At 43.7% G+C, this 288358-nt stretch overlaps 1 protein-coding gene across 3 annotated transcripts; it reads left to right on the plus strand.

Annotated features, from left to right (window-relative positions):
* The first annotated feature begins 36002 nt into the window (after positions 1 to 36002).
* On the plus strand, positions 36003 to 184218 carry LOC140199414 (aryl hydrocarbon receptor-like). Of its 3 annotated transcripts, none has more exons than XM_072261468.1 (11): positions 36003 to 36571; positions 36670 to 36857; positions 140322 to 140443; positions 150611 to 150700; positions 157065 to 157188; positions 166444 to 166583; positions 168895 to 169097; positions 169617 to 169726; positions 172692 to 172833; positions 174769 to 176764; positions 183283 to 184218. In XM_072261468.1, exons 1-11 carry the CDS (start codon positions 36513 to 36515, stop codon positions 183301 to 183303), a joined length of 3195 nt encoding a protein of 1064 aa, XP_072117569.1. In that variant the 5' UTR covers positions 36003 to 36512; the 3' UTR covers positions 183304 to 184218. The 3 variants fall into 3 exon arrangements, with proteins under 3 accessions (XP_072117569.1, XP_072117570.1, XP_072117571.1); XM_072261469.1 differs by having other exon boundaries at positions 183286 to 184218; XM_072261470.1 differs by lacking the exons at positions 36003 to 36571; positions 36670 to 36857 and adding an exon at positions 78509 to 78549.
* The last annotated feature ends 104140 nt before the right edge of the window (positions 184219 to 288358 follow it).

The following is a 288358-nucleotide window of genomic DNA, read 5'->3' on the forward strand; positions in this document are numbered from 1 at the left end:
TGGTGTTTGGAACGTGATTATGCTGGCTACTTTGCTGGAGATAGAGTCTACATGGAGGGGAGGCTGGTTTCCATGATGTATTGAGAAGCAACACACATAAAAGTTGCTGGTGAACGCAGCAGGCCAGGCAGCATCTCTAGGAAGAGGTACAGTCGACGTTTCGGGCCAAGACCCTTCGTCAGGACTAATTGAAAGAAAAGCTAGTAAGAGATTTGGAAGTGGGAGGGAGAGGGGGAGAGGGAAATCGGTACTGTCTTCTCCTATCATTTCAGATCTCCCCCTCCCCCTCCCACTTTCAAATCTCATTTTTATTCATTTTTAAATCTTTTTATTAATATAATCTACAGCTATAAAGTACAGAAATTCAGCAAATTAGTATATATATATATATAATTAATAAAGCGGAAAAAAACATATATATATACAAATGAAAAAAAAATTATAAAAGAAAAAGAAGGAAAAAAGACAACCCCAGCTAACTAAAAAAAAACGAGGAAAAAAAACCCATTAGGAACAACTCCCGGTGCAATACATCTTACGATCATTTATATGTATATATAAAAAAGAAAAAGAAAACAACAACCACCAAATCACATTTAAATACTATAGAATTGGAAGGAAACCATGTAAACTGATTAAAATTAAATGATAATATTTAGCAAAAGAGTCCCACCTTCTCTCAAAATCGAATCGGGGATCAAAAGTTCTACTTCTAATTTTTTCCAAACTAGGACATAATATTACTTGGGAAAACCATTGAATTAGTGTGGGAGCAGAGGTATCTTTCCACTTCAGTAAAATAGCCCTTCTTGCCAACAATGTAACAAATGCAATTACATGTTGGTTTGAAAATGAAATACCCTGAATATGATGCGGAACTATTCCAAATAGAACAGTCAATGTATTAGGTTGTAAATTAATTTTCAAAGCTTTAGAAATTGTAGAAAATAAAGATTTCCAAAAAGATTTCTACGAAAGACATGACCAGAACATATGTGACAAAGTAGCTACTTCATTTTTGCACCTATCACAGTAATTATATTAGGGAATATTTTGGATAGCCTCTCCTTTGTTAAATAATAGCAGTGAACAATTTTAAACTGAATTAAACAATGATTGGCACATATCGAAGAAGAATTAACCATTTTCAAAACTCGCCACCGGTCTTCATTAACAAAAGCCATATTAAGTTCTCTCTCCCAATCTTGTTTAATCTTTAGTGAGAGGTTATCTTTTTGTAGTAAAAATAAGTTATATATTCTACCAATGGAACCTCTCACTAAGGGATTCATATTCAAAATTGTGTCCAACAAATCAGATTCTTGCATATATGGAAACGTAGAAACATATTTTTGTAAAAAATGTCTGACCTGTAAATATTGCAAGAAATGTGTGTGTGAGAGAGAATATTTACTAATTAACTCTTCAAAAGACATCAATCGACCATCAGTAAATAAATCTGCAAAAGAACAAATCCCCTTATTTCTCCATAAAAGAAAAATGGGATCGGTAATTGAAGGTTTAAATAGCAAATTTCGAAATACAGGACTAGACAATTTAAATTGTTTGAAATTTAAAAAGTTGTGAAACAGAAACCAAATCCGTAAGGACAGGGTAGAAATTTAAGTTAGAGATTTTAGCAAGTTGTAAAGGTAATGGAGCTCCTAATAATGAAATTAAATAAAATTGATTAATAGCTTTAAATTCTAAATCAATCCAAGCTGGTTTTTGGTTTTTATCGAGCCAATATAACCAAAAACATAATTGTTGCATATTAACAGCCCAATAATACAATCTTAAATTAGGTAGCGTGAGTCCACCCTCTTTTTTAGATTTTTGTAGATGAAACTTATTAATTTTTGTTTTTTTTATTATTCCAAATAACGGACGAAATAGTAGAATCAATTTGATCAAATCTGTTACTAGCTTTTCTTTCAGTTAGTCCTGTCGAAGGGTCTCGGCCCGAAACGCTGACTGTACCTCTTCCTAGAGGTGCTGCCTGGCCTGCTTTTATGTGTGTTGCTTGAAATTCCAGCATCTGCAGATTTCCTCATGTATTGAGATGTTTCCACATGCAGAACAGTTACCATACCAAGCCATTATGCATCTGGATAGGATACTTGATGTATTGATAAAAATTGGTGAGGGTCAAAGGGAGTATGCCAAATTTCTTTAGCTTCCCGAGGAAGTAGAGGCAGTAGTGAGCTTGTTTGGCCGTGGTATCGACGTGGTTGGATCAGGAAAGGCTTTTGGTGATGTTCACTCCTGGGAACTTGAAGCACTTGTCCCTCTCAACTTTAGAACAACTAATGTAAACAGAAGTATGTGAACTACTCCCCTGCCTGAAATCAATGACCAGCTCTTTCGTTTTGCTGACATCGATGGAAAGGTTGTTATCACGACACTATGTTTCTCTTTGAAGAAGACGTCTCACAATGCTTTGAACACATCATCAATGATATAACCTGAGTTAATTGGGTATTTTGGGTCTTGCAACATCAGACACCCTCACCCAGGTGACCCAGCCATGGTTGATCAAGCCACAACTTGTGTTCAGGTAGCATGTGCTGCAGATCCCCATGGACTCTCTCTCTTCATCCAGAGCCATCTTGAAGCTTTTTCTGCTGCCTCGGTGAAGTAGCCAATGGCTCCCTGCCTCCTTGAGTCAGTGATATCCAATGCACTGAGGGCTCTGCGAAGAGACTCTCCAGCAAAGCCCTGGCAGCCCACTTCAATGGGAATGCACTTTGCCTTCCAGCCCTGCCTCTGACAGTCGCTGGCCAGTTCCTTATATCTGGTAAGCTTCCTCTCATGGACCTCCTCCAGACTCTCCTCCCACAGCATGTCAGCTCCATCAGGATGATGTAGTTTGTTGCCTGTGATATCAGGGCTCAAGATGGCCTTGACGATGTACTGTGAGAACTTTAGGTGTTACTCCAGGTCAGTCATAACTTGCCAGAATCCCTGTTGGTGGATTTACTCTTGCTTCTAGTTGCTAAGCTCTAGTTCATCTTCCTTTACTCTGACTCACATTTTTTGAGATACTGCCCACAACGGTTTGGTTTGGCAACAACATCTCCAAAATCACCATCAGTACAGGTGCACCACAAGGCTATGTGGTTATCCCCCTGCTCTGCTCGCTTTATATTTATGACTGTGAGACTAAGTGCAGCTCAAAAGTCACATTTAAGTTTGCTGACAACACTACTGCCATGGGCTGAATCAAAGGTGATGACAAATTAGCATATAGGAGGGAGATTGAAAATCTGGCTGAGTGGTGCCACAAGAACAATCTCCCATTCAATGTCAGCAAGACCAATGAGCTGATTATTGATGACAGGAGGAGGAAACCGGAGGTCCATGAGCCAGTCCTCACTGGGGGATTAGAGATGGAGAAGGTCAGCAACTTCAAGTTCCTCAGCGAAATCATCTCAGTGGACCTGTCCTGGGTCTAGCACACAAGTGCCATTACAAAGAAAGTACGGTAGTGCCTCTACATCAAAGTTGCTGGTGAACGCAGCAGGCCAGGCAGCATCTGTAGGAAGAGGTGCAGTCGACGTTTCAGGCCTGAAACGTCGACTGCACCTCTTCCTACAGATGCTGCCTGGCCTGCTGCGTTCACCAGCAACTTTGATGTGTGTTGCTTGAATTTCCAGCATCTGCAGAATTCCTGTTGTTTACGGTAGTGCCTCTACTTTCTTTGAAGTTTGTGAAGATTCAGCATGTCATCCAAAAACTTTGACAAACTTCCATAGATGTGCAGAGGAAAATATATTGACTGGCTGCATCATGACGTGGTATGGAAACACCAATGTCCTTGAGTGGAAAAACTTACAAAAAGTGGTGGATATAGCCCAGTCCGTTATAAGTAAGACTCTCCCCACCATTGAGCACATCTACAAGGAGCGGTGTTGTAGGAAAGCAACATCCATCATCAAGGAATCTCACTATCCAGGCTATGCTCTCTTCTCACTACTGCCATCAGTCAGAAGGTACAGGAGCGTCAGTATCTTCACCAAAAGGTTCAGGAACAGTTATTAGCTCTCAACCTTTTGTTCAGAATTAGTTAGCAGCGTCTTGAACCATAGGTGATGACTTTGCTCAATTTCACTTACCCCAACACTGAACTGTTGCCACAATCTATACACTTATTTTCAATTACTCTTCATGTTATAATCTCGATATTTATTGCTTATTTATTTTTATTGTTATTTGTGTTTATTTTTCTTTTTGTATTTGTACAGTTTGCTGTCTTTTGTACATTACTTGTTCTTCCAGCTTGTGTGTTTTTTCATTGATTCTTTTGTGTTTGTTTTTATTGTGAATGCCTGCAAGAAAATGAATCTTTGATTTGTATATGGTGACATACAGTATATATACTTTGATAATAAATTTACTTTGAACTTGAAACTTCGGACAGTGGTATGATCTGAAATCTTGTAGATGGGGTTAGAGCACAACCTGACCATGCAGTCACGATGACCCAAAGTTCTGGGCACCAGTCTTTCTAATAATCATGGCAGAGGCCTATTGTGACTGATCTCAGTCTGTTGGTCAGGAATTTAAGGATCCAGTTGCAAAGGAAATTATTAAATCCCAGGTAAGGTGGAAAGATAGTCAATAAACAATAGTCTGATTGTCATTATCTACGTATGGTCTAGGGATGAGTGTACGTCCAGGAAGACGGTCTGTGTCATTGATCTGTTTCAGTGGTAAGTGAATTGCAGTGGGTCAGGGTTGTCTAGCAGGCTGGAGTTAAGATGTACCATGACCAATCTCTGGAAGCACTCTATAACGGTGGATGTTGGAGTCACCTTCTTTTGTTACATCTGAGGAACTTACTTGAGTTACTCTTCCTATTTGCTGCTTATGTGCTAGTTAGAATGGAACACGTTGAGATATGCACCTACATACCCACAAAATTGTAAATTTCTTCTGATTTATAAGTGGTAGGAGGGCAATTAATTAAACAAGCATAATCATGGGTTTCATAACTGGGCACATGGATTATGAAAACATGGATCTTATATTGAACTAAACCAGAAAATGTTGGAAGATCATACAATTCAATTAGCATTGAAGAGAGTGGGAAAGAGTTGTAAAAGTGAGGAATAACGCCTGGATGCACTAAGCTCTTATGTCATTCTCTAGATTGTTTTGGATTTGCAACATCTGTCGTATTTTGATCCAATCACAATAAACAGGTGCATTTCTCATTATGTTCCCCCTCTAAGCGAGTTTATGTCATGCTCAATAGTGCAGAACAAGGAGAATGTAATACTTTCCTTGAGTAAATGCAAAAGATCACATAGCAATGTTTGGAGACTTCTGTGTCAAATATTCCATCAAAAAATTAAAACTTGTCACTCATTTGTCTGATCACCATTAGTAGACTACAAATCCTCTGTTGCTTCCCCACTATAACCTTGATTAAAACTCAATGGCTGTCAAACTTCGAAGCCGTGAAAGGAGCTGAATAAATATAAGTGAATTCCAAGTTTTCTATGGGAACAATCAACAGTTGTTGCCTGTTTCAGAAGAACCAGCTCATCCATCTGCTTTCATGTGTACTTGCATATTCCCAACACAATGGAGTGAATAACTTCCGTGTTAAATAAATACCAGGAGTGAAAATATAGATGTGAGTGAAAGATGTGAGCACCTTTAAGACTTCCCTCCAAAAGCCCAAAGACTAACGGGCTGTTAAAAGGAATGCAGCATGTCATCCACCAGTGATTAGTCCTCATCATTCCTAATAAAATTTATAATAATTTCATTTTCAAGTATCATTACCACCAAGGGCAGACTTTTATATCCTCTTGCCCCATCTAAGCAGTAATTTCGTTCCAAGGGCAGAAATGTCAAACTCCTAACTCTGTCCTCCATCAATTGTTCCCCCCAACACACTTGCCAAAAACTTCCCCTCTGCCCCATTCCCAGGTTTATATGCATTGAGCACTCATAAATGTTGATCACTACTTTCAACACAAGAAGAGTGAAAGATGTCAAGTCAAACTTTGATTGCAGTTACTTTCAAACAAGTTCTTCTGCTGCACTTTAATGTCAGGGGGAGTCCAGAGCCCTTTGCAGAAAAGTCAAGGAGTGCTGTACCAAAGCTTTCTTTTTAGAATTTGGTGGAAGAGGAGTGGACATGGTTAGAAATGGATCTCCAGTGAGAGGAGCTGAGGGAGAGCTGAGGTATGGTGAGACCAGTAATAGATGGGTCTACAAATAATGACAAAGGTTTTAAATTCAGTCCATCTGATGTATATGTCTAAAGGGCAATGAGAGCAAATTTAATTGTAGCTTTCAAGTACGCCACCAAACCTGAAGCTCCTTATTCCTTTTGTAATGCTACACAAAATATTAGCTATCACCATATGGAGTCAATTACTTAGGTACCATTTATAATGAACATTTTGGACAGTTAACTTTGCCTTGCAACTACAATTCAAGTAACAGCTGATTTTAGATAAGATCGTGTTTTCAGCAGGTTATAATCGGGCGGGGGTGGGGGGGTGGGGGAGGGTTGTCCATGCCTCGCTAAAGGGCAATAACTACAGAGATGAGATTCTAAATATATATAACTGGGTTACCCTACATCTGGGTACAATTACCAGGCGGGGGGTCGGGGGGGGGGGGCGAAATGAATGACTTAACACTGAAGGACATTTAGAACCTTAGGACATCTTAAAGTGCTTCTCAGCCAATGAAATACAGTACGTTTGGACTGAAGTCACTGATCCAATGTAGGAAGCATGACAGCTACTATGCACAAATCAGGGTCTCATAAACTACAACATAATTATGGCCAAGCCTCTATCTTAGCACAGTTGGCTCAAGGATAAAAGTAGCTTCTTCACCCAGGCTGAGACTTCTGAACTCCCTGTTGTGTGTTGTGCATCTTGATCCAGAGGAAGGTTGTTTCATTTGGCAGTATACATGTATACGGTTGAATGACAATAAACTTAAACTTGAACTTGAGGCATGACCATAGGGATAATTCCTTTGGTCCTAGTACCACAAACATTTTGCCCTTATTTAGACAACAGCCTCACTGAAGCTTATCTCCTCTGACAAAGTTGTTTTCTTGCATTACTGGAGTGGAATGAAAGTTTAGACATCCGTACTCATCCCTGATGTGGGACTTGAGCCTACAATCTACTGACTCAGAGATGCGAATGCTCTTCACTGAGCCATGAGTAATATTTATGAACTCCCGATTTTCCAAAATCCATCATCTATAATCTGCAAAACATTTCTGCTGACATCACATCCCTTAACAAGCCCAACATATCAATCATCACCCTTCTGTACTGACATAAATTGGTTTATCTTAGAACCATAGAACAGAGAAGGAAGACGTCCAGTTCATTGCATCTGTGCTGGCTCTTTGAAAGAACTATTCAATGAGTTTCATTTTCCTTTCTCTTCCCTGTAAAACTGTTTTTTTTAATTAGACACATCCTACTGACTATTGCTCATACTTCAAAGTCAAATGCTGACTTTATTGTCATATGCATAGGTACATGTGTACACAGTTGCATCACAGGCACCAAGCACCAGACACACAACATTCACAAAAATGAAAAACATCAACATAAATCATGCAATCATATGGAATTAAAGTAATACCCACTCAAAAGATTAGTTACTGAATAGCTAAACATACTGACATTTAAGTTAAACTAAAAAGGAAATACCCACCTCAAATATCTGAAGCAAAATTATTGCAAGTGCAGTCAGTGTTGCTGAGTTATCAAGATTTAAAATACTAGCTCTATTTGTCACATGTACAGTACATCAAAACATCCAGTGAAATGTGTTGGGCCAGGGGGCAGGGCCTTAGAATAAAAGGGCGTCCTTTTACAACAGAGATGAGGAGGAATTTCTTTAGTCAAAGGGTGGTGAATCTGTGGAATTCACTGCCACAGGTGGCTGTGGAGGCCAAGTCATTGGGTTTATTTAAAATGGAGGTTGATAGGTTCTTGATTTGTAAAGGTGTCAAAGGTTACACGAAGAAGGCAAGAGAATGGGGTTGTGAGGGATAGTAAATCAGCCATCATTGAGTGGCAGAGCATGTTCCTATGTCTTATGGTTAATTACCAACAGAATCTGAGATATGCTGGGAGCAGTCCACAAGTGTCACTTCCGGTGCCAACATAGCATGTCCACAACTTACAAACTCTAACCTGTATGTGTTTGGAATACGGGAGGAAACCAGAGCACCTGGAGGAAACATTTGGGACTTTGAGGAGAACATACAAACTCCTTGGAGACAGCAATTAAAACTGAACCCCAATCTCACAGCTGGTGCTGCATAGCATTACGATAACCATTATGCTAGCATGCCGTCCATTGAACTAAAGCACTTCTAAGAGCCACCACAGAAGGAACAGTGACATGAAGTGGGAATAGATGAATATTGTAATTATTTTATCTTACTTAATGCATCTGTAGGTATGTTGATGGCTCAATACAGAGTTCTTTATGTAAATTCAAAGATATGAAATTTGTCTCAGACCTATAGTAGACGACCCTTTGTTATAAGTACTGTAAGTAATCTCCATGGTGTTAGGACAAGGAGATTTTGAATATAAATCAGATTGTGCACTTTGACATTGTTCAAAAGTAAATTAACATCCTTAACACTTCTATAGCATTAAGACAGACCTGCCTTACATGAGAAACTTAGACTGAGGTGATTTGTACACAGTTCAAAAACCTACAAAGGAAAGTTGATAGATGATGAATGGTGAGAACTGTAGCAAACTGCATCAAATTAAAACCACAAGAAAGTTGGCCTTGATGACCAGACTGTGAAGGATGTTCATCACAATGTCTTGGTCTTGGTATGCAGTTGTATAGATTTGCACTACATAATATGGCTCTTTGTAGCCAATGAGGTGCCTTTTGAAGTGCAGTCACTCAGTAGGAACCTTGATGGCTAGTTTGCACACTCTGATCTTACATAAACAGTAAAGCTCTAATAATCCAACACCCTAGGGACTTTGTTACTGCTCGACTAGCAGATTGCCTGGACTGTTCGATGTTAATCATATTAATATCCCAACACAATTTTAGTTTGCTTATTTTAACATGTCACACCGTAGTATAATAAATTCTCCTGTGAACTCAGTTTAAAGAGAATAGGAAATATACAAGAAATCCAAACCCTTGGCTCTGGCTGAAAACCTCCCAACATTCTTGACCTCTGATGTTACAGACTGCAATCCTGGCTAATGAATGAGTCACATCTCAGCAGAATATGGTAGCACGTGAACAGATGAGAAAAACAAGGCTGCGTTGATCTTGTATGCAATTATCTCCTTTCAAGTGGTGTGCCCAACAAAAAAGCAACAAAGGAGGTAAGTTAGAGGCTTAGGATAAAGCAATGTTTGAATTGGATGAAGATACAACAGTGTTGAGAACCATTGTGCTAAACAGGCCATAGTTCATTTGACACTATGGGAATTGAGGAAAATTTTAGTCTTCCTCTGGATTGCTCCCTTTAAAAACAAAATACGTAATCTGCAAGATCGGCATTCAAAGGGAGGAGTTAAATACAGACAAGTCTGTTCTAAAGTTCCCAAAAAGAGTTCACAAAATTCTTTTGATAAAGAAGGGTTACAACTAAATCAGATTTATAATGCATATGAAACAGGTCTTCATTCCCAATGGTTATCAACAAAGACCTTGACATCTGCAAACAATCAGCTGAGTCAATTGCTTTGGTGCCATCTGTGACCTTTTATTAGAGATGAACAGGTTTTAAGCTGTTGAGAAAGAGTAGAGATTGGGGTGGTTGAGGAAAGAGCGAGAAAGAAACTTGGAAATAGAGTAAAATTAAATTTTTACAAATGTTGAGAGAAACCAAAAGCAAGTGATAATGCAACAACTAATGAAAAAAATGATAGATTAAGAGAACTAAAATGGCATAGCAAAATCAAGATTGGAGATATCAAATTTGGGAGGATAGTGGATAGTGAAGAAGGTGGTCCAAAGCTACAGCGGGATCTAGATCAACTGAAAAGTGGGCAAAGGAATGGCAGATGGAATGTAACTCAGACAAATGCAAGCTGATGCATTTTGGAAAGATAAACCAAGGCAAGACATGCACAATGAATGAACACGTCTGAGCAAGTGCTATAGAGCCGAGAGAGCTAGGGTACATGTACATAAAGGAGTTTCCTGAAAGTGCTGACAAAGGTGCTTGGCATTCTTGCCTTCATTGATCAGGCCACTGATTATGAAATCTAGGATGTCACATTACAGCTGGTTAGGCTGCAATTGAAATAATGTGTTCAGTTTTGGGAGGTGATGAATTAGCTAGAGAGTACAGAAACTATGTTGCTGGCCTCCGTTATAAGAAGACATTGAATAGGTTGGGACTGTTTTCTCTGGAGCAAATGAGGCTGAAGGGTATCACAGAGGTTTATCAAATCATGATGGGCCTAGAGTAGGCAAACAGTCACAATGTTTTTCCCGGGATGAGGAAATCTAAAACTGGAGGGCACAGGTTTAAGCCAAGAGGGCAAAGATCTAAAGGGAATCTGAGGGGCAAATTTTTCACTCAGAGGGTGATGGGTATATTGAAAAGGCTACCAGAAGAAACAGCAGAGGCAGGTACAAATACAACACATAAAAAGCATTTGGATAGAATGGATAGGGAAAGTTTGGAGGGATATGACACAAACATGAGGAAGTAACAAGCAGGTGGACAAAGGAGAGGCAGCGGATGTCATTTACTTGGATTTTCAGAGGGCATTTGATAAGGTGCCACACATGACGCTGCTTAACAAGGTAAAATCCTATGGTGTTACAGGAAAGATAGTGGCATAGACAGTGGAATGGCTGACAGGTAGGAGGCAGTGACTGGGAATAAAAGGGGCCTTTTCTGGTTGGCTGCTAATGACTGGTGGTGTTCCTCAAGGGTGAGTATTGGGATCACTGCTTTTCACATTGTTTGTCAGTGATTTGGATAATAGAATTGATGGCTTTGTTGGAAAGTTTGCAGATGATATAAAGATAGGGGGAGGGTAGGTAGTGCTGAGGAAGCAATGCCATTGCAGCAGGACTTAAACAAATTGGAAGAATGGGCAAAAAAGTGGCAGATGGAATACAGTGTTGGGAAGTGTATGATAATGCATTTTAGTAAAAGGAACAATAGTGCAGACTATTATCTAAATGGGGAGGAGGTTCAAACATCAGAGATGCAAACAGACTGAAGAGTCGTCGTGCAAGACTCCCAGAAGGTTTATTTACAGATTGAGTCTGGTAAAGAAGGCAAATGCAATGTTGGCATCTATTTCAAGGGGAATAGAATATAAAAGCAAGGAGATAATGCTGAGCCTTTATAAGACACTAGTCAGGCTGCACTTGGAGTATTGTCAACAGTTTTGGACCCCATATCTCACAAAGGATGTGCTGTCACTGGAGAGAGCTCAGGGGAGGTTCACAAGGATGATTCCAGGAATGAAGGGGTTGACATATGAGCAGCATTTTACAGCTTTGGACCTGTACTCACTGAAATTTAGAAGAATGTGGGAGGATCTCATTGAAACCTACCGAACGTTGAAAGGACTAGATAGGGTGAATGTGGAGGGGATGTTTATTATGGTGGGGGTACTAAGAACTAGAGAGCACGGCCTCAGAATTGAGGGGCACCTTTTAGAATGACGGTAAGGAGGAAGTTTTTAAGCCAGAGAGTAGTGAATCTGTGCAATGCTCTGCCACAGACTGTGGTGGAAGCCAAGTCCATGGGTATATTTAAGGTGGATGTTGATAGTTTCATAAGAACATAAGAAATAGGAGCAGGAATAGGCCATCTGGCCTGTCAAGCCTGCTCCCCCATTCCATAAGATCGTGGCTTATCTGATCATGGACTCATCTTCATCTACCTGCCTTTTCCCCATAACCCTTAATTCCCCTACTATGCAAAAACCTATCCAACCTTGCCTTAAATGTATTTACTGAGGTAGCCTCCACTGCTTCATTGGGCAAAGAATTCCACAGGTTCACCACCCTGGGAAAAGAATTCCCTCCTCATCTCCATCCTAAATTTACTCCCTCGAATCTTGAGGCTATGTCCCCTAGTTCTAGTCTCACCTACCAGTGGAAACAACTTCCTTGCCTCTATCTTATCTATCCCTTTTGTAATTTTATATGTTTCTATAAGATCTCCTCTCGTTCTTCTGAATTCCAGCGAGTACAGTCCCAGGTGGCTCAATCTCTCCTCATAGTCTAACCCCCTCATCTCTGGTGTACCTCCTCTGCACTGTCTCCAAAGCCGGTGTGTCCTTCCTCAAGTGAGGAGACCAGAACTGCATGCAGTATTCCAGATGCGGCCTCAGCAGCACCCTATACAGTTGCAGCATAACCCCGCCCCGCTCTTAAATTCAATTTAAATTCCATTCAATCCCTCTAGCAACGAAGGCCAACATTCCATTTGCCTTCTTGACACCAGCAAACCAACTTTTTGCAATTCATGCACAAGCACTCCCAAGTGCTTCTGCACAGTGGCGTGCTGCAATCTTTCACCATTTAAATAATAATCTGCTCTTCCATTTTGAAGATCAGATTGGTCGTGGCGTCAAAGGATATGGTGAGAAGGCAGGTGTATGGGGTTGAGTGGGGCCCCGGATCAGTCATGATGGAATGGCGGGACAGACTTGATGGACTGAATGGCTTAATTCTCCACCTATGTCTTATGGTCTTATGAGCAGATGGGACTGCTCACATAGGCAACTTGGTCAGCATTGAAGAGTTGGGCATGAGGACCTGTTTCCATGTTGTGTAACTTTATGACTGTGATTCTAAGATGAAATGTTTTAGGAGCTTTAAAATTAGAAATCAAATTGATAAAGGCAGATATTTGACGGAAACTTATCATTAAATGTTAAGATTAAAACATCGCCCAGACTTTATGTTAGAACAGATATTAGATTTATTTAAGAAGTAATGGTTATGTAAAGATAATTAACGTTTGATGTTGACAACACCAGTTCGGAGCACAGAATTGTATTTAGGGTTGACACAATGGTTCTCTGGACTTGGGTAAGGAAAAATGACAATGGGTGTTTTTACAGTGAGTGAAAACTGATGAAAGAGTGAACATTAAGGACTGGTTCACAGATCCTAAAACCTCCACTGTTGAGTCTCCTTTGATTATCAGGAACCACGTGCCAAGGAGGCCTTGAGTTTTTATGCATGGGACAAATAAATCAGGGTTTTGACATTAATTTGGATAACCTTCCCATTTCAAAGTTTAATGACTCTGCTTATAAAACAGGTGGGCTTGATTTCAAACTCAAGGTGCAGAGATAAAAGGGCTGTGTGGGAATCTACTACGTGATCTTGCATTAAGCTGCTGATGTGGTAACTAGTCTCCAAAGATAAGATAAGAGTGCTGATAATAGTGGACTATCCGTGGTGATGTCCGGAGACTAGACCAGAAAACCATAAGACTTAGGAGCAGAGTTAGGCCATTCGACCCATTGAGTCTGTTCTGCCATCCCATCACATCTGACTTCTCCCCGTAACCTTTGACACCCTGACTAATCAAAAAACATATCAACCTCCACTTTCAATATATCCAATGACTTGGCCCCCACAATCATCTGTAGCAATGAATTCCACAGATTCACTCATCTCTGCCTCCTATTCTCATACAGAACTTGGAATTTTCATCACCCTTGCTGTTAAATTCCATCTGACTCTCATTTTCACAGGACCTAACTTTGACTTTTCCCTTCCTACTCTTGACTTCTCCATCTCCATTTCAGGATAGAGATTAACAAACAACATCCATTGCAAACCTACAGTCTGCCACAGCTTGCTTTACCTACAGCTGTCCCAACTTGGAACCAAAAATTACTTCCAGGTGAAGCAACTATACACTATCTAGTGTGGTGTATTCACTGTTCAATGGTTGGTTAACCAAATTCAGATTGGGTGACCATTTTGCAGAACACCGCAAATGAATACCAAGCCCAGAGAAGCTGACAATGTTAAACGTTAATGTTGAAATAGCAATAACACTTCTTTACCTGCCCTCACCCTTGGAAGTGTGGTAAAGCTTTACACTTAAAGGAGGATGGAAATAAAATTATGTAATAAAACAAACTAAAAAAGTAACATCTAAAAGTAACGTCTTCTTATGAAACATAATACCCTCTGGCAGCACTTCGATTAATCTTCACAGGATTATCTAGAATTCTATTCAATTATCTTTGGAGTTGTCCACCAAATTATTTAGCAACGTTGTATCAAATCCTTAGGGCACTAATTAAAACAAAGACAAGGAGGCTTTTCATAGGGGGTAAGTAAAAATACCTGATATATGACTTGGGGGGATTGTCAAAATATATTGTAGATGAGTGTTGTGACTTCTGTATGCTAAGGAGTCTTTCTTTCTCTCTCTCCCACCCCCTCGCCACCCTCCCTCCCTCTCCCATTCCTTTTCTCTTTCTTTCTGCTTCAGGACCACACTAAACTGTTACAGTCCCTAGTTAGATGCCATTTGGATATTGTGATCATTCTTGCTCCTGTATTTTAAAAGGCACTTCCTGAGCCTCAAGAGGCTTACTGCATCGTTTCACAGAAGAAGGGTGTGAGTTTTGCGAGGAATCTTCAATTGCTTGCCTTAGAGCAGAGAAGGTTAAAGACAAGTCTAACATGAGAGTTCAAAACCTTGAAAGGGGTTTGACTGAAGTAGAGGGTCAGTAGCCAGAGGATACGTTTCCAAGTAGCAAACAGGAGATGATGCAAGCACAAGGTATAACTAATTAGTAGCTTTGGGCTGGAATGCATTGCTAATATCATAGCTGAAAGGTTTTTTGGTCCCATTGGGAGGGTTTAAGCCAACTTACATGGTAGCATAATGCTTTACAGTACCAGCTGTGAGATCGGGGTTCAATCCCAATGCTGCCTGTAATGAGTTTGTCTGTTTTCACCCCAGAGAATGCATGGGGTTCCTCCATGTGCTCCAGTTTCCTCTCACATTCCTAAACATGCAAGTTAGGATTAGTAGATTGTGGACGTGTTATATTGGCTCTGGAAGCAAGGTGGCACTTGCGGGCTGCCCCCAACACATTTCGGAGTGTGTTGGTTGTTGATGCAAAAAGAGCAGTTCACTGTTCAATGTTTCCATGTACGTGACAAATAAAGCTCATCTTCAGTCGTTTAATCTTTAACTTGACAAAGAAACAGACACTTCACAGCTGTTTTAGAAAAGAAATAAATGAAATTGCATTTGGAAGTTAGAGTTTAGTAAGCAGAGGAATGTGCCTGTAAAAATAATGAATGAGAAAGAAAGCAACAAGATTCCTCTTGCCAGTACTGATTTGTTAATACGTTATACAGTGAAGTCAAGCCGCAGGTAGATATGAAAGGGTATGACATGGTGACCATTGCAGAATCATGTGCAAGAGTTGTTACAGGAGATACTTTGGGATGGGTGGGGTGGTAAAGCAGAAGGAAGTGTAGCAATATTGCTTAGTGAAACAATTACAATAATGGGAAGGAATGGTTCACTGAAAATAACAACAAATAAGCCCCTGTGGGATGAATTGAGGAACAAAAGAATGACAATTACCTTGTTGGGAATGTATCATGGCTCCCATAGCCAATGCCTCCCTATGAGTCAGAAGAGGTGAGTGAGCTGAAGTGCAGGTAAAACTTTGAGAGGAGCAATTAGAAAGGCTGTGAATGCTCATGCAAAATAAAGATTCCCTAAGGGTAACCTTGCAGGTTGAGCTAGTGGTAAGGAAGACAAATGTAATGTTAGCTTTCATTTCCAGAGGATTTGAATATAAAATCATGCATGTAACACTGAGGATTTATAAGAGATTGGTCAGACCACGTTTAGAATATTGTTAACAGTCTTGGACCCCATATCTAAGAAAGGATGTGCTGGCATTGGAGAGGGTCCGGAGGAGATTAACAAGAATGATCCGTGGAATGAAAGGGTTAAGGTATGAGGAGTTTTTGATAGCTCTGGGCCTGTACTTGCTGGAGTTTGGAAAAATGAGGGAGGATCTCACTGAAACCTACTGAATATCTAAAGTCCTATTTGAAGTGGACATGGAGAGGATATTTCCGATAGTAGGAGGTTTTATAACTATAGGGCACAGCCTCAGAACAGAAGGACATCCCTTAAGAACAGTGATGAGTAGGAATTTATTCTACGGGACAAATAAATGATTTGGACAGATGAAACAGCCACAATGAAGAGGTTTGCCAATGATATGAAGATTGGTAGTGTAATTGAAAGAGAGAAAGAACAGAGAGGGTACAGAAGGCAAGGAATGCCCAATAAATAGTACGGTGCTAAAAAGTATTGTGGAATACAGGGTTCTGGAGGTTAATGTCTACAGCACTTTAAGGGTAGCAGGCAGCTATATAAGGAGGAAAGGGAAGCATACAGTTACAAGCTGAACTGCACAAAATATTATTGAGGCCATCACTAGATTACTGTATAGGTTTCTGGTCACCACATAACATGAAAAATGTGATAGTACTGGACAGGATGTAGGAGGGTCTGACCAGTTTTGTGGTAAGCACTGGGGAAACCATTTTAGATGTCCAGTACTTGCAGATTTTTGATTTTCATTTAATGGAGAATTTTTGTTGTGTGCAGAAACTGAGGTTGTGTGCTTTATATAAAGGGAGACTCTGAGGAAAATTTAATTGCAGTATATAAATCAAGAAGTACTTTGAGAGGGTGGTAATGACACACAGCAACTCTAGCTTCCTAGCATCCTCGACCCACTGTAATTCACCTACTGGCCTTACAATCATCTCTGGAACATCTGTTATCAAAGACACCCATAATCAGAATGCTGCATATTGAATATAGTTCTACCTTCAATATCATAATTCGAAACAAACTCATATCCAAACTCCCAAATCTAGGACTCAGCACCTCCCTCTAAAATTGGATCCTTGACTTTTGCAACCAGACCACAATCAATAAGGATAACAAAATCTCCACCACGACTATGTTCAACATGGTTTGAAACTAAAGGTTTGTTTAAAGGAAGTATTCAATTTGATTTATCTTATATATTTAGAGATAAAGCATGGAATAGGCCCTTTGAGTCACACAACCCAGCAACCTACCTATTTAACACTAGCCTAATCAAAGGACAATTTACAATGGTCAATTAGCCCCCTAACCGGTACGTCAATGGAATGTGGAAGGAGGCTGGAGAACTCTGAGGGAACTCACATGGTTGTGGGGAGAACACACAAACTCCTTATCAATGGCACCAGAATTGCACTCCAAACTCCAATGGCCCAAGCTGTAATAGCATTGCCTGGTCTTGTTAATGGGTACAAAATTTGGTATGCAGCTTAATTCTGTTGAATCAGTAAAGTTCAGTTTGGATGTCATGCCTCTACATCTTTACTTCAGCAACCCTCATCCCATTTGATGGTAGCTATGCCAGAATTACATAACATAAAAATGCAAAGAGTAAGTTACACACTCCAATGTGCTGCTCCAAAAACAACTCAGGACTGATTCCATAAATTCTCCTACGATATCCTGGCCAGTTTGGTTCCTCCATTCTATATGGAGATTAACACCTTGCTAAGATGTTCATTGCATTTCACTTCAAACATCTCCTCATTTATGCTCTGTCCTATTGAGAGGTCACAGTTTGAGAAGTCTGCTGGACTCCACATTACTATCCACTGCCTTTGTATACCAAGTTGACACTACTCTGGTACTATCCTCGTTGAACATCACCACCCCACCTCCTGTCTCTTTTGTCCTGTAGTTTGTTTTAATAATATATAACCTGGCATATAGAGCACCAAGATCTCATCACTTTACAATGACCTTTCCAAAAAACTATCGTCACACCTAAATATTGTTATCTGTGCTATTAATGCTATGTTCATTCAAAAGCAGGGGGACATCCAATTTTATAGAAATTTAAAATAAGTTATTTGTATTGTACTATATAATTCTAATGATGAAATTAAGGGATCTATCTGACTTTTTAAAAAATGCCTTTCTTAACCTGAGCCACTACTTTCAATGATTTCTGCTCAAATACCATCAGGTCTCACTGTTGCAGATTTTAGTCTGTAATTTTTCATGTTTATTCTAAAACTGATTATCATCGTTGAAAGGAATGTTTACACCATAAAGCCCTACTGCACATTCCAGGAATTGCTCTCTTTGCTATTCAAGTTCACCTTTAGATAACTGAATACCCCCCTCCCCTTCCCCCCGTCACTGTTCTGCACATCCTGCAGATTTGGAGCTCTATCTTCTACTTTACTGGTTGCTTTTTTGCTTCCACCTAGTGACACAATAGCTCCTTTGTTGTTCCTTAATTCTAACCAAATCAACCCCGCCTTGGGACATCTCAACTACATCATCCCTTTCTAGTTCTGCAATAGCTTCTTTAATTAATGTTACCACACCTTCCTTTTTAATTACCTTTCTTATACTTCCTGAACACCCAGTACTCGAGTTTGTTGTGAAGTGACTTTCCTCGAGCCAATTCTCTTCATTTATACAGTCCATATCACAGTTCCACGTGGCCTATGAAATTCATTCACCATTCTCTCTGGATTTATGTATGTGCATTCTCCTTACCTGCTTCATATTTGTACCTTGCTTTGTCCCCTCTATTTCTGAACAATTATTTGCTATTATGCTACTTACCTCAAGCAATCCTTATTTCACTCTTTGTTTTTGCCATTCTAATCTTTCTTATATTTTCTTATGACATGGAAGGAAGCTGCTCAGCCCATTAAATCCACACTGGGTTTTAGAGTATACCTATTAGTTCCATTATATCCTACTACTAGTAGGAGTAGTAGTGATGTGGCAGTAGTAGTAATAGTGGTAATAATAGTATTTGTAGTAGTAGTAATAGTAATAGTAGTTAGTAGTAATATTAGTATCACTTGAGTTGAGTATGATGTTCACCTAACAAGGTTGGTGGGTCCTTAGGTGGCTGTAGAGACTATCTGGGATTCATACATTCTGGGGCGGTGTGGGAAATCATAAGTGGTGGCTGTGGTTAGTGCTTGGGTCTTTTGGTTGTTCAGTCTCTCCTTTCACAGTTGCTGCTTGTTTTGTGTGGCACAGTGGAGGTCGTTCTCATGTAGCACAACTCACTCTTGAACAGACATTCTGTTAAGTGCAATGTTTTCCCAGTTTTTAGGTGCAATGTTGAATTTCTTCAGACTGATTTGGATGTTGCCCTTAAAGCGTTTCCTTTGCCCACCAGGGGCTCGCTGACCTTCCCTGTTTTCCCTGTAAAGGATCTGTTTGGGGAGACGTGAGTTAGACATGGATGATGTGACCTATTCATCAGAGTAGGTGTTGCTTTATCATGGTTAAGATGCTGTTCTTGTTGGCTTCTTTCAGTACGCTGGTGTTAGTGTGTTCGGCTGATCTTCAAAATGTTTTGGTCAGATCTTTGGTGGTTCTGTTCTAGGGCTTTCAGCTGTCTAATGTAGGTAGTTTATGATGCATTATAACCTTCTTTATAACCTATTCTCTTTCACATAGCCATTAACTCCACCCAATTCTCCTGTCACAAAAATTGCAATAGCCTAATAAGCTACCAGTATGTCTCTGGAATGCGGGAGAAACTGGAGCACCATGCAGTCATGGGGAGAATGTATACATTCCACAAAGACAGAACCAGAGGCCAGAAGTGACCCTACTGTAGGTCAGTGGAGCTGTGAATCAGAATCAGATTTAATATCACCGGTATATGTCATGAAATGTGTTAACTTTATGACAGCAGTACAATGAAATACATGATAAATAAATATAGAGATAACAAACTGAGTTACATTACATCAACCCTGTATGATAGACTTGAATGGAGCACCAACACAGAGGCTGTGTACAATAAGGGCCAGAGTCACCTCTATTTCCTGAAGAGACTGGGGTCCTTTGGATGAAGCAGGCCTCTCCTTCACATGTTCTACCAGCCTGTTGTCGCCAGTACAATTTTCTATGCAGTGGTGTGCTGGGACAATGGCATCAACACAGGTGATGCCAACAGGCTCGATAAGCTGATTGGAAGGGCTGGCTCTGTTAAAGGAGTCAAACTGGACACACTGGAGGCTGTGGTAGAACAAAGGAGACCACAGGAAATCCGGGCAATTCTGGATGATGTTTCTCAACCTCGGCATGCCGCCTTGACTGAACAGAGAAGTATTTTTAGTATTAGACTAAGACAACTGCACTGCTTCTAAGAGCCCTGCATGAAGTCATTCTTAACTTCGGCAATTCAGTTCTATAATGAGTCAACCTATAGCCGGGGAAGTGATGACCTCCTCCTGTTAGCCTGATTGTGGTAACTTATTTTTTATTCTTTCTACTTCTCTTCTAATATTTATATCTGTGCACTTGTAATGCTACTGTGACACTGCAATTTCCTTTGGGATCAATAAAGCGTTTATCACCATTATCAAGTAAATATATGTGTCTATTAAATAGTTAAGTTAAAACAAGTAGTGCAAAGTAACAGAATACAAAAGTAGCGAGGAAGTGTTCTTGTGTTCAATGTCCATTTAGGAATCAGATGGAAGCGGGGAAGAAGCTGTGAAGAAGCAGCACCACCCGCTGCCTTTCTCCTGAAACTCTTCTGCCTGTAAAAATTGATTTGGATCCACCTACAGGTGAAAGCAGTTTAATTCATTCAAACAATAATTTGATAGAAATATAAACAGAAAATATTTTTCAAAAAAGCTCAGCAAGTCAGGCAGCATCCTTGGAAAGAGAAACAGTTCATGTTTCAGCTGGAAGACCTTTGTTAGGACTGTTTGACATTTTGGCCTAAAACATATCTTGTTTCTCATTTCACTGATGTAGCTGACCTGCTACGTTTTCCCGAATTTCCCATTTTTGTTTCACATTTCCAGTATCTGCAGTTCTTAGATTTTCAATAATTTGAGCAATTTCATCCAGAAACTAACATTTTGGGAAATGAGAAGTGTGATATTCTAGGGATGATTCACACTCTCTCCCATATGCCTAACAACAATGTGTATTAGCTCCACATCTGCTGAAGTTCTGTCGGTCTTCTCTGACAGTAATCACTTAAATAATAAAGGCATAGATGACAGTAGACCATATGCAGGTATAGAATATGGAACTGGTATAGATAAGTGCAATGGTAGCCAAGACACGGTGGGCCATAAGTCCTGGTTTTGTGTTGCATGACTGTACAAGCATCATAGTCCAGTGAGGCTAAATTGGGAGTTTTGTTGATGTTACATCCAGAAATTTAGGGGAATTGAAATGAGATCAGCAGTTGTTCATTTTGTCAGATAAAACATTTCCCCAAAGATCAAAACACGAGGAATTCTGCAGATGCTGGAAATTCAAGCAACGCACATCAAAGTTGCTGGTGAACGCTGCGGGCCAGGCAGCATCTCTAGGAAGAGGTACAGTCGGATCTCCCGCTCCCCCTCCCACTTTCAAATCTCTTACTAGCTCTTCCTTCAGTTAGTCCTGACGAAGGGTCTTGGCCCGAAACGTCAGCTGTACCTCTTCCTAGAGATGCTGCCTGGCCTGCTGTATTCACCAGCAACTTTGATGTGCGTTCCCCAAAGATCAATTTGTTTGCAAGCCTGTCCTGTACCTCCCAGCAATCCGAGTGAACAATCAGTGATTTTAAGGTGCAGTCAGTGTGTCTATTTGTGAATGAACATATTTGTGCTACTGCAATGATGATGAAATGAGTTAGATTCATGATTATAAAGATTATCTTTGTCACATGTGCATCAAAACATATAGTGAAATATGTAGTTTGCATCAAAAACCAACATAGTCAGAGGATGAGCTGGGGGCAGCCCACAAGTGTTGCCACTCTTCCAGTGCCAACATAGCATGCCAAGAATTTACTAATCCTAACTTGTATGTCTTTTGAATGTGGGAGGAAACCCGAGCACCCGGAGGAAACTCACACAGTCATGGGGAGAACATACAAACTCCTTACAGAAAGTGGTGGGAATTAAACCCCAGTTGATGACAGCTGGCGCTGTAAAGTGATAGTGTTAATTGCTACGCCTCCATAATGACTGCACAAAAGTTAGAACCCTTCTTGATCCATACATTTATAAAATGGGAGATCTGGTACATGTCTGAAATACAGTACCCCAGGAATTAGGCTGATCTCTGCATTCAACACTTAGTCCTGATTGATCTTGTGTATTTAGTGATAGATTTGATAATAGGCAAATGTGGCAGCTTATTTTCTTAGAATAGACTCCCATTAATAATAAAGAAAATCTGCATCTGGTAATGATGTTACAGAGACAAATATCCACCTAGACCCCAAGGATAACTGCTCTGCTTTACATCTGTACAGTGGTATCTTTTATGTCTGAGAGAATGACATCCACTCAAAGAATCAGAATCAGAAAGTAAACAAGAATCAGGTGTATTATCACTGGCATATGTCATCAAGTTTTTGTTTTATGGCAGAAGTATCGTGTAATACATAAAAATTACAATAAGTTAGGATAATTAACTAGTGCAAAAAAATGAGCAAAATCGTGTGATTGTGTTCATGGTTTCTGAAATCTGATGGCGAAGAGAAAGAAGCTATTCCTAAAATGTTGAGTGTGTGTCTTCAATCTCTTGTAACTCCTCCTTGATGGTAGCAATGAGCAGAGGGCATGTGCTGGGTAGTGAGGGTCCTTAATGATGGATGCTGCCTTTTTTGAGGCATTGATTTTTGAAGATTTCATTGATGGTGGGGAGGCTTGTGTCCGTGATGAAGCTGGCTGAGTTTACATCCCTTTGCAGCTTAATACAATCCTATGCATTATGATGGTCTTGGGTTTAGATAGATAAATATACTTTATTGATCCTGAGGGAAATTGGGTTTCATTACAGCAGCACCAACCAAGAATAGAGCATAAATATAGCAATACAAAAACCCCCAACAATCAAACAACAAAACACCAACTATGCCAGATGGAAAAATAAGTCCAGGACCAGTCTATTGGCTCAGGGTGTCTGACCCTCCACGGGAGGGGCTGCAAGTTCAATGGCCAAAGGCAGGAACGACCTCCCGTGCCGCCCAGTGTTGTATCTTGGTGGAATGTGGCCGAAGTCCAACAGTAAAAAGGTCAATATCCGATCTACAAACACGTTCCTTGATCGTAATATGACCCGGATTGCACCATCTGTTGTTAACTAGAACAGTAAGCACCCAAAGCTTACTGCTGTCAGTGCACCTCCAGTCAGCCGGAACGGTCTGGAAGCCGTCCATGGAGAAGTTTTGATCGGGTATGTCCTTGTGCAGCCCTGTTCCAGTGAAGCACATAACACTGCACTCCCAAAATGTTCTCTGACGCCTGGCTAGCGCCGTGAACTCGTCCATTTTGTTACCCACCGAACTCCTCTTATCCATAAGTCTCTGTTGTCTGGACCCGGTCCACTTTCCTTGACTTTGTGATCCCCCTCTGTATCCTCTGTGTGTTTTCCTCCAGATTTCAGCAGGGGTGTCTGCCGCTCTGCTCACTAAACCGGCCGGCATTAGCGCAAGCAGAAAGTCCCTGGAATGAACAATGCGACCATGCTTCTGTCCCGCGTGTCGGGATGTAACTATTTCCAGAGCTAAAAACCCAAATAAAACTCTCTCTACCAGCATGTTAGAGAGGGTGCAGCTTCGACGTGTTACCGTTGAAAAAAAAATACAAAAAATAACGTAAGTTAAAAAGTGAGAGGAAAAAAGTAAGAACACTGATCAGAACAGTTGTACCAGGCTGCATGCACGACCAGCGCATGCGCACTAACTTCACGTTTGCTGTGCAAGAATTTCTGAAATCAAATGAAGATCTCAAGACCTGTCCTGTATAGATAGCTACTGTTACCCTCACTAAAGGGAGGTTATACTGTAGCCACCTACTCTTCAAAGGCTTGATCACTTCCCTACTTATCCTACATGGTGAGTTTAGATGCCAATACCCCCTAATAGTGTTGTTAGTCTCCCCTCCATACCAACGTGGAGATATTTCCAGCTAGCAAAGTAGTTTAAACACAGTTCATTTATTTTCAGTGATACACATTTAAATTTAGGTAAAATTCTTAAAATACATTTAAAACTCACAGAGAATTGCTATCTTACAAAAGCTTTACAAATTCTAAAACACAAAGGATTTCCAAAACATGGGTACAATTCCCGTAGACTAAATAGGCATACCAACAAATTGCAAATGAATGAATCATCCACCACAGAAACAGAGTCAGAAGAATGGTTTCTAGTCACCCTGTCTTTCTGTCATTCTTCTTGTTGGCCTTTGACCATTCGTAACAAGTCTGACTGTTCTATAACATTTTTACTGGGTTTTTTTTGCCACTTAGGTGACTTCAACAGATAGTCTAAAAGTTTCTGGCAACAGAGATCCCAAACACCCACAATTAATCCTGTGAGGGCTGACTCTCAGAGTGCACAAATCTTCCAACCATTGGTAGATCAGCGGTCTAATGTGTGAAGTGATAGTATCAATCTGGTCTGCAAACTTTCTTGAACTAAATAACTTAGCCAGTGTGTCTGGTTTGATGCGGGCCAATTAACATAACCCCATTGTCTTATACTACATCTCTTGAGCAGTCAGCCCCGTGCTGTGGGCCAGCAGTCTGTGCTCTGTATGCAGTGCTATTCATTTGCAAAGCTGTCCTTTTAACTTTAAACTGATCAATGGATCAATGCTTGGCATTTAGATTAAGAACTAAAGACTGCTTTCCATTTATGATAAGAAGCCGAACAAAGAATATTTTTTGGAAGTTTAACTTACTCAAAAACAAATCTTTGATTCTGGAAGTGTTAGTTGCTGTGTTAGAAGGCTGAGCTTAGTGAAAATGCCTCCGACCTGTGACTGTCCATCATAGCATTGGCATCACCATACCAGACAGTGATGCAACCAGTTAGACTGCTCTCCACGGTGCATTTGTAGAGATTTGCTGGAGTTTTTGGTAACATACCAAATCTCCTGAAACTCCTAATGAAATTTAGCCAGTAGCATGCCTTCCTTGTAATTGCATCAATATGTTGGGCCCAGGATAAATCTTAAGAGATATTGACACCCAGGAACTTGAAGCTGCTCACCCTTCCATTGCAAAGTAAGTTGGCATTTCTAGTGGATTGGCAGCCTGGACTTCCAGGATCGTCTTCAGAGAAGAGCCTTTTGATTCAGAGGTAAAGATGCTACCAACTGACCTACAGCTGACACTGAAAAAGAAAAAAAAAATTCTTAGGCCATTGAATTAGTGAGATTTTCAGTAAAGGATTGATATTACAGATGCATTTAAGTAAGTGCTTTCAGGGGTAGGTGGCATTGAATGGTGTGGCAAAATTTTGGGCAGTGTGGGAGTAATTAGATAATAAAAACAATAAAAGTGCAAGGGGAAAGAATCACAAGATGGTTCTAACATAGAAAGAGGCTATTTGGTCTATCAAGAACATACACTCGATATGTAAGAGCAATCCAGCTAGTCCCACTATTGCCCCAAAGCAAATTGCTTCCTTTCAGGTACCAAAAGGTTGACTGGCTAGTGTAGGTGGATAGCAGGAGACTTGAGGGAAATTGGAGTGTGGGGCAGAGTTGAGCAGGATGAAAGTTGATAAAAGGAAGTAATATAGATGAATACTTGATGTTTGAAACAGACATGTGGGCCTAAGGGCCTTTTTCATGTTGTATGAATTCATTTTAGAACCTAACCAGTTCCTTCCTGAACACTCCAGCTCAGTTGACCTTCATTACCACCTCTGACAGTGCATACCAAATACTAAATGCCACTGTGTAAAAAAATGTGAAATGGAGTAAGAGATCAAGATCAAGTTGATTTAATTATTATTCAACATACATGAATATAGCCAAATGAAACAGTGCTCCTCTGGGGCCAAGGTGTAAAACACATTACCAAAAGCACACAGCCCACTGCACATAGCACATATGGTTATGATAACTCCAGAGCTAACGTGAATGGAAGAAGGGTGGGAACCCACAAAAAATCTGGTAAAGTTAGTGAGCATCTGGTGAGGAGGTGAGGTGAATTTGGCAAAGCAAGGGATAGACCCCAGATAGACACCCATCATTGCTAAGGAATGCTGTATATTGAAAAGGAATTGCCTTCACGATAGTTTATGAGGTGCCCCAATCCCCCCGTCAGCAGAGATTGTCGTCCAGGTGGTGGTAGTTGAACCTGGAAAGCCAATGGAATGATAAAATGCTTGCACTCTATTTTATTAGATCAGTGTTGGAGATTTCTGAGAACAAAGATGCAAGGTGGGAGGTTGGGATAAAGAACTAAAATTGTGAGCAATTGGTATTGAATAGAGGTACTCCAGAAATCAATCATCCGCTTTGCATTCGGGCTCCCTATTGAATCAGAATCAGGTTTATTATCACCAGCATGTGTTGTAAAATTTGTTAACTTAGCAGCAACAGTTCCATGTAATACATAATATAGAAGAAATAATAATAAATAAGTTAATCAATTACAGTATACGTATATTGAATAGATTAAAAAGTCATGCAAAAAGCAGAAATATATATTGAAAAAGTGAGGTAGTGTTCATGGGTTCAATATCCATTTAGGAATCGGATGACAGAGGGGAAGAAGTTGTTCCTGAGTCGCTGGGTGTGTATCTCCTACCTGATGGTAACAGTGAGAAAAGGGCATGCCCTGGGTGCTGCAGGTCCTTAATAATGGATGTTGCCTTCTGAGACACCGCTCCTTGAAGATGTCCTGGGTACTTTGTAGACTAGTACCCAAGATGGAGCTGACTAAATTTACAACTCTCTGCAGCTTCTTTTGGTCCTGTGCAGTAGCCCCCCTCCCCCCCTATACCAGACAGTGATGTGGCCTGTCAGAACGCTCTCCACGGTACATCTATAGAAGTGTTTGATTGTATTTGTTGACATACCAAATCTCTTCAAACTCCTAATGTCTTGCCTTCTTTATAACTACATCTATATGTTGGGACCAGGTTAGGTCCTCAGAGATTTTGACACCCAGGAACTTAAAACTGCTCACTCCCTCCACTTCTGATCCCTCGATGAGGATTGATATGTGTTCCTGTCTTACCCTTTCGGAAGTTCACAATCAGCTCTTTTGTCTTACTGGCATTGAGTGCAAGGTTGTTGCTGTAACACCACTCCACTAGTTGGCATATTTTGCTCCTGCAGGCCCTCTCATCTCCATCTGAGATTCTACCAACAATGGTTGTATCATTAGCAAATGTATAGATGCCATTTGACCTCACTGTGAACTTTCATAGTTAAGTAGTCTTACAACACAGTCCATGCAAGCCATCTATATTAATCCCATTTACCAGCGTTTGGTTCTTCACCTCCTCCACCTTGGTGAAGCATACAGATGCTTCTCAAATGTTGTGAGAGCCTTTGCCTCCAGTACCCCCTCAGAAGATTTTAAGGAGGATCTTCAATCTGAAATGAAAGTGCTGCTACTTCCACCACTTAACTCTTTTTATCACGCCGCAGGCAGAATGTTGCAGATTGCAACTGCTCTCTGGGTGAAAATTTCTCTTTCATAGGCCCTCTAAGCCCTCTTGCCCTAACAATGACCTATGGTCTTAGAGACCTCTGCCATTGAGAGACGTTTGTTACTACCCTGAAAACTGAATCGCAGTTTTGGCTGGAGGGGTGTCACAGGGACAGGGTAGCTCCAGCATTTCCTACAGTTGCAGAAGGTGTTTTTGGCTGGGAAAGGGGACCGGGATGGGGGCGGCTCTGGCAGAAAAGTGGAGTAGACTGAAAAGGTGACCGGAATCCAGGCTTCAATAGTTTGATATACGGGGACTGATCTGTGGGATTTAAATCGAGTTCATTGTCATGTGGTGAGATACAGGCAGAGTGAAAAACTTGCGTGTAGCGCCACCAAAGGCACGTAGTTCCAGACAACAGACAGAACATAAAGTATACGTAATATACAACTTAAAACTAGTCTGTTGGAGCCAGAATATCCCATAGAAGCAAAATAAGTGCGAAAAAATGGAGAGTAAGGAAGAGCCCATCAGCTGAGACAAGCTGTCTGTTTGACTGTAGATGGCGTACGACATTCACAATACTATTCCCTTGGCAGAGACCAGTGCGAATCAATGAAGACTTGACGGCAGGGTAGAGCGGGTGGCATATTCAGTAACACCACCCTCACACCGGGGAATGGTTTCCGCCGCTTATTGTCTGCAGCTCAGGAACTCCGGCTAGACAATTGGCAAGTGGTCAAATACTTCTTTCAGGACACTCATTTTAGTAGGTGGAGCAGCCATTTCTCGGGAAAAGTCCCTTCCGAGTCAGCTTGCAATTCCACAGTGGGAAAGGTTAGCTTCCCTTTCTAATGATTAGCGCAGCGGTCCGCTTCATGAGTTGGTGCTTCTGCCGCCGTTAATAACTTCAGTGAAAATCACTCTGGAGTGCGCGAATTATTACCGAGAACAAGACAAACAGGCTTGTAACATCATACCACCTGTCAGGTGACTTTATAATCCCTACTCTTTGAACGTCCAGAGAAATGCAGCCATATTTCTGCAGGAGATGGTTAAAGCAGGCAGTGCACGCCAGCACGAACCACTCCCTGGACAAGTAGCACAGCCTCTGCAGTATGGCAAGTGAGAAACGACTGGGCTCAGGTTCATTCCCACCCGCATCCCAAACTCTCGTGACTGCCATCCAACACCTCTTCCACACCCACCGGCAACCTCTCCACGATCTTCTCTTCCCACTCCGTCTATTGCTTTGGCACTGAGATTAAAGTGCCAATCGATGGAAGTACAAAACAGAGCGTAGTTCGGCCTCCTAGCCTCACATTCCCATGGAAAGGATTTCCTGAGAAAACAGTGAAGGCAACCCTTTAGAACCTTTGATTGTCTGCCCGGACAGCCAAACCCAGTCCAGTTGAAAGGCTCTCCCTTTAGTTGCTCATTTAGTGATTTTGTAAAAAAAAAACACAGATTTACGCATAAATGGTAGTTAAAATAGGGGAGAAGGCGTTGAAATCATTTCCGGTATGAATAAAGGGATTTACATCCATATGCCTCAATTTAAAGAAGAGGCACACATCTACGGAGAGGAACAGCCGTCGAATTTTTGGTCCGAGACCCTTTCTCGGCCCGAAACGCTGTCTGTTCATTCCTCTCTATAGATGCTGCCCTGACCTGCCGAGTTCCTCCAGCATTTTGTGTGTGTTGCTCAGATTTCCAGCATCTGCAGATTTTCTCTTGTTCATATTAACATTTTACTATTTTCAGTATGTATTGTACACATATATTTATTTTATACTCTGGTCAGTACAGTGGCATTGTGGAAAGATGGAGGAGCAATTCCCTATCTGAAGATCTGTCTGTCTCTCCCTCTCTCTCTCTCTTTCACCCCCCCCCACACACAACCTTTTCAAATGTCAACTTCTCCTAATAAAGTTCAGTGTTCCACTCTCTAACTCTTCCATGCAACCTTGACTCTAAGTGTTCTCTCTCTCCCATGCAAATTGTTTTCTGAGATTCTGAGATTCCGACCTTCCCTGCTCTATCCTGATGCAGGGTTGTGACCGAAAGCCTCAACAGATGCTGCCTGACCTGCTGAGTTTGTTGTTTCAGATTCCAATGTCTTCAGTCTCTTGTGCCTTCAATGCTCTATTGCCTTCTTTCTTTTAAATGTTTGCTGCAGTATCATTTCCCACCAAGATATGTCTTGAGAAAGGGTTTTGGCCTGGAACATTGACTCTTCCTCTCTATAGTTGCTGCCTGACCTGCTGAGTTTCTCCAGCATTTCATGCATCTTACTTTGATATCCGGTATCTGCAGAATCCCTTGTGTTTGTGTCCACCAATATCTAACACTCCCATTTTAAAACCAAAAGTATCCCTTATTATGCTTGTCATTAACTTGCTCAGCAGATTATTCTAAATATTTTCCCAACTTTACAACAATGGTGTTGCACAATGTACATTTTATGATTTCTTTTTGCTGTCTGCTCAAGTTTGCTGTCAAGGGCACAAATGCCATGAAACTTGAGATGTTAGCAGCAGGAGCACTGTACATTACAAACATGACAACACAAGTTAACATAGAAATAAATTAACATCAATTATGCATATCATTCATGATAAACTAAAATAAACAACATGACACCAGTGTGAGTTGAGAAAAAAAACATCAAAATAAATATGATGACAATAGTGGGAGATTGAGAGAGTGAAAAAGAATTATAGCCTGATGTAGGATTGTGCTTTTTTCAGGCCAGTTCATGAACCTGATGGCATTGAAGAAGAAGCTGTTGTTGAACCTTAAGGTGTGGGTCTTCAGGCCGGAGCCCCGGAGACATCTTGTCCTGGGGGTGGAGGAATGTGTGTGTGTGTGTGTGTGTATGAATGAATGAATGGGTGGGTTGGTGGGCAGAAAGGGGTTTGTTTTGCTGTTGGTTTGTTGCTGTTGTTGCTCTGCTGAACATTGTGGGCATGCTATCTTAGTACTGCATGTGTGAGTGAGTGGGAGGGAGGGCTTGTTTTGCTGTTGTTTCATTGCTGGTGTTGTTCTGCTATGCTTACACTAGAATGTGTAGTGACACTTGCAGGCTGCTCCTCAGAACAATCTTAGATAGTGCTGGTTGTTAATACAAACAACACATTCCACTGTATTTTTGCTGTGCGTGATAAATAAATGAATCTCAATCTGAATCCTGCATATCTTGTTTGATGGCAACATCAAGAAAGCATGGCCTAGATAGTCCAGGGCCCAAATGACAGATATCACTTTCCTGAAACATCACCACATGTAGATGTCCTTGATGGTGGGGAGGACCATACCTGTGATAAAACTGGGAAGTTACATGAGAGAATTCTTAGGTATGGGATTTATGGGCATTTGGAAATGCATCGCCTAATTAAGGAGAGCCAGCATGGCTTTGTGCAGGGCGGGTCATGTCTTATTAACTTGATTGAGTTTATTGACAAGGTGACGAGGATGATTGATGTAGGTAGAGCTGGGGATGTTGTTAACCTGGATTGTTTGACAAGGCCCCTCATGGGACACTCATCCAGAAGACTAAGATGCATGGAATCCATGGTGAATTGACCATTTAGATTCAAAACTAGCTTGCCCATGGAAGACAGAGGGCAGTGGTCAGAGGGACTGGAGGTCTGTGACTAGTGATGTTCTACAGGGGATCTATACTGGGACTCTGCTGTTTGTAATGTTCTGTATATAAAATGACCCAATGAAAATAAAGGTGGATGGATTAGTAAGTTTGCAGATGATATGAAGATTATTGAAGTTGTGGGTAGCATAGAAGACTGGCAAAGAATACAATGGGAAATAGATCTGTTGCAGATATGCAGGAAGAAATGGCAGATGGAGTTTAACACGGCCAAATGTGAAATGTTGCACCTTAGTCAGTCAAATGCAAAGAGCCAATACGCTGTTAAGGTCAAGATCCTTAACAGTATTGATGAGCAGAGGGATGTTGGAGTCCAAGTTCATAGCTCCCTGGAAGTGATTTCAAGGTTGATGGGGGGGGGGGTTAAGAAGCCATATGGCATGCTTGCCTTTATTAGTTAAGGCATTAAGTTCAAAAGTCAGGAAATTATGTTTCAGCTTTATAAAACTCACTTGGTTTGTTTTCTCTGGAGTGGTGGAGGCTGAGAGGAGATCTGACAGCGGTTTATATGGTTATGAGAGGCAAGGATAGAGTAGACAAACAATATCTTTTTCCACAGGTTGAAATGTCTGATACCAAAAGGCATGATCTAAGGAGAGAGGGGTAATTTCAAAGGAGGTGTGAGAGGCAAGTTTTTTTTTAAAAAACACAGAGAATGGTAGGTACCTGGAATGTTCTGCCTGGTATAGTGTTAGAGGCAGAAATATTGGAGAATATAAAGAGTTGTTTAGATAGGCACATGAATAAATGGACAATGAAATCATATGGACATTGTGTAGACAAAAGAGGTTAGTTTAGTTTGGCATTTGATTACTAATTTGATTGGTGTGGCACAACATAGTGGGCTGGAAGGCCTGTTCTTATGTTGTACTGTTCTATAAGAAGGTAAAGGTGCTGGTATGCCTTCCTCTACATCAATCGGACTCCCGATATCAGATTCTGGAAAGAGACATTTTGTTCTGAATCACAAACAAGAGAAAATCTGCAGATGCTGGAAATCCAAAGCAACACACACAACATGCTGGAGGAACTCAGCAGGGCAGGCAGCATCTATGGAAAAGACTAACCAGTCAATGTTTCAGGCCGAGATCTTGCTGTCCAGATGAAGGGTCTCAGCCCAAAACGTCGACCGTTTACTCTTTCTCATAGATGCCGCCTAGACTGCTGAGTTCCTCTGGCATTTTGTATTCCTATGTTCTGGTTAGAGATTGTCAGGTAGAGAGAGGGAAAGGTTCAAGAATCTGTCAAAACCTTCTTGCGACATCCCTACTATCTTCTCCAAAACTCTGTCCCAGGCCAGCTCAAAATGAAGGAGGATCACTCAGGATGGAATTGAGAACTTTGAGTCCACGAAGACATGAGATGTAGAGAGATTGGGTGGGCTTTGACTTTATTCATTGGCATGTACTGTAGGTGACAGAGAGATATAAATCATGAGGGGTATAGAGAGGGTAAATACACTGTCTCTTTGCCAGGAAAAGGGAACCAAAAACTAGATGGCACAGGTTATAAGGTGTAAGGGGAAAGATTGAAAAGCACCTGTGGGGGCAACTTCTTCACACAAAGGGTGGTGAATATATAGAATGAGCCACCAGAGGAAGTAGTTGAGGCAGGTATGATAACAGAATTTAAAAGGTAGGTATATGGACAAGAAACGTTTAGAGAGATGTGGGCCAAATTCAGGCAAATGGAACTAGCTTAGGTGGGGTCCTTGGTTAGCATGTACAAGTTGGGCCAAAGGGCCGGTTTGCAAATGGCATTACTCCTTGACTTAATGAACTGGGAGCATGGAAGCCCTTTGGAATGGTGGAAAGACCAGGTCACCTCAAAAGTGACCCACACGCCACGTCACCATCAATGGGAAAATATGCAGCCCCAATATCAGCCACCTCAGAACTCACAAACCAAGGAGAGAGCAAGTCATAAAAATAAACAAAAACTGCAGGTCCTGAAAATCTGAAAAGAAACCAGTAATGCTAAACAAGCAGCAGGTCAGGCAGCATCACAGCCAAGTCATACTTGATCCAGAGGGATTGCCAAAAAAGTAAAGCTGTTTCAAAACAGTTGTTCCTAAGCTCAAATCCTCTTGTAGTGAAGCTGACATACCAACTGACTTCTTGCTGCACTTCATGTTTCCTTTCAGTAATACGAGGATGCATTTTGGAGTATTGTTGAGAAATCCCCCTCACATTGCTGTCCTTCAGCTCTGGGGCATGCATCTTTGAAGGTCTAAGTAATTTGATGATCAAAGTACATATATGTTACCATATACTGCAATGAGGTACAATGGGAATATAATAGCATTTATGGAAAACGGTACATAAACAAAGACTGACAAAGAATTAGTTACTTTTTCCACAGCTCTGATTGTGGCAAGATAGGGAATACGGTGGTAAAGAAGACATACAGCATGATTGCATTCATGAATTTGAGAATTGAGTTTAAGACCAATGACATCGGGTTGCAGCTGTATAAAGCTTTAGTCAGGACACCTATGGAGCATTCTGTCCAATTCTGGAGGCCCCACTACAGAAAGGATATGGAGAATTTGGAAAGAGTGTAGAAGAGTTTCGCTGGATTAGAAAGTATTAGCTATAAGGAGAGGTTGGGCAAATGGTTTGTTTTCTAAGTGGAGCTCTGATAGAAGTTTATAACATTTTGAGAACCATAGATAAGGTAAATAGTGATATTTTTACCCAGGGTAGAAATGTCAGGGCTTTAAGGTGAGAGAAAGAAAATTTAAGGGAGTTGTATGGGGCTATATTTTTCCACACAGAGAATGGCAGTTCCTTCGGCCCTTCTGTTAGGGGAGCTGGTAGAATGTAAAAAGATAGTGACATTTAAGAGCAACACACATAAAAATTGCTGGAGGAACTCAGCACATCAGGTGCATCTATGGAAATGAAAAAAAAAATCAGTATTTCGGCTGAGACTCTTCTTCAGGACTGGAAAAGAAGTGGGAAATGCCAGAAGAAAATGGTGTGGGGAGGAGGGGATGTGGAAAGAAGATTAGCTAGAAGGTAATAGGTGAACCCAAGGGGCCAGAGAAGAAGGAATCTGATAGGAGAGGTGAGTGAACAATGGGAGGAAGGGAAGAAAGAAGAGCACCAGGAGAGGTGATAGGCAGGTGACGAGAAGAGGTAAGAGGCCAAAGTGGGGAACAGAAGAAGATAGAAGGGTGAAGGGGAAAACAAAAAAAAAATACTGGAAGGAGAATGCAATGTTCATGCCATCAGGTTGGAGGCCACCCAGATGGATTATGAGGCGTTGCTCTTTCAGCCTGAGAGTGACCTCATTGTGGCAAAAGAAGAAACCATGATGGGACATGAAAGGGGATAAAAATTAAAATGGTTGGCCACTGGGAAATTCTGCTCTTGGTGGATGGAGCAGAGGTGCTCGACAAAGCCCTCCACTAGTTACATTAGGTCTCACCAATGTAGAGGAGGCTACATCGGGAGCACTGGATAAAATAGACAACCCCAGCCGATTTGCAGGTGAAGTGTTGCCTCAACTGGGAGGGCTGTTTGGGCCCCTGAAAGAAGGTAAGGGATGAGGTGAATGGGCAGGTGTAGTGTTTCTATCTCTTGTAGGATATATGTCAGGGGGTAGATTAGTGGGGAGAGATGAACAGAAAAGGGATCCTGTTGAAGAAGGCAGAAGCTCTAGAGAATGACTATTGGATGCGGAGGCTCATGGGGTTGTAGGTGTGGACAAATGGAACTCCCATCTTCCTGTCACCTTAACAAGTATAGTGAGGGTGGATGTCCAGGAAATGAAGAGATGCAGGTGAGGGCAGTATCAATGGCGGGAGAAGGGAAACCCCTTTCTGTGAAAAAGGAAATCATTTCTGATGTCCAAGAAAGTGGGAGGAGCCAAAGTATAAATTGTTGAGGGTGAAGACTTGTTCTGCTGACCCAGAAGGGTGGTGGTAACTGAGGGGAGGAAGCTGAGAAAGAAGCCGAGAGGTTTAAGGCCTGCTTGATGGGGGATAGAAGTGTATTGGGATTGGACATCCATGGTGAAAATGAGGCAGTCAGGGCCAGGGAGTTAAAAGTTAGCGAGGAGCTGAAGAGCGTGAGAAGTGTCCTGTCCTGGATGTAGATGGGAAGGGATTGAAGGGATGGGGGATAGATAGGGAGTCAAGGGATGCGGGCACGAGTTCAGTGGGGCAGGAGCAGGCAGAGACAATGGGCCTACCCGGACAGTAAAGTTTGTGGATCTTGGGTAGGACGTATAAACGAGCAGTGAAGGGAAAGGAAACTACGAATTTGGAGCCGTGGACTGGATTTTTCCAGAGTTGATGAGGCCAGTGATAGTGTCGGAGATAATTTTCTGATGGTCTGTATTGGGATCCTTTTGAAGGAGTAAGTAAGAAGAGGTGCCGCCTGGCCTCACCAATGTAGACAGATGTCAGTTCACCAAACTGCCCCAGTACCTCCTTTGTCTGTACGGGATTGATGGTAAGGTTGGGACTGGTGCGGAGAGAGTGGAGAGCAGTGCATTCAGACATTTAAGAGGCATTTAGTAAGATCAATGAACCAGCAGGGATCGAAGAGAAATGGATCGTGTACAGGCAGAAGGGATTTCTTTAGTTTGCTGTCGTGGTCGGCATGGATATGATGGGCCGAAGGGCTTGATCCTGTGCTATACTGTTCTAGGTATGTTTTGTATCTTTTCGCCTCTCAGAGCGTAAAAAAAAATCCAGCAGATAGCTTTCGTTGTTGTCATCGCACAGGGAATCCATCCCCAATTACAGCATATCAGTAAGACCCATAAAGTGAAAGGCAACATAACTCTTGAATTGAAGGGTTGGTGTTGTCGTAATCTAACTACTACTCCGGCGCGGCCTCTCCCCTCTCCGCCACAGCCTCTTTCGCCCGCTGTTCCAAGTACAGAACCTCCTTAAGCAGTCTCCTCCGTCGGCGCTGCTGCTTTTCCGGGAGTATTGCGGAGGGAGGAGCCAACGATGTTATACGGATTGAATTCAGCCCAGCCCAGGAACAGGGGAGAAAGGAGGGTGTCGGACTTACGCACTACTAGACGGGGCGAAGCAGGCAGGAGAAGTTCCCGGTAAAAGAGTGAGGGAGAGATCGGGGCACGTAGGGTTGATTGCCGGAGTGTCTGACGGATTGAGTTCCAGGAGTAAGACGACGTTTGGGATCTGGGATCTGCTGACTGCGCACGGACTCGCACTGTTTGGAGTCGGAGTGGCGCCGTGAGGCTGAGTTTCCGCTGGAAGCCACTGCCCATCCCGCTCCGGGAACCGGGCACCCAAGCCGCCTTCGGCTAGTGTGGATTTACTTCACTGTGTGTAGCACCCTGTGGGAGCAGTTCTCGACAACATGTTGAGCAGCGGTGGGATTTACGCCGTGAAAAAGAGGAAGAAACCCGTGCAAAAGAGGTAAGGTCGCGAGAGGCAGCGCCGGTCCGGGAGAAGGGGAGGGGTTTCGAGCATTCGGGGCAAAGTCTAACTCTCGTTTCTCCTCTTGAAATCGTTAGCCCCAAACCTTCTTCCCTCGAAGGCGTGAAGTCGAACCCGTCCAAAAGGCACCGGGACCGTTTGAATTGCGAGCTGGATAAACTAACCAGCCTGTTGCCTTTTCCCGAGGATGTCCGGTCTCGGCTTGACAAACTCTCCGTGCTGCGCCTCAGCGTTGGATACTTGAAAGCAAAGAGTTTCTTCAACGGTAAGAGACGGACTCTTTAAACAGGACGCAGCGAGTTACAGAGGAACACACTGACATGGGCGCCACCACACTCACTCAGGCAGACAGATACATAGAAGTGCCTGCAGTCCGTGGATGTACACAATCAGGCCGATATATACGCACACCCGGTACAGACATAACCGGACGCAGGTGGGCTCAAAGTCGGAGCCACAGTGTACCTCAGCATCGGTTGTGTGCCTCACGCGCCCGGTGTCTTCCTCTGTTGCCCTAATTCGGCCCAGAGTCGCTATCAACACACACATTTTTTGGCAGAGGTTCCAGATTATGCGTGCCGCACGTCGGAATGTACATTTTAAACTGAGTGTGCTGTGCGGGGAAGGGGGCGTTCAGAGTGAGCTGCGCGTGGCTAAGATTGTGTAAAACATTTTTATCGTTCTGAGGGAGGGTATAATCACCGTGTACACCCCGGGAACTGTGTATGAACTCGCACAAGCTGGAAAACAAGTACACCCTCCGAAGTTTGGGCTACTTTTCCTGTTTTCTTTTTTTGTTGGGGGAGGGGTTGAAGAGACGGGGCTGCGCTGTTTCAGTCTGACCTCCCTCGGGTCTGTAAAATATTGTTGTGGTAGGAATTTAGTTGAATATGTATACGGGCGGTTAGACGGGTTTGTGGTGTTGCGTTCAGATTCTACCGGGTCGCACAATCGGAGAAGTAGAGTGACCCGGACTGGCCAGACACGATGCTATTACTAAGCGTTGGATGGGCGTGACCTTTTTTTAACTCCTTTATTCAAACCTGTATTTTTTGCACCACCCTCTCCGTCTGAAATGTTCACTCTTCGTTATCTTGCCCTTTCTGAGGGTAATAGTTATTGCACACCCAGACTGGATCGTGAGCGCGCTCCCTCTCTGCGTATATCCTTGGATCTATTTGTGTATTTTAAACTGGCTTAGCATGGGGAGACTTAAGTTGCACGAGATAAAGATTAAACTTTTCCACAAAAAAAGTGATCAAGTAGAGATGGAGTGTCTCTGGCTAGAAGTTGGTATCTGTCCCTCCATTCATTCAAGGGGCTTTTGGGGATAGAGGGAAGGTCTGCCTCGCCTCACTTCGAGACTGGTGTGTAGTTGTCAAGGCAGTAAATCGGAAGGGGCGTGATCATGTCACAGGTTGGCATTGTCCGCTTTTAAAGGTCTTCCTAACAGTGGGTAACTGATTAAGAAGGTTACATGCTCACTGTTCCTCTTTCCCTCTCATTATCTTAAACACAAGGACGAAGGGCCTTGGCCTGAAACTTTACTGTTTATTCCCCTCCATTGATGCTGTCTGACCTCCTGATTTCCTCCTGCATTTTGTGTGTGCTTCTCTCATTTTCTGCTGGGAGAGTGGATAGTTGAACACATCCCACCTCAGACACCTGGATGTGGGGCAAATGAAGTCTTTCTGTCCCAAATTGTATTGAGATTTGAGGTTTTATAGCCCCCATACACAGCCCGTTGCTGGGGCTGGTTGATTTTTAGCCTGGTGTCTGCCTATCCTAAACGTACATGCTATTCTGTGGCTCTAATGAAATCTCCATGGTGTTTGAGTGTTAAAGTCAACATTACCTCCCAGGACCATTAGGGTATGCTGGGTGTACAACAACATGTGGAGAGCATAGAGAAGCCCAGTGTAGCGGGATCTCCAGAAGGCAAAGTTCATTCCTGCTCGACTGACTCCCCACTGCTTTCGCTCAGTGTCCCAGACTTTGTCAACGTCAAGTTCATTGTGACTAGTCCAATGAAAAACTTGTTTGCAACACCTTCAGAGGCACATGACATCAGATAAGCAGTACTTGCAAGAAAAACACAAATGATACACAATCAACAGTAAAAAGTGTTGTAGTGCAAAGTGGTGACAGTGTTGCAACACTGAGGCAGAGATTTTGTTTGTGTCAGAACTGCATGGTTGAAGAGAAGTCACTGGCAGTGTGGGACTTTAGGCTTCTGTTCCAATTGTCTGGTCTGTGTTCCTTCATTGACCGGTGATCAATTGTCGGGGATTGTTGGTGGGGACCGTCCAGCGCTGTCAATTGGGTCTTGGCATTTGACTAGGTAAGTGGGAGACATATAGATGATTTGCTCTGTGACCTACGTGCCAGCAAGAAATTTTGTTCGTGTATGTTACCATAAATTAATCTGAAAGAGGGCAAATACACATACACGTGCCATTCTTTGTTGGGATCTTGCTGGAAAGATTGCATTCTGTAAGCTAGCCCAGACATGGGAACTTGCTCCATTGTTACACGTGCACTGATGGGATGATAGTCAATGCTTTTTCATCATATCTCCCCATCAGGATGTGGCTTGGCAGCAACATCTCCCAAAGTTGAACAAACTTGCAAGAAACGTTGCAGCTTGTATGAGGGAAGAATAGTAAAGAAGGGAAGCTATCAAAAGTCTGTGAGTTAGAATAGTTCTCCAAGATGAATGTGAGGGGAGGATGAATAATAAGGGGTAACCTGATAGAAGTTTATGAAGTTATTGGAGGCATAGTTAAAGTAGATTGTTGGAAACTTTTATCCAAAGCAGTAATGTCAAATATTTGAGGATATGCATTTAAGTGAGAGAGGAAAGTTTAAAAGAGATGAGCCGGGATGTTTTGTTACATGAGTGTGGCAGGTTTCTGAAACAGACTGCCAGGGTTGCTGGTGGAAGTGTCTATCATAGTAGTGCCTAAGATGCTTTTTGCTGGACATGAGGATATACAGGGAATGGTCAAAGTAAATTTATTATTGAAATACATATATGTCACCATATACCACCTGAAGATTTATTTTCTTGCTAGCATTTACAGGAAAGTAAAGAAACGCAAAAGAATTTACAACGATGGCATATGTATATCGATCATGTTCAGGCAGAAGAGATTTAGGTTAATTTGGCATGATGTTCAGCACATACTTTGTGGGTTGTAAAGCCTCTTCATATGCTGTATCATTCGATGTTCTGTTAAGCAAGGCCTTTGATTCTTCATTATTAACTGAACAAATACAATCTTGCTTTAATTGCACAAGTATCCATGTTTATCTGGTCCCTTTTTTTGAGTCTCATTCTGTCATGGGAAAGGGAAAGGATTTTTCAGTGAATCAGGATAAACTTGAATCAACGAAGTGCTGGCACTTTCAGAAAAGTCATAGTATGATTTCTAAGGCTGCCGTCAACAGCTTGGTAGCGAATTTATCTCCAGGGATAAGTTGGCGTGGATGCAATGATGTTATCTAAGACAGGACCTAGATGGCTTCCACTGGCAGAGGTAGGTGTAGTCACTATACTGGGAAACCTCTGAATCTCATTATTTCACAATGCAATAAGCAGCTGTGCATCCCAATATAAACAGGAGAATTTCAGTGATGCAGAGCAGCACTCACTGTGAGCAATTCTCCCATACTTCTGCAGGCTGTTTACCAGCATGGTAGCTGTGGGCTCAAACAGTTATTGATGCCCAACAATCTTTTTATTGTCTCTATGCAAACACTTACAGGTGTGTCACCTTTGCAGATTCTAGTTGTGTTTAATAGCTGATGACCTAGTTTATTTGCATAAGCCCTGTATTAGTAACTGTTAAACACTAAGATAAACATAACAGCTAATTTTGAGTACGCTGCTTGAACCATCGAGGAGGTGACGTAGGTGCCTTGCATTAGAAAATGGGAAGCCAGCTGGGAGCTTTGGTAAGGGGAACAGAACCCGTTTGAGCAGTCAATAGCAGATCGTTGTGATTCCCTTTTAAGTTGCTAACCTGAAGCCTGCCCATCTGTTGTCTCAGGATGGTCTGAAAGAACCCACAGCACCCTTTTGAAGAAGAGCAACAGGTTACCTTTCGCTGTCCTGAACCAGCGCTTATCCGTCCTTCATCCTACAAACAGATTATATGGCAACGACCATGTATCAGTATTTCAGGCACTTGGACAGTGACTATCGGAGAAGCATTCATTAGCATTTGAAAGCAGTATATAAAGGAAGGTTTCTTGACCTAAGGGGGGAGGGGTTGCTGGATAGGGTACATGTTGAGATGTTTTTATTAGTAGGAGATTCTCCAACAAGGAGCCATAACCTACAAGATAAGGTTCTAGCCATTTAAAACTGAGGTATGTAAAAAAAAAAAAATTCTTCTAGCAGAGGGTGTGAATCTTTGGAATTCTCTGTCCTGATGGATGGTAGAAGCTGAATTATTAGAAATACTTAAGGTGCTTGTGAGTAAGTATTTGATAGATCAAGAATAGAGGGGGTGGAGGAATGGCGCCAGAGAGAGTTGAGGCCAGCCTGTGATCTTATTGAATGGTGGGGCAGGATTGAAGGCCTACTCCAGCTCCTGTTGTTCTTGCATATCCAGTGGTACCTCGGTGTGGCAATTATCTCTGTGCTCTACATGACTGTTTAAGCCAGTGAAGCTGTGTTTCCAAACTGCTTTGCTCTTTAATAAATGTCATTCACACTCAAAGTGGTTAGTGTAATCGCTTTCAACAGGAATTCTGCAGATGTTGGAAATTCAAGCAACACACATAAAAGTTGCTGGTGAACGCATCAGGCCAGGCAGCATCTCTAGGAAGAGGTGCAGTCGACGTTTCAGGCCGAGACCCTTCGTCAGGACTAACTGAAGGAAGAGTGAGTAATCCCTTTCTCACTCTTCCTTCAGTTAGTCCTGACGAAGGGTCTCGGCCTGAAACGTCGACTGCACCTCTTCCTAGAGATGCTGCCTGGCCTGCTGCATTCACCAGCAACTTTTATAAGTGTAATTGCTTTGCAGTGCGGGCAATCACCGATTGGGGTTTGACTCCCATTGCTGTCTGTAAGGAGTTTGTACGTTCTCCCTGTGACTACATAGATTTCCTCCAGGTGCTCTGCATTCCAAAGACACAAGATTTAGTGCAGGTTAGTAAGATATGGGTGTGCTATGTTGGTGCTGGAAGCCTGGCGACATCTGTAGGCTGACCCAGCACCTGTGGTTGTTGATGCAAAGTGATGCATTTCACTGTGTTTTGGTGTACCTGTGACAACTGAAGTTAAACTTTTTCAAAAAGTCTTCAATTTTTTAACAAGGTATGTGATTTTAGACATTATATTTTAACTCAATGGCATATAGGGAAAGGATGCTAGATCTTAATTTGGTTTTCTGCATTTTATTAAATATGTATGATGTGGTAGAGTGTAAAGGCTGCAGGATTCGTCCTGTAAAGAAGCTGCAGCAAAGTCCAGCTGAGAGCTTGTGTTATTTCCCTTATGCTGGCCAAATGTATACCATCTTATTTCTTCTCCACCCTAATCAGAGGAGGAGGAGGAGGAGGTTGGACATCTGCAGAGAGGTTCTGATATCCTGATGGGATGAGGGTAATGTTCTGAGGTCCCAAGTTCGGTTCCTTGGTTGTGGGACATTTTATTAATTTGACTCCCTCTACCATCAACAGGCTGTTTTACCTTCAAAATAAATATATTATCAAAATATGTATATGCCACTATGTATAGCTTGAGATTCATTTTCTTAAAGACATTTACAGGGAAATAAAGAGATCCAATAGATTTTATGAAAAACTATAAAGTCTGACAAACAACCACTGCAAAAGAAGACAAATCATGCAAATTATAAAAATATAAATAAAATTGAGAACATGAATTATAGAGTTCTTCAGAGTGAGTCTGTAGGTTGTGGAGTCAATTCAGCATTGAGATGAGTGAAGTTATCACACTGGTTTAGGAGCTTTGGGGAGCGTTTGTGCCTAGTCCCTGGTCCCATCCTTGGCTGGCTTTCAGGCCTGTTTCCCACAAGTAATGAATGGGGTCATCTTCCGGAACTTGCACCGAGCTACTGCTTAAGCCAAACAACCTGTTGGCTTTATGTGTGAACTCGAGGTACGTGCGGGGTTGATGCTGAAATCTCAGTGCTGCTGCATCCGGTCTCCATGAAGATCCTGATTACTGGGGTTTCTTTCAGTTACTTTGTAAAACTTATCAGGTTCCAAGTCTGGAAGAATTCCATAGTATTTCAGCTTTGGTCTCAGGGTTGTACTGCAGGGAGTTTTAAAATTTTAAAGGAGGAATTGGACTTGGTCCATACCTGGGGACTGATTGGCCAGAGAACAACTTATGAGCCCTCCGGAATGGTATTATTTACCGTGCCTTTGGTATTTGTGGACACTTCAATACCAGTACTTCCCAGCTTTCTCCCCCTCCCTGACAAAGTGTCAGTCCTTGCTGGCTTTCTGAGGGATGAAAACGCCTGTCATTCAGGTGTCTGTTCCCAAACAAGAAACTGCGACCGTCAGCAAGCTATATCAGTAGTCTGGTTACAAATGTGGGTGCCGACTATGTGCTGCTACCAGCTGCCCTATTCAAACCAGGAAGTACGGTGGCGATAATTTTCTTGGAATTGGACTGCCTGTGTGTAACATTCAGAGACCGCATTTGAACCAAAACCTGGCATGGGTTCCTAGTCCTTGCTTTGCTCCATTAAGACAGGGACAAGGGGTGGAGCAATAATCTGTCCCAGTACTTGCACTGATAGTGATATTAATTAGACAAGGTCAGAGAACAAAATGCAGCTGAGGTGCATTCTTTGTGTCTTTAACATTGTGGTGGCTTTGTTCTGAATTCAAGGGGAATGTCACTGACAGTGCTGTAAGTGCATACCTTGTTCCTTTATAAGTTTACCCAGTTGTTCTGTGATTCATAACTTAAAAACAAACTCCATCGTCTGTTGGATCTGCATTCAGCTGTCACACTTTTTTCCCCTTTGTCTTTTTCTGCGCACTCCTCTGTTTATTTTGAGTTTCCAGTTCATTGCCTTGTGCTCAATTGATATGTGGAAGAGGCTGGAATCATGCCATGGTCAGATGGTGGAGATTTCACTCATTTAACTGTGGTCATTTTATTGTGGAGTAGACATAATTTCAGCATATTAGTTATTTAGTGAAACTCCTCCCTTGGATTCCTTGTTTACAACTCCCCAGAAACATACCTGTCACAATATTTGTATTCCCGGTGAAACAAGCTCATTGATAATCCACCTATGTGGACTTGTCATATGCCAACAGAACTGTCAGTTTTGAAGACGTGGACTAAGAGCAAAGAGCATTATATAGAGGGGACACAAGCGACTGCAGTTGCTTGGCTCTGCAGCCATAAAACAAGAACTCTGGGTCAGGCAGCATCTGTGGAGTCCAAGAGAGAAAATGCTCAGAATTTCCTCAGTAAAGGCCTGCCCTGCTGTGTATTTATGATAGAGCAGTGTGCAAGTGATGGCAGTATTATCATTCCATTTCTCAGTTATTTTTTCCTAGCCCCCTACTTACTTACAAGTATCTGATGTTTTTCTGTCAAGTTTCAAAGTAAATTTATTCTCAAAGTACATGTACGTCACCATATACCACCTTGTGACTAATAGAATCAGGGAAAAACTGCACACAAAGACCGTCAAACAACCAATGTGCAAAAGAAGGCAAACTCTGCAAATTAAAGAAAAATACTGAGAACATGAGCTGTCGGGTCTTTGCAAATGAGTCTATAGGTTGTGGAATCGATAATGTATTGAGGGAATGAAGTTATCCACTCTGGTTCTGGAGACTGATGGTTGAAGAAGAATTATTGTCTCTGAACCTGGTAATCAGGCACTCGAGATAATGAATGCTGCTATCACCAAAAAAAAAAACAGCCTAGCCCGACGCATTTCAAATCATCATTGGGGACTTCAATCAGGCTTGTTTGAAGAAATCTCGACCTAATTACCATCAGCGTATAATTTGCAGTATCAGGGGTCCCAACACACTAGACCACTACCATACTATGGGTAAAGAATGCCTACCATTCCATGCCTAAACTGCATTTTGTGAAATCGGATCACTTGGCTAGTAATGTGAACATCACCAGAGAGACGCTGAAGTTCGTGGATATAGAAGTGTTTTATTCAACAAAAATGAGCAGCAGGCATCATGTAGACATCTTAGAGGAAGAGGCCTCCCCAGCTAATATTATATGGCATTTTTATATGCTAAAGATTGAAGGTAACAGCTGGACAATATAGTTACAATGTATCTACAATGATTCCTTTGAATCACGTATAATTTTCATACACCGTCTTCCTCTCACTCACACTCCAGAAACCCAAAATCAATGTTAACTAGCATTGTCTGGTTTGCAATCAACTCCAGTCCACAGTTCCCAGAAAACTACTGTTCAGGGCTGCACTTTAAATTCAATCTGCAATTCACTTTCACGTTGCTGGTGAAATCGATATTTCCTATATACCCCTAGCAAGCTAGCCTTCTCCTCCCTGTATACAGGCAGAGGTTAAGGAGCAAGGCTCTAGGGATAAAGTACAGTAAAGGGGTGGTCACGGGAGGCAGAGGAACGGCTACAGGATTGTTTTGAGTCAGTGGACTGGGCCATATTCAAGGACACCAGTGGATCTGAATGAATACATCTTGATTGTCACAAACTTTATTTAAAAAAAACAATTGTAGATGAGTGTGAGCCCACAAAATCATTCAGTCCTCCCCAACCAGAAGCCATTGATGAGCTATGAGACCTGCTATCTGCTGAGGGCAAGATCAGTGGCATTCGGGTCTGGCAAGAGGTCCTCTGGAAAGCCGTGACATGGGTGAAGTGCCAAATCCAGACTAAACTTGAATTAACGAAGGATGCTTGGCAGCTGTGGCAGGGCTTGAATGCTAGCACCTCCTACAAAGTGAAATCAAGCAACATAGGTAACAACAAGGCTTCACTTCCAGATATGCTTGATGCCTTTTATGCTTGCTTTGACCATTGAGGTAACTTCATGAACTCTCACAGCCCCCAGTAATTTCAGTCTTTGAGGCCAACATGAGAGCATCCTTCAGGTGGGTGACACAAGGAAAGTATTTGGCCCAGATGGGTTACCTGGCTGAGTTCTAAAGACCTGTGCTGATTAACTGGTGGGAGTGTTCAATAGTTCCATTTAATATCAGAGAATGTATACAATATACAACCTGATATTCTTACTGTCTGCAGACATCCTCGAAACAGAAGAAAAATACCCAAAGAATGAATAACAGAAAAAAACATAAGAAACCCCAAGATCCCTGCCCCCTCCCATGGTCAGACAGCATCAACCCTCCCCCTCCCCCTTTAATCTAGCATAAAGCATTAGCATTCCCACTACCCACTATGCCAGCAACAGCAAAGCCTCCAAAGAGAGATCATAGCTTACAGTCCATCAAGAAACTAATTGTTCATTTCAACATCCCACTGTGTGTGTGTGTGTGTGTGTCTCCCCCCCTCTCCCCCCCCCCCCCGGAGAGACGTGTATTGCTTCCACAGCGACAGGGGAGACAACGGTTGCTATTTCGATGTTACCGTCAGTCTGAAGTATTGCTTTTTTTGTTTTGTGTTCCCCGACTTGAGAATCAGCAAATCAATTACTGAGGGCAGAGCCCTCCAATAGCCACTCATGCTGTCTTCGATGTTCCAGCTCCCGCTACGCTTCAGTCTGCCGACTGTCACAACAGGTCCACAGCAGATACCATTTCATTTGCTCAACCCTGGAACATCTGGACAGCAAAGATGCGTGCACCAGGATGCTCTTTATCAACTACAGCTCGGCATTCAATACTATCTTCCCCTTAAAACTAATCAATATGCTTCAGGACCTTGGCCTCAATACCTCTTATTGCAATTGGATCCTTGATTTCCTCACTTCAGATTGGCAAAAAACATCTCCTCCACAATCTCTATTAACACAGATGCATCACAGGTCTGTGTGCTTAGCCCCCTGCTCTACTCACTTTACACTTACGACTGGGTGGCTAAGCGCAGCTCCAATGCTGTATTCAAGTTTGTTGACAACACCACTATCGTAGGCTGAATCAAAGGTAGTGACGAATCAGCATGTAGGAGAGAAACTGAAAATCTGGCTGATTGATGCCACAACAACAACCTCCCGCTCAATGCCAGCAATACTAAGGAGCTGATTATTGACTTCAGGAGGAGGAAACTGTAAGTCCATGATTTAGGGCTCATTGCGGGATCAGCAACTTTAAATTTCTCAATTCTAGGTGGTCAAGCACATAAGTACAATTATAAAGAAATTATGTCAGTGCCTCTACTTCCTTAGAAGCTTGTGAGGATTTGGCATGTCATCTAAAACTTTGACAAATTTCTATAGCTGTGTGGTGGAGAGTATATTGACTGATTGCATCACAGCCTGGTATGGAGACACTAATGCCCTTCAATGGAAAGTCCTACAAAAAGTAGTGGATATGGCCCAGTCCATCGAGGGTAAAGCCATCCCCACCATTGAGCACATAGACATGAAACGCTGTTGCAGGGACACAGCATCCATCATCGAGGCCTCATACCGCCAAGGACAAGCTCTTGTTTTGCTGCTGCCATCAGGAAGAAGGTTCAGGAGCCTCAGGACTCACACCACCAGGTTCGGGAACACTTATTACACCTCATATCATCTGGCTCTTGAACCAGTCGGATAACTTCACTCGCCCTATCACTGAACTGTTCCCACAACCTATGGATTGACTTTCAAAAACTTTTCCTCTCATGTCTCTATAGTTATTGCTTGATTTTTAAATTTTTTTTTCCTCTTTGGCCTGTACTATTGGCTGTGGTCTTTCATTGATTCTCTTATGCTTCTTAGATTTTCTGCACATGCCTGCAAGAAAATGAATCTCAGAATTGCACATGTGACCTGTATGTACTACTATAATAAATTTCCTTTGAACTTTGTGGGAACTAAGGCTCCTTTACCAGCTCCCTGATGGCAGCAGTGAAAAGAGAGCATGGCCTGGATGGTGGGGGATCTTGATGATAGATTCTGCTTTTTTGAGTAAGATCAGCATTTATGGTGTCAGGGAAAGGCTGAGCGTTTGAGGGAAAGCTCTCAGCAGATGTTGTGGGTGACTCAGATAAGCAAGCAATGGGGGAGAGCCCTTCCAGGAAAGTCCAGCAATAATTCAGCTGCAAAGTATTTGGGAGGAAAGATGATAAAGATCTCCACTATAGAACAGCTGTCTAGTCTTTTTTTTTTCTCCCCAGTACCTTCCTCCTTGTCGGCCTTGCTGAATCCTGTATACAAGGTGCCTGCAGGGACATCTGGAAGTGTGTTGCTCTTGTGGGCTCTTTCCCCTCCTCCTTTGTGGAGCATCTCCTTCAAATCAGATGAACCTGTATTTGTCCATAGGTGATCTGTTAGTTTATCCACGGTTCTATTTACATTGCTATCAGGGAAAACTTCCCAAGCTTCAAAGTTTCAGTAATCTACTATTTTTGAGGAAAAAATTTTTCTCCTGAGTAATCCAGCAGTTAACTTGAGATGTCTGTTAATTTCCTTGCTGAAGTTGGCAACTTCTTCATCCTTACCCCAATGCAGTATTTGTCAGTGATAAGGGAAGGAGATGGATTTGGGTTCAATGTTTTGTGTTCAACAGAAGAATGATCAACCGGTGTTTCCATTCCTGGTTCTGTCCCATTACTTGGACTGAGTAGGGTGTTTATGTGGGGATTGGACTGGTTGTGATGCCACCTATGGTCAATTAGTTGGGTACCAGTTTTCTGGTAGGAAGCATTTAAGGGATCTGCAGATTCTTGGAGAAGGAACTAGTGCACAGCTGATCAATATGAACCTGTAGCTAGCAATGAAGAAAAGGGAAGAACAATATCACACAGTGATAACAGGGTAGGGAAAATATTTTAGTTTGTGGAGGGTCTCATCTTGACCTGGGTTCAAACTCCATATTAGTGAACACAAAGTCCATTTTGAGCTTGCTGTAGAGTTCCACACCTACTCACGAGGGCGATGTGAAATAACATTGGGAACCTTGTGAAAGGAATCTTCTCAGGTTCAGAGTAGCAATACTCTTTCCACTGCAGCAGCCGCCCACCTCTTGAGAAGTGATTGATTTGGCCGCTCTGCAGAGGGAGATTTTATTCAGACACATTAATGATGGCTGTGGGCAAGAGGATGCTATCAATACCCTATTTGCTGGATGTCATTTATCTCGCATTAAACTCAACTGCCATTGCTGCCAAGTCAGGTCGGTGACTTTCTGAGTTTTTGGGAACTTGGCGTGAACAGCATTTATTTTGCATCTTCATTTACACTTGAACTGAGTGGTGTTTTATGAGCAGCGAATAGACTAACCACTTTCAGAGCAGGCAGGACGGCAGATTTCCTTCTCTGAAGGGCTCTGACACACTGCATGTTTATTATGACTACCCTTTAGCTTTGTAAGACTGTTACTGATGCCAGGTTTTTTTTTATTCTAGAAAGTCTCTGGGCAATTTCCGCATTATAAGATTAAAGTCTGAACAGAAATATTGAAATCCGGGCTATCTAGGGCACTTCGGGCCCTGTAGGCTTCTTTGTTTTTTTTTATATTTCCCTCCTTCCCCCTCTTTTGAACTACTTCACATTTTGATGTTGTATTTCTGTTACTTTGTTTCTTTAAACCTGATGTACTGCTGCACTGTATTGTTGAATGAAAGTGTCTTTGATTTATGTTTAATCAGAGTAATGGCACATTAAAGTTGCAGCTGCTATTATTGCACTAATGTGACTCAAAGCTGGAGCTTGCTGTTGGATGTGTGGTTTAAAAACAGAGTGCTTAGCTTCCTGTATTTCTGTCACAGATGCAGGAAACTAAAGCTTCTCTCCTTGTGAAATTTCAGCAAGGATTGGACCATAATAAGGCAGAGGAATCTATGATGAGATTGTTTTTTTTCTTCTTCCTCTCAATCACTGGAGTAATGAAGATATGATTTAATCTGCAGGCTGCAAGCTTAGTTCTCATGGAGGAGCAGTCACATCAAAATTAAAAAGGTTGTTTAGTCCTTGCTGAGGAACTGCATTGTTCTCAGATGACTTTTTGTGTGCCTCCGACATTAGTACAACTATTATAGCTGAACTTGATTGAAACTGAGTTTGGGAGCTTCTGATGCACATTACTGACGGACTAACTATATGGTATGGTTCCTCTGGACAGTTCTGCAAAGTAACTATCTGACTGAGCAAGATGTGACTGTTGTTGTACAGTGAGGATTGATGGTGATTGACACTCTTCCTTACTGAATATTGCATTTAACTTGTAAACAAGAATTTGCTGAATCAGCAACCAGACTGTGATTGATTTGTGGTTTTGGGTGTTATCTACCAACCTCGAGCTTTGCTAATGATCTTAATGAGATTTTAGTTTTAATTTTGGTCTGTGTGAGAAAATGTGCTATGGAGAATGGATGACAAATCAGTGTACAGTGCTTTCTACCACTGCACCAAGTGTTGTGCATTTAATTGTGAAAGGGAAGGTTGGGTTCTGGAACAGAGTTTGTATTGATTGAAGGACCACCTTTTGTGCTCTAGTAACTAGGGCGAATTTTTGTTTTAAAGTCTAGTTTTAACCTTTAAAACTGGAAATTCAATTACATTGAACAGAACCAGTATTACTGCAACAGTACGTCTGACTCAAGTCAGCAGGTACATGAAGCATTCATACCTTCAGATCTTCTCCAACCCTGCTCCCTATGTCTCCTGAGTTAGACATGCACCCAGCAACAATCGAAGGAAAGGTCATCTAAATCTGGAGACTTGCTCCCTAATCACAAGGACTTCAGCAGTTCAAGAAGGCAACTCATCACCACCAGCTCAAGAGCAATGAGGCTTGGACAGTAAATGCTGATCACTTTGATGCTCAGATTCTAAAATGGATAAATACAAATACAGTAGATCCTATCTCTTCAAAAGGTGTTTAGCTAGAAAATGATGTGGAGCTCTGTTGCAGTATAGACCCTGCTATTGCTGCACTGGTTCTAAGAGAGGGCAAGGTGGTCCATATTCTTTCCAGTCTGCCCTCTTGGCAGCTACACCAATGACTACATTTGCTTTACGTGACAAGGGATTTTATTTATTTGGTCCCTTTCAGTTTCAAGTTTATTGTCATTCAGCCATACATGTTTCACGGCTAAACAACTGCAGCTATTGGAAACAGACTCGTGGACCCTGATAGAACTAATATATGACAGAACTTGGCAATGTCATGTCGGATCACCCTGCAGCATACGTGCACACCTTGCAATAAAATGAACTCTGGTTCTACAGCCATTAATCATTGCAATTGGTTCATGTGCTTGACACACAACTGATGTTACCAGAAGGAAAGGCATTCTCTCGCACTCCAGTGTGCCTTGCACATGTCAGTACTGGTTTGGCATTTACCAAAACCAGGCTAATTAGCTGCTGACTTGTATTAAGTAACATTGTTGAAGGGCGCTTTCCTAGTTTGGCCCCTGGAGCTGCAGTTTGCATTTGAGGTTCTGAGGCAATGCCGTGTGTAAGCTGGTTCAAGCCTGTATTCCTTTGCAACGCACCTTGAAAGAGTCATTAGGACTGCTCCTTTGACATGAATCAAACATTGATGGAATGAGAAGTCACTTATGTCAAGTGTTTTCCTACAGAAGCAGCAGATCGGAGAAATGTGGAATTGTCAGTGACTGATATTCAGACCTCAGCAGCTTCCAGAGGCCTGAATTCTGAAGGCTTTTCAGTACCATTGCTTCTGTTGCAAAGACCTGGCCTACAGCAGGCTTCACCTTTCAGACTGACTGTATGCAATTCAATTTTGGATTGAGGCTTGCATTGCAGTGCTGGCAGTGTTTGTTCAAGCTGGGAGCTATTGCAAGATACTGGGGATAGCTTGTGTATATGGAGTCAGGACCTCTCTGTGGTGGAGCAGAGGTGGCTTTATAAACATTGGGTTCTGCTGTGATGTAGCTCATGTTTGGGTAAGATGCACAAAATGCTGGAGGATCTCAGCAGGCCAGGCAAATCTATGGAAAGGAATAAACAGCTGAATGTATTGGGCCAAGACCCTTTATCAGGACTGGAAAGGAAGGGGGAAGAAGCCAGAATAGGATGGTGAGGATGGGGGGAGGAAGGGGAAAGAGTATAAGGTAATAGGAGAAGCCAGATGAATGGGGAGGGGTTGATGAAGTGAGAAACTGAGGTGATGGGTGGAAAAGATGATAGGTACCACCTCTCATAAGAAGTGCTGTAGATCCTCTGCGGAGCCTTTTTGCTGATGAAGGAGATGCAGTTCTCCCACATGGGGTCCTGTGAAATAATGGTGCCCAGGAACCTGAATATTGAAATGGTGCTAATTGTAGAGTTGTCAATGATGAGCAGGCAGAGAGGGGAGACATTTCTCCTGAAGTCAATATGCAACTCCATGGGTTTGAGAATATTCAGCTCCATGTTGTTGTGAGATCATGGATGTTTTGATTGTAATCTCAATTTTGCAATCCTGCCTCTCCCAATAGTATTTCAGCATGTTGCCTATCAAGCACAAATCTCCCTTTGCCTTAAAAATATCCGCTTCCCTTTTGGAAAGGGAGTTCCAAAGACCCGTATCCTAGAGACGGAATTTTGCTGGATTATTATCTTGCGTGGGTGGCCCTTTTTTTTAAACAGTCATCCCCTCAGGATCTTGGAAGTTTCAATCATTTCGCCTCTTGCTGTTCTAAACTCTAAATAATACTGGCCTGGTCTGTCCAGCATTTACTCATAAGAGAACCCACCAACCCTGTTATTCTCTTCGGTAAACTTAAGTACCTATCATAAAATTAGGCATTGAAGCCTAGTCCTGGAGTAGAGACTAATGGTGGCTCCTGAGCTGAGATTTGATGCTAGAGAAGAGAGGATGTTGGGGATGGTGGATTAAAATTGCAGATATTAATCTTCCTTCAAAAGTTATGCAGTGTGATGGAAATTTCAAGGCTGTTGCACCACCCAGTTTGACTCCCTCATTAAGATGGTATCTCCTGCACATTCTGAGATATTTCAAAATTCTTTTTCTGAATTCAGTTCTGTTTTCTGGATTCCTTCATCAAAGATAAGGGAGGAGATGTGATTTCCTTCATCGGAATGAGGTGAGCTATACCTTCTTCCCAAGCTTCACATGGAATGATGATGGTGGTGAACCAGGGGCACAGAGCACAGCACAGGAGCAGATATTTTGGCCCACTTTGTCTGTACTGACGACGATGTCAATCTAACTAATACCATTTGCCTGCATAGTATCTGTATCCCTTTGTTTCCTATCAAGTCATTTGCCTTTCTAGATGTTTCTTAAGCATTGCTATGCTATCTGATTCTGCCGACTACCTGGCAGTGCGTTCTGGGTACTATCACTTTGTGTGTAAGATGAATAAATACAATAACTTGCCTCACAAATCTTGTTTAAACTCTCCCTCTCTCAATTAAACCCCTTGCCCTCTTATATTCACTATTTCTACCCTGGAAGAAAAGTGTATCTATTTGTCCATCTATTGAGCACCTTTGCTCCATCCATGACCGGCTGGATTTCCTGGTGGCCGTTTCTACTTCCCATTCCCACTTCAACATGGCCTCCACCATCACCACTATGAGACCACTCTCAGGTTAGAGCATTAGACAAGGTAGGATGAGCAACTCTTACTGTGTCTGGATAGCTTCCAACCTGACGACATGAATGTCAATTTTTCTAACTTACTGTGATTTCTACCCCCCCCCCCCCGTTTTCCCCCTCTCCTTCCTCTGGTGCCCCTCCCCTTCTCTGTCCTCCATGGTCCACACTCCTCTCCTATCAGACTCCTCCTTCAACCCTTTACCTTTTCTACCTATCATCTCTCAGCTTCTCACTTCATCCCTTCTCCTCCACCCAGCTTGTACTCCTGCACCCTCTCCCCACCACCACCTTATTCTGACTTCTTCCCCCTTCCTTTCAGGTTCTGATGAAGGGTCTTGGCCTGAAATGTCGACTGTTTATTCCTCTCCATAGATGCTGCCTGTCTTGAGTTCCTCTGTCATTTTGTGTGTGATACATTGATGATGGTTTATTGTCTCTAAATTGCTTAATTGATGGTAGTGGTGTCTGTGATTCTATTCTGATAGAATAAAATGATGCTGCAGAAATGTTGCCGTCCAGCAGATGCGATGTTTGTATTAGGCTCAGCACGCCAGTGGTCTTTGGTACTTTATTAAATGAAACAGAGAGTTTCAGTATTCTGTTATTAAGAGTTCAGTTCTTGCAACCTGTCAACATCAGCTCCAAAAGCAAAGCTTCTCCCAAGGCAGCAAAGAGTTTCTGAGAACAAGGTTATCAGGGGAAAGCATGGCCAGGCAGTAATTTGAAACAGCACAGCTGATTTTAGAACAGATTAAAATACTCTGCTCTGGATTTCGCACGCACTTGCCACCTTTACATGCCCCTCCTCCTCCCTCTTTTTATTGGCTGAGAGAACCCTGTATCATGCATGGGCTTGGCTGTTCACTTCAAAAGGGTGGTTAATTGTAGGTTGGGAAGGGGAAGAAGGACTAGCCTAAAGCAATCAGCCTGAAATCATTATTCTCCAATTCTAATGGTGAGGATGTTGATAACTAGCTTCCATATTTTTCAAGTGCTAAGGGGCTAAAACACATAGTTTCCACTTGACTCACTCTTTACTTCAGAGGCTTGTGTATTAATACGGTTCATTGCCGTGATCATAATTGTACTTCCCAGGTCTTGCACTATTTCTGTGTGTTGATCATTTCCTCTCCTCTGGGAGCTCTTGTTTTGGGTTGGGGGTGGGGAAGATGGGATCCTCGTGTTTTTCCTCTGCCTGAGAGAAACATAATAACCTGAAGTATCCTACTTTGTACTTATTTATATACTGAGATACAGTGTGGGGTCGCCCCTTCTTGCTCTTCGAGCTGCGCTGCCCAGCAATCCCCAAAATTTAATCCTATCCTAATCACGGGACAATTATAGTGATCAATTGACCTATTACTTGGTACATCTTTGGACTGTGGGTGAAAATCGGAGCACTCGGAAAACACCCACGTGGTCATGGGGAGAACATACAAACTCCTTACAGGCAGCGGCGGGATTTGAATCCAGGGCGCCTGCATTGTAAAGCGTTGTGCTGACCGCCACACTACCTTGCTGTTGCTTTTTCCTTTTGTGTGTAGGATCCTGTCCTTGTGCTGATTTTTGGGGGCTTCCAGCAATTGGTAGGGAACTTATAAGACATACTGGGTATCTGTAAGATCCGTGGAATGGATTGGATCTGAAGATAGGGTCCTTTTCTTTGGAGCAAAGGAGGGTGCGAGGTGTTCAGGATGATAAGAGGTATAAATAGGTTAGATAGCTATGGACTTTTTCCCAGGGCAGATATGGCTAATACAAGGGGGCATAATTTTAAGGGTATTGGGCGAAAGTATAAGGGGAATGCCAGAGGTAAGTTCTTTACACAGGAAATGGTGGGTGCATGAAACGCCCTGCCAGGGCTGGTAGTAGGGGCAGATACGTTAAGAGCATTTAAGCAACTTAGAAAGGCACATGAATTTTCAAAAAATGGAGGGCTATGTAAGAGGGAAGGGTTAGATTGATCTTGGAGTAGATTAAAAGGCTGCAATGCATTATGGGCTGAAGGGCCTGTACTGTGTTATTGTGTTCTATGATACCAGTTGAGTTTTCACATCCTGAATGGATGGATGACAGCTCATTTGGGAGGGAATATGGTACAAGTCAGGGGCAGGTTGAACACCCATGCTCTTGAGACGTGCCTGTGTAGACTGAGTGTTTGTACAGTGCTGGTATTGAACCTCATTGTGGATTTCTGCCACAATGTCAATGATGACGTGTGTTTGTGTAGCACCTTTAGTGCACAAAAGCATTCTAAAGGCTCTTTGCTGGAACGTCATCATTGATAGGAATTGTTGTCAAGTGATCAGAAGTTTGCCAAGATTTGGTTTCAGAACAACAGGAAAGTGATAAGGTTTAGGTAGGGACTAGACAGCTATAGCATAATGCTAGTCGTGGTGGAAATGTACAAGGTAATACACAGGTGGCTGTGGTTAATATGTCTCGAAAGGTGGATTGGAGTGTGTGAAAGTGGTCAGTTTCAAAGTAAGCTTGAATTTTAAACTTGAGTGATTGCTGGGTAATAAATGTGAGTGGGAATAGATTAAGGACCTATCTGCGCTCTCCCTCTGTTTCTGTCTGCTTCTCGCTCTGGCTGGTATGGAGTTCAGAATTGGAGGGGTTTGAAAGGTGGCTGTACAACACAGATTTTAAAATGTGGTGTTCCCAAAACAGACAAGCTGGTGATTCCTAGTTGGAATGTTTCATGGTCTCAAAGATGTACAACCAAGGAGATGTTCTGGTGCTGATAAATAATCGTCGTGGCTGCAGTGAAAATAATCCACATCTTTACCTCAGCATGGCCAAATTTGACATGGATAATTGCCGAACTTAATGTTCACCAAGACAGTTGCAGTCATGATGAGTTGCAAGTAATAACTTTCATTGGAGTGGCTGGAAATACACTCATACCGTGGAGCTTGTGTTGCATTCTGTGATGTACTTTAAAGACCAGTCTGGTTTCTCTTCACTTGATTCTGTAACTATGCAACAGCATGGTTATGCTACCGCCATATTTTATTGGATACTTTCATGAACTGGGCTTGATTTATTATTATCACAAGTAGCAAGATACAGAGTGTAGTGCAGGCGGATTCAGATTCACGTTCATTTATCTATCACACGTACATGGAAACAAACAGTGAACTGTATCATTGGTATTTACAACAAACACACCCAAGGCTGTGCTACGGCAGCCTGCAAGTGTAGCTACACATTCTGGCACTGACATAGCATACCCACTGTGCTCAGAAGAACAATACAGAACAGAACAATACAGAACACAAGCAGCAGCAAGATAACCCCTGTTCCTCCCTCACTCCCACCAGCCCAGCCGTGCACATACACAATGCTCCACTGCAGAAGAGGCTGTCTTCATCCTCCAGTTTTGCAGGCACTGGCCTTGGACTTCTCCAGCAGACTCTGAGAATAGCAAACTGAGGGCTCCGTCCATCGGGCCTCGACTTCCGGACTTCCGATTGATGTTCGGGGTTTCTCTTTCTCTGCATCTCTCTCTCATTACTGGTTAGGCAAATTGTGCAGCTTGGACCTCGGGTGAGCCTCAGCAGGTATGGTGTGTTTCTCATTCATAACCAATGTTGGCAGCCTTTCAATTTGAAGTGAAGTTCAAGCAGCCATGCGTTCACCTGTCAAATCATCCTATTCTTACCCTCACTGGCACGTGGCACTGGCAGCAATCCAGAGATTACTACACTGGAGGTCCAGCTTTTCAGCTTTCTGCCTAACTCCCCAAATTGACTCTTCAGGACGTACTCCCTTTCAGAGTGCAGTGGATTCGATCGAGATATCTCTAATCTTGGCACATGGGAGGCAACATACCACCTAGGTGTCACTTTTATGTCCACAGAATCTGCCTTCTGCCTCTCTAATGATGGAACACTCTATCACTACTGCACTCTTCTTTTTCCCCCTTTCTTTGAGCCACAGAGCCAGACTCAGTGGCAGAGAACCAGACACTGTGGCTTCCCCCTGGCAGGTCATCTCCCTCTTTCCTCTCCCCGCCACTCCAACCCCCCAAAGGTGTCCAGAGTGGTGAACTTATTATTCAGGGGAATAGCCACAGGGACACTCTGCACTGGCTGCCTATCTGTCACTTCTCAGCCTCCTGTATGTGCCGAAGGTCATCCAGCTACAGCTCCATTTCCTTAACACAGTCACGAAGAAGCTGAGGCTCCTGGTGCACTTTGTGCAGATGTAGTAATCAGAGTTAATTATTTGTTTGTCTGTCTCCCACTCTCCCACTCTCCCACTCTCCCACTCTCCCTCTCTCCCTCTCTCCCACTCTCCCTCTCTCCCTCTCTCCCTCTCTCCCTCTCTCCCTCTCTCCCTCTCTCCCACTCTCCCTCTCTCCCACTCTCCCTCTCTCCCTCTCTCCCACTCTCCCTCTCTCCCTCTCTCCCTCTCTCCCTCTCTCCCTCTCTCCCTCTCTCCCTCTCTCCCTCTCTCCCTCTCTCCCTCTCTCCCCCTCTCCCCCTCTCCCCCTCTCCCTCTCTCCCCCTCTCCCCCTCTCCCCCTCTCCCCCTCTCCCCCTCTCCCCCTCTCCCCCTCTCCCCCTCTCCCCCTCTCCCCCTCTCCCCCTCTCCCCCTCTCCCCCTCTCCCCCTCTCCCCCTCTCCCCCTCTCCCCCTCTCCCCCTCTCCCCCTCTCCCCCTCTCCCCCTCTCCCCCTCTCCCCCTCTCCCCCTCTCCCCCTCTCCCCCTCTCCCCCTCTCCCCCTCTCCCCCTCTCCCCCTCTCCCCCTCTCCCCCTCTCCCCCTCTCCCCCTCTCCCCCTCTCCCCCTCTCCCCCTCTCCCCCCTCTCCCCCTCTCCCCCTCTCCCCCTCTCCCCCTCTCCCCCTCTCCCCCTCTCCCCCTCTCCCCCTCTCCCCCTCTCCCCCTCTCCCCCTCTCCCCCTCTCCCCCTCTCCCCCCTCTCCCCCTCTCTCCCCCCCATCCTCCTCTCCCCGCCCTCCCATTCTCTCTGTCTCTGTCTGTCTCCCCCATTACTGGTGAGGCAATTGTGCAGCTTGGACCTCGAGCAAGCCTCAGCAGGTAGGTTGTGTTTCTCATCCATAACCAATGTTGGCAGCCTCTCAAGTTAAAGTGAGGTTTAAGCAGAGCAACTTCTGCTCACTGTTTTTAGTCAATAAAAGGACAGAAGTGTTCAATAGTGAAGTGTAAAGCATGGCTGATTTGTAAACCATATGACTAAACTGCTTTCAAAATAAGATGACTTGATTTCCACCAGTTTTCTCAGAGCTGTCCCCAGTGTTATTTCTTCAACATTCTAGCTGTCAGCACATTACAGTACCTGTCTGTGGCTGTGCTCCTCCAGGTACAGTATCTGCAAGTGCCCTGTCCATGTGTGGTCCAAGGATTTCAGAACCTGACATCTGAAGATTTCCATTAGACATAGCAGCACAATTAGGCCATTCAGCCCATTGAGTCTGCTCTGCCACGACTGATTTATTATCCCTCTCAACCCCATTCTCTTTTCTTCTCCCCATAACCTTCGATGCCTGACTAATCAAGAACCTGTCAACCTCTGTTCTCAGTGACTTGGCCTCCACAGTTATCTGTGGCAATGAATTCCACAGATTTCCCACCCTCTGACTAAAGAAATTTCCCATCTCTGTTCTAAGTGGCCATCCCTCTTCTGAGGCTGTGCCCTCTGGTTCTCTCCACATCCACTCTATCGAGGCCTTTCAATATTCGATAGGTTTCAATGAGAACACCTCCCTACCTCCCATTCTTCTAAACTGCAGCAACTACAGGCCCAGAGCCATCAAATGCTCCTCATACATTAACCCTTTCAGTCTCAGAATCATTCTCATGAACAACCTCTGGACCATCTCCAATATCAGCACATCTGTTAGATAATGGGCCCAAAACTGCTCACAATACTCTTAGTGCAGTCTGACCAATGCCTCATAAAGCCTCAGCATTATATCCTTGCTCTTGTATTCTAGTCTTCTCAATATGAATGTTATTGCATTTGTCTTCTTTACCACCGACTCGACCTGCAAATTAACCTTTAGAGAATCCTGCATGAGGACTCCCAAGTCCCTTAGCATTTCTGATTTTTTTTTCAATTTTCTCCAAGTTTATAAAATAGTCTACACCTTTAATCCTTCTACCAAAGCGCATGACCATACACTTCCCTACACTATATTTATAGTAGTTGATATAAATGTTTAGCTTTGTACAGTCATTGCTTTAGTGTTAATTGATTGCAGGTCTGTTGCTGCTGATGAAGGCTTTGGCAGTCGAGGAGTGATGAATTAGGTGTTCACTGAGGTGTTTTGGCTAAACATGAAAGTGTACTGTTGGGTGTAGTCTTCACTGTAGCAGTATTGGACCATAGTATGCTCAGTGAATCTGGTAATAGTATTTCTTCATTCATGTTCAGGTGGGATCCTCAGTGGAGGACAGGAGTCCAGAATAGTTTCAGAGATGTTTTTTGTATTTAATATCAAAAGAGGTGGTGCAGTTACAGCCAAAAGATGACTGGAATGCATAAGATAAACAGAGGTGACAGCAGTCCTTTGATATGTGTCATTGCAATGCTCCTACTGGAGCCATAATGATAAATGAGATAGCTCTTTGTTAAAGTATTCTGTTGAGTGACAAAAAATTAAGAGTGAACCTGTTTTTTTAAAAAAAAATGTAGTGTTTTTTTTCTGTGTATGTGACATTTTGCCAAACTGTGGAAAGGAAAAAAAATCTAGATGTTGAAACAGAAAATGTTGAAGGCAGTTAGCAGATAGGCAGTTGTCTGATCTGCTGAGTTTCTTCAGTATTTTCTGTGTTTTTTATTTTGCCATACTATGTTCCTCATGGTGTTCCTGATCTTCACAAGCAAAGAGTGCATCCAGAATATGGTGTTAATTTATCATTGAATGTAATAATGTTTTACCTCAACATCACTTCCCTATACTAATCTACACTATTTTCCTCTTGTTTATCTATGTTGTTAATGTACCATTTATTCAATACCAGATCATGTGACTAGCACCTCTCCCCTCACCCTATCCCCCTGCTTCCAAAGTAGCTGTACTGTTTTGCTTTCTTCCATATGTTTCTTCTGCCTCAAGAGCAGGGAACATTACACCTCTTCACCTCTAACCTCGTGCATCCATGCCCATTTCCTCTCCCTACTCTGAAGTGCTGATGCCATTCCTATCCCGGCTGTCCTTGATTCCAACCACTCTTCCCTTATCCAGTTTCTACTTTAATGATTTTTCCCAGACCCCACACAGTTGGGAAATGTGCTCCATCCGGCGCCAAGATCTGTCAGGCTTCAAGCCAATTAACATAAAAAGAACCATCTGAGAGCCAGCCAAAGCAGTTAAGAAGACCCCAATTGTCCAACTTGAGCTAACAGGGTTGCTGCTGACTTCACTGAGAAAATGGCACTTGAAAGGTTTGAAGGATTCCTCTGACAGCTTCCTGATTGGAAATGGTGCAGTGCAGGTGGAAAATAAGGTGGAAGATCATAAAAAGGTAGATTGTGAGGTCAAAGGTCCATCTTAACATACCAGGGAACCATTCACTAGTGTTATAACAATAGGGTTGAGACTGTCCTGAGATTCACACATCCCTAAAATTCTGTATATGAAAACACTCTGACAGAAGGCCCTCATTTATAATCATTTTTCGCTACCTCAAGTTCTTCGAATCACATGAGTAGTTGCTGAAGCACATTGTTGTAATGTGGGAAACACAGCAGCCAATTTGTACACAAACTTTCCTGATAACAATTTACTTTGACCAACTCACAATAATGATAAGGACATTGATTTGTGCATTATGAAGTTCTGCTAAAAACTGTAATGTTTTCATGATCTGTGCTGCTGTTCTTTATCTATATAAGTGCTCTTTATATAAGTGATGCCTTTTGAAATCATCACTGCACAGCTATGGTAATTGCAAAAAACCTCTAGTTGCGAATGTTGGGACTACTTATCAGGATGATCTGGCTGAATACCTGAGCTGCAAAGTGACTGGAGGAGCAGTACAAATATTGAGGGGGTTCTGTTTGATAATTGATAGCATTCCTTCAGTGTTCTGGTGTAAAAGCACATTAACAACTTGAAGTACAGAGATGCACCAAAAGCACTGCTGCCAAAATAGTTCCTCCTTCTCCCTTATATTACAGTCTACCTTTCTCCCTTGATGATTTATGCACACTAACTACTGCTAGAGTGAATAGGTCATTTTAATGAAAATGTAGCCGGCTGGTGGCGTAGTGGCATCAGCGCCGGACTTCGGAGTGAAGGCTCCCGAGTTCGAATCCAGCCGGCTCCCTTGCACGCTTTCCATCCGTGCTGGGTTGGGTGCTGAGCTAGCCACTTGGCCTCGTAAAAATAAGAAAGCCTGCTAAGAAAACGCCGTCATTACGGCGTCCCGATGACTGCACTCAGAGTTAAGGGCTTTCTTCTTCTTCAATGAAAATATAGAAAATCCTTCAATGAAAATGTAGAAAATCTAAAATAAAGACAGAAAATGCTGAAAAGCAAGTCAGGTCATACCTGCGACAAGAGAAACAAATGGTGGCCCTCTCCTCTCTTGGCCAGGCCAGCTGAGTTAATGAATAATAATCAAATATTAATCAGAACTTTCAGGCTGATTTAGATATAAATTGTGGTCAGCATTCCCTACTTTTATGTTTCCAGTTTATTTTTTGCTCTTTCCCATTTGAATTATCCTTTGGGTTCTGAAAGCAACATTTGGGCCCAAGTCCGAGGCAACCAAGGTAAATCCACTCTCCATTTGACCCTGCAGCGTGTGCATGTATGGCGTCATTTCTGCAAACCAGGTGGAGTCAAAATAGCTTTGTTTTGCATTTGGGAATTGAACTTAAATGGCTGTCGGTTTATGAGACGGCCCTTTCTCCTGGAGTATGAACTGTGGTTTGAAGTTGAGCATGGTGCTTCAGGCATCCTTGGTGTATTTATATCTCAAGCTCGTTGTGTTCTCCTCTAATCCTTGCTGAAGGCTAATGAGGTGGATTTAATTTTACTCTGTTTATCATCTCTTGAAATTTAATGTGTTGGGGGAAAAATAAATAAGGAAGAAGAAATGAGATTTTGAGCAAGGAAGGAGATTTGTTCTGCAGCTGAACAGAAATCAAAGTAACTGCCAAGGGTATTTGCAAGGGTGAGGAAGGAGATGGATGTCCCCGGTCCAAATGTTCTGAAATGCGATCTTTTTATTTTTTTCTTTGGATCTTTGTGCTTGATGTGAACACCCTAAAGCACCGTTCCACTGATGTTGTGAGAGGAGAGCACTGGCCTGATCCCACTGAGCTTAGTTGCCGCAGTTCACTATGACGGGTCCTGGGGAGGAATTGCTCATTCCCAGGAAGCCTTGCACTAGAAGCTCAGAAGTGATGAGAGCTGCAGAGTGGTTGCTAACAGGGACTGAAGATTGAATTTGTAGGAAATAAGTAGAGCTGTTTGGTGGACCGGAATTGGGAACGTTACAGAAAGCAGGGGAAACCTAAGCATTTGTTGTACCCTTGCAGCTTGTGCTGCAAACTCTCAGCAGGTCAGGCAGCATCTGTGGAGAGAGACAATGTTTTGGAACTCTCACTACAGATGCGGCCCAGCCTGCAGAATAGTCCTAGCATCTGTTGTCTTCTAGCGTCTTTGTTTTATTTCATCCTTTTAAAGATGTTCACATTTGAATATAGCATTTCTCTGTTGTATCCTGTTCAGACTGCTTTCCAGAAATACACAATCCTTTGGGGTTGGGGTGGAGGCAGCTATGTGGAATAATATTTGCTAAGAGACCTCATGCAGTCTCTGCTGGTTGGTACAGTTGTCTTGCCCAGCAGAGACTTGTCCTGCATTTCAGCCAGTCATCTGGATAGGGTTTAGGTGTGGAAATGAGGGTGGGTCTGGTACTTCAGCACTGTCCGGATGTGAAGCAGCTGCCGGTATTTGCAGTCAAAGCTGGAGTAAAGGCGATTAGGTGAGGAAAGCGGTTCCTTTGTCTCATCCTGGCTTAGATCAACGTGAGCGCTATACTGCTGGCATTGGGTCTATTGAAGAATGATGAGGTGGAAGTCCAGAGAGCCGTGTGGCATCTAGCCCAGCTTATTGAGAGAGGTAAAGAAGGAAATGGAGATTGTTTTTGACAGGATGGAAAAGATGGTTGAGTGGGACGGTGGATTTTGTCCATATGGACTTCATTGATGCTTTTGACAAAGTTCTTAATGGTGGGCTGATCTGGAAAATTAAGATGCATGGGATCTCTGGGTACTTGGTAGATTGAATTTAAAATTAGTTGGGCCATGAAAGACAGGGTGGTGGTAGAAGGGTGTTATTTTGGCTGGTGACCTGTAAACAGTGGCGTTCCTCAGTAATTGGTGCTGAGACCTCTCTTGTGAATGGTGAACATAAATGACTTGATCAATTGGTAAGTTTGCAGTTGATACAAAAATTGGTGGAGTTTTGGACAGTGGAGAAGGTTGTTAAAAATAAGTGGAATATAGAACAGCTGCAGATATGGGTGGGGAAATAGCAGATGGAGTTTGATCCTGACAAGTGTGAGGTGTTGCATTTCAGGAAGTATACAACAAATGGCAGGTCTTTTCAGAGTGTTGATGTACAGACAGATCTCAGGGTGTAAGTCCACGACTCCCTTAAAGTGGTAATGCAAGTAGCTGTGGTGCTAAAGAAAACAGATAGCGTGCTTGCCTTCATAAATTGGGGCATAGAGTACCAGAGTCAGAAATTGATGTTGCAGTTGTGTAAAACTTCTTGATTTGGATGCATTTTGGGGATTCTGTGTCGTTTCGGTCACATTACTGGAAGGAGGTGAATTAAATGTTCACCAGAACGTTGCTGGATTAGAGAGTATTAGTGATAACTGGACTTTTTTCTCTGGATCATCCGAGATTTTTCCAAGCATTTTGCCAAATATCAGTGGACATAGCCTTTAACGTGAGAGGAAGAGAGTTTAAAGGAGACATATGGGGTAATTTTTTAGGTGTCTGGAACCAGCTGTCAGGGGTGGTGATGGAAGCAGACTTTCCATTCTGTGGGTGTGGGTATGGAATTTCACTTGCTGAAGCTCCACAATTCCTGAGTGACAGATCCTGCCTGGGCGCTTGGAGTCTAATCCCAGTGCATTGATTTCCTCAGGACGTCCTGATGAGCTTTGCAGCCCGTTAATTAGTTTTACAGTGTATTCTGTGCTCCCGTGTGAGCGGACAGTTTGTGCAAAGCCTTGTGCTGCAGCAGCAAATGGAAGAATGTGGAATTACCTTCTGTTGCTGATAATCATATAGCACAGAAACAGGCCCTTCAGCTACTGAATCCACAGCAATCATTAACCATCCATTTGCACTAATCCTAGATTAATCCGTCTACATAGCCTTCAACCTGACAGCATGAACATTGATTTCTTCAACTTCTGGTAATTTCTACCTCTCTCCACCTTCTCTCTTTTTCCATTCCCCATTTTGGTTCCCTTGCTATTCCTTTTTTTCTCTTCACTTGCTTGTCATCTCCCCCTTGTGCCCCTCTTCCTTTTCTTCATTGTCCATTCTCCTCTCCCATCGTTCCTCCTTCAGCCCTGGTCTTTTTTGACCTATCACATTCCAGCTTTTCACTTCATTCCCCTTTCTCCTTCTCCTGGTCTCACCCATCACCTGCCAGCTTGAACTCCTTTCTGTCCCCTCGCTTCCTTATTCTGGCTTCTTCCCCCTTCCTTTCCAGTTCTCGCTGAAGCATCTCGGCTTGAAACATCCACTCTCGATTCCTCCGAGAATCAGAATTTGGCTTGATATCACTGGCATATGTTGTGAATTTCCTTTGTGGCAGCCATTTGTTGTAATACCTAATAATACATGATAATAAAAACTATAAATTACAATAAGTACAGCATGTATAAAAAGAGATCAAAGATGCTGAGGTAGTGTTCATGAGTTTATTGTCCCTTCAGAAATCTGACAGTGGAGGGGAAGAAGCTGCTCCTGAAATGTTGAGTTCCAGTATCCTCTCCTTGATGGCAGCAAGAAAAGGCATGTCTAGGGAGGTGAGGGTCCTTATCGCCTTTTGAGGATGTTCTTAATGGAGGCTAGTGCCCATGATGAAGCTGGCTGAATTTACACCTTTCTGCAGCTTTTTCCAATCCTGTTCAATAATAGCCCCTCCGTACCAAACAGTGATGCAACCAGTTAGAATGCTCTCCACAGTACACCTGTAGAAGTTTGTGAGCGTCTTTGGTGACATACCAAGTCTCCTTGATTTCCTACTGAAATATAAATGCTGTTGTGCCTTCTTTGTAATTTCGTAATATGTTGGGCCCAAGGATAGATCTTCAGAGATCTTGATACCCAGGGAATTGAAACTGCTCTCTGTTAATCCCTCTGTGTGGATTGGTGTGTTTCCTCAACCTCCTCTTCCTGATGTCCACAATCGATTCTTTGGTCTTACTGACGTTGAGTGGGAGATTGTTGTTGTGACACCACTCAACCACTCTACTTCACTCCGGTGTGTGCCACTGTCACCATCTTGCTGTAGATGCTGCCTGGCCTGGTGACTTCTTCCATTTTGTGTGTAACTCTGGATTTCCAGTTATCTGCAGACCCTCTTGTGTTTTCACCCAGATTCCCACATATCAACCTCCAACCCCTGCTCCAATTTCTATCATTCACTTGCACATTATGGGCTTATTACAGTGGCAAAATGAACCCAACAACTGGCACAACTTTGGGATGTGGGAGGAACCCAAAGCACCCAGAGGAAACTCACGCAGTCACGCAGAATGTGCAAATTCCCCTCAGACAACATCAGAAGTTAGGAGTGAATCCAGGTCTCTGGAACTGTGAGGCGGCAGTTTTGACCTGCAGCGTCACTGTCCGTTCTGATGGTGGATGTAGGGAGATGTCTGTCCAACCATCCTGCTCCTTTTCATGTGAATGCTGGGGCTTCTCCTCTACTGCTCCAACATGTAAACCTGACTTTAGTTTGTTCTCTCACCTAAAAGATACAACTCTAGCTGCAGTCAAGCATTGACCTGTAGTATATTGATCTATTGCTGGCTCTTTCAAACAATCCCCAGCTGGTCTCACTGACACCATGCAATATTCTGCTTTCAGTTTTGCATCCAGTTCCCTTTTTAAAGCCACAAATTAAATCATACTGTACCAGCCTTTTGGGCAGCACTTTACACATCCCAGCTCTTCATGACAGAGAAGGCATTGCCTGTTGCCTCCAGTTCTTCTGCCAGTCGCTTTCCTGCTGAACTTTTGGGGCACAAAAAAAAAGAACTGCAGATGCTGAAAATCTGAAACAAAAACTGAAGATGCCAGGGGCACTTTGGTTTCACGTTTCCAGCATCTGCAGTTTATTTTACTCCGATTTGCTGCTATTTTCCTTCCAGGAACATCTAGAGTCTAGACAAATCTGACAGAAATTATCTCTCACTTTCATTGTGTTCACTTACTCCTCTTTCCACCTCGCCCTCTACCACTTACAACGTACTTGTTTCTCACTTCTCCAGTTGTGATGAAGTCAATGATTCGAAACTTTGACCTTCTCCCTGCATCACCCAACCTACTGGTGGCAACCCACACTTTCTGTTTTACAGGGTCCATTCTTCAGTTCCTGCTTTACTCGAGCTTGAATCTTACTTTCAGTACCTTTGTTACATCTCCTTTATAGCCTTGCTCCTTTGAGTCTTGAGCCCAGCGCATTGTGTACAAGCCAGATGAGCACATGGAAGTATGACCATTAATTGGGAACAGGATGTAAGATTGCCTATATGCAATGGTGCAGCTGTTAGAGCTGCTGCCTTGCAGCACCAATAACACCGATTCAGTCTTGACCTTGAGCCCGCCTGCCTGGAGATTGCACATTCTTCCTGCAACTCCATGGTTTTCTTCCGGCTCCTCCGGATTCCTTTCGCAAATCAAACTTGTAGCAGCTGGTAGGTTAATTGTCTTCTGGAGCTTGCACCTAGTATGTAGGCAAGTGCAAGAATGCAGAGGGAGTTAAAAGGAATGTGTGGAGACTAAAATGATTAATGTAATTGACATACAGTGGTTGATGGTCAGTGAATACCTGGTGGGCCAAAAAGGCTGTGTCTGTGCACTATGTCTCTCATGATTCTGTAAATAGAACAAACAGGAGAGGGTTAATCAATTTAATTTAAAAAGGTATTTTGCTCCTGTCTCTTCCATAAATATTCCACGCTGCATCACTCCCTTTGTGGCTTTGCCACTATTCTCCTTGTTTCTTGGAATTCCCTGTCTTTACCACAGCCCTGCTTGTAGAACTTCCACCTGAGTGCTTCAGGCTCCTGCCTCACACTCCGTCCTGCTCTGCTTATTGCCCTGTTTAGAGGTTTTAAAATTAAAAACACTTTACAGTCTACCAGATTTACATTGGGGGCTGCACTCTTCCTGTGGCCCCAGTATTCACGCAGGAGCCTGGAGTCTGTGGGCTGTTGAGCAGGTGGTTCTGTGGACTCCTTGTGTTCACGTGCAAGTGCATTTCCAGCAGCAGTGACTACACCCAATCTGGATTGGCCAGCCTGAAGAAAAAGGCTGTATCCCTGGGTTGTCTCAGCACACCCAGCATTGATTCCAGGTCACTAGTGTGCTCCTTAAAACAAAGCAGCTACATGCTCACAACATGACTTCAAACAGAGAAGCACTGATGATCAGATCAACTGTTTAATTGTTATCGAATGGGAATATATATTAAGAAGAATGAATTACTGACCCTCTAATAAATTAAAGCTTTGAGGTCTTTTACATCCGTCTCAGTCTTTCTAATGAGATGATTATCACAGTGCCTCTGACAGTAGAGCACTCCCTCCGTACTGCACTGGAATGTCAGCTTTGGTTCCCATGTGGTCAGATCTTTGTCATGGACTTTAAAAACAGGACTTTCAGGATCAGAAGTGCTATCTGGAGTTGTTTTCTTGATTGCGGGTGACAGCTGAATTACTGAATGCAGTTTTTAATCCTTATCAGAGGAAAAACAGAACAAAGAGATGTGCAATTAAATGGATTTTTATAATTTACAGATACCCTGTAAATGAGAAATGTGGTAATGAGGAGATATTGGCATCCAACAGCGCACAGTAAGTTCTTACCAAGCGCAGTGCCAGGGTTGATTTGGGGATAAATGTTGGACAACTCACCTGTTTCAGCTTGAAGCCACGCCTTTAGTAAGTCTTCAGTATCTGATGAAAAGAGTCCACATAGTTGACATCCATTGTGTGGGTTTACTGTGGGTAATATGGTAGCATAGCAGTTAGTGTAATGACCTGGGTTTAATTCCGCAGTTCTCTGTAAGCAGTTTGTACGTTCTCTCTGTGACTGCAGGGAAGTTCTCTACGTATTTGGGTTTCCTTCCACATTTCAAAGATGGTAGTTAGGGTTAGTAAGCTGCGGGCATACTACATTCACGCTGGAAGCATTGCTACACTTGCAGGCTGCCTTTAGCACATCCGTAGACTGCGTTGGTCTTTGGAACAAATGACATATTTCACTGTATGGTGTGATGTGCATGTGACAAATAAAACTAATTTTATCTTATCTTGCGTTTCATCTGATGAGGCTGGATTCTCTTAGCATTGCTTTAGAATGTCAGCTGTATTTTTATGTTCGTGCCTGAAAGAGACAGAGCGCAAAAGTCTTCGGAGAAGGATTTAAACCCAAAACTTACTGTTTTTAGAACCAACTGTGTATTACACACACCTGGCATTTAGCATAGATCTGGTTATCTGTTGTCGCTCGTCCTTGCAGTAGCTCAATACTGTACTATTGCAGCCTTGTAATTACTAACGTCTCATTTATTTCTCTTTCCATTTTTGCTTTGTCTGGTTTGCTTCCTGGCTTTGAGACTCAGCCCTACAGAGGTTCAGTGTCTCTAGCAGTGGGATTGAAAGCCTTGAGGCTCATTTTGAATTGTAACAAACCCTTTCCCTGGACGGTGTACAAATGGCACAACAGAGTCTGGTGTGCATGAGGTAGTTCATAGTCACTGCAAACCCTAGCCTTTGCCCTCGTGTAATGATAGGGTTGGAGCCGAAACCTTGGGTAATAGACAAAGGGCGCTTTCCGCATTGATTAGCCTTTGACTCTGTAAAGACTGGGAACTCTGCTAATTGATCTGATCCTTGGCACTATCCTCAAATCCTGTGGTAACCCTGCTGCCCCTAATTAAGCAGTTCACTGTCAGGGGCAGGCAGTTGGCATGAATGTTGTAATTTTCATAAACCGTCAGTCTGCTGTGTTCTGCATATCCATTACAAGTTCTCCTGCTTCCCTTCGAGCTGAAGTTATTTTGTTTAAGATGTTGCATCTCCAGCTTGATATTTTCCTCTCCCTTCTATGGAGAATCAGAGAAGTCTAAGTGTAAAACATTTAGCCTATTGATTCCGTGGCCAGGTACACAAGGTGGGTCAGTGTGTTTGAAGCCCTCACAGCAGGGCCGCTCCTGTGACTGATGGAGCAGTGGCTTCCGGCCGGACCCCTCCAATATGACTCCAGCTCCTTCATACTTATTAAATCCACTCAATCCTAACAGCCAGCAACTCTCTAAATTTGTCAGTTTAATTGCCATTTGAATTCAGCATTTAAACAGAACAGAGATGTATTAAAACAAGTGGGGGTGGTGGGGGTAAAAAGTTCTCGAACTTGAAGTTAATGATAATTGTTGCCAGCTGAGGGTTTGGCATCCCTAGTGTACTGGCCAAGGATTAAACCTTATTAAAGTGGATTATCTGGTCTTTATCACAGTGTTGTTCATGCGGCTTGCTGTGCGCAAATTGGCTGTGGTATTTCCTACATTATAACAGTAACTGTACAGTTAGCTGTTTGGGCTTATCCTCGTCATGCAAAAGGTTGTGGTGGGGGGGGGTGGAAATGCAGTGGATTTCAGTTAATCGGACCATCCGTTAATCGGGGCAGCTGCTTACTTGGGAAACTCTTAAAGAACAAAAACTAATCGAGAAAGTTGCCAGGATTCCATTCATTTATTTGGGACACTAAGCCACTAAATTGAGGCAGGATACTATTTCTGGACAGATTCTAACTAGTGCCATTTGCACACAATTGTTTTGCTGTTAGATGCTACACCATGTTCAGAGTGTTCAGGTATTTAATAGCATCAGTTGCACGTGTTTATGATCAAAAAGCAGTGTCAATGCTGGTCGTTGAGAAATAAGCAGTAAGACTCTTTGGAACTGTTTTGGTCACTGCCGTTTCAAGCTTTCAGGCTTAGAGGTGCCAGAAACGGCTGGGAGTAAAAATGAAACTATTTCACTACTTCAAAAAGTTAGAAACTATGAAGAATTTGAAGGTATTGACAATCATCTTGAATGGTACAATTAAACTGAAGATTTGAAAGTTGTAATTTCAAACAGCATTGTATGAAGGAAGTCCATCATCTGCACTTGGTGTCCTTGCTGAATTTGTTCATTACACACACTGGATGAATTCCTGTTTCAATTGCATTAGTTCCTAATAGCACAGTTTTATACTTTTGTAGTATTATTGATAGTGTTCTAATTAGTACTGTTTCATTTAAATATATAATTTGTTACTCAGATTGTCTTTTTCTTTTAACTATTTTCATGAGACTTTGGCTAATTGTGGAAATGCTTAACTGGGCCAAAATGTACTGGTCCTGATGTGTTCCAGTCAGCTGGGATCCACTGTAAATAATTTCTTTTTCTGGAGTTTCCTGTGCTGCACAGGAACAGATACAGCCAGTGCCTCAGTGACTCCATCTTTTAGAGGTGTCCAATGCAAAAGGTTTCCACCAAAACCGCTTTGTTAATTCCGTTGTTTACTCTGTGTAATCTTTGTCCCTTTTTTCATTGTTTGATTGTTGTCTGTGTTCCTCCATCACCCTGTTGCTTTCACTGCAGGTTTTTCTTTCTCCTTGCCATCTCTCCTTCCTTGTGTTTACTTTCTCATTATGTTTACCTACCTCCTAATTTGCAGCAGTGCTTGTCACTTCTTTGTGTTGCTGCTCTGACTCCCAGCTGAGCGGCCCCAGGATTTTATAAGCACTCACTCCAGCCCCTGATGTCACCACGAGCACGAGTAATGCAACCTGTAACCACCTGCACATTACTCCATCTGCCCATTATCTCCCTTCCTGTGCACCCCCACCCCACCTAAGAGATGCCCTTTCATTCCTCCTCTCTCACTGGCCCCTCGTTCCTCTACACTCTTGGTCTTGTTGCAGCATCTTGACCTGAAAGGTCGACCATCCCTCTGCCTCCATTGATGCTGCTCAACCCCCTGAGTTTTTCCAGTGTTTTGTTTTTTCCTTTGCTCCAGATTTCAGCATCTGTAGTCTCTTGTTTTCCGATATTTGCATGGCTTCAGTCTGTGGCTCTTGATCATCTCTAATTTCAATCACCTTTCTGTTGGTATACTCTTATTTTCAATGCCCCAAGCTCTGAAATTTTCTTTGCTGCTGTCTGTTTGTTTAAAAATTCATTGACTAAGTTTCTGTTGTTGTCATTCAGTAGCCAGCATCTTATTAGCAGAACTGTCAAGAGCCTTGGGGTAGGAATAGGAAAATGTTGGAAAGGTACATCAGGTCGGGCAGTATCAATGGAGGGAGAATTAGAGTTAATGTTTCAGGTTAACGTCCTTTGGCCTGAAATGTCAGCAATATTTCTCTCTCCACAGATGCCTGGCCTGCTGAAAGTTTCCAGAACTTTCAGATTGCCATATTATGGACACCAGATAGAACCTGATCATCCTTGCCATTGCTGTTGACCTTATCTAACAACGTCTGATATCTTTGGAGAAGTTTTTCTGCATTGGATATTCAGATTGCCTGGGGCCACTGTTGTTAATACTGTGGCTGATCTGATCACAACTGTGGGAGGTGGATTCCTCACAGAGGAGTGATGGGAGTGAAGTACGGAGAGGGGAGCAAAATGAGATGTGAGGATGAATGGAAATTTGGACATTAGTACTATTGCATTTTTTTTGTTATACATTGTGCAAAGAACTGTTTTTCAAAGGGATTATTCAGTCAAATTTATTGTCATGTGTACAAGTAAACGTGTTCAGGTGCAATGAAAAACACTTGCAGCAGCAGCATAGGCGCATAACATTGGAGACACAGCATTCACAATTTAAAATATGTTGTACAAAATTTTAGAAGAGAGAATACAATTAGAATACAAAAACATTCATTGTAGTGCAAAGTGGTGATCGCATTGCTGTACTGAGGTAGTGATTGGGTTGGTGCAGGTTAGTTCTAAAACCAAATGGTTGAAGGGCAGGAGCTGTTCTTGAACCTGATAGATAGATAGATAGACATACTTTATTGACCTGAAGGAAGTTAGGTTTTGTTACAGTTGCATCAACCAAGAATAGAATATAAATATAGCAATATAAAACCATAAATAATTATATAATAATATATAAATTATGCTAGATGGAAATAAATCCAAGACCAGCCTATTGGCTCAGAGTGTCTGACCCTCCAAGGGAGGAGTTGTAAAGTTTGATGGCCACAGGCAGAAATGGCTTCCTATGACGCTCAGTGTTGCATCTCGGTGGAATGAGTCTCTGGCTGAATGTACTCCTGTGCCCACCCAGTACATTATGTAGTGGATGGGAGACATTGTCCAAGATGGCATGTAACTTGGACAGCATCCTCTTTTCAGACACCACCGTGAGAGAGTCCATTTCCATCCCCACAACATCACTGGCCTTACGAATGAATTTGTTGATTCTGTTGGTGTCTGCTACCCTCAGCCTGCTGCCCCAGCACACAGCAGCAAACATGATAGCGCTGGCCACCACAGACTCGTAGAACAGGTAGTGTTGGACTTCAAGCTTGTTTACCTCCTGCTTGAAGGAGCTGTGAGAAGATGGCATGGACTGGGTGGTGGGGATCTTTATGATAGAAAGTTCCTTCTTGGGACCATCATGTAGCTTGTGTGTTTTGATGGTGTGGTGTGTTTTGCCTGTGATAGGTTGGAATGAGTTCAGTACACTCTGCAGCATCATATGTTCGTACATATTTGAAATGCCATACCAGACTATCATGCAACCTGTCAGGAATAGTGTCACTAGTACATCTCCAGTCTTCAATGACATGCCAAACCTCCTTAAACTTTTTTTAAAAAAAAGTAAAGATGCTAGCACATCTTTTCTGTGTCTTTATGCTGGGCCCAGAGCAGATTATCCAATATGTTGACATTGTTTGAATATGACTTGTTCAGACCAGAAATGTCACCACAGCAATAAGATCTTATTTGGCCCTTTCTGTTAATTTCTTTATGGACACAAGTGGAAATGGAAAGCTAGAATTAGTAGACCTGACCACATAACTGCCGGATCATCAGAAAACCCAACCTGAGTCGGGAGGAAATCTGAGCCAGTGTAGAACTTTCATTCCCCAGCAGTGTGACCTTCTGAAATGTCCTGATGTGGCTGAAGTTGAAATTTTGAGCATTTCACACACCACATCAAACTGCCTCTCAGTCGCCAAATCCAATAGGGATTTTGGGCGAAGCATCTTTACCCAAGGAGTGACGCAGTTGTGGAGCGAGTTGCCACAAGGAGCAGTTTAAACAAGGCCCTGCAAAGGGGAAAATGGAAAGGCATACAAGGGAGAAAATAAACAGATGAGGAGTGATTAGAGATGTAGGAGGCTCAAAGTGCATTTATTGTGGCTGCCTGCAAGGAGACAACTCTCAGGGTTGCATATACTGTATGTACTGTCTCCTTGCAGGCAGCCACAAAACAAACCAATAGAACCTGTTATAAAAATACTGTCAAACATTTAATGGCAGAGGGAATAAACATATTGTGCAAACAATAAAAGTAAGCAAAGAACATTCAGAACTGAAGTTCATGAAAGTGAGTCCACAGCCACTAAGCCAGACATCGCTGCAGCTAATTCAGGAGTCCATTTGTTGCAGGCCGCAGCCTCAGTTCAGCGCAGAGATCCGTAGACCTCATGAAGCAGTGAGCTGAATTGCCCGTCCCTCGCCTCTGGCCTTGACACCCTGACCTTTTCAATCTGGCCCAGCACTTAAATTGTTCAAACCTCAGATTGTTCCTCGCCCTTGTGCCCGGGCCCTGCCGCCTCAGTACGCCCCTGTGCCCGGGCCCTGCCGCCTCAGTACGCCCCTGTGCCCGGGCCCTGCCGCCTCAGTACGCCCCTGTGCCCGGGCCCTGCCGCCTCAGTACGCCCCTGTGCCCGGGCCCTGCCGCCTCAGTACGCCCCTGTGCCCGGGCCCTGCCGCCTCAGTACGCCCCTGTGCCCGGGCCCTGCCGCCTCAGTACGCCCCTGTGCCCGGGCCCTGCCGCCTCAGTACGCCCTTGTGCCCGGGCCCTGCCGCCTCGATTCGGCCCAGTGCTTAAGTCGATCAAAACTTGTGTCTTTCCTTGATCTTGGGCCCAGGCCCTGCTGCTTCCACCCACCTCGCCTCTGTTCTGCCACATTGAATCATCTCCAAGTATGCTCCAGCGATGGCCATCAGTTTATTGAATGCACGTTATTGGGTGATAAATGTCAGCCTTGCCATCTGCCTTAGAGATAAAATCTTTCCTCCTGGAGTACAGACGGGGTCCCATGGCTGTGCTTGTCACTGAACACTGACCAGTTAAATCACCCTTGGCTGAGCCTGCTGCACTGTCAGCACAGCGCTGTCTGACAAAGAGCATGGGTGGGTTTTGGATTGGTGGATGAAGTTCTGTCTCAGACGCGTGGTGTCACATTGCCCTTTAAAGAATACATCCTGTGTCTTGTCATTTAACCCGCCCAGTGGCAGATGGGAGCATGGGAACCAAACGCATAATTGAGCTTTGTGAGTGAGGGCCTTGTTAATCCCATAAATAACCAATGAGTGTATCGGGGAGACAATGGGAGGACTGTTCCCTCGGCTGAATTCAACATGCCCAAACACACTCTGCCCTGAAAACGGTGCTAATCTGATTTGATCTTTTGTGTTTAAAGACAAAGGTAACGTTTAGCTTTATTTGTCACACAGACATTGAAACATACAGTGAAATGTGTTGTTTGTGTCAAGTTAAATCAAATCAGTGAGAGTTGTGCTGGGCAGCCTACAAGTGTCACCACACCTCTGCTACCAACGTGGCATACCCACAGCTCACTAACACTAACCGTACATCTTTGGAATGTGGGAGGAAACCAGCGAGCCTGCAGGAAAACCCACGTGGTCATCAGGAGCACTCCTTACAAACAGTGGAAGGAAGCAAACCCCAATCTTGTAGTTAGTACTGTAAAGTGCTACACTACTATGCTGCCCCAATTAGTTTCTTCTTTGTTTGGGAGGGACACTTAATTTATCAGTCTCTCTCTCAGGTGGACATTTAATTTCTGGAACAAGAGAAATGTTGAAGGAAGTTGGGAGGTCAGGCAGAGTTTGTGGAGGGAAATGTACAGTCGTTATTTTGGGTCAAGACCACTCACCTGGACTGAAAGGTAGAGAGGAGATGGTCACTATTTGAAAAATGGAAGGAAGGGGTGCAGCAAGAACTGGCAGCTGATGGGTGGATTCAGGCTGATGGAGGAAGGATGAGTGGAAGCAGCCATAGAAACTGGGAAGTCATGGGTAGAGGTGGCAATGGCTGCAGGGGATGGAATAGTGGAATAAAGAGAGGGAATTTAGGAGGGCAAAGGGGAATAGAGAGGAAGTGGGATCCAGAGGGAGGAGTGTGTGGTTAATGGACAGATGGAGAGGGTGGAGGAGAGGAAAGGAACAGGGTGATGGGGCCATTGTTTCTGTGAGGTTTGATCCTGACTCAACATTTTGGTTTTCTGTGGTCTGTTTAGCTTGAAATATTTGAAATGTTATTCCCTTTTTCTTTTGATATTTTCTTCCCCCTCCCCCACCTCTGATGTCCTAGTGTTTTTGGGTTTGCCTGTTTTTTTTTGTGTACACGGGGATAGTGTCTGGTGAGCTGCGGTATTCAGCGATGTCTGGCTGGAAAATGGGCAAGATAGATTGGTTATCTGAGATCACTGGGATTGGTATGTCATTCAGGGGATAGACTTACTCTGGAGAGCAGCTATCATCCTAGTCTATCAGCCCTTGTTGATGAGAAGCTGTAGCTGCTGATAGAAAGGAGCCATTTAGCTTTAACGTTAATCTTCCTCACAAATGTGCATGTTGTAGGTGGTGGGAAGAGAAAGGGAATGCGGCTTTGTTACCCACCAAGTCAAACATAACCCAGTCTGATAAAATGGCTTAGAATGTTTTGAAAGAAAGACAAGTCATTCCAGTTTTCCCATGGTGGGATGTGGTGGGGGTGTGGGTCGAGAAAGAAAGCTCATAGTTGGAGCACTTAACAATGATTATTTGTGGTCAGTTTTCTGTGGCATTTTTGATGACCCTGCCCTGAATAAAAGGTGGTTTAGCACCGATTTCTTCTCCTCCCCAGACCACATCTCTGCTCTCTCACTCCTCTTTTTCACCCCTCACCTCTGCTGGGTGAACTCCAGACTTGAGACCTTGGGCGAGCAACTTTCTCCTGGACCCACTGCCTCCCGCATGATTGCGTAACCAGAATAAAGGAGCAGTTTACAGTTGTCAAGTTCTTTGCCAGCATGTTTGTATTTCAGCGGATCTTTGACTGGGTTGCACCAGTTTGGAAATAAAGTACCAGCCATACTGGGATACAACTCAGAAACAGGCCCTTCAGCCCACTCAATCCATGCTATCAACCACTCATTTCCACTAATCCTACATTAATCTTAGTTTTTCCTCTTCCCACTTGCCCTTAACTGCCACTTCCAATTTTACCACTCATCAACATAACAGGGACAAATTTACAGTGGCCATTTTACCGAGCAACCTTTGGGGTGTGGCTGGAAACCAGAGTATTCAGAAACAGCTGTTACGTTCTCTGGGTCTCACAGTGGAAAAAGTTGCAAAATAACAAAAAATGACAAAAGAAAAATGCAGATATATACTAACAGACTTTTAGGACTATAGCTGCAAAACTCTTCCCACACTCTTTTCCCTCTCTTCACATTCTAAAAGAGAACTGCGTGTACTCACTCACACTCACTCGCTCTCTCTGAGGTCAGGATTAAACCCAGGCCTCCAATGTTGTAATCAGCTTCTTCCCCTCTGCCATCAGATTTCTGAAAGGACACTGAACCTGTGAAAACTATCGCAAGACTTTTGCTCCCTTGCACTACTTAATTAATTTTTAAATATATCTATCTTATTGTATATTTTATGATTTGCTGTTGCAAACAACAAATTTACAGTATGTCAGTGATAATAAACCCGATTCTGGCTGCTCTACTTGCTGCAGCATTTTGATGATGGAATTATTACTTCACTGTTTTGCTCTCCTTCTGCACTCCTTATTTAACCTTTTTACATTTTTGGAGTAAGTTGCCATTCCTCAAGTGTATCCATCCTCCTCTACTCTGGGAGATGTGAAGGGACTAGGTTCCAGGTGTTAATTGCTCTGTTCCTGCTCCTGTACAGTAGAACTCTGATCATCCACTGTTGATCATAAGTCTGGCTGACTGGGGTCCCATAGCCACGTTTCTTTTAAACTCAGTCCGTGGAGGGAAGGTTGGTTTCTGTGATGTGCCGAGCTGTACCCCCAACTCTCTGCCATTTCTTTTGATCGTGGGCCATATCAGGAACACAACATCGGGAGGAATTTAAGGGGGGCAGGCAGCATTGATAGAGGGGAAATTGGTAGTGGTCATTTTGTATTGAGGTCTTTCAATTGTCCGGCAGTCTTTCTTGTGAGTAAATCCAGATAGCTTGCTTTTCATGATGAATCTATAAAAACTGGTGACAGTCAAAGGGGGTGTGCTAAATTTCTTTGGCCTCCTGTGGAAGTAGAGGCACTAGTGAGCTTTCCCGGCTGTGGCATCAACGTGGTTGGACCAGAGTAGGCTCTTGGTGATGTTCACTCTTGGAACTTGTAGCTCTCGCCCTCTTGCCATCAGTGCTGTTGTTTGAACAGAAGTGTGTGCAATGCCCCTGCCCACTTCCTGAAGTCAGTGACCAGCTCACTTGTTTTGCTGGCTTTGAGGAAAAGGTTGTTGTCACGACACCATGTTACTGAGCTCCTCATCTCCTTCCTGTAGTCTGATGCATCGTTATCTGAGAGAAGGCCCACTACCATATTATCATCTGCAACTTGTAGACGGAGTTAGCACAGATCCTGGCCACGCAGTTGTGAGTGTGCAAGGAATAAAGTGAGCGGCTGAGGACTCAACTTCGTGGAGCAACAGCTTAAAACAATCATGGCGGAGGTGAGCATCAGTAAATTCAAATTTCAGGGAAACCAAGTGTTAAGTTTAATATAACGCCAAACATGAACTGATTGATGGGATAAATGAAGATAAGGGTGAGAAGGAAGGAATGATAGATATGTACATAATTTCTTTACTTGAGCCAGGGTATTGCATGAGGAGGAATGATGAAGATTCGGTTGTTGTGAAACATTGCCCAAGTTAGGAATGGTTCACTGATGGTCACCCAAGCTATAAATGAATATTCACATTCGTTATTAGTAGTTTGAGATTGTTTTAGCTGTTAGAAGCTAGGTCTTCATTCCACGAAAAGGTCTAGAATAAAATGTGATGTGAAACTCCATAAATAACAAGAACACTTGGACTTGTTTTTAAGTCTATTCTGTGTCTGCAAACCACCAATTAAAAATATTGCAACAAGCTCCATAGTTACTGCTTGACAAATATGCTGCAAAATAATAGTGAAATAATGATGTAGGACTGAGAGAAACAATTTCCTTCTTTTGTGGCCAACAGTGCACATATGCAGTTGAGGCTCTTAAACAGGATTTAGGCATCTTCTTCCTAAGTACATTGTATATTTTAGAATGCCACTTGGCTTCTTTTTAAAAAAGGAAGGGGAAAAATCCTGTGTTACTGGCTTTTTGGGGGACTAATTTTTCATTGAGGTGGACTTTTGGGACCCTATTTGAGGGACAGGACGTGCAAAGACCAATCTGACAGTCGATTAAAGGACCAGACAACAGCAATGAAAAATTGTCTTTGGTGTGTTTCCTGTAGCAGTTTTTGTCTTTGTTGTTCATTTAAATCTTTTAGTCAACATCTACCAGGTACAATGTGGACTGGTTACTTGGCTGAATTACTTGTGCCTAATGATATGTGTTCTTAAGCTTATTTTATCTTGTGCTCGATAGAAGGAAGGATAAGATAGAGTGACCAGGGTAAGACGTATCCTTGACCATGCTATCAGCAATTTTTTTTTTGAGGCTGCGGGAAGTATAGACAGAGCCCATGAAGGGGATGCTGGTTTTCATGATAGATTGAGCTGTGATCAAAACTCTCTGCAATTTCTTGTGGTGTTGGGCAGAGCAATTGCCATACCAGACTGTGGTGCATCCATGTAGGATCAGTGGAAGTTTATCACCAACTTTCCAGGAGGAATCCCAAGTCTGCTGAGGCTGGTTTGAGCATCTCGGGCATCCCATGTAGATGATATGAACAGGACCTTTGGATGTGTCAGGCTCAGCCCTACGCTGTACAGCCACTGATAGACGCAAATCAGTGAAAGTATTTGAAAATATGCAAATCCAAATAACTCATGGTGCTGTTCTACATTACAGCACGGACTGTACTTCAAAGTTACTTCATTGGTCGTAAAGCAGTGAGGGACGTGTCTAATGATAATGAGTTCTGTAGTATAGCACCTTTCTTCTCCACTCAATGTTGGATCTATTTGTCCTATGTTGGGATGTATTTCATGGGTTGGAGCCAGAGCTGGGAGGTGGTGTGCCTTGCTGAGATTGCAGTGAAGAGAGTTACTGCTGGACCTCATCATTGCAATGCAAGCTGAACCTCTCTCCGGTCTGCTGTGATGAGATATTTTCCCAAGTTCAGATTGTCGGTCATGAGTTAAAATCTGCAAAGTAGCTTGCTGGAATGAGCCAAGGACAGCGGAAGCAGATAGACCAAGTGTCTTTTTCTTACCACATGGTCTAATGAACGGAGGCTGCATTTTGTGAGACTGTTCTTGCGGCACACATTTTGTTGAAACCATTCTGTGTACTGGCTCCTGCTCTGGGGTGATTTGACCAGAGCAATTGAGAGTGGACACAGTGAGGACAGCTAAACCTGAGATCACTTCCAAATTAGAAGCTGTTTATTTGGTTAGGTAGAAATGACAAGATATATGGAACCAACAGCCTGTGACCTGCAATAACCTGAGATTAGTGTTTGTCTGACCTGGTTTTGAGCTGGTTCAGGGAGAACATAGAAAGTTACACGAGTCACAAGTACAGTGGAAGAACAGTAAAGTAATACCACCTGTAGCCTTTACACTTGACACAGGCCAGCTAGATGAGCCCGAGTGAACGAAATCAAAGCATGATAGTCCGACCTGATGAGAAATAGGATGAGAATGGAGGATTTTGGGTGAACAATCTTCAGAAGCTCTGGGACCAACCATGGCGGAAGTGGTTGACCGTGTCAGAAACTTGGAGATTACGTTGAGCATAAGGTATTTGTCAGTTAATACAGATTCTCCTTGTGCCCAACCAATCATTATAGTTACAAGCAACAAGATAGCATCTGTTGAATTCTTTGTTGTGTTTTTCATTTTCTTTTGCTGAAACAAACACGGGCCAGGTGATAGCATCTTGCAGAGATTTTCCCTGTGATAGGAAGTGAATGGCTGGCGTGCCCTTGTAGTCTTTGACATCCCCTCTCACTCCCCTCCTTGCGGTTTGTTGTCACATGTACTGAGGTAAGTTGTCTTGTGTGGCATTTGTACGGATCAATTTATTACAACGGTGCCCTGAGGTAGTACGGGGCGAAACAATAAAAGAATGCAGAATAAAATGTCGCAGAGAAAGTGCAGTGCTGGGAGACTAAAAGCTGCAACACAGGTTGTAATGACAAGATTCCATCTTTCTATACTAGGAAATGGTTCAATAATCTTACAACAGCAAGATCAAAGCGATCCTTGAGTCTGGTGATACGCTGTTTCAGGCTCCTGTATCTTCTGCCCAGTGGGGGGGTGGGCAAAGAAAGACTGTCTGGGGTGAGCGGCATCTTTGATTTATGCTGGCTGCTTGCCATTCTGACTAACCAGCACCTCTGCTATTTGGTATGAGCCTCCATCACTCAATTGTCTTCCCTTTTGTACTTGTTTCACCTACTTCAAGATGGCCCAGGCCAAGTAAGCTTGAAAAGAAGGGGGACCAATAAAGATTAACAGCGCCGGCTTGAGAGGCTATACCACTCAACCCAATGAATTCCACTTCAAGCTCACCACTCACCTGCCCCCCCCGCCCCAGTTTCCTCCTCTTCCCTCCCCACTCCAAAGTACAGCCGGTGTTGTTTTCCATTGAAAAGAGACTGAATATGGATCTGATGGCGATGTCCAACATAACAAGAACGTATGGTAGATAGTAGGAAATCTCGCCCCACGGGGCTAGTATCTAAAACCAGAGAGTGTAGATTAGGATGAGGAGTAACAGGATTGGAGCGGGAACTGTTTTATCTGGAGGGTGCTTTTATCTGGAGGTCACGTTTAAGAAGTATTTGGACATCTCCTTGAACCGCCAAGGCAGAGCAGGCTACAGATGAAGTGTTGGTATTTGGGGTTAGTATGAATAGGTACCTGAGAGTTAGTAAGGACATGGTGGCCTGTTTCTGTGTTCTGTGGCTATATGTCAGCTGATCTTGGTATCTATTTGTTCTGTGGCTATATGTCAGCTGATCTTGGTATCAAACCAGAGCTGTTGTGGTCCTCTGGAGCGAGATATAATTACGATGTGATGTTTTTATCGGCAGTCATCAGAAACCTGGGCATGGAAGTTTATAGCTGGAAAGGTTTACCCAGAATGTAGTCAAATAAACCCATTCCATCACGTTACCCTATGACTGTGCTGTTAAGAGCTCAGCAAGTTGATGATAAAAGTACTGGGTGATCCCCATGTAGGTTTTCAGTGAAAAGGATTGTATAGAAATGTAAGTGAAACTATGTCATTTAAGTGAGAAATCATTGGCCAAGATACCAGGAGAGTTTCCCCACTGTTTCCATTGTCTCACATCCCCGTGTCTATCTAGGAGATCACCATTTAATGTCTTGGCGAAGCACCATCTCTGACAGTGCAACAGTCCTTCAGTACTGTGTTGAAGTGTAATGTTAGCCTGCTGCTAGTTCTAATGTCACTGGACTGGAGCAGCACAGTGGTTAGCGTTCTGCTTTACAGAAGCAACCATAAGCTGGGGGTTTGATTCCCACTGCTGTCTGCAGGGAGTTTGTACGTTCTCCCTGTGACTGGCTGGGTGTTCTGGGTCTCCTCCCACATTCTGAAGACGTGTGAGTAGTGGGCATGCTATGTTGGTCTTGGAGGCATGACAGAGCCTGCGGGCTGCCCAGCACAGTCCTCACTGATGAGACCCAAACAGATTGCGTGCTTCATTGCATGTACTGCAATGTCGTTCTGGGCCTAGACTCTAACTGTTGCCGAACGTCAATTGCCCTGGCCCCGGAAACAGTCGCAGCACACTCATCGTCAACTCAGGAGGATGCGCATTTGAGGTTAATGAGTAGCTCTATTTGTAGCAGCGCACAAAATGTTGGACGAAATCAGGTCAGGTAGTATCCATGGAGAGGAATGAACAGTCAGCATTTCGGACCAAGACCCTTCATTAGAATGGTTCTGGATTTCCAACGTCTGCAAAATATCTTGAGTTTAGCGCCATTTGTCAGGTAATGTCCATCTCCCACAAGAGAAGTTTCATTCATCCCCTTGACATTCAATAGTATTAGATTATGAAGACACACAGGCCTCTTTTATTGTCATTTAGTAATGCATGCATTAAGAAATGATACAATGTTTCCTCCGGTGTGATATCACAAAACACAGGACAGACCAAGACTGAAAAAACTAACAAAACCACATAATTATAACGTATTGTTACAACAGTGCAACAATACCATAACTTGATGAAGAAGTCCATGAGCACAGTAAAAAGTTCAAAGTCTCTCAAATGTCCCATATCTCACGCAGATGAGAGCAGGAAGAAAAACTCTCCCTGCCATGCCGACCACAGTCCGACTCTGAGTCATCGGAAAACTTCGAGCCTTCGATCAGCTTTCCGACACCGAGTACTGAGCGCCATCTCTGTCCGAACAATTTGACCTCAATCTTGGTCGCCAACAGCAGGCAAAGCCAGGGATTTTGAGGCCTTCCCTCCGGAAGATTCCCGACCACACAGTAACAACAGCAGCAAACTGGTGTTTCAGAAATTTCTCTAGATGTTCCTCTGTGCTTTCACGTCCGTCTCCATCAAATCAGAATTGTGTACGGCCCCTAATTAACAGATACGATATCATTTTTCACCGGAGTGCTGCGCATGCGCGGCGCGCTGCACTCTCTCCTCCCGCCTACAATTACCTCTGCTGAGGTGCAAGCATGGACATATTAGTGGTCACTGTAGCTCAGAAATTTAACTGAAACTACACACAAGTACCATGGCTAACAGGACAGATCAAGATGCTGTGTGTTCTGTGGTGAGCCATTCGTTTCCTGACACCCAAAGACATTCCACCGACCGCAAGTTTACAGTGTACAGATCCTGTTTACGGTTACTGTTCTATAGATTTGCTAAGTATGCCCGCAGAAAAAGAATCTCAGGGTTGTTTGTGGTGACATGTATGCCCTCTGATAATAAATTTTAGTTTGAGCAAATCAATAACTTTCCAGCTACCTGTGTGTAACTCCAACTATATGACAGAATTTTGACAGTCTGCAGGACAAAGGATCCACTTGATAGGCACGCGAAACAACCCTAGTGTGATAGAAGCACAGAAGCAAGCCCTTCCGTCCAATCTATCTATGCCGATCAAGGCTCTTACCTGAACTAGTCTCATTTGCCTATGTTTGCCCCATATCCTTGTAAATTTTTCATTTCCAAATGTGTTTTGCAACCTCAACCACCTCCTGTGTCAGCTATTTCCACACACCCTCCACTCTCTGTCTTTCATCTCCATAACCACTAGTGGTACAAAGTGACTGCAGTGTGTGCAGTCTACTAAAGGCACTTCAGTTACTTGGCTGAGCTCCTCTGACTGCACCTTCCAAACCCACCACCCTACCACAGAGACTGCAGGCACATCAGGATCAGAATCGGAATCAGATTTATCATCACTGATCCGTTGTGAAATTTAGTGTTCTGCAGCGGAAGTACAGTATTATATAAATTATAAATTACAATAAGGAATATACAGTGCAGAAAAGTTAAGTATACAAGTAGTGCAAAAGAGAGCAAAAATAGTGAGTTAGTATTCATGGCTTCGTGGACCATTCAGAAACCTGATGGCAGAGGGGAAGAAGCTGTTCCTAAAATGTTGAGTGTGTAGTCTTCAGGCTCCTATAGCACCTCTCTGATGAGGACATGTCCTGAGTGGTGGGGGTATTTAATGATGTATTCCGCCTTTTGAAGATGTCCTCCATGTTGGGGAGGCTTATGGGTGTGCCACCACCTTCTAGTTCCCCTCCTACACACGTTCTGTTCTGATCAGATGTGAATAGTTCAGTTTTACTTGTGTTTCCATGAATGCGGTCCAATTCCACCTACTTCACTGAAAACCATGACAGGCATCGTCAACCACGTCATCAGCACATTCTGAGAATGTGACAGGATGCTGTAGAGATGCTTGTCTGCTCCTTCCTGCATGCCACTGAAATGCACAGAATCTCTGTAAGGAGGCACTGGGACTTGTTTGGAACCTGCAGTGTTTGTTTACCCAATGGGTAGCTGGGGAGAGAGCCTGAAAGTAGTTTGAGGTTAAGAACTTTTCATGAAGTTTTGTGGCTATGTAGAGATGCCTGGGTCTGGGTCTCTCCTCCTTCATGTAGTCAGACAATTGTAAGCAGTCTGTCGCAAGCATACCTCGGCAGATCAAGCATTGGAATGTAGATAGTGATCAGAAGCAGCTAGGTTTTCAAAATACCTCCCCAGCGCAAAGAGTTAACTCTTATGAATGCCTGAATGAATGTTTACTCTGTCTGGGACCAGTTAATAACTCCAGATAGATGTGAAGGGATGTTGTTCAAGCTGATGTTTAGTGGTTTCACCTCGTTTAATACTCTGAGGCTGGCAGGTTGCCAGATTCTTACTGGAGAGTAGCTTTTGAGGGTGCCTGGTGATAATTAACTTCAGAGTCAAGGAGGCACGTTTTTAGCAAGGAAAAAGGGTACCAGCCCAAAACTTTCTACATGCTTACAAGTTCCAGCATGCCCGCACATTAGCTGATTGAGAGGTTGGAGACGCTGTCATTTCAGTGAAGGAGCTGGAAAGGGTCTGTTTGTACCCATTTGCTCTCAGCTAAACAACTCATTTCATTTCCATTAATAGAAACAAATTATGTCATTATCCCATGGCATTGTTGACCAAGTCAAAAGGGGACTGGCTTTATAATGATTGGTTGTTTCCCACATAACGGAGGGGGTCCCATTGTTCAAAGGCAGACCGGACTAGAGCAGTTGCTTAATTTTCCCCTAAGCTGGAAACTAAATTTCTATTTTACAATATAATGGTGCTGTTGTGGGCCATAAGGACTCTGTTCCCGTAACTTCATCTATGGCAAGGGTTTAGTTCATCAAACAGCTAATGTTGTAACCTGAAGCTGCAATCCCAAGATCTCCTGGGATGGTTGAGTGCCATTTTCTACCATTGATACACCTTCCAGCTCCACCTGCCTGGAGGAAGCTAACTAAAATGAGGGAAGGCCAAGACTGGTGACTACTTGGTGCTCTTTGGAACGAAGCAAAGGATTGCCTGTTACCTGGGTGAGTTTCATTCAAACCCATTTTCATCTTTTGTAGTTTGTAATCAGTCTGACATGCTGCTCCCTGAAGTTTGTCAACTCTCTTGTGGCTGAGTATTTTAACTTGTAATTGAGTCCAGATGTAGCCATCTGTGTGCTACTTTTACAACCAAGGTTAACTGGCAACACTACGTCAAGGCCAAGTCTCTGAAGAAGCCCAGTAACAAGCTTGTATGTCACTTTAATCTTTATTTTACTACCATGACGATGTACCACTTTGCAACATCAGTTAAGTAGAATAATCTGAGACAGTAATGTGCAATAATGATAGTTGACCAGGCTTGGTATAATTTGATTCTTGAATTTATCTGTTGAAATTGTTTAAAAGCTAATGCTTATTTAAGTGCATTATGATTTTTCATCTAATTTTGGTACTTGGGCTCAGATGGTTTATCAAGGTCAAATACCTTTGGAAAAACTCTGGATAATCACTTGTCAAACTGCATCAAGTAAACAACCTTGTGTCAAGAACAGAAGTCTACCCTGCTTTAAATTATTGCATTCACTTGGCAGAAACGTAAATGCAAAAATGAAGATTTTGTGCACCTCTTCCAGTTTGAGCTGCCTGTTCCCCTCAACTGTGACTCAGACCTTTGAAGCTATCTGAGGAGAATGGAAAAGAAGTGCTAGGTGAGGGATTGTGCAAGGCGAGATGCTCTGCTCTGTGGGTGTTGTTTTATTGTGAGAGCACCTCATCCCTTAAGGATGATACAAAAGTGAACTCCTATTATGGTGTGGGCAAAGCTAATGGAATCAACACACTTTTAATCCTGCCAATGAACAGGGAAGCTTGGTATGGTGTTAAATGTTCTGTTATAGCAGTGGAATGATTATGTTATTAGTAAATGTAAGAACAAGATTTCCACTGTTTATAAGCTTTGGTTAGCAGATGAATGTTAAAATAATGCTTTCATTCTTAAAGATTTGGTTCTATACTTGCACATTGGATAGTCCTACAGTGTGGAGCAACCCTTCTGCCCAACTGGTTCATGACAATCAAGATTCTCATCTCCATTCGCTTGAATTTGACCCATATTTCTTAAAACCTTTCCTATCCATTTCAAAGTCAAAGTAAATTTATTATTAAAGTAGTATACTTCAGGCATGCTAGGAGCCACACTCACGTCCCCAGCTACATCAACGGAGCTGTAGTGGAGCATGTATCAAGCTTCAAATTCCTTGGTGTCCACATTTCTGAGGATCTCACTTGGTCCCTGAACTCCTCCATCCTGATCAAAAAGGTGCAACAGCGCCTTTATCTCTTGCGGAGCATCAAGAAAGCTCACCTCTGTCCCAGGATACTGACGGACTTTTACCGCTGTACCATTGAGAGCATACTCACCAACTGCATCTCAGTGTGGTATAGCAATTGTCCCGTATCGGACCGCAAAGCACTCCAGCGTGTGCTGAAAACTGCCCAGCAGATTATCGGCACCCAATTGCCCACCATTGAGAACATCTACCATAAACGCTGCCTGGGCAGGGCGAAAAGCATTATCAAGGATGCATCTCACCCTAACCATGGACTTTTTACTCTCCTCCCATCCGGTAGGCGCAACAGGAGCCTCTGCTCCTGCACCAGCAGGCACAGGCAGACCACAGTACGTGTGCTTGCAACACTGTGTCTGACAGAGTGATCAGCAGCACTGGGGCTCCACAGGGGACTGTCTTGTCTCCCTTTCTCGTCACCATTTACACCTCAGACTTCAACTACTGCACAGAGTCTTGCCATCTTCAGAAGTTTTCTGATGACTCTGCCATAGTTGGATGCATCAGCAAGGGAGATGAGGCTGAGTACAGGGCTACGGTAGGAAACTTCGTCACATGGTGTGAGCAGAATTATCTGCAGCTTGATGTGAAAAAGTCTAAGGAGCTGGTGGTAGACCTGAGGAGAGCTAAGGCACCGGTGACCCCTGTTTCCATCCAGGGGGTCAGTGAGGACATGGTGCAGGATTACAAATACCTGGGGATATGAATTGACGATAAACTGGACTGGTCAAAGAACACTGAGGCTGTCTACAAGAAGGGTCAAAGCCGTCTCTATTTCCTGAGGAGACTGAGGTCCTTTAGCATCTGTTGGATAATGCTGAGGATGTTCTACGAGTCTGTGGTGGCCAGTGCTATCATGTTTGCTGTTGTGTGCTGGGGCAGCAGGCTGAGGGTAGCAGACACCAACAGAATCAACAAACTCATTCGTAAGGCCAGTGATGTTGTGGGCATGGAACTGAAATATCTGACGGTGGTGCCTGAAAAGAGGATGCTGTCCAAGTTGCATGCCATCTTGGACAATGTCTCCCATCCACTACTTAATGTACTGGTTGGGCACAGGAGTACATTCAGCCAGAGACTCATTCCACCAAGATGCAACGCAGAGCGTCACAGGAAGTCATTCCTGCCTGTGGCCATCAAACTTTACAACTCATCCCTTGGAGGGTCAGACACCCTGAGCCAATAGGCTGGTCCTGGACTTATTTCCGTCTGGCATAATTTACATATTATTATTTAATTATTTATGGTTTTATATTGCTATATTTATACTCTATTCTTGGTAGGTGCAACTGTAATGAAACCCAATTTCCCTTGGGATCAATAAAGTATGACTATGACTATGAGGAAGAGCTTCTTCCCTGAGGCTGTGACCCTGCTGAACCTCACATCACAGCATTAAGCAGTATTGCACCCTTATTGTACTGTCTCAGTACTTTTATATTTGTGTGCTGTAGCACTTACTTTTTATTCGCAGTTATCTTGTAAATAACACTATTCTTTGCATTTCTGGTTAGATGCTAATTGCATTTCATTGGCTTTGTATCTGTACTCGGGCACAATGACAATAAAGTTGAATCTAATCTAATATGTCACCACACACTATTTTGAGATTCATTTAAAGGAAAAAAAGAATTTATGCAAAACTATACATACAATACTAGACAAACAACCAATGTGCAAAAAAAGGAACAAGTTGTGCAAATTAAAAAAAAAATCTACATAATAGAACATGAGATGTAAAGTCCTTGAAAGTGAGTCCATTGGTTGTGGAATCAGTTCAAAGTTGATGTGATCCTGAATTGTTCAGAGGGTGATGGTTGAAAGTAGTAACTGTTCTGAACCTGGAGGTGTGGAACTCAAGGCTGCTGTACCTCCTGACCGATGGGTATTGTTGAGAAGAGAGCGTGGTCTGGATGGTGGGGGTCCTTCATAATGCGTGCTGCTTTCTTGTGGCAACACTCCTTGTAAATGTGTAACTGTCCAAGTATTTCTGGAATTTCATTTCATGTATTGACCACCCTGAATGAAAAGATTGCTCCTCAGATTCCTAGTAACTCTCACCCCTCTCACCTTGAACCTATGCCCTCAAGATCTTGATTTGGGGGAAAAAGACCATGCCCATACCCCTAATCATTTCCTGCACCTCTATAACATCATTCCTCGTTCTTCAATGGAATGCCCCAACTTGAACCACCTCTCTTCATAATACAGTCCATTGAGTCTTGACAACATACTCATGGAAATCTTCTGCGCTTGTTCCTCTAAAGATATTTATCAACTCTGCCAGGTAGTTTCACGAATACTTTGATTCCAAAGATACCCCACAATGTCTGAAATGGTCCTGAGTATAAAAAGTCTTTGGGAGGCTTAAAACACAAACTCTGCCACTTTCCGGAAAGCAACTGTATGAAAGTTTGAATAGAGGTTTAACTTAACACTTTGAATCCTCAAAGTGTTACAGATTTTGTAGCCTGGAAAAAATACACACTCAGGGCAACAAATACTTTATTGGGTTTTTAATTCCTTTATCTGTTTTTGATGTTTTAATGCGGAAAGAGGCTATCAAAATAGAAACGACAAAAGGAATTAAAATTGAACACAGTTCCTGCTGTTGCAATCTCAGTTTAAATTTGGTCCACACCCTAGTGTATCAATCAGTTGCATATGCGGTGTGAAAATAAATAGAACAAAATATACAGAATCAATATGGTAGTGGCAATTCTGAAAAACAATTCAAACATTAGAACCCCAGCAACCCTGTACCTTATACAAAATATCAATAAGTGCATCTAAGAGATGTACTCATCTTTTGCACACACATGCTTAACTTCCAAACACGTAGGCTAGACCCTGAAATGAGTTCTCCTCGCTCACGCTACGTGAACAGAGGTTAACATTACTCCATTACGTTTTCATTTGGTCATGAGACAATAAAGTAAGACAAAAATAAACTTCTACAAAAACACTTACAATATATTGCCTTGTAGTTAAATTGCTAAAAAGACTAATCTGCTAGGCCGATAAGGAACTTCACACAACCATGCTATTCAGTGCCGATACCTCACTCATGGAAATCTAAAGCATCCACATGTAGAACATGTCAAATTACCGATATTCTAGATTTACAAACAAAAATTTATAAAATTTATATAAATGAATTTACATGGATATTATCTAATATTATTCACCTTTCCTCACCATATGACTAGCATTTGACATTCTTTCCAGAACATTGAAACTCTTCTTTCTACTCCACTCGTGCATAATAATATCACAGTTTTTGCTTAAAGGCACAGGCAGCTCTTTTAGCATTACCAAGGTGAATACATAAGTTCACTTTAACAAAAAAAATTATATTCAACGGTCAGTTGGTGACACAGAAATTGAGGCCCAAGTAAATGTGGTTTAAAGGTACTGAGCGAATTCCCCCCCCCCCCCAATTCCACTCGGAGGAACAGAACGGGGGTTTGAAACAGGTGGATGATAAAATTATAAATGACTGAACTATTAGAAGTTATCAGGTAGTAATTCCGTCTGTCACATCTGGTCATTCCTTTATTATGCAATAGTTTGTATTTGTATCAATTTCCTTTTGTCATTAATGGCTTGCCTCTGTAGACTGATGCAGCTCGTGGAGTTCCCGCACCAGATATCCATGTTTGGTCCTGACCTCCGGTGCTGACTTTATAGAGTTTTGAAGTTCTCCTTGTGAGACTGTGGGCTTCCCCCCGCAGTGTTCCAGTTTCCAACATGCCTCAATGATGTGGGTCGGTAGGGTAATTGGCCACTGCAGCTTGTCTCTCGTGTCCCTGGAGAGAGCTGAAGGGAATATGGGGAGAATTTAAAAAAAATTAGTTTAATGTAGGATTAATGTAAATAGATGGTTGAAGGTCAGTATGGACTTGGCATAACATGCATATTGCATTCAAATGATGTGTTTAATAAAGCACTTTGAACCCTGCAGAACTACACAGACCTTTGATCAGACATTTTGAAAGCATTCATTTCTATACAGCTGTCAGACATGATTTGCTTCTGAATCACAGCCTTGCTGTTGTAAACAGTTGTAGTTAGTTTCAGGTCAGGCTTGGGACAAGGAGAAACAGGAACTGCAGTAAATGCCTAAATTCAGGGAGTTGTTGGACCACTGTCAAGAATGCGGCACTTCCAGGCTGAGCCCGATGTTTCGAGTAACTGAACGTGAACTTGCTGCTTTTGCCATTTCACCATACAAAGAGCAACCTTCAGTCAGCCGGTCTACACCCGGCCCCCGCCCCGAACCTTTTTACAGGCTGATGCAGATCTTAAAAGAATTTCCTTCTATTCTTTACCTCATCATTCAAATAAATATTTGCAAGTATACAGCAAACCAGGTTCTCCAGTGATTAGAATTAAGCAATATCGTTAAAGAGAGATTGAGCCACCTAATAATTCAAATAATATGCCAATTAAAAGCAATAAGTGTGGAATAGTGGCTTATCTGTGGTGAGTTATAAGTTGACAATTAAGGGATACAGGTGGTTTATTTCACAACAACATTTACCCAGCAATGATTGCCAAATGGACCCTAGTTATGAGGTCCAATGAAAGCCATCTTCAGAACTTGGGGATTGATCAGTGGATATTTCAGTTGGAGGCTGTGGAGTCTCAGATACCATGGTGATTCCACGGAAAGAAATGATTAAAACCCTGTGGGTACAGAAACCAATTGGAGTTCTGAAGGGATTGCTGAGCCAAGGTTTGATTTGGGCTAAATTGCCTTGCCTTAAAGTGAAAGGTTATGTATAACAGGTAACGGGTGACAGCTTTCAATGCCTAAGGTTACCGCAGGTGTGGTCTGTCCATCATGCGTCCACCCAGAGCCATGTGGGTGTGTGCTGCTGGAGGGAAGGAATCATTTGAACCCATTGACCATGAGGGGGCTCCTTCACCCATATAGATGTAGCCCCAAGATCACTTAACTGTTAAGAACGGGCAGGCAGTTGTTCCACTCTGCAGTTTCTTTCTTTGCTTGATGTTTCTGTCATTCTCATTTCTCGGCCAACCTCGCACATTCTTGAAAACTGCAGATTTTGTGCACTCTGTATCTGTGGCCCCGGGCTTTCATCAGTGTACATCTCTCAGTGTGTCTGTCTGAGCTGGTCAAGCTGTAGTGAATCAGGCGACATGAGACTGTAAGAACAGGAAACCGGAGCATCAGGACTGCAGGTTAATCAGACCCCTGTACTACATGTAATGCTGCTGCACCTTGACCCCAATGCACAGCGACGTGTCAGCCTAGTGCGGGAAGAGCCATCGCAACCACAGTAACTGATCTCTTACTGTGCCTTTATATTAACCCCTTCCCCCACCTTTCCCAATAGTTGTTGTAGTTAAGAAAAAAAATCAAAGGATCAAAGATTAAATTTATTCACCATCTACATTTCTATGTATTAGGAATTTGCTGTGTGGTGTTGACACAAAATACAACAAAACAACGATTATGAAGAATTACGTAAAAAAAAGTTATAAGTACGGATATGGAATATAATGTGATAAATGCATAAATAGCAGCAAGTATTTACAATGTACACAATTATAAAAAGTGGATTAAAGTGTTTACAGTGCAGTTACTGATGTAGAGGGGGTGGGGTGGGAGCGAACTAGAATGATTGATCAGATTAACTGTATGGGAGAAGAGACAGTCAAGATGACGTGAAGTTTTAGTTTTAATAGCTGCAGTTTGCAGGGTGGGTAGTGTCCGCAGTGATTTTTCCTGCCTGTTTCTTTGTCCTGGCTACAAATGTACTGAAGTGATATTAGACCGGACCAGTGACCTTTTCTGCAGTCCTGACAGTTTGCTGTAGTTTTTGTATACTTGGGCTTTCATGTGATTCCAAGGCTAATCCAAGGACAACAGAAACACAGGAATTTTAATAAATTAATGGAGACTCAAGACTTGGGACTGACCATGAGAAGCTGTTAGGTAGATAGAGGGTTCTTTGGTTCGAGCTCAGAAAGGGTAAGGTGAGGGAACACACGCCAGTCTTCCATACAGTGATCAGAAATGGAGAGTGTAAGCAGTTTCAAGTTCTTGGGTGTTAATATCTCTGAGGACCTAACCTGTTCCCAACATATCAATGCAGCTGTGAAGGAGGCAAGACGGCGGCTGGATTTCATTTGGAGTTTGAAGAGATTTGGTAGGACACCTAAAATGCTCAAATTTCTACAGATGTACTGTGGGGAACATTCTGACAGTCTGTATCGCTGACTGGTTTGGAGGGAGGGGGTGCTACTGTAGAGGATTGAAGAAAGCTGCGGAGAGTGTAAATTTAGTCAGCTGTATCATGAGTATTAGTCTTCGTAGTATACAAGACATCTTAAGGAACAATGCCTCAAAAGGCAGCATCCATCATTAAAGATCCCACCATCGAAGATGAGCCATCTTCTCATTATCATCAGCAGGGAGGGGTTCAGGAACAGCTTCTTCCCCTCTGCCATCCAATTTCTGAATTTCTCACTACTCTTCAATTTCTATTTTTGCACTACTTATTTAATTTAACTGTTTAATGTACATATAATTGGTGTAATTCAATTTTTTTCTATATATTGCATTGTACTGCTTCCGCAAAGTTAAATTTCATGACATCTGCCAGTGATATTAAACCTGATTCTGATTAAGAGCAAATAAAAAATAAATCAATAAACTACTGCTGGTTGGAGAATTTAGAGCTTAGGGTCACGATGCCTCAAAGTAGGATGGTTGAGAATGACTTATGGAGACAGTGAAGATTAGAAGCTGCTGTACAAAGGAGAATTGGTGCTGAGTCATTTGATAAAAGTTTTGTTAACTTAGACTATTGAGGTCCATCCTGGGTACAAGGAATCAGGTGGCAGATCAGCCAATCCTATTGGATAGAGGGACAGATCCAAGTGCTGATAGGCCATTAATCCTTCCCATTTTCACCTGTCATCTCCCGGCTCCTCCCCCACTCACCCAACTTCCCCCTCACCTGGTCTCACCTACCACCTGCCAGTGAAAAGTTTGTTTTGAATACTGTTCATACAGATCAACTCATTATAACAATGCATTGAAGTAATAAAAGGTAAAACCAATAAGAGTGCAGAACAAAGTGTAACAGCTAAAGTGAAAGTGCAGTGCAAGTAAACAGTAAAGTGTAAGATCATAAGGTAAATTGTGAGGTCAAGGGTCCATTTTATCATCCTGGCGAACTATTCAATAGTCTTATAACAGCAAGGTAGAAGCTGTTGTTGAGGCTGTTTGTACCTGCTTTCAGACTTTAGTATGTTCTGTCCAGTGGAAGAGGAGAGACAAGAGAATGTTTGGGGTGGGTGAGTTCTTTAGTTACGCTGACTGCTTTACTAAGGAAGTGAGAAGTATAGACCGTCTGTAGATGGGAAGATGGTTTCTGTGATGTGCTGATCTGTGTCCACAATGCTGTGCAGTTTCTTGCCATCATAGGCAGAAAAGTTGCTATACCAAGCCATGATGTATCCAGCTGGGATGCTTTCTATGGTGCATTGATAACAATTAGTAAGAGGGGATGGGGACGTGCCAGGTTTCTTTAGCCCCCTGTGGAAGTAGAGGCACTGGTAAGCTTTTTGGCTGTTGTCTCAAAATGGTTGGATCAGTACAGGCTTGGTGTTGTTCACTCCTAGAAACTTGAATTTCTCAACCCTTTCAACCTTAGCAACATTAATCTGTTTAACTTATTTAGAATTACAGCACAGAACAGTCCCTTCCAGCCCAGCAAATCAACCTAGCCAAACAGAACTAGCCTTATCACAGGACAATGAACAAAAACCAGTTAACCTACTCACTGGTGCTTGTACATCGTTGGACTGTGGGAGGAAACCAGAGCACCTGGAGGAAACCCACGCACTCACAAGAACAGCAAGCTCCTTACAAATGGTGCTAGAGTTGAACTACAAACTCCGCAATGTCCCAAACTGTAATACAGTAGTATTAACTGCCACACTACCATGGACCCATGGAGATAATGGCATATGTGCATCACCTCCCCTCCCCCCCCCCAATCAATATCTGATTCTTTTGTTTTGCAAACAAACAGATGCAGTTGTGAATGCACAAGGAGTAGACTCAACAGGCTGAGGATGCAGCCTTGTGAAGCGCGAATGTTGAGTGTAATTGTGGTGTGAGTGTTGCTGGCTGTCCTTACTGACCTCTCCACAGCAGAGGTATCTAACACTGAAAAGTATTGGTTTAGGGTGGTGTAGAGGGATCTGAGGAAGAGTTGTTATACCTAGAAAGTGGCTACCCAATTTGGAATAACTTCTGCAATGTTTAAGAAGCATCTAGGCAGGTGCTTGAATCACCAAGCCAGAGAAGTGTATGGACCAATGCTGGTAAATGGAATTGGTATAGATCGGTACAATTATCAAGATGGTGGAGGAACTCATCGGATCAGGCAGCACCTATTGAGGGAAATGGATTGTTGAAGCTTCTTGTGCCAGGAGGCCAGGTGTGAGAAGCATTGGCCGGCTGCCAAGAAGAAGTAGTGTCTGTGTTATGTGAACTGAAGTCGCAGTGAGGAAATCTTTGTAGCACACTGAACACTGCACAGCCCAGATGAAGACTCTTGACCTGAAAGCACATTTGTCCATTTCACTCCATAGATGCTACCTGATACACTGAGTTCCTCCAGCATCTTTTTTCTTTGGCCCAGATTCCAGCATCTGCAGTCTCTAGCATCTCCATTTAGTTTAGATAGGTGCTGAGGGTTAGCATTGATCTGGTGGGCTGAAAGGCCTGCCTCTGTGCTCTGTGATTCTTTAATTGTATTTCTCCTGCCATCACTCCAGCTGAAATCAAATAGCTTGGCAATAGATCAGAGATTTGAGTTTTTGTGATATAATTTACACCCTCCCAATGAGATTACTGCAGGCTCTAGATTAAACTTGTAAGGTGTTGGTCAGAAACTGGAGCAGCAGGGTATTGAGCACACCCAATGGTGATGTCTGTCACTGCCTGGCGGCCAGGTATGAGGGGCAATGCCAGGTAATGGGCACACCCAGGGGTGATGTCTGTCACTGCCCGGTGACCAGATATGAGGGGCAATGCCAGCTGCTAAGAAACGGTGGTGTCTATATGCTGACCAGACTGAAGGGGTTGTGAGGAAATCCTCATGGAAAATGAAACAAATTATTGCCAAGGGAAGCGAGGGAGAGAAGGTTAAAATAAAATGGTGCATTAGTCAGTGAGCAAATATTAAAATGTAATTGGATCTCTTTGCAATTTCTGGACAGCTTAAAACAATGCTTAGAGTCTCCTGAAGTCTGTAGCTCTGCTGCACAGGCAGAAAATTATTTAATTACAAGCTGAGCACAGTTAAGTAAAGTGATATCGTGAGTTTTGCATTGACCTGCCTCCGACTAGCACTTAACATTCTCTCAGCCCCTGCCATCCCTTGGCCTGCTTTGTTATTTGAAACTCTCACTTGGGTCACTCCTGAAGCAGGTTTCCCAGATATCGGTTTAGCTGTGCCTTGATGGAGGTGAAACAAGGAGGGCTAGTTTATTCTGCTGAGATGTCGGGGTGGTGGTGGGCTGCTATCACTTTTCTACTCTTCCCTATCGTCCCAAATCCCCATTACTTCACTTCCAATTCTTGCTATGACTTTTCCACAGCTTTTCTCTCCAATTCCATGACTATTCTCTTCAAATTCCTCCACATTATTTTTAATTATCCCCTGTACTCATGAGTTTGAACCCCAGCCGAGGCAACGTGTTGCGTCCTTGAGCAAGGCACTTAATCACACATTGCTCTGGGACGACACTGGTGCCAAGCTGTATGGGTCCTAATGCCCTTCCCTTGGACAACATTGGTGTTGTGAAGAGGGGAGACTTGCAGCATGGGCAACTGTTGGTCTTCCATACAACCTTGCCCAGGCCTGCGCCCTGGAGAATGAAGACTTTCCAGGTGCAGATCCATGGTCTCGCAAAACTAATGGATGCCTTATCCCCGTACTCCCATTCCAATTTTTGCTGCACCTTTCTAATTTCCTCTCTGTTCCACTTCCATCAACACCCCCCCCCCCCACACACAGACACAGATATGATCGTAACCTCACGAGATGAATATTTCTGGAAAGATTGGATATGGATCATGTACAGGCAGGGGGGATTGTTCAATTTGGTATTCTGTTCAGCACAAACATCATGGGAAGAAGGGCCTATTCCTATACTGTTCTGTGTTTATTTTCCCTTTCCTGTCGTCTTCTGTTCTCTCCACCAATTCCCCTTCTAGAAGCAGCTGCGTCAGCTCAAAAAAGTTATTCCTAGAAGGTCCTGGTGATCTTCCTGTGGCGTATTTGCCAAAAGTGGAGGCCTTGTCCATGTTGAGAAAGGGGAAATGAATGAGGAATTTCATTACAATATGAATTAGGTTGTTTGTACACAGAAAATATCTCCTTCAAATCTAAGTGAGCTACAGGGAAGTGAACCTTCCTCCTGTGGAATCTGTGTTGACCATCAAGCACTCATTTACACTCATCCAATTTGTTTTCTCTCGCACTTCTCCATAAAGTAAATGATCCGATCTTTTTCCCCAAGGTAGTGGAGCCTAAAAATAGAGGGTATAAGTTTAAGGTGAGAGCAAAAAAAATCCCTTGCTTTGTCCTGTTCAATATCATCCCCCGTTCCACAGTGCCAAGAGATGTAGATGTCAGCCTTCTGGGCCTTCCCCTCTCACTAGCTGGTATTGGTGTGTTGGATCAGATATCAGAAGCTGGCCACTCCACATGCCACTGTAACTCACAAGGAAGTAATGATGAGATGATGAGTGCAGAGGCCAGTTTTGGGGAAAGCCTGTGAAGGATGGCTTCCTCTTGTCATTGGTATTAACTGCTTTCCAACACCTGTTCTCACAGCTTGTGTATTACTGGAGGCAGCATTGTGCTATGTTGTAGAATTCCTTTCCTTTCCCTTCTTGCTGTGGCCCTGATTTATTGCAGAGCTGTAGGCACCTGTTGTACTGATCCTCAGATGGTTTTCTGTGGTTCTTTCTTATAATATATGGTGTTGATTTCTCCAATGTCATCTTATTTGTGGACAGGAATTGCTAGTACCACTTCTGAGTGCTTGATGTTTTCCCATGGAGTAAATTATTAACAATTTAGATCCTGGAAAATCCATATTTTGTTTATTAGGCTACCTAGGATGGTGTTATCTGGGCTGAACTGCAAAAAGGTGTATCAAAAGATGTAAGCAGTTTTGGGCTCCTTATCTAAGAACGGATGTGCTGGCATTGGAGAAGGTCCAGAGGAGGTTCGTGAGAATAATCCCAGGAACGAAAGGGTTAACATATGAGGAGTATTTGATGGCTCTGGACCTGTACTTACTGGAGTTTAGAAGAATGAAGGGAGATCTCATTGAAACCTATCGAGGGGCATCACCTCATATTCCGTCTGGGTAGCCTCTAACCTGATGGCATGAACATTGATTTCTCCAACTTCTGGTAATTTCTCCCATCCTCACCCTTCTCTCCTTTCCCATTCCCCTTCTCAGGATCAGAATCAGATTTAATATCACTGGGATATCTCTAGTAATTTGTTTTGCGACAGCAGAATGGTGCAATCCATAATAAAAAAAAACACTAGATTACAATAAGAAATGAATATATAAAAAAATTAAATGAAATAAGTAGTGCAACCCCCCCCCCCCACCACCAAATAGTGAGGTAGTATGCATAGGTTCATGCCCAGTTAGAAATAGGATGGTAGAGAGGAAGAAGCTGTTCCTGAAACATTGTGCGTCTCATCAGGCTCCTGTACCACTGCCTTGATGGTAGCAATGAGACGAGGGCATGTCCTGGTTGATGGGAGTCCTTAATGACGGATGCAGCCTTTTTGAGGCATAACCTTTTTTAGATGTCCTCAATGCCGTGGAGGCTAGTGCCCATGATGGAGCTGGCTGAGTTTACAACTTCCTGCAGCTTTTTCTGATCTTGCACTGTGGCTCCTCCATCCCAGACGGTGATGCAGCCAGTTAGAATGCTCTCCACGGTCCGTCTGTAGAAATTTGAAAGTCTTTGGTGAAGTACCAAGTTTTCTCAAACTCCTAATAAAATGCAGACGATATTGTGCCTTCTTTGTAATAGCAACATTATGTTGGGCCTGGAATACATCTTCAGAGATGTTTACACTCAAAAACTTGAAATTGCTCACTCTTTCCACTGCTGATTTCTTGATGAGGACTGGTGTGCATTCCTTTAACTTCCTCTTCTTGAAACCCACAATCAATTTTTTGGTCTTACTGACATTGAATGCAAGGTTGCTGTTGCAACAGCACTCAACCAGCTGATCTATCTCACTCCTATCAGCCTCCTTATCACCACCTGAAATTCTGCCTACAATAGTTGTGTTATTAGCAAGTTTTCGATGACGTTTGAGGTGTCCCTAGCCACACAGTTGTGGGTGTAGAGAGAATAGAGCAGTGGGCTAAGTACACATCCTTGAGGTGCACCCGTTCTAATTGTCAGCAAGGAGGAGATGCAGTCTCCCGATGAGAAAGTCAAGGATCCAGTTGCAGAGGGAGGTACAGAGGCCCAGGTGGTGGAGCTTCTTGATTAGTACTGAGAGTATGATTTGATCTTTCAAGAATCTCTAGATCCTGGAATGGTTCCAGGGGACTGGAGAATTGCAAACGTCAAGCCACTCTTTAAGAAGGGAGGGAGGCAGAAGAAAGGAAATTGCAGACCAGTTGGCCTGACTTCAGTGGTTGGCAAGATGTTAGAGTCCATTATTAAGGATGAGGTATTGGGGATCTTGGAGGCATATGATAATCTAGGCCAAAGTTAGCATGGTTTCCTTAAGGGGAAGTCTTGCCTGACAAATCGGTTGATATTCTTTGTGGAAATGAACGGAAAGGACAGACAAAGGAAAGTCAGTGTATGTTGTTTACTTGGATTTTCAGAAGGTCTATTGACATATTCATTTCAAGGTCAAGTTTTAAGTTTTATTGTCATTCAACCATACATGAATATCCATGAATACAGCCAAATAAAACAGTGTTATTCCGGCGCCAAGGTGCCAACAGTCATATACAGCACAAGGCATATATAGCCTTGTGTAGAAGCATATATAGTATAGCAAGCACGTATAAAATAAAGTAAATACAGGCACACATAAAACATAGTCTTAAGTCCCAGAGACAATGAATGTTGCAGCTGTAGACCTATTGTGGTGATGGACCCTCTGCAATTTGCCTATGTTCTTTTATAGGCAGGAGTTTATTTTGGCCAAGACCAACTTCTCAAAGCACTTCATCATAGATGTGAGTGCAACTTGACGATAGTCATTGAGGCAGCTCACCCTGCTCTTGATCACGATTAAGATTGTTATCCTCTTGAAACAGTTAGGGACCTCCAAATACAGCAGTGAGAGATTGAAGATGTCTTTTAGCACTCCATCCAGTTGATTGGTACATGATTTCAGTGCCCTAACAGGGGTACCATCAGGGTCTGATGCTTTGCATGCCCATCATCTCCCTCTGGTGTCCCAACTCCTTCCCTTTCTTCTGTAGTCCACTATTCCCTCCTATCAGATTCCTCCTCCTTCAGCCCTTTACCTCTTCTATCTATCACCTCCCAGCTTCTTAATTACCACTATCCTCCCCCACCCATCCACATTGCCTCCCCTCACCTGGTTTCACCTATAACTTGTAGTTTGTACCTCTTCCCCTCCCCCTACCACCTTTTTTTGGCTTCTCCCCTTTCCCTTTCCAGTTCTGATGAAGTGCCACTGCCTGAAATCTCAACTGTTTATTTTCCTCAGTAGATGCTGCCTGACCTGCTAGCATTTTGTGTTATTCAAATTTTCCAGCAACTGCAGAATATTGTGTGTTTATCATCGGTTATCCTTTGGGCATTCATCGATGAGGGGTGATTGATAAGTTCGTGGCCTAGGGTAGAAGGAATCAATTTTAGAAAACCTAGCACGTTTATTTTTCCACATAGTCCCCTCCTGTATGTACACACTTGGTCCAGCGGTCGTGGAGCATACGGATCCCTTCTTTGTAGAAGTGGTCCACAACAAGGATGATTAATAAGTTCGTGGCCTAAAGTAGAAGGAGATTAACTATTAACTTCAAACTTTCTGCATTATCACTCAAAGAGTTGAACTGCACGTGCATGTAACGAGAGCATCTTGGACCTCCAGGATGCGTCCATAGCAGGGGCGATTGATAAGTCCGTGGCTTAAGGTCGAAGGAGATGAGGTATACAGCTCTCGTTGCATGCACGTGCAGTTCAACTCTGAGTGAAAATGCAGAAAGTTTGAAGTTAATAACTCATCTCCTTCTGCCTTGGGTCATGAACTTATCAATCACCCCTTGTAAGGCTCACGTTCCCCACATCACACCTAAAGACCCTTACTTTGCTTTGAAGTATTTTCAGACATCCTGAGCTTGTGAAAGCTGTATTCGAAGTGAAAGGTTCCATTCATATGTGCTACACAGGCATAATTCACTGAAAGCGTGGTTAGATGTGGATACTGCCACAGGAAAGCTGTGAGGGGAATGGTTTACAAGAGACATGAAGGGCAAGTTCTTCACGCAAAGGTGGAATGAGCTGCCTGAGAAGCAGCTTGAGGCAGATCCAAACACAACATACTGAAGTATCAAAGTACATTTTATTATCAAAGTACATATATACCACCACATACAGCCCTGAGATCCATTTTCCCACGGACATACTCAGCAAATCTATGGAGTAGTAACTTTAAAGGATCAATGAAAGATCCGTCAGAGTGCAGAAGACAACAAGCTGTGCAAATGCAGATATAAATAAATAGCAATAAGTAATGAGAACATGAGATAAAGGGTCCTCAAAGTGAGTGAGATGATTGGTTGTCGGCCTTCTCAGTGGATGGACGTGTAGTGATCTCCTTTTGTACTGGAGTCTGATGGTTGAGGAGTAATAACTTCTTGAGCCAGGAGGTGTGTGACCTGAGGCTCTTGAGCTTTCTAGTTGATGGCAGCAGTGAGAAAAGAGCATGGTGATCTCTGATGATGGATGAGGATGTTTAGATAGGAGCTTGGATTGGAAACATTGGAAAGATGTGGGCTTAATGCAACCAGCTGGGACTATCATAGAGGATCATCTTGGTTGGCATGAGTAGTTTGGGCCAAAGGGTGTGTTTCTGTACTGTATACTGTGACTCTAAATCCTGGCATTGTACTTCTCTTGTGTCCTTGATAGTGAACTGTTGTAGAGATGGAATACCTGATGATCCAATGATTAATGGACCAACAGACCGATGTGGAGGTGGAGGGAAAGAAAGGTCCAGTTCACCCAGTGTCAGAGGAGACAAGGCCTAATGAACCACTCAGGTCCCCAGCCAAGTGGTGTTATTAAAGAGCTTCATCTGGATAGGTTGTTTCTTGCCTCCTCCATTGAATTTCTGCACTGTATACCTCATTGTATACAGTTCACGATTATTTGCACTATTGTTTTGTTTGTTTTTTGATTCTGTACAGCGAGAGCTCAGGGAAACTGGCATCAAATTCCCTGTATGTGTCCACATACTTGGCGATAATAAAGGATTCTGATTCTGTGCCAGGGATGGGTGGAGCCAGCAACATGGTAGGTGCCTCTGTCTGGTTATGAAGAGCCCTCTGGCTTATTGGGCCTGACGCTTCATCATCTGTTGGTGTTTAGTAACTTCTCTATCAGATAAGCACATCAATGAATAAATAGTTTTTATTGGAGCGATGGTTATATGGCAGAGTTAGAAAAGGATGGAAAACCACAAGATTTGCTCTGTAGAAAAATGTGACTTTTGAAGCCCGGTTTACAGTGGTTGAGCAAAAATCTGTTTCCATGTAAAGTGGAGCTTGTGGTTTACTCTGCTGTATTTTGATCCTTATAAATATCATTGTTTCCATTTATGGTTTAGGCTTTTGTTAGAATTCTCACACGTTCTGTCCCCACTGAATTCACTGGGTTCCTTTGGGAATAGTTGCAAAAAAGCTATCCCATTTCCATTGCTCTAGATGAGTGTAAATTTTTTCATGTTGACTCTGTCTGTTGGAGTGAGATGGTGTGGTGAATTCAATAAAATAAGCATGCTGGCACTCCAGTGATAATTCAAAGCCCAACCATGAGGGAAGAGTATCCTTGCTTGCACTTGCCACCTGGCAACAAGACTGAGACACTTACGCCAGGGAAAACGGTGGTAGGTCCAATCAGCTGGGAAGGAACTGATCCTGGCATTTAAAGCACCAGTGGAATTTTCCTTGTGTATTGCTATGTTGTGAATTGTGATTGCTTCCCGTGATTATCACTGGCTGATGTTGCACACTCTGTCCCGGCCAGACTGCTGTCCCCACTGTCTGGGATTGTGGAAAACCTATCTGAGATTCAGTTTCTTCTGACTGAACAGTGACAGATTCTCGAAGCTATGTATCTCCACCAGTCTACCGTACACACAATGTGCTGCAGGTCTACTATTGATGGTTTGACTGGAGATGGGGCACTTGCAGTGCAGCTAGTTTAACCATGCATTAACACATTTTCTAGTTTGGTTGCAGCCACCAAATTTTTAACTTGAGCACCCTCGCAAGAGGCCACGATTGATAGCTTCTTCTGTTCTGAAATGAACATCAGTCAGAAAATATTGTATCCTTTGAACATTTTCAACCTGTGAACTATTAAAGGAAACCAAAGCACCAATGTGGTCATCTTGACTTAACAATGGCATTACGCAACTGATGCAAGTCCAAATGATCTTCAAGTCAAGTCACTTTTTATTTTCATTTCGACCATAACTGCTGGCATAGTACACAGTAAAAACGAGACAATGTTTTTCAGGACCATGGTGCTACATGAACAATACAAAAACTACACTGAACTACGTAAAAAAACAACACAAAACTACACTAGACTACCAACCTACCCAGGACTGCATAAAGTGCACAAAGCAGTGCAGGCATTACAATAAATAATAAACAAGACACCATGCATAGTAGATGTTGATGAAAGTCAGCTGAGTGGGATAAATTGTTATTGCACAACTCAACCAAGACGAACTTCATTTTACATATTACATAAGCACCCCTAAAACATTAGTAATCAGTTTGTTATTGTTAAATGTGCTGAGTTAAAGTGAAAAAACTTGGTTTGCATGCTATCCAGTTCATTCGATATACTTTGTGCATTGAGTTAGTACAAAAGAAAAGATGTATATAAATATTTTTAATAATTAATGTTTTAATTGTAATTTACAATTAATCTGTAATTGTAACACTGTTTTTAGAACACACACGCACATGCACACTGACAAGGTATGTTGAGAGATTGAGGTATTTTAACTCCTGGTTAGTTCATGTCCACAACTAAAATGATGGTGTCCTCCTGCAGATCTTGGTACCAAGTGGAAACAACAAAATCACCTGAGATATATGACCACGAGCTGACCATGGGGAGCAGCCATCTTTATTTCCTACACATCCTTTAGGGTATTGATGACATCAGGATGATAGTACAGAAAAACAGTGGGTCCAAGTGCTTCAGGTTATCATAGTGGGCTGCCCTTCTCTGCAGATCTGTAGGCCGTGGAGTTTGAAGGGTCCTTGATACCTAGCAGCTTACAATTTAACAAGAATCTTTCAGCTTGTTATGGGTGTCAGAACATCTTTAAAGCGTTATTGTTTCTTCCTTTCTAATGTCTGAATTCGTGCTCTTTCTTGTTTTTATTAGTTATTTGATTGTTAAGTTGAATGGTGCCAAAACAGGGTGTGCACAACTGAAGCACAGAAGGGAGAGCAATGTGCTTCCTATTCAAAAGGCAGTGGTGTCAGGTTAAACAAGGTTTGTTGACCCAACTAATCCATTGATTTGTGTATGAAGATGGTAAAAACTTGGAAATGGCTTAGCTCTTAACCTCTTCACATGCTGCCAATATCATGTAATGTGCTAGTCTGTTTTGCCACTGTACTCTTTACTCAGTAATCCACACACCTCAATCTGCCAGGGAAGTGTTACTGTGGAACCTGCATTTTAAATCACCAGATGAAAAACTCAACTCTGGTGTCTAGAACAAGAACAGAAAATGCACTAAGCCAGGCAGTATCTGTGACGAAAGAAACAGTCTGCATTTCAGATCAAACCTTTTCTTCAGGACTGTTAGAGAGAGTTTTTTTCAATTTGCAGAGATGGGTAGGATGGGGAATATACAGTATGTGATAGCTGAGCGCCAGGATTACTGTAGGGATAAGTTGTTAGAAGCCATCCAGGTTAATGGGGGGAAGGGAGGTTGAGAGAAGGTAAATCGCGCTACCGTGGGGTGGCACAGTAGCGTGGCAGTTACTGTGACACTATTACAGCTCAGGGCATCAAAGTTTGGAGCTCAATTTCAGCATCCTCTGTAAGAAAGTTTCTGACGCCCTTCCTGTGTGTGTATAGATTTCCTCTGGATGTTCTGGTTTCCTCCCACAGTCCAAAGAATTACTGGTTAGTAGGTTAATTGGTTATTGTAAATTGTCCTGTGATAGGCTCGAAATAAATACATAATTAAATCTGTGAAATTTGTAGTTGGAGAGTGATTGCAAACAAGTGGACGTATAAAATATTGTAAAATGCAGACCTTTAGTCTGCTGTACGAAGTGACAGAAAAAAATGTGAGCTAATGTCACAGGTGGGTGACTTCCAGTGGAAATGGCCATTTATGATACAGATAGGGAAAGTGAGTTACCTAAAGACATAGAGTTAAACATTGATTTAAAATGGCCTATCACTGGGGTGCAGTACTGATGGAGACAGATCTGTCACTGTGTAACACTGATGCATTACTAGTGGAGAAAGGCTGTTTGTTGTATAACACTACGGGCTAGGACTGGCGGGGATGAGACTATCACTGTGAAACAATGGGGCACAGCACTGCTTGGGGTGGGTCCGTTGTTGTATCATACTGGTTGTAGTACTGCTGAGGACAGGTTTATCACTGTGTATCATTGGCATGCAGTTCAGGTAAATAAAGGTCTGTTGCTTTATAACACTGGTGTACAGGACTAGTGAAGATAAGACTATCACTGTATAACACTTGGGGGGTGTAAGTACTAGTGAGTCCATTGACTAGTTTCAGAAAGTTTTTTGTTTTGAAGACTTGCTACAGGCTCAATGTTTCCTTGGCTTTCATTCTGTCCAACCTGTATTCCCACATTTCAGATGAGCACATGTGGATGACCAAGAAGGAACCTGGATAAAGCTGATACTTGGGGTGGGGGCACTGGAAGAGAATGTGTTCAGCTTCCTGACCCAGGACAGAAGGAGATGAACTTTTCTGAAGGTTCTGTTGGGTGTCCTTGAAGACTGCTGCACTTCCAAATCACTACTTTTTTTTCTTCTTTCTCACTTGTTCCCTCACAGCTAAAAGCACAGTCCAGTCCATTGCATGGTATTCTGCATTCTGTTGCTATTTTCCTTTTGTAGTACCTCAATACATTTGTGTACAGAAAGAACTCTGGTGGCTTGTAGACCAAACCTTATCTCTGGATCTTGTTACCTGTGACAGTAGTAAACTAATTACTACTTATCACTTAGCCCACAGTGGACTGGTAACTCTCACTTACAGATGACAAAGTGATGGTCACCGAGAATACGGGTGATGGTGAATGGGGAACAGTGCCATCTGCAGCTGTGATAACCCGGCATGCTGCTCTTCACATTGCTCTAAACTGGTAGTACTTCATTTTTTAAAAATCTGCAGCTTGTTTTGGTCATGCAACAATAGCCTGCCCTTGGCTGGCGTAAAGAACAGCCATTTTGCAATATTTGGTTATGGAATGTCTGGTATTGGGGGTATGGTATTGATGTGGATAAAGAATTGGTTGGCAGACCGGAAGCAAAGAGTGGAAATAAATGGGTCCTTTTCAGAATGGCAGGCTGTGACTAGTGGGGTACCGCAAGGCTCAGAGCTGGGACGCCAGTTGTTTACAATGTATAGTAATGACGTAGACGAGGGAATTAAATGCAGCATCTCCAAGTTTGCGGATGACACGAAGCTGGGCGGCAATGTTAGCTGTGAGGAGGATGCTAAGAGGATGCAGGGTGACTTGGATAGGTTAGATAAGTGGGCAAATTCATGGCAGATGCCATTTAATGTGGATAAATGTGAGGTTATCCACTTTGGTGGCAAGAACAGGAAAACAGACTATTATCTGAATGGTGGCCGATTAGGAAAAGGGGAGGTGCAACGAGACCTGGGTGTCATTATACACCAGTCATTGAAAGTGGGCATGCAGGTACAGCAGGCGGTGAAAAAGGCGAATGCTATGCTGGCATTCATAGCAAGAGGATTCGAGTACAGGAGCAGGGAGGTACTACTGCAGTTGTACAAGGCCTTGGTGAGACAACACCTGGAGTATTGTATGAAGTTTTGGTCCCCTAATCTGAGGAAAGACATTCTTGCAATAGAGGGAGTACAAAGAAGGTTCACCAGATTGATTCCTGGGGTGGCAGGACTTTCATATGATGAAAGACTGGATCGACCAGGCTTATACTCCGGAATTTAGAAGATTGACGGGGGGATCTGATTGAAACGTATAAAATTCTAAAGGAATTGGACAGGCTAGATGCAGGAAGATTATTCCCGATGTTGGGGAAGTCCAGAACGAGGGGGTCACAGTTTGAGGATAAAGGGGAAGCCTTTTAGGACCGAGATGAAGAAAAACTTCTTCACACAGAGAGTGGTGAATCTGTGGAATTCTCTGCCACAGGAAACAGTTGAGGCCAGTTCATTGGCTATATTTAAGAGGGAGTTAGATATGGCCCTTGTGGCTAAAGGGATCAGGGGGTATGGAGAGAAGGCAGGTACAGGGTTCTGAGTTGGATGATCAGCCATGATCGTACTGAATGGCATTGCAGGCTCGAAGGGCCGAATGGCCTACTCCACCTATTTTCTATGTTTCTATGTCTGAGCAAATCATCATCCGCGTGGACAATTGATGGGTTCGGACCTGGAATGTCTGTAGTCCCAACGCACATTGCCCTTGGTAAGTAACCAGGAGACTCGCCTGCTCGGCTGGTACAACTTGTGTTATCAGTGGGCACTGCAGTTGGATTAATTACAGGCCATGCTGTCTTCTCACTGCTATGATTGAGCAGGATGTACACGAGCCTTGGTTCCATCCCATCAGTTCAGGAACAGTTATTACCCTATGAACATCAAGCTTCTGAACTGATGTAGATGAGTTCACTCACCTCATCTCAGAACTGACTACAGTCTTGCTTTGAGACACTCTGCAACTTGTGTTCTCAATATTATTCTTTATTCTACTTGCACAGTTTGTTGTTTTTTGCGTGCTGGTGTTTCCGACTTTGTTCATGTATAGTTTTTTTCCATCAACTCTGTTGTATTTCTTTATTTTCCTGTAAATGCCTGCAAGAAATCGAATCTCAGGGTTGTATATGGTGACATATATGTACTTTGATAATAAATTTACTTTAAACTTGGCCAAGACATCCACTCATTTTGCTAACCTCCACCTTGTATCCCGTTTTCAGGTCAGTCCGCGCTTGTACTCCCATTGCAAGTAGCCTGCCAATCCCGGTTGTTAAGCGGTTTACCATTCAGGACTGAAATGGTGGTGGGGAGGATATCTCTTCATTCAGAGGGGGGGTGAACATTTGGAATTCTCTACACTAAGAGCCGTCTTTTGAATGTTCCATTCAAAACAGATAGATTTCTGGATCTTGCAGGGATCAAGGGATATGGGGGTAGGGAAGGAAAGTGAAGTTGGGGGTAGACCATCAGCTGTAACCTGGATGATGGACAGAGTAGGTTTGAGGGGCTGAATTGCCTGTACATGCTCCAATTTGTTATGTGCCGTCTGGCATGATTCAGGTGAATAATATTGCATTTTCCTTCTAATGATGTCTGAAATGAGGGGAGTGGAAGGGGCAAGTTTTATCATTTATTAAATAAAAGCATATGTTTGAGGAGAGAGGTGTGAAAGATCACTCAACAGCCAAAGTACTTTGCTGTGTATTGCACCTTGCACAACCTCAGCACACCTTTAATTATTTCACAGTAGAGAAGATCCTGGTAATGAAAGAGTTAATATATGAGGACCATTTGATGGCTTTGGGCCTGAACTCATTGGAGTTTAGAAGAATAAGAAGAGGTCTCATTGAAACTATCAAATATTGAAAGGCCTCGATAGAGTGGATGTGGAGAAGATCTTTCCATTGGTGTGTGTGTGTGGGGGGGGGGGGGGTTGGATGGAGTCTAGGGCCAAAGGACACAGCCTCAAAATACTAGGACTTTCCTTTAGAAATGTGATGAAGAGGAATTTCTTTAGACAGAGGGAGGCAAAACAGAGACGGCTATGGAGGCCAAGTCGTTGGGTATATTCAAAGGGGAGGTTGATTGGTTCTTGGTTAATAAGGACATCAAAGGTTACAGAGAGAAGGCAGGAGAATGGAGTTGAGGGGGAAAATAAGTCAGCAATGATGGAATGATGGAACACTCAATAGGCTGAATGGCCTAATTCTGCACCTATACCGTTTGGTCTTATGACCTACTTGGAAAGTGTAAACACTTACAGTGTGGCGGCCTAAGACAAACTTATCCAAACATGTTCTATCGCTAACTACAACAGATTGATTTGAAGAGGAAGTTGTTCTCGGCTTGAGAAAACTGTGTGCATTCCAGGATGGAAAAGATCACCCAGTCACCACTGATGGAGCTGCCTTTTGATCAGGTTACTTGCCCAACCTCAGTGTTGTTAGCCCCCAGCTACTTCTGTGCCCTTGGCACTCATGGGGTTAATCCTCTGACTCCACTCCAAAACAAAACAAAGAAGTTGTCTTTCCAAGTTCTAGAGCAGTGTACTGCATAAAGCCCTTGGCTGATAGGACTTGACAGATGTGGCCAAGAACAGCTCGCTCTGCCAGTACATCGCGTGTGAAGACTTTATTGAGAAATAGGTTGTTTGCAGTATTTTACCATGAAGCATGCAGGCTTGCTCAGCGTTCCTGTTTCCTCACAGACCCTCCTCCTGCCCACCTCCCATTCCCTCTCTCCCTCCCCCTCCCCCTCCCCAGTCATCCATCTTCCTTCCCCACAACCCCTTTTCCCCCTTCTCCTCCCCCTTCCCCTCCTTATCCTAAACCCAAAGAGAAAAGATTCCAGTCTCAAGCGATTGAAGTGAATTCTTGCAGATAGCAATCTGTTTACATGGTCTGGGGAAATGCATTTAGTAATAGCTGGTAATTTTAGAGGCCCAGTGAAGCCTAACTTTGAAACTTTCTTGAAGCCGTTTGAAGTGCACAGCAGTGCGTGTTTGTGTAAAATTATGCAAGCTATGTAAATCTTGCCTGCTGGCTGATAATTCTGTAATTTGAAGGGAGAGGCTAATCAATCTGTATCAAACATTTCCTTTTCAGAGGGGCCTTGGGTCTGAGTAATTTTCAGTTTGGGTGGAGACAAGTGTTGAGAGTTCGAGTACTGCTGTGTGAAAGATAATTCAATCACATTTTTCTCCTGACAAAGTTTTGTTCAGCTCATTGAAACAGTGAGCCACTTGGCCTTGACTTTGCAGGAAATGTGTGAAACTTATTCAGACCAGGCTTCATGGTTAGGAGCACCCAGACTTTTAATTGTGGGGCGCAAAGGTGGGGCATGGAGTGTCAGGTTTTTTGCTTGCTGGTGATCCAGCTTGGTACAGTGATTGCTTCTGTCTCAAGATCTACATCTCAGACATTACTTGTGCTTTAATTTTTAAATCCCTATTAATGTATTGAATCACAGATGTACAGCATAGAAACCGGCCCCTCAGCTCACCACGTCCATGCCCAACTTTTTGCCCATCTACACTAATTACGTTTGCCTTCATTAAGACCATATCCTTCCATGCCACGCCTACTTAAGCATCTGTCTAAATGCCTCTTAAATATAGTAATAGTATCTGATTCCACACCTCCTCTGGAAGAACGTTCCAGATAACAATCACTCTCTGTGAAAGATATTGTACCCCTTGGATTTCCTTCTCTCATTTTATACCAACACCCTCTTAAATACTCCTATCACAGGGAAAAAGATTTTGATTACCCATCTTACTGCTGCCTCTCATAATTATAACATTATTAACAATTATAATCTTGCATACCTTTATCAAGTTACCCCTCAGTCTCCTTCACTCCAGGGAAAACAATAAGGTCCTTCAATCCAGGCGACATCTGGTGAAAAAGGACGATAAGACCGTAATGTCTCCACCCAAAATGCCATATTTCCCCTCTGTAGATGCTATCTGAACTACTGAGTTCTTCCAACACTTCTGTGTGCTGTTTGCTCCTGATTTCAGCATCTACATTTCTTGTATCACCATACCAACATCCTAGTGAATCGCCTCTGCACTCTCTCGAGCACAACCCCATCCTTCCCTTAATCTGGTCAGTAGAAGCACACAAATGCAGCCTAAGTATGCTTTGCACAGTTTCAACATAGCATCCCAACTCTTTCATTCTGTGGTCCCACTCATGAGATGTGTTCTACCACTCTGTCTACCTTTTCCCATTTTCAGGGAACAATGGACTTGGTCCTGAAAGCCCTCTGTTCATCAGCCTACCATTTACTGTTTACGCCTTTCTCGTATTTGGCTTCTGATACTGCATCACCTCATAACTGAGCATAAATTCTATTTGCCAATGAATCTGACTGAGTGCCCTGAAATTTCCTGATAACCTGTTCCTCCATGCAAAAAAAAACCCTTGTAACAAAGACTCATGTTACATCATTATTAAATGAGGCATTGGTGGAGCAGTGAACCTTCTCAGAAGCAGAGTACAGTGCTTGGCCAAGTTGACTGCCACTCACTGACCTGAGTGCCCTTTCCATTCAGTATCAAAACAGGCCTTTGAAGGGAGCTGGTTAACAGTTGCTTGCAGGTGATTGTTAATGAGGCAGAGGTTAATCTCAGGCAGCCACAGAGTAGGAGGTCAGAAGAGGCTGCCCTGATTTTGAACATACTTGTTAATGCATCAGCTCACCACCATGAAAACGCAGAGCTTTTGTGTCTCTGAGACCTGGTTTGCAGCTCTGTTAAGTGTTGCCCCAAACCAAAAACATTTTGCAGTAGGTGCCCTTGCAGAATTTTCTTTTCCTTCCTCCCCTCTTCTGTTGGCGATGCCTTTTTATTTGGTGTTTTGGCCTTTATGTCTGGAGCATGTGATCTGGGGCATTCCAGTCTGGTTGAAACTGCTTTGAGGTTGTGGGCAATGAGAAAATGGAGCAGGTTTGTTGCAGCTTTTGGGTTTGGCAACTACAGGGAAATTTTTTCATTATTGCTTCAGGTTCATCTGAAAGTCAACACAGCTTGATTAATCAGTTCCAGGAAAGATTTCAGCTTGTTAACCTTCCTGTTACTTAAAGGCGATCTTTTGCATTTACCTTGGTGGTGTCTTATCTCCTGAGCGGGTCAGTTGGTCTGATCAATGGACAGGAGGGTTTAATGCATAAAAATAATGATTGTAGGAGAGATCATGCCAGATGGGGTGATGGAGGCAGGTGCACTCACAATATTTAAGTAGTATCTGGAAAAACACGAACTGCCAAGCCTCAGAATATTACAGACTTAACGCAGGTGAACAGCATCACTGTAGATAGGCACAAAGGGTGATGGATATGGTGGGCCAAAGAGCCTATTTCTATGTTGTACATCCCTATATAACTCTTGATGTTAGAGGCAATGATGTCAGGAGATTCTCTGCAGCATTTCAGTCTTCTCAGGATTTCAGCTCCTGTATCTTGGGCAAGTTTCAATCAATGCAACTTGTGGATTGGTCTCTGCAGTTCATGTTATGATGTGCTTCTCGTTACTCCTTTTTTGTTGCTATTCTGTGCGATTTTGATCAGGGCAGACTGGCTCTGCGGCCTGCAGCCAACGAACGACACTGTGCTAAATTGAAGTGAACTGAACGTTCCTAGATTATCGCAATCTCTCTGTGGTTTGATGTTTTATATTGTGTTTTCTCGCTCATTTTTTGCAGTTTGCACATTGGGTGTTTGATGTTTTCTTTGAATGGGTTCTATGGTGTTTCTGTGTTTCATGACTGCCTGTGGAAAGAAAAATCTTGGGGTGGTATACTGCATATATATTTTGATAATAAATGTATTTTGAACTTTGAATCTTTGAGGACCTCTGCCTTATGAACTACCAGAAGCTTTTACCACAGCAATTTGGTCAATGGGCAATTTTGAAGGAGTGGTTAGATTGGGAAGTAGTTAATCTTTAATCGTGTATGCCTCATTGGTTGGTCGTTGTGGTGCAGTGGTTAGAAAGTTTCCTCTTCAAATATTGTAGATTGTGTTCTGAACACAGTGGTAAAAATTACCACTACTAAATTTCTAGTTCAGGTACCAACCTGGAGGGATTGTGGGTAAAGATCCACTTTGCACTTTATTATCAGATTCCATCATCTGCAACCCCTTGTTGCCTCCATTTATCACCTCCCAACATCTGTTGTTATCTCCACTTTTCCCCCTCCTGGTATCACCAACCACTCATCACTTGCTTTCACCAATTGTTTGCCAGCTTTAACTTCAGATTTTAGTTAACATGTACATCAAAACGTACAGTGAAATGTATTGTTTGCATCAACAGTCAACACGACCAGGAATGATGCTGGGGCAGCCTACAAATGTCACCACATTTCCTGACACCAATATAGCATGTCACAATATTCGGCAGGACAACACAAGCAACAACGACAGCGACACAAGACCGATGACAGCAAGACAAACAATGATGACAACACAAGACAAACAACGACAAGAGCAAAACAAACCCCTTTTCTACCCTGCCTCCCTTCTACCCACCAACCCATCTCTTCAGGCATAGACAAGCCTCCAACCCTTGGACAGGTTGCATCTGGGCCTCCAGTCCTTGAACCTGGACTCTCAGGCTTGCATTCTTGTCTCTCTCCTCTTTCTTGTGCCTATCTCCCCTTCACGCTCTCAGTCCTGATGCAGTGTCACGACCCAAGATATTGACTTACTCTCTGTATCCACAGATGCTGCTCGACCTGTTCCTTCAGCAGGTTGATTTTGTTTTACTTTATTTGTCTTTGTTTAATGGATATGGATGACACATTCTGATGAAATCATGTGGTTCCATTTTGCAATAGGAGGTATTCATCTGTCATCACTCGCTATGCTTTGTTGAATGCAGTAGCTCATGATTTTTATCTTATGTCACCATGGGATTCCTTTCTGTCCCAAACATTCCATCTGCAATATGTTTGAGGTTTTCCTGCACGGGGGCCAGTCATGTTAGTCACCCCATTGTGGTACATGGATAGGCAAGGTTTTGAGGGAAATAGTCCAAAAGTGAGCAAATGGGATTAGCTTAGATGGATGTCTTGGTTGACATGGATGAGCTGTTTCCAAGTTGTATTTCCCTCTTTCATGATTCTTGCTGGTAACCACTGTAAAGCGCCCAAGGCATGGTCACGTTTATGTGGTCCGTAGAGTACAGGGTCAGGCTTATGACTACTGTCTTATATGGTGTGAAATTTGTTGTTTTGGGTCAGCAGTACTGCGTAATGTCATAAAATTATTATGAATTGCAGAAGCAAATAAACAATGCCAATAAATGAGTAATGAGAGTGATCTTGGGTTCGTGGGCCGCTCAGAAATCTGATGTGGAAGGGGAGAAGCTATTTCTGAATGGTTGAGTGTGCATCTTCAAGCTCCTGTTCCTCCTTTCCAATGGTAGTAATGAGAAGGGAGCATGTCCCAGATGGTGAAGGTCCTTAAAGATAAATGCCACCTTGAGATACTGCCTCTTGATGTTTCTTCCGGTGGGGAGGGTTGTGCCCATGTTAAAGCCAGCTGGGTCTATAGCTCTCTGCAGCCTCTTGTGTTCCGTGTATGGGAGCCTCTATGCCAGGCCGTGATGCAACCAGTCAAAATGCTCTCCACTGTGGAACTATAGAAATTTGCAAGGCATACCAAATCTCCTCAAACTCTTCAGAGTTGCTGCATACCATCTTCACGATTACACCAGTGTGTTGGGGCCAAGACAGAGATGTTGACACCCAGGAGTTTAAAGCTGCTCACCCTTTCCACCACTGACCCCTCAAAGTCAGAGCATGTTCTCCCGACTTCTTCCTGAAATCCACAATCAATCCCGTGGTCTTGCCAATGACAGTCAACATTAGCCCCCAACTACATGGGTTGGCATTGATAACATTCTCGAGAGTCTCCTCGTTTGTGTTGCTGATGTATTTGTTCTTGCTTTACAGAAGGAGGATTGAAAAAGATCAATATAGTAATTTTCTGAGTTCTAATCTACGCTTGGTGCAAAGGATCATGGGGATGTACAGGCTCTTCAGCCTACCAAATCTATGCCAATCATCAATCATGCTTTCACACTAACTCTACATTTTTCCTATTCTCCCCACATTCCCATCAATTCTGTCACTCACCTCATGTGCCCAAGTGCAATCAACCTGCCAATTTGCGTGTCATTGGATGCAGGAGAAACACAGCTTGGACTGAACTTCGCACCTCAGCCACTCTAAGCTCAACTGGCCCTGTAGCAACAGATGTTGTATCTCCACAGTGAGCTCTGGGGACCTGCTCCTTGCTGCCTTCCCACCAGTGGGCATTTGATGAGTTTTAGAGAACAGACTCCATTAGCCTGAGTCCACGCCATGGTCTCCTCACATTTTCTAACTCCTTGAGCAAGGATCCACTTTGTTAATGAGAATATGTTCACTTTTCTTTGTATCTGTCTCGATATGCATCAATCAGTTGTCCGTTAGTATGTTGGACAACAGGTCTTGCTCTATAAAAGTCCTGTATTTATACTGAAAATGATGTTTGCAGCTCCCAGTTATGACTTAAAAGAGACTGTTCTCAAGGTTTGGGTGATTATTTTTGTAAAATGTGCTTTATAAAGAGCAGGATATTATGCTTAATGTTGTCTGATAGTGGCTGATGTTCTTTAGCACTGCTTTGCAATTGGTTTTGGTTGTTACTGTTCATGATTTGTTATGCTCTTTGTGGTTGCCCCGTGATTGGCTATGGTCATTGGCACTGTCTCATGGTTAAGTGTGGTCTGGTGTTGTTTCATAGTTGTTTGTAGTCCCGTCTGCTGTTTTATGTTTCTAGGAGATTGTCTGCAACTAAGTTTCCATTGTACTGCCATTGGTAATTTGTCCAGTAACTCATCCACATGCAGGCCAAAGCGTGTCAGCTGGGTATCTGCCCATAAAGGCTAAACCAATCACTTGTCGACTGACATCAATCATAATTATTATAGCGTCATTATAACAGGGATGGCTGGGTGGTTATTGAGGGCAGAAACTGTGATGCTTCAGTCAGATATCCTCAAGCTAATTGAATTGTTAAACTCAAAACTGAATTTGGGATCTTCTGGTTCTTGTGGCTCAGTACCACAGTCACACAAAGTCCCCGGCCAGTATTTTTTTTTTTGACGTGTGCATGTGCGTCTGTGCGTGTGTGTGCATGTGTCTGTGCGTGTGCATGTGCGTCTGTGCGTGTGCGCAATGATGTCTTTTTCAAGCCTTTTACAAGGATTGGAACAAGAGAGAGACTTGTGGCGCGCCACTCCTCACACAGGTATTTTCCCTTTATTTTACAAGGTCGAGTTGCGATCTCGACACTCAACCCGGCATGGATGGAAAGTGTACTCGGGAGCGGACCCGACTGGTTTCGAACCCGGGTCCTCCATTCCTGGGTCCGGCGCTGATGTCATTGCGCCACCAGCCGGCCCTGGCCAGTATTATAGCTTCCTTTTGTTTCAAACACAAGGAAGGTCTTGCCTAAGTATTTTGAAGAATGATCTGGTATGTGCTGAGGATGATATTTGCGGGGTTGTTAATGTGGAGAAGGTGATGGGTACAGCAGTGGAAGTCTCTTTCAGAGGCTGCCATTCACCTCTACTAATACCAGTCTTCAGCACTCAGTGCTTGATGATTCAAGTGCACATCTAAACACATTGAGAGAGAAGACTCTCCATGCCTGTAGATAATGTTGCAAAGAAGCAATGTGTATGAGAGGACCAGAAAAGAGCTTGAATCACTGATACTGTTCTCGTTTAACATCATACAATATCAGGGGTTCTGCTTTACCTGTCTTGGAAGACAGGGCACCAGCACAACAGAGTGATGGTCATTGTTCCTTCACTGCTGGAAGAGGTGCCTGGGTTTTGAATCACCGTCCCCTTTCTCAGCCAGTCCTGTGAGGGCAGAGCTGTTAGTTTATTTTACTCTGTATCCTTTGAGCTGACATTAATGTATTGCCATGGGATCTACCTGGAGCTGTCAACCTTTCCATGTATGGACTCCAAGGAATTCTCATAAGCACTGGGATTATACAAAAACACTGTGCCATGGCAGAGAAGTGATGCAGGTGAGGTTATCTCACACAAACAGGCCAAGAAGTTAGGAGTCAAGAAGAGAGTGAGACAGCCGAGTAACATGTTGTCATGACAACACCTTTCCCTCAATGTCAGCGAATCAAAAGAGCCAATCAATGACTTCAGGATGGGATGAAGGTGGACCTGCTCCTACAATAGACTCTTGATCTACTTTGCTACCACATTGTACCTTATTGTCTACTTACATTGCACTTTCTCTGTAACTGTAACATTTTATAATGCATTCTTTTATTGTCACCCATATTGTCACCCTTTGCAAATCGATTAGTCTTGAAGGAAATGTCCAAATGCTCTGCTAAATGGATCCAGTGTTTTAAAGTTTCCCAAGCTGCCCAAAATATCCCAGTGTGTCATTCCCACCATCTCATCTTGAGTTCTCCTTCTGTGTGTGCCAGTTTTATTCAGGCTTCAAGGAATATCTCCTGTTTTGCCGTGCGTTTGCAGATACCCAAGCTTGCTGGGTTGGATTTTCCACAGCCCAAGACTTCCATGCATCCTGTCTTTTTCCCTCATGAAGTAAGTTTTTTTTTTCTGTATAGACTAGAACAAAATATCACTGGTACTTACTCATGAACTTAGATACAATAGAACACAACATTTTATTGCAAAGATATACTTAGTTCATAATATTTACAGTAACAACAATTTGGACACATCTTTCTCTACACTGATTATACTATTCAATATATTTTCTTATAATGCATCAACCCTGCTCATGTTTCCTCCTTAAGCAATGTACTTATGAAGTGCTTGAGAGGCTATTACCCAATCCCTAAGTGTCCAGTGGCCGGAGGGCCCTTGACCCTGGTCGTTTCCTCCAGTGGTGGCACTAGGCTTCAGTGCATTCTTCTGCATATATTCCTGTCGCCCGGAATGTGTCAGTTGGCAGCATTCGTTTATGGACATCCCCTTAAACAGGAAGGCAGACCAGAGTGTATCTTTCACCATGTCGATGATCTTTCAGCCATTTGTCTCAGTGCATGCTGCTGGGAATAGCCCCGTAGTTCCCAAGGGTCATCAATTACACAAGTGGTGTTTTTAAAAAAAAAAATGAAGGCTGGTAAAGCAGGTCAGTTCATCACTGGCAAAGTCCAACCCGTCACTTACTAGCAGTGATGCCACAAGAAAGCAGCATCCATCATCCAGGCCACAGTCCCTTCTCACCACCACCGTTGGGCAAGAGGTAGAATGGCCTTGGGTCTGACACCACTAGGTTCAAGAACAGTGATTACCCTAAAACCGTCAGACTCCTGAACCAGTGTGGATAAGGTCACCTGCCTCAACATTGACCTGACTCCACAACTCATACACTCACTTCAATGATTCTATAACTCATTGTTCTCAGTATTATTTATTTACTTTTTACATATTTTATTATTTGCACAATTGGTCTTCTGCAAATTGCTTGTTTGTCCATCCTTGTTATTTATAGCTTTTAATAAAGTCTATTGTATTTCTTTATTTCCCTGTAATTTCCTGCAAGAAAATAATGTCAAGGTAGTGTACAGTGGCCTATACATACTTTGATAATTTACCTTCAACTTTGGAGTGCTTGGAGCTAACTATAGTTGACCATATACTGGAGCCAGCCTTAAGGTGATTGTGATGGCACTGTGCTTGCATTTCTTGTCATTGGGTGCACAGCACGGGGGCTACTTGCAGGGTTTGCCTTGCTTGCGCTTGCCAGAGCAAGAGAGTTGCTACTCATGCCAGAATTTATTGAAATTTCTTGAGTCATTGTGTCCATTACGTGGACACTGACACCCGATACTCACTGTGACACTTACTTCCGTGCATCCGTTGCTGTGTTGGCAGTGGTCAGCGTGAAAGTGAAGAACTGGCATAAGTAGCTGGATGATTGAGGGGAGGGGTGAAAGGCTTTGCTAGTTGGAGAGGACTCGTCAAGTGAAAGTACCTGCAGATAACAGCTGAGCCAGGTGACCAGGTTCTGTGCTACCAATTCTTTGTGACCTATCCAAGTAATGTTATCAGAGATGAAGACACAGCATGCTGTATACACTTGAGGGTGGGCCCTTAACTCTATGGTGGCTGGAGAGGGTGCAGAGGAGATGCATCGGGATGTTACTTGGGATGGGGCATTTTAATTATGAGCAGAGACCAGACGGGCCAGTTCTGTTTTCCCTAGAATGGGATAGGTGAGGGAACATAATTATACTACAAACGTTTGTAAATTTTGAGGGGTATGGATCGGGTAAAAGCAAGCAGGCTAGGTGAGACCAGAACTAGAGGTTCTAGGTTCAGGATGGAAGGTGAAAAATTTAAGGGGAACATGAAGGGGACCTTATTCACACACACAGGGTGGTGAGAGTGTGGAATGAGCTGCCAGCGGTGAATGCGGGGTTGATTTCAACAGTTAAGAGAAATTTAGATAAGTACGTTATGGGAGGGATATGCTCTAGGTGCATGTCAATAGGTTTAGGCACAGTAATAGTTCATGACGGACTGGATGTGTCTGTGCTGTGGTGCTCTGACCCTATGAATAAAGTATATAAAATTGAGGGACAGAGTGTAGTCAGCAAGATCCCTTCCCCATATCAGACTGAATAAAATCAGAGGACATAGGCTTAGAGTAAAAGTTAAAGAAATTTGTTGGAGATCTGAGGGGGACATATCACACCGAAGAGTAGGAAGTACTTGGAATACACTGCCCGAGAGAGTTGATGACAGCATTTAAGCAGTGCCCAGATGAGCACTTGAATCGCTTCAGCGCAAGTGCTGGGAAAGGGGATTAATACAGATGGGTGCCCACTGGCCAGCAGGTGCTCGATGGGCTGAATGGTCTGTGCCCCTGCTGAATAATGCTGACCATAGCTGCTGCTGCAAAGCAGGTAGAATGCTGAAGAGCTTTATTGTCCCTATGTCCTGTGGCATTGTGCAGCTTCCTGCCTTGGAAAGTGAAGGGTCATGTAAAATTGTACACAAATGTTTTGTTGAGGTTCAAATAACAAGCAGCTGTATTTTTTTGGGGAGAGGGAGCGGGAAATACCATTCACCTTTTAATGGCCCTTATAAAATCCGCTAACAGCCTGAAGCTTTATTAGCTTCAGATGTTTTTTTAATCAAAAGATTTATAAAAGCACACTTATGATAAGTACAAATGTTCCCTTCATCTAGTCATGAAAGTCAAGTCATGGCTTTATAGGAACCAGCAGTTCAAACAGAACAGGAAAGCAACCAAAAACAGAGTCAAAGTACATGATCTGGGATGGTGTTAGGACAGCATCTATTGGGAGGGATATGGCTGACAAAGTGTGCCTGTGAAACAAGTGGGAGGGAGTTCTCCCCTCTGCCCTGCTGTGTTTGTTCCCTGGCTTTACAATTTATTTTCACCTAAGAGAAATTGTGGTTGTTCTCACATTGGTGTTTTTGGGAGCTTACCATGTACTCTTTGGGTGCAGATTTCTAGCAGTCGGTAATGAATATCATGCTTTGTGCCCTTACAGCAGCAAAAGTATCTTTATAGACCCAGTTCTAGGTTCACATCGACACGTTTAGGGTTCAGAGAACTCTCGCTTTCTTTATTTAGAGATACAGTGTGGAATGGGCCCTTCCAGCCCAGTGAGCCGCAACACCCAGCAACTCAGCTACTTAGCCCTAGCCTAATCACAGGACAATATACAATGACCAATTAACTTATCAACCGGCATTTTGTCTTTGGAATCTGGGAGGAAACCGGAGCACCTGGAGGAAACCCACGCGACTCACGGGGAGGACATATAAACTCCTTACAGCCTGCATCGGAATTGAAATCTGAACTCTGTTTAAGATCTTGGATAAAAAGAAGTCAGCATAATGCTCAGCACCAAACTGTAGTGTCAAGTGCAATTATTGTTGATGTCTTTAGTCAGGCTTGGATCCTCAACACTTTGGCTGAGAGGTTAGAGAACGATTCAGTGGTTATATTAGACAATGGCTTTATTAACTGAGAACAGTAATAAGGAAGTTCTACAATGAAACAATGAGTCATAGCTGGATCCAGATCTGGGTCCCATTCTACGTGCCCACTCTTTGGGCCTTGTGAGAGAAGATTTGCCACAAATGGAGGGTCCTAACTTATGACAAGGGACTAGAAAACTATGCTGTTTTTCAGAACAGAGGAAAGATTTCTCAATCTAAACCAGGAATAGTTTTGAAAGCGTAAGTATGCGGAAATTATTCCCAGAAGGATTAAAAACTATTGGACAGAGATTTAAGGCAAGATCCAGAGACAGACACGAAGAGTGGACTCTAATGGTCTGAAATGCTTCTCTGAAAGAAGAGTGGAAGGAAATTCAATCATAACTTTAAAAAAAACTGGGATAAGTTATTGAAGAGGAAATTGGAGAACTCAGAAAGACCTGGAACTATCAGGATCAGATTTTTTATCACTGGCTTATATGATGTGAAATTTAATGCTTTGAGGTGGCAGTATAGTGCAAGAACACAAAATTACTGCTAATTACAAAATTGAATAAATAGTGCAAAGACAAAAAGGAATAGCAGGTAGTGTTGATGGTTTAATGGACCATTCAGATACCTGATTGTGGAGGAGGAGAAACTGTTTCAGACAGAAAGGACCATTTGGCAGTTTCCTGCCCTTCTACTTTTGCTATAGCTGAATGACAGAGCCAAGGTGGGCTTGAGTTTGAGTCTGCATGGACCTTCATTCCCTGACACTGCAAGCAAACTGTGGGCATTGGGATTCTTGCATCAAAGGCCAGCACCAATGCTTGATGCTGGGGAGGAGACGCAGACATCAGGCAGGTAGGTAGGTGGGCTGGCAGAAGAAACAGTTCTGGTGGGTTGGATTGACTTGTCTGGAAAGCTGGGCAGGATATAGTGTTTGGATTTTGTGTTACTAGGGATTGGCTATCACCCCAGGGTGGACTGGAATATACCAGCTGAGATCTCACAGTGTCCTGGACCTCTTGTATGTTCGAAAGTTGCTCTTGACTGTAAACAGGCTGGAAAAAGTCTATTTTAAAGTGTTTCTGATGTGTCTAATATTGCTGTGTAATGGAATAAAACTGAAAAAAAAACAAGTATCAATCAAAATGAAACCCTGCAGCATCTGAATGTCTCAAATAACAGAAAATGCTGGAAATACACGGGCTGCGTCTGTGGTTAGGGATGAAGTGAACATTTCTGGTCAAAGACTTCATCAGAACTGGCAAGGTGACAGATGCTGCAGGGAGATTGGGAGAGGAGGGGATATCACTGGAAGGGTGAAACGGGGGTGGCCTGGTCACCTTCCCAGTTTTGACAAAGTGTCTTTGACCTGAAACATTTCTCTTCCCACAGATGAGGCCCAACCTGCTGAGTAGTTACAGTATTTTCTGTTTTTACTTTGCAAAGTGTTTTAAAATGGTAGAAGATTGAGAAGCAAAGCACGATGGATGGCCAACTGCAAATAACGTGCTGAAATAGAATTGCAGACATCCCACCTCTCCTGGAAGTTCTGGGAGTCTCCCGCATATTGATAGTGGCTCCTGATGCCCGCAAATTATATACAATATCCCGGAAATTGATCTTTTTGAGAGCAAGAGAGAGAGAGAGAGAACGCACCATGGCAGCGTGTACCCCTGCCTAATAGGGGTCAAGAATAATGACAGTGTTGCACGCTGCGCTGTTTGCAACAGTGACTGTTCTATTGTCCATGGTGGGTTAAGACTGAAAAAGACATGTTGAGGTGAGTTTAACAACTGTCATTCGTTTATTAGCATAGCTAATGTTATTTAAACTAGCTGGCTAGCTGCTAAGGAGCTACTCTATTGCAGGCATCCCACCTCTCCCAGAAGTTACGAGAGTCTCCCGCAAATGGTGCTACCTCCCTGAAGTGAGTTTTTGCAGGGTGGGACGTCTGGAATTGTGTTAATCCTGTCAGAAAATGAAAGGCAAGGCCCTCATTTAGCACTCGACCCTGTGTTATGTTAGCAGGAGGACAGAACAGGAATGTTAAAACTCGAAACAAGTGGACCAGAACACTGATGAAGAGATAGGGAGAACAAAGAAGGGTCCAAAATATTCAAAGGCCTAGGTTACTTAAGACAAATGATGTTTGTGACGGCGTTGCAGCCAATGAGCAGAATGTGTACCATTCAGAGAGTAGAGCATCCTCTGAGCTGGTAAATAAGAAAGATGAGGAACAGGGAGTGTAGAACAGTACAGCAGAGGAACAGGTCCTTCGGCCACTCACCACTTCTGTGTTGATCATAATTGCAAGGAATGGCTCCACCTTTCCGGGAGTGGCAATGAAGAAATGAAGCAGGGTGGTGAGAGAGGGTGAGGGAAAAGGGCAATAGGTCAGGGAGAGACGGGTTGGGAGAAATGGTAGGAGAGAAAAGTGCAGCCAGAAGGCAGAGGAACGCGAGTCATCAAGACAACAGAGAAAAGAGACCCCAACACGGGACAAACTCTGAAGTTACAAGGTCAGGCTATAATTGGTACCAGTTGAGTTAGGACCTGTTGCTCAGCCATCTCACTCTTATCTGCAATCATTCCCGTCTGCTGTGTGTTTGGAGACAGTATCCTAAGCCCTTGGTTACCTTCCTTAAGTCACTGCTGAAGACCCACCTATCACCCATTTAAACTAATGGTCAGCGCTCCTAATGTGTGGCTTGGCATCAAATCAAGTTTTGTATTCAACTTGGGTTATTTTACCACACTATATAGATGGCAACAGTGCTCTTTGTGTTAAGGCATGTCTTTGGGACATTTCTAAGCCTCTAAGGTTAGGAGGAACAGCCTTTGATAAGCCTTGCTTCTTCGCATTGGATGCAGCCTAGTTAATCCTTGTGCTTGCAAGCAGTACACCTTTAGCCATTGTGGTTTGTTGTAATAGCAAGCAATTCTCCTGAGTTAGTTTAAATTGAATCTTGAAAGTAAAATATGCTACACATCAGCAAGCCGTTCAACCCTAGCCTTGAAGTGGAAAGGCGTAAGTTGACACAAGCACTGAGAAAGCTCTTTCCAGATACTTTTGAAGTGTTTAGTAATTTCTCTCACTTTCTCCACTCCCACTCACACAGACTGCTTTCCGTCTTTGGGTTCTGATTCACCTGCGGTGCCCGAGGACTCTCATTGTTTCATGTGGGCGCTCTCTGTGTATTTAGCTGTAGCTACATGGATCCATTGATCAGAACTGTGGCGCTAACTTGTCTCTAAAACAGCATTTAATCGAAGTTAACCCCTGCATTACCACCAAGCTGCTTGTTGCCTGTGTGGAGGCTCGGAGGTCAGTGAAAGGAGTATAGTGGCTCTCGTTCCTCAGGCTTTTGCTGATACCCAGCTGTCAGTGGCATCCTTGGACAGGACTGGGGCTGTGTCATTGGTTGGATATGTTCCTCGTCTCTTTCCATTGGGGTGGACAGTTGGTGGGAGGAAGTAGATGTGAGAAGTCTGATCTTCTGTGACACTGTCTCTCACTGTCCTCCAAGCCCTTTTCACTTACGAAAGGCAATGGCTGAAATTCCAGGAAGGGTGATGCAGATGGCAAGGATCGTGCTCGTAATGTGGACCTATTTCTCAAGGGGTGGCATGGTGTAAGATCAAGGTTCAACTCCCTCCATTATCTTTAGGGAGTTTGTACGTTCTCCCCATGACCATGTGGGTTTCCTCCAGGTACTCTGGTTTCCTCCCATATTCCAAAGACGTGCAATTACAGTTAATGAGTTATAGGCATGTTATATTGGCGCTGGAAGGGTGGCGACACTTGCACAATCCTCGCTGATTTGATGCAAATGACGCATTTCACCATGCACTTTGACAAATAAAACTAATCTTTCTTTAGAACATTACAGCACAGAACAGGCCCTTCAGCCCACAATGTTGTGCCACCCTTTTAACCTACTGTAAGATCAATCTAACCATCCCCTCTCCCATAGACCCCATTTTTCTTTCATCCATCTGCCTATCCAAGACTCGACATAGAGAAGAATACAGATCCTGATGCAGGCAAATGGGATTAGCATGGATGGACACAAAGGTTAGCATGGATGTGGTGGAGTGAAGGGCCTGCTTAACGATTAGCTTTAGTTGTCATAAGTACATCAAAATATGAAAGCATATAGAAGTGTGTTGTTTGCGTCAAATCAAATCAGTGGTGATTGTGCTGGGCAGCCTGCGAGTGTTGCCATGCCTCTGGTGCCAACATAGCATGCCCACAAACTCACTAATCTTAACCATGCATCTTTGGAATTTGGGAGGAAGACAGAGCACTTGGAGGAAACCCATGGAGTCACAGGGAGAATGTACTAATTCCTTACAGACAAGAGTGGGAATCGAACATCAAACGGTGATCTCTGGTGCTGCAAAGTGATGCTCTAACCACTTTGCTACCGCGCCACCCTGATATGACACTAAAAATGGAGTGGTTTACTGGGAGCTTTCCAACTGCTGAGTGGTCCTTAGCTCCTGGAGTAGGAGAATGCTCCTGCTGGAAGACATGATGGGCTGTAGCTAAGCCACCAACCACAGCGTTGAACCACTGACCATTCTGCTGATAAAGACAGTGCTGTATTATCTAGAACTACTTGGCAGGTTACAATTTTCCAAATGCAAGCAGCATAGATATCAACAGGTGGGGAGTTTAACAGGACTCAAAGGGAAAACACTTTCAACCAGATGGTGTTTGCAATCTGGACCATGCTGCCTGGGGGGGTGGGGGTGGTGGGGGCAGAGACTCTCAGAACATCTAAGAAGCATCTGAGCGAGTATTTGAATCCCCAAGGTGTAGAAATCAATAGATCAAATACTGTTAGCTGTGAATGCTATTGATACGTTGTCAGTATGGACATCATGCCTGAAGAGCCTGGTTTTGTGTCTTGTGATCCTCTGAAATATTAAAGCCCAGATATCAAATGCAGCCTACGGAAATTGTGACTGACTGTTTCTATCAATGACATGAAATAAACTATCCTCTGATTCTAGCTTGTGTGTCGGAGCCTTTTTGAAACCGTTTCTTGATATTATGTCATCTTGGATGTCCTCAGTATGAGGTCAGCTTTCCTGCTGCTTAAAAAATGTAGTGTTTCATTGGATTTTTCATTAATGGGCTAGTGTCTTTTCCCTTGCTGAGATTTTTCTTTTCCTTATTATTGCCAGCTGTATGAAAAATGTGCTCTCTCCATATAGAGTGGTCTGCAATTTTATATATAATGCTGCTGAGATGCATCCTAGGTTGCTCTGGGACACATCATCAGTGATGTAACTGGGGTCCTCGGATATTTCAGGCCTTTCAACATTGGATGCTCTCGCTCAGGTGACCCAGCCAAGGTGGATCAGGGCCTTGCTTGTGTCCCAGCAGCACTGGTCCATAAGTCACACCTCTAGCTATTTGGAGGTTCGCTTAGCAGCCTCTGTGGTCCTGGTAGCTCTTTCCTTTGCAGCCAGCAGAACTTCAACACTCCGCCTCTATAGCCTCACATTGTGTCCCCACCCCTGTCTCTGGCACTGATCTACCAGCTCCTGGTATTGGGCTTTCTTAAGCTCAAACGCCTCCTCAGTGTGGTCTTGCAAAAGCACTGTCAGTTCTACCATGACCGCCTGCTTCGAGGTTTCTGACAGAATGACCGTGTCAACTTTAGGGATGATGATCGATGAGGTCAGGGAATTTTAATTACCGCCACAATTGGCTTTCAGTTGCCAGTCAGACGCCATGGCAAGCATGCATACTAGTGATCTGGGCTGATACTGGGGTTGGTCTCCGGCTTTGACAAAGGCTATGGCTTTTCTGGGTTGGCGGAGGTGCCAACTTTTAATGGTACTACCTTCCACTACCTTCCACTACCTTCAGCACCTGGTCGTATATGAAGTCACTTTACTTGCGACCCTTGAGCACTTAGTAAGCTCATTTATTTTTGTAGAGAAATGTAAATGAGAGAGAGACAGAGACAGTATGTATTTCTGTGTATACTGATGTGTTTGTGTATGCTGTGTGTGTGTGTGTGTGTGTGTATGTATGCTGATTGTGTACACTGTGCATTGTGTGAACGTGCACAACACGTGTGGCTCAACTGCAGTTGAATATTAATTTGCCTTGGGCAGAAAGTTGTTTGGTGATGAGGATAATTAGCATTCACTATTAATTAAATGATGGTTCATGAAAAAGAAGCATTTCAATGAAGTAAAACAAAAATGATTAAAAATTTTAACAACTATTAGCAAGGCCTCTTGTTATGTTGTAAAATCGCTGGTGGCACAGGAAGGTTTGAATTGTCCTCTGTTCTTCTCAGCTGTCAGTGCATTTCCCCTCGCTCTGTGTGTTGAAGTATCAGTTGCAAGATGAGGAATGTGCATTTGGAGAGGATAACAGCTGTCTTGGCTTAGCTGAGTAAATGGTGCCAACTGTGTTTTGCAGTAAACTTGATGATACCTTCTTTTGGAAGGCATGCAAAGCTGATGGCATGAAAATGTATGTGGACAAATGGAATGAGAGGGTCGTGTTGGTTCTCTAACTTGTCCCTAGTTGAACCTTCCCCATTTGCTGGCAGCCTTTTTACCACAAATGTGTTTAAAAGTGGTGGCAAAGCACTCCAGTTAATTCATATTTGTAGTCTTGCCCAGTATTTCATCTAACTGGGTTTAAGGCTGGATCATCTACAGTTTGTTACAGAAAAGAAACAGGAAGAGCAAATACCATAATCATTGTTGTCATCGCTAATTTTATGACTCACACTAAATCTTTGGAAGAAATGCACAACAATGTTGCACGACGTGTTTATTTGCTGTTAAGCTGAGTCAGGGACTTGTAATTATCAACATTTCTTCTGGTGTAATGTAGTTCCTTGTGTAAGAATGTTTCCTCACCATCAGCATTTATCAGCATTTGGCTTTTCTTACACGATAGGTGCATGAGCAAAGTCTTTGCCCAGAAGTGGGATAAGATGACTGCAGGTACTGGAAATCTGAAATGGAGAGTGTGCTGGGAAACTCAGCAGCAGCAGCTGAAGCTGCATCTCTGGAGAGAGAAACAGTCACGTCCTAAACTTTACATGCTCATTAGTCCAAGTCTAGTTCAGCTGACCGTGGGTATTGGAAAATGTGAAGGAACCAGATCGGCTGCTCCTTCCCCAGTGAATGGTCTTGTTTGTCATTGCAGGTCGAATGGCAGATTCGATGGGCCGTACGGCCTGATTCTGCTTGTGATCTTATAAGGGTTTAGAGATCGGGCAAGACAGCAAGCAGCTGTCAGGAGAAGGGAATTGAGTCCTACTATGTGGAAAAAAAGAATACTGTGGGGTTGAGCTGAGAAATTTTAAACCTCATTATTAGCTTTCATCTGAGGGTAAAGAAACTTCATAAAGCCCTGGACACACCTGCTATGATTTTCTTGCTGACACAGTGCATTTATCTCTGTCTCATACACAGACTCGCACAGGCTTGTTGGGAAGTAAACCCACACTCCTGGAAACTTAGAGAACAATAACTTATTGAGACGTTCAGAAATCCCGGGGACGAGTGATCTTGCTGTTTCTCGCATGTGTGCGCTTTAACCCACTTACCCCAGCCCTCTGGTCATGCTGGAAGGATCTACGCTGGTACAGAAAACAGAAAAGACTGCCTCTGTATGCCAGGCCTCCTGTACCCCTTCGCCACATTAAGCAGACTATCTGCAGTTAGGGCAGAATGCGACATCTGGTTTTAATTGCTGAAACAACTTTGCCTGTTGCCTTAGTTCAATGTGAAGGCATTTTCTTCAGACTGAAATTTGCAGCGTTTGCTGAATGCCACAGAACCATCCCACTCTCCCCAAAGACTTAGCTGCTGTGCACAAGTTAATGAAGGCAGATTTATTTTGGATGCAGGGCTTCATTCATTTAACAAAGGCAAAAAGGAGATAGCTCTCACTGGCAGGAGATGACACTATTAAACTGAAATCCAAGATTAAGGTGCTAGCTGTTTGTGGCAGGCAATATGAAGTAGCTATTAAATATTTCCAGAGTTCTATGTTTGCAATGCTTAGCTATAATGGTCTGGTTTCAGGATCTCATTGTGGTAGACCATTAGGCCAGTAGTTCATGTTTTCAGCTACGCATTCTCCTCTCCTCGCCTTCGACACTGCATTTTATGGACTGGAGTTCGGCCAGAGTCGACACATGAGTATCAGTGATGGGACGATGAGGTCGTGAGGGGTGACAAATACAGAGAGGGGCAGGGAAGAGAGCAATAGTAAATTTGAGATTGAAGGTTTGTGAAATGCTATGTGAAAACATCCCTTTCAGTACTGGCCGCATTTGACTGCACTTCTGGTTGCCCCATTGCAGGAAGGATGTGGAAGCTTTGGAAAGGGTACAGAAGAGGTTTACCCAGGACGCTGCCTAGTTTAGAGGGTATGTGCCATGAGGAGATGTCAGCCAAACTTGGTTTGTTTTTATTTTTGTTTTGGAGCTTTGGAAGCAGAAGGGACACCTGATGGATGTGAAAGTTGTAGATAGAGTAAATGGTCAGAATTTTTACTTGGTGTGGAAATATCAATTACTGGAAGTCATGCATTTAAGGAGAATATTCAAAAGAGATGGACAGGTGTTTTTTTTACACTGAGAATGATAGGTTCCTGGAATGTGCTACCCATAGTAATGGAAGCAGCATAGTGGCATTTAAGAAGCTTTTAAACAAATGTATGAGTATGTAGGGAATGGAGGCATAAGGGCTCTAGTTTAATTTGGCATCATGTTTGCTGAAGGACTTGTTCCTGTGCTGTTCTATGCTGTATGGCCATTGATAAAATCCATGGATTTTATGACATGGTTCAGTTAATTTGTTGAAGCTGTATGCACTAAATGTTGGAGAGCAGTTTCTCATGACATGCTGACTCTGGCAGCAAATATCCCTCTAATTAAAAAGCAGCCATTCAAGCTATCAGTATGCTTCTACTGAGAATAGGCCACTCGGCCCCTCCTGTTCTGCTGCTTCTGCAGACCACTAGGGTTTAGCCAGACTCGTCTCCAATAGCTCGATGCCAGGCGTCCATGAGCTGCTGAACTCCTGATTGTTATCTCACTCATGGGCCTGGAACATTTAACACTGAATGGCAACACGGTAACACAGCAGAACGATGTTGCAGCACCAGCGACCCGACAGCAATTCCACCAGTGTGTCTGTAAAGAGTTTGTATGTTTTGTCTGTGACCACGTGGATTTCCTCCAGGCGTTCCGGTTTCCTTCTACATTCCAAAGACGTATAGGTTAGTAGGTTAATTGGTCACATGGGTGTACTCGGGCAGGGCGGACTCGTTGGACTGGAAAGACCTGTTATAATGCTGCATCTCTAAATAAAAATTTAAAACAACAGTTGCCTGACCTCGCATTCCATCTAAAACTTTCCCTTCGACTTCTGCTCATGTTGTTATTGACTGTTGCAGGGTAACAGCAGTGCTGTGTGAAATTCTTGATTGTCTTGGTCCAGGAACGACGCTGTTCATTCGGGCACATTGCCCTTTAACGCCGCCTCTTGGGAGGTGGTGGTGAGCCACCTGTATAAACTGAAGCTGTTCCCATAGTGCGATTGGCTCGAATGCTGTTGGAAATGGTCGAATGAGAAAAGGATTGTATCTGTAGGAGTGCAGAAAAGTTAGAGGGGACTTGATTGAAACAGGAATTCCCGAGAGATCTTGGGAGGGTGGATGTGGAGAAGATGTGGGAGAATCTAAAACTAGGGATCATGGTTTCAAAATTGGAACCTAGTGAACTAGAACAGCATAGTGCAGGAACAGGTCCTTCAGTCCATGATATTGTGCCAGACTAATTAAACTGGTAATTAAATGTCTAACTAAATTAATCCCTTTTACCTTCATAATGCCCGTTATCCCATCTCTTAAATGCCTCTATCATATATGCCTCCTCTACCACCCCTTATAACACAGTCCAGGAACCCACCACTCCACATTAGGGAAAAAAAAACTTGCCACTTGAAATTAATGATTAAAGAAAAGATTTTTGAAAAATCTTTATTTGTCATACAGACATTGAACCATGCAGTGAAAGGATTTGCTGGGCAGCCCAATCTAGTGTCAACACCAACGTACCAGTCTACAGCTCACTAGCCCTAACTGTACGTCCTTGGAATGTGGGAGGAAAGCAGAGCACCTGTAGGAAATCCAGACAGAAAAAGGTGATTTTTTTTTTTCTTGGAGTGTCGGGAGTCTGTGGAACTCCCTCAGTGTTGTGGAAGTGCACTTGAAAATATCTTTAGAGCTTGAGAAATTCATGACAATCAAGGAGGTTAAAGATTACTGGAGCTGGGCAACATTGTGGAGTAGAGGCTACACTCAGATCAATCATGATCTTAAATGGTGGGGCAGGCTTGAGGGGCCAAATAGCCACCTCCTGCCACTCGCTTATGTGTTACCTTTTGGCCATGTGGGAATGGCTGGTGTGTTCAAGTTAGATTAGCCACGCCAGTTTGTGGGGAGATGTCAAAGATCCTCTTGAACTTTCCGTGCACCTGGTCATTTTAGTCTTAGAAAGTTTGACATTAAGTGGAAATTTGAGCAATGTTTTCTCTAAAGTGTGATGTTTACAATGCATTGATTGGCTGTGGAGAGGGTTGCAAGTTTTGAGATGAGAAAGAATTCAAGTTGGCATGGCTTTCCCCTCATTTGGTAGTAATTTGCTAAAACAAAATAGGGCAGTTGTGTTCCAGCTCTACAATTATGCATGTTTCTGGCCGAAAGAATCTGCGTGTGGTGTTTAACACATTGAGAAACCACAGTTAGAGTCATTGGAGGTCATCTAAAATGGCAACACAGCATACTGGCCAGCTCAGGCTCTCGGGGAGTAGAGATGTTGCTGGAATTAGTGGGTAGATGGGAAGGGTTGTGGAAAGCAAAGTGGTGGAATTTGAAGAGGATTGATGGGACTGTGCAGAGTGGGCCATTGCAGAAAAATCAGAGTCCGGTTAATAAAGCCTGACTTTAGAAACTATTTCTACGAGGAAAGGCTGGCAGACATCTATAACACTCTTTTGTAAGATAAATTTGATACTCATTACTTGTTAATTATAACTCTGAAATTGATAGATTTTTTTATTAACCAAAGACACTAAGGCACAATGCTAGAAATAGACTAGGTTAAAGGTCGGCATAACATTGTGGGCCAAAGGGCCTTTGCTGTACTGTAAGCTTCTACGATTTATGTTCAATGGGATAAGTAGCTTGCTCTTGTTCTTATGGATTCAAACAAGCTGTTTGGCCCACAATGTCAATGCTTACCATCAAGTACCTATCTACATTAATCCCATTTACCAGCACTTGCTGTTTCAAGTTTTCATCCAGGTTCTTCTGAAATTTTGTGAGAATCTCTACCCCCACCACCCCCTCAGGGAGTGTGTTCCAGTTTCCAAACATTCTCTGGGTGAAAACATCTTCCCACTCCGATCTTATTCCTCATTTTAAAACTATTCCCTCTGGTCTTAGGCACTTTTACCATGGGAATACTCCCTTGCTATCCACCTTGATCCATGCCGTTTATAATTTTGTACACCTCTGGTCCTCCCTTAGTCTCCTCCAGGGAAGTTAAACCCGGCCTATTCAGTCTCTCCTCAGTTGTGAACTGCTCCATCCAGGCAGCATCTTTGTGCACTCATATGCTTGTTCTCCAGTGCAGAGGAGGTCAACACTCTAACAACATGTTATGATGTATTTGTTGTGTCAGCTGGTGAAACATGCAATGAGACCATTTCCTGGGCAACATTTATTCCTCAATCAACAACAGTAAAAAAAAACACATTTCCATACTGTGGTTTGTATACAGATCGACTAAATTAAAAATTGCCTGCGCATAATGGTAGAGTTATATACATCATAGAACAGGTTCCTTGGCCCAACTCGACCAAGGTGCCTACCAGACCTAGCCCCAGTTGCCTGTATTTGGCCCATATCTCTCAAAAACCTTTCTTACCCATCTACTAAAGTTGCCTTTTAAATATTTTAACAGTACTGGCCTCTACCACTTCCTCTGGCAGCTCGTTCCACTTCTCATCACCTTTTGTGCAGAAATCTTACCCTTCTACTCTCCTTTAAATATCATCCCTCTCACCTTAAACCTGTACCCTCTAACTTTTATTTAACCTCCTGGAGGGAAAGGACTGTGACCATTCACCTTGTGTATATCCCTCGTGATTTTATATATGATTCTATCCCCTTAGCTTCCTTCATTCCAGGCAGAGCTGCCTAAGGATATTTGATCTCTCCTTCTGACTCGAGCCCTTCAGTCCCAGTAACAACTTTTTGAATCCTTTCTGCACCATTTCCAGTTCAGTTGCATTCTTCCTCTAGTTTGGTGACTAGAACTTCACACAAATATGATCTCCTGTGTTGGGAGGGTCAAAAACAAGAGGGCATTGCAGTAAAGTGACAAGGACTTTCGTTGACTGGATTTTTACAGGGTCAGCACCATTTGTTTCTTGCTCAATGGTGTCCTGTATAAAGAATTCACTCAGAGTCCCAACACTGATATGTTGAAGATATTAGCCTCATCGTTGGATCCAGTGCCTCTGACCTTGAAGGGTTCTTTCCCCTGTTCAGGTGGTGATGCTTCTCAGTCAAATTAGAATTGCTTTATTATTGTCATGTTTACTGAGATACAGTGAAACTTGCATGTCGTCTAGGCGGATCGTTCCTTAAGTAAATACAATGAGGTAGTACACAAAAACAGAATGCAGTAGCCAGCACAGGAACGCTGTGTCCTGTTCAGCAGAAGGCAGATTTACAAGGAGTGCTGTCACAGGAAAGCAGCTTCCACCATCAAGGACCCCCGTCATCCAGGTCGTGCTCTCTTCTCACTAGTATTGTCAGGCAGGAGCTACAGGAACCTTGGGTCCACATTCAGGAATATCTATTGTCCTATAACCATCAGGCTCTTATACTAGTGTGGATAACTTCACTCATCCCAATGCTGAACTGATTCCACAGCCTATAAGCTCACTCATAAGGACTCTACAACAGCATATTGTTTATTTACTTTATTATTTCCATGAGTTGTCATCATTTGTACACTGGTTGGTCAGTCTTTGTTATTTATAGTTTTTCATAAAATCTATTGACTTTCTTTCTATATCTTATAAATGCTTACAAGAAAATAAATCTCAAGGTAGTATATGATTTTATATATATATATGGACTTTGATAATGAATTTACTTTGAACTTTAAACTTGAGAAGGCTAATCTTTTAAGAACACAAGCACTAAAAGCAGCAGGAGGCCAGCTCCAGAGTTATTCAAAATCACAACTCGTCTTCTGTCTCAACGTCAGTTTCCTGTACTATCCTCAGTTTCACTTAAATCCCTTCAGATCAAAAATCTACCTCTGTTTTTAATGAACTCAGCTGAGGCTCAACAACTCTCTGGGGTGGAAAATTCCAAAAATTCACCACTCTCTGAGTGAAGGCATTTCCTAACCTCAGAAATGTGACCATTGTTTCCTGACTCAGCCACTGAAAACACCCTCCCTGTACCTAGCCTGTCAAAGCCCTGTAAAGATAGTGCAAGTTGCAATGAGATCTCTTTCCATGCTCTTAAACTCGACAGAATACAGACCAGTCTTTTCAAAGTCAAAATCCAGGTTTTTTGTCATATGCACAAGTACGTATGCAGTACTGTGTAAAAAAAAAGAGGTCTTGAGCTAGGGTGCCTTAGACTTTTGCATAATACTGTAATAACTTTATTGCACTGTACTGCTGATGCAAAAAACTAATTTCAAGACATGTGAGTGATGATAAACTTGATTCTGATGTGAGTCCCTATTGTGAACTGAGAGTGGGAAGGGGGCAGGGAGAAGGGAATCATGATTCGGGGAAAAAAGGGGAAGGGAGAGGGTAGGGAGTGGGAAGCACCAGGAATATTCTCTATAATAATCAATAAACCAATTGTTTAGAATCATATGACCTTGCCTGGTGTGTTAGGCTGGGTGTGTCTGTACCCGAGCCACCCCCCACCCCATTGTTACCTATCTCACACCTGTTCCTCAGAACTCCACCCTCGGCTCCTTTGCATCCGCCAGATTTACAGACCTGGCGGATGTTGTCTTCTTGGGGCAATGCCTCCTGTAAGTGTATCATTGATAAGGCCAGCAAGATATCAGACTCAGTTCGAGACAGTGTGATGGCTGGGCTCAGCAAACAGTACTCCAGACTATGGGCCTTGGCCAAGGCAGCCCCTGGGAAGAGAGATTCGGCAGTGCCTCACGTGTTTGTTAGTACTGGGCGATGTGTGTTACCCCTCCTTGCTTTGGTTGGCTCTAGATCAAGCCTTTCAAACACAGCCCAGTTCTGTTGATCAAAATTTATTTGGTGAAATGCTGCACAGATGAGAGAATTGTAGGAGTCCATTTTATCAGCTGCCCTGTTGTCTCAGTTTCACCTCCTGTGGTTCTGAAAATGTTGATCGTGCTTATTACATGTTTGAAAATGAAGGAATAAGACCATAAGACGTAGGAGTATAATTAGGCCATTTGGACTGTCGTGTCTGCTAAATGAGAGAAGACTTAAATGTGCCAAAGTACTGTCAAACTTGTTTATTCAAATGGATGGTTATTCAGGGTGCTGCACGTGTTTGAGGTTAAGACTGTTGACCACAGCTCTGCAGAGTCTAAACGCTCATGTTTTAAAAATTATTAATTGTATTCCTTTCATTTATCGTATTCTTGCAGCCTCAGACCTTGTTTGCTCGCTTCCTTCTAAATTATTGACCTCTACAAGGTCTCGGTCCCAGCAGCCTTGAGGTACCTTATGTGAATTAAAGAGTCATAGTGTTGTACAGTATGAAAACAGGCCCTTCGGTCCATCATGCCCATGCTGACCTCCTTGCCTATTCATGTGCCTGTCCAGATGTCTCTTAAGCATATCTGTTTTTACTACCTTATCTGGCAGCATGTTCCAGATATCAAACACTCTTTGTGTGAAAAATCTTTCCCATCAAATCCTTTTCAAAACTCCTTCCTATCAGATAAACTTACTCAAGTTCAAGCTCAAGTTTATTGTCATTCAACCCTACCCGTGCACACAGCTTAGCGAAACATAGTTCCTCTGGAGCCAAAGTGCAAAACACAGTGTGTATAGTTAGACACAGAACGTATGTGTGCAATCTAGCACGTACAGTCACAAAATAATATTAGCACAAGTCCCTGAGTGGCATGGCAGGAAGATTGACGGGTTGACATGAAATGTGAGTTGCATGAGCTCTCCTCTAGAATCACTCTGAGCACCGGTGCCCCACAAGGCTGTGTACTCAGCCCCCTGCTGTACTCCCTGTACACCCATGATTGTGTAGCCAAGTTTCCATCAAACTCAATATATATGTTTGCTGATGACACAACAATTGTAGGCTGCATCTCGGGTAGTGATGAGTTTGAGTACAGAGAGGAAATTAAGAACCTGGTGGCATGGTGCAAAGAAAATAACCTATCCCTCAACGTCAGCAAGACGAAGGAATTGGTTGTTGACTTGAGAAGGAATAGCGGACCGCACGACCCAATTTACATCGGTGGTGCGCAAGTGGAACAGGTCAAAAGCTTTAAGTTCCTCGTGGTCAATATCACAAATGACCTGACTTGGTCTAACCAAGCAGAGTTCACTGCCAAGAAGGCCCACCAGCGCCTTTACTTCCTGAGAAAACTAAAGAAATTTGGCCTGTCCCCTAAAACCCTCACTGATATTTATAGATGCACCGTAGAAAGCATTCTTCTAGGGTGCATCACAACCTGGTATGGAAGTTGTCCTATCCAAGACCGAAAGAAGCTGCAGAAGATCGTGAACACGGCGCAGCACATCACACAAACCAATCTTCCGTCTGTGGACTCACTTTACACCGCACGCTGTCGGAGCAGTGCTGCCAGGATAATCAAGGACACAACCCACCCAGCCAACAGACTTTTCGTCCCTCTTCCCTCCGGGAGAAGGTTCAGGAGCTTGAAGACTCGTACGACCAGATTTGGGAACAGCTTCTTTCCAACTGTGATAAGACTGCTGAACAGATCCTGACCCGGAACTGGGCCGTACCCTCCAAATATCCGGACCTGCCTCTCAGCTTCTTTTCACTGCCTTACTTTCCATTTTTCTATTTTCTATTTATGATTTATAATTTAAATTTTTAATATTTACTAATTTTAACTATTTTTAATATCTTTAATATTTAATATTTGTAATCCAGGGAGTGTGACGCGCAGAATCAAATATCGCTGTGATGATTGTACGTTCTAGTACCAATTGTTTGGCGACGATAAAGTATAAAGTATAAAAAGTATGTTTGTGTAAAACAGTAATAAAAAGCACTAGTATGTATAAATATATGAAACAGCAGCAATAAAAGAAGAAAAGCGACCTACGCAGGACAAGAAACAAAAGAAAATCTGCAGATGCTGGAAATGCAAGCAACACACACAAAATGCTGGAAGAATTCAGCAGGCAAGGAAGGATCTATGGAAAAGAGAAAACAGTCAATGTTTTGGCACAAAATGTTAGCTGTACCCTTTTCCATAGATGTTGCCTGGCCTGCTGAGTTCCTACAGCACTGTGTGTGTGTGTGTGTGTGTGTGTGTGTAGGATGAGAGTGTGTCTCTGAGTGGGGGGGTGGAGGGGGGGAGCAGGCGGGGAATTCTGGTAGTACACGGGGTTGCAGCAGGATGTTAAGAAGTCTAGCAGCCTGGGGGAGGAAGCTGTTACCCAGCTTGACAGTTCTGGCTTTTATGCTGTGGTACCTTCTGCTTCATGGCAGGAGGTCAAAGAGATTGTTAAAGAATGGAGGGAGTCTTTGACAATGCTGGAGACACTGCATACACAGCACTTCTGATATGTCTTGAATGGTGGGGGGAGGGAGTGGAGAAAGTCCCCAGTGATATTTCCAACAGTCCTCACTATCTGTTGCCGGGCCTTGCAATTTGATGCATTGCAATTCCATCCCCGACAGTGACATGGCTGGTCAGGTCAGGACACTCTCGATGGTGCTCCAGTAAATGTGGTGAGAATGGGAGGTGGGGGAGAGGAGAGCCTCGTTTGTCTCAGTATCCTCTGGAAGTGAGATACTGCTGTGCTTTCTTGGCTAAAGAGGTGGTATTGAAGGGCCAGGTGAGATCACCAGTAATGTATATGCCAAGAAACTTGGTGCTTCTGACTCTGTGGAGAAGTCGTTGATGTGCAATAGGGAGTGATCAGCCTGCACCTTCCTGAAGTCCACAATCATCTCTGTAGTCTTGTCCACGTTGAGCATGTCCTGGCTCTCCCACCATGGCGTCTCTCATTTCCCACAATCACAATGATGGTTTATTTGTCTGGGGTGAACGAAGCAGAAGCCAGCTGGATGTGGATTTGCTCGGCATTCGGGGCTAGGTGGTAATGTACAGATGTACCGCTTCCCAGAACCTGGGAGATGGGGATCCTCGATCACTGTAGTAGTGTGAGCAGAAAGCTCAATGACAAACCAGGTGACCAAACACGGGATGCAGAATGCAGAAGTGGGCAGAGTACGATCAACAAAAAGTAGTGGATACAGCCCAGTTCACTACAAGCAAATCCCTCCACATTATCGAGCACATCTACAAAGAGCACTGCCACAAGGAAGCAATGTCCATCAGCAACAATCCCCATCATCCACGCTGCGCTCTCTTTTCACCACTACCTTTAGGCAGGAAATACAGAAATCTTAGGTCCAACATCATCAAGTTCAGGAACAGTTATTACCCTACAATCTACATCAGGCTTCTGAACCAGCGTGGATAACGTCACTCACCTCAACACTGAACTGACTCCACAACCTCGAGACTCACTCTCAAGGACTCTGCAACTCAATATTATTTATTCACTTTTTAAAAAAAATATTTGCACAGTTTACATCCTTTAGCATTTTGGTTATTATCAGTCTTTGTTATTTATAGTTTTTCATAAATTCTTTTATATTTCTGTACTTTCCTTCAAATGCCTGCAAGGAAGTGAATCACAAGGTATTATATGGTGATATATACTAAGCAGTTGGATAATAAATTTACTTTTGAACTTTGAAGTAACAGATATGCTAGGTGGCCAAAGACCTGGTAGGGATGAGCAACTCTGAGACGTGGTGGACTAGTAGCTATGCTGGTGTGACCATATGACTTTAGATGGATCTGTTTTCAACGCAGCACAAAGTAATTCTGTGAAACAGAAGAAGTAGTTGTGTCAATGCAGCTGGCGAGGAAAGAACAGAACATGTGTGGTCTGCAAGTTTCTTAATTGATGCTGAAACTTCAATGGGAAATGCAAACATGTGAAATGTCACTGTAAGGGAGTCCGGTCAATTGTAAGATCCATTGATGAAACACAAATAGACTAAATTGACTGCTGGGATTTTTTCTGAGATATATATACAGCTGGTGAGTACTTATAAACATACCCTTCCAGAGTAAAGCAATGGCTCACTGAGGAAAGGAGTCAGTTGTGTCCCGTCTATCATTAGTTCTTTCTAAAAAGAAAGGCACAAAGTTCTTTATTACCACCTGTTCCTTTTCTAAAATGCTCTTTTGCTTTTTGTTTGCAGCAAGTATAAAGAAGAACCAGGCTGGCTGGTTGCCAGATAAGCTCACAAACTTCCAAGGGAATGGACAGCGGACGGCACTGGAGAACATGCCTGTGTTCTCTGAGGGAGAACTGCTGCTAGAGGTGAGGACTGAAGCAGTGAAGCCAAGATGAGGCGCGGAGTGGATTATTATGCCATCTGAGAGGGGAAACGTGGTATAGTTACTGGGGGAGCAGGGAAAATGGATATATTTTTCTGGAATGTTGGGGTAGAAGTTTAAAGGAGGGTCTACATGACAAGGTGTTTCTCTTTACAGAGTGGTAGGGGAGGTGATGGATGCAGATATAAAAACAGATGCATTTAGTTAGACATGTGAACAGGCAGGAAACAGATGGGTGTGGACGGGGTGCAGTTTAAATTGGTTTCATGACCAGCACAGACATCTTGGGCTGAGGGGCCTGATTCTGTGTTGCACCATTCTCTGACTGACAGGGATGGTAGTTGGCCAAATACCTGTTGGGTACAAATACAAGCCAGTTGTTCAGAAGATTGGTGGAAGTTATACTGTCATGATGAGTGCAGACCAGGAGAAAGTGATTGAAAGAGAGTGCTGGTGAGAGGGATTTTGCTGGAAGTTTTCTCTCCCATTTCAGAAGATGGAGAGATAAGGAAAAGCCAAATATGAAGGGTAGACTTGACTAATTAGGAATATGCAGGCCATCTGGAAGAGTTGACTAATTGGTTGCACAGAGTACTGGTGATGATGTTAACATGAATGGGAGGTAAAGAAAATGGAAGGCCACTTATGACAACAGGGTGAAAAGGTGAGGGTTCAGTCACAGGAGCAAACCACCGTCGGTTATGAGAGGGTGGAAGATAACCACAGACTTAAATTAGCAATGGGAAGGTGTGAAGTGAGGACATTGTTTGAAGGAGAACTAGTAGTTGAGAGAGGGGTGACCTTTTAATGTCAATACCAGTTTGGTGACTGTACAAATTGGCAAGTGTCTGTGCAACAGATGCTCAGGCAATGTTGTTATCTGTAGTGGATGTGCAGAGACATTTGATGAGCTTGTTGGAAGTTGAAGCCTGCTTTGCCTTGACCCTCACTGATAGCTATAATGTGGCTTCTCTCAGTCAGTGAGTGAACTCTGTAACACTACAGTACCCACTCCCAGTACTGGGTTGACCCATAACTAAGGGCTCTTCATTTAAATGTCTTCCTGTACTCCCAGGAAAAATGGTTTCAAAAGCAGCTTCTTCTTAAGTTGCCCCTTCCTCCCAGCTCATTCTGCTCTGCTGGAATCTTAACGTTTGCAGCTGGCTTTCGACTGAATAAGCAGATAATAATCTGATAATTTTCTCTCCACATTAATATCCTGTTGGGGGAGGGGAAGGAAAGGAAAACATTCTTTTCACACAGCTGCCATTAAAATTAACCAAGGCCACTCTTAAGTTTCCCCTGGTGTGTAGTTGGGTGGTGGGTGGTAGAATCCGGGGATAGTTAAATGGATCATTGGAGATACGTAAAAGTAGGATTAGTGTAGGATAAAGGACATCTGGATCTAGCTCTCATTAAAGCCAAAATCTTTAATTTCTGGTTTTTTGTCGGCTGACCCACTGTGGTTTATTTGTTGTTTTGTTTATCATTATTATTGTGGCATATACTGATACACACTGGAAAGCTTTTGTTTTGCATACAATCCAAACAGGTCATCCATGCCATACCTAATGACGTTGAGGTAACAAAAAGAAAACAGAATGTTGAACGTGCACTCAGTGGCTACTTCATTAGGGGCACCTGCACACCTTGTTAATGTAAATCTAATCAGCCAATCATGTGGCAGCAACTCAATTCATGCGGGCATGGCCAGGAGGTTCAGTGTTATTCAGACCAAACATCAGAATTAGGAAGAAATGTGATCTAAGTGATTTTGACCATGGAATATTTGTTGGTACTAGGTGGGAGTGTGAGTATTTCAGAAGATGCTGATTTCCAGGGATTTTCACACACAACAGTCTTGAGAGATTTCAGAGAGTGTGTGGAAAAACAAAAAAAAAGCATCCAGTGAGCGGAAGTTTTGTGGGCGAAAACAGTTTGTAAATGGGAGGGATCAGAGGAGAATGGCCAGACTGGTTCAAGCTGATAGGAAGAATAACCCTATGTTACAACAGCAGTGTGCTGAAGAGCATCTCTGACCACACAACACATTGAACCTTGAAGTAGATGGGTCATAGTGACAGAAGACCATGAGCATACACTCACTGGCCACTTTATTAGGTACAGGAGGTTCCGAAAAAAGCGGCCACTGAAACTATTGTTACAGTTTCAAAGAAAGTGTAGGAAAGCAGATAATGTTGTGGGGAATTTTGAGGTAAATTGGGAGATTTGAAGAGTTTATCTTTTAGCATATGAGTAGTCTATTCAGGAGACTGATAATGGTGGGATAGGAGCTACCCTTGTGGTTGGTAGTACATGTTCTCAAACATTTGTATCTGGTACCTGATGGACGAGGGGAGAGAAGGATAGGAGTCAAAGGAGTCCTTGATTTATTTGGCCACTCTCCTGAGGCAGAGTCAGTGGAGGGGATGCTGGTTTGTGTGATGATCTGGGCTGTGGTCACAGCTCTGCAATTTCTCACAGACTTCAGAAGCACAGTTCCAATACCATGCTGAGACCTATCTCTACAGGAGGCTTTCTGTGCTGCAGCTATCAAAACTTGGAAGGGTCGTCAGGGATACGTTGAAGTTCCTGACCCTTCTAAGGGAGGTACAGGCACTGGTGTGATTTCTTGGCAACATCGTTTGTGTGGCTCAACCAGGATAAATCTTCAGTAATATTTACACTGACGAACTTGGTCCATGACATTCTGTGAAATGGTTTGGACTGTATTAGAGGATTCAGATGAAATGTACAGCAAAAATGTGTCAGTTGGGTTAACAACCAACACGACTTAAGGATGTGCTGGGGGCAGCCCAGAAATGTCGCCACACATTTCGGTACCCATAGAATATGTGCACAATGTTCAGCAGAACAACGCAAGCAACAACAATGGCAAAACAAGCTCCTCCCACCTTCCTCTTCCTCTTCCTCTCCCCCTCCCCCTCCCCCTCCCCCTCCCCCTCCCCACGCGCGCGCACACACACACACACACACACTCCTCCGACCCCAGGATCGGCCCCTCCTGGGACTCCAGTGGACTTGCAGACATTGGGCCTCTGGCTTCCCCTGTGGACCTCTGTAAACTGTTGTTGACTACAGAGATAGGTGAAGTAAGGCTGCTCTGACCTTTTCACCTGCAATCACAGAAGATATACAAATGTTTTTAATGTGTGTACTAAATTAATTCCAGCTACAAAGTCCTGCTGCTGATAAACATTCAAACTCAAAGATTATAGAACGTAGAAATCTACAGCACATTACAGGCCCTTTGGCCCACAGTGTTGTGCCAACCATGTAACCTACTCTAGGAATTGTCTAGAATTACCCTACTGCATAGCCCTTTATTTTTCTAAGCTCCATGTACCTATCTAGGAGTCTCTTAAAAGACCCTATTTTATCCACCTCCACCACTGTCGCTGGCAGTGCATTCCATGCACCCATCATTCTGTGTGGAAAAACTTACCTCTAACATCCCCCTTGTACCTACTTCCAAGCGCCTTAAAACTATGCCCCCTTGTGTTAGCCATTTCAGCCCTGGGAAAAAGCCTCTGACTATCCACACGATCATTCCCTCTCATCACCTTATACACCCCTGTCAGGTCACCTCTCATCCTCTGTCGCTCCTAGGAGGAAAGGCCAAGTTCACTCAACCTATTCTCATAAGGGATGCTCCCCAATCCAGTCAACATCCTTGTAAATCTCCTCTGCACTGTTTTTATAGTATCCACACACAATTAGCCATTAATCACATGGTTTCTGAGGTTACCAATTATGCATGTTTACCAAAAGGGACTCGAGTGGTAGTGTTCGATGATCAAATGGGAGAAATGGAATCTTACGCTGCCATTGGGTGACACAGTGGTGCAGCTGGAAGAGCCGCTGCCTCATAGCTCCAGCTTCTTGAGTTCAGTCCTGTCTATGTGGAGTTTGCATGTTCTCCCTGTGACTGTGTGGATTCTCCCAGCCTCCCTGGTTTACTTCCACATGTCAAAGATGTAACTGGCCACTCTAAAGTGCCTCTGGTGTGTAGTTGGGTGGTAGAATCTGGGGGTAGTTGTTGGCATTATTGGAGATAAAAGTAGGATTAGTAGAAATGTGAGCTTCATGGCCTCCATGCCACATTTGAAAGCCAGTGATGTGGATGGGTGACAAAAGATATCGAAATCCAGAATTTTGCTCCACACTCAAAGGCCAGTGACGTGGCCAGGTGACGAAAGACGTCCATGATGTTGGGTTGTCCCAGATCGGTGGGTCTTGGGATCGGATGTCCGTGCGAGCAGGAGGTGAGAGCTGATGCGTCAGTGAGCCCGGGGTTTGACCCTGGGGCTCATAGTCCTGTCAGCGACTAGTTGGGTCAACAGCAAAGGTCAAAGCCTGAAGGTTGATCGGATGTCTGGAAGTGGAAGATTGAGGCCAAAGCCTGGAGACTGGAGACCCAGAGGCCTGGGGTTGAAGGACTGTCCATGTGTGAGGATGGTGGGAGGGAGGAAAGGGCTCATTTTGCTGTTGTTGCTTTTTTGTTTATTACGTTCCATATTGTTCTGCTGAGCATTGTGGGAATGTAGGCGTCAGAATGTGTGGGGCTACCCCAGCTCATCCTTGAGTCTGTTGGTTGTTAATGCAAACCACATATCACTGTGTGTTTCGATGCACATGTGATCAATAAATCTAAACCTGAGGACTTTGAGGGTCGAAGAGCCTGTATTGATAACAAACCCATCATCAGCCCATAAATGGGTCAAGAGGTGGCTGAGAGGCAAGCGGATGGGAAACTTGTGAAGAGATTGTTGTGTCAAATACCTATACAACGCTCGTCTGTGAAATCAAAGCTCTCAGTCATGTTTGAAACACTCCTCCTCCACTTAAAGTAGAAAGTGGGCAAAGGAGCAGCATTAAATTTCCCTTGATGACTCATCACTCATTTCTTCTGTGAGCTCAAACATCATCACATGAAGTTGATCCGCACCACTTCCAGCTTCTTGTTGGAATTTCTCATCTCCCAAGATGACAAGTTAGATGTACCGATTTTAGCCAGCAGGTAGAGGTGGGGGAAGCCCGAATTGAGTTTCCATGCTTCCTGTACCAGAAAGAATGTCCATTTTCCTCCGCAATGCTGAGGCTACCTCTTCCTCCAGTACTAGGGAAGATCTGAGTCATGAGGACAACTCAGTAATGCCCACGTGCACCCTCAGAACTATGCCCCTGTCCTAGTACACAGCTCTTCCGTTGCTGGTCTCTGCAATATAATTTGAGTGGAGATGGGGGATGGGTGTTTTGTGATTTGAATTAATTAAGGAAATCGTCCTAGTTAGAGGAGGAGCTAGGGGCAGAGAAAGAAAGCAAATAGTTTAAATTAGCACCTTATCAGCTGGAGTTCACCTGGTATCTGCCTTGGCCCTGTAGAACACAGAGCACAGGGACAGGGCCTTCAATACACCAACTATGATGTCAATCTAATGAATCCCTTTTGCCTGCACGTGGTCCATATCCCGATGTTCTCTGCTTTTTCATGTCTAAATATCTCTTAAATGTTGTAATTGTATCTGCTTCTACCGCCTTCCCTGCAGCACATTCCATGCACCTACCACACTCTGTGTAAAAGAAAATTTGCCTCATAAATCTCATTTAACCACTCCCCCCCCCCATCCAACAGCCACGCCCTGTAGTATTTGAAAGTTCCACCCTTGGTGGGGGCGGGGGGGGGGAGAATGCTGTCTGTCTACCTTATCCACTTCTACAAACTTCTGTCAGGCTGCCCCTCAACCTTCAGCTCTCCACATTTGTCCAGCCTCTCCTTATAACTAATGCACTCTAATCCAGCCAACATCCTGGTGTACCTATATTTGAAGGCTGTAGAACCAAACTTCATCATAGAGATGTTTGCAAAGGTCCAGGCAGCTACATTATGTACAGTGCTGCACTGGTGTTCAGATGAGGCTGCAGTTCCACTCTTGTTAATGATCACAAGCCTGTATAAGATATGGTGAATTACTCCTGGTGTCCTGGTCAATATTCATTCCTCAATAAATTCTCTAAAAACAAATTGCCCTGCTGAAAGATTTCGGACTGAAATGTCGACTGTACTTTTTCCATAGATGCTGCCAGGCCTGCTGAGATCCTCCAGCATTTTGTGTGTGTTGCTCAGATTCCCAGCATCTGCAGATTTTCTCTTGTTTGTGATTTGAGTACTACTCTGCGAAGTCTCTTCCAGGGATGCCTACCCTGGAGTAGTTTAAATCTTCCCTTCGGGAGTTCAGTGAACCTCTCTCTCAATGCTACCCTGCTGTGATCCCTGAGTCCTGCTGAAGGGTCTCGACCCAAAACGTCGACTGTACTTTTTTTCGTAGATGCTGCCTGGCCTGCTGAGTTCCTCCAGCATTTTGTGTGTGTTGCTCAGGTTTCCAGCATCTGCAGATATTCTCTTGTTTGTGACTAAAAATAAATCATCTGGTTGTAATTAGATTGCTGCTTGTGGGAGTTCATTGGATGTTATGTCTTGTTACATAACAGACCATGACAACTCTTCAAAAAGTAAATTGGCTATAAATTTCCTTTGGCATACCCCAGTGGTTGTAAAAGTCACTCGATCAGATTCCCGAAACATGCTGTTCTGAGCTCTGTCTTGGAAGTAGATTTCCTGGTGGAGAGAGGAAACAATTCAAGGATGTACGTGAAGTCTCCTTAAAGATATACTGACCACTGGGATTCTCGAAGTGGAGGAGAAGAATTCAGAATGGGTTATACTGTGAAGTCCACACACAAACACAGTACATATGACAGAGCGATGGGCTGTCTCACAAACTTGTTCTACCTAAAGAAGAATCAGCTGTTCCCACACTGGTCTTATCAGTGACCTGGGAACCCATAGGACTAAAGTGGAAGCATTGTTGCTTAAGAAGAATAGCTATGTGCTTATGAATGTCCAGATGAAGTGTGTTGGTCTGAGGCGTTGCCTGCTTATTCCTCTCTGTAGGTGGTGCCTGACCTGCTGAGCTCCTCCAGCGTTTTGAAATTGTATTTATTTAAAGGTACAGCTTGGTAACAGGCCCATCCAGCCCAATGAACCCACACCACCCAACGACACCTTCTTAACCTACAAAACTCTGTATGTTTTTGGAACGTAAGAGGAAACTGAAGCACCCGCGTGAAAACCACGAGGCCCCAGGGAGAACATGCAAAGTCCTTTCAGACAGCCATGGGAATTGAACCTGGGTTGCGGGCACTGTAATAGCCTTGCGATGACTGCCACGCTGCCATGCTGCCCTTCTGTATGCTTTGCTCTGGATTTCCAGCACCTGCAGAATCTCTTGGGTTTATCGATGCGTGCTTGCCTATTGCTTCATTTTACACTGGGTAAAGAGATCAGCAAAATTCAAGTGAGGTCTTTAAACACTGTGTTTCTTTATCTTCTCCAAGTGAAGACTAGTCAGAGGGATGGGTGGTCTGGCCGTTCAGAATCCAGTGCCTAGATCTGAATAACACACAGACACACCTGGGGGAACTCAGCAGCTCAGACAGCATTTATGGAGAGGAATAAAAAGTTTTAACGTTTTGTGCCAAGACCCTTCAGCAGGACTGGCCCAAAACATGGACTCTCCTTGATGCTGCCAGAGCTGCTGAGTTCCTCCTGCATTTTGTGTGTATTGCTCTGGATTTCCAGCTTCTGCGGAATCTCTTGTGCTTAAATCTGAATAATATCTGAAGGGTGTTTGCAAGAAGTATGTCTCTCTGGTGCCATCCAGTCCAGGGACTTGCCCTGCTGGCAGTTAGAGAAATTTGCCTCTGTCCTTTGTGGAACTCGTATCGGCCTTCAGTTGCTTTTGATGTGTAATGTACGCCTGCCAAGTGCAGGACCTGAGTGTTTTATGTGAGATCATCAATAGTCTGGCTCAAAAAGGTCAACTTATCTTGGCATTGATAGAAACTTTAATGGCTCCTTCCTATGCTTGAACTGTTTCAGAGCTGGGAGCACATTGTTTGGAAGCAAAAAAGGTTCCCTTGTGTGACTTGGGGCAGTATTTACATTATTTGCTGGCAATTTCTTTTCATATTGGAGCTGTGGTAGAACAAAGCAGTCATTAATTGTGAGGGCTGTTTACTAGTATTAATGGCACTGTATGGGGGAAATGTTCTTTTACAGAATGTGATATTTCAAAAAAAATCTCAAGACTGGATTAAAGTTCAAAGTAAATTTATTATCAAAGTATATATACGTCACTATATACTACCCTGAGATTTATTTTCTTCCAGGCATTTACAGTGGATACAAAAAATACAATAGAATCAATGAAAAACTATACACAAAGATGAACAAATAACCAATGTGCAAAAGAAGAGAAACTGTGCAAGTGCAAGAAAAAATAATAAATAAAATAAGAAATGAATAATGTTGACAGCGTGAGTTGTGGAGTCATTGAAAGTAGGTGCATTACCCTCTGCAATTAGCCTGGGTACAAAGAGAACCTAGCAAAAATCTAGATTCTGTTTTGCTTTTGGGGATAGAAAATTCGAGACCTTTGCACAGTCCTGCAAGGCTCTCAAGGAGTTTAGATAATCTAGGCATTATGCTTCTTAATAAGGTCATAAGTACCTTATGGTATGTTTAAGAATGTGGCTGGTGATGTGCTTGGATATCTTCTGCTTTTACATGAATGTTCACCAGTTAAGTATACCCTGTATGTGATGGGCACTCTGCTGCTCATACCAACAATGCTGGCACCAGAAAGGGGCAGCACCTGGGGACCTCTGTTAATCCATGGCCCAAACCCAGTGCACCAATGGGACTGGGCCTTTGCATTCACCCTCCTGACTCAATGATGTGGGTCTAGTTGTGCCCTTGGTTAGGGGTGCAGCAATTCCACAAGACTTTCTTGTTGGTTTACTTCCCAGCACTAAGAGTTGTCAAAAGATAATCTGAGCTGCAGAAGCTCCTATTATTGATATCAAAATTGAAATTGAGTTATTGTGCACACAATAAACCACCATTCGGAACAAATTATCTTTTAAATTAATACTACATTATACCTGTAATCTTCTTTCTTTTTCTGTCTCTCCCTGCTTCCCTTCTTCTTTCTCTTTCCACTCCCCACCACCTGTCTTACCTCTCTTCCTCCCTGTCCCTCTCCACTTGCTCCTCTTCCCCTCCCTCCTCCTTTTAATCCTTCTCTGTCTTTCCGTCTTTTCCCCCTTCCCTTCCGCATTCCATTTCCCCTCCCCATTCCATTTCCCCCTTGCCCACTCCACTCCCCCTCCCTTCTCCCTCTTCCCTCATTCTCCTCTCTCCCCCACTATCTATACAGCAGAATCATCAAAGGACGCTTTGCCACTGTGCCACCAGACTAGGGAATCTTTCTGTCGTTCAGTAGGAGAGATCGTTAACTTGAAAAAAAATTCGAACAATTTATTCTGCATTCTGTTTTTGTTTTCCCTTGCACTGCCTCAATGTACTGATGTGATGAAATGTTCTGTCTGGATGGTTGCAAAATAATTTTTTTCACTATACATGTAATAATCTATTTTGCTTCTCAGGCATGTGTCAGTGCTGTTGGATGGAGCATTGCTTTACACCTTCAGCTGACTGACCTTCAACCTGGCGGTCCTTGTTGCGGACAAACTGGAGAAGTGTTCTCTTTCTAACTTTTTTTTATGGTTTCATAGATATGTTGTAAAGATAAAAATCACACTGTCTCTAGAGGTATACCAACCCATGTCTCAGTGTAGATACTGAAGACTATCCTCTGTGTGAGAGGGGTGGCTTCTATCCTCACATGATGTTCTCATCACAGCACCAGTCATGGGAAACTTGGCCTGTTATGTGAGCGTATTTGGGCCGTTTCTCTTTTGGAGTTGCGAAAAACCTGTATCCCCTCAGCTCAAAGATGCCATCCTGGATGACAAGCCAACGTTGCTCGTTGGTTTGCTTGACTTGCATATTGTTTGGTCCACGTGCTGTGCACAGGGGCCCTATTAGCAACCAAAAAAGAGACGCTGGCAGATCTAATTTCACCCCATTTTTGTCTTTCATTTCAATGTAGTTAAAGTTGAGTGTTTATCAGGGTCATCAGCCAGCCAGGCTCGACACCCAAAACATTTTTGGTGGTGGCTGGGGTCAGTGCTGCTACTTATGCTTCTTTCTCCTGTTTCCTAGGCTCTGAATGGCTTTATTCTGGTCGTCACCGATGAAGGTTACGTCTTCTATACATCCCCCACCATCCAGGATTACCTTGGCTTCCACCAGGTGAGAAACCGTGCTGAGTGAAGGATTTAACCCCCTGTTGTTAAATTCTGGGTCAGGCAGCAATCTGGTTTTTAAAAAAAGTCAGAAATACACAGTATGTAAAGCCAGGATCAAACTCAATCTTCTCAAACCTGAGGTATGTAAGGCATCCCATAAGTCCCAACTCCCTAACCAAGCCCTTAAGCTCTCTATCCAGGTATGTGGGCTTCATGAAATTTATTTTGACAAAATTTCCACTCAATGCATTAGGGTGTTTTAATATGCTAAAGGGTCCGCATTGTTGAGTTGTAATTCTTGTGCCTTCTTGACCATCCTATTTATCTCTGGTGCTGCATTCAGCAAACTATGCACCTGCACACCTGCATCCCTGTGTTACATCATCAGGGCTTCACCACTCACTGTACAAATCCTTCCCTGGTCCAGTCTCCCAAAGTGCAACACCTCACATTTGCTGGTGAATGCAGCAGGCCAGGCAGCATCTCTAGGAAGAGGTGCAGTCGAGGTTTCGGGCCGAGACCCTTCGTCAGGACTAACTGAAAGAACAGCTAGTAAGAGATTTGAAAGGGGGAGGGGGAGAGCCAAAATGATAGGAGAAGACAGGAGGGGGAGGGATAGAGCCAAGAGCTGGACAGGTGATTGGTAAAAGGGATATGAGAGGATCATGGGAAAGGAGGCCTAGGGAGAAAGAAAGGGCGGGGGGAACCCAGAGGATGGGCAAGGGGTATAGTCAGAGGGAGAAAAAGAAGAGAGAAAAAAAGAATGTGTGTATATAAATAAATAACGGATGGGGTACGAGGGGGAGGTGGGGCATTAGCAGAAGTTAGAGAAGTCAATGTTCATGCCAACAGGTTGGAGGCTACTCAGATGGAATATAAGGTGTTGTTCCTCCAACCTGAGTGTGGCTTCATCTTTATAGTAAGGGAGGCCGCGGATAGACATGTCAGAATGAGAATGGGATGTGGAATTAAAATGTGTGGCTCCTGGGAGATCCTGCTTTCTCTGGCGGACCCAGCGTAGGTGTTCACGAAACGATCTCCCAGTCTGCGTCGGGTCTTGCCAATATATAGAAGGCCACATCGGGAGCAACGGACGCAGTATATCAGGGTGATATTGATGAGTTTTGAGGGGATGATACTGTTGAAGGCAGAGCTGTAATCAGTGAAGAGCATCCTGGTGTATATATCTCCACTGGGCAGATATTCCAGAACTTGAGGGAAAATAAAATGAATTGGCACCTCCTGTTGACCTGTTGTAATGGTAGTCCAACTGGAGTGGATCAAAGTCACTTCTCAGGCAGGGGAGTGGATATGTTTTATCACCAACCTCTCAAACCACTTCATCACAGTGGATGTAAGTGCTACTGGATGATAGTTATTGAGGCAAAATACCTTCCCAGCATCCCGGGATGATTGAAACCTGCTTGAAACAGGTGGGTAACTCATTGCAGAAGTGAGAGGTTAAAGATATCAGTAAACACGCCAGCCGTTTGATTAGCACAGGCCTTCAGTGCTCGGCCGGACACTGCCTGGGACAGATGCTTTCAGTGGGTTCACCCTTGTGAAGAATGCTGTCACATCAGTCTTAGAGACTGAAATCACCGGGTTGTCGGTGCCTGTGGGAGGTCTTGAAGGTGTCTCCACGTTCAGTCCGTCAGAGCGAGCGTAAAAGACATTGAACTCATTAAGGAGCAAAATCTTTTTGTCACATACGTGGCCTAGTTTTACTTGGTGGGAGTGATGGCATTCAAACCCTGCCTCAGCTATCAAGCATCCTTCTGTGGTTTGAGTTTTGTCCAGAATTGCAGCTTTGTGTGTGAGATGGCTTTCCAGAGGTTGTAGCTGGGCCTCTTGTGCTTTCCTTGGTTGACAGACCTGGCTGCTGGTATGCAGCATAACGAGGTAGTGCGGGGGAGCTTTGCTGCACTGTTCATGTGTGTGCGGTGTTGGATGTGACTTAAACCGTATGTAGCATGAAGTACCAGGCTGCAGGAATTGTTGCTGACCTTCCAAACTGTTTCCTCCTTGACTGGAAGGAAAAACACTTCAAGTCAGAACAATGGGAATAGTGCAGATGACACAAGTGAGGAATTGTAAAGGCATTTGGACTTGTTACATTAAATTTTTGTGTGTCCATGCTGTATAATTACCTGCAGCTAATTGGCTCAAACTGAAACACTGAGATTTTGAGTGTTTATTTACTCAATACTGCAAAATATGAAAAGGAACATTGTAAAACAGAAACATCACATTTCTAAGACCAGACAAAATGGCACAGCCTCCTATTCTGATAATTTTTGGCAGTGAACAAGCAATGATGTAGGGGCTTCCCATCCAATGCAAGTTTACGTTTAGGAAACTTGTGCCTCAGGAAACTGGGTATTTCATTCTAGAGTTCTGTGCACTGGGGGAAAAATGCCAGTGACCCAGAATGCTGGCCTGGGACTGACTCTCTGTGCTTGTGCAGATTTACTGGCCTGCTTTTCAGCCTTGGTCATAAACCCTTACCAGAGAAGTGCAGAGCCATTCTGCACCTCAGACTATTTCCTGGGATCAGCGACTCCTTGAATGAGAAAAAACGATGAGATCGACCATTCTTCATTGGAATCTCAGAATGAATCTCATTCAGCGCTTGGGATCGATTGGCAAAAACAAATTTCATTAAGGTAGGGGCAAACGGAGCCTTGGTGTTAGAGTGGTTATCATTGGAGTGGTCAAGGATAGAGGGGAGATTTTTTAGATTTTAGCTCTTTGAGGCTTCAGTGAGAGAAGGCAAAAAAAACTATAGGTAGAATACGCCCCCCCGCCCGTCACATTTTATTGTTTTTGCTTCTTTATATTTGATCAGCAGGGATGCCAAGCAGAATAGTTGAATGCTCCTCTTGCAGGATGTAGGAAGGCAGGGTCCCTGACCAGTGAGAAGTGCATCCAGCTGCAGATTCCAACACTACAAGTTGTTTTGAGCTGGAACTTAACTCTGGATCATTCAGGAGGCTGATGGGGTGGTAGATGCGACATATAGAGAGGTAGTTACACCCAAGGTGCAGGACACAGGAAACTGGGTGACTCTCAGGAAGGGGAAAGGGGTTAAGGAGCCAGTGCAGAGTACCCCTGTGGCCATCTCCCTCAACAACACGTATACCACTTTGGATACTGTTGGGGGGTGGCCGTGATAGATGACCTAGCAGAGGAAAGTGACAGTGGTCAGGTCTCTGGCACTGAGTCTGATTCTGCGACTCAGAAGGGAAGTGGGGAGGAGAGGCAAGCAGTGGTGTTAGGAGATTCGTTAGTTAGGGGAACAGAAAGGAGGTTCTGTGAACGAGATTCCCAGATGGTATGTTGCCTCCTGGGTGCCAGGGGGACATCTCAGATGGAATCCTCAGCGTTCTTAAGTGGGAGTGTGAACAGCCAGAGGGCATGGTCCATGTAGGTAGCAGTGACATGGGTAGGAAGAATGATGAAGTTCTGCAAAGTGAGTTCAGAGAGTTAGGTGCTAAGTTAAAGAGCAGAACCTCCAGGGTTGCGATCTCAGGATTATTACCTGTGCTACGAGCGAGGGAGGCCTGAAATAGAAAGATTATACAGTTTAACATGTGGCTAAGGTGATGGTGTGGCAGGGGGAGCACAAGTTTTTTGGATCTTTGTGCTCCCTTCCAGGGAAGGTGGGACCTTTACAGAAAAGATGGTTTGCACCTGAACTGGAAGGGTATTAATATCATAGCGGGAAGTTTGCTAGTGCTGCACGGCGGGGTTTAAACTAGAGTTGTAGGGAATGGAGCCAGAGTGCCAGAACATTTGCTGAAGAAGTTGTGGAAACAGATGTTGTTAAGTCCTCAGACAAAGTCAGGAATCAAATGGTTGATTGTGGTGGGACTGGCGTTCTGAGCTGCATATATTTCAATGCAAGAAGTATCATAGGGAAAGCAGATGGGCCAAGGACAATGATCAACACCTGGAATCATGTTATTTTTGCCATTAGCGAGCCTTGGTTGCAATAGGGGCAGGACTGGCAGCTGAATATTCCAGGCTTCCATTGCTTTAGATGTAACAGAATGGGAGGGATTAAAGGAGGAGGGGTGGGTGTTACTAGTCAGGGAAAATATTCAGCAGTGCTCAGTCAGGACAGACTGGAGAACCCATCTGGTGAGGCTTTATGGGTGGCACTGAAAAATGAGAAGGGTATGACCATGTTGATGGCGCTATATTATAGACCATCCAACAGTTTGAGGGATTTAGAGGGACAAATTTGCAGAAAGATTGCAGACTGTTGCAAGAAACATGAGGTTGATATAATAGGTGATTTAAACTTTCCACATATTGATTGGGACTCCCATACTATAAAGGACTAGATGGGATAGAGTTTGTTAAATGTGTTCAGGAAAATTTCCTTAATCAGGACATAGAAACCTCAACCTTCAGAAGACAGAAACCTCAAACCAAGTCTCATTGACCCTACTTAAGTGAAAGCAGTGTTGTCCTCAGGGGAGCCATGCCTCCTATTCCACCAGCAGGAATGATGAAATCCGAATGGTCCAGAGTAAGCCGATACTGACTATTCGATAACTCCAAGCTGTGTGGTGCAGGAGAGCTGCATGCCTGAGGTGTTGTTTCCCTTGAATGGCACAGTGTTTAGTTTGCTGGAAGCCCCTACCCAAACACATTCCCCACTCCCTGCTGCTGTGCTTAAGGAACATTGACAATGTTAAAGCAGCATCAGGAAATGAAACTGCTCTGCACTTTTGGATAGACTTCACTTTAATAGGAAACGTCTGCTTTTTGTGCTGTGACTGAGGTTGTATCCTGGCTTGCTAGAGAAGCAGATACTGCTTATGTTTGCTTGTCCTTGGAGGAAGCTTCCTAGCCAATATCAATAACAGTTTTTTCAACTCTTAAAAGCAGTATATTTCTTGTGTATTTCTGAGTGGGTGGTTGATACAGTAAATGCACTGTGTCCCAGAGCACTTTAATTGAATTTGAGAGAGTCCCTTTGGGATAGGAAGACAAGATTCATGCTGTCAGCCACCAGGCCAGTCCCCAGTGCATCTGAGGGCAGCAGTGATAACCAGATTACCCATAATGGAATCTGTCTCTCCACACCAGACAGTCTGTCCCAGTGGTGGCTATGGAAGTTAGCAGAGATGGAAGCTGAAGGAAGTTTCAAGGAGGGCCATTGACTACCTCACCATTGCTAAGCTCTGCTCCAAAATAGCGGCCATTGGGCTTTGGAATGAGAAAGTGATATTTTGAGCCTCAAGACCCTAATGGTGACATTGAACTGTTGGGTCATCATCTAAGTTATTTTTAATAAAAAATGAATGACTAATTTTAATCATCATCCAGTTGGTATTGAAATTGTCTACAGCCAACCTATTTTACGTTAACTCATTTGGGACACAGTAAGAATACTAAGGAAGCAGATACAATGACCATATTTAAGAGGCACTTAGATAGGTACATGGCTACAGGAATTTTAGAGGATATGGGCCAAACATGGGCAAATGGAGCTAGCTTTGCTGGGTCTTTTGGTTAGCATGGACCAGTTGGGCTGAAGGGCCTGTTTCAGTGTACTATGATAAAGACATTTGGAGTAAGTTGCAGGTAAGCAGAGAATCACATGGTTAGTTATGTCAGGCCCTCCCTTCTCACTGCATGAGCTCTTCTCTTATCACTTTGTCTTGTTCCTTTCTTGTTTTCCTCTTTTGCTCTCATTTCCTCTTCTCCTTTCTTTCACACTCCTGTTTTCTTTCACCCTCTCCCTTTCACACTCTTCCTCCAGTCCTCTTTCTCTCACACTCCTTTGGCTCTGTTTTTCTCTTGCTGCCCCCAGTTTCTTCCATTCTTTCTGACTATCCCCTCTATCTTCAGATCTCCCCACACTGCCTCCTCTCTCTCACCAACACATGGAAAGTATTGCTTCCTCTCTGCTGTACCAATGAAACCCGCTTCTAATCCTGGTCCCTCTATCTTGATAACCCCCCACCCACCCATTAACTGATTTTAAACACATCTGTGTGGAAATGCTTAATATTTCCTGAACTGAAACTTAATCTTGTCCCTGCCCCTCCTTTCATCCAGCCAGCTTTCTGAGGAGCTCCTCTTGTCATGAGTGCTCTGCGGAATAATGACAACCAAACATCTATTCTTTCTGATTCACTCTCTTTGTAGTTTTAATCTTTTTGTTTGTTTAGGCTTCAGATTTCCAGTATTTCTTGTTCTCCTTACTCTATTTTGGCTTGCTAATGCTTTGCTCCCAGGAATGTGGAGAATTTTTCTGTGCCTCTGTTCGGTTTCACAGCTGCTCTTTATTCACGGCCCTGTGCTGCCTGACCGGTGGATTGACTTAATGGGATTATTCTGTTCTTTTCCAGTCAGACCTGGTGCATCAGAGTGTGTTTGAGCTGATACACACGGATGACCGGCCCCTGTTTCGACGGCAGCTCCACTGGGCCCTAAATCCACCAGCCTGCCAAGAAACCAATTCCCACAAAGACAGTGAGTTATTTGCTGATTTCTCTGTCAAAATTTCATTTTTGTACTGGTGTTAAACATGTTGGGAACAGTGCCAAAGTGCACCTGAATAATGACATTTTCTGCATTATAACTATGACTGTGTCTCAAAGATCATACTTCATTGGCTGTAACACATGCAAAATGCTGGTGGAAATCAGCCGGTCAGGCAGCATCTTTGCGGAAGAATAAAGCTGACGTTTCAGGCTGAGATCCTTGGGCTCTTTATTCCTCTCCATAGATGCTGCTTGACCTACTGAGTTCCTCCAGCATTTTGTGTGTGTTACTCTGAATTTCCAGCAACTGTATAATCTCTCGTGTTCTTCATTTGCTGTAAAGAATTTGTGAGAAGAAAATGTCAAACTTTCCTTCACTTAAGGAAGAAAGTAAGCTTTGAAGTTACAAGAAACTGCAAGTGCTGGAATCAGGAGCAATGGTCTGCTGGAGGAACTCAGTGGTGCAGACACGGGGTTTTCGTGCGAAATGTCGACTTTCTTCGCTTCCCACGGATGCTGCAGTACCCACTGAGTTCTTCCAGCTGATTGCCTGCTGCTTCTGAATCCTGAAGTGCCGGCTTCACTTTCAGTTTGAATGCTTTGTAGGCAAGGCCAGTGACAGTCGCCCAGTTCTAAATGCCCTGAGGGAAATGACATTGAGCTGTCTGCATGACTCATGCCTTGAAGATGCTGCCACGGCACTGTTGGGTAAGGAATGTAGAAGCAAGGATGTAATGCTGAGGTTTTATTCAGTAGTAGTCAGACTGCACTTGGAGTATGGTGAACAGTTCTGGGCCCCCAATCTAAGAAAGGATGTACTGCGTTGGAGAGGGTCCAGAGGAGGTCACAAGAACGATCCCAGAAATGAAAGGTGTAACATATGAGGAGCACTTGATAACTCTGGGTCTGAACTCACTGGAGTTTAGAAGAATGAGGAGGTTTCTCATTGAAGCCTATCCAATATTGAAAGCCTAGAAAGAATGGATGTGGAGAGGATGTTTCCTTTAGTGGGGCAGTTGAGGACCAGAGAGCACAACCTCAAAATACAAGGACATCCCTCTAGAGCAGCGATGAGGAGGAATTTCTTCAGACAATGGTGAATCTACGGAATTCATTACCATGGACGGCTGTGGAAGTCAAGTCTTTGGGTATATTTAAAGCGGAAGTTGATAGCTTCTTGATTAGTAAGTATGTCAAAGGTTACGGGGAAGAAGGCAGGAGAATGGAATTGAGAGGGATCACAAATCAGCCATGTTGGAATGGTGGAAATACTCGATGGGCCAAATGACCTAATTCTGCTCCTATGTCTCATGGTCTGTGGAGTTCCAGGATCTGTCTGAGTGACAGTGAAGGATCAGTGGTATGTTTCCGAGTCAAACAAGTACGGATGGCAGAGGAGAGCTTGGAGACGGTGTGTTTCCATGCACACTGGGAGCATTACATTAGAAATAATTTCTAAAGGCAAAAGTTGATTGACATAATGAAATGAAAAATTAGGGCAAAACTCCTCAAGGAAACCCACAGATGTTAGACGTATGCACCGAAATTCAGCCTAGACAAGAGTCATGACAAACATTCAAAAGCCACAACATAAATAACAGAGGTTGGAGACTGTTGTAGTAGTTCATTTCATGACAAGTACAGAGTGCTTCAGTGGAGGAGGCAAGGAATGTTTCAGATGGTGGACAATAAGGCAGAATACTTTCTATATTTTGTGTACATGGAGTGTCCCAAAGCTATGGATAAGGCCCGAATCCTCCTATATGATATAATTTTGGCTAGTGTATTCGGGCAGGTGGGGCTCCTCAGCCTTGAATGGTGCCTGGGAGCAGGAAAGCTCGTCCGCCTAGGAGAAGGAGAACTCTGATTTTAAGGCTCTGCGGCCTTGCGGCCATACCTAAGGCTTCGGGAGTAAACCCCGAGGAAGAAATCTGGAGCCGGGGTCCCTAAGACAGTTTGATGTTGTTTACAACTTCACTCTGGCAACCTCTGCAACGACATTGGTGCCAAGCTGTATCGGAACTTGGCCTTCCCCTGGACTGCTTCAGTGATGTGGAGAGGGGGAACCCGCTGCATGGGCAACAGCCGGTTCTTCAAATCTTCCTGCCCAGATTTGTGCCCTGGAGAGGACGCAGTCCACCAGAGGCGCAAACACAAGATTCCCTGGGATCGACGGCTATCTACTCTACTACATATGAGGACAGGGAGACAGGCACCTGGTTTGATTGAGCTGGAATTGGTTTATTATTGTCTCATCGAGCATGGTAGGATGAAAAGCTTGCCTTGCATGTTGTTCAAACAGATCAATGCATTACCACACTGCATTGAGAAAGTACAAGATAAAACAGTAAAAGCTGCAGAATAAGATTTAACAGTTACAGAGAAAGTGCAGAGCAGGTAAGATCATAATGAGGTAGATTGTGAGGTCAAGAGCCTATTTTATTGTCTTAGTGAACCATTCAATTGTCTTATAACAGCAGGGTATAGCTGACCTTGCAAGGTGTACATGCTTTCAGGCTTTTGCAACTTGTACCCATCATGGCACCAAATTGCTAAACTCTACCTCCTTCCTTTACTCCAACTCTTCATTATTGAGATCTGGCCGACTTTCTTCTGCAGACTTGTAGATGGAGTTGAGCCATTAACTCTGTTTCTCTTTCCACAGATGCTGCCCGACCTGCTGAGTGTCTCCAGTGTCTGGTAATTTTACTTAGGTTTGTGAGACAGGACTTGTTTCCCATTGAGAGGCAATGTAAACTGAGGCAGCACAACTTCACTATAAGGAATTGTCCAATTAAGAGAGAACTGAAGAGGATTCCCTCCTCCAGGAGGGTTATTAATAGAGAACTGAAGAGGAATCCCTCTTCCAGGAGGGTTATTAATAGAGAACTGAAGGGGAATCCCTCCTCCAGGAGGGTTATGAACTCCCCACTTCAATTCTATAGAGGCTGAATCTGGATATATTTCGAAGCTGATCTCCATCACTTCCATCTTCACTGTTTCACATAGACTCACACTTTTCAATATTTCAGGTTCAGACTTGGCGGCTTCTTACAATGTGAAGAATAGGAGCTGGAATGGGTCTTTGAACTCAAAGTCAATTTTACCGTTACTGAGAGAAGTCATGAAATTTGTTGTTTTATGGCAGTAGTACAGTGCAGGCCACGAACTTTTAAAAGCTACAATATACAGTGCAAATTGTTAAAAAGTTACTACATAAATAGAAGGATAAATATACAGTGCAAAGGAGGAATGGTGATCATGGGTTAATTATCCATTCAGGGGTCTGATGGCAGAGGGGGAGAAGCTGTTCCTGAGTTGAGTTTGGATCTTCAGGCTCCTGTACCTCTTGAGGATGCTCCTCCGTTCAGTAAGGTCTTGCCTTCAGAATCAGAGTCAGATTGATCATCACCGACATTTGTTGTGAAATTTGTTTTGTGGCAGCAGTACAGTGCAACACATTAAAAAATTACTAAGTTACAATAAGAAATGCATAAAAATATTGCAAAGTGAGAGCAACATGGCGAGTGGGTTCATGGACTGTTCAAAAACCTGAATCTCAGTTCCATCTTTCTGGCTCTTGAGGGGAATGCTGGATCGGCTGAAGCTCGCGGAGGGTGGGAGCAGGCTCACTGTGCAAACAGGATTAGAAGTTCAGTAACAGTGGGACAATGTTAGGAGTGGAAGTCAGCCACGTTAAAGAGGAAGTAGTATTTCTTGCAACACATATCAAAGTTGCTGGTGAACGCAGCAGGCCAGGCAGCATCTCTAGGAAGAGGTACAGTCGACGTTTCAGGCCGAGACCCTTCGTCAGGACTGTCAGCTTGGGCCCAAGTCAAACACGGAAGCTGGGATGGTTCAGGTCTGGAAAAGGTGCCAGTCATATCAGTAGCCCAGGAACTGATGATATGGTGAACACTATTTGTTTGACGAGCGTTCCTGCACTGGATGTGGGCCACTCGCCCAGCGCTGCATCACAAGCATTGTGGAAAAACTAGGAATCGGAATCAGGTTTATTATCACCGGCATGTGTCGTGAAATCTGTTAACTTAGCAGCAGCAGTTCAATGCAATACATAATCTAGAAGAAAATAAAATATAATGATAAAAAATATCAGTTACAGTATACGTATATTGAATAGATTAAAAAACGTGCAAGGAACAGAAATAATATGTATTTTAAAAAAGTGAGGTCGTGTCCAAGTGATCATTGTCCATGAGTGGGATGGCTGAACTTTTCTTAAAGTGAAGCTTGTGAATTTGTGGTATCAAACTGGGAGATTTTCCAGACTATTAGATGTTATTCCTTAGTAATACTCCAGCACACTTTGAATTCACTTTTTTTTCCATGTTGTTGTAGGATAATACATTTTCTCAGTTAGATTCAAGGGAAGTGGGAATGGGGTGTTGGTATATTAGAAGGAATGTGTGAACAGGGCCTCATTGAGTGGAAAGCAGCCAGGGATTGGAACCCCAGTGAGGCAAAGAGAGACTGGAACTGGGGTCCCAGTTTGTAACCAGGAGTTCCTGTGATTTAAAGAGTTGTGGGTACCTTGGTCTCAGTGAGTTAGTGGGAATGTGGGAACTTGGTCTGAGTGTGGGACCGGGTCCTGCGTATTGCATAGAGTCCCAGAGGGATTGTGGGAGGTGGGGTCCTGGTGAGTTAGTGTGTTAATTGGGGTTCCAAGGAGGTGAAGAGAGCTTGGGAACTGGGGTCCATATGAGTTAGAGGGAGTGTGGGAACCGAGTTCAAGGGAATGCAAGAATCAACACACGTTGAGCCAGATGATCATTTCCAAACAATCGAATAGTGAATTACCAGAGTTCACTGTATTTTCACATTCAGTAAAAGAGTTGTGGGTTACTGGCAGCTATAAAAGGAAATGTAGGTTATAAGCAATTTAACTTCAGTGGTCATTCTGCAAAAAATGGAAGAAGTGTATTTATATAGCACTTTTCACAAGCCTTATAGGGTGCTCTAAAGCAGTGGTCCCCAACCACCAGGCCGCGGACTGATACCGGACTGCAAAGCATGCGCTACCGGGCCACGAGGAAACGATATGATTTGGCGATAGGAGTCAGCTGCACCTTTCCTCATTCCTTGTCATGCCCACTGTTGAGGTTGAACGCACGCGAGGTCATTACGCACGCGTCATCCATGTCAGCGCGGGAAGGAGATCAACTCCTCGAGCTTGCAAATGACGGCGGGCTGAAAAGTATGTTTCACATAACACCTCTGCCGGCATTCTGGATCAAAGTCAAGGCTAAATATCCTGAGATAGCCGCAAAAGCATTGAAAACGTTGCTTCCATTTCCAACATATCTCTGCAATGAATGCAACGAAAACTAAACTGCAGAATAGACTGGACATAAGGAACTCCCTTTGAGTATCGCTGTCTCCCATCACCCCTCGATAGGACCATCCTGTTGTAGGAAAGAAGTATTCAGCCCAACGCTCGCACTGATTCAGCGATATTAGTGTGTTACAATGATTTTATATGTTCATACAGGGAAAATATGTGCTGTGTGTTTAATATCCAAACGTTACCTAAAATGTTTTGATGCTATTGGCTTACTTATATAACGATATAGCAATTACAACACGGAAACAGGCCATCTCTGCCCTTCTAGTCCGTGCCGAACGCTACTCTCACCTAGTCCCACCAACCTGCACTCAGCCTCCATTCCTTTCCTGTCCATATACCTATCCAATTTTTCTTTAAATGATAATATCGAACCTGCCTCTACCATTTCTACTGGAAGTTCCTTCAACACTTACTTCAAGCTCCCCTGATAATTGACTTATCGCTATATTCATGCGAGGAAAATATGCGCTGTATGTTTAATATTAAATTCGTTAGATAAATCCTTTTAGAAACGAAATTGAGTGTATTAGCCACTTATCACCTATATTCTGGTCATGATTAACACCTCCCTCCCTGAACAGAATCGCCAAAAACGATTTGTAGAATGAAATCGGCACGTACACGCATGCGCACTAGTGCCCGCACAAGGCTTCATGGTCATTGTAGTCTCTCGGGGTAAACAACATATTTGACTGCTACTCTTGTCCGTTGGCACCCCCCCCCCCCCCCCGCCACCCTGGGTCGGCCGGTCTGCAAGAATATTGTCAATATGAAACTGGTCGCAGTGCATAAAAGGTTGAGCACCCCTGCTCTAAAGCATCTCACAACTGACCCCATCGCTGCTTTTAATGGGTTGTCACTGTTGTATTGTCATGAATACAGCATTCCATTAGCACTTAGGAAGCTCCCACCAGGCCAGTGGGTGAGTGACAGATAATTCTGCTGTGTATTATTCGTGGGATTAATGCTGGTCATATAAGTATTGCAGGGCATTACTGAAGAGAACTGATCCCATCTTCACTCAGGGCTTGGGACTTGGTGTTGTTGAATATTGTTGATGGGATGTCCCATGACAAAAACAGAAGATGCTGTCACAGCTAATTTTACAGTGCTAGAAGGATAGATTTTATTTCCATTGTTTGCTCTGTGTATGCTAATTATTTAGGGGAAGGCACATAAGGCTGAGGTGTGATAATTGGAGAGATTTCTTTTACCTTTGTCCTGAAGACCTACAGAAGTCCATCAGCAATTCAATCATAAATCGTAGCAGAAAGAGGAAAGGATCTAGTGATCTGTGTAACACACACCTGTTACTGGTGTGACGGGGTTATTTTATGCAAGCAAAGTGAATCCTTAGGTTCAATGGAAATTAAAATTACTTGTAGTGGAAATCTGAAATGAAAAAAAACGGAAAATGCTGGAACCACTTAGCAGGTCAGAGACTGCATGCATCTGTGGAGTGAGAGAAACAAAATTCATGTCTTGGGCTGTAAACCTTGTGAAAAAGAGAGAAAAAAAATCAGCTCTGCAACACACAAAAATGCTGGAGGAACACTGTAGGTCAGGCATCATCTACGAATAAACAGTTAAACAGTCAACATTTTGGGCCTTCATCAGGACTGGAATAGAAGGGGGAATACACCAGAATAAAAAGGTGGGGGAGGGGGAGGGAAAGGAGGATAGCTAGGAAGTAATGAGTGAAGCCTGATGGGTGGGAAAGGTAAACGGCTGGAGAGGAAGGAATCTGATGGACCATGGGAGAAAGGGAGGAGTGGGGCAGCAGGGGGAGGTGAGGAGGATGGGTAAGAAGCCAGAGTGGGAAGAAGAGAAGAGGGAAGGGGATGGAGAAAAGAAAAAAATTACCAGAAGGAGAAATGAAATGTCATGTGATCAGGTTGGAGGCTACCCGGAGCTGTGGCAGAAGATGAGGCCATGGATGGACATGTCAGAAGAGGAATACAAATAGGAATTCCCATTGGCCACCAGGAAATTCTGCTTTTCACAGTTGGAGTGGAGGTACTTGAAAAAGCAGTACCCTAACTTGCGTCACGTCTCACCAATGCAGAGGAGGCTGTAACGGCAGTACTGTATACAATAGGTGACCCCAGAAGGTTTGCAGAGGGTGCGTTGCCTCACCTGGAAGGACTGTTTGGGGCCCTGAATGAAGGTAAGGGAGGAGGTGAATGGGCAGGTGTAGCATTTCTGTCACCTGCAGGGATACGTGCCAGGAGAGAGATTAGTGGGGAGGGACGAATAGAGAAGGAATCATGGAGGGAACAATCCTTGCAGGAAGCAGAGAGTGAACAGAAATAAAGATACGTTTGATGGTAGGATCCTGTTGAAGATGGCGGAAGTTACAGAGACTGATGTGTTGGATGCAGATGTTCATGGAGTGGAAGATGAGGACAGGAGGCACTCTATCCCTGTTATGGCAGTAGGAAGATGGAGTCAGCATGCATGACCGGGAAATGGAGGAGATGTATATGATGGTAGCATCAGTGGTGGATGAAGAGAAATACCATTCTTTGTTAGCTCTGATATCTTGGAAAGGCAAGGTTCATCTTGGGAGCAGATGAGGTGGAGTTGAAGGAATTGAGCAAAGGTTCTTTCTCAGCTTCCAGCATCTGCTGAATCTCTTGTGCTGATGTTAGCTCTGTCTGCTGTAAGTGGCAGAACCTCCCAATGCTTGTCCATTTCAACTGGACTTCCCATTCCCTTCTGACATGTCTGTCCATAACCGCCTCTACAGCCATGATGAAGCCAAACTCAGTTTGAAGGGGCAACACCTGATATCTGTATGGGTAGTCTCCAACCTGAAGGGTATGAAGACTGGTTTCTCTAGCTTCTGGTAATTCCCAGGGGGAGAATTTCATATTCTGGCTTCTGCCGCCGCCTTCTCCTGTCCTGATGAGGAATCTTGAGCTGAAATGTCGACTATTTATTCCCTCCAACAGATGCTCCATGACTTGGCTGAGTTCCTCTAGCATTTTGTGTGTGCGTTGCCCTGGATTTCTAGCATCTGCAGAATCTCCTGTTTTTTTAATTTTAAAAAAGTGTTAGTTTTTAGTTGTAGAGAGATTGGGTGAGGTAAGGATCAGATCGGGGGAGGCAGGAATGTTTTTGGTTTGCTGTTGCAGGTTTGATATGGCCTCAGTAAATCCTCTGGCCAGAAGGACAAGGCAGGAAAAACACAATTCTTTTTTCCTTCAATCGTTCCTTGGTGCAACAGAAATGAACAAGAAACTGTTCAACCAAGGTTCTGCAATCACTGATATCTGGCAGAATTCCCATAGCTGGTGGAAGGTTTTCTTTTGTCTGAATAGTTTCTGTTTTTTTCACTTACCGAAGAATGGTTTAAATTATGAATTGTGCCAGTTACTAATGGTAAAATACAGCACCCAAACATTGTAATACAATCACGATTTGGTAATCCACTCAAGCAGTAATCTATTACAAATGTTCCATGTGACTCGTTAATCAGTCTTGTAAAGAAAGCAGCATTAGAGTTCGGGTTGGTTGAAGCCCATGCTGTTTAGTGTATCATCTCAAGATGTGCATCCCTTTCTTATGTCTGTGAGCATGCAACGAGTAAGGTTAGAGTGAGCTGCATAGCCCTGGCAGAAAGGAGGAGGTGGGGGAAAATGGGCACAGAATTAGAGTAAGGGAGAAAGGTGCTTCTGGTTGATTGAGGCAACTCATTCATGAATTCCTAATGAATGGCACTGGCAAGGCAAGTCCATCCCACCCTTTTTAGGTAAAGGCATGTCTTCAGTAAACAGCTTTAAATCCTCTGTCCAAAATGCCTGAATATTTCAAGCCTTTTTATTTCATAGTTGTGTATATTTTGACTTAACCATCTCTTTCTGGTTCACCATCCAGCTATTCCGGACAGCAATAACCTCTGCTCCAACGTTGTCACTTATGATCTTCTTCAACTTCCTCCTGAGAATTCCCCTTTTATGGAGAGGAATTTTATCTGCCGATTCCGATGTCTTCTGGACAATTCGTCGGGTTTCCTGGTACGTAAACCTTGAGCTCTTAACTTTCTTTTCAACGTGTAGAGGCCTCGCACAAAACTGAAGCAAGGACTTATTCATTCAAGTTGTTGAGCTATCTTCCCTGCCAGCCGTCGTCCCAGCTGAAACAACGTCAATCATACAGCACAGAAACAGGCCCTTCAGCCTACCATGTTTGTGCTAACCATCAAGTCTTCTCCTCATTGCAGTTTGCCAGCACTTGGTCCATAGCCTTGGTGACACAGGTGTCAGGTGTTCATTGAGAGGTAGGGCAGAACAGGTCCTTTACCTGCTGAGTGTGTGCTGACCAACAACCACACGTTTATACTGATCCTATATTGATTATATTTACTATTTTTATTTATTCTCATAACCCCTCCAAATCTTAATCAGCACTCCCAATCCCAGATTCTACCATTAGCACACTAGACATAATTTATAGCAACCAGTTAACGCACCAGTTCCATGTCTTTGGGATGTGGGAGGAAAGCGGGGTAGCTGGGGGAAACCCACACAGTCACAAACTCCATACAGATGACCCTCAGTCATGATGGGACCTGGGTCTCTGTGACTGTGAGGCAGCAGCTCTACTATTGGCTAATAGTAATGGCTAATTCAATGGGACATAATTTTATGGTGATTGGAGAAAAGTATAGGGGGAATATCAGAAGTAAGTTTTTTTAAACACAGTGTGGTGGAAGTGTGGAATCTCCTGCCAGGGATGGTGGTAGTGGCAGATACATTTAGGGATTTAAGAAACTGTTAGATAGGCACATGGATGATAGAGAATGGAGGGAAGGGTTGGATTGATTTTAGATTAGGTTTTAAAAGGTAGGCACAACATCATGGGCTGAAGGCCCTATACTATATTGCAGTGTTCTATGTTCTATGAAAGAGTCCAGAAAAGATTTACCAGGATGTTGCCTGAGGCTAGAGCAGATGCAGAGGACATTCATCAAGATGGAGTGTTTCAGTTATGAGAAGTGACTGGCGAGGCTAGACTGGTTTTCTTGACTCAGATCACTACCTCCTTCTGCAAATGGATCCTTGATTTCCTCACTTGCAGACCCCAGTCAGTTCAGTTTGGCAACAACATCCACAATCTCCATCAGCACAGGTGCACCACAAGGCTGTGTGCTTAGCCCCCTGCTGTACTTGCTTTACACAGCTCCATTGCCATATTCAAGTTTGCTGATGATACCACTGTCATTGGCTGAATCAGAGGTGGTGGTGCATCAGCGCGTAGGAGGGAGATTGAAAATCTGGCTGAGTTGTGCCACAAGAACCTCTCACTGACTGTCAGCAAAACCGATTATTGACTTCAGAAGAAGGAAACCAGAGGTCCATGAGTCGGTTCTCATCAGAGGATCAGAGGTGGAGAGGGTCAGCAATTTTAAACTAGAATTAAAGATGGCGTCAAAATATGACGGGGTGGCATGTTCACTTTAATTAAAGCAAGGGAAAAAAAGGAAGGGAAAAAAAATCACTTGGTGACCCAACACTGTGGATTCATCCAGGCAACTTGTTAGGAGTGACACTAATGGAAGCATTTGTTGGGTCTGTCAAACTTCCCCATTGATGGGAGGTGACCACTCACCCTATCTTCATCTGAAAGTTGTTGGAGAGAGGGAAGGGGATGGTGGCTGCTGGCCCATGTGAGGAAGAAACAGCAACAGTGAAATGTGTCATTTGCATCAAATCAAATTAGCAAGGATTGTGCCAATATAGCGTGCCCACAACTCAGCTAACATGTATGCACCTCTTTCCACTTCCACAAGGAGAAATAATTGTACTTATAATCACATCCCTGTTATCTCAAAAGTTCCAAACTACTGAATTGTTGTCACAATTGCACTGTAGTTGATATGACCACCAGTTTGCACACATCAAGCAATATGGATTTAAAGACCAATTCTTTTATTGTTGATCGAGGCACATACATTGGTGAGAAACACAGGGGTAGTTCATACAGACTCCTTCAGAATGAATGCCGCATCCATCACTTGGGAGAGCATATGCGACCTCGGACTAGCATCCAATTAGATGCCGCTGCGCACCCCCGTACAGAACTGCGGTGTCCGCTTCGGGTTTTGTAAGTCAAGCTTCTGCACCTTGACACGAAACATCAGCCTCTTGACCTGGAGACAAGGAAATGGTCAAACAAACCACACGGTGACAGGGATCAAGCTTGTCTCCTGCTTTTACAGAACATTTATTTGTATATGCGTCAGGGATCTACTAACGCCCACACTCTTCCACTGATTGTACCCTTCTTTCTATTGGTGCCTACTGAGTGACTCTGTCTGAATTGCAGACCCTGAACTTTCAAGGACGGCTGAAATTTCTGCATGGACAGAACAAGAAAGCTGAGGATGGCACTCCCATTCCTCCGCAGCTGGCTCTCTTTGCCCTGGCAACTCCCCTTCAGTCCCCCTCCATCCTGGAGGTCCGCACCAAGACCCTCATCTTCCAGACCAAGCATAAGCTCGACTTCACTCCACTGGCGTGTGACACCAAGTATGTTCTGTGGGTTGGTGGGGTGGGTGGGTGGGAAGTGGTCAATCCTAAGTTCTGTCCCTTGCCCTCACCCCTGTAGAAGAGTCAGGGTTGGTCCAGCCAGCAAATGACTGTGTGTGGGTGTGGTGGGGAGGTCTAGGTTGTTTTGCCATTGTAAATATCCCCCTGCTGGTTGGAGGACAGTAAAACTTGGTGTTTGATGGGAATGTATGAAGAATAGGTTACAGTGAAAATTACTGTAATCTGGGGTAGGATTGGTCAGTGGGTCAGCATAGACAGAATGAGGTGCTGCTGAAGGATCAGTAGAGTTCCACGCTTTGTTTTCAAAGCCCGGGCCAATCAGATGGATTAGTGCAGCCTTTCTGCTGCCACAACAAGTCACAGTCAAGGAATCCTTGGGTACTAGTGTGTTCAGAGCTGGCGACGGGCTGGATGAGGAGCCAGACCTTGCTTACCTCTGGGCTGGCCTCCCAATCACATTCTCACCTGCATTCTGTTGTTTCTACCCCATCGTTACAGGGGCAAATTTGTACTGGGTTACACGGAAATGGAGCTGCGGATGCGGGGCACCGGTTACCAGTTCATTCACGCGGCTGACATGATGTACTGCGCCGACAATCACTTGAAAAGTGAGTACAGCAGAAGGGCACTCAGCTCTGGGGAAGGACCGGAGGTGGTGGTGGGGGGGGGAGTGCGGGGGAGCTGTGGCACCAGAGTAGGACTTGAGGCACAGTGCCGGGGGGGGGGGGGGGGGATGGATGAAGTCAAACTGTTTCACTCTACTACACCTGGTGATCAGAGGAAGAAAGTAGGGAAGGAGTTTTGATTGTCATTTTGAAAAATCATTAAAGAATGGTTTGAAGATTAAAGACTAACCTCTGGCTATATATTAAAGATCAAATAGTACAATTATATTGTACCCTTCAGAAGCCTAGGAGGAGACAAAGCAATTGATGGGCATCAAAGTACATATGAAATTTAATCTTCTGTTGTGAGAGACAGTTTTCACACAGAGTTCCCGCCACGAGCGAATGTCTACTGACAGTTATTGAATAATCCATTAGGGATGACTCCTGTCCCCTCGTGATATTGCAGTGCTGTCTTTCATCTGAGGGAAGAGATCGTACTCAATTTAATATTCTCCAAGTATTAGACATAAGCATCTCCAGACAGTTATGGATACAGCCCAGTCCATCACCTTGCAAACATCAGGCTCCTGAACCAGCATGGATAACTGCACTCACCTCAACCCTGAACTGATTCCACCACCTACACACTCATGTTCCACTCTGCAACTTGTGTTCTCAGTGTTATTTTTTTATCTGCACAATTTGTCGTCTTCTGCACGTTGGTTGTTATCTTTAAATGTTTTTTTCATAAATTCCATTGTATTCCTTTATTTTCCTATAAATGCCTGCAAGAAAATGAATCTCAAGGTAGTATATGGTGACATATATGTACTTTGATAATAAATTTACTTTAAACTTTGATTTTGAAATGCTCCATTGGCTGATTGTCCTCAATGGTTCTGGCCCTGGATGTGGAGGGGGTGGCTTCTGTTTTGGAGGCATTGGAACTTCCCACTGAGGGAAGGCAGTCACAGTGTATCAACTCATTCTGACACCCTGACACGTGTGGGATGCAAATATGATTCTGTCCGAGCTCCTACAAGAGGGAGGGGTCTGGCTGGCAAAACGCAGTGCCTACGTTTCCATCACCTGCCAGTTCAACCAGTCAACTGGTCAACCATGAGTACCAGATGAGGTAGGAGTTACATCAGGCTTGGTACTGCATCCTCTGTTAAGTCCAGTCTCAAGTGTTTGCTGGAGATTTTTCATCTTCTGTGTGAATTAAGGGGCTGGGTGAGACAGAAAGTTGGTGGGTTTAGAACAGAGTGAGCCTTCGTACGTGAACGGGTGGTGACTGTGCTGGAAGACAGACCACTCATGGGGCCTCTGACTAGGCAAAGGCAGGTACAGGTAGGCAGAGCAGTGATGTGGTCCCTGTCTGGCTGACACAGGTAGGCTACCAATGGAATTCTTGTTACTAGGTAATGGGTGCAGGTAGGCAGACAACTGATGTAGGTCATAGAGGCATAGGTTGTCTGACCAGTGATATGGTACCTGTGCAGGTTGCGTAGATACAGGTAAGCATACCTACATGATCTGTAAGTAGGCAAACCAGTGTTGTGGCCTGTGCATAGGTCACAGGAACAATCAGTTGTGTTTGAGGCTGAGTTGGATCAGGTTAAAGAGTTGGCCTCCTCTATATAGTCGAGACCCATTGTAAAATGGAGGACCGCTTTGTTGAGCATCTCTGTTGCATCTGCCATAAGCAGAATTTCCCAATGGCCAACCATTTTAATTCCTATTCCTATTCCCATTCCTGTGCCGACATGTCATTCCATAACCTCCTCTTCTGCCATGATGAGGCCATTCTCAGGGTGGAGGAGCAACACCTCATATTCTGTCTAGGTAGCCTCCAACCTGATAGCATGAACATTGATTTCTCCTTCCGGGATAGAAAGGCTACGGTCTGGGTGCAGGTAGATGAGACTAGGCAGAAGACCAGGTTGGCAAGGACTAGCTGGACCAAAAGGCCAGTTTCTCCTTGCTGTAGTGCTCATGACTCTATAAGAAACAAAATGCTAGTGGAACTTGTACTAAACAAAATTTCAGTTTCCATCATCTGCAATGTCTTGCATCTTCATACAATGTTGGGTATTGGACCACAAGAGGTTTGTTCTGAATGGTAGAACGGACGCAAGGGGCTGAATGCCTGCTGGTTTTTTTTCTTCTCATTTTACAGGGACATGGATAAAATGATGTGTTTGGGAATGTGTTAGGTTACAGGAATAGGAAGTAACTGCACATATGTTGTGAATGTCTTCAGTGGCAGAAGTGGAGTAAAGCTGTCATCTGAATAGCATTGAATGGGACCAACCTCAAGGAGCAAGATCTCCGGTAGAGCAGATGATTGATGTCCCAAGGGTTACGCACACTGACAGCATCCCCCAGACCCTGGGTTCATGACTGTACCTCACATTTGGTATGGAGAGTGGATACCTTCCTTCAGCCCAGTCTTCATAGAAACATCTTCTCCAAAGTATGAACAAGGAGGACATTCCTCTTTCTTCCTCCATGCCTCTGCTTGTCCCAGCTTCCTCCACACAGCTGTTTGAAAGGCTCCTTTCTGTCTCCAAGCTTCCTACCTGTAACCTCTTGCCCCCCTTGAATTTGGACCTAGTATTCCTCCACTTTCAGTTTCCTTCCCTTGTAAAGTTTTTGGATTTTAGCTGAACAGAACTCTCCCTGCCACTCACTGACCATGATTGCCTTTTATTTTGTGGAAACCTGATAATTCTTGACCTGAATTTGTTGGAAAACCATTGGCGATGAAATGATGTTGCTTGAAAGCAGAGCAGAATTGGAAAGATTTTATTTTAAATATTGAAGGCTAAGATTGTGGATCTTTCTCTTGGGATAGACTGGGGAGAATCAAATCGGTTGCATTTGATGTATGTGAGGAATGAATGAAGGATGAAGAGCCTTTTCTTATTCCGTGCTTTCTGATCCAATTATGCACTTGTTTCAGTGATTAAAACCGGGGAGACCGGGTTGTCAGTCTTCAGGCTACTGACCAAACAGAGCAGATGGGTTTGGGTCCAGGCCAACGCCAAGCTGATCTACAGAGGAGGCAGACCGGATTACATCATTTGCAAACAGAGAGCCCTGACGTAAGTGCAGTTTCTGCAGGAGCATTTTGTTTACATTTTCTCGCACGCAATGCTCTCAAGGGACTCGTGGCACATGCCATGCACTCCACAAGACGTTTGTGTTAGCTTGGCCATTCACTTCAACAAACCCAGACCTGCTGCTCTGGTAGTTGCTGTTCATTCTCCCGACAGCTAACCCATGTGTACACCAAGGTCAGTCTTCATCTTGGAATGCTGGTGTTGAAAGGAATTAGTCTTCATGGCCTTTGCTTAGTTTATGAAAGGGATTCATTCCTAGAAACTTCAAAAGTGGAGTTTTGCTAATTAATAAAGTCGGGCGAAATGAACTGAGTATTTTGATACCGTAAGACTTAGAAAGAAAATGAGGTAATTCAGCCCATTGAGTTTTCACTGGCATTCGACTATTGCTGATTTATATTCCTGCTCAACTTCATTCTCCTGCGTTCTCCCTGTAACATTCGATACCCTTACTAATCAAGAACCTATCAACCTCTGCTTTAAATATACCCGATCACTTGATCTCCACAGCTGTAATGGAATTCCACAAATTCACCACCCTCTGGCTAAAGAATTTTCTCCACATCTCTGTCTAAAGGGATGTGCTTGTATTCTGATGCTGTGCCCTCTGATCCTAGACTCTCCCACTATTGGAAATATCCACTCTATTTAGACACTTTTCATTGCCTCGGATAGTGAGATCAATTCACTACATTTGGACCAAGGCTTAATTGAGATCTGGAGCTGAGTGATCCTATTGAAACTAATTGAACATAAATAAACAGATTGCTGGTGAGTTGTTTAACATGTTCCTGGATGATTTGGAATAGAATGGCCGAGCAGTAATTAAACAAATTGGATTTGCCCCACATTTTCCACACAGGGCAAATACTCACATTCATGGCTGGATACCTATATTTTTACTACATTTGACCAACTTGGCTAAAGTGCTGAAAAACAATGGCCTTTAGTGCTCGAGGTTAGTGCATAGTCTATTACAGAACTTCTTATTCGTGTTAGGATTGCCGGGTCAAGTAAACTGAGGCATGGAAAGTAGGGTATTATTTATTATAACAAAAATTAGCTTAGATTGAAGACCAGTTCCTCAATCTTTGTAAGTTAAGGAATTGCATACAAAGTAACTTAAGCAATTCTTTTTGCTTTTTTTGGTTTCATCCCTTGCCAAGTAAAGGTTGAAGATTTTTCTATCCAAGGTCCACCCCATAGTTCTGCTGGTTGTTTAACTGCTGAATGATGGATGATTGATGGATCAATCTCAGCAAGTCCTAATGCATTCTATATTTCTTCTGTCAGGGTGACCTGAGGGTATTGACTCTGATGGACCAGAATTAGAATCAGGAACAAAGTTCCTGTTGTTTATCACTGGTGAGGAATTCTGGAAAATGGTTGGCCACTTGGATCTCTGGCCTGCCCTAGGTTACTGTAGGCTCTGCAGTCCGACAATCAACCCAGTGCTGCCAGGTTTCCTAAGCAACCTTGGTTTAGAATCCAGTAGTAAGTGGAACAGCCAAGCCAGATACAGCAAGCTTGCCCTTCTCGTGATAGCACCAGGTTTATAGTGTCAGGATAACAGCTCAGCCAGTTAGTACTGAGATGAGAAGAAATTTCTTCAATTAGGTTGGGGAATAGTCATTTTAGTTCTTGGAAACAGGATTCTGCATTGTCAGTTGATGCACAGTTGGCATGGACAGCTTATTAAGCCGAGGACATGGGGATATGACCAGGTGGTAGGTTTATGACAGAAGGTTAGCTATTATCCTATAGAATCATAGAGCGTGGCCGATTCAGCCACTCCCACTACATCAAGGGGGAACTGTCACTTCGTTGGGATACACCAGATCTGAATCTTGGCTGTGGTAGCCATGCATAGTAGGATAAATGTGAGCTGAAAATGATTTTCCTCCTCTTTATCCTCAGGAATGAAGAGGGTGAGGAGCATCTCCAGAAAAGAGCCACGAGGCTCTTCAGTTTCGCTACAGGGGAGGCCGTTCTGTATGAAAGCACCATGATTCATTTGGATCCATCCCTGGCAAAGGGGAAAAGCTTCAAGGTTAATAAGCTTTCTAATGAGGAGAACAGCGTGGAGAGGAAAAATGGAGTAGATCCCAGCTCTCTTCTGGGTGCCTTGATGACGCAGAATTTATCTGCATACGTCCCGCCCCATGAATCGCAGTTGAACCTAGACAGAGCTTTTGCCGACGACTGTGCTGTTCTGAATGTGCCTGGGGACTTCTGTCATTTGGCCCTTGGTGGAAATAATTCTTCTAACCTTCAGGAGGCACTCCCAGGCCAGGATGACCCTCTGGCAGCGGTTATGGATATACTGTCTGATAAGAATGCTGATGAGAGCGACCTCTGCAACACTCTGAAAAATCTGGATGTGGACGTGGAGCAGGCGGAGTTGGAGCGATGGGAAGAGGCGCTAATGAAAATGGACACTAATTCTCCCATTGGTGATGACCTGAATGAGATCTTCAGCACAAATTTTATACTCTCATGTGTCGAGGACATACTGACAAAAGAGGGTTCAGAAGCCGATGAATTCTCACCCATGGGCCTGGACTGCACAGAGGGAAACTCAGCTGAGCCAAATCAACAAATCTCTCTTGAATCCATGGAGCAAAAGCCATTTGGATTTAATACACAAACCTCAGCAGTGTCTGGCTGTCAACGTTCAATGATGGCTGGAGCACAGTACCCAGCGATGACAACTGCCAAGGACTCAGTGACATTTGGAATCCAGAACCCAGTGTTGCCTGGGGCCCAGAACCCAGTGTTGGCTGGGGCCCAGAATCTGATGGCGTTTGGAGCCCAGAACCCAGTGCCGTTTGGAATCCAGAACCCAGTAATGGTCGGGGCCCAGAGTCCAGTTGTCCCCACCCCACAGAACACATTGATACTGACCTGTCCATCCGCAACAAGGCCTTGCCCCCAGATGCCTGCCGGTCAGACTACAGTGTTGGCAAACTCTCAGAAGGCAGCGGTCTCTCAGTCACCCAGCGCAACATTAGTTGGACCTCCAAATGCACGTATGCCCAACCAGCACATTGAAATCCGGCCAGGAAACCCAATTTCATCGGGACCTTTCCCACAAAACTTTGTCAGCATGAAGTTTGGCAGCGACATGGGAGCTGACACACCCAGCCCCATTTCGTACAGTCCTCAGAGGCCTTGCAGGTCTGCTGTGCAGAAGGTAGGCTGTGGAGGTTCAGCCACCATGCCACAAAAGCAGTTGGTGAGCATCTCACCTGCAGAGATGCTGCAAAGGGACCTTCAGCAGTCCTTACAACAGAGGCCTGAGTACTTGGCAGTAAACAGGCCACAGGAGCAGCACTTTGTAAATACAGCCCAACAGCAAGTCCTGCAGTGGCACCCAATGCAGAGTGAGCAACAAACTTCCCTGCAGCCCTCTGCCGTGCAGCAGCTGGTGGCGCAGTCATCCTGCATGCTGCTGCAGGCCGCCGAGGATAAGGTTCCTGCTGTGGCGAATGTGGCTCAGGCCAGTGCCGAGCAGCTCCTCTACAGCTGCAGTGTTGCCATCGACCAAATGACCTCAATAAACCAGCTGCCGGTGGGGGCCTCTCCTAGCTGCATGTTTGCCTCACGTGAATACCAAAACCACGTTCCCGTCACGAGGAACGGACTGCCATTTCCCAGCATTGGCAGCACTGCCTCCATCCCTGAATACAGTAAAATTAAGATATCTCCAAACCACAGTCCCTTGCGGCCAACTTGTTACTATGAGAACATGCCATCTAATTCTGTTGTGGGCTCCTCGATCATGTCCAACGGGGAACTGAGCTCTTATCAATCTTCCTGTCAGTTTGAGCCAAATTTCAATCACCTGTCAGAGAGCTCCATCTGTGAAATTCCAACTAGCCATGTCACCTGGAATTACAGTAATCCGTTCAAGGTGAGGATCAAAAGTCCATGCAGCTGGTAACCCACAAGTATTAAAGAATGAGTCTGTTCAAATCAAATGTTGAATCACTTGAATATGTTTTGTTGGATTTATTGTATATGTGTTGAATCCACACAGGAGTGAAGGGCAATGTGCTACAGCGTATACTAGTAGACTAGAAACACAGAAAACCTACAGCATAATACAAGCCTTTCAGCCCACAATGCTGTGCCAAATATGTACTTACTTTAGAAATTACCTAGGGTTACCCATAGCCCACTAATTTTCTAAGCTCCATGTACCTATCCAAGAGTCTATTAAAAGACCTTATTGTATCTGCCTCTGCTGCCATCGCCATGCACTCACCACTCTCTGCGTAAAAAAAAAAACACGTTTCAATGTTCCTGTGACAAAATAAAGCTAATCTTTATAAAGATCGGGACCGCGACCTGGAGGAGGGCAAAGGGTGGCAAGGATGTGGGACACCACCGTCTGCAGGTTCCCCTCCAAATGATGCACCATTCGTTTTCTTCTTAAGCCCATCACCCTAGTGGGGCATAGGCTGCTGAGAGCAGCTCCCGGGAGTCCTCTGTCCTGGGCCAGTCTTTCAATTTTGCCCCAGGTCTAGCCATTTTATCAGTGTATCCTGCCTCTCCCAGAGATAAGATCGTTGGAGCTCCTGTTGGCATTGCTGTAGCTGTGGGTATTTACACAATGGGGTTGCTAGTTCCATGCCAAACCCTCCTCCTTTCACAGCGGGGCTTGGGGCCTATCCGTGGTAGAGTTAAGTCACGTATCATCCTGACTCGGAAATATATTACTGTTCCTTCGTTGTCACTGGGTCTAGATCCTGGAGCTCCCTCCCCAACAGCACCTTCACCAAAAGGATCGCAGTGGCTTAAGAAAGTGAGCCAGCACCTCCTTCTCAGGGTCAATTGGTGAAGGGCAGTAAATACTGACTTTGGCACCAATGCCCACATCTTGAAAAATAGATGAAAGTCTGCACTCATGTGGCTGGGAACAAGGTCACTGCTGGAGAGATAGTGAAAGTTGTCATAACCAGGACATAGATAGATAGTCATACTTTATTGATCCAGGGGGAAATTGGTTTTCGTTGCAGTTGCACCATAAATAATTCAATAGTAATAAAACTATAAATAATTAAATAGTAATATGTAAATTATGCCAGTAAATTATGAAATAAGTCCAGGACCAGCCTATTAGCTCAGGGTGTCTGACCCTCCAAGGGAGGAGTTGTAAAGTTTGATGGCCACAGGCAGGAATGACTTCCTATGACGCTCTGTGTTGCATCTAGGTGGAATGAGTCTCTGGCTGAATGTACTCCTGTGCCCACCCAGTACATTATGTAGTGGATGGGAGACATTGACCAAGATGGCATGCAACTTGGACAGCATCCTCTTTTCGGATACCACCGTCAGAGAGTCCAGTTCCATCCCCATGGTCAGAAAATAAAGAATTAAATAAAACAGAGAAAATTATTTTACACACAAATGAATGGTGCAAATTTGGACTTGTTACATTCACAATAGTTGATACTCAATTTTTTTAATATAAGTTATTTGGAGAAATGGGAAAATGTTGGGCTATATTACCTCAGTGCACTACTTCCACAATGCACCTTTCCCTCAGTTCATCACTTCCTTGATGCACCTTTCACCAAACCCAATAATGCTTTAGCCCCTGCAATGAGACCAATGCTCCATCAGCTCTCCATCTCCAACAGTACAACACCCACAACCAGTAACTCATGAAGCCAACTCTGACAGGCAATACTCCTCAAGCAAAATAAAACTTTGCAGCATCATTGGTGGTCACTCAACCTAGTGTTGATGAGAAAACATGACTTCCTCATAAATGCAAGAGATTCTGCAGATGTTGGAAATCTAGACCAACAAACACAAAATGCTGGAGGAGCTCGGCAAGTCGGGCAGTATCTATGGAGAGGAGTAAACAGTCAATGTTTCGGGCTGAGACCTTTCATCAGGACAAGAAAAGAAGGGGAAGAAGCCGGAATAAGAATGTAGGGATAGGGGAACGACTGGCAATTGCTGGGGTGAGGGAGAAGGTCGGTGGGGGGAATGAAGGGGGAAGCTGGGAGCTGTTGTACACATATTTGGAGTTGCAGAGTTCCCTCTCTATCGATCTCTTGATATCTCTCGCTATCGATCTCTTGATTTCACGTGTTCTCTTCTCTGCTCTCTCTACTGTCTCCCTCCTGTAATGTAAGAGAAGCAGAATATAGCAATGACTAATGAGAGGGAAATGTATCAAATTGCTTCGGTTCAATGGCCTTCAAACTCTCCAGGGCTGTACCTGATAAAGTGTTTTTGTTTGATGGTCCATTTTGTCTAATTTATCTTATCCTGTTAGAATACTAGCCAATGAGTGTGATTAAAAGGTATAATGATTAGGAGTAGTCAGCATGGCTTTGTCAAGGGCAGGTCATGCCTTACAAGCCTGATTGAAATTTTTGAGGATGTGACTAAGTACATTGATGAAGGAAGAGCAGTAGATGTAGTGTATATGGATTTCAGCAAGGCATTTGATAAGGTACCCCATGCAAGGCTTATTGAGAAAGTAAGGAGGCATGGGATCCAAGGGGACATTGCTTTGTGGATCCAGAACTGGCTTGCCCACAGAAGGAAAAAGTGGTTGTAGACGGGTCATATTCTGCATGGAGGTCAGTCACCAGTGGAGTGCCTCAGTTCTGGGACCCTTACACTTTGTGATTTGTACAAATGACCTGGATGAGGAAGTGGAGAGATGGGTTAGTAAGTTTGCTGATGACCCAAAGGTTGGAGGTGTTGTGGATAGTGTTGTGGGCTGTCAGAAGTTACAGCGGGACATTGATAGGATACAAAACTGGGCTGAGAAGTGGCAGATGGAGTTCAACCCAGATAAGTTTGAAGTGCAAACACGAGGAAATCTGTAGATGCTGGAATTTCAAGCAACACTCATAAAAGTTGCTGGTGAACGCAGCAGGCCAGGCAACATCTCTAGGATGCTACCTGGCCTGCTGCATTCACCAGCAACTTTCATGTGTGTAAGTTTGAAGTGGTTCATTCTGGTAGGTCAAATATGATGGCAGAATATAGTATTAATTGTAAGACTCTTGGCAGTGTGGAGGATCAGAGGGATCTTGGGGTCCAAGTCCATAGGATATTCAAAGCAACTGCGCAGATTGACTCTGTGGTTATGAAGGCGTACGGTGTATTGGCTTTCATCAATTGTGGAATTGTACTTAGGAACCGAGAGGTAATGTTGCAGCTATATAGGACTCTGGTCAGACCACACTTGGAGTACTATGCTCATTTCTGGTCGCCTCACTACAAGAAGGATGTGGAAGTCATAGAAAGGGTACAAAGGAGATTTCCAAGGATGTTGTCTGGATTGGGGAGCATGCCTTATGATAATAAGTTGAGTGAACTCGGCCTTTTCTCCTTGGAGCAACAGAGGATGAGAGGTGACCTGATAGAGGTGTATAAGACGATAAGAGGCATTGATTGTGTGGATAGTCAGAGGCTTTTTCCCAGGGCTGAAATCGTTACCACAAGAGGACAAATGTTTAAGGTGCTGGGGAGTAGGTACAGAGGAGATGTCAGGGGTAAGTTTTTCACTCAGAAAGTGGTGAGTGCGTGGAATGGGCTGCCAGCAACGGTGGTGGAGGCAGAGACGGTAGAGTCTTTTAAGAGCATTTTAGATAGGTACATGGAGCTTAGTAAAATAGAGGGCTATAGGTAAGCCTAGTAATTTCTAAGGTAGGGACGAGTTCGGCACAACTCTGTGGGCCGAAGGGCCTGTATTGTGCTGTAGATTTTCTATGTTTCTATGTTAAATGGTTCATAAATGATTCCATCCTCAAAGCCCTCAAGTACCATCTCAGCTGAGGCCCAGTATTCAACCTGCCTTCCTTCACCCTGGATCTATATCCTCTTATTCTGCCGTGGTTGAAAGGTTGGAAGTGTTTGCCAATTTAATTTTCTACACTCCTTTCAATGTGACACTTGACTATACTATGTTGGGTAGAGAATGGCTAAACGTTAGCTGTTCCCTTTAACGATACCAGCATGATTGAAACTGTTCCGGAATATCTGAAACCTTATAAACCTGATTACTTACTTCAGTGCCATGCAAATGAAAATGGTTCTCCCGGGAAGAACAATTAAAACTACTTCAGTGTTGTTTCAAATTTGTCTAATGCTGATGACATGTTTTTGTGATTTTTGGAGACCACTTTGTTCTGAGGGTCAAACTTCATTTTCATGAAAGGGGAAAGGAAACTGCAGGCACTGGAAAGCAGGAAACCCCTAAAGGTGCTGGAGATTCTCAGCAGGCCAGGCAGTGACTGTGGCGAGGGAGACAGAGTCAATGTTCCAGGTTGATGACTTCTCATTGGAACAGCACAGTTCTGATGAAAGATCATTGGCCTGTTTCTTAATCTGCTGACCGGCCGATTGAGTCTGCTTTTATCCCACGCTACGTTGGACTGCCACTGAAGTTAAATCCCAATTCTCCATGTGGTGTCCACGGCCTGACTGCAGCTTGTAGCTGTGCACCTGTCCCTGAAACAACAAAACCACGAGCGTGTGCCCACTGTTCACATACATCATCATTTTTGTCCCATTGACCCTACTGACTACCTCATGCAGTGTGGCTTTTCTGTAGCTTTCTGAAAGTGAAAATCTACATTAGTACATCGACACAACACAGGCAGCCTGCTAGAATGATTGCTCTCAAATCACACACTTTCCACCCCATCCATTAACTTTTTTGTGCTGTTTTCACCCAACCACAGATATGTCCTTCCTCCTGTCCATCCCGCCCACAACCTTCCATCATTCGCAATTTTTACTTAAAGTTCTTTTGCATTTTGTATGGGTGTTGTGTATTTTGGTCCAAAACCATCTGATAGGGTGCAGTTGACTTTATAGCAAGAAGAGAATGAGGATCCCATCCATCGGAAGATCTTTACAGATGCAACATAAGAGCATTCCTCCCACATTTTTCCCCGTTAGCAGTAGTCCCGGAGACCTCCTTTCAGAGTAACATTAATCCATACTCCAGTGTGCTTCCTCAGACACTAGCTTGAAGAGCAGTGTCCTTATCATTCAATCAATGTGCTTTCAAAAAGGGTAGATCACCTGGTCATTATCACGCTGCTTTTGAGGAGGATAGTGGTACTGTTGTAGACCTGCTGATTCGTTGACCCAGATTGCAGTGCTGTCTGTGTGGAGTTTGTGTGACATCCTGTATCTGCATAGGTTCTTCTCTCCCCCCCCCCCCCCCCCACACACACATTTCAAAAACTTATGGGGTGGAAGGTTAATAGTACCCCTAGTATGCAGGTGAGATCAGCAGGGGCTGGGGTGTTGATTAGAAAGTGGGGAAAATAAAATGGGTTAGGGTGGGATTAGTATGTTTATATTTTTTCAAAAGTAGTTGATAATCAGCATGGGCTGACAGGACCAAAGGGTCTTTTCCTGTGCCGTATCTCTCGGACTCTTTCATGCTTCTGGTGACTTAAGGTGTGTACCTGGCCTGCTGTACTTCCTGCGTTACGACACAGGACTTACGAAGTAGCTGTCATCTGTTGAGTTATTTGGGACATCCTAGATATAAATGGTGCTATATGAATGCCAGTTGTGTTTTCCTTTTACCAGCTTATTAATTGGACATTTCATTTTATCACTGCACATGGCTCCTGCTTGTATACAAAATGGCTGCATCAACTGACAGATGTGTCGATCACTTGAAAGTGATTCATTGAATAAAAGATGGGATTAATGTAGGAGATTGATTATGGGATGAAGCCCTGTTTCCATGCTGTATCTTTGTAAATATGAAACATTTTGGGATGAGATCAGGTCTCTAATGAACTAAAGGCTTTGAAGTTCAAAGTATATTTATTATCAAAGTATGTATATGCCACTAAATTCTACCCTAAGATTAATTTTCTTCCAGGCATTCACAGTAGAACAAAGAAATACAATAGAATCAATGAAAAACTACACAAACTCACCAATGAAAAACATAGACTGGCGAACACCCAATATGCAAAAGAAAACACATGCAAAAATACAAAAAAAAGCAAATAATAGTAAAGATAATAAATAAATAATTCTGAGAACATGAGTTGGTAGAGTCCTGTCCTTGAAAGTGATTCCATAGCTTTTAGAATCAGTTCAGTGCTGAGGTGACTGAAGTTATCCACATTAGTTCAGGAGCCTGATGGCTGAAGGGTAGTAACTTCCTGATCTTGTTAGTATGGGACCTAAGGCTCCTGTACCTCCTTCCCAATGGCATCAGTGAGAAGAGAGCAAGGCCTGGATGATGGGGATCCCTGATAATGGGTACTTTTCTCTTTGTAGATGTGCTCAAGGGCGGGGAGAGCTTTTCCTGTGATGGACTGGGCTGTAGCCACTACTATTTGTCATTTTCATCAGTGCAGGTCTTCTCCATTTCAAATGTATCCCCTTCTGTACTTAATGCATTACTTGCTTTTGTTCCAGCAGGGAGAAGCTCTAAATTGAGGGAAGTAAATGTTGGATGTCCCTACTGTTCTGTTTCTTCCAAGAGCACTGAGCCATCACGGTTTTGTGTTTTAGTGGACAGAGGAAGGTTGTCCATGGTGCCCGATTGTTTGATAGTGTTTCCTATAAGCAGGACTTTCACAAAAAAGAGAAAGTGACTGAAGATGCAGATCCACTGTTAATGCATCTCAAGCATCGTATATTCCATGTGTTTTGTGATTGATTTTTCTATCGCCCTGTATAAAACATTTATATTTTTGTATCGAATGAGATGTAAATCCTTTGCATCGATGTTTCTTGTATAGTCATGAGCTAAGCTCTTTATCTTTTTTTTGTGACAAGATCAAAGGTTTAAAGCTCCCTGCTGCTTTTGTGTCTACTTTGTGAATGGAGAACCTTTTAATGAAGGAGATGTTGAGAGGGTCGGTCTCCAAAAGCAGCCTTTCACTGAGGATATTTTAACTGATTGCTAAGTATTAATTGAAAAGCAAAGACATTTACTTTGGAGCCTAACTATCCAAGTGCAGAGGTGCTGTAACAGGCAGATATAAAGCCACTACCCAAGTGGTTACCAGGTTGCCAGTGAGACATTGGAGTTTGGAGTTCGCTGGGTATAACTTCTGAAGTGGAAACTTTTTTACGAAAAGAACAGCAGAAACATTTCAACTTTTTAAGCTATTTATATATTAAATCAGTACTTTAAAGATCAGAATTGTGTAAGATTGTGTTTTGATATTTCAAATGTCACAATAAAGAATTTATCTGTTATATTGTTGTCTAAGTTGATAAACCGGACTTTGTTCAGCCCTGTGCCAAAAGACAGTTTACTGCTACTTTTTAATGAAATGTTATGTTTTATAAATATCTAAACAGATGGCTGTTGACAAATTGTATCAGTTTGCTTAATATTAAAACACTTTTTGGGGAGGTAAACCATCATCCCCAAAACAAAACAACTTCCTTTATTCCCCAAATGATTTCATGGTTTATGTCACTAAGTTATAGCGCATGATATCTACAAGTCCTTCCCACGGGATATACAGTTAAAATAGCTTTTCTCCTCATGCCACTCTTTGTTTTTGTTGTTTTCTCTGCACTGTGTAGTCTAATGGCTTTGTTTCACTGTTGGTGCATGAGGTGGAGGGCACAGCTTCCTTGACGTTCTTTGCAGGAAAATCCAAACATGCAATGTTGGCTGGCACTTCCAGACATTGTAGGGTCACAGATGTATCGCCTCTGAAGTTTTGTGAGAATGCCTACCTCCACCACCCACAGGTAGTGTGTTCAATGTTTCACCCACTCGCTAGTGAAAAGTTTCATTTCCAAAAACTCTTTTAATCTCCTTCCCCCTAAATAAAACTCTGGTTATGGCCTCCTTGGCTAAGGAGAGAAGCTTCTCACTATTCATCCTGTCTATTTTGTATAATTGTAATCAGGTTTTGCATTTTAGGAAGACACATGTGGATACGACTTTCACGTGAATGCTAGGACCCCGGATTGTGTTGTAGAACAGAGGGATTTGGCAGTACAGGTGCATGTTTCTCTGAAAGTGGCATCACAGATACACAAGGTGGTGAAGAAGGCTTCATCAGTAAGGATTTGAGCTTAGGGATTGGGATGCTGTGCTTCCGTTTAGATTCATGAGAGTGTTGCTGGCATTCAAGGGTCTGAGCTATGGGGGGAGGTTGAACAAGATGGGACTTCATCTACTGGAGTACAGAAGAATGAGTGTTGACCTAGTAGAGCCGTATAAAATCATGAAGGGCATTGATGGGCTGAATGCATGCACTTTTTTTCCAGGGTTGGGTAATTAAGAATTAGAGGGCATAGGTTTATGGTGAGAGGGGACAGATTTAATAAGAACCTGAGGAGTAACATAGTCACCCAGAAAGTAAGCAATATATGGAATGAGCTGCCAAAGGAATTAGTTGAAGCAATCACAACAATTTAAGAGGATCTTGCATGCAAATGGGGCTAGTCTAGATGGAAATCTTGGTCAATGTGGACAGTAGGGTGGAAAGACCTGTTTCCACACTGTGTGACAATAAGCCCCACAAAGATTAAAAACTTGGAGATGAAGCTACACAGATTTACTGTGTTGTTGTCAGGGATGAGGGGAGTTGTTTTATAAAGGAAAATGTTATTAGCACTTAAATTTAGATGTTTAGGGGAAACAATACTGTAGAGCCACTGGCTTACAGCTCCAGTGACCTCGGTTCAATTGTGACTTGGGATGCTGTCTACGTGGAGTTCGCATGTTCTTTCTGTGACCATGCGGGTTTTCACTGAGGGCTCTGGTTTCCTCATGTGGAAGACATGGGGTTGGAAATTAGATGGCTGCTTGTGCATGGGTGAGGGGTTGAATCAGAATTGAGTTGATGGGAATATGGAGAGAATTAAAAATGCGATGAATGTAGGACTAGAGTAAATGGATCAGACTTGTTGGGCTGAAGGGCCAGTTTCTGTGCTGTACTGAAGGTGGAGCCTCACTTCCTAAAGCTTGGGGGTCGGGGACCAGAATTTGATCTTCAGATTCTTGAAGGAGACAGAGGGAATGCCTCTAAATGTCACTCAGAGAAAGTGTAAAGCGCCTACCTTAGAGGAGTGACCTTTGTTGAAGGAAGCCGACAGACAGGTGGGTTGTGAAAGAAAGGGGAAAATAAGGTTTTGATTGAGCATAATGAAACTGAGGAAGTTTCCTCTCCATGTAAACAGGGAAGGGTGGGTGAAGGTGTTGGTGCAGAGTAATGGGAAGTGGGGTACAAAGAGTGGTTCGGGTTACAGCTGGCGGGGGGGGTGGGTAGAGAGTATCGGGGAGGTACCGAGCGATCCGTGTGGGATATAATGAATGATCTGTGGTTACAGAGAATTATCCTGGAGGGAAGGGGTACAGAGAAAAGGGAGTGATCTTGGTGTATGTGTGTGCATTCGGAGTGGCTGTTAATGGATAGAATTGCTTGGCTATTTTGAACCTTGGGGCGCGCTTTTGTTGATACGAGCACTGGCAGCTTGACAGCACTGCACGGGGCTGTGGCTGTCCAGAGCGGGGTAAGAGGAGCAGCGAACTGTGGGTACTGGACACTCCGGAGGTGGGGAGGCGGGCAGCTACCCGAGCCCACAGAGTTGTAGAGATAAACGTGCGACGGAAGTAGAAGATGTGAGTGAGTCCGGGATAACGTCCGGTACCGGCTCGGGAATTCGGTTGGATTCCGGAGTAAATGCAGAATGTTGCATTGGGATTAATGCAGAATATTTAATGGTGAATAATGTAGAATGTTTCATTATTGTGAATAACGACATTTGAGGATGGGAGCTAATACAGAATGTTGCATTGGGGTTAGTTTAGAATGTTGCATTGGCGTTGATGTGGGTTGTACTATGGTTAAAGAAGAATATTGCAATAGGGTTAATGCAAACGGTGGTATCGTGCTTACTCCAGGCTCTGGCAAGTAGATTAGCACAAAGCATTGTATGGCTTTTATGTAATATTGCAAACCATGTCATGGCATTTAATACTGTCTATGCTCTGGGGAAATGAATGATCATCGCTGTAGGGCATTAATGCAGTCTGGCATGAGGATTGATGTAAACTGTTCTGGGACAATTAATGCAACTATGGCATGACATTTAACTGAGACTTCAAAGTTCAAACTCAACTTACTATCGAAGTACATATATGCCACTATTTACAACCCTGAGATTCATTTTCTTGTGGGCATACTCAATAAATCCATAAATAGAATCAATGAAAGACCATATCAACCTAGGCGATCAGCCAGTGTGCAAAAGACAACAAACTGTGCAAATACAAAAAGAAATAAATAATAATAAATAAACAGTAAATATTGCAAACACGAGATGGTATCCTTGAAACTGAGTCTATCCAATGGTTTGGGAGCATTTTAGTGATGGGGTAGTGAAGTTATACCCTCCAGTTCAAGAGCCTGATGTTTGAGGGGTAGTAACTGTTGCTGAACCTGGTGTTGTGGGTCCTGAGCTCCTGTACCTTCTTCCTGATGGCAGCAGGGAGAGGAGAGCATAGCCTGGATGATGGGGGTCCCTGATAATTGATGCTGCTTTCCTGCGACATTGCTCTGTGTAGATATGCTTAATGGTGGGGAGGTCTTTCATTGTTAGGCTGTTTTGTGAAGGTGCGTTGATTTGTAATGTTATCTTGCTTTGCTTGTTACTAGTATGAAGCCAGTGATAGCTGATGGAGTCAAATCTAACCCTTCAAAAAGACACCAGGGCAGGTTAAACTCCGAGCTGGAGTGCCTGGCAGGCCTCCCTTTTGCTGAAGAAGTTACATTCACCCTGGACAACCTCCTGACACTTCGCCTGAGCATCCAAACTTTCTTCTGGGATGTGTTAACAGAGTGAGAGGCAATGAGTGACCCATGCTTCCTGTGGCTGCCTCAACAGTGCAGAGGTGAATGGAGCAGAGAGTGGGAGACTGCAAGCATTCTGTGGATAGGCAGACAATAATATACCTCACATAGGCATGTACTGTTAAACGGAATCATTCCCCTACATTACAACAGTGCCGACACCTCAGAAACACCCATTGGCTGTAGGATGTCCTGAGCTAATGAAAGGAGAGTTATTCATGCCAGCTTTTCCTCTCCTTTCTCACAGTCTGAGCCAGTAAGTATACTTTGAGCATCGCCTCGTCCTCAACAAGGCATGATTGTTCATGAATTCATATCCCAGACCCTGAAGGGTATCCGGAAGAACAGCAGTCTCAATGTTAAATAAAGCCTTTCCTTTTTACTTAAAAAAGACGGGGTCATATTTTCTAGTTTTTGTTTTCATGCATATTAATTCTGAGTGCTGTCTTCTCAGTGATGTATGAAGAGAAGCACTTTTCAAAGAAAAGTCTGAGCAATATTTTGCTTTGCCAACACATTTGTTTGTAGTGCTTGAGTTAAGAGAAAGTGAATTCTGTTTTAAAAATATTGGAGGCAATTAGGTCATGGTAAATTCATTCCTTTTCACGTTAGCAAAGTGGGTAACTTGTTTTGACATTCTTGCGCATTGAAGCTTGAACTGGGTATTGTTTCTTTTGTAGCTGTGTTGTAAAGATGGGCAACTATTTACAATAGTCTAGTGTGCTTTACTGCTACAAACAATGCATTCACACTCTCCTTAAATATTGATATAAAATATGCCGGTCGTTTTAAAATATCAGTCAATAGAACTTAATTATGGAGCCCAAGTTTTTTCTGTGAATGGAATTGATGGGTGGGTGTTTTACTTCCATTGTAATCAACAGAATGCAGGCTTTGGTGATCTTACCTGGATGTTTTAGTTTCTTTTTTTCTGGTGCACTACAGGACTTTCTCCCCTATGGCTGACGTTAATAATTTTAAGAAGTGCTATGTAAATAATTTATAAAATGGAGTCGCCACTTAAACACTTTTTGATCACCTGTACAATGGTATTTGTTCAGGAGGCCTGCTTAGTTTGTTTTTTGGACATTCTTGAAGTTTGAGGTGGATTTAAAACCTTTATAGTTTTTCTTCTTCTTGGACTTTTATGGGCAGCAGTGCAAAGAGGCCACCAACTAGCCCGGTGTGGTGTTGGAGGACACGGAGGACATTGGCTGCTGTCGTGTTTTGTGACAGATTTTTAATTAAAAGCATAATATTGTGTGTGGTGGAAGTGGAGTTTAAGCAATGGGCAGAGCCAGACCCTTCGGCCTGTCCTGTCCATGCCGAACCATTTATCGGCACAGATTTCTTGGTAGTTGTGGATGCAGCTCCCCAATAGCCAGAGTTTTTCCAATAGCCTCTAATACAGCCTCGCTCTGATGTGTTGAGAAGCCTCTTTTCAAGGACTGGTGTTCCGGAACACTTAGTCAGAGACCGCAGACCATAGTTTGTTGTGGAATAGTTTCCGTCCATTCCTGAAAATGAATGGAATAAGGCAAATTACATCTGCACGGTGCCACCTAGCTACAAACGGCTTAGCAGGAAGTGTTGTCTGTGGTCTAAAGAATGCTCTGTGAGCAACGTCAGTAGATCACACTACACCGACACTGAATCAGAAGCTTGCCAATTTCCTCCTGGCATATCACAATGCAGCACACTCCACAACCGACAACTCAACAGCTATGATATTCCTGGGTCGTCCCTTGCACTCGCATTTGGATCTCCTCAAACCCAATCTCAGAACGAGTATGCAAGGCAAACATCTGAGACAAATTGGGGGCTCCTCAAACAAGGAGGTTCGATGTTTCATTCCTGCACAGGCAGTCCTGGCAGGGGCTCACAGAAGTGATCAAAATTGGGTACTTGTGAAGATCAAGGACAGGGCCGGACCTCTCTCCTACACAGTGGAGATTGCATCCGATGTCATTTAGAGGTGACACGTCAATCCGCTGAGGAGAGCAGAATCAATTGTTCGAGAAGAAAGGTGTCCAGAGCTGTCAGAACTACTTCCTGCAGTCCCAGCGTCAATTCCTACAACCATGGAGGAGGCCCCAGAACCTGAGACTGTTTCACGGGCACAAGTCTCTCCCAACAAGCAGAGTGACCCCTCGTCGTCAGGAGAGACACCATCATGTCATAACTGAGCTCCTCACTGAAAGTATAAAACTAAATGAACACAAGTTATCCCCAGATCCTTGATTTTCTTTCAATTAGTTTTATGTTTTGGAGTTGAAAAACGTAACAGTGGTAAGGAAGGCAAATGCAATGTTAGCATTTATTTTGAAAGGTCTAAAATATAAAAGCAAGGATGTAATTCTGAGGCTTTGTAAGGCGTTGGTGAGACTGCAATTTTGGACCCCTTAGCTTAGAAAAGATGTGCTGGCGTTGGAGAGGGTCCAGATGGGGTTCGTGAGAATGATTCCGCGAATGACAATGTGAACATACGAGGACTGTTTGATGGCTCTGGGCCTGTACTCACTGCAGTTTCGAAGCATGAGGGGAATCGGAGCTGGTTACACCCAGAGTGCAGGGTTCAGATAGTGAATGGGTGGGCATCAGGAGAAGTAAGGGGAGTAAGCACTCAGTGCGCGGTTCCCCTCTGCTCATTCCCCTCATCTGTAAGAACACACCTTTGGATGCAGCTGGGGCAGGTGCCCTATCAGGGCACAGCAGCACTGGCCAAGCCAGTGGCACTCTAGCCAGCTCTGAGGCTCAGCAGGGAATGGTAAAGTCAGGCAGAGCAGCAGCGATAGCTAGAGGACGGTCAGCAGATCCTGTGGCTGAAAGAGTAGCCAGGATGGTGTGTTGTCTCCCAGGTGCTGGAGTCCAAGATGTCCTCGAGCAGCTGCGGAAGATTCTAAAGAGGGAGTTAGAAAATACAAAGACAGGTGGAGGGGCAGGTAGTGTTGAGGAAGCAGAGAGTCTGCAGAAGGACTTGGACAGGAGAAAGAAGTGGCAGATAGAATTTAGTGTAGGGAACTGTATGTTCGTGCACTTCAGTAGAAAGAATAAAGGCATAGACTGTTTTCTAAATGGGGAGAAAATTCTAAAATCAGAGATGTAAAGGGACTTGAGAGTACTTGTGCAGGATTCTCTAAAGGTTAATTTGCAGATTGAGTCAATGGTAAGGAAGGCAAATGTAATGTTAGCATTCATTTCGAGAGGACTAGAATATAACAGCAACGATGTGATGTTGAGTATTGTAAGCAGTTTTGGGCCCCTTATTTGAGAAGAGATGTGCTGACATTGGAGAAACATAGAAACATAGAAAATAGGTGCAGGAGTAGGCCATTCGGCCCTTCAAGCCGAGTGATTCAGAGAATTAAAGGGTTAACATATGAGACACATTTGATTACTCTGGGTATGTATTCACTAGAGTTTAGAAGAACGAGGTGAGGATCTCATTGAAAACCATTGAATATTGGAAGGCCTAAATAGAGTTGATGTGGAGAGGATGTCTCCTATAGTGGCTGAGTCTAGGATCAGATGTGTGCCTTCAAAATAGAGGGACATCCATTTAGAACAGAAATGAGGAGGGATTCCATCAGCCAGAGGTAGTAAATCTGTGGAATTCTTTGCCATGGATGGCTGTGGAGGGGAAGTCATTGAGTATATTTAAAGCAGAGGTAGATAGGTTCTGGATTAGTCAGGGCTTCAAAAGAATGGGGTTGAGGAGGAAAATAAATTCTGCCTAATTCTGCTCCTTTGTCTTCTGGCCTTATATGTGATTGACTACAAAGTCTATCAGCTTCTGCTTAACTTGAACATTTTGAAAATGGACAGGTAAGTGTACAGAATTACAAATTACAGTGAGAGCACATCACAGCCGAATACTTACATTGCCAGTGACTGGTTCAAGGGGTTCTGAGTACAAAACTCCAGCCACCCAATGTATACATCCTTTGTTATAGGACTGAGGGGGCTCCATGGCTGTACAGCTAGAATATTGCTCTGTCACGATGCACAGGGTGTGTCCTTTAACTTAAGCCTTGATGAAGGATCTCAGGCTGAAATATTCAGTGATTATACCCTCCATGGATGCTGCCTAACCTGCCGAGTTCCGTGTGTGTTGCTTAAGAAACCTTGCACGTGGCTGAACGCCAGCTGTAATGTTGTGTTACTACAGAAGGTGGCAACTTTATTCTTTCTCTGATCTCTTCATGAAGATTTCAATGCCAATTAATATGAACATTAGCTATTGCCTTCCCCTGTGTAAGTTGGAGTTATGTCCCACACCTAAGACTTGCTTTTGATAGCCTTAAATATCAGTGGGATAACTTGAAGACCATGTCCTGCTTCGACTCCCGTCATCCATATACAAATAGAAGTTGAAACATAGAGTTCCAGCACAGGAAGTCATACCATGCTGGTTTGAGGAGGTGAATGTGCTTTTACATGATTGCTTTGAGTCGATACACTTGTCCATGTTTAGCTGTCATCACTGTCATGGACTTTGTCAGCAAGTGTGTTGAGAATTGTGCACCTAGGAGGACAATCCAGGTGTTTCCAAACCAGAAGCCATAAATGATCTGGGAGGTTTCACCCGCTACTGAAGTCTAGGATAACTCTGTTCAAATTAGGTACCCTGACCTTTACAAACAATGTTGAGATATGATCTGCATAAAATAATCATTGATACCAATAGACAATACCAATCCAAAATCAATTTCCAGACAAGCCATCAGTTGTGGCAGGGCCTACGTGCTGCAATGGGCTATGGAGTGAATTTGGACGGCATCACCAACAACAGCGCACCCCTTCCCGATAAACTTCAAAAGTTCAAACTACATTTATTATCAAAATATGTATACATTATACAGCCTTGAGATTTGTTTCCTTACAGGCAGCCACAGAACAAAGAAACCCAAAACCAGTCAAACACCCAATGTGGAGAGGGAGAGGAGGGGGGGGGGGGGAGAGAGAAAATAAAAAGTGCAAGCAGTAAAAATAAACAAATAGCATTCAGAACAAAAGTGAGTCCTCGGGCATGAAAACAAGAGGAATTCTGCAGATGCTGGAAATTCAAGCAACACACATCAAAGTTGCTGGTGAACACAGCAGGCCAGGCAGCATCTCTAGGAAGAGCTACAGTCGAAGTTTCAGACCGAGACCCTTCGTCAGGACGGACGAAGGGTCTCAGCCTGAAACGTCAACTGTTCCTCTTCCTAGAGGCGCTGCCTGGCCTGCTGTGTTCACCAGCAACTTTGATGTGTGTTCCTCGGGCACGAAGCCCGGAGCAGGCCACTGCCTCAGCCTCAGTTCAGCACAGAGCTAAGTAAACATCGTGGAGCGTTAGCAGAACTGGTCTGACCCTTGCCCCTCATCCTGGTACCCTACCTTTTCAGTCCATCTGGCCCAGAGTTTAAATCATCCAAACACAGTCTATGAATGTTTTGATCTGAAGGGAATTGAAATGCCACCAATCATCCGGGCAGCCACCAATGCACCAGAGCCCACAGTCAGAGATGTGGATGTAAGGTGAGTCTTCCAGAGTTTGAACCTGCCGAAAACATCTGGCCAGAAAGGTACCTCTGGCCATGTCCTTAAATCCTGCGCAGATCAGCTGGACAGGCTAATTGCAGACAATCTTAACTTCTTGCTGCTTGAGTCTGAAGTTTCCATCTGCTCTAAGAACACCCTATCATCCTGGTACCTGGGAAAAACTAGCTAACATGTCTTAATGACTACCATCTGGTGGCTCAGACATACACCATCATGAAGTGCTTTTGGAGGCTGTACATGAGATGCATTAATTCCAGCATGCCAGACATTGTCAACCTACTGCAGTTAGTCTACTGCTGAAACTGTTCTATGGCAGATGCCATCTACGTGGCTCTACACTCATCTCTGGGGCATCTGGACAGTAAAGCCACCTATTGTAGAATATTGCTTATTGACTACATTTCTACATTTAATATTATACTTCCATTAAACTCATCCCAAAACTCTGAAACCCAGGAGTCAACATCTCCCTTTGCAAATGGATGCTTGACTTCCTGACCCACAAACTGCAATCTGTAAGGATAGGAAGCAATCCTTCTGCCATGGTTATCCTCAACACTACTGCCTGACATGGCCGCATTCTCAGCCCACTATTCTACTTCCTACACACTCACGACTGCGTGACCAGGTACTGCTAATTCCATCTACAATTTTGCAGATATGTAGTGGGCCATAGCTCAAATAGTGAGGAAATACAGGAAATTGATGGAGAGCCTAGTAACATGGTGTCATGACAACTACCGTTCCCTCAACGTCAACAAAACAAGAGTTTTTCATTGACTTCAGGAAAGGGTGGGGGGGGGTGGATTATGCACATATTCCATTTATAACAACAGTGCTGACATCGAGAGGGTTCAGAGCTTCAGGATCTTAGGAGTGACCATCACTAATAATCTGTTCTGGTCCAATTATGTAGATGCCACAACCAAAGCTGCTCACCAGGGCCTTTTTCCATGCTGTATCATTCTATGTAGTGATTTCTTATGGATCTCAGTTCTTCCTGCAGCTTCACGGTGGTTACACTGGAGAGCAAGTCAAATTCAGTGGATAACGTCTTCAAAGGAGATGAGCAAGTTTCAGGTCATTGGTAACTTTTGAATTAATCGAATCCCTAGAACTATTTTTAATTGCTTTAAATGTTTTAATTTTAACAACAATTTTTACTGTTTGGGTTGAGTTGTTCTCAGATCTTGGCAAATCACTGCAAACTTTTTGTCACCATGTGAGGGGACACCAACAACACCGTTGAGTGTGGTGTATCCTCCGAATGCTTGGTCTTTATATACTTGCGAATGATTGTGTCTTCATTCTGGAAGCAATTGTGATATAAGGGAGGAAATTTTGTTGCTGATTGTGTGTGGTGATCTTCATGCACTGTGGTCTGGAATTTTGCCCATAAATAAGATCGAGGTCTGCAAGTTTGCGGAAAACCACACTTCTGGAAATTCTTTTGCATGCCGCATGTTTGCTTGTGCCACGACTTTCACTGATGCCCTGTCGAATTTGTGCCTCTCTCGATCTTCATGGGTAGAGATGAGGGAGTGTCGGTCATACCACATTATAGCCAGTTGACGTTATGGATGGCTTTCTCCCAGTTTGGCCAAAAGCGCGAACAAATCGTACGGCCAGATTTAGGAACAGCTTCTTTCCAACTGTGATAAGACTGCTAAACGGATCCTGACCCGGATCTGAGCCGTACCCTCCAAATATCTGGACCTGCCTCGGTTTTTTTGCACTACCTTACTTTCCATTTTTCTATTTTCTATTTATGATTTATAATTTACATTTTTAATATTTACTAATTTTTACTATTTTTAATATTTAATATTTGTAATCCAGGGAGCAGGAAGCGCAGAATCAAATATCGCTGTGATGATTGTACGTTCTTGCATCAATTGTTTGGTGACAATAAAGTACTGTATAAGGTATAAAGTAAAGTAAATCTATTAGACGAGACCAATGTGGTCTACAAAACACACTGCGGGGTCAGCAGCAAAGATTACGTTGGCCAAGCTGGGCTACAATCAACAGGACTGATGGTGTCTCATTGCACAGTGACAAAACATTTGCAAGTGAATTGCCAAGATCAAAGAACAACTAAACCCAAACATCAACCACCTGAGCTACACATCTTCCAAATTATTTCCAACAATTTAAATTTTTTTTAACAGCTCTACCAATATCTTGATTACTTTTCAATGCCTCTGAAAGATAATTGTACTTTTGATAGCTGGTAAACCCTGAGGTAGGGGGTGTGTCGGGACATAGCCAGCTATCAATGTATTTCCAAGGTCAGAGCTTATGGTTGCTGGCAGAAAGTGGCAAAGGTTCTGAATGCCTGAGCACATGAAGCTAAAGGGAAGGCTTGGGTGGAGGAAAGTGGACCCGGAGGTGGGTGGGGGGAGACATGGTAATAAACAGCAAAAGCCATTCTGAGATGGCATCTATCCATTTCCTGTAAATTGCACTTGCTAGACTCCTGTCACCCTCGAGCAAGGTCACCTTGATCTCACCCCCAAGTAGGTCTGTCCATATGGCCACATTCAGCCCATCAGCTACAGTATATGTTGAGCATTCACACCTGAGAGGGAAGTAGGTGATACGGATAAAAAGGTGACGTGTCAGACAGAGTATTCATTTTTCAGCACTACACTGGAATGAGAGACTAGATTCTAAGCCCAAGTCCTCTTTTAGCAAGAGACTGGTGAATCTGTGGTGCCAAGTCACTGGGTATATTTAAAGTAGTGGTTGATAGGTTCTTGATTAGTAAGAGTGTCAAAGTTTACGGGGAGAAGGAAGGCGAATACAGTTGAATGGGATAATAAATCAGCCATGATCAAATGGTGAAGCAGATTCAATAAGCCTAATGGCCTTATTTTACTCCTACACTTTCTGGTGTAGAACTTGTATCCCTGAGCAAGAAGAGTGTGGGATCAAATGTTGAACAGTTAGGTATACCTCAGCTTAGGAGGATGCAACATGATTTATTTTTAAGGTTAAATAACTTCAGGGCTGGTATTGAAACATAGTGAATAGGGCTCATTCTAATTTGGAGACCATTTGCTACATTCATTTAGTTACTTGTAAGCCAGATCCTGAACAAGAGAGGGAACTATGCCAGGAATGAAAAAATAGAAGCAGTTTATGTTCCAAAACGGAGAAGAAATATGTGTGGGGCAGCTCGGTGGAACGGGTGTTGGACCACTGCCCCTCGCCTCTCATGACTCTGGTTCAATCCTGACCTCAGATGCCGTCTTTGAGGAGTCTGCAGGTTCTCCTTGTGAGTGCATGGTTTTTCCCTTGGATAGTCCAGTTTCTTCCACAGCTCAAAAGGCGGTACATTAATGGGCTGCTGGAACTTGCCAATAGTATTGTAGGTAGGAGGCAGAATCTGATGGGGGGGTGGGGTTCATGGAAATGAGGTGAGAATAAAATGGGGTTAGTATCAGATTGGTGTAAATGGGTTCCTGATGGTCAGCTCAGACTCTTTAGACTGAAGGGCCCATTTTTGTGCTGTAGTATATAGCTTTTGAAACTTTCCTCCAGTCCTTGGCTATGCTGTATGTACAGTCCATTCCTTCAGCACCAAAGACTTCTCACACAAGCTGAATTACCTGAAGCTTAGAAGGTTATTGATTCATTTCATCAAAGGTTTTCAAGCAATAGAGGGGTGAGTATTGGAGACAGAATGGGCTTCAATAGCTTGGGGTGTCTGGGACTGTGGGCAGAGAGTAAAATTGGAGCCAGGTTTTTTGCGAGTTGGAAATTTGGAACTTTCTGTGTCAACTAATGCTGTCAGTAGTTTATTTTTAAAAAATTAAATTTTTTTTATAGTCCAGTGGTAATAAAGGGTATATGAACTGTAAATGTAGGGTATTTGGGTTATGTCACCAATCAAACATGGTAGGACAGTTTGCAGGGATGTGTTCCAGAGAGGAGCTGTGTACCCATGCCTTGTAACTTTTCCTCACTCTTCACAGCACTGGCAGTCTGTTGCTTGCAAACATAGACTGCCCTCATGCTGCTACCAGACACATGGTGAAATGGTTTGGCTTCACCATTGAGGATTGAGATTGTGCTGACATTACCCATTGGTAGAGGGGGACTGTCACCTAATGGATCTTGAGTCAAACCTCTTTCCTTTCTGACTCAAACTCTTTCGTTGAGAGTGGAGTTTATGTTTATCTTTCACTCTTTGGGTCTGGGCTAGTTTGCAGCATGGATTGTGGAGATTAAAGGAAGGGAGGCAGTTGATTCCAGTTCAATGGGGCACATTGGGACCAGTACATTTTGGCCCAATTAAGCAGCTGCCTCAATTAACAAAAGTTTCATGGAAGTAATCTAAAAGGTATGAAAAGGACAAGCTGTCATTTAACTGAATAACAAATTATGCATTTAAATGAAATACAGAATAAATTAAAACACTACCAACACTATTGGTGGTTGTCCATTGTATCCAACGATGACAGGAAACCTGTGCAGGAAAGTTTTTAAAGTGGAAAAGCCATTGTGTTTGGACAATTCCACTCTCTTGACCTTGGAGGCCCGGGTCCAGTGATACAAGCAGACGTCACATCTGGAATCTTCCTGGTTTCAGTCAATGACCATGACTCTTCTGTGCCTCTTCATACCCTTCATTTCCCACAGAGCATCGCAGAATCGCTTTCCTGGCCATTGGATCTCACTGTATACCTCATCCGCTCAGTCCGCTATTGCTGACATTGCATGCGTATCCCTATCTCACCAGGGTATGAGCCCCGCTGGTGAACCCCACCTGGCCAGTCAAAGCGGTGTACCGGACTTGGCCACTGCTGCATGCAAGTGGTTGTTGGAGCCACAGGTGAGAGCTGACTGTCTGGTGGGGACCAAAGGGAACATTCAAGATGGTTGTCGATACTTACAAATTCTTCATGGTTTTGACTTGTTGAAGTAGTGAAATCATTTCATTTTCACTCTCAGCAGTGTCTGGCAATCACAAGTCTCGATGCTCGAAACCACATTGAGTGAAACAGTTCCGAGTTATTTCTCATCAGCTATCAGTTACAAAGATCATTGCTTTTTGAACACAAACACACGCAAGTGATGCTATTTAAAAATTGTTCGCTCCACACAAGTGCGCGTGACTGACGCTAGTTAGAAACTGTTTGGCAAGTCTCCAGCCTCAGTGAGGTGGCATAGTGTCCCCAGTGAACGAAGGGACTCAAGACAATTTACCCGATTAGTTTTTGTTCTTTAAGAGTTGTCTCAAATAAGTGGCTTCCCCAATTAACCAGAATGCACTGTATTTCAGAATGCGTTTTGATTGTTTATTTCTACAGCTGGAGGACGAGAGTATGAATCTAGTTATAACAGGATGTAGATAAGGGGAGTAAGAGGAGATGCATTTCAAAAGAGGCTGAGAAAAGGGAGAATGGTGGAAGACTGTAGCAAATTCCAGCAGAGACCACTTTGGCCAAATATGCTAGAGACTATTGAAGTTAAACCTTGATGTGATATGGCAGAGTTTCTGTAGAGTATCCCTTGCTAAACTGGACTTTGAATATACTGAATCTTTTCAGTATCCGTCGGGTTCAAGACTCCTGCCCAGTGATATAAAATTCAAAATTCAAAGTAAATTTATTATCAAAGTACATATGTATCACCATCTACAAACCTGACATTCACTTTCTTGTGGGCATACTCAATAGATCCATAATAGAATAAAAGCCATCAAAGGATCAATGAAAGACCGCACCAGCCTGGGTGTTCAATCAGTGTGCAAAGGACAACTGTGTGAATAAAAAGAAAGAAATAATAATAATAAGTAAAGAAGCGATAAATATCGAGAATATGAGACGAAGACTCCTTGAAAGTGAGTTTATCCATAGGTTGTGGGAACATTTAAATGATGGGGGCGTGAAGTTAGCCACTTTGGTTGAAGAGTCTGAAGACTGAGGGTAGTAACTGTTCCTGAACCTGGGATAGTTCATTATGATGAAGCAAGCAATTTGCTTGCCTTCAGATGATAAAGATGCATTTTTGTGAGTTGTGTGGGAATTTGCAGAACCAGTCTCCCATAGTTGATGTTAAGTGCATACTCTTATACTTAGTAACTTGCCAAGAGCTTTCTCAATTATCCTTGCATGTTATGGGTCAGAAGTGATGAGAAACGTGTCAGGCTTCAGCCCTGGTCATTTTCCTGTTTGGCAATTGAGCATCCAGGTTGGGGAGTGGGCTCATCTCATTGTGAATTTATGCTCCCACTTTGATTAAATATGAGCCTCAAATCATGTTAAATCCATCTTCTGCTTTTACTAAAGTTTTGGCAACATGCCTTCCTCTCCTCTCCATTTTTCTGTCTATATTATCCTTACTTACTGTACCTGGAAACAAGGTGCCAGTGCTGGGACGGAAGGTTAGCAAGTTCCTGGATCTGATAGTTAGCATTCCTGGGTCAGTGGAAAGGGCTGCGTAGTTGGTGGATGCAAAGACTGCGATCGTCCAAAACCCCTGCTGTTTTACCAAGGTTTCAGTGCAAACGCAACGCCCCTGTTCAGGGACTGATGGAAACCGAATGTGGGGAATTCCAGGCCAGTTAGCTTTGCATCACTTAGCAGGGCTCTGTTATTAAGAATGCAGTGGAAGTACACTGACAAAGCAGTGAACTAGTTAATCAGGGCCAGCGTGGTTTTATGAGAGAAGAAATCATGTTTGACAAATACTAAAATTATTTGAGGATATAGTGAGCAGGATGGATAAAGTATAAATACTGTGAACTGGGATTTACAAAAAGAATTCAGTAAATCACCACAGAGAAGGTCACCGCTCAAGGAAAGAAATCACGTCATTGAGTGTAATATAAAAATTTGGTTTGTGGGGTCGTAATGAACAGGCAAACAAGAGTCAGAATGTGCCTCTTTCAGGCACTCGGAAACGAATGGGATCATAGCTGGTTTACAGTCCACGTTGGTGATTAGGTAGAATCAGAGTGTGTAGCAGCTACAGGTGGATCAAGGGTGGGTGGGTGAGTAAGCAAGGTGAGGGAACTGCGGTGTGGGGAATGTTAGTAGGGACAATAGAAAATCAGTGCACAGGAATGTGGATCATCTCATCGATGAACACGCGTGGTGAACAGGCAGGTACAGCAACAAATTAGGAAGCAGAATTTAAATTGGCTTCGGTGCAGAGTGGAAATGAGATTGGTTTCCTACAACAGCGCATTGGTGAGAGCACACCTGCTCATAGAGACGTTGTATGTGGTGACATACTGTACATCCACTCTGACAATAACATTTACTTTGAACTTTGACCTTTCTGGAAAAGGCTCACTACTGAGGCCTCACTCATCTGGCTTGAGCACACACTGCCATTGTCACTCCAGCCTATCTCATCTGTAGTAAGCAGAGGTCTCACTGTTAGTCTCACTTCAAAGGCCTCACTTGACTATAGCTGCCCCAGGTTATCCTTGCTTCCACATCCCTCCTCTTTGTCCTGTAGAGGGCAACGTGAATTTTACAGAATTGCAATAACTCAGTGTCTCTGAAACTCCATGACAGTTTTATCAGGGTCATTTGGCTGTTGATATCAGGGATGCACGTGCAACACTCTTGGCTAATGATGGCACAAGTACCGCCTCTCTTAGACAAAAGAAAGTCTGGCGCCCGTCAATTTTGGGAGCCACAGTGCAGATTGCCAGCATTTTGGCAGTGATGCCATTGATGGCCTGGCTCGTGTCATGAGGTGCTAAGGCTGTGTTAGTAGCCAGTCTCTCCAGCAGTGTTGAGGCAATGTCAATGCTTTCACATGCCAGCCTGGCCGATTCCCAGACCAGGAACACCACAATCCAAAACCACTCAGTCTCCATAGTCCTTTGATGTGCGCCCCACACAGTAGGATGTAGAGAGAGAGTGGGCAGGTGGTACTGTGAGGGGATCCAGGAGTGGCCCTATTAACTGTTTGAAGAGAGACAGAGAGAGAGTTATTTACCACCGATATGTTGCTTTTGAAAAGAGAGAGAGAGACGAAGATTAACGGTTGGACTGTCACTTTAAGGCATTGGAAGTAACTTTGGATTTCTACTGAGTTTGGAGTTGGAGACAGCACCAAGCAGCTCGAAAGTTGCTATGGTGACCAAAGGCTGGTTGTTGATGTTACTTTCAAGGACTTGTTGCCTGCTTGCATTTCTTTACAGACAAAGGAAGGAGGGACTCTTTGAATGACAGGTGATGCTTAGCCTGGTGAAATGAGTAGGAGGTCAGATGAACACGATCTGGACACTGAATGAGCATTGTTGTGCCTGCAGAGAAAGTGGGTTTTGGAGGATCGATCAGGCGGATCGATCCAAATTGCTATTCCAGGGAAGGAGACGGGGTTGACTGGTGGGGAGTTGTCTATGTGTCCACCCTTGCCAGGGTGATTGCTCCACCACAGGAAAACCGGTCCCCCTTGTTAAAGTCACTGTCGGTGACTTGTGAAGGATTTCGGAGGACGACGAGAAGATCAATGGCAACAGCTCACCTGAAGACTCAACACTCTCTCTCTCTCTCTCTCTCTCTCTCTCTCTCTCTCTGTACCCCCCCATCACTATTCAACTAAATACCACGAACTGAACTGATCTGAACTTTACTCAACATTGTAAGACTGTATCTTTTTACCCCTAGACTTAAGGAAGCTTGGTTTTCATACATATATTTCCACGCTTACTGATTTATGTACTTATATATATATTCATTTCTAACCTGTTTGATTTATCTACATCTATATTACGGTATTGCGTAGTTACTAATAAATATTATTACTTTATAGCAATACTGGACTCCAAAGTGGTTTCTATTTCTGCTGGTTCTTTATTCCCGTCACGGGGTACGTGACAGTACACATATGGTACTACGTGGGCCAGATAATAACAAGCCTCTCCACAGCTTTGGTTCAGACCAAAGATCCAGTAACTACCATTAACAGGACTCGGAGGGTCGCCAGTGGTATAGTTGTTGCATGTAATGTTACCTAAGTCTAGTGCCATCCCTAGCTGGATACAGTAACATACTTTACCCCTATCCCCATGACTCAGCTTCAACGCAGGAGAGTTTTGCAGTCCTTTGTGGGTAGGTAGATACCAGCAGCTGCATTGGCAAGAGTCACTCTTGTAGGCAGTGCAGTTCCCTGCTCCCTTTACAGTCCTGATTTCATTATCGAAGGTAAACACAGAATCAAACACTCTATGATCCAGGGGTATAAATGCATTGACAATCCACCTTCTGAATTTATAGACACTCTCTAGAGCACACCCAACAATCTGAGCAGTTAGTATGCAATGCATATTCATAACTAAGGTGTAGAAGTATTTGTGTTCTGGGATACTTCTGCATTTAGGCAGAAAATAGATGTCCAGATTAACCAACATTGTATAATAGATTTTCGTTACTTAAGGTGGCAAAGAGCAAAGATCAAGAGCTCAGCCCACTTTCAGTACGCTGGATGAACTCAGCAGGTCGGGCAGCATCAGTTAGAAACGATGAGTCGACGTTTCGGGCCGGAACCCTTCGTCAGGACTGAAGAAGTCCTGATGAAGGGTTCCGGCCCGAAACATCGACTCATCGTTTCTAACTGATGCTGCCCGACGTGCTGAGTTCATCCAGCGTACTGAAAGTGTTGCTTTGATCACAGTATCTGCAGATTATTTTGCGCTTAAGAGTTCAGTCCATCCATCCATTCTTCTAGCCACCTGTTCCCTGGTCCGGTGGCACCGCTGGCTTAAAGTGTGAGGCGCCTATCCACGTCAGCTTTCCTTGGACCCTTAAAGTGGTATATATGGTCAGCAACACTTCAAGTTTATTGTCATCTGACTGTACATATATACAACCAAACAGAACAATGTTCCTCTGGACTATGTTGTACCCACACACCATAGATCATGCAAAGCACATACTATAAATCAGTTAATAAGATATAATTCGAAATGCATGTAGTAAAGCACAGCACAGGTAAACAGCAAACAGCTCATTGCCCTAGTGACGAGGTCTCGGTGGTGGCAGGGTATTCATTCGTCTCACAGCCTAAGGAAAGAAGTTGTTACCCAGTCTGGCAACCCTAGTCCTGATGCTTCTGTACCTCCTTCCTGATGGTAGTGGGTCAAAGAGATTGTGGAATGGGTTGTAAAGATCCCCAACAATGCTTTGGATCCTTCGTCTGCAGTGCTCCCTGTAAATGTCACAAATAGGACATCTCAGTGATCCGCCCAGTGGTCTTCCTGTCCACTTGGAGTGAACCTTCCCAGCAGGGCTGCAGGGAGTTCTTTCGAATGTAGGCACAGGACGATACCCAGTCTCCCGGTTGGTAGGTCTGACACTCTTCAGCAAACACGATCTTCTGAGCTTCAAGTACCTGTTGATGGGAACCTTCAAGAGCTTGTGTTAGTCCTATGCAATACTGCATCGTGCTTTTGCTCATAACATGGATGTCTGTCTGTTAAATTAAAAAGGGAGGGGGTGACTGGTAAGCGCATGAGATATTCCTAAACTATCTCATGCAGAGATAGGCCTGTTACACAGCCTGGCGTTCAGCACACTGTCACGAGGTCCAGTGTAAGTGCCTCTGGCCACTTTAGCGTGATCTCATTGCACAATTTAGCTAACCTGTTTTTCAGGCTCCATTCTGTCTTTCAGCTGCTCTGTAAGATTGACTTTGGTACGAGCAGGTGGAATGATGCTTACACTAAAAGGCTTTTGTTAGTTCATAATTAATTTTATCCGTGAAGTGAGATGGCAATATTTTTCTCAGGGATCCAAACCTCAGAATAAATTCTCATAATAAAAATTAGCAACTGTTACAGCATCATTTCTCTGAGTTTGATAAACTTCTACCCATGGACCAAACAATGCACTAACAGGTGTGTAATCACAGCCAATACTTACAGTAAATGCGTAAGGTCCTTTTGGAGATACACTAATAACCTCCTGAGGGAGGACCCAGCACCAGCTGTGTCTCTTGGGATTGTGTTGCACATAGTCTTGCATAAAGTCCGTAAAGATTTTTCAGCCACTGATGCATCGTGCTGTAATTGTTCTAGTTCATCAATACAATTTGGGAAGTATGATCACAGTGGACTGTTATGTAGCCATAAAGAGCTGTTGCTGCCTTAGCAAAGGAGTCCGCTTGTTTGTTCCCTTTGGTTATTTCATCATTCCTGTTGGTATGGGCCACGATAACAGCAATTGCGGAAGTTATTTGAAGCAGGAAAAGGTTCATAGATCATTGTGTTTTAGCAGAGTACCGAAGAGGTGAGAAACACATGTAGTTTCCATAATTGTCCATTGTCATGTGCTGCTCCTAAGGCATAACCAGATTCAGTGCACCAGCTGCGAGGCTACAGGCTTTTCTTAAGGCAAAAAGTTCGCCTTCTTGAGCAGGCCCAGATGGAAGGTAGCTGCGCAGTTACAGAACGTGCACACACCACATATTCACAAAAATATTCCACTAATTCTTTTCAGTATCAGATTGGGAAGAAAAGCCATCAAAGAAAAATACTATGTGGGCTTACACCAGGTGGCATTTTAAAATGGGCAGAATTTAAATCGTACAAATTTTTAAGTAGAGTTTGGGAATGGATTATTTAAATTGCATAGTCTAGGGTGCTGGTGGTGGTGGAGGCAGAAACTGTTATCAAAGTTGCCTTGGCCCAAGGGCACCTTCAAGCCCAGTGACCAGGCTCCACAAACAGAAAGATATCCCTCGTGGACATCCCCATCTTTACCACTACCATGGCCACCATCCCATTTCCATGTTTGTTGGATAAAAGAACTGTAAAACCCATTTAGAATTTATTTCACATTTAGAATAGTATTTTCTAAACAACTACGTTGTCACATGAGCCATAGGTGTATAAATAATAATAACATTAATATTAAAATGTCACCAATCCTAGCACAGAATTATCAACAAACACAGAGGTAATGCACTTTTGGTCAAACATCTGGTCAACTGGAGCGCAAACAGTGAAGAAACAAGCTGGATTAGGGAGGGAAAAGAACACACTCACACAATTGAAAAATGCAACTTCTTGAAGTTTCAATGGATATGCTGAAAGCAGTTATAAACAAAATACCCACAACTAGAAAAGTACCAGCAATGATAATATTCATAATTATTGGTTTAAAAATTTTACTTGCCTTCATCCATACCTATTAATAAATATCAACATTTTTTTTAAATCCTGGAAAAAGTACTCGTATTTTTGACAGAAGATAAAACATATCTGTCACCTAAAGGAGAAATCACAAATGACCCATCAAAATATCATCCTGCCACTTGTTTACAAACTGTGCATAAATGTGTGACATCATGCATCTCTCAACTGATCACCACTCACCTAGATAACCACAATATACTTACAGAAGAACAGAAAGGATGCCGTAAGGGAATGAAAGGATGTAAAGAACAACTGATAATAAGTAGAATAATGGCAAAAAATAGAACTCTTCCATGTTGTTATATTGACGATCAAAAAGCATTTGATTCTGACCAACACTCATGGTTAATTAAACTTCTTAATATATTTATAAACTACACTCCCAGCAGTTGTGAAATTCCTACAACATCTGATGAAGCATTGGCATACTATAATCACCCTATCTACTAACAACCAAACAAGCCACTGTTACCAAAATAAACTGAGGCACTTTCCAGGGGGACTCTTTAAACCAACTCTGGTTTTCTCTAGCTTTGAACCTGCTCTCTAATTTACTAAATCAGATGAAAATAGGGTATCAAATCAGAGAGACCCAAACAATTTATACCTTGACACACCTTCTATACATGGATGATTCGAAATTATACGCTCCTTCATCAGTAAAGCTAAAGCAATTAATCAAATAGTTGAACTATTTTCTAATGATATAAACATGAACTTTGGACTGGATAAATACAGAACATTAAACATAAAGAAAGGTGCAATAGAGCTTACAGAATATAAAACAGAGCAGCAGGATACAATACAACCGATAGATGAATATGAAGCATACCAGTATCTGGGGTATCACTACAAGCAAAGGAAATAGATCATAGTGCGATAAAGGGAACACTTTTGGCAGAATTTACTTCGAGGCTCAAAAATATCTGTCAAATAGAGCTCAACGGTGAAAACAACAAAGGCAACAAACACTTTCTCTATACCCATTTAACATATTCTTTTGGCATAATACAGTCGACCTTCATTAATCCAACTACCTGTAATCCGGTTCCTTCGATAATCCGGCACTGATTATGCTTAATGTGATCCTTCTGTAATTCGGCATTTTCACTAATCCGGCACTCCTCAGGTCCCAATGGTGCCGGGTTAGTAAAGGTCAAGCTGTATCTTGATCCAAAACTGATTGGGAAAATTTACTAAGAAAAATAAGAACTGAAATGACGTGTTTTAGAAAACACTATGTACACTTGAACGCATCTAGATTTACACTATCTAGGACAGAAGGAGGAAGAGGAATAACAGACATTAAGAGAATTACACAACATTCAGATAAAACTTCTAAGGATATATTTTCATTAACAAAAACAGGATTCAGCACTCCACGTGAGCATATGCAATTCTGATAAGACCGCAAGATATAGGAGCAGAAATAGGCCATTTGACCCATCAAGTCTGCTCCACCATTTCATCATGGCTGATGCAATTGTCCTTTCAGCTTCAATCTCCAGTCTTCCTCCCATATCCCTTCATGTCCTGACCAATCCAGAATCTATCAACTTCTGCCTTAAATATACATAAAGACTTGGCCTCCACAGACTCAACTTGCAAATTAACCTTTAGGGAATCCCGCACAAGGACTCCCAAGTCCACTTGCACCTCAGATTTTTGTATTTTCTCTCCATTTAAAAAATAATCAGACCTTTAATTTCTTCTTCCAAAATGCACGAACAAACACTTCTCGACACTGTATTCCATCTGCCATTTCTTTGCCCATTCTCCTAGTCTAAGTCCTTCAGTAACCTCTTTCCTGAACCCTCCATCTACCTTCATATCATCTGCAAATTTTGCAACAAAGGCATTAATTCCATCATCCAAATCATTGACATATAATGGAAAAAGACTCAGTCCCAACACAGACTCCTGTGGAACACCACTAGTCACTGGCAGCCAACCAGAAAAGGCTCCCTTTATTTCCACTCTTTGCCTCCTGCAAATCACCTAGCTTTATCCAAGCTGGAACCTTTTCTGTAATACCATGTGCTCATTGCTTGTTAAGCAGCTTCATGTGTGGCACCTTGTCAAAGGCCTTTTAAAAATCCGGGTACACAACATCAACTGTAAGCGGAACAAGTGCTACACATGCCCTTACACTTCCTCCCTTACCACCATTCAGGGCCCCAAACAGTCCTTCCAGGTGAGGCAACACTTCATCTGTGAGTCGGCTGGGGTGATATGCTGCGTCCGGTGCTCCCGATGTGATGAGATATATTGGCGAGACCCGACGCAGACTGGGAGACCGCTTTGCTGAACACCTACGCTCTGTCCGCCAGAGAAAGCAGGATCTCCCAGTGGCCACACATTTTAATTCCACATCCCATTCCCATTCTGACATGTCTATCCACAGCCTCGTCTATTGTAAAGATGAAGCCACACTCAGGTTGGAGGAACAACACCTTATATTCCGTCTGGGTAGCCTCCAACCTGATGGCATGAACATCGACTTCTGTAACTTCCGCTAATGCCCCACCCCCCCCTGGTACCCCATCTTTTACTTATTTTTATACACACATTCTTTCTCTCACTCTCCTTTTTCTCCCTCTGTCCCTCTGAATATACCCCTTGCCCATCCTCTGGATCCCCCCTCCCCCTCCTTGTCTTTCTCCTCGGACCTCCTGTCCCATGATCCTCTCGTATCCCTTTTGCCTATCACCTGTCCAGCTCTTGGCTCCATCCCTCCCCCTCCTGTCTTCTCCTATCATTTTGGATCTCCCCCTCCCCCTCCAACTTTCAAATCCCTTACTCACTCTTCTTTCAATTAGTCCTGACGAAGGGTCTCGGCCTGAAACGTCGACTGCACCTCTTCCTAGAGATGCTGCCTGGCCTGCTGCGTTCACCAGCAACTTTGATGTGTGTTGCTTGAATTTCCAGCATCTGCAGAATTCCTGTTGTCAACATCAACTGATTCTCCTTTGTCTATTCTGCTTGTTATTTCTAAAAATAATTCCAACAGATTTGTCAGGCAAGATATTCCCTTGAGGAAGCCATGCTGACTACAGCCTATTTTATCATGTGCCTCCATGTACCCTGAGACCTCATCTTTAATAATCGACTCCAACACCTTCCCAGCCTCTGAGGTCAGACTAACTGGCCTATAGTTTACTTTCTTCTGCCTCTCACCCTTCTTAAAGAGTGGAATGACGTTTGCAATTTTCCAGTCTTCCAGAACTACTCCAGAATTTAGTGATTCTTGAAAGATTGAAAGATTCTTGAGGGAGGAGAAGATGACGGCGCGATGCAGCTCGCAGCGGCCACTCCGGTGGTGATGTCTGTTATTTGTCAAGTAGGGTGCCGTGCACAATTCTGATTTGATGGAGATGGACATGAGAGCACAGAGGAACATCTGGTGAAACTTCTGAAATGCCTTCTTCGCTGCTGCTGCTACTGTGTGATCCAGAATCTCCTGAGGGGAAGGCCCCGAGTCCTCGGCTTTGCTTGTTGCTCAGTGGCCGGGGCAAGGTCGAAGCACTCAGCAGAGGATGGTGCTCAGAGAGGCTGTGTCGAAGGGCTGGTTGGAGGCTCGAAGTTTTTGGACGGACTCAGAGTCCGCTGCGGTCGGGTGCTTCCAATGGTGCTGCATCGGCAAGTTTGCGGCGCTTGGAGGTTCATGGCAGGGAGAGTTTCTCCCTTCTGCCACCTGCGTGAGATGATGAGGCTATCGGGACTTTGAGACTTTTTTCTACCATGCCCATGGTCTGCTCTTTATCAAATTATGGTATTGCTTTGCACTGTTGTAACTATATGTTATAATTATGTGGTTTTGTAAGTTTTAGTCTTGGTTTGCCCTGTGTTTTCTTGTGATATTATTCTGGAGGAACGTTGTATCATTTTTTAATGCATGCATTTCTAAGTGAGAATGAACGAGGACTGAGTGTCCTCATAATCTAAACTAATCTAAAATCATTTCTAATGACTCCACAGTCTCCTCAGTCACCTCTTTCAGAACCCTGGGGTGTTCACCATCTGGTCTAGGTGACCTATATACCTTCAAACTTCTCAGTTTCCCAAGAACCTTCTCTTTAGTTATGATAACTTCACACACTTCATGACCCCTGACACTTGGAACTTGCATCATACTGCTAGTGTCTTTCACCGTGAAGACTGATGCAAAATACTAATTCTCTTTATCCCCAATTTCATTGTCCCTCATTACTACGTCTCCAGCATCATTTTCCAGTGGTCTGATATCCACTCTCACCTCTCTTTTACACTTTATGTATCTTAAGAAACTTCTGGTGTCCTGAGGAGGAGATATTTTTGCCAGTCCAAATTGAATGGGGACTACAAGTGAGGAAATCCAGGATCCAATTGCATTATGGGGGTATTGACCCCCAGGACTTGGAGTTTATTGATTAAATTTGATTATTCAGAGCCTTAAATAATATTAAGAGTATTTAAAAATTGATCCTAAAGGATACAAGCAGTCAGTGCAATAATGCCAAAACCGATGCAATGTGCTCAGATTTTCTTTTTTTGGTTAAGATTTTGCTGCTGCATTTTGAATAAGCTGCAGCCGATTTATATCTTTCTTAGACAGTCCTGAAATAAGTGTACTACAGTAGTCTATTCAGCTAAAGACAAAAGCATGAATCAATTTTTCTGCATCCTGAGATATTATAAGAAATCAAACTCTTGCAATGTTCCTGAAGCAGAAGAACACAGCCTTCATAATATGTGATTTGAAATTTAGCTCCGAGTCAATAATGACATCTTCGTTCTTTACTTCTGGTTTGATTTGTAAGGCCAGATGATCAAGATTACTTCCAAGATTCACACTATTTTTTTATTGCCACCAATAATCAAAAATTCTGTCTTTTCCTTATTTAGTTTAAGGAAATGTGAACTAATCCATTCTGTAATGCTAGTAAGACATCAGACCAGAAGGTTTAGAGCCTCAGGGTGATCTGGTGTAATAGATAAGTACAGATGCATGTTGTCTGCATGGATGTGACAAAGCACTTTAAAGCAGGTAATGCTAACAACTGAAGTTTAAGGTGAATTTTAAGCAGAAGTTAATCTGGTAATGATTAGTCAAAATTTGGTCACTGAATATTGATTGAATATAAAACAAAGCTAGAAGTTAAATAACAATCAAATTGTATAGGGCAACTATTGCAATACCTTTAAAGTAATGTACGATATTGCCCAGAGGGGATAGTGGAGCAGCCAGGAAGTCTCACACAAGTACTGTATTGTCCTCATTCCCCTCAACAGCTTATTCCTTTGATGTTGTAACAGCTTTTGGCAATATTGTAAAACCCACACAACCTTACTTAATTCTTTCATCTCACACAAGCAACAGTATACATTGGCAACAGTATACATTTTTCTTTTAACCTAGGTTGTAACTTATTTACAGTAATATTTATTATGATGGGCGTTCCCGCTTGCAGAGTTAATCCGGATACTTTTGAAAACATTTATGCACCCTTTCTACATATTCAATAACACCATTGTCTCCTGCCTTGCACTTTTTTTTAATGCCCATCTACAGTGGAGGGAAACAGTTTTTTAGAGCTCCTACTCTATCAATTCAAGGTACATTTAAATCAACATTTCTCTCATTCCCTCAGCACCCCGCCCTCCCCACTTCCCGTATTGCTATTGGGAACCATACCCTGTGGCAGGGCACTAACTAACGCCAGCCTCACTGAGTACTCAAGAGGCCTCACTTGGCATGGGCTTTGTTGAAACAGTGCCTGGGGAAGGCAGGGGTACAGCATCTAGTTCATTGTCAGACCCTGGTGCTAATTGTACCTTTTGAAACACTGTGGTAGTTTTATACTTTGCCTGCTCTTCGTTGTCTTTTCCTCTTGAATTGTTGCTCACTTTCTCTGCATCTAACCATTTTTGCATTTCACATCTACATTAAATTTGCTGACGATACAACCATTGTTGGTAGAATCTCAGGTGGTGACGAGAGGGTGTACAGGAGTGAGATATGCCAACTAGTGGAGTGGTGTTGGAGTATGTCTGAGTCCATGAGGAAGGGCATCATCACCCTCATCTACAAGCAGAAGAGGGAAAGGGAGGACATTAGGAATTGGAGACCCATCTCTCTCCTGAATGTGGACTACAAGATCCTGTCCAAGGCTATCGCCAACAGGGTCGAGTCTGCTCTGGGACAGGTGATCCACCCGGACAAAACCTGTGCTGTACCCGGCAGGAAGATCTCAGACAGCCTCGCGCTGCTGAGGGACACCATCGCCTACGTGCAGGACAGGAGGGTGGACGCCTGCCTGGTCAGCTTGGACCAGGAGAAAGCCTTCGACAGGATATCGCACACGTACATGGCGGACGTGCTCTCCAAAATGGGATTTGGGGAGGGAATCCGGAATTGGATCAGACTGCTCTACACAGACATCCGTAGTGCAGTCCAGGTCAACGGGTGGGAAACAGACAGCTTCCCCATCAGGTCTGGAGTCAGGCAGGGCTGCCCCCTCTCCCCTGTCTTGTTTGTCTGCTGCATAGAACCCTTTGTGGAAGCCATCAGGAGGGATGAGGGCATAAGAGGGGTGACGCTGCCAGGCAGTGGAGGGACCCAAGTGAAAACCTCCCTGTACATGGACGACGTCACCGTCTTCTGCTCTGATCCGAGGTCAGTTCGCAGGTTGATTGGCACCTGCGAACAGTTCGAGCTAGCGTCGGGGGCCAGGGTCAACCGCACAAAGAGCGAAGCCATGCTCTTTGGCAACTGGCCCGACCGATCCAGCGTCCCCTTCACCATCAGGTCTGAGCACATGAAGGTCTTGGGGATCTGGTTCGGAGGGGCTGAGGCGTGCAACAAGAACTGGCAGGAGCGGACTGCCAAGGTGAAACAGAAACTGGGACTGTGGGGAGGGCGCTCCCTGTCGATAACGGGCAAGAACCTGGTCATCAGGTGTGAGGTGCTCTCAGGGCTGCTGTACTTGGCGCAGGTCTGGCCCGTCCCCCGCTCCTACAGCTCGGAAATCACCCGGGCTGTCTTCAGATTTGTCTGGTGATCCAAGATGGAGCTGGTGAGACGGACCGCCATGCACAAGTCCCTGGACAACGGGGGCAAGAACGTCCCCAATGTCGCCCTCACCCTGATGGCCAGCTTCGTATGTGGCTGCATCAGGTTGTGTGTAGAGCCCAGGTATGTGGGCACCAAGTACCACTATGTACCCAGGTTCTACCTGTCGCCCTGGCTACGAAGGATGGGTCTGGCCCCACTCCCGCGCAACGCCCCAGTCAGCTGGTCGTTGCCGGCATACCTGTCCTACGTAGCAACGTTCTTCCAGGAGAACGCCTTTGACCACAAGGCCATCAGGCAGTGGTCGGCACGAAGTGTCCTGCAGGCACTGCAGGAGAAGGACGTGATGGACACAGTGGGGTGGTTCCCTGAGCAGACTGTCCAGTTCATCTGGCAAAATGCCTCATCGCCAGATCTCACCAACAGGCACCAAGACCTCGCCTGGCTGGCGGTGAGAGGGGCCCTCCCAGTCAGAGCCCTCCTGTACGCCCGGAATGTTGTCTCCGCACCCCACTGCCCATGGGAGGACTGCAGTGAGGAGGAGTCTGTGACCCACCTCTTTGCACACTGCCAGTTCGCAAAGAGGGTGTGGAGGAGGATGGACGGGCTAGTGTCACGTTTCATCCCCAGCAGCTGCGTAACAGAGGACTCTCTGATCTACGGGCTGTTCCCGGGGACGCACACGGAGACCAACATCCGGTGCTGCTGGCAGATCATCAACTCGGTGAAAGACGCTCTTTGGTCAGCCCGAAACTTAATGATCTACCAGCACACGGAGATGTCCGTGGGAGAATGCTGCCGACTGGCACACTCTCAGCTGCAGGAGTACGTGATGAGGGACGCACTGAAACTCGGTGCAGCCACCGCAAGGGCCCGGTGGGGAAGGACCACAGTATAGGTTTTCTCCACCCGTGGGAGTGAGAGGGGTCGGTGGGCGAGGAGTATACCCCTCAACAATGAGATGCTAAGCTGAACTACTGGAGTGCCACGTGGGTGGCTATAAACACGGATATTTTACTGAGTATAATGGAAACGTATGTAAAGGATGAAAAGTTATTGAATGGTTTATTGTATATATTTATTTTTGAATAAAGTATATTTTGAAATAAAAAAAAAGTGAGCAGATTCAAGTTCCTGGGTGTCAAAATGTCTGAGGATCTAACCTGGTCCCAACATATTGATGCAGTTATAAAGAAGGTAAGACAGTGGCTATGCTTCATTAGGAGTTTGAAGAGATTTGGCATGTCAACAAATACACACAAAAACTTCTATAGTTGCACCATGGAGAGCACTCTGACAGGCTGCATCACTGTCTGGTACGGGGTGAGGGGCTACTGTACGGGACTGAAAGAAGCTGCAGAGAGTTGTAAATTTAGTCGGCTTCATCTTGGGTACTAGTCTACAAAGTACCCAGGACATCTTCAAAAGTGTCTCAGAAAGGCAGCATCCATAATAAAATAACTAAAATAACAGGCCAGAACACACACACTCTTACAACCCAAGCATACTTTTCATTTTACTTGTGCAGAAGGAGAACAGCATGGGCCTCTGTGACCCATATTGTTCTGAAGGCTGAACAGAAAACCACTATTTGTATACAGAATTGGCTTATCATTTATGGATATTGATTATTGTATATGTTTGAATTCCTTCCACACAAGATCAATTGTTATCCACAATAGAGGTGATAAAATCAATCGAAACTTCAAGCAGACAACCGATGATATTTTGAGGTTAGTAACAGCAATAGGCCCTTGGTTGTTTGGTATGTTTTGCATCCCTCTGTTGTCTCATCTGTCTCTGGCACCTCCTATAGTGTAAAGGGACGTTATGTTTTAGGAAGACCTTTCTGGGAAAGTCTCACTACAGAGGCATCACTCCTCTGTCCTGAGTACACACTGCCAGAGTCAATCCAGCCGATCTTGTCTGCAGTAAGCAGAGGTGACTCTGGCAGTTTCACCCGACTGCAACTGCCCCAGGCTATCTTTGCTTTAAACTTTGCCTTGCCGCAAATTCCATTATATCTTTTTGGATGAACTTTCCATGGGGAACATTCCGTCTAGCGGAATTGGTCCTTATTCTTAATAATTTCTCCTTTGGTTCCTCCCACTCCCTTCAAACTAAAGGTGTAGCCATGGGCACCCATATAGGTCCCAGCTATGCCTGCCTTTTTGTTGGCTTTGTGGAACAGGCCATGTTCCAAGCCTACTCTGGTATCCGACCCCCACTTTTCCTTCGCTACATCAACGACTGCTTTGGCGCTGCTTCCTGCATGCATGCTGAGCTCGTTGACTTCGTTAACTTTGCCTCGAAATTCCACCCTGCCCTCAAATTTACCTGGTCCATTTCTGACACCTCCATCCCCTTTCTAGATCTTTCTGTCTCTATCTCTGGAGACAGCTTATCTCCTGATGTCTGCTATAAGCCCACGGACTCTCACAGCTATCTGCACTATTCCTCTTCCCACCCTGTGACTTGTAAAAATGCCATCCCTTTCTCTCAATTCCTCTGTCTCCGCCGCATCTGCTCTCAGAATGTGGCTTTTCATTCCAGGACGAAAGAGATGTCTTCCTTTTTTAAAGAAAGGGGCTTCCCTTCCTCCACCATCAACTCTGCTCTCAAACGCATCTCTCCCATTTCACACACATCTGGTCTCACCCCGTCCTCCTGCCACCCCACTAGGGATAAGGTTCCCCTTGTCCTCACCTACCACCCCACCAGCCTCTGTGTCCAACAAATAAATTCTGCCATCTCCAACGGGATCCCACCATCAAGCGCATCTTTCCCTCCCTCCCACTTCCTGATTTCCGCAGGGATCGCTCCCTACGTGACTCCCTTGTCCATTCGTCCCCCTCATCCCTTCCCACCGATCTCCCTCCTGGCACTTATCCTTGTAAGCGGAACAAGTGCTACACCTGCCCTTACACTTCCTCCCTCACCACCATTCAGGGCCCCAGACAGTCCTTCCAGGTGAGGCGACACTTCACCTGTGAGTCCGCTGGTGTGGTATACTGCGTCCGGTGCTCCCGATGTGGCCTTCTATATATTGGTGAAACCCAACGCAGATTGGGAGACCGCTTCGCTGAACACCTACGCTCTGTCTGCCAGAGGAAGCAGGATCTCCCAGTAGCCACACATTTTAATTCCACGTCCCATTCCCATTCCAATATGTCTATCCACGGCTTCCTCTACTGTAAAGATGAAGCCACACTCAGGTTGAAGGAACAACACCTTATATTCTGTCTGGGTAGCCTCCAATTTGATGGCATGAACATTGAGTTCTTTAACTTCCATTAGTGCCCCTCCTCCCCTTCTTATCCTATCCCATTTATTTATTTATTTATTTGTTTGTTTATATTTCTTCTCTCTTTCCCTCTCACAATAACTCCTTGCCTGTTCTCCATCTTCCTCTGGTGCTCCCTTCCCCCCTTCTTTCTTCCAAGGCCTTCCATCCCATGATACTCCCCCTTCTCCAGCCTTGTATCCCTTTTGCCAATCAAATTCCCAGCTCTTAGCTCCATCCCTCCCCCTCCTGTCTTCTCCTATCATTTCGGGTCTCTCCCTCCCCCTCCCATTCTCAAATCTCTTACTATCTCCTTTTTCCGTTAGTCCTGACGAAGGGTCTCGACCCGAAATGTCGACTGTGCTTCTTCCTACAGATGCTGCCTGGCCTGCTGCGTTCCAGCAGCATTTTGTGTGTGTTGCTTGAATTTCCAGTATCTGCAGATTTCCTCGTGTTTGATTGGTGTTTTATTAGTCAGGGCATCAAAGGTTACGGGGAGAAGGTAGGAGAATGGGGTTAAGAGAGAAAGTGAATTAGCCATGATCCGATGGCAGAGCATATTTGATAGGCATCCTTTACTCCTTGCTTATGGAAAGGGTATCAATCAAGTGGATACCCTTTGTACTGGATGGTGTCAAGCTTCTTGAGTGTTGATGGAGCTGCACTCATCCAGGCGAGTGGTTAGTCTTCCAATACTCTCCTGTAGACGGTGGACAAGCTCTGGGGAGTCAGGAGGTGAATACATGCAGCAGGATTCCTAGCTTTTTACTTGTTCTGGTAGCCATGGTTAGTTCACTTCAGTTTCCTGTCAATGGTAACCCCAAGGATGTTAATAGTTAGGGGATTCAGTGACGGTGATGCCACTGAGTGGTAAAGGACAATGGTTAGAGCCTCTCTTGCTAGAGATGGTCATTGCCTGGCATTTGTGTGGCTTGAATGTCACTTGCTACTTGTCAGCACAAGCCTGGATATTGTCCAGGTCCTGCTGCATCTGTATGACCTGCTTCAGTATCTGAGGAGTCACGAATGGTGCAGAACACTGTGCAGTCATCTACGAACATCCTCACTTCTGACCTTATGATGGAAAGAAGATCATAGATGAAGCAGCTGAAGATGGTTGGTCCTAGGACACTTCCCTGAGGAACTCCTGCAGTGATGTCCTGATAAGCCCAATAAAGCTCCGGTAATCCGGTCTTTCAGAAACCCAGTGTTTGGCTTACTCGTTATTCTGAAATATGAATCAATATGTGCAGCTGGAGCAGAGTTTGGGGACTGGGACATCGGGAATCAAAAACATGGGGGTGTTCATAGCCAGACATGAGATCCGTAGATTTTGTTTACTTCCCACTTCCTTTAAACTCACTGGGTTCACTAAAAAATTTATTTCACTGAGAAAAAAACGTCCGTGATTTAATGCGAGTAGCACATAGTCGTCCAGCACTACCAAAGTCCAATGGCGAGCTGGGTCTTGGAGTTTGATCGTAAAACTTTGTAGCCACCTCATTTAGGAAGGCAAATCTTGTTCTAAAATTGTCCATGTAGTTGTGATCTCTTGATGCTGCCCTTTAAGAGAGTGCAATGAAGCTGTACAGGTCTGCGTACACAGCTGAGCGTGTACAGAGACTGCCGTCTTCTCGAAGCAAGAGTACCATTACCATCGCCATCTCAACTGGTTGCCAAGAATCATCCAATTTGAACACCATCTGTTCTTGTTTTCCTTTTGAATTAAGATGGTCATTAAGAATTAAGTTGAATTCAGTCCAGCAATGCAAAGGGCTAGAGCTTTGCCGAGAGAGTGTCTGTATCATCGACTGTTAGCTGGGAGTTACTGAAGCAGCAAAAGTATTAACAGGTGTGCAGTCAGTAACACTGGGTACTGGCTGGGACTTGCAGCAGACACTTAGCCTACCAGCTTGTGGGAGGAAACCAGAGTTTCAGGAGGAAGCCCATAAGGTCACAGGGAGAAGATGAAAACTCCACACAAGGTCAGGATTGAACTCTAACTGTAGCACCATCCAATGATTGTGGAGTTGGCATTTTAAAACGTTGTTACTTCCACGTTGCCCTCTAATCTTTAAGAGGACTTAAGATACAGGAGCAGAATTAGGCCATTTGTCCCATTGAGTCTGCTCTACCATTGAATTGAATTTTCTTTATTTCTTACATCATTTATATACATGAGGAGTAAAAATCTTTATGTTACGTCTTCGCCTAAATGTGCAATGTGCAAATTATAGTAATTTATAATAAGTAGTATGTAGAACAGGATAGTCAATATAAAATAGAAATGCAGTTGTATCAGCATGAAGAATCAGTCTGCTGGCTTGGTGGAAGAAGCTGTCCCGGAGCCTGTTGGTCCTGGCTTTTATGCTGCGGTACTGTTTCCCAGATGGCAGCAGCTGGAACAGTTTGTGGTGGGGTGACTTGGGGCTCCAATGATCCTTTGGGCCCTTTTTACACACTTGTCTTTGTAAATGTCCTGAATAGTGGGAAGTTCACAACTACAGATGCACTGGGCTGTCTGTACCACTCTCTGCAGAGTCCTGCGATAGAGGGAAGTACAGTTCCCATTCCAGGCAGTGGTGCAGCCAGTCAGGATGCTCTCAATCGTGTCCCTATAGAAAGTTCTTAGGATTTTGGGGCCCATCGCAAACTTCTTCAACCGTCTAAGGTGAAAGAGGCTCTGTTGTGCATTTTTCACCACACAGCCGGTACGTACAGATCACATGAGATCCTTGGTGATGTGTATGCCAAGGGATTTAAAGGTGTTCACCCTCTCAACCCCAGATCCATTGATGCCAATAGGGGTTAGCTTGTCTGCATTCCTCCTGTAATCCACAACCAACTCCTTTGTTTTTGCGACATTGAGGGAGAGGTTATTTTCTTGACATCACTATGTTAGAGAGATGACCTCCTCTCTGTAGGCTGCCTCATTATTATTTGAGATCAGGCCAATCAATGTAGTGTCGTCAGCAAATTTAATTAGCAGATTGGAGCTGTGGGTGGCAACACAGTCATGGGTATACAGAGATTAAAGGAGGGGGCTTAGGACACAGCCCTGAGGGGCAGCTGTGTTGAGGGTCAGAGGGGCTGAGGTGAGGGAGCCCACTCTTACCACCTGCAGGCGATCTTACAGAAAGTCCAGGATCCAGCTACATAAGGCAGGATGAAGGCCGACGTCTCTGACCTTCTTGTCGAGCCTAGAGGGAATTATGGTGTTGAATGCTGAATTGTAGTCTAAGAACAGCACATCCAATTATGGTTGATTTATTATGTCTCTTAATCCCATTCTCCTGCCTTCTCCCTCTAACCTTTGATGCCTTTACTAATCAAGAACCTATCTTATCTTCCTAGCCAAGAATCTACCTTTGCTGGATATAGTTAAGAGCCATGTAAATGACTAGACAAGGAAAACTCTCCTTTAGTTCTTTGTTAGTACTGCACACAACCCACCTCACCAAGTCACCCATTTCAGCAACTCTGGATACCTGGAGCATCTAAGTACTCTTGGATAGTTACTGAAGGGTATATGGAGGAATTTAAGGTGGGGGCTTATAGGGGAGGCAGGGTTTAAGGGTTGACACAACATTGTGGGCCGAAGGGCCTGTACTGTGCTGTACTATTCTATGTTCTATGTTAAATCTCCTCTAGCACAAGGATTCTTCAATGTAGCATCTGTTACCTGAAAGGTTAACGACCAGAGCAGTTTATTACTTCATCAGGAAATGACATTTATTAAAATTACCCCAGTGTGATAGAAACCAGACACAGGACGATTCGAGATGGAATGGTTCTCTTGCATTGGATTAATCAGTCTATCGGAAAGGTGGGAGATGTCTCAGTACTGACCTTGGACACCAATGGTCTTCCTGGCTGTTTTTCTGGCCTTTATCTTTTCCAGTTGGCCACAGCTTCCATACATTTGCTTTACACAGTGCCCCCTATATTCCTCCAATCCAAAATTAGTCACTACATCCATAGATTTCAGAATGGTCCCCACAAATTGGAAGGAATGTATTTCCATGTTTTAGCAAGTTGTGGAACTACAGAACAGTCCATCCAAAAATGCTGGAATCTGTCAGCACAGGCACGGCAACAGAACACTCGGAAAAAGGTTGGGCAGAGCCAACATGAACTTATGAAAAAATGAGTTTTGAGCTTTTTGAGGTCATAGCTGAGAAGGGAGAATGAGTCCAAATAATGTGTTTGAACTTTCAGTAGCCCTTTGGTAAGATGCCACAAAAGATGTGATGAAACAAAATCAGAGCATATGTTAACAACCCATATAGCCTAAGGATGTGTTGTGGGCTTCCTCCAGCACATCCTTGGCTTGTGTTGTTTGTTAACACAAAAGATGCATTTCACTCTGTTTTGATGTATTTATGATAAATACATAAATCTGAATCAGCGATAATGTAGACAAAGGCACTTACCCTACCAAGCAATGATATATCTGGATAGGATACTTTCTATGGTGCATTGATTAATAAATGATAAATATGGTTGAGGGTAAAAAGGGACATGCCAAATTTCTTTAGCCTCTTGAGGAAGTCGAGGTGTTAGTGAGTGATGCCAACACGTTTGGACCAAGACATGCTATTGAGGATGTTCACTCCCAGGAACTTGAAGCTGTCAATCCTCTCCACTTCAGGAGCATGTGTCCAGCCAATGTGAAAGACAAAATCAAAATGAAGTTTTTCTCTCTTATTGATGAGTAGGATTAAGGAAAAGGCGTTCTACACGTATGTGAAGCTCAGGAGGATGACTAGTATGAGGGTAGGATTGATCAGGGATAAGAGAGGAAACGTGCCTGGCATCGGAGGAGGAACAGGAGGTCCTTGATGAATACTTTGTTTCAGTATTTACCAGTGAGAGGGACCTTGATGAATACGAGGTCAGTGTAGAACATGCTGAGGTTAAGAAAGAGGATATGCTGGAATTTTTGAAAAACATTAGGATGGCTAACAGTTCTGGTTTAGAAAGGCACATGGATGTGAGGAAAATGGAAGGATATGGGCATTGTGTAGGTTAGTTGGCCATTTGATAACTGGTTTACTTGTTTCAGCTCAACATTGTGGACCTGTTCCTATGCAGTACTATTCTCTGTCCCTTGCTGTGCATCCCAGGGGCTGGATGGGATGTACCCCATGTTACTATGGGAAGCAAGGGAAGAGATTGCTGAGCCTTTGGCTATGATCTTTGTGTCCTCACTGGCCACAGAAGGAGCATCAGATGATGGGAGGGTGGCATTAAGACTGACTGGAAGTAACATCTGAATAGGTCAGTGGTGGAGTGGTGCTGGGTACACTGCTGGACCTGAGCATTTTCCAAACCATTGCTTCTGTAAGAGTAGAAAGGAACTTTGAAAGTTCGCCCATGATCTGACCCAACAGTGTTCCTGTTCACATTCACTCATTTCAGACGATGATTATGAAATAATCAAGGCTGATTACTCTCACAATGACTGGGAGCCCCCGGCCTTCTCAGCTGGTGGTACATATCAGTGCCCGAAGCCCTGTCACATCACACGGCCATGTACGTGCTCCTTGAAATATTGACAATTAGAAGTGAACTACTTCATCCGTCTCAGTGACAGTTCTTTGCTCCTAGGCCTCGTAGAGTGAGTAATGGAGCGATCGGGGAACCCACCACACTGTCAGTAACATTTCAGCAAGGCAAAGCTGTCTAGGTGAACGTTTCACTGCTATACCTCATTGTTTGTTTGGATTTTTCAGTGGGAGGGAGAGCTGCACGCTGCTAAGTGAAACAACGATGGGACTCCATTGTGACTTGTGAAACGGTTGCTGCTGGATACAATGAGTTCATCAGGGAGTTAAATGTTAACCTGTGAGTGGCTCCTTACTGGCTGTCTGCCCATGTTACCAGGTTTTTTTCGTACTTTGAAATGAATTCTAGTTCTGGTGGCCTCTGGATGTTTCAGGAGGTGAGGGGCTGTAGAAATTCTGCAACAAAAACTGCAAATGCTAGAAATAGCCAGAATCTGTGGAAAGAGAAATGTTAACTCTGTTTCTCTCCCCACAGATGCTGCCTGACCTGTTGAGTATTCGTAGTGCCTTCTGTTTCCAGAAAGGAGGTTAACATTCTCCCCACAGCCAAAGCTCAAGGAAGTTGAAAGAAATCTTTCAATGAAAGGTTCTAGCACTCTGAGATCTTTGAGCAGAATAACAGAAGGCGGGGCTAATGCCCAGCTGAGGAGGTGATCCAAGTGGACCCGTTGACTTTTAAGCAGAAGCACTGGTCTATTGTATTCAGTTAATGGTTGGCACAGGTCAAGAAGGATATGGCACTTTAAGAATGGTAGAATGGAGAGAATCAGGATTGAGTGGATGGAGGGGGTTGGGAGTAGCTCCTTGGAGCCAACTTCACCATTCATTCAACTATTTGGAAGTTATCAAAATGTTCACAGTGTAAACTTGTCTAAAAGTAGAGGGCCTAGGTTGAAGGTGAATGGGAAAGGATTTAAAGAAGACCTGAGGAGCAAATTACTCAGACAGAAGGTGGTGGATATAAGGAATGAGTTGCCAGGGGAAGTGGGAGAGACGGATGCTGTTGCTTCACTGTTACATGGACAGGAAAGGTTCAGTGGGATAGTGGCCAAAAGGAATTGAGTAGACAGGCATCTTGGCCGGCATTGATGAGTTGGGCTGATGGTTCTGCTTCCATGCTGGATAATTCTATGTTAAGGGATGTGATTCCTAATGAGATTGAATAATATAAGTCATGATAAGCTCCGGGTGTCACGGTAGCATGGAGGTTAGTGTTACGTTATTACAGCGGTAGCTGTAACATCCAGGTTAAATTCCCGCCACTGTCTGTAAGGGGTTTGTGCCTTCTCCCTGTGACTGCGTCGGTTTCTTACAGGTGTTCCGGTTTCCTCTTGAATTCCAAGGATACATGGTTAGGGTTGGTGATTTGAGGGCATGCTAAGTTGTTGCCGCGAGTATGGTGACACCTACAGACTGCCCAGCACAATCCTCGCTGATTTGATTTGACGCAATGGACGTATTTCGCTGTAGTTTTCGATGTCCATGTGACAAATAGAGCTCAGTTTTAAACTTCTCAGTTTGTCCATAAGATAGAAGAAGACAGAGCACATCTATCAAGGTAGTATTTCATTACCGTGTGTCGTAGTCGTAGTCATAGTCATACTTATGACTATGTCAAACCGTGGAAATATTAGCACTGATTCATACTGATTGATAGAGGAATGTTGGCTACCATTGGAAAAGCTCTTTCTGCTGTTTGAAATGGACTGCTGAGTCTTTCATATCTACTTGAACTGTTGGAACAGGCAAGATTTAATAAATTATCTGAAATTAGGCTGGCTTTCAAATTGAGCCTGGGAGTTGAAGCTATAACTTGGCAAGCGTTTTAGGAAGAGAGTTGGCTATGTAACCCCTTGAGCCCACTCTGTATTCTGTGAGGTTATGGCAGATTCTCAAGTTAGGGGTCCCATTTCCCTCGACCAGCAGAAGGTCCAAGAATGTATCAGTCTCAGGCTTGGCTTAACCAACAGAGGTCGAGAATGTCAAAAGCTTGGGACTCTCTTGTAGATCTAAATCCGCATGTCTTGTGAATGTGACCAACTCCAATCTCTCCTGCTTGAGGGGAAATGTCTCACAGCATCTACCCTTGCCGAAATTTACAGTGCAGGAACTTTTCATTCCTCCACTGTTAGAGAACCTAGAGTCATAATACATCATAGAAACAGGCCCTTAAACCCATCTTGTCTATGCCAGGCAAGATGCGGCACTGAGCTAATCTCATTTGCCTGTGTTTGGCAGATGTCCCTCTGAACCTTTCTTATCCGTGAACCTATCTAAATGTGTAACTGTACTCGCCTCTACCCTTCCCATGGCAGCTTATTTCATATACCCACCACCTTGTCTGTGAAAATCTTGTCCTTTAGATCCCCTTTAACTCTTACCCTCTGTGCTTAAACCTATGCCCTCTAATTTTAGATTCCCTGACCCTGAGAAAGACACTGTGACCTTTCACCCTATCTATGCCCCTCACGATTTTTATATTCTTTAGTAAGGTAGCACATCAGCCTCTGACGCTCCAGGAAAATGTGGTCCCAGTCTACCCAGTTTCTCCTTGTAACTCAGGCCTTCCAATCCCAATAACAGCTTTATGAATATTTCCTGCACTTTCTCTCTTAATGACAACCTTCCTAGACCAATTAAATGTGTGTTTCACCAGCAACTTGTACAGTTGTAATCTTGTTCTAAATGCCCCAACCTATGAAAGCAAGCATGCCAAACACTTTCTTCACCACTGGCTTACTGTGATAGAATAGGCAGAGAACAGTCATCCTTTACCTTCTGGGATAGTCCAGCAATCATTCTGTCGGATCCTCACTGCTTGCTCCTTCTTTTGGTATGGAGAACAAATTTTCACATATCTCTTCATGTATAGTCTTATTAAAACCTCCTTACCTTTCCATTGCAGTCCCTTCAGAATCAGGTCTAATATCACTGGCATGTGTCGTGAGATTTGTTGTTTTGCAGTAGCAGTACATTGTAATACATAGTAATAGAAACTTTAAATTACAGTAAGAGATGTATAGATCTATATTTTAAAAGGTTAAATTAAATAAGTAATTTAAAAAAGTAGTGTAAAGCTGTAGTGACATAGGGGACAGCTTCGCTTCGCTTCCAGATGAGCTCAATGCCTTCTATGCTCACTTTGACCACCAGAACAGGAAAGAACCATCATGTACCCCCACGTTTCCCGATGATCATTGGTCTCAGTACCTGAAGATGATAGACAGGCTGTCTTCAAGAGGGTGAATCCAAGGAAAGCATCCGGTCTGGACGGAGTACTGAAGACCTGTGCTGACCAACTGGCTGGTGTATTCACAGATATCTTCAACCTCTTCCTTCAGCCGTGTGTGCTGCTTCAAACTGGCTTCAATCATACCGGTGCTCAAGAAGAGCATGGCAATCTGCCTTGATGACTGTCGCCCAGTGGCACTTACATCCACAGTCATAAAGTGTCTTGAGAGGCTGGTGTTGAAACATATCAGCTCCTGTCTGAGTGGCAACTTGGATCTGCTCCATTTTTCTGACTGAAGCAACAGATCCACAGCAGATGCCATCTCACCGGCTCTTCTCAAAACCCTAGAACATCTGGTCAGCAAGGATGCTGTTTATCGATTTCAGCTCAGCATATAATACCATCATCCTCTCACAGCTAATCTCCAGACCTGGGCCTCAATACCCCCTTGTGCACTTGGATTCTGAATTTCCTCACTTGCAGATGCCAGTCAGTTCAGGTTGGCAAAAGCATCTCCTCCACAATCTCCATCAGCACAGGTACACCACAAGGCAGTGTGCTTAGTCCCCTGCTCTACTCACTTTACACCTATGATTGTACGGCTAAGCACAGCTCCAATGCTGTATTCAAGTTTGCTGATGACACCATTTGTTATGAGCTGAATTAAAGGTGATACTGAATCAGCAGACAGGAAGGAGATTGAAAGTTTGGCTGAGTGGTGTCAGAACAACAACCTCTTACTCAATGTCAGTAAGACCAAGAAACTGATTGTAGACTTCAGAAGAGGAACACCAGAGGTCCATGAGCCAGTGCTCAATGGAGGATCAGAGGTAGAGAGGGTCAGTAACTTTAAATTCCTGGATGTCACTATCTCAAAGGACCTGTCCTGGACCCATCATATAACTATAATTGCAAAGAAAGCACAACAGCACCTCTACTTCCTCAGGAGTCTGTGGAGATTTGGCAGGGCACCAAAAACCTTGACAAACTGTGCTGGAGGTTTACCGCCTGCGTGAGATGATGGGACTTTCGAGAGACTTTGAGACTGTACCGTGCCCATGGTCTGTTCTGATCAAATTGCGGTATTGCTTTGCACTGTTGTAATAATATGTTATAATTATGTGGTTTTGTCAGTTTTTTAGTCTTGGTTTGTCATGTGTTCCTGTGATATCATTCTGGAAAAACATTGTATCATTTCTTAATGCATGCAATGACAGTAAAGGAGGACTGTGTGTCCTCATAATCTAAAAAAGAACTTCTTTAGATGTGTGGTGCAAAGTGTTGACTAGCTGCATTGTGGCCTGGTATGGGAATAGGGACAGGGGAAGGGCCTCTGCCCCTTCCCTCTTCAGTCCCGACAAAGGGTTCTGGCCCAAAACATTGACTGATCGTTTCCACGGATGCTGCCCGACCTGCTGAGTTCCTCCAGCGTGTTGTGATAGAAACACCAGTGCCTTTGAGTGGAAAATACTACAGAAGGTAGTGGATTTGGCCCAGTACATCACGGGTAAAACCCTCCCAACCATTGAGCACATCTACGTGAAATGTTGATGTAGAAAAGCAGCATCCATCGTCAAAGATCTTCACCACCCAGGCCATGTTCTTCTCTTGTTGCTGCCATCAGCCAGAAGGGACAAGAGCCTCAGGACTCACACCGCCAGGTTCAAGAGTAATTACTACCCGTCAACCATCAGACTCTTGAGCTAAAGAAGATAACTACATTCGTTCTATTTCTGGTGTTCCCACAACCAATGATTTTACTTTAAGGAATTGTTATCCTGTTATTTTACGCTCTTGTTATTTACTTATATTTGCATTTGCACATTTTGTTGTTCATTGATCCTGTTTACAGTCACTGTTTTATAAATTTTCTGAGTATGCCCTCAGGAAAAGGAATCTCAGGGTTGTATGTGGTGACATGTATGTACTCTGGTAATAGATTTTCCTTTGAATTTTGAACAAAAAGAGAGAAAAGAAAGTAGTGAGTTAGCGTTCATGGGTTCAATGTCCATTCAGAAATATGATGGTAGAGGGAAAGAAGTTGTAGGTGAATCATTGAGTGTGTGCCTACAAGCTGCTGTATCTCCTCCCTGATGATAACAATGAAAAGAGGGCATGTCCTGGGTGATGGGGTCCTTAATGATGGATGCAGCCATTTTGAGGCATCACTCCTTGTAGATATCCTAGAGGCTAGTGCTCATGATGGGGCTGACTGAGATTACAACCCTCTGCAGCTTATTTCCATCCTATGCAGCGCCTGCCCCCCTCCCCCAATACCAGACGGTGGTACAGCTAGTTAGAATGCTCTCCACACTTGTAGAAACTTGAGGGTGTGTTTGGTGACATACCAAATCTCCTCAAACTCCTCATGAAATATAACTGCTGTTGTAAATACATTGATACGTTGGACCCAGATATTTCCTCAGAGATGTTGACACCCAGGGACTTGAAATTGCTCACTCTTTCTACTTTTGATCCCTCACTGAGGATTGATGTGTGCTCCCTTGTCTCACCCTTTCTGAATTCTCAAATCAATTCTTTGGTCTTGTTTACGTTGAGTGCAAGGTTGCTGCTGTGACACCCTCAAGCAGCTGATCTATTTCTCTCCTGTACGCCTTCTTGCCACCATCTGAAATTCTGCATTCAGCAAATCTGCTCTGGCATTTGAGCTGTGCCTAGCCGCACAGTCGTGGGTGTAGAGGGAGTAGAGCAGTGTGCTATGCACACATCCTTGAGGTGCACCAGTGCTGGTTATCAGCGAGACGGAGATGTTATTTCCAATCCGCACAGACTGTGGTCTTCCAGTGAGGAAGGCAAGGATCCAGTTACAGAGAACTGTACAGGCACCCAGGTTTTGGAGCTTTTTGATCAGAACTGTTGGAATGATTGTGTTAATTGCTGAGTTGTAGTCAATAAACAGCAACCTGATGTAAGTATTAATACTGTCCAGGGGATCCAAAGCTGCATGAAGAGCCAATGAGATCGACTCAGCTGTAGAGCCGCTGTGGTGATAGACAAATTACAGTGGGTCCAGGTCCTTGCTGAGGTTGGAGTTGACTCCAGCTATGGCCAACCTGTCAAAGCATTTCATCACTGTAGAAGTGAGTGCTACTAGATGATAGTCGTTAAGGCAGCTCACGCTGCTTTTGTTGGGCACTGGTATGATTGTTGTCCTTTTGAAGCAGGTGGGAACTTCTGACTGTAACAGTTAGAGATTGAAAATGTTTTTGAACAGCTGGCTGGTACAGGTTTTCAGAGGCCAAACAGGTAAACCATCAGGGCCCGTCTCCTTGCAAGGGTTCACCCTCTTGAAAGATGTTCTGACGTCTGCCTCTGAGACAGAGATCACAGGGTCACCAGATGCTGCAGGTATCCTCATTGCTGTAGTTTTCTTCTCCCTTTCAAAGCATGCATAGTGTTAATAAAGGCTAATGTATTATTGCCTGCCTTGTAGCTTGCTGTATGTGCATGTTCTATTCCAAGCTTGGTATGAAGGCCCCTCTATATAACTTACACTCAGTGGCCACTTTATTAGGTACACCTGCTCATTAATGCTAATATATAATCGGCCAATCATGTGACAGCAACTCATTGCATAAAAGCACGCAGATATGGTCAAGAGGCTCAGTTATTGTTCACACCAAACATCAGAATGGGGAGGAAATATGATCAAAGTGACTTTGTGGAAGGATTGTTGGTGCCAGATGGGTTGGTTTCAATATCTCAGAAACTGCTGATATACTGGGATTTTCACACACTACTGTCTCTAGAATTTACAGAGAATGATGCAAAATATAAAAATAAAAATCCAGTGAGCAGCTGTTCTGTGGGCGAAATCGCCTTGTTAATGAGAGAGGTCAGAGAAGAATGGCCAGACTGGTTCAAGCTGACAGGAAGGTGACAGCAACTCAAAAGCCATGCAGTACAACAGTGCAGAAGAGCATTCTGAATGTACAACGCGTCGATCCTGCAGTGAATGGGCTGCAGCAGCAGCAGCAGATCACTCTGGGTTACACTCCTGTACCCAATAAAGTGGCCACTGAGGATATAATAACTTTGAACAACTTTTATTCTTCCCTTTCTTCCTAGTGTGAATAATCTTACATTTTCTCATCTATCTGTCTCTTTTGTTAATCATTTTGCAGCCTTTTGGGGACTGAAATACATTCTCAATAGCTTGCACTGTCTGTGCACTGCAATATCAATTGCATGCTTTGCTCTGCTTCCAAAAGTTAATTCCACTGACACTGAAGTTTAGAAAGGTAGCCCCTGTGTGGCTGTGATGGTATTGCCCGAACAATGGGTTGAATTGAAACTCCTTTGTCTTCCTCTGGCAGTTAAGTCTCCCTTGTGGGCTCGCGTCACTCTGACCCAAAGAACGAAGCTTCATATTGAATAAAACTTAACAACAGGAAAACAAAGTATTCCAGTCTACCTTGGTTTTAATTTAATCAGTGTGTTACTTCCCTGTTACAGCCACCACAGCCCCTGTGTGATCTTCATTTCTGAAGAGTGACGTTCAGCAGGAATCTTTAGAATTGCGCTCCAAATTCCCGCCCATGGAGAAGCTCTTGTTCCCTCTCAGGGGTGGAGTGAAGGGCAGTTCATTCCTGTGTTGAAGGAGTAATGATGACTGGGCAAAGATAACATTGTTAATGAAGAGTTTATTGATGTAGAATATAAAACATAGACTATTGAGCAGTACAGCACAGGACCAGGCCCTTCAGCCTACGGACAGTGCTATCCATGAGGTCACTTCATACTGTACGTGATCCATATCTCTCTATTCCCGGCCTGTTCATGTGTCGGTCTAAATGCCTCTTAAATGTTGCTATTGCGTCAGCTTCTACCACCATCTCAGGTGGTATATCCCAGGTATCTTCCACTTTCTGTGTTTGTATATAAAAAATACTTAGAGCAGGTTAAAAGGTGAGCACAACATCGTGGGCTGCAAGGCCTTCACTGTGCAGTAATGTTTTATGTTCTAAACCAGGTCACGTAAATCTCCCTTAAACTTCCTCCCTCTTGTCTTAAATCTCTGCTCTCTAGAATTTGACATTTCCACTCCATGCAATGCATTTGTCCAAGAAGCTGCTTGAATAAATTAAACTTTGTTTCATATTTAACTAAATACTGGAAACAGAATTTAAAAGCAGCCTTATCCTGTCCATTTCTCTGAAAACTTCCTCTCTCAAATTAAACTGCAGTTGTGATGTCTGAGGAAACTGCTGTGGACAGCGTCTGTCCCCAGAGTGCTTTGGTCCCTTTGATGCATTCTGTTGCACTGGGTTTCTCCTTCCTCATTACTGAATTCCAGAGTTGGCTCACTGCCCGGCGTGGTCCTAGCTGGCAGAATCACAGCCGCTTAGCATGTTCATTAGTCAGAAATGACATGGCTGCACTGTGGGGGGAGGGGGAGGGAGGCGGTGCAATGCGCAGTCACCGTGGGAGACGGGAGGAAGAGCCGAGCTATGTGTGCTAAGTATGCCTGCAGAAAGAGAAAGAAAGGATCGCAGAAATAGAATCTTAGGGTTGTATGTGGTGACATGTATGTACTCTGATAATAAATACTACTTTGAACTTTGAACTTCTGAGTCATGTGACGAAGACAGCAGCATGCGTGAAATTTGCGTACCTCACCCTCAGTTTGGATGCACGTGGGTCGATTGCTTTGTCCCCGACTCTTCTCCCCCTCCCCCAGTTGGAAAGGAGGAAAGCCCCACATGTTCGGATGAGGCACCAGGAGTGGAGTGGGGGGAGGAAGCAATGGAAACATTATAAACAGTGCTAGTCAGCTTCACTGGGCATCTTCCACATTGACTCTGGTTTTCTCGCTTGCCTTGCTCCACGGCTTGTTTTACTTGGTCCCCAGACTGGCCCAAACTGTCGACTGGCCATTTCCTTCCACAGATGCTGCCTGACCCACTTCGTGTGTTGTTCCTCCAGCACTTTATGCGTTGTTTGGGTTTTTCTAGCCGCTGCATGGAGTGGGATGGTAGCCTTGTGGTTAGTGCAACTGCTTTACAGCACCAAGCGATCACTGATTAGGCTTTAATTCCGCTGCTGTCTGTAAGGAGTTTGTACGTTTTCCCCACGACCGCTTGGGCGTGCCCCATGTACTCCGGTTTCCTCCCGTAATCCAAAAGCGCACGGTTAGGGTTAGTGAGTTGTGGCTCGTTATGTTAGCACCAGAAGCAAGCCAATGCTCGCAGACTGCTCAGTACAATCAGCACTGATTTAATTTGACACAAACGACACAATTCGCTGTGTGCTTTGATGTTTTGATGCACATATGACAAATAAAGCTAATCTAAACTTAATCTTGTGTCTTGAGCTTAATTCTAAATTACTCTCATTCCCTCAGAAAGGTCTTTCGTCTCGCTCCTGCCTGTTGTCGACGGTGAGCCATTCTCCTGCGTTCTACACTGCAAACAGATGTTGAAATTAACTGCTGGGAGGAGTGGGAATGGTTAAAATCCAGTAAGTTTTAATTGACTGAAAGCGATGTGGCCTGAATTGATAGAATATCGAACAGTACAGCATAATGTGTGCCCCTCAGCCCACAATGTTGTGCGGACTCCACAATCAATGTGACTTCCCTCCTACCCAGCCCATAACCCACCATTTTTCTTATATCCATGTGCCTATCTGAGAGTCTCTTAAATGTCCCTATTTTATCAGCCTCTACCACCACACCTGACAAGCCTACCTCAGACATCTCCCCTAAACTTTCCATCACTCATCTTAAATGGATATTTTCTGATTGTGGCCACTGCTACTTTGGTTAAATGGTGTTGGCTGTGTACTTGATCTACGCCCCTTATAATCTTATATACCTCTATCAAGTCACCTCTCATCCTCCGTCGTTCCAAAGAGAAAAGCGCTAGCTCGTTCACCCTAAAACATGTTCTCTAATCCAGGCAGCATCCTGTTAGATTGGTTGATGGGAGTTTGGGCTGTGGCATTAGGATGGGCTTGTTGGAGCTGGGATTTGGACCTCACAATGCTATAGGGTCAGCCAGCATGGTGACAGGCCTTTTGGACTACCACCACCATATTGACCAGTGAGTACCCTTTGGTTATAATCCCATCTTCCAGCACAACAGCACCTCTTTCACCTCAGACGGTTGAGGAAGTTTGGTAGGGGCCCCCAAATCCTAAGAGCTTTCTACAGGGGCACAATTGAGAGCATCCTGACTGGCTGCATCACTGCCTGGTATGGGAACTGTACTTCCCTCAATCACAGGACTTTGCAGAGAGTGGTGTGGACAGCCCACTATTCAGAATATTTACAAAGACCAGTGTGTAAAAAGGGCCCGAAGGATCATTGGAGACCCGAGTCACCTCAACCACAAACCGTTCCAGCTGCTACCATCGGGGAAACAGTACTGCAGCATAAAAGCCAGGACCAGCAGGCTCTGGGACAATTTCTTCCAGCAGGCCATCAGACTGATTAATTCATTCTGATACAATTGTATTTCTATGTTATATTGACTGTCCTGTTGTACATACTATATATTACAAATGACGGTAAATTGCACATTGCACATTTAGATGGATACATAACGTAGATTTTACTCCTCATGTATATGAAGGATGTTAGATATAAAGTCAGTTCAATTCAATTGCCTTGTGCCCTGGTGTGCCTGGGCCATTGAAGTGCTTCACAGTTCAGGTGGGCACCTTATCCCTTGCTGTGGTCCTGCTGGAGCTCAGGAGGTTAATCCCATTCCCAATTTCAATTTCAATTTCCCAGGAATCTAGCAGTTCTGAGGAATCTCCTGTGGTTTGGTTCCGTGCATCTCCTTCAGCTGTACACGGAGATAGCGTTTCCTACGTTTACCTCAGCTTCCTGTCTGCTCTGCAGTTAGGCAATAAATCACGCAAGGGCTCGCTATAATATTTAAAATCTGATATGACTGAACAGGTGAAATAAATGGCCCTGAGTTAGTAATGGGGAATGTTATTTTCATGTAATTGCTGACGTCCCTGCTTCCTGACTCCTGGCTGGAAAATGGAACTCCCTTCGAGTGGCTGTCTCCTGTGTAGGAGAGAGTTCAGCCTGTGTTGTGTGGGGTGGGACTGATCCACCCTCTCAGCAAGGCTGCCAGCCAGACGGGTATGACTGCTGCCCAGGCGGGATGCCAATTGAATGCCGAAGCCCTGCCGGTGACCACAACCCGCTCCTTTGAACTGGGCTGTGCAGGGTCAACTTTAGTCTTCTGTCTCTGTCAATTCATTCACAGCGTTGAAGCCAGGGCAATCCCTTCCTGAACTGCAGGAGAGCTGTTGTCAGTGCGGCCAAAGGCTGAAGTTTAAACAACATTCAAGTGCGGCTTGGCTTCGTTCCAGCTTTTCGTGGGGGAGGGAAAGGTAGGCTGCATATGATGTTGGAAAATAGCCCAAATCTGTCAAAGGATATCATAGACCCATGGAGTTGTAAAGCACAGAACCATGCTGTTCAGCTCACGCCTTCCAGGCTAGAGGAAGATGGCGCTAGCAAACAATGCAACCAAGGGTGACATCCTTCTGACAGCTCACGAAGTTCTTTTATTTTCTTTGCTTCTTCTTTCAAATATGATTGAGCCTGTGATCTACAGTTTGATGGTATGTTTTCAGGCTGATTGAACAATCTGGCGCTTTGCGATCTCTGAAGGTGTTCGGTGAATGCTCGAGCAAAGTATGTGGCCTGGAGGCCCATGATTGACTCCATTTGTCCCCGATCTCGCCAATTAAAGCTTCGGGAAAGATTGAAATTGAGGTGACAAGGATGAGAGCAGAAGGTGAATGGGTATTCAGTTCATCTGCCTGCGAGTGACGGGTCTCTCTCTTGCTCCTGTTCGTTGCTCCTGGAGGAAGGTTCCGATGTTCGATCAATCGCTCTCTCCCGCACGTTCGTTGTTGCCTGTGGATGAGTTATGATGTGTTTCTGGTCTCTAGTCGCTCCCTTTTTTTTGCTATTTTGTGAGGTTTTGATTGGGGCTGACTGCAGTCAACGAACAGCACAGTGCTAGATTGAACTGAACTGATTTGAAACGGAACATTCCTGGACTATTTCATTGACTTTGTGGTTTGATGTTTATATATTCTGTGTTTTCACTTGTTTCTTTGTACAATTAGTCTTTTTATTTGTGCAGTGGGGGTCTGATGTTTTTCTTTGAACAGGTTCCATGGTTTTCTTTGTTTCATGTCTGTCTGTGGGGAAGACAAATCTCAGGGTTGTATACTGCATACATACTTTGAAAATAAATGCACTTTGAAACTTTTATCTTTTTTGACCATCTACGCGAATCCCATTTGCTTGCATTAAGAGGGTATCTTTCCATGCCTTGCCTATTTGAGTGTCTGTCTAAATGGCTCTTAAATTGTGTTCAATTCTATCACCTCCTCTGGCAGTGAGTTCCAACTGTCAGCCATGGTCTCTGTAAAGCAAAAACTTTCCCCTCAAGCACCTTTGAAAACTCCTTCGCCTCACCTTAAACCTGTGCCTTTTTGTGTGTGGTGACACTGATCAACAGTATTACTTTTCAGATTCAGATTTATTTATCAGGAATAGGCTGATTTATACTTATGCGTCAAATGTACACCGTAGGTACGGTGTAGCGGTGTGCCCTACGCTGTACTCTACGCCGAACCCTATGCTGTAGCCTAACGTACACCTCTCCCGAAATGTAACTACGCATCATGGTGACACAGACCGAACTACTAGGATGGGCCCGCTTGGTAGTATCATATTTCCTCCTACAATAGCTTCCCATTGGGTGACTGAAGGGCAGGGAAGGAACTCTGGCTGCAATACTTTCCATAAAGCTTTACAGACCTCTGAAATTACGGAGGACCCTGTGCTTGATGCCAGTTTGTAGCTAGCTGCTACAGCCTGTTGACTTCCACCCGAAGCTAAAACTCGAATGGCGATTGCCAGTCTCCAAGTATACTGTGCATACACTGATGCGAAATAAATGGTTGGAGACGATGAACCAAATCGTCAAATCTACCTGCTGACATCCGAAAATATTTGAAATGCATTTCCTCTTCCATGTCTCTCAGTAGCCGGACAAGCACAGAGAATTCACCCTCCTTCAGTTTCAGTCGCCGTTGTTTGAAGTTTGAGTTTCTTCGTGTTGAGTTTCAACATGAAGAAACTCAACACAGTGGCATAGAAACCCCACCGCCAACTAACGTTTTGGCGGTGAATTGCAGAGCGACGCACAAGTATAAGTGCTCACAACGGCGTAGCCTACTTGCGTAGCCTACGGCATAAGCTAATTTGCTCAAGTATAAATCAGCCTTACGTTGAAACACGCAGAGAAATGTGTTGTTTGCATTAACAACCAGCACACCCAGGGATGTGCTGGAGGTAGCCTGCAAGTTTCGCCACACATTCAGCTGCCAACATAGCGTGCCCATCATGTTCTGTAGAACAACACAGAACACAACAAAACAGAACGTGCCAAGAGACAAATCTACAACAGCAATGTAAGCCCCTGTTTCTCCCTCCCTCCCACCCACGCGCACACATACACAGCCCTCTAATCCCAGAACCCCCGGCACTGCCCCTGGACTCCAGGAATCTTTGACCTCCAGCCTCCAGATTCACAGATACTGGACCTTCGACTTCCCCAGCAGACTTGCAGAGATTCTCAGGCTCGTGGCTTTGACCACCCGGCCTCAACATTTGGACTTCTGATCAGCTTTTGGGTTTCACCGGTTGTGATTCACATCCCACTCAGGTGCTGAGCACAGAGATGTTAACTAGATTCAGACTGGAGATTAGGCCAAAGGCAGCGGAATTATTCCTGGCTCTTTCTCCTTCTTTTACCTCTGTATCAATGTCACTGAAAACATCTCAGCATTTTGATCTTGCTGGTATTCAAAATGGTAAAAAAAAAACACCTGCAGATGTTGGAAATCTGAAACATAATTATGCTGGAAACACTCAACAGGTCATGCAACATCTGTGGAGAGTGATTCTGTCAGTGTGTCATGCCTGGGACACTTCGTCAGAGCTGGGAAAGAGGGATATGCAATAGTTACTCAGATCTGACTCTGACTGTTTCTCTTGATGCTGCCTGATTTTCTCATTTTGTTTCATTATGTTTTTATTTAGAGATATAACACTATAATAGGTCTTAATGGCCCAATTAACCCCCCCCCCCATTACACCCATGTGACGAATTGATCTAGTAACCCATGTATCCTTGGTATGTGGAAGGAAACCAACGTGGCCATGGAGATCCATACAGAGTCCTTACAGACAGTGGTGGGAATTGGCCTGGGTCACCACTAACATGCTAACCCGGGAACCATGTCTTCTGTCCCTTGTGCCGCCCGCTCTCTGACATTGACCACACTGAAGTAGCTTGCTGGCTGTAAAACACACCAACATATCCTGCGATTGTGCAAAGTGCCATGTAAGCATGGGTCCCGTTCTTTGGATCAATGGGTTTGTGCTTTTTCTGGTTCATTAACTTGACCCTTGATAAAGTTAGTTTGTGCTTGCCCATCAGCCATGTCACTGAGGTTCCACAGTAAGAACTTTCAGGCGACTGAGCTTCCTTCTGATTGGAGAATGGTTCATCAGGTTGACTTTTCTTGAGAATAAAATGAAGTTGTTTGGCTCATGTATCCTGTTTTCAAAAGTACCATCAGATTCCTCAGTGTCTAATCATTCTCCTTAACAACACAGAACTACCTAACATGCCTCACTGTGGTGGAGGGAGCAGTTTCTTGGGCCTTTGCCAGAAGTTATGTTGGTATGCAACAACGTAATCCAAAAACCTTCCACATTATCTCTGGTCAGAGCTTTTTTGTGAAACAATGGGCTGGTTTATTTTGGCTAAGCACCATTTCTTTGTTGGAAATTAGCAGCAGAATTACAGTACTGTTAAACTCAATAACTGGCAGCCCCATTGCGTGTGTAGAGGCACAAAAAGTTCTCTTGCCAAGAAAAGGTTATGAAACTTAATAGTCTTGCCAGTACCTTTTTCCAGCCTTTCCCTTCCCTTGACCGCCCACTCTCCATCTCCAATCTCTACCTCAAGTGAACTGTAGAAGAGAGAGTTTGTGAAACCAGTTGAGGGAAAGCAGGGATGGTAAATGGAAGAGCGCAAACTGTCACCATGTGTATTAACGAGTTTGCCTTTTACACATCAAATTACTAACTGAAGGCCAGTTTTAAATGTGTAAAGAATGGGAAGGGAGGAATAATCCTGTGCAGCATCTCACCCACTGCACATTTGCTGTAGAGATGATGAATGCCTCCTCCTTTGTTAGCACATTCTTTTCACTGGCACCATCTGCTGACTGTCTGGGACAGAGGTTCCCACCCTGGGGTCTACAGACCCCTTGGTTAATGGTAAGGCTCATTGGCATAACAAATGTTGGAAACCCCATAAGAGGATGAGGTGAAATTCCTGCTCATATGATCGATTTTAAGTTGGCTCCCTCCAACATTTTCTTTTGCTACAGCCGCAGTGATCCATATTCAGAATCATTTATTTGTCACATGTACATCGAAACATACAGTGAAAAGTGTTGATAACCAATGCAACCTACGGATGAGCTGGGGGCTGCCTGCAGATAGTGGTGCTAATATAGCATGCCCACAATGCTCACAGAACACACACGCAGCAACAACTACGACAGGACAACAGCAACAGCCAATCAAGCTGAGTCATCGAAGCCCAGGACTGGCTGTCTCTGGGCCTCCAGACTCTGGTGGACTTAGACACACAGATATTGGGCCTTTGACTTGGCTGGTGTACTCACAGAGACGTGCAGACCCATGTTCTGGCAATAGGGCCTCAACTTCTGGACCTCTGATTGACTTCTGGGCTTCGACCAACACCGTGAATGAACTCATGACCTTAAACTCCGGACTGCTGTTGAAGGGGCCCCCAATCACTAGGCTGAAGTTATCCACTACACAGACCTGTGGGGAGTTCCAGGGTTGTCCACGTCTACCCGAAAGCAGGTTCTTCAGTGAAATGAGCTTACGAGACTTCTCAGAAAACACTAAGCCTCCAATAGTCCAACACACTCCAGTGAGAGATCAGAAATTTCTCTGAAGTACTGAATGTTGTTTCTATTAACAACTTGGCACTCCATTAATTTCTCTTTAGATATTACACAACCTGACCGTAAATTGTCTGGAGTGGAAAGTAATTTGAGAGGGAACATGGGGAATGGGGCTCTGGTGAGGGAGAAGGGAAAGTTCGAACCAAGACCACAGAGAAGGTGAGGAGTTCTGGGATTCGCACCAGACGTCAAAGTATTTTGATAACCATAGATTTACTGCAAATGATTGCTTTCCTGATTTCTGATGTCTCTCCCAACTACTCTGAATGAGAATCAAGATACTTCATTTCTTTCTGCTGGTCAGTGTTTGTTCAGGTTGGGCAGAGAGCTTCCAGTTGTATTTGTAAAAGTCTGGCATCCCATCTGTTGGCAGAGGGGAAGGAATGCCCTGACTGGCCCCAGGAAGCCTGAAATATTTTAAGTGAAACAACTACTGGAGGAACTCAGTAGGTCAGGTAGCATCTATGGAGGGGAATAAAGAGTTAATATTTTGGGGCAAGACTCTTCATCAGGACTGAAAAGGAAGGGGGAAGAAGCCAGAATAAGAAGGTGAGGGAGGGGAAGGGAAGGAGTACAAGCTGGCAGGTGATAGGTGAGGGGCAAGGTAAGTGGGTGGAGAGTGGTTGAATTAAGAGGCTGGGACAGAGAGGTGGATGAGGTGAAGGGCTGAAGAAGAAGGAACCTGAGAGGAGAGGAGAGTGTGCAGTAGTAGAAAGGGAAAGAGGAGGGGCACCGGAGGGAGGTGATGGGCAGCTGAGGAGGCAAGAAGGGGTGAGAGGGGAGTCAGAATGGGGACTTGAAAAGGAGAGAAAGGGGAGGGGGAGAGAAATCATAGGATGCTAGAGAAATTGATATTTATGTCGTCAGGTTGGTAGCAACCTCTGATTTAATATGGTGGTCCATTGAGACCATGGGAAGAGCCCCGCCAAGGCTCCCTGCATCTGATGGGGCAATACTTATTCATGAAAAATACGTTGTTGCTCTTAGATTAAGATTGAATGTGGCTTGGCTGTTCTATTCCAGGTCCCGGTGTCTGACTACCCATTGCTAACTAGGTCAACACATGCAGGAGAAACCCTGGTGGGCTGTGGGTAGTCATGGGGGAGTGCCACACAAGGAGCTGGCTCTTTCATGACCAAGGTAAGAGTCTCGGCTTGGACTGGTGATGATAACAAAGGTCAGGCACTAATAACAAAGGTAATCAACCAGTTCCTAAAATACGTTAAAGAGCAATAAAGATTCCATGACTTCCATTTGTTTTTACTGGAGGAAGTAAAATCTTTCGCTTGTAAAGTGAAATCACAAAGCACTGCACGTGAAATTAGTGTAGTGTGTAATAATATTTGGAGATGGTTGTACCACAATGGTCTTTCAGAACCTTGGGTTGTAGTCCATCTGGACCAGGTGACTTATCTACCTTCAGACCTTTTAGTTTTCCAAGCACCTTCTCCCTAGTGATTGCAACTGTACTCACTTCTGCTCCCTGACACTCCCGAATTTTGCCAATGCATTCCACAGTGAAGACTGATGCAAATTACTTATTCAGTTCATCTGCCATTTCTTTGCCCACTATTATTACCTCTGCAGTGTCATTTTCCAGTGTTTTGATATCTATTCTCACCTTTCTTTTACTCTTTGTATATATCTGAAAAACTTTTGGTATCTTCTTTGATGTTGTTGGCTAGCTTACCTTCATATTTCATCTTTTCCCATTATGGCTTTTTTATTGCCTTCTGTTGGTTTTTAATAACTTCCCATTACTTTTTGTTCTGTATATGCCCCCTCTTTTGTTTTAAGTTGGCTTTGACTTCCCATGTCAATCACGGTTGCGTCATCCTGCCTTTAGAATACTTCTTTTTTGGAATGTGTCAGTCCTAGGCTTTCCGAATTACTCGTAGAAACTCCAGCCATTGCTGCTCTGCTGTCATCCCTGCTATTGTCCCCTTCAAATCAACTTTGCCAGCTCCATTCTCATGCCTCTGTAATTCTCTTTACTCCACTGTACATCTGATTTTAGCTTCTCCCTCTCAAATTGCAGGATGAATTCTATCATATTATGATCACTCCTTAAGCTCCCCGATCAAGTCCGGTTAATTACATAACATCCACTCCAGAATAGCTGATCCCCTAGTGGGCTCAACCACAGGCTGCTCTAAAATGCAACCTTGTAAACATTCTACAAATTCTCTCTCTTGGGATCCAACACCAACCTGATTTTCCCAGTCTACTTGTGTGTTGAAATCCCACATGATGTTTGTAACATTGCCCTTTTGACAAGCCTTTTCTTTCTCCCATTGTAATTTGTAGCTCGCATCTTGGCTACTGTTTGGAAGCTGGTATGTAACTCCCATCAAGGTCTTTTTATCCTTGCTGTTTCTTAAATCTACATACAAAGATTCTACATCTTTAGATCCTATGTCACCTTCTGTAAGGATTTGGTTTCATTTTATACCAACACCACCCACTCTGCCTACCTGACTGTCCTTTTGCTACAATGTGTATCCTTGGTTGTTAAGCTCCCAACTGTAATATTCTATCAGCCACGACTCAGTGTTGCCCACAACATCAGATCAGAATCAGATTCAGATTTATTATCATTGGCATGTGTCGTGAAATTTGTTAACTTAGCAGCAGCAGTTCAATGCAATACATAATACAGATGAAGATGAAAAATAAAATAAAATAATAATGATAATAATAATAAATAAGTAAATCAATTACAGTATATGTATATTGAATAGATTAAATAGTGTGCAGAAAAACAGAAATAATATATATTAAAAAAGTGAGGTAGTGTTCACAGGTTCAATGTCGGATGGCAGAGGGGAAGAAGCTGTTCCTGAATTGCTGAGTTTGTGCCTTCAGGCTTCTGTACCTCCTACCTGATGGTAACAGTGAGAAAAAGGAATGCCTTGGGTGCTGGAGGTCCTTAATAATAGACACTGCCTTTCTGAGACACCGCTCCTTGAAGATGTTCTGGGTACTTTGTAGGCTAGTACCTAAGATGGAGCCAACTAAATTTATAACCCTCTGCAGCTTCTTTCGGTCATGTGCAGCAGCCCCCCCCCCCCACCCCCATCCCAAACAGTGATACCCCCTGTCATATCTGCCAATCTCTAACTGCACTACAAGATCATCTACTTTATTCCGTATACTGCTTGCATTCAAATATAAAAACTTCAATCCTGTATCCAACACCCTTTTCAATTTTGTCGCTCCTTTATATGGCAACTCATCCCACTGACTTCAATGTTGTTCTATCAATTGCCTGTCCTTCCTGACTATACACTGCTGCTAGTCGTACACCAACTGCCCCATCCTCAGCCCCATCAGTCTGCTTCCCATCCCCCTCCCCATCAGTTAAAGCAAACCTGTCCACAAGGATATTGGTCCCCCTTGGTTCATGTGTAACCCATCCCTTTTGTACAGGTCATACCTTCCTCTGAAGAGATCCCAATGATCCAGAAATCTGAACCCCTGCCACAGGCACCATATTCTCATCCATGCATTCATCTGCCAAATCATCCTATTGTTAACCTCACTGGCACGTGGCACAGGTAGCAATCCAGCAGTCCAGAGATTGCTACCCTGGAGCTCCTGCTTTTTGGCTTTCTACCTAGCTCCCTAAATTCTTTCTTCAGGACCTCCTCGCTTTTCCTACCCGTGTTGTTGGTGCCAAGATTTACCAAGACCTCTGGCTTCTGACACTTCCCCTTTGGAATATTGTGGATCCGATCCAAGACATCCCTGATTCTGGCACATGGGAGGCAACATACCATCCAGTTGTCTCTATTGCTCCCACAGAATCTCGTCTCTGTTTCTCCGACTACGGAATCTCCTATCACCACTGCAGTCCTCTTCTCCCCATTTCTCTCCTGAGCCGCAGTGCCAGACTTTGAATCACAGACCCACTCGACGTGGAGATCTGTGCACTACAAGTTATCCCATGGCAGCATTTGGTAAAATTTGCTTCTATTTAAAATGTTATGGCAAGGAAATTATTTTGATTTGCAACACTGATCGTCATTCCATCCCCCTTGCCTTTGCACTCTGGTACAAATGTTGCCTATCAAGCCTCTGGCTGGCTATTCATTAACAACTCTGGTTGTCTTGCCATTTGGTTACATTTGTCTGGTCACATTTCACCATTAACCCTTTCTTCTCCAATCCATCAAAACCCACCATTAGAGCTCTGGAATTTAGTCAATTCTGTTTTCCCTCACAAGGTACCTATTTTACTAGACCTGTCCTCATATGACATTTTTAATTCCTGATAACACTCTCCAAGGTTGTTCTAGCTAATGAACAGCAGAGTTGTCCAGTCAGTACAGCAGCTATCTCACAGCGCCAGAGTCCCATGTGCAATCCTACTCTCAGGAACAGTGCAGTTTGCACAATCTCCCTGTGACCATGTGTGATACACTTACCTCCCATCTCCCAAAGATGTGGGGGTTGGTGGGTTACTCGGCTGCTGTAGGTCGCCCCCAGTAAGCTAGAATCTGCAGGCGGTTGATGGGAACGTGGGGAGAAGAAAATTAGTGCATTAATGTGGGATTAGTGTAAGCAGGTGGATGATAGTTGGCATGGACTTTGTTGGCTGAGGGGCTTGCATCTCCCTCTATGATTCTATGAGAAAGGCAACAGCACCTTTGATGTGGTAAAACACACCAAGGCTGTAGCTTCCTTCCTTTCCTTGGTCATCTTCACAGAATATCCTTCTATTTCCTGTTTCCCTCTCTGCTTTTCTTCCCCTTAAATACATCTATGCCATTCACCTGTAATGGGGTGGTGCAGTGGCACAGCCTATAGGGCCTCTGTGTCATCTCCCCAGTGACCCAGGTTCAATTCTGACCTTCGGCGCTGTCCGTGTGGTGTCTGCATGTTCTCCTCGTGCTTTCATCTGTTTCTCCGGGGTGTTCCGGTTTCTTTCCACATCTCAAAGACATGCTGGTTTGATGAGTTAATTGGCCACTGTAAGTTGCCCGCCCCTGCCCCCCCCCCCCCCACCGATGTGTGGTGAGCAGTCGAACCTTTGAGGGCGTTGATGGGAATCAGGATCTGTGGTGATGTGAGGCACCAGCTCTCCTCACTGGACCAGAGTCTGACAGTTACTGTGAGATGGGCTATGAATGCAGCCAGTGAGCCTGAAAGCTCATCTTGAAACAATTCAGTGAGGATGTGTGTGCCAAATGTAACCTATTTGACACTTAACCCCTGGTCAGTGTGAGGTAGGCTGTATCCAGTATTAAATCTATCAACTGAAGAGTGGCTGAGAAGGCCAATAGTGAGGTACTTTGAAAACCACTCCCTCAGTCACCCAATCCTCGCCTGCTGGCTTGAGATGGATCCCAAATTCCTTATGGAAGTACTTTATTCCTATCAGAAAATTCTGTGCAGGGCACTACTTTCATAATAAGTTCAAAGCCTGTTAAGTTTTCATCTGAAATAAAGTAGAAAATGCTGGAAAAGATTCATCAGTTCAGACAGTGTCTGTGGAAAGAGAAGAGTCAGCATTTCAGGCCTGCAGTTTTTGATTCAGCCTTCATTTGCCATCTGGCTGAAAATGATGGTTCGAAGCATTTTGATTTTGCTGACTGACATATTGCAGGCTGCAGGAGTCCATGCTGAGGGACACGCAGCCACCGGTTTCAGTGGGAAAAGGACCACATTATAGGGTTCTTCCATTACTAGAGAGGGAGGGAGGGGCTGGGTTGGATGAGGGAGCCCCTGATGTACTGTAGTAGCGTACCACCCGAGAGGGCCACATGAGTGGCAACAATTCTATTGGTTTTAAAGAACACTAGTCGACACATTGTCTATGACTGTAAGGGTGAAAAGGCATTGCACAGTTTATTCTTGTAAATATTTTACAATAAAGTTTATTTTGATATTTAAAAAATGATTTCTAAAGCATTTCCTGTTCGAAAGAGATTAAAGAATTGAAGGTGGGACTGAGTGTGCTTACTGGAATGAGAGTTCTGATATATCAGATCGACAGAAACATTTGTACTTGGTTGAAGATACTCTTATCAAGAGACTCGTGTTGGACTTTATTGGCATGTGTATTTTTATACTACATATCATAACACAATATTTATTATCTCTGTCTGCTTCCCACGGAAGGAGGTGGTGATCTGCCTTGTTAAACTGCTTCCATTCTTTTAACATAATGGTTGTTAGATTAAGGACTTTGAAAACCCAGCTGAAAATGAAGGGGTGATTCTGCAAGCTGCCACTCCCAACAGGAAGTAAGTCTCCAGGGAGCGTCTCATAAAAATGTAGACACGCAACTGTGAACTTCAGCAATTTGTATAGTCATTCACCGTGTGCCCACAGTTTCCCAAGTGGCAATTCTTGTGCGTAGTGTTCTCCTTATGAAAACAAGTGGGCACTGTTACTCCAACAATTATTATGGATTATCATCTTCAAAACTGAGCAGTCAGCGTCTTTAGCCCTCCAAATATTTATTTAGGACTTCAACATGAAAAAAAATCGTTATATTTGCACTGACTCTTACGAAAATTAGGAACGCTTCATAAGTCTGCTACAGTTATACATAATAAAGTCTAGTGATTGACTTATTTTCCAGTACAAGTAGCAATTTTATATAGGTTTAGTTGCTTTTCATTGCTCTTTGAGAGGATGGTCACTGAGTTGAATGAACCCAGTGGTTTGAGTTGTCAAAAGATTAAGTGATTGGAACAGGGCCCTCTGTCCTAGATAGCTTTTAAAAAATTGATATACAATATGTGTCGTAGTTGAAGGTACCAGAACCATACATGTAATAAACTTTTATTGAATCAATCTCAGTATAAATATTCACTGAGATGGACAAATGTTCACAAGAATTAAAATGCATAGTTTTGTACCTCCTACGTACAATGATAATATGGAAATATTATCAGATGATGGGTCATGTAAATTTTTGGTTAGGCTGGATGGCTAGATAGTCATCTGGGACCTCCTCTGATCACATGAAGGTTGAGAGAACATCTTTGTGTTTCATTGGTAGCAAATAACTTGTCTCTAAAGTGCCTGTTGTTATCAATGCTTCATATCTTCTGTGCTTCCTATTGACGGCTGTGTTTGGCCATCTGATACATTTCACATCTATTTATGGAACATTCCTCTGTCTTCCCCCTTATTCTGAGTGTTGCTGCTTGCAGTTTCAATGAGCTGCTCATGGGGTTCATTGGAAGCCCATCGTCTCATCTGCCTTCCGTGGCCGATTACATTCCTTAGAAATTTGACTAGACGTCACTGATTTTATAAAGAATAGCTTTATTTGTCAAATGCAACATAAATCAAAACCAACAGTGAAATATGTCATTTTTGCACCGAATCAAGTCAGCAAGGATTGCACTGGGCAGCCCACAAGTGTCAACAGGTGCCAACATAGCATGCCCATCCTAACCATACATCTTTGGGATATGGGACGAAACCCACGTAGTCACGGGGAGAACGTACAAACTCCTTACAGGCACCGGGCTGAACTGATCCCCGATCTTAACAGCTGGCGATGTAAAACTTTACATTAACCACTAGGCTATGGTGCCGCCCCTTAAAATGGCTCGTGTACTATAACCTCCCTGCCCTGATGTTCTATACCCCAACTAATAAATGCAGTGTCCTTCACCACCCGATCCACCTGTGCTGCCACTTTCAGGGATTTTGGACTTACCGAGGCCCCCTTTTTCCTCAGTACTACTGCGGATCTCGTCACTCATGAGGCATGTCCTACCAATATTCATTCTTTCAACAACAGAGATAAGCGGAGTGGTTAAGAAGATACTAGGTACGCTTGCATTAATCATTTGGGGCATTGAGTACAGGATCTTGGACATGTTACAGTTGTACAAATTGTTAGTTAAGCAGCTCTGCTAGCCATGCTAAAGAAAGCATGCAACTTGGCTTGCGAGGGTACAGGAATGTTGCAAAGGCTGGAGGATATGATTCAAAACAGTGAAGGAAGCTGAGCAGCGACCTTTGAGAAGTTTATAAAATCAAGAGGGGCATAGATAGAGTAAATAGTCACAGCCTTTTCCTCAGTGTAGGGGAATCCAAAACTCAAGGCATAAGTTTAAGGTGAGAGGGGAAAGATTTAAATGGGACCAAAGGGGCATGTTTATTCCATGCAGAAGGTGGTGGGTAAATGAAACAGACTGCCAGAGGAGGTGACAGAGGCAGGTGCAATTCCAATGTTTGAAAGGCGTTTAGCCAGATACATGGAAGGGAAAGATTTAGAGGGAGTAGACCAAATGCAGACAAAAGAGACTAGTGTAGATAGGCAGCTTGATTCAGGTTAGTTTACTGCTGTATCACAAGGGTATATGAAGTTGCTTGCTCATTGAGGTTCCCAGGGTAAACAGTAAATATGGTAACAATAAATCATGATGAGTGCAAAACAGCAGACTGGTGTGCGTAGCTTTTCTTTTGCATGCAGCCATTTTGACTAGTATGGATGAATTGGGCTGAAGGGCCTGATTCTGCATGGCGAACTCTATGAACCTTAAATCCTTCCTCCATCATCACTGTCCAGCCTGAAGGGCCTGTCCAACAACTTCAGCACCAATCCCAACAAGCCGCTGACAACCTGACATGCCTCCTGGTTTCAGCAGAAAACACGGCCTCCCTGAACCGCCATCAGCCTCTCTGCAAATCCTTTCCCTGAAGGGCCCTGCTCATTTTCAAATGCTCAGCAGTAAGCAGGCTTAACCTTTGGCGCTGACAATCTAACAGCACTTGTTGGCTTTCGATTCTGACAAGGCCCTCTCCGATTCAAAAAGCAGCTTCCAGTGCCTAATTAGACATGAGCTCTGCAAAGCACTACATGAAAATTATGCAGACCGTTAAGCAGCACAAAGGGCATGTAATGTCAAGTGAAAGAATGGTAAAGGATTATGGAACAGAGCCCCATTGAAAGCAAGTGGAATCCATCAATAGCTCCCAATGTGCATTGCCACAACTACCTGTTGTTAAGCACACAGAACTCCCGCGCTTCAAATCCAAGCCTGTGCTAATCCACAGCTTCGTCGTTCCCCCACTCCCCTACCCACCTCCATCCCAACTGAAGGCCCAAGCACTAATGGCACAGAATTCCCATCAACTTCAGCTATTGTGAAGTTGGGAATTTTTCTGATTCATTCCGGAATCCCCCCCAGTGCCTCATCTTACTGAGCTGGGTTCATCCAGAGACTTATAACAAAGCCAGTACAGCCACTGCCTCACAGCCTTGGAGTCACAGGTCAGTCCTGTCAGTGTGGAGTTCGCACGTCCTCCCTGTGAACACATAGGCTCTGCTGCGTGTTCTTATTTCTTCCCAAGTCCGAATGTTGTGGGTCAGTATGTTAATTAGCGACTTGTGTGTAGGTGAGTGCGAGAGTCTGAGAGAGCTGGTGATTAGTTTAAAATTGTCCTATGTATGGAGATACAGTGAAAAGCTTTGTATGATCATTCCATACAGATCATAGCGACATAAGTACATTGAGTACAAAGGGGAATGCAATAACAGAATGCAGAATACAGTGTTACAGTGACAGAGAAAGTGCAGTGCAGGTAAACAAATAAGGTGCAAGAGCCGTGGTGAGGTAAATTGAGAGATCAACAGTTCATCTTTATGACATAAAGGGTCCATTCAAGTGTCTTTGAACAGCAGGATAGAAGCTGTCCTTCTTCCTGGTGGTACGTGTTCTTAAGCTTTTGTATCACCTGCCTGAATGAAGAGAGGATGTCAGGGGTGGAGGCCGCCTTCGACTATGTTGGCTGCTTCCCTCGGGCAGAGCCCCTTGAGGGATGCTGGTTTTCACGATATTGGCTGAATTCACAACTTGCTGCAATTTGCTACGGTCTTGGGCAGAGCAGTTGCTATACCAAGCTGCGATGCTTTGGGATAGACTGCTCACTGCAGTGCATATACAAGAACTGGTGAGGGTCATTGGATGGTAAACATGAGATGTTGCAGATGCTGGAAATCTTGAGTAACACACAAAAAAAAACTGGAGGAACTACACCTCATATTCCTCCTGAGTAACCTCTTACCTGATGGTATGAACTTTGATTTCTCTAACTTCTTGTAATTTCTTCCCCTCCTCTCCTCTCTTTTTCCATTCCCCATTTTGGTTACCCTCTCACCCCTTCTCCTCATCTGCCCATCATCTCTCTCGGGTTCCCCTCCTCCTTCCCTTTCTTCCATGGACCACTGTCCTCTCCTCTTAGATCCCTTGTTCAGCCCTTTACCTCTTCTACCTAACCCCTCCTAGCTTCTGACTTCATCCTCTCTCCCCCACCCACCCGCCTTCCCCCTCACCTGGTTTGCATTGTAAGAAATGTGGTTGCATTAATACTGGAGAGAGTGCAGAGGAAATCTGGGACACTGCCTGGTATGGAGCACATCGTTCAACCTATGGGAACCACATTCCAGACCCACGTTCACCCAAGCCTCTATAGTCAAGCTGGGGTATGCAGACAGCACTTGTGTTTGTGCATGTTCAAAAGCCAAGCTCCAAAACATCTGTGACTTCTTCACTGAGGCATACCAGGAATGGGCTTTTACATTCATATCTGCAAGACCGAATGTCCTCCACCTAAACATCCCTGCTGCTCCATGCTGTCACTCAGCAATAAAGGCTTATAGTTAAACCCTGGGAAACAGCCAGAGAGCTGCTCTTTGATGAAGGCATGCATCAATGACAAAAGCCACTACTGCCTTTGGTGCACCAACATAGCTTCTGGGTGAAGAGGAAAAGAGTAGTTGAAGATGAAGACCGCAGACCTGGAACAAAAGTCTTGGTCGATAGGGCAACAGTGCTTCCTGCTATCCTGTATTCTTTTGAGTTCTGGAGCAGTTGCAGCAGTTTCTTCAGGATACTGGGAGAATGTGGCCAACACTCCCTCTGCAAAATCCTCCAAATTCAGAATCAGCTTTATAGAAGAAGAAGACAGCCCTTAACTCCGGGTGGAGTCATCAGGACGCTATCATGATGGCATTTTTTTTAGAGGTTTTCTTATTTTTACAAGGCCGAGTTGCTAGCTCGACACTCAACCCAGCATGGATAGAAAGTATACAAGGGAGCCGGCTGGATTCAAACTCGGGAGCCTTCGTTCTGAAGTCCGGCACTGATGCTATTACGCCACCAGCTGGCCAGAATCAGATTTATAGTCACTGATATATGTGGTGAAATTTGTTTTTCTGTGGCAGTAGTACAACGCAAGACATAAAAATTAACTTATGGAAATAGATAAATAGAACAAAAGACGAACAATGAGGTGGTGTTCATGGGTTCATGGACCGTTTAGAAATCTGATGGAGGAGGCAAAGAAACTGATCTTAAAACATTGAGTGTGCATCTTCAGGCTCTTGTACCTCCTCCCCGATATTGGTACAGCAAAGAGGTCATCTCCTGGATGGTGACGGTCTTTACTAATGGATGTTACTTTCTTGGGGCACTACTTCTTGAAGATGCCCTTGATGGTGGGAGGTCTGTGCTTGTGATGGAACTGGCTGAGTCTATAACCCTTTGCAGCCTCTTGTGATTCTGAGTATTGGTGGCCCCATATCATGCAATCAGTCAGAATGCTCTCCAGTGTACCTCTGTAGAAATTTACTAGCATCTTTGGAGCCATACCAAAAGCCCTCAAACTCCTATTTAACCAGTAGAGCCGCTGGTGTCCTTCTTTGCAATTAATCAATGTGTTGGGCCCAGGGTAGATCCCCGGATATGTTGACACCCAGGAGACTGGATGGCTATGTAGATCAGTGAGATTATCCTCTTCCCGGCCAGAACTCATCCTGTTGCTGCCCTAGCTCCAGCCAGTCAGGTTAGGCTGTCCACATCGCCGCTACCCAACACCGGACTCCTTGAAGATGTGCAATGCCCCTCCTGATGCCCAGGAATCTCCGGCCCATTTTAGGTGGTACAGTGGATCAGCTTATAAAGCTGCAGCGATACAGGTTTGATCCTGACCTTGGGTATTGACTGTGTGAAGTTTGTACATTCTCCCTACCGCAGAGGTGGTTTGTAGGTTAATTGGCCACTGAGTAAATTTCCCCTTGTGTGTGAGTCAGCGACACAGCCTGAGAGGGAGCTGGTAGAACATAGAACAGTAGAGCTCAGGAACAGCACCTTCAGCCCACAAGAGTGCACTGAATAGGACAGAGAATTAAATAAATTCTCTTCTACCTGTACATGATCACTATCCACCCCCCCCAACACATTCCATGTCTTCCTGTTAGCTTCTTAAACAACCCTATTGTATCTGCTTCAACCATGTTGATTAGATTGTGGGTGAAATAAAATAAGAATAGCATAGTTGGGTGGTTGATGGTTACCATGGACATTGTGGGTGGAAGGGTCTGTTTCTGTCCTGTGCATTTCGATGACCACCCAAAGTGAGAGAGCATTTGAGATGGGATTGAAAACACTGAGACTGCCCTGTGAAAGTTTCAGAAGGACACTTCTCTCAAAACCATGTTCTGCCCATTCAGCTTCTTCCTCTCTGTGGTTCCTGCTTCGGACTTAGCATCTACTTCAGAAACCACAAAACCAGAATGGAAGCTCAAAGACTTTCAGAGGATAAGAAGAAGATAATGTTTTACAAGTGAGCCCAGCAGGATATCCCTGTATAACATTCATCAACCCTTAGTGTACTGAAGGTGCATCAAAAACAATCTGACAACGCCTCTACTTCCTCAGAAGATTGTTTGGCACATCCTCATTGACCCTTACCGATTTTTATCGATGCACAGTGGAATATCTGGATGCATAGCAGTTTGGTATGGCAGCTGCTCTGCTCAATAGTGCAAGAAACCTCAGAGAGTTGGGACCCAACTCACCACATCATGGAAACCAGCTTCTCTTCCACTCACTCTGTTCATACCTCTCGCTGCCTCAGTAAAGCAGCCAGCATAACCAAAGACCCCTCCCACCCTGTTCATTCTCCCATCTCCCCTCTTCCATGGGGCAGAAGACACAAAAGCCTGAACAACCACATTCAAGGACAGCTTCCACCCTGCTGTTGTTATAAGACTATCACATGGTTTCTTAGAATAACAAAACGGACTCTTAATCTCACAATCTGCCTTGTTAGGATCCCGCACCCTATTGTTTGCTGTCGCTGTTACACTTCATTCTACATTCTGTAACTACATTCTGTAACAGCTTACCTTGTTCGATCTCAATGCACCGTGATCTGATCCATATAGGCAGTATGCAAGGCAAGCTTTTCACTGTATTTTGGCACATGTGACAATAATAACCAAGTTCCAATTCCAATCTGCGGTATTTTTGAAATAATGATGAATAGTAACAGGCCGCCTTTGCACCCAACTTCATTCAGCCAGTGAGTAAGATGACGTGCCATCAATTATACATGTAAGGCTATTCATCCATTATACAAAGATTTCACATTAATTGGCCATCTCTGTTTTCATTCCAGTTAAAAGTACAACTACTGAATGAATAATGTATTGTTCAAATAAATTGAATTTACTCAGTGCCTTTAAGGGAGTTTATTAAACAATGTATTTAACCTGTTCAAATACATGTGATAGGGCAATGACGGATGTGCTAATAGGACTTTTAATAACATGCTGGGCTGCGTGTGGGTCTCAGTGTTAATACTGAAGTGAGCAGCCCACGGAGATGTGTCCGGTCTCACTACAGACTTTGGTGTTAGATCAAGGAAGGCACATTTTTTATCGCCACTCATTGATGTGCTGACTGACTCTGCCCTCTGCATTGTTGATGGTACCTTTGTCTTTGCTTGTTGGGAAACAGCAATGCCCTGTTGGAAGAAAGGATTTTAATCAGTGGAGGATTCATCAGTTTTTAAACATCTTATATGTGTTCAAACCCACATGGCAAAAGTTGTTGCTTTCTTCTCCGCAACTGAGTGAAGGGAAATAGGAAGTCGCTGACTGAACAAGATATGTATCCTTGCAAGTGGAACAAGCGCCACATCAGCCCCTGCCCCTGCACCTCCTCCCTCACTACCATTCGGGGCACCAAACAGTCCTTCCAGGTGAGGCCACACTTCACCTGTGAGTCTGTTGGGGCCATCTACTGTAGCCGGTGCTCCCATTGTGGCCTCCTGTATATCAGTGAGACCCGGCGTAGATTGAGAGAACGCTTCGCTGAGCACCTTCGTTCCATCTGCCATAAAAAGCGGGATTTCCTGGTGGCCGCCCATTTCAATTCTATTTCCCATTCCCGTTCTAGCATATCAGTCCATGGCTTCCTCTACTGCTGCGATGAGGCCACACTCAGGTTGGAGGAGCAACACCTTATATTCCATCTAGTAGCCTCCAACCAGATGGCATGAACATCGATTCCTCTAACTTCTGCTATTCTCTCTTCCTTCCTCCCCCCTTTACCATTGCCCATTACTGTTTCCCTCTCTCACGTATCTCCTTACCTGCCCATCACTTCCCTCTGGTGCTCTTCCCCCTTGCCTTTCTTCACGGTCTTCTGCCCTCTCCTATCACATTCCCCGTTCTCCAGTCCTTTATCTCTTTCACCAACTGACTTCTCAGTTTACTTCACCCCTCCCCATCCCAGTTTCACCTATCACCTGCCACCCTGTACTTCTACCTGCGCCCCCCGCAACAGCCTTTTAGTCTGACCCCTTCCTCCATCCTTTCCAGTCCTGATGAAGGGTCTCTGCCCAAAACGTCGACTGTTTACTCCTTTCCATCAGTGCTGCCTGGCCTGCTGAGTTCCTCCAGCATTTTGTGTGTGTTGCTTCTCCCCTTAATCAGCATATGGCTTGTGCCTTCTCTGCCTTGCAATTCAAGTGTTCTTCTAGTGACACATTAATGTTGTGGGGGTCTGTCTCCACCACCCCCTCAAGCAGTCATTCCAGTTTCTAGCCAACCTCTGGGTGAAAAGAATTCTTCCTCCCCTCCCTTCTAATTGCTTACTCAGGTAGGTTTCCCCTGGTTTATAAACTTCTGCTGTGGAAAAAGGTTTCACTATCTTCCTTTCCTGTGCCCTTCAGAATGTTGTATGCTTCTATCAGGTGTGTCTCCGGGCTTCTCCCCTCCGAGAAAACAAACCCAGCCTCTCCAATCTCCCCTCAAAACCAAAATACTCAATCCTGAGCAATACGTTGGTAAATTTCCTCTTCAATCTCTCTGGTGCAATCACATCTTTCTTTAAGTGTGGTGACAGGCACTGTACCTAGTGAATGCTCCAATCTTGACCCAGCTAATTGTACAATAACCTTCCTGCTTTTATATTGTGTGCCTTATCTAATGAAGGTAGAATCCCATTTCCCTTCGTAACTACCTTATCTTCCTCTCCTGCTGCCTTCAGGGTTCCTTGGAGTTTTATACCAAGCTCCTTCGGTTTCCCAGTGTTGGCTAGAATCCTGCCATGGTGTATATTATGGTCTATAGTAATTTTTGCATTAACCTCCAAACGCAGCTTCATTACATGCACATCACAATGGTTCTGGTAGTCATCTCCCCACCAGCAGCTTCAAGGCAGTTAATCCCGAGCACCAGTGGTAAGTATATTATTGTCACATGCACAGTGAAAAGCCTTTGTGCCATACCGTTGGGTCATTCTGCACAAGGAATAACGCTGATATCGTCGCTCGTTCCAGAGGACCTTTTGCATTTAGAAAATTATCACCCAGATGAACAGTACAGCATTAGGGTAACGAACGGAGAACATTAGAGGAACTCAGCAGGTCAGGCAGCTTCAATGGAAATGGATAGACAGTCGAGATCTCGGGCTGAGATCCTTCTTCAGGACTGAGACTGAAGGGGAAAGATAAGAATAAAAAAGGTGGGGGGAGGGGAGAGAGGCTACCTGGAAGGTGATAGGTGAAGCCAGGTGGGTGTGAAAGGTCAAGGGCTGGAGAGGGGAATGGACAATAGGATAAATGGAAGGAGGAGGGGATGCAAGGGGAGGTAATAGGCAGGTGAGGAGAAGTAAAAGATCAGGGCGTTGGGGTGACAGCCGAGATTTTGTTTAGTGCACTGTGCCTTGAACCCACAGGCAAGGGCATAGTCAGAGCTGGCAATAACTTTATAACACAAGACCTAGGTGCAGGGGTGGACCATCAGACTCTTCCAACCAGCTCCATCATTTAGTGAGATCCTGGCTAATCTTCTATCACAGAGCTGTTTTTTATGCATTATCACCAAATTCCTCCATCTTAACACCGAGATATCGATCAGTCTCTGCTCCTGAGTGCACTCATTGACTCTTGGAGCCCTCCAGGGGAGAGAAATCCAACGGTTAACCCTCCCCCCTCCGAATGAAGGAATTCATCCTCCTCGTCGTGGTCCAAAATGGCTGACTTTATCCAGCGACTGTGACCCTTGGTTCCAGACTCCCTATCCCTGGCAACCACCCTCCATGCTGAGTCTTATAGCGGCCTTGAGTATTTCAGTGAGGACCCCTTCATACCTTCCCTTCTGTGTACTGGCAATCAGGTTGGGAGATGTGTAGATATAACGTGGGTGGATTCCGCCCTGTAAACCAGTACTGTATAGCTTTCCTCTTCACGCATCAGAAGCACCTGAAGCATTCCTGTGCAGGATACTTTAAACACACACACACGCACATATTATCTGAAATCTCAAATATGATACAAACAGACTGGAACTGTCACAACTGAATGTGCGGTTGGTTTAAACTGTTTGTGTAGTTTGCAGCTGTAGTAACAGTTGAGTTCTGCTTTATTTTTCCACTTTTGTTTTCTTCGTTGTTTCTCTGTCAGCATCTCCTCCCCCATCCTCTTATCTCTACTCACTGCCTTCTTTGAGGTGGCCACCCTCTGTGGCAGTGGTTGCAAGCCTTGAGGCGAGGTACCCCTACCCTTGCCCAAAGATTATAGTTCTTGGCAGGAGCTTGACGTTAGAGGTACAAGAGTTCGGCTTGACCTTCTTGCCCGCTGTCTGGATCTCCATTTCTCAGGGTGTGTTTGGTGGATCTTCATCCAGAGTATGACGCAATGGCCCGGGCGTTGAGCCCAGTGGCCATTTTGATCCACGACTATCTGAAATGAGCAACTTGACCCGGGCTGTGCAACCTGGAACTCATTAAAGGTATCTGGCATGGGTCCACTTGGCCAGTGTCTTGCCTAAATGTAATACAGGGGAGGTCCACACCATCCATCGCAGCACATGCACGCGTGACAGATCAGCGACAGTCAAGGGTACGTGCACTAAAGTACACCAACGTACGTGAACACTCACTTCCTTCAGCTAGAAGTTGCTGTAAGAATGTACAGTACATTTATTGAAAAAAAACAAATAACTTAGCTTTCTGTCATTTACAGCCAAAAAAATTCTTGCATCTGTGATTTTTGTCATAGATTACAATCCTGCCTGAGGTTTTTCTGTAAACAAGGAGTGTATCTTTATCTTAATTAGTAGAATCTACAGCACATTGGTGTTGGAGCTAGTACTGTGCCTCACAACTCCTGCCCTTGGGTGCTGTCTGTGTGAAGTTTGAACTCTCACCCTATGGCCGTGTGACTCTCCATCGGGTGCTCCAGTTTCCCCCCACATCCAAAAGATCTGCTGGTTGGGTAAATTGCTTGTAAGCAGTTCTAGGCACAAACAAACTCAACGGGGAGTTGATGGACATTTGTAAGAGGGGATTCGTTACAGAGGCACAGGAGAGTAAGGAGAAGGGGTTTGGAATTCATGGGCCAAATGACCGACTTCTTTGGATTTATATGTAAGGTTACTGAATATACTCCTCATGAAAAATTATTCAACAGCAAACACACATACAAAATGCTGGGAGAACTCAGCATCTATGGAAATGAATAAACAGTTTACATTTCGGACCAAGACCCTTCATCAGGACTGGAAAAGAAGGGGGAAGATTCAAGAGTAAAAAGGTGGGGGGAGAGGAAGGAGAACAAGCTGGAAGGTGGTAAATGAAGCCAGGTGGGTGGCGATGAATTAAGAAGCAGCAAGGTGATAGGTGGGAAAGGCAAAGGGATGGAGGAAAAGGAATCTGATAAAAGAGGAGAATGCACCATGGGACAAAGGGAAGGAAGGGAGATGATAGGCAGGTGAGGAGAAGAGGTAAGAGTCCAGAGTTATGAATAGAAGAAGAGGGAAGGGTTGGAAAAAAAAAGCTACCGGCTAAGAAATTGATGATCATGCCATCAGGTTAGAGGCTACCTAGATGGAATTTGAGGTGTTGCTCCTCCATCCTGAGAATGGCATCATCATGGCAGAAGAGGAAGTTATGGAATGATATGTTGGAATGGGATTGAGGACAGGGGATAGAATAGCTGGCCACAAGAAAATTGGGAAAATACCTCTTTTTGCGGATGGAGAAGAGGTGATTGACAAATTATTCAACACTTGTCTTATTACACTCAGGAAAGGCAGGGCCTTGTAGTTGTACTTGCGGGAGTTGGGAACTGAAAACAAAATTTTGGAGCTACTTAGCAGGTCAGGCATCCTCTGTAGAGAGAGAAGTTGAGTTGATATTTCTGTCTATAACTTTTCCAGCTTGTTAACTATTTCCAACATTGTTTTTTCTCTTCCTGTTTCCACTATTTTGCTTCAACAAATTAGATTTGCCTTTTTCCTTCCTGTCCTGATGGATGCTGATTAGTAGATGTCTTTGTAATATAACCCTAAGTGAAACCTTTGACTACAAATTAGATAGCGTGAAACCAATATCTTCAGCTCTGCCATAAACTGTGAAGCCAAAGTTGACTGTACACAACTATAGTGGCATGTTCAAAGAAGAGATTACTTAAGACTGTGACACCAACAAGGCCTTCACCTACGACTGCACTAGCCTCTGCTGTTCTGCTACAGAAAGTACTGACATTTCCTTGCTACTGCTGGACTTGAATACACATTCTTGGCTGGTCTTCCTCTTTCTGCTGCTTGTGAGCTCGAGGTTATTCAAAACTCAACTGTCCATGTGGTGCTGGAGACGATGCAAAGGAGATTCGTCAGGGTGTTTATTGAGATGGAAAGACTGGACACACCGGGTTTGTTTTCCATGGAGTGGGGAGGAGTAAGGCTTGACCTGATAGAGGGGTACAAGACTAACAGAAGAAAACAGGCAGATAATCGGTAACTCTTCCTCATAGCAGGATGTCCAAGACCAAAGAACAGAGTTTAAGACCATAGGATATAGAAATAGAATTAGGCCATTCACCCCAGTGAGATTGCTTCACAATTCAATCATGGCTGAATTTTGTTTTAACCCCGTTCTCCTGCCATCAACCTGTTGTCATTAACCCCCTTGCCAATTAAGGATCTGTAAATCTCTGTCTTAAATACATCCAATGATTTGGCCTGCTCAGTCCTCTTGTAGCAATGAATTCCACATATCTACCACTGTCTAGCTGAAGAAATTCCTCCACATCTCAGTTTTAAAGATACATCCCTTTATTCTGAAGCAGTGCCATGAGATCAAACACTCAGTTGCCACTTCATTAGGTACAGGAGTGGAGCACAGTGTGGTTGTCTACTGCTGTAGCCCATCCACTTCAAGGTTCAATGTATTGTATGTTCAGAGATGCTCTTCTACACACCACTGTTGTAATGCATAGTTATTTGAGTTACTGTCCCCTTCTTGTCAGCTTGAACCTGTCCGGCCATTCTCCTCTGGCCAAGGTTTTGTCGCTCATAGAACTACCACTCACTGTTTCTTTTTTGTTTCTACTCTAGAGAATGTTGTGCACGAAAATCTCGGGAGATCTGCAGTTGCTGAGATACTCAAACCATCCCGTCTGGCACCAACAATCACTCCAAGGTGATTGTTCCCCATTCTGATGTTTGGACTGAATAACAACTGAACCTCTTGACCATATCTGTATTTGTTTATGAATTAATTTGCTGCCACATGATTGGCTGATTAGATATTTGCATTAATGAGCAGGTTTACAGATTTACCTAATCAAGTGGTAGACTCATTGATTGAAGGCATGGAGGATTGCTTGAGATGGCACTTGATGGTCGGTGTGGATGGAGTGCACCAAAGGGCAGGTTTCTGTTCGGTATGATTCTATGTTCTAAGAAATTCTGCCTCATGTGCAGCAATGTTCCCCATGCTCCTGCTCTTAAGTGACTTCTAGTTGGAGTGGATTTCTTCCTGATTTTCCTTTGACATCTCCCATTCCTTGCAATCCTTTTTGGCTCCTTCATATCTGGTTCCATTAATACCCCAATTTTGAACATTCTGCCACTGATCAAAGATGCTCCATGACAGGCTGATAGATAGGTGGAGAATGGAGGGATATGGGCACTGCGTAGGCAGAAGGGATTAGTTTAGTTAGGCATTTATTTACTAGTTTAATTAGTATGGCACAATTTCATGGACTGTAATGCTTGCTCTTGTTGAATACTATTCTATGTTCTGTGGTGAAAATACATTCAAATAAGGATGAATTTGCCCTGGAATTTTCTCTCTAACCCTCTCTACCTCTGTGTCTATTGTATTTATCCTTAAAAACTCACCTTTTATCCATGCCTCTAGCCCTCTGGATTCATATATTTTACTGTGCCAGATGTTGCATGTCAGTAATCTGGAGTTGGACCTTGCAAGAGAGAGAAAACATGATCACCTTAGCAATCATCTTTGGGTTTTGGCCATTGTCAAGAGCAGCAGCTCTTGTGTCTCTCAATGTTTCCATGAGAATGTGATGGTATTTATTGCCCATCCACAACTGCCTTTGATGAGCTGGTGCTGAATGAGTTATAGAGTCATAGAGCATGGAAGCAAGTGCTTTGGCCCAACTTGTCCATTCTAACCAAGATGCTAATCTAAGCTAGTCCCATTTGCCTGTGTGTGACCCATATCCCTCTAAACCTTTCCTATCTATGTACCTGGCTAAATGTATTTTAAATATTCTTAACATACCTGCCCCAATCACTTCCTCAATCCATATATGCACCACCTTCAGCACAACACTTGTCTCTTCATGTCACTTTTAAATCTCTCCCCTCTCCCCCTAAACCTATGCCCTCTATCTTTGGATTCCCTTTCCCTGGGAAAACAACTGTGCATTCACTCTATCTGTGCCCCTCATGATTTAAACACATCTATAAAGTCACCCCTCAGACTCCTATGCTCCAGGAAATAAAGTCCTAGCCTGCCCAAACCCTTCCTTTAACTCTGGCCCTCGAGTTTTGACAATGTTCTGGTAAGTCTTTTCAACCTTGAACTCTCCACTTCTTCTGATGAAGCTACTCCCACAGTGCTAAGGGGTAGTGAGTTCCAGATTGAAGTCCAGTGTCAATGAAGGATTAGCAATCGGTTTCCCAGTTAGGACTGGGTGCCACCTGGAGGGGAACCTGCAGGGAGTGGTGCTCCCATGTTCTCGCAAGGAAAGCAAGTGCGATGTTAGCATTGAGAAGGACTGGAGTATCAGAACAAGGACGTACTTCTTAGCCCATCACCCTTACTGGGGCATAGGCACTGATAGTAGCACGCCTGAATCGTCTGTATTGGGTCAACCTTTCATATTGTCCCCAGGTAGAGCCCAACCTTGAAGGTTACTCCTCTTCCAGGGATGAGGTCTTTGGAGCTTCTGTAGCACTGGGTTTTAACAGGATGGGGTTACTAGCCTTGTGCCCAACCCTCCTCCTTTCAAGGCTAGGTGTGGGATGGTCCATGGCAGAGTAAAGGATATACTACTGACGCTGTATAAACTGTTGGTCAGACAACATTTGGAATATCATGAGCAATTTTGAGCCCTGTATCAAAAGAGAGACATGCTGGTCCCAGGGCGGGTCCAGTGAAGGTTCATTAGAATGATCCCTGGAACGAAGGAAAGCATTTGCTGTCTCCAGGTCTGCACCTGATGGAGTTCAGGAGGAAGAGGAGGAGGGGCTCGGAATCTCATCAAAGCTCACTGACTACTGGAAGGCCTGGATAGAGTAGATGTTTCCATTTGTGGCAGAGTCTAGGATTTGATTGCACTGCCTCAGAATAAAGGGATACCCTTTTAAGACTGAGATGTGAAGAAATTTTTTTCAGCCAGAGGACGGTGAATTTCTGGAATTTGTCACCTCAAAGGGTGGTGGAGATTGCCCCTAGGTCTATTTAAGCTCGAGAACTGATTATTGATGACAGGAGGTAAAACCAGAAGCCCATCAACCAGTCCTCATTGGGGAACAGATCAGAGGTGGAGAAGGTCAGTAACATAAAATTTCTTGGCATTATCATTTCAGAGGATCTGTCTTGGGTCCAGCACGTAAATGCCATTACAAAGCAGGCACGGCAGCACCTCTGCCTTCTTAAAGTATGTGCAGATTTGGCACGTCATCTAAACCATTGACAAACCTCCATAGGTGCACAGAGCAGGGTACCTTGACTGTTTGCATAACATGCTCTCCTCTTGCTGTTACCATCGGGAAAGAAATACAGGAGCTATAGGCCCCACATGACCAAATTCAGGAACAGTTATTAACTTTCAACCATCAGGCTCCTGAACTTTCACTCACCTCAACACTGAACTGATTCCACAACCTATGTACTCACTTTCAAGTACTCTACCACTGATTTTCTCGGTATTAATTATTTGTTTAATTTATCTATTTATTTATTTGTTTGCTCATTTATTTATTTAATTATTTATTATTCGTGTAGTTTTTCACTTATTCTTTTGTATTTCTTCACTCTGCTGAGAAAGCCTGCAAGAAAAAGAACCTCAGGGTAGTACATATCTGCATATGGTAGACATACTTTGATAATAAATTTTCTTTGAACTTTGATAGTTTCTTGATTGGAAAGGGAGTTAAGGGTTACAGGATGGTAGAAAAATGGGTTTGATGGTCAACATCAGCATGATACAATGGCAGAGCAGTTTTCTATGGGCTGAATGACTTCATTTTGCTCCTGTACCTTAAGGTATCATAGTCCTTCATAGTAGAGGTTCTAGCAGGAAGCTCTGCCTTGGTCTGCTGTAAATATTGTGTTTTAGGTGCTGACACAGTACCCTGTAATATGTTCAGCCTTACTTATGGTCAAAGTGTCGCCCTATCTTTCCCAATAGTATAAAGAAAGCAAAATAAAATCTTTTTTTTCCTTTTAATCGTTAAACGAGTCATCACAAAGATTTCTAAATGTAGAATAACTTCTGAGTTTTGTGAGGCTAAAGTGAACCATTAACCGCCCAAGTCCCGTCAGTACATCCCAGGCATCTTCTGCTTCTCAGGCGGGGCTGTGAATGGCAGGGGGAAGGAGCCATTATTGTTCCTGCAGCTAATCTTCGGCAGGGTGAACAGATCTGTTGTGACAGCTGCTCCTGAGATAGACTCCAGGTAGCTATTTATAGTGAGATGTTCCAGAGGGGTATTTAACTGCAGAAAATTCACACTACTGGCTTTGTGATTGAAGGACTGCTGTAGTGGGCATTTGTCTGATGTAAAAAGATATTCTTTCTTTTCATCATTTTCTGTAAAGCTACACGTTTCCACAAACTCTTTCTGCTCTGATATCTCCCTCCTTCTAAAGACGTCCTTTCTGGCTTCCCTGTGAATCTTTGATTTGTGAGGGTATCTGATGACATCATGCTGCAATTCTACCCCAGTTCCAATAAAGGTGTGCACTGTTTGTACCAAGTACCTGAGAAGGGAGGAGTACTATGACACTGAACTTGTTCGCATGTCACAGACAAAGATGTAATGCATTATTTAATACTACAGTCTGTGGATGTGTATATCATGGAGAGATACAGCACAGAAACAGGCTTTTTGGCCTATCAAATCCTTGCCAACATTACAGTGATTCTAAACCATTCCTATTTTATTTTCACCACATAGCCATCAAAACCCCCAGATTCCATCACTTTGTACAGCTTTGGGATTGGAAAGGAATTGGAGCTTCCAGGAGGAAACCTGCACAGTAACAGGGAGAATTCTGTATTGACGATGCCCAAGGTCAGGATTGAATCTGGATTTCCACCACTGTGAAACAGCAGCACCACGACCTACACCTTCCACATGGAGGATTAAGAAAGAAGTTTCCCCGAGCGCCCTTTAATGGGCAACCTAACTGGTAAAAGTGATTCAGGAAAATCGCCTGATTACACCATTTAACTCTCAGTTTTTCCTGCATCGTGTAGTGAAGGGGGTTGGCATGCTGGTCTTCATTAGTCACAGCATTGACGACATTGGCATGAAATGTTGCAATTATACAAGTCATCAGTGAGACCACACTTGGTGTGTTCTGTGCAACTCCAGGTGCCCAGCAGAAGGAAGGGTACTGAACTGATTCACGAGTGTGTTGCCAGGACTGGAGGGCTTGAATGAAAAGCAAAAGCTGGGACTTTTTAAAAAATTCCCTGGAGTGTAGGAGGCTGAAGTGTGATCATTTAAAGGTACACAAGATCAAAAGGGGCATAGTTAATGTGGATAATCACTGTATTTTCATGAAGTGTGTCAAAGTTGAGTTTATTGTATGTGTATGCTCACATGCAATGAAAAGCCTGCTTGCAGTGGCATCACAAGCCCCTAGCATTCTGCGAGCAGCGTTCACAAAAATAATATAAATCAAACATAAATTATGCAAGAAAGAACACAATTAGAACAGAAAGTAAGTCCATGGTAGTGTAAAGTGGTTATCAATCAAGTGGAGATGATGTGGGGAGATGGTTATGCAGCCAGGCATTGCATTTCTGTGACAGGATGTCAGGAAATGAAGAGGAGGTTCGACTCAAAAGCAGAGAAATGGAGCCGAGGTGAGCGATAACTTTAATAATTGACTGCAAAATAACAAGCCATGAGGGGCCACAAACAAAAGAGAACAGATACTCAACACAACAACAAACAAGGTGACTGAAGGCTAAGGTTCGGTCTGGCCAAGGTTACAGAACCTCTGTACCTCCCTCTGTACCTCCCTCTGTAATTGGATCCTCGGCTTCCTAACTGGAAGACCACAGTCTGTGCGGATTGGTGGCAACATCTTCTCCTCGCTGACTAGCAACACTGGTGCATCTCAGGGGTGTGTGCTTAGCCCACCGCTCTACTCTCTGTATACACATGACTGTGTGGCTAGGCATAGCTCAAACACCATCTATAAATTTGCTGATGATACAACCATTATTGGTGAAAACTCAGGTGGTGACGAGGGGGTGTACAGGAGAGAGATATGCCAACTAGTGGAGTGATGTCGCAGCAACAACCTGGCACTCAACGTCAGTAAGCCAAAAGAGCTGATTGTGGACTTCTGGAAGGGTAAGACGAAGAAACATATACCAATCCTCATAGAGGGATCAGAAGCGGAGAGAGTGAGCAGTTTTAAGTTCCTGGGTATCAAGATCCCTGAGGATCTAACCTGGTCCCAACAGATCGATGTAGTTATAAAGAAGGCAAGACAGTGGCTGAACTTCATTAGGAGTTTGAGAAGATTTGGCATGTCAACAAATACATTCAAAAACTTCTATAGATGTACTGTGGAGAGCATTCTGACAGGCTGCATCACTGTCTGGTATTGGGGGGGGCCTTTCTGCACTGGACTAAAAGCAACTGCAGGGGGTTGTAAATTTAGTCAGCTCCATCTTGGGTACGTACTAGCCTACAAAGTACCCAGGACATCTTCAAGGAGCCGTGTCTCAGAAAGGCAGTGTCCATTATTAAGGACCTCCAGCACCCAGGTCATGCCCTTTTCCTCTCTATTGCCATTGGGTACAGAAGCCTGAAGGCACACACTCAGTGATTCAGGAACAGCTTCTTCCCCTCTGCCATCCGATTCCTAAATGGACATTGAACCCGTGAACACTACCTCACTTTTTTAATATATAGTATTTCTGTTTTTTGCACAATTTTTAATCTATTCAATATATGTATACTGTAATTGATTTAGTTATTTATTATCGTTATTTTATTTTGTGTTTTTTTCTGTATTATGTATTTCATTGAACTGCTGCTGCTAAGTTAACGAATTTCACGTCGCGTGCCGGTGATAATAAATCTGATTCTGATTCTGGTTTGATGAGTGAACAAGGACTGTGGATGAGAGCTGGGGTCAAATAGGCTCAGGTGATGGGTTTGAAATGAGTGGCAGGTGACTCCTATTAGTTACGTGACCAGGAGGTGCTGCATGTGCAGGCCCGCCACTGGATGCTGAAGGAGTTGGACGAGAATCTGCAGAGTATTCCCCATCATCCTGAAAATTTGTTGGGGGAAGTTCATTTAGGAGGATATCAATGCGTAGCAGCAACACCTTTCACTAACGGAGGAGGGAGTGAATAATTACGGTGGTGAGTCAAGTACTACTAGACAAGAAGCTGTTATTATTTGGTAGCTGAACATAGAATCCTACCATATAGGAACTGGCTATTCAACCCATGATGTGCTGAACTGATTAAAGCTAATAATGAAGCATTTAGCCAAACAAATCCAATCTGCCTACATACTGTCCATATCCCTCCATTCTCTGTTCATTCATGTGTCTAGCAAAAGCCTTTTAAACACCTTTATCATATCTATCTCTACCACCACATCTGGCAGAAAATTCCAGGCACCCACCACTCGGTGTAAACAAAAAAAAACTGCCCTGCCCATCTCCTTTGAACTTAGCCTCTCTCACCTTAAATGCATGCCCTCTAGTGTTAAGCATTTTGACCCTGGGAATAGGATAGCGGCTGTGTACATTATCTATGTCTCTATCTGTGTCTGTGTTATGATTCAAGAGCATTTGAAATACAGATAGCTGATTTATACCCACCAAATATTATCTGGCTTTTGTACTGCCTTTCAGAGTATTGTCCCATTTGGAAATGAAGCACAGAACTGCTGCCACTTTTGCTGGGCAATAGCTCATGGTCATTTAAATGATGCACAAATCAAGCTTCAGTACGGATTGTCCCTGGACATGCACTCTTGTGAATCTCGGAGAGGTTGTCAGATCAGACTTGCTGCCTGTCCCAATGCACCACATCTCCTCCAGGGCCAGATCTTAGCTGGGATCAGCACCCATGGGTCTATGCCTCAGTTGGGATCAGCACCCATGAGTTCAATCGTCATTCAGGATCGCCACCCATTGGACCAAACCTCAGCTGGGACTAGCACCCACGGGTTCAGACCGTGCAGGGTTGAGCATGCTTGGGAACAGACGTAAGCTGAGATCAGCTTTCATGGGACCAGACCTCATTCAGGATCAGCATCTCAGTCAGGTTTAGCACCCATATGGCACTGGAGACCAGAATAGTAACCAATGGGTTCCCTTTGACCAAGAAAATGTTCGGCTGTCTTTGTACTCTGAGAACTGGTGACCCTTGGTGTCATGGCTGAGCCCGTGGGACTGTGGCATAGGACTCCTAGGGGGTAGAAAGAACAAAGCTTGCCCTGTGTTCAAGGGTGTGGAAGTGTGTCCAGTCAGACCTGTTATTGTTGCTGAATAAAACTGTGTAGTGCTTGAGGCCTGCACGGGAGACATCAGCAGTAATTTGATCTGTCAACAGACAGCATCTGTCCAGCAGATGATGGAAGAGATCAGCCAACCAGTGGAGGTATCAGTGATGTTCCCTCAGCTTTAGGTCACTGATCCCCTTGGCATAGCTCCATGGAGGGAATTTTATGTTCTAAAGGGCCCCACAACACTCACAATACACCATGTGCCATCTGACCAACATCATATAAAGCTTCAGCATTGTCTCAATCAGTCTGGTACAACATTGTGGGCGGAAGAGCCTGTATGGTAATCTTATATATTCTATGACTGTAACATGCCTTCTTAACTACCCTATCTGCCTGTGCCGGCCATTCCTTTTTGTGCTTATTCGTATCATTGATAGTCCTTCCAGGCAGTTTGTTCCTGAACAATCCCTGACTCAATAGTTTTTGTTAATCTGGTGCCCATTTAGGACAGCAATGTGAATGGGTTGTCAAAAATCACAAATGGCCAGAGTAGAAAAGATATAGTTAAGCAAAAAAAATCTCTCCCCTCTCTCCCCACTTTCTTCCCCTCTCTCTCCCTCGCTCCCTCCCCCTCACTCTCCCTCCCTCTTCCTCCCTCTCTTTCCCTCTTTCTTCCTCTCCCCTTCCACCCTCACCCACCTTTCCCTCCCTCTCTGTCTCCATCCTTCCCTCTTCCACCCTCCCTCCCTGTTCCTCCCTCTTTCCCACCAGTCTCGAGCACTCTCTCCCCTTTTCCCTTCCTACTCTTCTCTTCTCCTCTTCTCTATCCCCCTCCTCCTCTCTTTCCTCCTCTCTCTCCCTGTCCTCACTCTCTCCCCTCTCTCTTCCTCGCTCCCTCAATCTCCCCCCCTCTCTTCCCCTCTCCCCACTCTCCACCTCTCCTTCTCCTTGCCTTCTTCTTTCTTCCCACCCTCTCCCTCCTCCTCCCTCCCTCCTCCTCCTCTCCCATCTCCCACCCACTCTGTCCCCCTTTCCACACTTGCTCTTCCAACCCTTCTCTCCCTCCGTTTCCCTCTCAACCCTCCCTCCCAGACATCTCTCACCCACTTCCTCTCTCTCTCTTTCCTTCCATTCTCCCCTCTTCTCTCTATACACTGTCTTCCCCTTCTCTCCCCTCACATTCTCCTGTCTCACTCCCCCTTCTCTCTCACCCCTCTCCCTCTCTTTCTCCCTTCTCTTTACTCCTCATTTCCCTTTCTCCCTCCCCCTTTCCCCTCCCTTCTTCCCACCTCCCCCTTCTCTCCCTCCCATTACCCCCTCATTCCCACTCTCTCTTTCTCTCTGTCCCTCCTCTCTCCTTTCACCCATCTGTCCCCCTTTCCACCCTCTCTTCCCCCTTCCATCCATCCTGCACCCTTCCCAACCTCATTTTCCCACCCCTTCCCTTACCCCTCCCCCTCTCTTCCCGCTCAATCCTCCCTCTCCCCTTCTCTGCCCTCACCCCTCCCTCTCCCCAATCTCTCCCCTCTCCCTCTCTCTTCCCCTTTCTTTCGCTCTCTCTCTCTCCCCCCCCTCTGTTACTTTCTCTCGTATGTGTGTGTCTTTCTCTCTCTTGCTGTGCCCCCCCCTCGCTCTCTCTATCTGTCTCTTTCTCTTCTCATAGCTATCACATTTCCCCGTGCATGGATCCCTCAGGCCATGCTGTGATACTGTAATTTCGGTCAGCTTCTGGATTTGCAGACAGTACATTAACCCTGTACAGCTTCATTTACGGCCAGCAGCTCGTTTAGTGCCGGCACAGAGACAACCACTCTTCCTGTGAGCATTACTACCACAGAGCACTTTGTGTAATCAGCCTAACGCAGAAATGTGGGATCAGACCAGAGATCTTTTTTACCATCGTGTGATGGGCCAAATGGCCACCTCCTCCACTATAGATCTTCTGTTGCTCTAAGTTCAAAACCCTGCTGTATAGGAAATGAACAAGAGCTTGGTTCAGGCTGCACTGAAGGGAGGCAGAGGTGTTTGAGGAATTAATTTCCATGTGTTGGAGCTTCTGCTGCTGAAGGCAAGTGGCAGAGTGGTAAAATCCAGGGATAGCTAAACTGTAGCTTGGCCAATCATGGAATTACAAAGCTCATGACGAGGTTGATTGAGAGATCAGGATTTCCGAACTGTACAAGAGATCCATTCAAGAGTCTTATTACTGAAGGACAGAAGCAGGCTTTGAACATGCTGGTACTGCTCTCAAGCTTTTGTGTCTCCTGCCTGAGGGAACGATAAGCCAGCGTAGCTTAGTTTTGATCACCTCTCCATCATTTCTCCTTTGGGCTGTTGGTTCATGTTTCACTTGAACACATCTCCGTATGAGGGAGGAAACCGGAGCATCTGTGTTCAACTCAACAGGGCTTTGCTGATACAGCAATTGGCCACTGGGTATTGAAACTGAACAGGGTGAAGGAGTGGCTCACATCCCAGTGTAGGAGATTAAGAGGCAATAAGATCAAGCAGTTTACCATAATTAAAGGATTGATAGGGATAACTATTTCTTCTGTTGAGGAGTGCAAACAAAGGGGACATGACCTTGATAATCAGGGCAGACCTGCTCAGGAGCAGGGACAGAACTTCACTTGAAAGGGTTTGCATATGGAATTCTCCCTGCTCTTAAATTTTGCAAGGCAGGGAGTATGTTAAAAATAAGGTTTAGACTGATATGTTTTTCAGTTTGCCACAGTACTGCAGAGGGAAATGGAATTAGATAATGTTCATCATAATCTCAGAGAAAAATAGAACAGGATCAAGGGATTGGAATAATCTACTGCTTTTCAAATGCACCCTCAGAAAGAAATCTAAAGCAACTCCTAATCACTGCATTTAATAATACATAAATATATTGTTTGATTGAGTGTTTTGTTGTTTATGTAATATATGGTTATACGTACAAAGTATATGAATGGCATATGTCATCACACCACCTTGTGATATATGTGTGCCTCGCTTAAAGTGAAAATGAACGTTCACAAGCTGTCTCCCAGCTCCCTTGTTTCCATTTCAATTATATTTTAAGTTTTGGAGTTACAAAACATAACCACGACAATGAGAAAGTTTTAAACAAACCTAGATGACTACCTACCTATTGAAAAGCAGCCAGATGTCTGAGTTAAAAAAAACAGCGAGAATCGATTGAGTAAAAAAATGCAGTGCAGCATGTGCTTCTTTTGAAGGGACAGACATAGTTGAGTTTAAAAATGGGCAGAAAGCAGCCAAATTTGCAGGGGTTTAAACAATGAGTACTAGGTGATATTCATTTAACAACAAGAGTAGAAGTGGCTGGCTACATCAGAAAGATTGATACTTTTCTTTGCACAACAGATAACTGGATATTGTATACAGTACTGAGTGAATTGAATAGTATTTTAAAGCAAATGGAATAGCCAATGAAAAGCGAGTAACAATTTTGCTGAGTGAATTGGATTTAAAGGCACGCAGTTTGCTTCAAAGTTTGACTGCTCCAACCAAACCAGCTGAAATGAGTTTTGCTATATCATAAAAGTAATGCAGGAACGGAACCCATTGTTGATTGCAGGATGCTTTAGCTTTCATAAGGAGAATCAAAAGAAACTTTGGCATACATAGATGAGTTGAAGAAGTTGGCTGAGCATTGTCAGGTCAGTGTTGGGTTTAATGATGCACTGAGAGGCCTTTTGGAGTGTGGAATCAGAATCAAAATCAGGTTTAATATCACTGGTATAGGTCGTGAAATTTGTTATTTTGTGGCAGCAGTATATTGCAAAGCACAACAATAGAAACTGCGAATCACAGTAAGAGGTGTATAATATAAAAGTTAAATTAAATAGGTCATGCAAAAAATTGAGAGACAATGTTCACGGGTTCAATGCCCATTCAGAAATCCGATGGCAGAAGGGAAGAAGCTGTTACTGAATCATTGAGTGTGTGCCTTCAGGTTCCTGTACTCCTCCCTGAGAGTAGCAATGAGAAGAGGGTGATGGGTGGGGGGATCCTTCAGGATTTCCTGGCTACACACAAAAATGCTGGAGGAACTCAGCAGGCCAAGCAGCATCTATGGAAGAGAGTACAGTCGACGCTTTGGACTGAGACGCTTCAGCAGGAGGAAAAAAGATGAGGAGTCAGAGACAGAGGGTGGGGGGAGGAGAGGGAGAAAAACAAGGTGATAGGTCAAACCGGGAGGGGGAGGCATGAAGTGTAAATAGATGGGAAGTTGATTGGTGAAAGAGATACGGGCTGGAGAAGGGGGAGTCTAATAGGTGGAGATAGAAGGTCATGGAAGAAAGAAAAGGGGGGAGGAGCACCAGAGAGAGGCAATGGGCAGGCAAGGAGATAAGGTAAGAGAAGGAAAAGGGGAGGGGGAATGGTGAAGGAGAGGGTGGGGGGCATTACTGGAAGTTAGAGAAGTCAATGTTCATGCCATCAGGTTGGAGGCTACCCAGACAGAACATAAGGTGTTGATCTTACAACCAAAGTGTGGCCTCATCACGACAGTAGAGGAGGCCATGGATTGACATATCGGAATGGGAATGTGAAGTGGAAATAAAATGGGTAGCCACTGGGAGATCTCACTTCTTTTGGCAGACGGAGCATAGGTCCTTGGCGAACTGGTATCACAGTCTATGCTGTGTCATACAGGAGGCCACACCGGGAGCACCAGATACAGTATATGACCCCAACAGACTCACAGGTAGAGTGTTGCCTTACCTGGAAGGACTGTCTGGGGCCCTGAATGGTAGCGAAAGAGGAGGTGTAGGGGCAGGTGTAGCACTTGTTTCGCTTGCAAGAATAAGTGCCAGGAGGGAGATCAGTGGGGAGGGACAAATGGAAAAGGGAGTCACTTAGGCAGCGATCCCTGCGGAAAGCAGAAAGTGGACGGGAAGGATCTGGCGAGGCTAGTGTCCATGATGGAGCTGACTGAATTTACAACTTTCTGCAGCTTATTTTGATCCTGTGTAGTGCCCCCACTCCCCCCTCCCATAACAGATGGTGATACATCCAGTCAGAATGCTGTCCATGGTACATCTGTAGAAATTTGCAAGTATCTTTGGTGACACAAAATCTCCTCAAACTCCTGATGAAATATAGCCCCTGTCATGCCTTCTTCATAGCTGCATTGATATGTTGGGGCCAGAATAAATCCTCAGAGATGTTGACACCCAGGAACTTGAAATTACTCATCTTACAAGAAAGCATGCTAAAACAGCTCTTAACTGAAGCATGACCTGCATTTAAAAGAGCAGTGGGAATTGCTGTATCAATGGAAACAGCAGACAGAGATGCAAATGAGTTGCAGTACGGAATGAAAGTGAGTGTTAACAAAATTGCCACGTCTAAACACAAACCAGCATGGAAAAACAAATTGTGTTGCCGTTGTGGTAGGGGTTCACTTACACCACACCAATACATATCTAAGGGCAAAACTAGCAGTAAATACAACAACCTAACACACTTATAAAAAGCATGTCCGGCAGACAAAAGTAGATGGACTGCACAGAGAAAAGAAACAAAATCAAGTTGCATTTTAAAAAAGAGCACTAATCTGCACGTTGTTGATGAAATATCTGCCAATGATGAGAGTGACACAGGACTGCGTAGCCTTGAGATTTATATGTGAAAACTAACAATAGACAAATCAATATGGCTTACACCAGAAGTGAAAGGCAAATTAATTCAAATGGAATTGGACACTGGTCCAATTCAGTCAATCCACAAAATGAGTTTGGATAGCATTTCAAAGATACTGAACTGAAGCTTGCAGATATCCAACTTAGTACAGTACTTGTTCGTGAATGGCGTACTGTGTGTCATGCCTCTGTGTGATACATGCACGCCTTGCTTAAAGTAAAATCAAACATGCATAACTTACCTCTTGGCTGCTTGTTTTCCTTTCGATCAGTTTTTATGTTTTGGAGTTACAAAATCTAACAATTTCCCACACTGGAGATCTGAAATTGAAAAAAAAGTATATATATATATATATATATATATATATACACATACACACACATACGCAAACACACAATGTGTAAATACTGAGTAATTGTGCTGGGAACCAGTCATTAATCTGATTGTTAACTCTCTCTCCACAGATGCCAGCTAGCTCACTGAACATTTACTGTTGTGCATAGGAGTTGTGTGGCCAACATTCCTAATGTCTGTCTTTTATGTCATTTTTAGAAATTCACTGAATTTATAATCCCCTCTCAATTTTAAGTAGCATCTCTGTATCATTAGTTCATCACACTGGATTGTGAACCCACTATTATAGCAACACCTCTGATAGTTAATATTCTGTCCTCACCCTAATACAGGGTGGACCTACCTGAATAGAATGGAACTATTAGTGTTTCAACGCTTTCGGATTTGCCAGCCTTGTAATTAAGTGGACAAGCTGCTAGAAAGTTTAACAAAAGAAAGTCGTTAAAAGAATTGGAGAAGATGTTTTATCCATTTCAACTTTGTGGACTGTTTGTTAATTTCATTCCCATTTCTGCTTTAGTGTGAGTTCAGATTGGTTTCAAGTACCCAGTGATCCTCACCTACCTTACGCAGTCTGAAATTAACCAGCAGCACTCCTGGCCAAGTTTAAGAGCTTGCTTACCGTCGTTATAAACTATTCTGACTTTATAATGTGCACCTACACATGGGTGTGGGAAGGCTCCCTGTCATTACCATCTGCTTAAAACAAAGCAGTAAGTGGCTTGTTTAGAAATGATTTGTGATTTTGTTCAATTGAAGGTCCTTCTCCCAATAACAACCAATAAAATGAATAAATGATAATGGGAGTGAGAAGCTGCCTATAACCCTTCTTCCACCCTAGACCCTTTCTATTTCTGGCATCCAGCCCCCTACTGTGCTTGAGGAGGAGGTGAGGATGTAGGGTTGTTGGAACACCGCCCCTCCATGTACAGCTGACTCTGCACTCCTGCCTGCTTGCTCTGTACCCAGCAACTCAAATGTCTGCAGGTTCTGTTTGTGCTGAACTTGCCCTGACAGTGGCTGAAGATTTCAGATTAGTTCCCTGGAGAAGGCGCAAGCAATGCTGTCACTCACTGCGAGCTGCTCTCAGCAGTAAGCTCGGTGGACTGAAAGATCTTGATGTGCACAGTGGAGCTTTAGTAAGTATTATGTTTGTGCTAAACTCATTACTGTGCTTTATTCCAGTTGCCTTCAAGATGGCCAATGGATATGGTAACCATGGCAACAGAAAGGTGCCCTGATTGGTGGATGGAATGCTGCCAGAAAGAGCTCCAGCTGCAGATTGGTCAGTTTGGCCAAGTAGTCAGCTACCTCTTCCCTGATGTATCCCTGTCAACCTTGAGTCTATAGCATCTTCTTTCCTTCTTCCTCAGTATGAAAGATCAATCCTTTTAGGAACACTGACTGCAATCTCAAAGCGTTGATCGGCCTTTGCAGCAGATGCTTCTGCTCCTGATTCACTTTCAGCTTCCAAGGGCAAACTAGGGCGTTCTTGTGGAGCACGGCGAGGAGAGGAGAGATGGCAGCTTTCGAACACTCAGCTTGTTTTTACAGATGATGACTTGTGACATTTGTGCATTTAGTGAGTTTAAGAGCATCAGTCAGCAATGCTCATTGGCTGGGGGAATGAGCAGCCCTCAAAGCTACATCACAGCGGAGGACATACCAGAGGGCATAAAATAAGCATGTTATTTTAGCAATCGAAATCAATGCAATCTGAGAGCATGGTTGATTGTGCTTTATATTTTATTAATGAAACATTATCATGACTTTTCTCCCATAATGCAGGGCTTGTTTCCTTTTACCTTTGCCTGGCTCCTGTTTTCCTTGCTTACAGACCTTCTCTGTAACTTCCTCCCTGTGGCGGTAATTGTGACAGCTATGGGATTCTGCACTTCAGAATTAGAATCAGATGTATTATCAGACTTTGGGAGAGGTTTTGCCTTTAGACTTTTTTTCAAAAGTCAAAATAATTTTTTTTATCAAAGTTACCATATACTATCTTGGGATTAATTTCCTTGCAAGCATTTACAAGAAAATAAAGTAATTTAATAGAATTTATGAAGAACTATACAGACACATAGAATGACAACAACCAAAGTGCAAAAGAAGACAAACAGTGCAAATAAAAAAGTAAATAAGTAAAACTGAGGACTGAGTTGTGGAGCCCTTGAAAGTGGGTGTTTGGGTTACGGAGTCAGCTCAACATTGAGACAACTGACGTTGTCCACACTAATCAGGAGCCTGATGGTTGAAGGGTAGTAACTGTTCCTGAACCTGGTGGTATGGGACCACTATGGCCAGACCACATATTTGATCAGGTACTGAGGGGACTGTGCAGCCAGCTAACAGAAGTCTTAATGGACATCTTTAATATCTCTCTGAAACCGTCCTCTGTCCATGCAAGCTTCAAGGCAGACACCATAATTCTGGTTCCCAAGAGAGCAATGGTAACTGGCCTAAATGATTATCTCCCATTGGCACTGACCAACAATCAGGAAGTGCTTTGATGGGGTAGTCATGCATCATATAAAATCCCACCCTCCCACTACATTGGACCCTTTCCAGTTCACTTACAACTTAATCTCCATTAAAAAAATTTTTATTAATTATTATTAAAGATCAACAAAAAATACATTAAGGTAATCAAGTCAACATGTCAATATGTACAATGGAGAATTAAATTACCAAATAACTGATTAACAAAGCTAAACAATATATCAATAACAAGAAGAAAAAATGAAGTGTTAAGAATATTTTTCTGAAAGAAAAAAAAGGAAAAAAAAACCCCCGACTAACTAAAACAAAAAAAACCCTAACAAAAAAAAAAATGGAGAGAAACATTGGGAGCACAACCCCAGAGCTATATGCCATACAAGCTTCCATGAAAGAAAAACATCAATCTGCCAACTCAAATCTATTTAAACAAAAATCAGAAGGAAACCATCTTAATTAGCTCAAATCAGATGATAGTAGTGGGCAAATAAACCCCACCTTTTCTCAAAATCAAATCAAGGATCAAAAGTTCGACTTCTGATTTTCTCCAAACTAAGACATAGCATCACCTGAGAGAACCATTGTATCAAAGTGGGAGCAGAGGCATCTTTCCATTTCAATAAAATAGCTCTTCTGGCCAATAATGTAACAAATGCAATTACATGTTGGTCTGATATAGAAATATCATGAATATATTGAAGGATTATACCGAACAAAACTGTCAATTTATTAGGTTGTAAATTAATTTTCAAAGCTTTAGAAATTGTAGAGAAAATAGATTTCCAAAAGTGTTTCAATACAGAACACGACCAAAACATACGTGTCAGTGTAGCTGTCTCGGTTTTACATCTATCACACTGACTATCAACATTAGGAAACATTTTAGACAGTCTCTCCTTTGTCAAATAGTGACGATGTACAATTTTAAATTGAATTAAAGAATGACTGACACAGATCGAAGAAGAGTTAACCAACTTCAGAATTCGCAACCAATCCTCTGTTATTAAGGTCATATTACGCTCTCTTTCCTAATCTTGCTTAATCTTAAGTGAAGGGTAATTGTGCTGTTGTAACAATAAATTATAAATTTTCCCAATAAAACTTTTCACTAAAGGGTTCATTTTTAAAATAATATCTAACAGGTCAGAATCCTGTATATATAGAAAATTACTTAAATATTCTTGTAAGAAATGTCTGACCTGAAGATATTGCAAGAAATGTGAGTACGAGAGAGAGTATTTAGTTACGGATTTCTCAAAAGACATCAATCGGCCACCTTGGAACAGATCCATCACTTACAACTTAAACCAGTCCACTGATGATGCCATACGTTCGGCCCTCCACTCTGTCCTGTCGCACCTAGAAAGTGATTCCTCGTATGCCAGGATGTTGTTCATCGACTTCAGCTCAGCATTTAACACAATCATCTCTCAGAGGCTGCTGGGTAAACTGTCCTCTTCGGGACTCAACACCCCTCCCTGTAACTAGATCTTGATGGGAAGATCCCAGTCAGTCTGAGTAGGCAGCAACATCTCAAGCTCCATCAGCAGAGCGCTGGTGCCCCCCAGGGTTGTGTACTCGGTCCACTGCTCTTCAAGCTGCTGACCTAAGACTGCACCGCCAGATTCAGCTCAAACCGCATCATCAAGTTTGCTGATAATGCAACAGTTGCTGGCCTCACCAGCAAGAGTGATCAGTTAGCTTACAGAGAAGACATAAAGGGGATTGTCAAAAGGTGCAAGAACAGCAACCTGAGTCTCAACATGGACAAAACAAAAGAGGTGATTGCAGACTTCAAGAAGGCACAGGTTCACCACTCTGCAGTGCACTTCAATTGAATTGAATTGACTTTATTACTTACATTCTTTGTATACATGAAGAGTAAAAATCTTTATTTTATGTCTCTGTCTAAATATGCAATTTATAGTGGTGGTGGTGGCATCCGTTAGTCTCATGAGACCATGGATCTGCACCTGGAAGGTCTTGCTTCAGTCTGTGTTAGAGCAGCGTCTGTTGTGGCTGTAGAGGCCCACACGGGAGTGACAGTCTCGGCTGCAGTGACTGCACTTTAAGGCACTGTCCTCCAGTGCTGTCTTGTTGCTGTTTTTCCAACGAGTGTCCTTTTCTTCAGCAGCAAGCCTCAGCTTCTCTTCTCCTCTTTTTAGACCTCTGCGTAGTTCCAGCCTCCAGTGAGAGCGATCGCTTGCGATGTCCTCCCACCTCTCGACGTTCATTTTCAGTGACTTCATGTCTCTCTTGCAAACGTCTTTGAAACAAAGATGGGGCTGCCCTTGTGCTCTCTTGCCGGAGGCCAGTTCCCCGTACAACAGGTCTTTCGGGATCCTCCCATCTGACATGCGGTGTACATGGCCCAGCCAGCAGAGATGGCATTGTTGGAGCAGGGTGAAGAGGCTGTAATTTATAATAAATAGCATGTACAACAGGACAGTCAATATAACATAGAAATACAGTTGTATCAGTGTGAATTAATCAGTCTGCTGGCCTGATGGAAGCAGCCGCCCCGGAGCCTGTTGGTCCTGGCTTTTATGCTGCAGTACCGTTTCCCGGATGGTAGCAGCTGGAATAGCTTGTGGTTGGGGTGACTCGGGTTCTTGATGATCTTTCAGGCCCTTTTTACACACCTGTATTTGTAAACGTCCTGAATAGTGGGAAGTTCACATCTACAGATGTGCTGGGCTGTCCACACCACTCTCTGCAGAGTCCTGCGATTGAGGGGAGTACAGTTCCCATACCAGGCAGTGATTCAGCCAGTCAGGATGCTCTCAATTGTTCCTCTGTAGAAAGTTCTTAGGATTTGGGGACCCATACCGAACTTCTTCAACCGTCTGAGGTGAAAGAGACGCTGTTGTGCCCTTTCCACCACCCAGCTGGTGTGTACAGACCACGTGAGAGCCTCGGTGATATGTGCGCCAAGGAACTTAATGGCTCTGCCATGGAGAGAGTGAAGAGCACAAACTTCCTTGGTGGGCATATAGACAATATAACCTGGACCCACAACACTTCCTCACTAGTCAAAAAAGCAGAGTAGTGTCTACAATTTCTGAGGAGACTAAGGTGTGACAGTCTCTCCGACTCCTTTCTAGCAACTTTCTGCAGGAGTACTATGGAGAGTGTCCTGTCTAGTTACATCATTGTGTGGAAGCTGCAAGACCCTACAGACAACAGTAAAAACTGCCAAGAGGATCATTGGTGTTTCCTTCACCCCTATTCGTTACATTTACTGGGAGCGCTGCAGGCAAAGGACCCAAAGCATTGTTGAAGATCCCTTTTACCCACCCCACAGTCTCTTTGATCCGCTACCATCAGAAAATGGTACAGAAGCATCAGGACTAGGACTGCCAGACTGGGTGGTTTCTTCCCTCAGGTTGTGAGACTAATGAATACCCTGCCACCACCGAGGTGTCGTCATTAGGACAGCAAGCTCTTTACTGTTTACTTGTGCTGTGCTTTACAACATACATTTTGAATTATAGTTTATTAGCTAAAATATTTTGGTTAATGTACTGTGTATGTGGTATATGTTGTACGGGTGACCTTTGACTTGTATGGGAGAGCGAGGAGATAATTGACCAAAGTTACAAGGAGGTAGTCACTCCAAGTTGCTGGAGGTGACTAGCTGGGTGACTGTCAGGAGAAATGGAAATAGGCAGTTAGAGCAGAGCACCCTGTGGCCATTCCCCTCAAAAACAAGTATACCACTTTGGATAGTTTTGTGGGGGATGATCTCCTGGGAGAATGTCACAGTGACTGGGTTACAGGCAGTGAACATGGGTCCATAGTGCAGAAGGGAAAGAGAGAGAAGAAGGGAGCAGTAGCGATAGGGGACTCAATAGTGAGGAGAACAGACAGGAGATTCTGTGGATGTGAATGGAACACCCGGATGGTATGTTGCCTCCCAGGTGCCAGGGTCAGGGATGTCTCAGATCACATCCACAACACTTTGGAGTGGGAGGGGGAGCAGCCAGATGTTTTGGTGCATATTGGTACCAATGACATAGGAAGGGAAAGCAATGAGATCCTGAAAAGAAAATTTAGCGAGCTCGGTAGAAAGCTGAGAAGTAGGACCTCCAGTGTAGTAATTTCTGGATTGCTACCTGTGCCTCGCACCAGTGATGGTAAAAACAGGATGATTTGGCAAATAAATGCGTGGCTGAGAAGCTGGTGCAGGGGGCAGGGCTCTCTTCTGGGGGAAGTATGACCTGTTCAAAAGTGACGGGTTGCACCTGAACCCGAGGGGGACCAATATTCTCACGGGCAGGTTCGTTTGAGCTATTGGGGAGGCTTTAAGCTAATTTGGCAGGGGAGTGGGAACCGGAGTGAAGGGACTCAGGATAGGACGGATGGTAAAAAATTAAAGACAGCGTGCAGTCAGACTGTCAGGAAGGGCAGGCAGGTGGTGGGACTTAGTTGCAGCCAACTGGCTGAGTATCAAAATATTAGTAATGCAGAATCAGAAAGGATAGCAAATACAGTACTCAAGGTATTGTATCTAAATGTGCGTGGTATAAGAAATAAGGTGGGTGATCTTGTTGCAATATTACTGATTGCCAGGTATGATGTTATGGCCATCACAGAATCGTGGTTGAAGGATGATTGTATTTGGGATCAGAAGATGTTGAATCCTTGTGGCTTGAGTTAAGAAACTGCAAAGGTAAAAGGACGTTAATGGCAGTTATATACAGGCCTCCCAAAAGTGGCTGGGAGTTGGACCACAAGTTACAACAAGAAATAGAAAAGGTGAGTCAAAAGGGCAATGTTATGGTAGTCGTGGGAGATTTTAATAGGCAGGGCAATTGGGAAAATTAGATTGATAATGGATCTCAAGTGAGTGAGTTTTTTGAATACCTAAGAGATAGCCTTTTTGATTTGTCATTGATCCTACTAAGGGATCAGCAACACTGGATTGGGTGTTATGCAATGAACCAGAGGTGATTAGGGAGCTGAAGATAAAAGAACCTTTAGGAACCAGTGATCACAATATGATTGAGTTCAACTTGAAATTTGATAGGGAGAAAAGAAAGTCTGCTGTAGCAGTATATCAGTGGAGTAAGGAAAATTACAGTGGTATGAGGGAGGAGTTGGCCAAAGTAAATTAGAAGGAGCTGCTAGCAAGGTTGTCAGCAGAGCAGCAATGGTGTGCGTTTCTGGAAAAAAAATGAGGAAGTTGCAAGACATGTGTATTCCAAAAATGAAGAAATACTCAAATTGTAAAATAGTACAACTATGGCTGACAAAGGAAGACAAAGCCTTTGTAAAAGCAAAAGAAAGTGCATACAACAAAGCAAAAATTAGTGGGACGAGAGAGGATTGGGAAGTTTTTAAAAACCTACAGACAGCAACTAAAAAAATTATTAGAAGGGAGAAAATGAAATATGAAAGCAAGCTAACAAATGACATCAAAGTGGATAGTAAATTTTTTTCCAAGTATGTTAAAAATAAAGAGAAATGAGAGTGGATATAGGACCAGTAGAAAATGAGGCAGGAGAAATAATAACAGGGGACAAAGAGATGGCTGATGAACTGAATAAGTATTTTGCATCAGTTTTCACTGTGAAGGACACTAGCAGTGTGCCTGATGTTGTAGTGTGTGAAGGGAGATAAGTGGGTGCAGTTACTATTACAAGGGAGAAGGTGCTCAAAAAGCTGAAAGACCTAAGTCTTTCAAAAGTCACCCAGACCAGATGAACTGCACCCTAAGGTTCTGAAAGAGGTAGCATTAGAGATTGTGGTGGCATTAGAAATAATCTTTCAGAAACTATTGGATTCTGGCATGGTGGCAGAGAACTGGAAAATTGCAAATGTCGCTCCATTCTTTAAGAAAGAAGGGAGGCAGCAGAAAGGAAATTACAGACCAGTTAGCCTGATCTCAGTGGTTAGGAAAGATGTTAGAGTCAATTGTTAAGAATGAGGTGATGGAGTACCTGGTGACACAGCACAAGATAGCACAAAGTCAGCATGGTTTCCTTCAGGAAAAATCCTACCTGACGAACCTGTTGGAATTCTTTGAGGAGATTACCAGTAGGATAGATAAAAGGAATGTATTGGATGTTGTATATTTGGACTTTCAAAAGGCATTTGACAAGGTGCCACACATGAGGCTGCTTACCAAGTTAAGAGCCCGTGGTATTACAGGAAAGTTACTAACATGGTTAGAGCATTGACTGATTGGTAGGAGGCAGCGAGTGGGAATAAAAGGATCCTTTTCTAGTTGACTGTCAGTGACTAGTGGTGTTCCGCCAGGATCGGTGTTGGGACCACTTCTTTTCATGCTGTATACAAATGATTTAGAGGATGGAATAGATGGCTTTGTTGCCAAGTTTGCAGATGATACAAAGATTGGTGGAGAGTCAGGTAGTGTTGAGGAAACAGGTAGGATGCAGAAGGACTTAGATAGATTAGGAGAATTGGCAAGAAATTGACACATAAAATACAATGTCGGAAAATGCATGGTCATGCACTTTGGTAGTAGAAATAAATGTGAGAACTATTTTCTAAACATGGAGAAAATCAGGAATCTGAGATGCAGAGGGACTTGGGAGTCCTTGCGCAGAATACCCTGAAGGTTAGCTTGCAGGTTGAGTCGGTGGTGAGGAAGGCAAATGCTATGTAGCATTCATTTCAAGAGGTCTAGAATACAAGAGCAATGATGTGATGCTGAGGCTTTATAAGGCACTGGTGAGGCCTCACCTTGAGTATTGTGAACAGTTTTGGAAGGATTGCTGGCATTAGAGAGGGTCCAGGGGAGGTTCACAAAGATGATTCCATGAATGAAAAAGTTATCATACATGGAACGTTTGATGGTTCTGGGTCTGTACTCACTGGAATTCAGAAGGATGAGGGAGATCTCACTGAAACCTTACGTATGTTGAAAGGCTTAGACAGAGTAGATGTGGAAAGGATGTTTCCCATGGTGGGAGAGTCTAGGACAAGTGGGCACAGCCTCAGCATAGAGGGGCGCCCTTTTAAAGCAAAGGGTGGTGAATTTGTGGAATTTGTTGCCGCATGCAGCTGTGGAGGCCAGGTCATTGAGTATATCTAAGGCAGAGATTGATAGGTTGTTGATTGGACATGGCATCAGAGATTGTGGTGAGAAGGCCGGGAACCGGGGTTGAGGAGGAGATTAAAAAACAAGGATCAGCCTTGACTGAATGGCGGAGCAGACTTGATGGGCCAGATAGCCTAATACTGCTCCTATGTCTTACGGTCTTACACTTCCTTTAGTAGAAGTGTATCTCCACCTCACCACACTATGAGACAAATTAAGGTGGATAAATCCCCAAGGCTTGTTCCCTCGGACCTTGTGGGAGGCTAGTGCAGAAATTGTAGGGGCTTTAGCAGATGTTCTTTGCCATGGATAAGATACTGAAGGATTGGCAGATTCGATGGGCCAGATGGCCTAATTCAACTCCTTTGTTGTATGGTCTCATGGTCTATGGGGTCACTGTGGTCCAGAGAATAGCTGTTTCATTAGGTTGATTATAAGTATAGACAGATGACAACAAACCTGAACTTGAGATGTCGATATGTTTTCATTCATGGTAATCGAGGGGACATAGTTTCAAGGAAAAAGGCTAATCAATTAGAACTGAGGTACTTAGAAATTTCTTCCCGCAAAGGGTGCATATCCTCAGCAACTGCCCAAAAGCCCTGGGAGAAAGTTGCTGCCACTGGCGCCATGATCAGGTGCTGAAGGCAGTTGCAGAAAGTATCTCCTTGGCCATTAACAACAGTAGGCACCTCCACCAAATCAGAAAGCCCATTGCTTTTGTCAAAGCTGGAGACCAACCACAGCCTCAGTCCAGATCATCAACAGGCTTGCTCACTGCAGTGTCTGACTGGCAACTGAAAGCTGACCTTGGCAAGCAATTAAAGTTCCCCAACTTCATCACATTATCATCCCTGAGGCCTGACATGGTCATTCTGTCAGAAACCTCAAGGCAGGTGGTCATGGTAGAGCTGATATTTCTTTGGGAAGACAGATTGAGGAGCTGTTTGAGTGTAAGAAAGCCAAATGTAAGGAGCTGGTAGAGCAGTGTCAGGGATAGGGGTGGAGGGCATGATGCGGGCCTATAGAGGTGGGTTGCAGAGGTTTTGCTGCTTGCTCACTGTGCAAAGCCTACTCTCTCCTTGACATTACTGGGGCTGCAAAGAAAAGAGCCATTAGAACCATCACAGAAGCTGCTGAGTGAGCCTCCAGATGGCTATGGAGCATGGACCAATGGACCAGTACTGCTGGGACACAAGCCAGGGCCTGATCAACCTGGCTGGGTTTCCTGGGCGAGCATGTCTGATGTTGAAGGACCTGAAACGCCCGCTGACCTCACTGATGAGGGGTCCGAGCGCATCCAAGGATGTATCTCAGCATGTGGATTTCTGAAATTCTCTGCCCCTTACAGTCGTGAAGGCTGTATCATTGGAAATATTTAAAATGGCGATTGAAAAAAGGAAAGGATTATGGCAAGCAGCAGATGTTGCAATCTTTGCTTGCCCTCCCAAGTGGCAAAATCTTGGATTTTGACTCCTTCATAATTCCACTTTGCTGTGGACATACAGCTCTGTAAATACTGGGCTGTTAAACACTTCCAAGAAGAAGCTTCAGTGTGATTGGCTGAGGTGTTGCACACTGCTTGGACCTGCACACAAACTTTATCGAGGATCCTCTCAATTCTCTGGAGATAACCCTCACAGCTGTCAATACAGCATTGTCTCAGCAATAATCTGTACTGGTGGCAATCCTGCAATCCTTCAACTTTTTCTTAACCAAGAAGAGACATTGATAAATCTAAGCTGGAACATATTCAAAAGATGCCATATTTAGTATCAGTTTCAATTCCTTAGCTTAATATTCTAATAATCAAATCTAATCTAATCTATGTTGAACTGAAAATCAGTTCTGAGAATCTGTAAAGTAGAAGGAATAGCAGGTTGATTGAATCAAGTCTCTATGCTTTTAGAACATAGAACATAGAATAGTACAGCACAGTACAGGCCCTTCGGCCCACAATGTTGTGCTGACCCTCAATCCCTGCCTCCCATATAAGCCCCCACCTTAAATTCCTCCATATAACCTGTCTTACCTGTTTAATGGGATCATTGTATCTACATGCATAAAGCAAATTATTGAAGGATCTCAGTGGTTGGGCAGCATCACACATCTCCATCAAATTTACATGGAGGTGTTCTCTCGATATCTAGACACTGTTGGATTTCAGACTGCTCCCAGAATCTCGCTGATACACATTATTTGAGCTATTTCAGGTAGCATTGGACTGGGATGAAATCCTCTCATCTGTTCCACTGATTATTCATGTGATAACATGACTACAAGTTGAAAAGTCAATCTGATAACCACTGCAACATCTGCCTCTCTGGTCATCTTAATCCATAAATACATAACATGTGTCCGTTCTTGACATGCAAACCTGTATCTGAATGAGCTTTATTCCTTTCTCTATGATGCTACCACTAACTCCCCCTCCTTCATTTCTGCTGAAGCTTGCTACAGACTGTTCCTTGTGTTCCGGTGCAGCTCGGTAGCATAGCACCAGCAACAGGTCAATTCCCGCTGCTGTCTGTAAGGAGTTTGTACGTTCTCCTCGTGACTGTGTGGGTTTCCTTTGGGTGCTTATGTTTCCTCCCACAATCTAGAGATGTACTGATGGTATGTTAATTGGGCTTAACAAATTGTCCCGTGATTAGAATGGGGTTAGATCGGGGGTTCCTGGATGGCGTGATTCGAAGAGCCAGAAGAGCTGATACCGTGTGGCATCTCAATCAATCAATCAACCAACTAATAAATAAACCTCCTCTCCTTTGTTTCTGCTGAAGTTTGTTACTGAACTGTTTCTTACGTTCCAGTGCATTGTCCACTTGCCATCTTCTGCAGGAAACTCTGTCAGCACCGAAGATACAAACAATCTGAACAGGTGGAGGTCTGAGGTCAATGCTGTATCTTACAGTGACAGCACAGGCTAATCTTCTTTACAAGCCCCTGGGTGACATTCAATTGGTCTGGCACAGGCCTGGGATAAAAATCTTCTCTTATCAGTGCCGAGCCGGCTGGTGGCATAGTGACATCAGCGCCGGACTTTGGAGCAAAGGCTCCCAGGTTGGAACCCAGCCGGCTCCCCAGGCACGCTCTCCATCCGTGCTGGTTTGAGCGTCGAGCTAGCAACTTGACTTCATAAAAAAGAAATTGCCTGCTACAGAAACATCAACAGCAAAAAGTTGATGGCCTATGCTCCCTGTGAGTTTAAAAGGCAATTTCCTTTCCTTTCCTTATCAGTGCCGCACAGTTATACATGGCTTTGTGGCCATCTGATAGATGAAATTCTTCATCTCTGTCTCAGGTCATTATTATCGAAACTGTTCCCCCTAGCACTAAATAGTCCTCCACCTTGGTCCTAAGCTCAATATCCACCTTGTCAATGTCTCTTGGAAACCAATAGCTTTCAAGACGATCTGTTCTCATTTTTCTCTGTCCCAATGAGTTTGTGTCCAACCTGCTCAGTCTTTCTTCATAAATCAATCCCTCCACCCAGGAATCAACCCAGTGACTGTTCCCTGCACTCCCTTCATTCCAAGCACATATGTACTTCTTTAAACCTTGGAACCAAAACTACATGTAATGACCCAGGTGCAGTCTGAGCACCGCACGGGGAGATTACATCATAACTTCCCTACTGTAGAATTTAGGTTCCTTGCAGAATAGGTCAATATTATATTAGCTTTCCAAGTTGCTTGTTTAATCATATAAAACTTGGGATCTCACGTGGTCTGTACATACTGGCTGTGTGGTGAAAAGGCACACAGTGCCTCTTTCACCTCAGACGGATGAAGCAGTTTGGTTGGGCCCCCAGATCCTAAGAACTTTTTACAAGGACACAATTGAGAGCATCCTGACTGGCTGCATCACTGCCTGGTACGGGAACTGTACTTCCCTCAATCGCAGGACTCTGCAGAGAGTGGTGCGGACAGCCCAGCGCATCTGTGGATGTAAACTTCCCACTATTCGAGACACTTACAAAGACAGGAGTGTAAAAAGGGCCCAAAGGATCATTGGGGACCCAAGTCACCCCAACCACAAACTATTCCAGCTGCTAGCATCCGGGAAACGGTACTGCAGCATAAGAGCCAGGACCAACAGGCTCCGGGACAGCTTCTTCCACCAGACCATCAGACTGTTTGATTCATGCTGACACAACCGCATTTCTACGTTATATTGACTGTACTGTTGTACATAATATTTATTATAAATTACTATAAATTGCACATTATATGGAGACATATAAGATTTTTACTCCTCGTGTATATGAAGGACGTAGGTAATAAATTCAATTCAATTCACCTCTCTGGAGAAACGTGGAGGTGGAGTCATTGAGTGCATCCATGATTGGGATGGATACAGACTTAAACTATGGGCAAGTGGAAGGGTGTGGGCAGAGAATGGCAAGGAGGTGCCAAGGCCAAGGCTAGATCGGCCAATTCCTGCTACTGTTTCTTGTATTCCTCTATAGAAATTGACCCTTCTGCTTTATCAGCTATACATCAGAACATTGAAAGGCCATCAACTTGAAATATTAATTGTGTTTCTTCCATCAGTCTCTATTTCTGTCAGCACAGAATGGTTTAATGGAAGACAGAGGATGCGAGTGGAGGCTTTCTGTGATTAAAGTTCAAAGTACATTTATTAATAAAATACGTATGCATCATACAACCTTGACCTTCATCTTCTTACATGCAGCCACAAAACAAAGAAACCCAATAGAACCCATTAAAACAGAAGACAGTCCAACACCCAATGTGTAGAAAAAAAACAAATTGTGCAAACAATAAAAGTAAGCAAATAACATTGAGAACTGAAGTTCATGAAATGGAGTCCACAGCCATGAACCCCATCCTCGCTGCAGCCAATCCAGGAACCCGTTGGTTGCAGGCCACAGCCTCAGTTCAGAGCGGAGATCAGTCACCCTCACGAGCAGCAAGCTGAACACTGGCACGTCTCTCGCCTCTGGCCCCGACTCCCTGCCCTTTTCAATTTGAAGCCAGTGATCAGTGCTGCAACCCAGATTGTTCGTTAAAAACACTAATGACTTCGATATGACTGAAAAATGCATGTTTAGTAAATCTGCAGTTCACACAAATATTGGTGGTGTTGCTGACAGAATGATAGCCTTAGGCTACAGAATGATGTGCAGTCAAGAGAACATGGAGTCTATGCATTTGCAAGATTTCTCCTTGTAGAAAAGTGGATCTAGCTTCCACTCAGCCTTGTTTCAGGACTGTGGTATACAAGGGAAGCAAGGATTATTCTGTGGATGCACACTATTTTCCAGAATTCAGAAGAGCAGCCTTTGCCTGTTGCTCAACTCTCAGAGTGATCAAACAGTTATCAGGATAAAGGATGTCAAAACCAAATGCCTTGAATTCCAAGGAAGTAAAATCTAGGCGGTGCCAAATTCTGTTTGGTTCCATAGGAGTCGCAGGAGGCTTGCATTTTTTGCTTTTACCTCATTGCAATATTGGCTGACAAAACTGTGGGTTTAGCTGCAATGGGACTACACCAACATGGACAATTATGATTGGAGATTCTTTACCTCGATCCCTCAGGGAATCTTTAGTTTGGCTCACATCAGCATGAAGGATGCAGATAGATTTCTTAACTCAGTCAGGTGGGAGTTGGGACCCCAGTTATCTGGCACTCAGTCCCTTCCATCTTTGTTCACGCAGCTCCCTCCCTTGAGAACATATTCACCCGCAGGGTCAAGAAAATGCGGTTGTCAACTGTTTCAAACCATACTTCACTCAACTGTGTACCTTCACAGATGGCTTCGTGGAGGTCCTCATCCAGACCCAAGCTTGTCTCCGTGGAACTGACGAGGAGATTCCCCAGCAGTACTGGGCCCACTCTCTCCATGGCAGGCTGTGGTGCTTCATCTGCTGGCTACTCCACAACGTAGGTGCAATTGGCATGTCTACTGGGGGCAGTAAGATCAACATGATAAACCAACCTCTCAAACTTCACAGACTGCCGAGGAGACTTCTCCGTACTGTCATAACAAGCCCTACTGAATTCACGTTAAAAATTCCACCTCATGTAATCCTTTCAAACTAAGGAATATCAGTTAATATTTCAGAAGTTGAATTCCCTTACCACCACAGCCGCCTTCTGCCTCTCTCTGGTATGTCAACATTATTGCTCCTCCATCCCTGACTGCTGAGAAGCCTTCAGTATAACCACATCAAAGAGATCACTCCCTTTATAAATTTCTAAGCTCACCCCTTGTCACTTCATTTGAAGTGGCTTCTAACATTCCATCTCTCATCACTGGAATAATTTTTCCACCCAGAGGGTGATTCTATTCTGGACCGCTCTACCTGAGGGGGGTGGTGGAGGCAGAGACTCTCACAACATTTAAGAAGCATCTGACAAGCACTTGAATTAACTAGTAGGCTATGAACCAAATGCTGGTAACTGGGGTTGGTCTAGGTGGGTATTTAATGATCGTTGTGGACGATAGGCTGAGGGGCCTGTTTTCTGTCATCTGTGACTCAATAATTCTAGGAAATAGTCAATGCTCTGGTTAAGGAAACCTTTTTTTTAGGAGTGTCAGGGAAGAAGAATGGAGAGAGACAGAGAAGTATAGGACTTTCAGAGGTTGGGACCTCTATAGCTAAAGGCATAATAAAGCAATTAAAGCTGAAAGCATGGAGTAATTAACGGCGGAGACGTGCGAGAGCCCACAATTAGAGAACAACAGCGGTTCAGGAACTGTAGTGTAGTTAGAGGTTATAGAAATAGAGAGGAGCAATTTCTCACAGGGTCGGCGAATCAAGAACAAGAGGCCATGGTTTTAAGGTGAGAGGGGAGAAACTTGTTGGGGACGTGAGGGGCAACTTTTCTTTACACAGAGGATGGTGAGTTTATGGAACAAGCTGCCAGATGAAGTGGTTGAAGCAGGTACAATACAACTTAAATAAAATAGTTGGATGGGTACATGAGTAGGAAGGTTTCAAGGGATATGGGCCAAATGCAGGCAAGTGGGACTAGCTTAGATGGGCATAGAATTATATAGCACGGGATCAGGCCAGTTTGGACCATATGGCCAGCATATACTAGATAGGCCAAAGTGTTTCCGTGCTGTATGACTCTATAATGTCAGGCTGGCACATTAGGAAAGGCAGTAATGAGTGCAGTTTCACCATGGAAATCTGCTGTACTTCAACAGGTAATAATTACAGGCGAACGGTAAACAAGTATTTTTCACAGGAGAATTTAAATTGTGTTGAAATCAGATACATAATATGTTTAATGCTCGTGAACAAAACAAAACAGATATAATTTCATGAAGTTTTGCTTTATAATAATATGTTATTAATAGCAGGAGAGTTGAATTTGGCAGTGAACAGAAATGATTTAACTTGTCAGTTTTGGCAACATCTTTGGAAAAATATTATTTCCCTTGTTCTTCCTCACCCCAGGCTGGGCTTCGCTTTGCCAAATTCTGATTTTCTTTTATTAGTATTACTGTAAAAATTCTGATGATGAACGCAGTGCCAGGGAGCAACTTGAGATAAAAGAAATTCTTTTACTGGTATGAGACTTACTTGTTTGTCAAAAAGCTTTGTGACTCAGAGCTTTGCAGAATGTCAGAAGATTGAGCAGTGTGATACAGAGAGTTAAAGGCTACAACTTATGACCGTGTTGACATTTGCCTTCCCAGTTTTTTTTTGTCACTGCTTCCCCATTAATAACTTCAATTAGTAATTGTGTCTGCTAGTGCGCAGTTAGATAATGCTATATCCAGCCGACAGGCCACGACAAGCTGGCTGACTTCAGAGAGCGCACCAGTGCTGAGGGTCAGGAGCAACAAATTATATCAAGTGATTCTTTTCTGTTCTTTGGATCAGCTGCTATGAAATA

The sequence above is a fragment of the Mobula birostris genome, chromosome 6, assembly GCF_030028105.1.
Source record: "Mobula birostris isolate sMobBir1 chromosome 6, sMobBir1.hap1, whole genome shotgun sequence".
NCBI classification, from domain to species: domain Eukaryota; kingdom Metazoa; phylum Chordata; class Chondrichthyes; order Myliobatiformes; family Myliobatidae; genus Mobula; species Mobula birostris.

Excerpts from the sequence above, each read along its gene's own strand:
- LOC140199414 (XM_072261468.1), top strand. The coding sequence starts at position 36,513 with ATGTTGAGCAGCGGTGGGATTTACGCCGTGAAAAAGAGGAAGAAACCC. Across the intron at positions 140,444-150,610 it reads AGGGAGAACTGCTGCTAGAG|GCTCTGAATGGCTTTATTCT; the intron begins GTGAGGACTGAA and ends CCTGTTTCCTAG. Across the intron at positions 176,765-183,282 it reads ATTACAGTAATCCGTTCAAG|CAGGGAGAAGCTCTAAATTG; the intron begins GTGAGGATCAAA and ends CTTTTGTTCCAG.